At 47.7% G+C, this 238,285-nt stretch overlaps 12 protein-coding genes across 25 annotated transcripts; 7 read left to right on the top strand and 5 right to left on the bottom strand.

Annotated features, from left to right (window-relative positions):
* Positions 1-8,157: 8,157 nt before the first annotated feature.
* FRAT1 (FRAT regulator of Wnt signaling pathway 1) lies at positions 8,158-10,884 on the top strand. Its single transcript, XM_019724795.3, has one exon. It carries the CDS (start codon positions 8,538-8,540, stop codon positions 9,369-9,371), a length of 834 nt encoding a protein of 277 aa, XP_019580354.2. The 5' UTR covers positions 8,158-8,537; the 3' UTR covers positions 9,372-10,884.
* Positions 10,885-18,412: 7,528 nt separating this feature from the next.
* FRAT2 (FRAT regulator of Wnt signaling pathway 2) lies at positions 18,413-20,686 on the bottom strand. The gene has a single exon (XM_019724796.3). The coding sequence runs from the start codon at positions 20,471-20,473 to the stop codon at positions 19,781-19,783; it is 693 nt and encodes a 230-aa protein (XP_019580355.2). The 5' UTR covers positions 20,474-20,686; the 3' UTR covers positions 18,413-19,780.
* An 11,990-nt stretch (positions 20,687-32,676) lies between these two features.
* RRP12 (ribosomal RNA processing 12 homolog) lies at positions 32,677-61,675 on the bottom strand. Its single transcript, XM_074339271.2, has 34 exons — positions 61,453-61,675; positions 60,676-60,905; positions 59,084-59,167; positions 57,897-57,973; positions 57,249-57,354; positions 56,929-57,045; positions 55,675-55,813; positions 55,441-55,568; positions 54,379-54,477; positions 53,655-53,746; positions 51,971-52,082; positions 51,641-51,738; positions 50,281-50,395; positions 49,130-49,272; positions 48,773-48,894; positions 47,783-47,847; positions 47,532-47,694; positions 46,966-47,120; positions 46,634-46,701; positions 45,965-46,058; positions 44,851-45,009; positions 44,651-44,731; positions 44,301-44,406; positions 43,970-44,077; positions 43,340-43,497; positions 41,843-41,934; positions 41,482-41,637; positions 41,218-41,390; positions 40,878-41,012; positions 38,346-38,395; positions 35,886-35,958; positions 34,327-34,394; positions 33,941-34,023; positions 32,677-33,188 (listed from the first exon to the last, which is right to left on the bottom strand). The coding sequence occupies exons 1-34, from the start codon at positions 61,589-61,591 to the stop codon at positions 33,086-33,088; spliced, it is 3,891 nt and encodes a 1,296-aa protein (XP_074195372.2). The 5' UTR covers positions 61,592-61,675; the 3' UTR covers positions 32,677-33,085.
* Positions 61,676-71,862: 10,187 nt separating this feature from the next.
* PGAM1 (phosphoglycerate mutase 1) lies at positions 71,863-79,657 on the top strand. The gene is made up of 4 exons (XM_019724798.3): positions 71,863-72,117; positions 75,862-76,136; positions 76,685-76,865; positions 78,603-79,657. The coding sequence occupies exons 1-4, from the start codon at positions 71,979-71,981 to the stop codon at positions 78,770-78,772; spliced, it is 765 nt and encodes a 254-aa protein (XP_019580357.1). The 5' UTR covers positions 71,863-71,978; the 3' UTR covers positions 78,773-79,657.
* A 3,819-nt stretch (positions 79,658-83,476) lies between these two features.
* Positions 83,477-90,311, bottom strand: EXOSC1 (exosome component 1). The gene is made up of 8 exons (XM_019724799.2): positions 90,210-90,311; positions 89,987-90,102; positions 88,014-88,088; positions 86,939-87,027; positions 86,169-86,202; positions 85,533-85,583; positions 85,318-85,402; positions 83,477-84,972 (listed from the first exon to the last, which is right to left on the bottom strand). The coding sequence occupies exons 1-8, from the start codon at positions 90,238-90,240 to the stop codon at positions 84,866-84,868; spliced, it is 588 nt and encodes a 195-aa protein (XP_019580358.1). The 5' UTR covers positions 90,241-90,311; the 3' UTR covers positions 83,477-84,865.
* A 130-nt stretch (positions 90,312-90,441) lies between these two features.
* ZDHHC16 (zDHHC palmitoyltransferase 16) lies at positions 90,442-99,504 on the top strand. 5 transcript variants are annotated; one of them, XM_019724800.2, is made up of 12 exons: positions 90,444-90,613; positions 93,742-93,784; positions 94,025-94,272; positions 94,425-94,619; positions 94,763-94,851; positions 95,224-95,252; positions 95,836-95,969; positions 96,106-96,153; positions 96,999-97,084; positions 97,720-97,843; positions 98,055-98,125; positions 98,926-99,504. In XM_019724800.2, the coding sequence occupies exons 3-12, from the start codon at positions 94,030-94,032 to the stop codon at positions 99,038-99,040; spliced, it is 1,134 nt and encodes a 377-aa protein (XP_019580359.1). In that variant the 5' UTR covers positions 90,444-90,613; positions 93,742-93,784; positions 94,025-94,029; the 3' UTR covers positions 99,041-99,504. The 5 variants fall into 5 exon arrangements, with proteins under 5 accessions (XP_019580360.1, XP_019580359.1, XP_074195371.1 ...); XM_074339270.1 differs by having other exon boundaries at positions 90,474-90,613; positions 96,106-96,198; positions 98,926-99,185; XM_019724801.2 differs by lacking the exon at positions 96,106-96,153 and having other exon boundaries at positions 90,442-90,613.
* Positions 99,505-99,744: 240 nt separating this feature from the next.
* Positions 99,745-130,786, bottom strand: MMS19 (MMS19 cytosolic iron-sulfur assembly component). 3 transcript variants are annotated; one of them, XM_019724803.3, is made up of 31 exons: positions 130,630-130,786; positions 120,252-120,300; positions 118,078-118,178; positions 117,165-117,250; positions 116,716-116,790; positions 116,206-116,275; positions 115,704-115,832; positions 115,552-115,613; positions 110,135-110,221; positions 109,394-109,468; positions 108,306-108,383; positions 107,629-107,767; positions 107,256-107,410; positions 106,921-106,999; positions 106,538-106,663; positions 106,261-106,342; positions 105,865-105,965; positions 105,612-105,761; positions 104,529-104,684; positions 103,617-103,716; positions 103,044-103,146; positions 102,834-102,902; positions 102,494-102,620; positions 101,925-102,025; positions 101,720-101,776; positions 101,403-101,589; positions 101,009-101,091; positions 100,719-100,883; positions 100,580-100,639; positions 100,219-100,319; positions 99,745-100,138 (listed from the first exon to the last, which is right to left on the bottom strand). In XM_019724803.3, exons 1-31 carry the CDS (start codon positions 130,739-130,741, stop codon positions 100,111-100,113), a joined length of 3,093 nt encoding a protein of 1,030 aa, XP_019580362.3. In that variant the 5' UTR covers positions 130,742-130,786; the 3' UTR covers positions 99,745-100,110. The 3 variants fall into 3 exon arrangements, with proteins under 3 accessions (XP_019580362.3, XP_019580363.3, XP_019580364.3); XM_019724804.3 differs by having other exon boundaries at positions 105,865-105,962; XM_019724805.3 differs by having other exon boundaries at positions 118,118-118,178; positions 130,630-130,758.
* Positions 130,787-131,275: 489 nt separating this feature from the next.
* On the top strand, positions 131,276-183,901 carry UBTD1 (ubiquitin domain containing 1). 2 transcript variants are annotated; one of them, XM_019724807.3, is made up of 4 exons: positions 131,372-131,676; positions 136,031-136,069; positions 181,285-181,512; positions 182,812-183,901. In XM_019724807.3, exons 1-4 carry the CDS (start codon positions 131,607-131,609, stop codon positions 183,195-183,197), a joined length of 723 nt encoding a protein of 240 aa, XP_019580366.1. In that variant the 5' UTR covers positions 131,372-131,606; the 3' UTR covers positions 183,198-183,901. The 2 variants fall into 2 exon arrangements, with proteins under 2 accessions (XP_019580367.1, XP_019580366.1); XM_019724808.3 differs by lacking the exon at positions 136,031-136,069 and having other exon boundaries at positions 131,276-131,676.
* A 1,342-nt stretch (positions 183,902-185,243) lies between these two features.
* On the top strand, positions 185,244-194,628 carry ANKRD2 (ankyrin repeat domain 2). The gene is made up of 9 exons (XM_019724809.3): positions 185,244-185,550; positions 188,735-188,836; positions 189,609-189,767; positions 189,866-189,973; positions 191,429-191,527; positions 191,893-191,991; positions 193,209-193,307; positions 193,425-193,523; positions 194,333-194,628. Exons 1-9 carry the CDS (start codon positions 185,476-185,478, stop codon positions 194,480-194,482), a joined length of 990 nt encoding a protein of 329 aa, XP_019580368.3. The 5' UTR covers positions 185,244-185,475; the 3' UTR covers positions 194,483-194,628.
* A 363-nt stretch (positions 194,629-194,991) lies between these two features.
* On the top strand, positions 194,992-223,544 carry HOGA1 (4-hydroxy-2-oxoglutarate aldolase 1). Of its 2 annotated transcripts, XM_074339266.2 has the most exons (7): positions 194,992-195,567; positions 212,686-212,814; positions 213,022-213,149; positions 213,606-213,740; positions 213,993-214,089; positions 216,132-216,265; positions 222,625-223,544. In XM_074339266.2, the coding sequence occupies exons 1-7, from the start codon at positions 195,351-195,353 to the stop codon at positions 222,772-222,774; spliced, it is 990 nt and encodes a 329-aa protein (XP_074195367.2). In that variant the 5' UTR covers positions 194,992-195,350; the 3' UTR covers positions 222,775-223,544. The 2 variants fall into 2 exon arrangements, with proteins under 2 accessions (XP_074195367.2, XP_074195368.2); XM_074339267.2 differs by lacking the exon at positions 212,686-212,814 and having other exon boundaries at positions 195,199-195,567.
* On the top strand, positions 199,304-200,584 carry C15H10orf62 (chromosome 15 C10orf62 homolog). The gene has a single exon (XM_019724810.3). It carries the CDS (start codon positions 199,745-199,747, stop codon positions 200,435-200,437), a length of 693 nt encoding a protein of 230 aa, XP_019580369.3. The 5' UTR covers positions 199,304-199,744; the 3' UTR covers positions 200,438-200,584.
* A 1,146-nt stretch (positions 223,545-224,690) lies between the features above and the next one.
* MORN4 (MORN repeat containing 4) lies at positions 224,691-235,908 on the bottom strand. Of its 6 annotated transcripts, XM_074339269.2 has the most exons (8): positions 235,770-235,883; positions 234,291-234,341; positions 231,991-232,085; positions 228,423-228,515; positions 226,782-226,896; positions 226,256-226,365; positions 225,835-226,001; positions 224,691-225,118 (listed from the first exon to the last, which is right to left on the bottom strand). In XM_074339269.2, exons 4-7 carry the CDS (start codon positions 228,487-228,489, stop codon positions 225,853-225,855), a joined length of 441 nt encoding a protein of 146 aa, XP_074195370.1. In that variant the 5' UTR covers positions 228,490-228,515; positions 231,991-232,085; positions 234,291-234,341; positions 235,770-235,883; the 3' UTR covers positions 224,691-225,118; positions 225,835-225,852. The 6 variants fall into 6 exon arrangements, with proteins under 6 accessions (XP_074195370.1, XP_074195369.1, XP_019580372.1 ...); XM_074339268.2 differs by having other exon boundaries at positions 224,691-226,001; positions 235,770-235,830; XM_019724813.3 differs by lacking the exon at positions 231,991-232,085 and having other exon boundaries at positions 224,691-226,001.
* Between the last annotated feature and the right edge of the window lie 2,377 nt (positions 235,909-238,285).

The following is a 238,285-nucleotide window of genomic DNA, read 5'->3' as shown; positions in this document are numbered from 1 at the left end:
GAGTTCCATGAGCCCTGACTCCTACCCTCAGAAAGCTCAGGCTGTAACTGGAGGGGCAGGGCGGCCATGCTGTTTGGGCCACAACAGCGGCAAGGATGAAATTCTCTGAAAGCCTGAAGGTACCTCAAGCAGCCAGGCCTGGAGTGGGGACTGGTGTGTAGAAGGCAGAGGTGGGTCCTGAGTCTTGCAGAGTGAGTTGGAAGGCCTGAAAACCGACCAAATCATTTTGAATTGGAATCTCTCTGGCCCTCTAGTCAAAACCACTCCGGATCTCACTCAGGTCAGGGGCCCCCAGGTGCTGACGGTAAGTTTCAAAGCAGTGACATATACTTGTATGTGATGTTCAGGAACGAGCGGTACATTATGAACCCGCTGTGTTGGGTGTTACCTCCATGGTCATGCGAGCTGAAGCCTGCATGGATCCTTTTTCTCTGCCACGATAATCCATTCTCATAGAGGTTGCTTTCATATGGCGATAAATTATGCAAAGTATCTATAGCTATTAGGAAGTAGGGTGAAGGTCAGAAAAGCCCTCAAGACTTCCCCTACCTCTCTGTCCACTAGAAAGGAGCCTTCCGAGTCAGCTTCAAAGAGTCCCCCACTCAAAATTAGAAAGTGAAGGAAACTATCCTTCAGCCCCCTGTAGGAGTCGTCCCCACCCATAAGATTGAACTTCTTTCAAGAATGTAGAAAGAAAGAGCTGCTTTGCTCATTCATTCTCACTTCCCTATGAATTAAATCCAAGGGTACCTCTTCTGAATTTAAAGGATTATTTCTAATTGTGAAATAAAAGGCTTGTCACCCAGTTAAAAGAATTTCACAGACATTTGGATTAGGAAACATGAAAACCTTCTGGGGACTCCACAATTGTGTCTCAGGTTACCATTTTACATTTAGCACACATCTAGATTTGTTGGCATTAGTGTTTGTGGATTAGTGTTGGCTTCAACCACTGGACTGTAGGCTGTGTGGGTTAAGGACTATATTTGGTTTTGCTTAACCAACTATTTGTTAAATGAATAAAGAAACAAATGAATCAAATAAATCAAAGAGTAAGTAAAACAATGAGGTTACTCAGACCTTATGGAAAAATTACATGCTGCCTCTACTAGACATGGGTTTTTGTTTGGATGCATTCAGCATCTGTTTAGGGGTCCTCTGCTCCCCTTTCCTCGTTCCAAATGTTTTGGGTGGGACTGACCCTATCTCTGGCTATAACAGTGGGCAAACGACTCAGTCCTGGCCAATCAGAGGACCCTCTGGACTCAAGGCTCTTATAGTCTAGACCAGTCAAGTAACTACAGACAGGAAGTATGCGGTAAGAGAACCACTGCAGAAACTGAATGGGGTGGGAGGGTAGAGGACAGGACGAACCACTGTCTATTGGGGAGAACAGAGACAGATTCATGGAGGAGGTTTGTAGCTGGACTGAGTAAGAGTTCAACGGGTAGAAGCATTCTCTGCATAAAGAACAGGACCAAACATGGGGAGACAGGAACATGCAAGGTGTGCTTGGAAGCTGGTAAGGGCCCCGTCTCATAGCAGCAAAGGGCTTCTGTGGGGGTGGAGGACAAGATAAGGTTGGAAGAGTGGACCAGGGCCAGGCCTCTGAGAGTTTTGGATACTGTGTTAAGGAGCTGAGGGTTTTGCTCAGGAGGCAGTGAGAACCTATTCAGAGTGGGGGTGGGGGGTAACCTGAGCAGGGTTGGTTGGTAGGAAGTTGATCTGCCAGAAGAGTGGATTAAAGGGAAAGAGGCTGGGGCCCGGACACAAGCTGCATGAGCCCAGCCAAGGAAACATGAAGGGCATCGGCAATGGGACCAGAAATAGGGCATGACTACTGGCAGAGGCACTGAAGGAAAGAATCAACAGGCCTTGGGGAATAAGAACTAGGCAGAATTCAAAGACCAGATTGAAAAGCCTGGGTAACAGCTTCTAGGTAGTGGTTTGAGAAGGGCAGGCTTTTTTTCATATCAACCAAAACCTAGTTAGAATGCTGGCTCTGGCCCTTGTAATTTGTGTAATCCTGGACAAGTTTTCGTATCTCTGTGCCTTGGTTTTTTTATCCATGAAAGGGTATAATACCAAACTCAGAGGTTATTGGAAGACTAAAGGAAATAATATCTGTAAAGCACACACACACACACACACACACACACACACACACACACATCTTTGAAAGAATACACAGCGAATGATAATATAGTTTGCCTCCAGGAAAGGAAAGTGGGTGGGTGGGTGGGTGGGGACAGAGATGGAGAAGGATTTTCAGTTTACTCATTTTGACCTTTAGAATTTTGAACCATTATCTATTCAAGTAACTAAAACTAGAATCTTCTTTTAAAATACTGAGTTATGATACCTGACCATGTGACTCCTGATTTCCAATTCTGTTGAGACCACTGCAGTCCCAGGCATCCAGACAGACACAAAGCCCCTGCAGATCCGAGACTGCTTTCCCTGGACACCTACAACCAATCACGTTGCAAGGTGAAGCATCTTCTTGTCCATTCCCACTGCCATCTGTTTGGCAAGAGCGGTACAGTCATTTCTGCAGTCCCAGAAATGGGAGCAGTAACTGCATCAGCCCATATAGGGTCATCCTAACTATCCCAGTGGGGATGTGTTCCTGACATGGCCACTTTTTTTTTTTTAACCTATGATCAACATACAATGAGGTTTTATTGGCCTCGTCTTTTGATCTCTTCCTTCTTTACGCCTGTTCTAATGGTAGACCTGGCTGAGCCGAGCATAACCCAACGTCTATCAGAGAGGCTCTCAGCCCTTTAGTTTTTCCACTGATTCTCAGAACTACCCCAGAACCTTCAATAAGTTTCTCCATGTCTTACACATTTTAAATAATTCCTCGAAACAGCCTGCACTAGTTTCCTAGGGCTGATGTAACAAATTACTACAAACTTGGGCCTACAAACAACAGAAATTTGTCCTCTCCCAGTTTGGGAAGTCAGAAGTCTGACATCAAGGTGTCCGTTAGCACGGTTGGTTCCTTCCTGGGGACTCTGAGGGAGAAGCTGCTCCATGCTCTTAGCTTCTGGTGATTGCTGGCCATCCTTAGTGTTCGATGGCTTCTGGCAGCATCACTCCAATCTCTGCTTCTGTTGACACAAGGCATGCTCCCTGTATGTCTGTGTCCAAAAATCTCCCTCTTTTATAAAGATACCAGTCATTGCATTGGGGCCTACCCTAATCCAGTTTGATCTCATCTTAACTTGATTATATCTGCAGAGATCCTATTTCCAAATAAAGTCACATTTACAGGTTCCGGGTGGACATGAATTTGGAGGGGGCCTATTCAACTCAGTACACTTCTCAAGTCTCCATCTCTGAGGCTGCATTCCTCTAAACCTGCTTCCCAATCTTGAGTCCTTTCTACTTTTATAAATGGCAAATATGACCCCTTGCTTCATCAGTGTTAGCCCAAAGCCGGTTACCCATTTTAACTACCCAGTTACAGACCCACCTTTTCCTTAGAACCCTGTTTAACCAGCAGCCTGTTCTTTTCCACCCCCAGTCAGCAGCCTCAAGATATTTTCAACTTCTACCTACAGGTTTCCAGCTTCCTCGATGCTAATCTACTGAGAGGTGTTTAATACCTCATTAACACCTCTTTGCATCTCAGTGTGAAATCCCCTAATCTCTTCAGTTCTCTATACAAATCCCTCCTCCCCAGCCATCCCAGCCCTTGAAGCATCCTTATCTGGAAGCAAGGAGGCAATGAAGTGATTAGGAAAAAGGGGCAAACCTGTGTCTGCTTTGCTGCTCCGGAGGCCCATCACTCAGGGATGCTGCTAGCCTCTGAAAGTGTCAAGCTTCTGAGGAGGCGGGGTAGCTCAGTTGGTTAGAGCGCGAGCCCTGAACAACAGGATTGCAGGTTCGATTCCTGATTGGGCCAGTGAGCTGCGCCCTCCACAACTAAACTGAAGACAACGACCTGGAGCTGATGGGCCCTGGAGGAACACACTGTTCCCCAATATTCCCCCAATAAAATTTATTTAATAAAATAAAAAAAAGTGTTGGGCAGGCCCGGTGGCTCAGGCGGTTGGAGCACGTCCTCTCAACCACAAGGTTGCAGATTCAACTCCCGCAAGGGATGGTGGGCTGCACCCCCTGCAACTAGCAACGGCAACTGGACCTGGAGCTGAGCTGCGCCCTCCACAACTAAGACTGAAAGGACAACAACTTGACTTGGAAAAAAGTACTGGAAGTACATACTGTTCCCCAATAAAAGTCCTGTTAAAAAATAAATAAATAAAAAGTGTCCAAAAAAAAAATAAAAGTGTCAAGCTTCATTCCAGCCATACAGTTTGAAATTCTCCACAGTGGGCAAGACTTCAGTCAGCCCACAGCAGATTGTCTCCAGTCTTTCCACACTGGAGTGTGAGTCCACACAATTCCCCAGTCAACCTGCCAGCAGGGTATATGTACATTTCCTCCCTTCCTTTGCAATAAGCAGCCCTAAGCCCTCCATGCCCTGGGCAGTTCTAAATGAAGTCACAAAATGAATCACTCCTTTAATGTGGCTTATTTTTTTTCTAAAATTTTATTCTGAATTTCAAAGTCAACAAAAATGAAAGAATTTGACAGTGAACTATTACCCAGCACCTAGATGCTATCATAACATGTTTTAGATTTAAAAATTGAGATATCCTTCACATAACATTAAATTCACTTTAAAGTGAATTTTAAAGTGCATACTTTTGAAATGTACACTTCCGTGGTTTTTAGTATATTCACTCTGTTGTGTAAATATCACCACTATCTAATTCTAGAACATTTTCATCACCCCAAAAGAAACTCATTAAGTTAGTCCTAATTCCCCTCTCCTCCTATCCCCTAGCAACTACTAATTTATTTTCTGTTTCTACTGTGGAAATTTCATATATGTGGAATTATACAATACGTGGCCTTTTGTGTTTGGTTCCTTTCACTTAGCATAATGTCTTCAAGGTACATCCATGCTATAGCATGTACCAGTATTTCTTTTTTTTTTATAGTGAATAATAGTCCATTGTATGAATGTACCACATTTTATTCAACCACTCATTAGCTAGTGAATATTTGAGTTGTTCTACATGTTGGCTATTGTGAATAATGTTGCTATAAATTTTTGTGTGAACGTATGTTTTCAATTCTCTCAGATATATACCTAGGAATGGAATCGCTAGGTCATACAGTAACATTAACATTTTATTATACACGCTTTATCATATACCTACCTGTCTATTCATGTATTAAGTCATCTAACATATTTGTATGCTTGGGAATAAATTTCAAACATCAGTACACCTCACCCCTAGACTCATCAGCATGTCTATTAACCAGGATTCAATATTTGTTTATAGTTTTTTCTTCTTTTCATGTAAAATTTGCATACATAAATTCTAAGTTATAATTCAATGAGTTTTAGCACATGCATATACCTGTGGAACCCGAGTGAAGCTATCAAGATATAGAACATTACCACCACTCTTTTTCCTTTTTTTTTTTTTTTTTTTTTTTTAAGATTTTATTGGGGAAGGGGAACAGAACTTTACTGGGGAACAGTGTGTACTTCCAGGCCTTTTTTCCAAGTCAAGTTGTTGTCCTTTCCATCTTAGTTGTGGAGGGTGCCGTTCAGCTTCAAGTTGTTGTCCTTTCAATCTTAGTTGTGGAGGGCACAGCTCAGCTCCAGATCCAGTTGCCGTTTTCTAGTTGCAGGGGTCACAGCCCACCATCCCTTGCGGGAGTCGAACCAGCAACCTTGTGGTTGAGAGCCCACTGGCCCATGTGGGAATCGAACCGGCAGCCTTTGGAGTTAGGAGCACAGAGCTCCAACTGCCTGAGCCACCGGGCCGTCCCCACATTACCACCACTCTTAAAGTTCCCTCAGGCCTCTTCTGACTCAGTCCTTGCCCCACTCCACCCTCTTCAAAGGCAATCAATCTTCTAATTTATTTTCCCTACCATAAATTAATTTTTCCTGTTCTGGAACGTCATATAAACAGAATCACATGGTATGTGATTTTTTGTCTCCGGCTTCCTTCACTTAGGGTACTGTTTTGCATGTTATTGCATACAGCAATACTTCCGTCCTTTTCGTTGCTAAAGCATATTCTGTTATCATATTATGAATGTGCTATAGTTTATCCATTCACCTGTTGATAAACACTTGAGCTGTTTCCAGTTTATGGCTTTTGGAATAAAGCTTCTATGATTGTCTGCCTGTAGGCCTTGATGCAGATCTATGTTTTTATTTCTCTTAGGTAAATATCCAGGATTGGAACTGTATCATAGGATGTGTACACTTAGTTTTGTAAGAAACTGCCAGGTCTTTTCCCAAAGTGGTTGTACCATTTTTCATGCCCACACGATGTATGAAACTTACAGATTTTGAACCAGAGATTAAAAATACAAATTGTAAACTGCTACCAATTGTTTTCATCTTAAATTTTTAAATAATTAGGTTCAGAATATTCCACCTAATAAATAGCTGCTTGACCACTCTCTCAAATGAACACTGATTTACAATAAGGGGATGACCCTTTCATGATTGAAAAAACAAAACAAAAAACACTCAACCAACCAGGAATAGAAGGTAATGTCCTTAAGCTAGTAAAGGCCATCTACGAAAACCCAACAATATACTTAATGATGAAAGATTGAAAGCTTTTCTCTAAGATCAGAAACAGGACAAAAATGTCTGCCCTCACCGCTTCTATTCAACACTGTTCTAGAGATTCTAGCTTGAGCAATTAGGCAAGAAAAATAAAAGGCATCCAGATTAGAAAGGAAGAAGTAAAACCACCTCTATTTGCAGATGACATGAACTTACATATAGAAAATCGTAAAGAATCCACTAAAATGAGGTGATAAATTTTATGGCACTCTGTAGAAGTCTGGATTTCCAAGATTTAATTTCCAAGATTTCCAAAAATTCAATGGCTTTCTTCAAACTGTCTCTTTCTTCATTCTCATATTCTTCCCTCCATACATGACAAAAATAAGCCCAACTCTTTTTGTTTTTTAACAACTTCCCACCTGTTCTCTCCATCTCATCCCTCCCTACAGTTTTGCTCCTGTAATTATCATCTTTGGACCTGCCCACTAAGACCCTTTTTTCTACTTCTCTGGATCCCCAGGCTCCAGTCTCTTCCTCTTGAACTCTCGTCTAAATTATCCTACTCTCGTGCTCAGTATTTTAAAGTAGTTTCCTAGTACCTGGCTTCTGTGTTTGTGTGTGCGTACTTTGTGGCTAATTTTTAAAACAATTTTATTGAAGTATAATTTACATATAAAATTCACTCAGTTTTGGTGAACATTCAATGAGTTTTAGTAAAATTGAGGGGTCCAACCATCACTATAATCCAGTTTTGAATACTTTCATCACCCTGCTAATCTCTCCCCTGGATGGCTTGTAAAGGCTGGTCCACCAAGTCTACCTACAGGTGTATTTGGAAGTTAGGCATGAGGGGTTTGGGATTCTGAATAAATGTCTAAAACCTCCGAACAACATAACAGCAACTGATTGATTTTTCTGTCCCTCCTTTTAAGAAATGAAGTCTTGGTTAATCATTAAGCCAATCATGATATCTTAAAGGGTTTAGCTGGATCATCTCTCCATTTCCATCCAAACAGCTCACCATTTTCCTCTCCTGCAACCCTCTCAGATAGGATACTCCCCTACTTGGCTGAGGCATTCTTCTTAAAAGAACTTTCTAGCTCAGAGCTCTTCCCAAGACTAGCAACCTCCTCGCCAGTAACGCCAGCCCCAATCCAAGACCCCACATACCCATTGCTCCTGATCAAGAAACATTAATCTGTGGCTTTTCTTTGCCAATTCCAAGTTTGCCACCCCTATCGTAGCACAGTGTTCCCTTCTTAATTTCCATCCCTGTAAGCCCCATTTCCCCAATCTGCAGACAAATCCCTAGCCTGACTCCTCCACCTCTCCACCCTCCTCTCACTCGCCTGGTCATCACTTACCAGACGCTAGAACCTGGGATCTCAAAAGCGCAAATGCCAAAACCTGAAGAGTTGACGCGCTCAGAGGAGGGGAGTGTGTGGGCGTGTGAGTGAAAGTGTCTGTGCTTGTGTGTGGAAGAAACCAACAGAGTCCACGCCGGTGCTCATCTTCTGTAAATGCCAATCACTCCCGCCTGAGAAGGCGAAGATCAGCTACCCAGTGAGTCCACGCAGACAGTATTCAGGTTTGTGGAGCTCTAGGGAGCAAGGCTTCACCCTGGACCCCCGCCCAGGGGGACCCCCGTCCCCTCAACCGCACTGCGCACCCCCACACCCTCGCGGTGGTAGGGCCCAGCGGCTACGTCACCCATTGTTTACAAATCAACCAGAGCCGGTAGGATTCCGGCTCCCGCGGCTGCAGCGCACCGCACGAGTGCTTGCGGGTCTCTGCCTTCCGCGTCCGCCCCGCCCCGGCCCCGGCCCGGGTTTCGGCTTCAGCGCCGCGCCAGGCTCCGCCGCGATCCACAGAGCCGCCAGCGACGCCAGGAGAGCTCCGGGTGCCCGGGTGGGGTGCTATGCCTTGCCGGAGGGAAGAGGAAGAGGAAGCCGGCAAGGATGCGGAGGGGAAGGAAGAGGGCAGCTTTCTCCTACTGGAGCAGTCGGTGACGCTGGGCGGCTCGGGCGAGGTGGACCGGCTGGTGGCCCAGATCGGCGAGACGCTGCAACTGGACGCGACGCAGGACAGTCCGGCCTCCCCGTGCGCTACCCCCGGGCTGCCGCTGCAGCCCCCGCAGCCTCCGGCGGCGGTGCGGAAAGACAAGGTCGGGCTTCCTGGGCTGCAGCTGCTTCTGCCGACCGCGCCAGCCGGGGCGGTGGGCCCGGCGCCCCTGGGGGCCCTGCGCTGCGTCCTCGGGGACCGCGGCCGCGTGCGGGGCCGGTCTGCGCCCTACTTTGTGGCGGAGCTCGCCGCAGGCCCTACCGCCCTGTCCCCACTGCCTCCTCAGCCCAACTTAGATGGGCATTCGGGAGCCGACAAGAGGAGCGCCCCCCAGGCGCTGTCGGGTCCGTGCCGGCGAGGATGGCTGCGGGGCGCCGCTGCCTCCCGCCGCCTGCAGCAGCGACGCGGGCCCCAGCCGGAAGTCCGCACCGGCGACGACGACCCACACCGGCTCTTGCAACAGCTCGTGCTCTCCGGGAATCTCATCAAAGAGGCGGTGCGAAGGCTTCATTCGCGACGGCTGCAGTTACATGCAAAGCTTCCCCAAAGCCCGCTCCTGAGGCCTTTGACAGCCCCGGTGCACAAGCCCCCGTCGCCCCGCAGCCCTCGCGCGGCCTGCAGCAACTCTGGTGCGACAGGGAGGAAGGCGCAGCTCCGAACTGGCGATGGCGTTCTTGTCCCCGGCAGCTAATATCCCGGGAGTGGCCACAGCGCCAGCCCCTGGAGGGCAAGGGGTTCCCCTGCGAGGTACATCTCTACTCAGACTAGTGAACTCGCGCTTTTGGAAGCGGGAAAATAATGAAGACGATGAATCGAAAAATCGCGAGTGTTTTCGTGGGGAACTGAGGTCAAGGGCTCTAATGTTGAAAAACAGGATTTGGCCCTATTGAAGAAAGCGTATCCCAAGCTCACAGTCAATAGGACTACCTTACTAGCCATGACCATGTTGGAGGCACAGCTTGCAGTTCCACGGCCCGGCAACCATGGTGCCACAGTCCACGCTTCTCAGGATCGCAGAGTGCACGCGCGACGAGGATGATCCGTTACTTGCTTTGCTTTGTCAAGGCTGGTCCTTGATCCACTTTTGGGGGAGGTGAACATGAATAGACGACGATCATTTTGGAGTACCTCAATCTGCCAGACTAGAAAACTTAACACACACAAAAAACCCATCTCATGTCTTTTGGGGTGCTGGTTCTTAAAACACCTGGTACCATGAAGAGACGTTTTGGGAGTTGAATAGAAGTAACCTTTTCTCTGCCCCCGCTTTGCAACTGGCTGCGGTTCTCCGAGTGGTAGGGGAAAGCAGAGGCAGTGCGCCCCGGGTGGGGATGGGATGCCGGGTCGGGTGGTGCTGGGGAAAGGATAGGGTGAGGCGCGGAGGGAACCCTTGGTCCTCTCAAAAGTATTTTTACAGCTGGCCCGCCTCTTAGCGAGTTCAAGGTCACTGTTTCCTGGGCGCACACGGGGTTGTGGGGCTCCAGCAAGACAGAAAAGTAGCCGGTTCTGCCTGTACTCGGAAAAGAGCGCAGTGTTTTTTGCAAGTTCTGGAGTCTCCTGAGGACATGCGCACCGCCGCCACCGTGGGTGCAGGGAGGCAGGGACGTGCTGGGCGCCGGTGCCTCCTGAGGGCGGCCGCGCCCCAGGCTTTCACAGAAACTCTGAAGACGTGGCCTCCGGTCCTTCCTCTCCCCCTGGGCCCTGCTGTCCTACTCAAAAGCGTAGTGCTGGTGCTCCTAGGGGCCCGGGCTGGGGAGAAGCCACGTGACGGGCACTCCAGGAAGAAACTGCCTCGCATAGCAGCTTATAATGGGCTCTCCGGGGCCATTTGCAATAACAGCTGCAATTCCCTGGATAGATGGAGTTGATTTCCTCCCTCTGCCCCTCCCCCAGCCATACCAGCTTGCCTTTGTAAGTGAAAGAAACTGAGTAGAAAATGTGGCCCTCCAAATGGAGAAGCTGCAGGCTGTGCCATTGTGAACCGCGAAGTGCTTGTAACATACTGTTCACTCACTCTGAGGGATTTAAGACCCTTTAGTTGGTGTTTTAGTTTTATAAGATTCAATGGCTTGTTCATCATCCAGATGTGGCTATTGACATATCTACACTTCGCACCGGAGTGGCTGGAATTGTGGCTATCCTGATTATAGGATTTTAACTTAACTGAAATATCTGTTTTTTAAATAAATGTGTTGTGTTTCTTGTTTGGTTTTATTTTATACTTGCTGTCGGAGGGAAACATGCACAGAACACATTTCTCTGATCTCTATAAACATGAAAACGCTTGAAATCCTTGTCGGTCTAGCTTGCAGATGGTAATTAGAGCGCCTTTGTGTCTGAGCAGCTCACTGGTTAGACAGGGTCTGCATGGCTGGGTGTGTATTGGTGCTGGCATGAAATGAAATGAAAGTGAGGTCAGGATTTGGATCAATCCCATTCACCAAAACCTTAGATAGAGCTTTTGAATTACTCGTCAGTGATGGAGATGTTTTATGAAGATGGCTCTGAATGTTTTAGCAAAGAACATCAGATCAACCAGTCACTGCAGACTGGGAGGCTAATCACTTTTTTTTTTTTCTTTCTACTGTGGTCATTAAGTGGACTTTTCCCACAAGGTGGCTCTAAGGCTGAGCAGCTCGTGGTTAGGGGTTGCTCAGGATGCAAGTCTGCAGTGGAAAAGCTGGCTGGGAGGGTATTAAAGGACTCCTCTCTCTGCCCTTGGCACCTTTGCTGCCATTCTCTCCCTAATCAGTGACATAACAGCCCATCTCTATACCCCCAGTTCTGAGTTACTACATACAGTGTGTTCCCTCAAGGAAGGAGCCAGGCTGGGGACAGGGTATCCAGGTTCAAGTCCACTTATTAAATGGGGACCTTGGACATGTTGCTCAACTGTGAGTTTCCGTTTCCTCATCTGTACAACAGATGAAAAGTGAGATGAGAGAAAAGGGTTCAGGGTTACTGGCACTTCCTGCAGATAAACAGTCTCTTGTCCCTACCCCTTCTTACCCAGGACTGTCCCTAAGGGCATGCCATGATTCCAAAAATGCTTTCTGGATCAAGTGCTCTGTGATTCCAGTCCCAACTCCCTCCCTTTTGGACTCAATTCCTGTTGTCTGTAGTTTCCCATTCTCTCTCTCTCTCTCTCATACACAACACAGACCCTGATGGTCTCTGAGAAGTACCTCCAGAGCACACCAAGCCAGCCATTTTCCACAACTTCCCAGAAAGGATTGTGGAGGGCTCAGTCCAGTGCTGCCCAGCGAGGAAAGGCGATTATGGCAGCTCGAACACAACCTGAGGAAAGGAGCCTCCAACATACAGTGGGCTACCACCTCTGGGCACTGAGCAGCTGGGGAAAGTGGTCAGGTGCTGACTCCCCTGACATTGGACTAACCCTGAAGTCCTTGGCCCCACTTCTTAGCTGGGGTGGGATTTCCTAGAGGTCAAAGGTTAGGAGCAATCCAGGGCCAAGTTGGCCATGATTCATGTCACTGCTGGCTTCTGTGCAGGCTTCTCGTAATGATTGCTTAAGGCTAGACTCAACCATAGGGCTTACGCAGTCCTACCCCCCTCCCTACACATAAGGAAGACTGGAGAAAACTAATGGCTACTATCAGGCACTTTAGATGCACTACAACCCTAAAACTGCCCACCTTTTTAAAACTGCAAGGTCTTACTAGTCACCCCAAAATCCTTTTTTGGAATAAGGGTTTACATAAATTATTTTTTAAAGTTATTAGATCATTTTAGAGGTGGAAAAAAATAGTCCAGGAAAGGGGCAGGGCAGAGTGACATACAAAGTCATTTTTGAAGTCAAAAGCCTAACAGAGTCTAGAACCCAGGTCTCTAGGCATCCATTGCAGACCTCTTTCCAATAGCCTGATATCATCATACATAGTTCAATATAATTCACTGCACAACTCCACACGTGTATTACAATGTGAACAACACCCCTGCAGTTGTCCAGTGTGGTGGCCCTGCCATCAGGACCCTGGAAAATCATGTCCCTAGGCTGAGCTAGGGAAAGACAGGTATGCTGTAACCATTTCCTTACAAAATGTTCAGCATCCTATAAAGACAGCTGACCACAGAAAATGGCTTGAGTGACATAAGAGACCAAAGCTATAAACTCAATGAAAAAACAAACAAACAGAAATTGGTAAATAACAAGTGATTTGTTGAAGAGAATGCCACATTTCACACAGAACGCTATAGAATCTGCCACCCTAGGATTTCATTCTAAATTAGGTGTAAATGCTACAATATTTGGATTCAATTTTCACCCTTTTTTTGCTCTCTCCAGCTCAGAAGCAGAAACATGGAGCGAAGATCAGACACCACTTTCCTATCCAGCAAAGTCTGTGTTGAACCCTGTGATCCCTTCCTTCCAATCAGGAAAGAGTTACCCTGGCAACCAAATTACTAACTCACTCAATTAGCTCCCCCTTCTTCACCAATGCTCAGTAATCACAGAATGTCAGCTCCGGGAGAACTCAGCCTTCGGTGGTCTAGTGCTACTGCCTCATTTAGAGATGGAAGCCCAGAGAGATTTCCATGCGGAGCTGCACTCCATTTGAATACAGTGAGGCTGGTGCAGGCAAAGGAGCAAAATCTCTCCATGCAGCGCTTCCTCCTGGTTTTCCATCCATAACTGAAGGGAGAACAAGTGACCTGCCCATAACAGTGTCTCCCAGGAGGCGTAATAGAAGGAGTGTGGGCTCTCCAGGCAGCCTTCCATTGCTAGCCTCGTGATTTGGCACAGGGGTTCTTCACCTCAATAATCTCAATTAACTCATCTGTCAATGGTAGATAACGACAGAGCTTACCTTGAAGAATTGGGTGAAGATTAAATCATATGGGAAGCAAACAGCAAATAATAAACATTCAAATAATAAAACATCACTCCCAGAAGCTACTGCATGAAGGTGGCCACTGCTTTATGTCTTTTGTGGGAAGTCCTACCTCTTAATGGCTTCTTCGTTCTGTTTCTTAAAAGGCATGAACCTGTTTCCTCTGAAGATCAGACGAGTTTATAGAGCATACACCCCTGTTGTATAGGTAAGCACTCAGAGAAATGCACAGGAAGGGAATAGTCAGTCTAGAAGAGGTTTAATTGGAAAGAGTGGAGATCCCCTTAAAGCCAAACCTTGAAAGCAGCTCAGGATTGGGACCGGTAGAGGAGGGGCAGCAGGGCATATTACAAAGGGGCGAGTGTGTGGTGAGGGCAGTCTGCAGTCACAGCTCTTAACTCTCCCATTTCCTTTCAGAAAACCCTTCCCCTTCTCATTCAAATTCAGTGCTCAGCTGAAGCTCTGCTTGCCTGCCCTGTCCACTTTTGTCTATCATTTGTGCTGAGAAAGTCATGCAATTTTTTTCCCGCCGGGAATGATCTTCAAGTTCATTTTGTTCTCACTCATCATTTTATATCCTGTCATTATAGTTATCTCAGGAGCTCATAAGTGAGTGTCTTCTTTTCCCAAAGAGATTACGTATTCTTTGATGGCAGAGAAGTGACAAGATGAAGAGGATGTTGTAGGCAGATTATCAGGTGACTCAGCGTGGGGGATGGCTAGAGGGTGAAGGCTAACATTTATGGTCAACCAGATCAGTTGAATGGCTGTTAAAACATCCAGGCCCCAGATGATAAGGGCCTGGGTGGGAAGAGAGGGCAAAAGACAAGAAGAGACACATTTTGAAAAGAAAACTGTAGGCCTCAGTATGGTATGTGCAGCTGTTAAAATGCCAGCTCTGGAGCTCGACTGCCTGGGTCACCATCCTGGCTCTTTCCTTTAAATCTCCTGCCTGTGACCTTGGGCAGATCACTTCATCTGTCGAACTTCACATTCCTCACCCCCGGAGTTTGATAATCAAGTCCCTGCCTCATAGGATTGTGAGGATTCATTGAGCGAATGCTAGTAAAACTGCTTAGGCCACTGCTTGAAACATACCTGCATTTAGTAACAACGTCTGGTTATTGACATTTAGTAAACATTTGCTGAGCAAACAAATGGGGTGTTATCAACAGACTTATGGAGGCTAAGGGAGTTAGGGTGTTTAGAACAGAGATGAGTTGTGGTGCCTAGAAGTTCGAAGAAGACAGAAAAGGAGAGACAGCAGCTAAAAAGGAAGAAGAGGGCCAAGGGAAGGATTTTGCTCAACTATGACTTGCGCTTGTCCGCTGTGGAAGGAGAATATGCAAAGGAAGAAACTGAAGGGAAGATGCTACAAAGGACAAGCCTCCTTGAGGCGGTGGGAAGGGATGGGGTACCCAGGCGGGACAGGTTTAATGGGCAGGGTTCAGGGAGATTCTAAGGTGGATGTCCCACGTAACAGCGTCTTATGTCACAAACTGTCCTACCACAGCAAGGCCTGGGACCTGGCCATCGGCTATTGAAACAACCTTGGATAACCCTTCATGCCTTGGATGGCTGAGTATGTTTCTCTTATTGTGGAAATGAATCTGTCTCTGGACCTTATACAATAGAATAAAAACTGAATGTAGTAACAAGGTGTTTATTAACTGTTCCCCCTTATCAATTAACTGACTCATAGGAGGTAAAATTCATAACCCCCAATTGGTAGGCTATTCAAGCAGTTTGTTTGATTTATTGATTTGGGTGGGTTAAAAAAGTCACAAGCTGGTTATCTCATCTTGTTACCTTTGCCCTGCCTTTTGCCCATTTCTTTTTTTAACTAAATTAGATTCCACTGCCTAATATGGGTGGAAAATGGTTTCCTAGGTTTTCCTGAAAATCTTCCCCAGAGACTGGAATTTATCCCCACGATAAATTGTACTTTTCTCCAGGTGGGTTAAGGAGAGGAAGAACTCACAGTACAGATCTTCAAAACACACCGAACCACTTAATGGTGCTGATAAAGGGAAGCTGAATAACTTCAATGAAAGTCACTAAGTAAGATCTGATTTCAAATACCCTGGACCTGACCACAGAGGACATACAAAGAGACATATAGCTGTGCTTGTGTGTGTGTACCATGAGTGTGGAGACAGACTCACATACCCACCATCCCTCTCAGTTCACCCTCCAACCTCTCTTGGGTTCTCTTGGTTCCACTCTTACTTTCTGTCTGATCCCTTTGTTTACTCTTCTTCCTCCCATATAGATTTGAAAGTACTTAGAACAGAGCCTGGCACAAGGTAAGCTCTCTGCACATTAGCTAGTGTTATTACTTCCCAACTGACAGCATGTCCCAGGCTCAACCCCCCCCTCTTGGCTCTAACTGCCCAATCTCTAATCTTCAGCCCCAATTTCTCTCTAGTCATTTATGAGGCACCAAGCTGCTGTCCCTGTACCTTCCCACATGAAACTCCTAATTAACCCCAGCGCCCCTCCACCACACACACACACACACACACACACCACACACACACACACACACACACACACACACACACACACTCTCACAACCCACTTCTCCTTGCTACTTCCCTGTAGCCCTGGTCCTCTGGGCTCAAAATTTGCAGAATGTGACTGGCCCGTTCAGAAGATGGAGTTGTCTCAACTCTGCCCACACCCATGCCCCCAGTTCTGTACCCGTCCTTTCCAAAAGGTTAGGGATTTCCCAGCCACAATCATTCCTGAGCCAAGTACTAAGAATGGGCTATCCCAAGCTGCCCATTTCCACCTTGGAAATGGCCACTGCTTCCTAGACAGACACTTCCCCAGGCCCAGGCCCAGGATGGGGCTCTTTATAGCCTTTGCAGATGGCTGATCAGTAGCCGCGGCTAAGGTTTATAAGGAAAGCTGTGGGTAGGCTCAGACAGGTGGCGAGAGGATCACGTTGAGTCATGAGTTCAGATCCTGCTGTACCACCAGTAATTCCTACCTCTTCCCATTGAAAAGCAACATCTCATATATGGTACCTGTAGAGTACCTGCCTATAACAGGGGTCAGTTCCCTTTCCCCCCCTCTACCTTACTTCTCAGGTCCTGTAGATCTTCCCTCCTTATCCACAGTCATCATCAATCCTGAGTGCTGTTCTGACCATCCTGCAGACCCATAGGACATCTGCACTGGGTGAGACCTCACCATCTTGGTACTATGCCCTCATCTTACAGAGGGCTTGAGGTTTTAAAAGAAGCAGCCATATACCATTTGTTACCTGTGCCTCTCTTATGCAATACCTATTAACTATGTGAAGGTTTTGGCCCCAAACCTGCTTGTGGGTTCTTCCAGGATGTCTGAAACCTTGCTTCATCCCAGATCCCAAACACCTTGCACATATGTGGCTAGTGCACAAGGAAGTCTGAGAATGGTGATGCTAGTGTGTTGAGGTATTTTAGTGGGTCAGGGTTTGTAGGATGCTCTTAACAACTTTAATAAATCCAACATGGGAGAAAATGGTGTCAAAAAAGTCTCATTGTAGGTGGTAGAGTATGCCTGGAAGATCTGGTTGAAGAAAGGAGATCCTAGAGCCAGGCTGCCTGGGTTCAAATCCCAGCTTCACCACTTAACAGGTGGTGACTTCAGTCAAATCACTTAGTCCCCTGGGCTTCTGTGTCCTCATCTAAAAAATGGAGACAACAGTGCCTACCTCATGGCAAATAAAGTCATGACATAAGGAGATGATATAACGATTTCAATATCTGGGACCATACTTGGCACATGTATGCTTAGTAAATGCTACACCCCAGAATGATGAAAGCAGAGGCAGACCATTTGGAAGGTGTGTGGAGATGGTCTTCTGGAAGGAGTTCAGGAAGAGACTTACAGGGCACAGGAGCAAAAGAGGCAGCGACAGCTTACGCTCGTGGTGGAGGAGCAGGGGTGGCTGAAGTGCTAGTAAGGGTGAGTGGGGCACATTTAGGAGATAGATAAGGGTTCCCTGAAGGACTAAGGGCCAACGGTGGTGCCAAGAATTAACAGCCAACATTTTTTTGAGCACTTAAGTGTCCCAGACACCTCAGATCCTCATTTTACCCTCCCAACTACCCTATTGGGTATTATTGTTTTATAAATGAGAAAAGGGAAAACACAGAGCAACGACTTGCTGGTGAGCACAGGGTCTGACTCAAACCGAGTCACTGAGCACTAGCTTTCCCCTGCAGCTCCAGCGTGGGAGGGTGCTGGGCAGGCAAGGGAGGAAGAGGTGCTGAGTAGGAGAGGTGTGTGTGTGGGGGGGCTCATTCGCAGAGCTGGGCTGTGCCAAGAAAGGCTTCCTTGAAAAGGGCAAGGGAGCAAACAGGAAAAGGCTCCTCAGGGTTCCATGCCTGGGAAAGATGGGGCTGCCAGCAGGAGAATGAGTAGGGGCCGGGGCACTTCAGTTAATGTAACCCCTGCCTGCGAAAGTGAGCCTTTTTACAACTACCAAATACATCACGGTCAGACCATTTTCCTTTCCCTAGGCCACAGCTCAAGACTGGTTCAGTCTCTTAGGGGAAAACCATTCTTCATACAACAAATTCAGATGAAAATCCTCCCTCCCCGCTCCAGACACAAGTCCCTTGGCCTCTGCCCTCTAGCCTAGAAAGTGTTTCTGGAATATGTTCTTATGCCACAAAGGGAGTTGGAAGCCCATCTAAGAGTTTTTAAAAACCTAGACTTAATTTTCTGATCTTGTGTAGCGTCAACCCAGAAGTACTGAAGTCCTGGCAACTCCATCACTATTCTGTGCTGAGCCCGGGTCCCTCCAAGTACACCCTTCATTATTAAAGGTATCATCCCCAAGTGCTTTTCTTTCCCCTACCTTCCACCAAAAAGCCAAACCATGTTCCAAAAAAAAACCAAATTTATTCAGCAAACATTTTAATTAAGAAATCCTATAAATCAGGACCACCACAATTTCAGACACTCCGGTGCGAAGTGTACGTCAATAGCTACATCTGGAGAATGAACAAGCCATTGAATCTTTTTTAAAAAATGGGGTTAGCTACCTTTAAAGTCTGGGGGTGGCACCTCATTTAAAGCGCCATCAAGTTTCTTAAGTGTAAAGCCAGCAGTTTCTCCTCTCGGAGAGTCACATTTTAAAAACAGTTTCAGTCACTCACAAAGAAGAGTCAGTGGCAGGAGGAAATTGTGAGGGCTGGAGGACCCACGGAGGCTCAGGCCCACGGATCCACAGAGGGCCAGAACAGAGCAGAAAAACAGCCAGGGTCTCATCCACTGGTGCAGACACCAGAAAGGGTAGAATAAGAAAGGCGGGCTGGGACGACAGGGTGAGAGACTCAAAATTGTTTATGACTGTTTCTGAGAAAGCTCAAGGCATGGCCAAGAGTGGCCTCATGGGAGGAGGAGTTCTGGAAAGAGGAAAGCACAGAAAAAACAAATAACTCTCCTCACATGTCCCTCTCCGCCTGTGTCTCCCGGGGAGACTCCCAAAAGATAGGAAAGCACAGACTGGTCTCTTCTTAGAGCAAGAGAAAGAAAGGACACGGGGGTGAGTTAGCTCTCCCACAGCCTTCCAGTACAGCAAACCTTGACCTTGAACCACAGGTGTCAAGGTCAAGTAATTTGAAAGTCCAAATTTAACTCCAACTCTACTCACCTTCACAATTTTCCTCCTCCCTCCCACCCCCAACTGTGGTTCACATCTCCCACCTCTACCAGCCGCTGATTAGGTGGGAGAAAGTGGGCGATGCCAACCCACCCAACTACCTCCGGAATTTCTTTGCACTGCAACTGTAGCACCATTTTCACTAAGCTCTTCCACCGGAAAATAAAATGTATTCGTGTCATTAAGTTTTCAAGTGTTGTTATAAAGCCCTCACGATTCCTGCCCCTCGGAGCCCTATCTTTAAACAATCCAAGTACACGACGTCCCCAAGGGTTAAGTCAGGTACAAGTTGATACAAGTAGCTGCCATAGTTCTCCCAGTTTATCCCAGGTCCTTGGCCTCCAGGTGGCCAGGGAAATTCTCACGCGGCACGGACGCGTCCTGACCCGTGCATCTCTCCACGTTCAAGTTTTCTCCTATAGCCTCGCCCGGGGAAGGTAACTTCTCGGCTTGAGGTCTCCCCACACACCTTCCCGCCGCCCAGTCGGTCGCTCCCAGAACGGCGGCTTCAGCTCAGGGTTAGTGAGAGCAGGACGCTGACGAGTTTGCGAAGCGGTCTTCTCTTCCTCCTCCAGGGGGCCCGGGTCAGTGCAAGGCGTCAGAGGGCTGCAGGGCAACCGAGTCCGGTCCCCTGCGGCCGCCCCCAGTCCCCGGGGCGCCCGCAGGGCCTGTGGCTGCAACTGCGGCGACAGCTCGCTGGAGCCTCCGCACAGCCTCCTTGATGAGGTTTCCCGAGAGCACGAGCTGCTGCAGGAGCCGGTGCGGGTCGTCCTCGTGGGCGCGCGCCCCGGCTGGTGGCCATCGTCGCTGCTGCAGGCGGCGGGAGGCGACAGCGCCCCGCAGCCATCCTCGCCGGCACGGCCCCGGGAGCGCACTGGGGCCTGCGGCGAGCTCCGCCACAAAGTAGGGCGCAGACCGGCCCCGCACGCGGCCGCGGTCCCCGAGGACGCAGCGCAGAGCCCGCGGAGGCGCCGGGCCCACGGTCTCAGCCGGCGCGGTCGGCAGAAGAAGCGGCAGTCCGGGAGGCCCCACCTTATCAGCCCGCACCGCCGCCGGCGGCTGTGGGGGCTGCAGCGGCGGCCCGGGTGGCGCGCACGGGGAGGCCGGGCTGTCCTGCGTCGCGTCCAGCTGCAGCGTCTCGCCGATCTGGGCCACCAGCCGGTCCACCTCGCCCGAGCCGCCCAGCGTCACCGACTGCTCCAGCAGGAGAAAGCTGCCCTCTTCCTCCCCCTCCGCTTCCTCGCCGGCTTCCTCTTCCTCTTCCCTCCGGCAAGGCATGGCACCCCACACGGGCACCTGAAGCTCTCCTGGCGTCGCTGGCGGCTCTGTGGATCGCGGCGGAGCGGGGCGCGGCGCTGAGGCCGAGGCCAAGGCCGGGGCCGGGGCAAGGGCCGGGGCCCGGGCAGACGCGAAAGCCAGAGACCGGTAGGCACTTGCGCCGCGCGCCGCAGCCGCGGGAGCCGGAATCCTACCGGCTCTGGTTGATTTGTAAACAATGAGTGACGTAGCCGCTGGGCCCTACCAACGCTCCAGGGTGGGGGAGAAGTGCGAGGAAGCGTCGCGTCGCGGGCCGTCCGCGGCAGTGCAGGGCGGTGGTCGGAGCCTTCTTGTGTCTGCGCTCGGTGTCCGCCTATGAGGGGATCTCGGGAGTGTGGAGACCTCGAGGTCTCAGACCGGATGAGCAGCACAAGAAAATGGAAACTCTGAGGCAGCCTGGGTTGGTTTCTCCCACTCGCAGACACACCCACCCACACGCCTAACCCCTCCTCCCCCGAAGCGTCCACCCTCCCCACGTGTCAGCCTCGCTTGGGCCCGCCCTGCTCCTCCCCCGCGCACCCGCAGTGGTCGGGACTCCAGCGCGGTGAGGGGAGGAGCGGGCATCGCCCGCAGTCCGGCTTCGGAGAGGTGGGGGCGGAGAAAGGGGGGACGGGATTGGGGGGGCTGCAGAGGGAACCTCGCAAAGGAGGGCGGAATCGATCTGAGGTAGGGTTTCTGAGCCTTTCCCCTCTGCGCAGGCCTTAACACCCAGGCACATCGCAAGAGAAGGACGTGCCACCGCAGGCTAAAGAAGAGTTGACTTTGTTCATTTAAAAAAAAAAAAAAAAAAATTCAAAGAGAAATATAGGGCGATGAAAAAAATCTCCCATAATCATAGGACTTCAACATAATTCACATTAAAACACTTTTTTCCTTTCTAGCCTTTTTCTATAGAAGTGTTATACAAAGAGCCCATACAACGTTGTACCCTTTTCCACTTCACATTACACCAAAAACGGTGTTCGTGTTAATTGCATGCACTTTGAGAACATATACTGATTACGTAAGTTTCCATCAAGTGGCTGTACCGTAAATTATTAAACAATTCCTTTAATGTTTACTGTTTACCTAATTCCACCGTTGTAAATAAGTATGTGACTGACATTTTAGTACATAAAACTTTCCATGTTGATGACTTTCCTAAGAACATATTCCCAGGAATGGTATTTTAGGTCAAAGGATATAGATAGTTTAAGGTTTCTGATAAATGTGCCAAATTGCTTTACAGTTGCGTAAATGTACTCTCCCATCGTTAATGGGTGTGTATACCTTATTCATTGCACCTTCACTAGTATTTGAGTACTATAGTTAAATTTTATTTTATTTTTTGCTGATTTCATAGGTGATAACTCCTTTATGTATTTGATTTAGTTAGGTAGAGCAGTTTTCTAAATGTTGACTAACACTACTTCCTTTTTTTGTGAATTGTTCCCATTAAGTGTTTCCTATTGAGTTTTTCTTATTTGCATGACTCATCTACATACCAGAAGTTAACTCTTTTCTTTCATATTTTGCTGCGAATATTTCTTCAGGTTTTTTGTTGGCCCTGTAGTCATATTTTTCCACTGAAACTCAACACACTTTAATATAATCAAATCTATAAAGTCCTTTTTTAATGCCTTGATTTTTTTCAAATCCATCTGGATTAATTTTGGTCTTTGGTGCACAGACCATATGAATTTTTTTTTTTCCCCCGAGAGTTTGCCAGTCAGGGCTGTATTTTTTCATTAGAACAGAGATGTTGTGGGCAGTGCAAACATAAGCTCTATCATTGTGAGCTCCCAGCGCTGGTTAAACTGATGATTGTGAGGATTGGGTGGGGCTGGGAATATTTTGATCAGTCTGTGGTTTTGAGTCAAAAGAACCCTGAACAGGTTGTACAAAGACCTAGATTCAAGTCTCATTCCTGCCACGTCTGGGTGTGTGGCTCCTGGCAAATCAGTTTACAAGTGTTTTCACTTGTAAAATGGAAAAAATAATCCCTGCCCTGCCTTCCTCTGAGGATTGTTTTCAGGATCAAATGAGATAATGGGAACAGGCTTTGTCAGGCATTACACAAATGTAATGTGGGATTAAGTCCAATGGTTTACTAACAGAGGCCTGGCTCAATTCCAGTGATTCCCCTAGGGAACAGCTAATACAGTAATGATAAAGCTTCCCCCCTTGCAGCCCACTAAGTAAAATGTACCCTGAAGGCATTACTTCCTTGAACTTGCCTGGTCCCCTGTGTTCTGCCTCACGTCTACCATGACCTGGGATTGTTTAAGGACCTCTGAAGTCAGCCCAGAGGCTCCCAAGTCCCAAGGTGTGTCACCACAACTAGTTCTGCAGGTTTTGGTGATAGATCCTTTCCCAACAGGCAGCCTTTCTCCTCCATCTCTGTGGAGGGCTCTTCACACTTTACTGATGAGGATTGGAAGCCATTCCCCCCCCCCCCCCCCAGAAAGAGTGATTCTCATTTTCATTCTGATGCTCCTTACTAGAGAATTTCAAGGGGGATGAAAATTAGGGGAGGGCTTATGGATTTCAATAGACTCAAATTGTAATTTTTTTCCTCGTCTCTGTAAGGCGATGCCTGCCTGTAAGTAGAGAAAAGCAGTTTTACGCTCCATTGACTTTAAACATTAATGGGGCTGTTGTAGCTATTGTCTGTAATCCAGCATCCCTGGAAGTCAATTTTGTCTTCTTGTCAGGGTAATTCCCGTAGTGTTCTTAGTACTATAGGAAACGGAGCTGTGAGATGGCATTCTTTTAAAAATTTTGCCTTTGTAATGTTGCTCGTGTGTGGAGATAGCTATGTCAATATGCCTGGAACGTGGATATTATACTATTCATTATAGAGATGAATTCATTACGGAAGACCAACTCCATTTTCTGGGGGCACTTCTCTGGAGAGCTCTGAGAGAGGGAAGTGCTGTGCTGGAGCAGTGGGAGGCAGAGAAATGCCCTGGATTAGGAATGAAAATACAAGATGCTAAAGAGGCTCAGATGCAATTAAAAGTAATGAGAGGGTATCAAAAAGGGAAGTGATGAGAGCTGTGTGCCTGGCACGCTGGCTGCCTGCCTGGAAAGAGACACAGAGGGTATTCAGAATCACCGGTGGAAGGACACAGAATTCAGGGATTTTCTGTATTAGTTTAGACTGCATTAAAATCCCTCCCAAGGAGTTTGCTTTCCATGTGGACTTTGTTTTCAGTTACCTGCACTCAGAGATACTAGTTGGGGTGAAGAGGGATGGGCATTAGGCTTGGAATCCCACCTGGATCCAGTTGCTTCATCCTTCTGTGCCTCTGATTCTGAATCTGTAACATGGGGGGAGGGGTGATTCCTTCTTTATAAGTTGTTATATTACATGAGAACATGTAAGGGAAGGCTTCTCACATGGTTCCTGGGGGTGATGCTGGAATTAGGCTCTGGGGAGCGAAAATCGTCCTAGGATGTTCAAGTCCAAAAAAATGGCAAATTCTATGCTGAGGTCCATCCATGGATGAATGGATAAATTGTAGTATAGCCATACAATGGACCATTACTCAGCCATCACAAAGGAATGTAGTTCTGATACACTACAACAGTATGATCGAAAACATTAGATGAAGTGGAAGAAGCCAGGTACAAAAGGTCATGTAGGGTGATTCCACTTTTATGAACTATCCAGAATAGGCAAATCCATAGAGACAGAAAGCAGACTGGTGGTTGCTTAGGTCTGGGGGGGAGAATGGTGGTGGGGGGATGACTGCTAAGGGGTACGAGGTTTGCTTTTGGGGTGCTGAAAATGTTTTGGAACTTGACAGAGACGGTAGCTGCACAATTTTGAATTTCACCTTAATAAGAAAAAGTCTCTGCTTTATCTGGTATTTGATCTAGATGCTTTTCTTTGTAATTGTAACTGCCATCTGTGTGCTGATGTGAAGTAATAACATCTTTACCACGCTTCTGATGCAAGTGGCTGATCTTTTTCAACTTTGAGGTCACATTGAAAATCCTGGTCACCTGATTCCTTCACACCTGTTACATGGTTTTCTGGCTGAGGTGGACTGGGTCGTTTTCCCTCAGCAGGGAAGCGAAGGCTGGTCCTGAGGTAGCCAGGGAACCACAGTGGGCCTGAGAAAGATCTTCCGTCATCCGTCCCATCCCAAGTGGCTACAATACAATGCATAAAGGGAAAGGGATCCTTTTTAATAAAGTTATTACCTAGGCAATCATGACTAAAATTTGCCTTGGATAAAACGAGGTAACACATCAGTGGTTGCCCAAAGTTAAGGGGGTGGGGGAGGCTGTGACTACAAAAGAGAACACGGGATGTTTTGGGGGTGATGGATCTGTTCAGTATCCTGATTGTGGTGCTGGTACACAGGTCGATCCATTTCTTAAAACTCAGAACTATACACCAAAACAACAAAACCAACTGAACACACACACCATCTATTGATTATGGTGGGGATTGCATTGGTGTATACATTTGTCAACGCTCAATGAACACTTATAATGGGGAAATTACTTATATGTAAATCATACTTCAATAAAGTTGATTTTTAAAATGTGCCTTGGAACACGAAGAACAGATGCCCTATGAATTCCCTATGAATCACATCACTTGGGGAAGTAGAGATGACAAACAGGCTGCTGGCTGTGTGTCAGACCAGGCCTCCTGCGGAGAGCGAAGTCCTGGCAGGGGCTCAGCTTGGGTGGCTGTAAATCCACTCATTCCATCACACAGCACACGGAAGAACACCTGCACTGTGCCAGGGGATGTGCCCGCTTCTAAGGCCACAGCAACAATGGAGGCAGTCCTCACAAAGCTTAACGGTCTCTGGTGGGCAAAATAATGCCCCCCCAAGGATAGCTACGGTCTAATCTCGGGGGCCTGTGAGTATATTACCTTACAGGGCAAAAGGGACTCTGTAGATGTGATTAATGATCTTGGGATGGAAGGTGATCCTATGTCATCCAGGTATGCCCAATGTCATCATAAGGGTCCTTGTAAGAAGGAGGCAGACAGGTCAGAGTCAGACCAGGAGGTGTGATGATCGAAATAGAGGCTGGACTGCTGTGATTAATGGCTTTGAAGATGGAAGGGGTCATGAGCCAAGGAATGCTGGCAGCCCTTGGAAGCTGGAAAAGGCAAGGAAACAGATTCTCCCCTCAAGCCCCCAGGAAGGTACACCTAGATTTTAATCCAGTAAGACCCACTTCAAGCCTCTGACCATCAGAACTGTAAGATAATAAATTTGTGTTGTTTTAAGCCGCTAAGTTTGGGGTGATTTGTTACAGCAACAATAGTAAACAAGTACACTAACACAGAAAAATGTGTAAGGAAGCAATTATCGTACCCTGTGTTAAACATGGATTATAAAAGGATTGGGTACCAAGTGTGGTGGTTCAACCAAGAAGGAGTAACTCATTCTTACCTGTCAGGCCTCTGTCCTCAGGCCCAGTGAGCTGTCCATGGCCCACAGCCTTTCTGTGTAGTCCTGGCCAGCTTTAGAGGGGGCACCGTGTTGGGAGTTGGGGGACCTGAGTTCTAGTCCTAGTTCATCCAGTCCCCAGATGCTGGGAACAGCAGTCCATGCTGGGCCTGTGTTCCCATTTGCAAAGCACGGGGTTTGGACGGACTCAATTTTTAAAGGCTCCCCTGCCTCTAAGACGCTGGGTGAGCAGCTTGGCTGTGATATCCAGGCCTGTAATTTCTAGCCCTTCCTCATGTTCCTGTCACAAAATTAGAGGAGGGCCAGTCCTGAAAAAGCTGACAAGCAGACGGGGAGACTTTTCTGTGCCTTTTACTGTTTCCAGCTCTGTAAAATCGACATAACAGAAACATCTAACTTAGGAGCTGTCTTCAGCAGGGAAGGAAGATCAGCTTCCCAGCCCCGAGGACACCATAGCCCCAACCTCTTTGTCCAGGCCCACCCAATGCACACTTCTAGACATCTTTTAGCCTTGATTTAGGGGCTCACTCTTTTTTCTCTTCTACTTCCATGCTTCCCCCAAAACAAGACCTAACCGGACCATCAGCTCTAATGCGTCTTTTGGAGCAAATATTAATATAAGACCAGGTAGCTGGTCTTATATTAATTTTTGCTCCAAAAGATGCATCCTGGTCTTACATTAATATTTGCTCCAAAAGACGCATTAGAGCTGACTGTCCAGCTAGGTCTTGTTTTCAGGGAAACACGGTATATGGTTTTAATATTTTCTTTCCCATCAGTCTTGCTGTCTACTGGGCTTTTATTATATAAATTTGTGGATGTAGATGGACTATATATTTAAATAAATAGAAACTGCTATCTCCCCAAAAGAACAAACAAATCCTGCAATGTTAAATAAGAACTTAATAATACCTAATCTTTGTTTGTAGTTATTACATGCCACGTACTGAGCCCCCCATCAGTTCTTTGCAGAGGCCAAACTCTTTATGGCTCCAGGGCCTCTGCACATGCTACTCCTTCATCTGGAGCACGGAGCCCAACGTGAGTGGGAGCTTTAGCAGCACTGCCCCTCAACCCCGACGACACACACACACACGGTAAAAACAGTGAGCCTGACAGGCAACAGAGTATCAAGACAGGTTCCCACCTGAGGCCACTTTCCAACCAGATTGTTGCCCTTAGGCTTGGGGATCTGGCAGTTTTGGAGCCTTGGTTGTTTAGGCAAACCACCTAGGCTACAGCCTGCTTACCCTTCAGGTCTTAGACAAACATCGTTCACTCCAAGAGGCCCTCCCCCCAGGGACCCCTCATCCAAATCAGGTCCCTTCAAGGCATCTGCACTTAAGACTTCACAGCTCTATTCCAATCATGTGTTTTATTTATTTTTATCTGTCCCTTCCTTATAAACTTCGTAAAGGCAAAGATTCTGTCTGATTTCCTTACTATACTGCATCTCCTATACCTCACAAAATGTTTTGGAAGTCCTTTGTGCATGCGCCTGTGTGTGTGTGTGTGTGTGAGAGAGAGAGAGAGAGAGAGAGAGAGAGAGAGAGAGAGAGAGAGAGAGAGAGAGAGAGAGAGAGAGAGACGGGGGGAGGGAGGAGAAACGGAGAGAAGAGGGAGAGATGATAAGGCATGTGGAAGAAGAAAATGACAGAAAGGACTTGCAGGCCAACTCCATCCCCCTCCCTGAAAAAGAAGAGGAAGAGGAAGGGATACCCAGCAAGCAGCCCCACCCCACCCTGCCCTGCCTAGGCCCTCAGTCCTCAAGAAGTCAATCCTGGAACCACCCCACCCTCCTCTCACCAAGTACAAAGGAACCTGTTCTGTAATTGGTTTGAGTCCCAAGGCAGAGCTTTGGGGGTGAAGAGCCTGCAAGGTGACGAACACGAAGGTGACCAGATTTTGGTGTCCCAACTGCATGAGGCATTTTGAAATTCACAGCCAAGCAACACTGTGTTCTCTGGGACCAAGTTACATAGGGTGCAACCACGTGGGCTTGAACTCTAGAAGCCTGGGCACTACCTTGTGCCACCTGCTCAACTTTACCTTTGGGTTCTCACAGGGATCAAGAGAGATGGCGCATGTGAATGTGTTTGATAACCTGGAGGGCTGTGTATGGCTCAAGTTATGGCTTCTGTACCTGTTTAGATCTGAATCTGGCAGGTGTGGATCAGGTGTGACTGGACCCGTGTGAAGTCCTCAGAAAGGGGATCCACGTGGGCCCTGTGATCGTCCTCGTGTGGGCAGGAAAACGTTTCCTTAGAATAAATACTGGATGTCAGCTTTGCTAGCTGATTATTTGTTTTGGAGGTTACCCCACCTACTTGCAAGGAGTCGAACTAGCTGCTAGAATGATCAAGGCAGGCATTTTTAGATAAGAATTATCACACAATGATCCAATCGCTGTATGTGGCCATGTAAAACCTGCACCTCGTCATTTTTATGAGCATATTTACAACTGAGGGCTGGTCCCAGGTTATTGCCGTGGTATGTACTTCAGGCTCAGTGGCCTCAAGTCCAAGATGTATGTCGTAGCAACAATATTGGTTTAAAGCAAGACTTTTCAAGAACTTGCAAAACCTGCAGAGGAGCCATAAGGACTGTACAAGCTATTTCTGGCACCATTCACAAATTCATCTGCCTGCCATCAGTGCCTCAGATCCTCTCTGTAATTCTGATCTCAAATCCTATCAGCTCCGTAACTGGTACCTATGGGTCTACAGGGTTACATCCCTGGAATCTGGAAATCAAGCTGCGCTTAAGGCCACACATGATGGACAGGACAAGTTATCTGTACAAGGCCCCAGAGGGAACAGGACATCTCCCTGGTGACAGCCAGAAGAGTAGGGCTTGGAAATTTAATCCAGGCATGCCTGCATGTGAAGGAAGCAGGGGCCAAATTAAATCTCAGAAAAGCTTCTGAACAGCAGGTGTCTCCAGAGTCTAAAAGACACCAAAAGGATCTAGCCCATCGTCACAGCACTAACCAGAATAAAGGGGGACCCACTGAGCAGGTGTGTTCCATCTACCTGGAGAGCTGCTGTACCTCAGTGACATTACTAATATACTACTCGCATGATTCCCTTTGCCCTGTTTCATGCTCTCTAAAGCCTTCAATTCTACTTCCTATGCAGGGGAGAGTACATACGGAGCAGTCACCATGACACCAAGTCTCAGGCCCCTTGGCAGTTATATCTGTCATTACAAATTAATAAATTACTATTTGACTAGGCCTCTAGGGAGTCAGTTTTTTCCTCTCTGAACCTGATCAACTTCGATTTTAGACTTGCAAAGCTAATACCCAGAGCTCAACCCATGAATGAGTATGTAGCCCAAGTACGTGGCTGCGGCAGGCCACTTCACCTTCCACCCACATTCTTCGTTATCTATTGATAATTGGCCACCGCCTTAATATACTAGTCTAGGCCCTTTCATAACCAATCAATGGGGCTTGGAATGGCAGAAAACCTTCTGTCACTGCAGCCCTGGCCTCTGGATGACTCGGTAGCCTCCTAACAGCTTGGTAAATGTTTCTAATAGCAGTAGCTACATCAAGTGTGATTTCAGGAAATGGCAAGCCAGCTTACATTACCCAGAATCAAGATTATTTTCTGGAATACAATCACCTATCCATTCATAAAAATGCATATCAAAAATAGAACAAAGAACAGTCACCATGTCATTTTCTAAATACAGCGTTGCACATGATCCAGAACCTCGTCATGGCATTAAAATCCTGCGTACATCAAGGAGCAACATTCTTATGGACTCGAAGACCCTTTGTACATAACCTGAGCCAAGTTACACAGGGCAGATGTTTAAGCCGGGCCACTGAAATCAATGTTTTTGACATGTGTACATTGTTAGGAAAAAACTTTGTGATAATCAAGTACAAATTTAGAATATAAGCTTGTATTTTAAAATTATTTTTGTATCAAAAAAAGAGGGCCATGTATATAAAAAAAAGAAAGCAGGAATGAAATATACAGGGTTAACAGTGAGAATACGGTGGAAGGATTCTAGCCCTTGATTTTATTTTTGTTTTTTCCAAATGTTCTGTGAATTTTTATTACTTTTATATTGAAATGTAAAATACATTCCAATTTTCTAAGTTACCCTTAGAAGAAACATATGCAACCAAGAAGAATGAAATCAGAGACTACGTGAATATCTTAATTTTCTTTCGTGTTGCAAACAATACAGAAAAAACATAATCACACATGTGGACTGAGGAAGGCTTGCAAATAAGACAGTAGATCTAATAAGACAGCCACTGCCAGGAATGAACTGTGAGGAGTTACCACCAGGCCTGCTGTCTGGGGTAGGGTTGGTTTAACCTGACCCACCTGTCTCCAGAAGTGTCATGAGCAAATTGCCTTTGCAAATCCCCAATGCTGACCACATCCTTGGCCAACACAAGGATTGCTGTTTTGGTTTTGTCAGGTAGCATTCGTTTCTGAGAATGAGTAGAGGACGGACCCCAGAAAAGAAAGGCTGAGGAAGCCTCAGATGCTGACATCGCCAAAAGCACCATGAAAGTCAAGTCGTGAATCTGGATCTTGGAGGAGTTCCTCACCCATTACAGGTGCCCTGAAATTGAACGAGCCTTGCGATGAACACTCCCAATTCCTTCACACCCACTATTGGAACAAAAGCAGCACTGATTTTCATAACAGATGTTTCAAACACCTGAAGTTTCTGGGACAGATTAACTCTTGTCTCGCTATCAAGATCATTTGCATTTGAGTCTACTTCCAAAAGAATATCGAGTTCCCACATCACTACCACCACCTTTTTAGGTCATCTGCCACTCCCACCTTTGAAAGAAAACAAAGCTCCTTGGAAAATACGCTGTAATAAGCAAATTGGCCTCAAAGTTTTTTTTTTTATAAAGACATCAATACTGAGCAATCGGCTCATACCCTTACTTACACAAGGCTTCCTACTACCTGTGGAAATCTTTCCTGAGAAATGAAATAGGAAGGAGCTGGACAGGTTTAATTTGACCCACCTTGTATCCCGAAGTGTAATGGGGGGGTCATGGTTAGACCCCTTTGCAAATCTCTTACAACCACCTTTTGATCACCTTTCTTTTCTTTTTTTTTTTTTTTAATTAGTTTCAGGTGCACAAGACAAAGCAATACTTAGATGTTTATTATTTGTATCCCTCACACTGTGTGAACCCCCCGCCCCCGTCCACTATCCCTCTGACATCGCATACAGCCATTACATTTCCACTGTCTCTGTTCCTAATGCTGTACTCCGCTTCCTGTAACCATATATGTACATATATATACATATACACACATATATATACATATATATATATAAAATTGTAGTTGGCATTCATTATTGTTCAGCTTCAGGTGTACAGTGCAGTGATCAGGCATCTACATCATCCCTGAGGTGGTCTCCCTAATGGGACACGTGTCCATCGGATACCCTACAAAATCTTTACATTATTGATTACGTTCCCCAAATTAATTTTCAAAACCCCGTGGCCATCTTGTGGTTACCGACTATTTTCTAAACCCCTCACCTTCCCCCTTATCCCCACCCCCCCATCTAGCAACCCTCAGTTTTTCCTCTGTCTCCAAAACTGTTTCTGATTAGTTCATTCACTTATTCTTTTCTTTAGATTTAGCATGTAAGTGAGATCACATGGTATTTGTCTTTCTCTGTCTGACTTATTTCACTTAACATAATGTTCTCTAGGTCCATCCCCGTAGTTGCAAATGGTAACATTTCTTTCTTCTTTGACCACCTTTCTTGCTCTTCAATTCCAGACTTTCTGGGAATAAGACGTGTAAATAGCGCCACCTCTGGGCAAAGTGTGTTTCCTCCAGCTTCCTAGCCCAACATCAGCAAGAGGAAATGCCCTCATTTGGGAGCAATGGATCAAGACTGGAGTCCCCTTAGAGGACGAGTGGAATGGTGTACAAGGCCTCCTGGGAGCATTATCAGAGCCAAGGGCATTAAACTGGAATGGAAACGATTAAGGAGTGTGTGGTTTCATCTCAAATGGGGAGATTCTGAGATGAGAAAAGCTGTCAATCAATTACCAGGGGACAAAGCACAATTCCTATTTTGGGGTGTGGAAAAGCCCTGCGTTCTTTGCTGCTTGATGCCTGCTGGGAGAGCACACACAGGGATACCCTGGGGTGGTGGGACAACTGATCTGAAGGGTAACAGGATGTCTGCACCGCTCCATTCTCTGTTCCAGACCAACAAAGCTGAACAGTAGGAATCACGCTGCTCTTTGTACCACAACTTGATCCACTTGTCTGGGAAGAAGAGAATGTGAGGATCAGCCAGGTGCGTGATCGGGCAGTGCTTGGCACACAGAGGCACTCAGTAAACACTTTGTTAATCCACGAACAAAGATGCTGGGAGAAACTCGGGGCCAGGGGCAGTCAGTGCAGCGCCCCCTTACTAGCCTGAATCCCTGGCGCTCAATCACAGCTCCGCAGAGCAGCCCTGGAATGTCCACTGATCCCCCAAATGTCACCTTCTCACTGGGACCATAAAGTGAAGTCTGAAAGACTTCATGACACAGGTGGGTGTCCCTCAGCAAGATCCAAAACCTGACCTAGGGCTATCATGTTATGCCCCAGACTGGGTGCTATCATGCTATGCCCCAGACTGGGTGCCGGGACTAGAGGAAGGAGTCAAGCCACTGTCGCCAATGACCAGATGCTTCTTGTCCCTAAAGGGGGCAGGCGATGAAACACAGTGTTTCTAAGAACAACGCATGGTGGTGCATGTTTATTCTACATCTGGTCACAGCAAATCTCACATACCCAGACGTGAGCCAGGCTGAGGATGCCACGTGGCTATATGCAGCTGGAGCAAACAGAAGACCATCTACTCTGTTGCACACGGCCACGGGCGGAAGGCACAGCTGCCTCACGGGCACTGGGGCCACATTCCCGTCTCCAGGCCCCTGGGACATCTCTAAAGGCGATTCCTGTTTGGAACTCCCAAAATCCTAGGCACCTGTGGGAATCGCGCCCTGGTTCCAACAAGTCCTTCTGAGTCCAGGCTCTGCCACACAGACTGAAGCACTGAGCTGGTGTCAAGGCAGCTTGGGGGCTGAAAAGGAGCCTCGGGCTGGGCCACAGAGCAGGCCTGGGGGCCCTGGGGATCAGGGCCTCCGATCCTTTCTGCGGAGCTTATGTCCCACCTGAGACCCCCGCTGAGCAGCTTTCACCAGGCCTTTGAACTGTCCCTGCAGCTTCATCTTCTTCCTGCAGGGACAAGGAACAGAAGGGTCACATCTCACTGAGAACAGGCGGCCCCCCTTCCCATAATGTCAAAACACGGCTCTCCCCACAGCAGCAGGAATGGAGGAAGAGTGCTGCCCGGTGGTGGTAGCACATGTTCAGGGCAGACCTATCATGTTTAAAAGAGCACTTCAAGTTCACAATACATGTAAGTACCAACTACATGAAGGTGCATGTTAAAAAGTAACAAAACAGGGGCCGGCCCGGTGACTCAGGTGGTTGGAGCGCCCTGCTCCTAATGCCAAGGTCACTGGTTCGATTCCCACATAGGCCAGTGAGCTGCGCCCTCAATAGCTAAAATTGTGAACAACAGCTCTCCCTGGAGCTGGGCTGCCATGGGCTACAGTGTGCTGCCATGAGCAGCCAGTGGCCAGTGTGAGTGGCTGGCAACCATCGTGGGCTGCTGTGAGCTGCTGTGAGCTGCTGTGAGGGGTCGACCAATGACTGGCGACCGACTGCCTGGGGGCGGGGAGCGCAAGGCTCATGATACCAGCACGGGACAAGGGGCTGTGTCCTACACAACTAGACTGAGAAACAACGGCTTGAACCCGAGGGAGGGGAAGAGAGGGGGCGAGGCGGAAGAAAGGGGAAAAAAAGGTAACAAAACAAAACTGGAAGAGACATTGAGCAACTGAGTGGAGAGTGTAATGAGAATAAGGCCCCCCGAGCACAGCTCCCCGCCTTATGCCCCCCACCACCCCTGCACGGCACCATACCTGTGGTTGAGCTTGGTTCGATTCAGGGGGATGTAGGCATAGGGGTCGAGCCGACCTTTCTTCTTCACGTCACCCTTTGCTTTCTGCTCATCCAGAGAAACAGAGTCGGCTAGGAGTACGGGGTTCCCCTCCATCCCCTCCTCTGACTTGATAGGCAGGCCCTGCACAAACTCCCTTCCCTCATTCTCTGCCTTAGGTGACACCAGTTTCCGTGGCTCTGGAAGGCCATCCAACAGAGGCCTGGACTTTAGATGCTAACATGACCTCAGTGTGCCCCTCAGTCTGCTCCATAAAGGTGTCTCTCCAGGACAGTGATGGGCACAGATGCCCCACCCTTTCCCAGACTCTCTGCCAGGAGACCCCTTGCCCCCACCTGAAACTCTTACCTTGGCCTTGTATTCAGCCCCAGGTGTAGCCTTCTTGGCCACAGGACGATGGATGCCAGAGCCTCCAGCTAGAGAAGGAACACAGAAGCCACGAGTCAGGCAAAGCCAGGGCAGCCTCCTCCTAGGAAAAGGCACTGGGCACCTTCTGTTCGGAGAGCTGCTGGGGAGACGGGTCATGGCCGGGGACCTGGCTCTGTCCCTTACCAACCAAGGACAAAGACCTTTCTTGAGAAAGGACTGTCCCCTGATTTGACAGACCACGGGCTCCTCAGACTGACCCGAATCCACAGAGACCTACCAGTGACCTCTGGGGACATACATATTCTCCATTAACATAAAATAGCCCACATGCTGTTTTTGTTCCACTTGTTCTAGGAAAGAACACGCGAAAGAACGCAGGCTATGAAGTCAGACAGACCCGGGTTCAACCAGCTGCCACCTCAGGCAGGTCTACTAATTTTCTGAGCCTCCAAACCTCATTTGTAAAATGAGGCACTATAGGCTTTCTCTCACTCAAGCTTCACATCAACACTGTGAGAACGGGAGCTCTCACTCCACCATACAGACGTGAAAACTGCAGCTCAGAGCGATCAGGATGTTTCCAAAGTCAGTGTCATTTCTACCTGGACGTGAACACAGTTGTGGATGGAATCCTACAATGCTGACTCAGGAGGACTCTGAAGTGACCCAGATGAACCCCCTTTACAGGTGAGCAGCTAGCAGCTCAGAGGCAGCATGACTGGGCAAAGGCCACAGACCTAAGAGCAGCTGGGCAAGCAATCCTGAAGCCCGGCCTCCTGCTGCACCATCGGCTTCTGCACCACACCATCTCGGAGTGAAATAGGTGAGCTGGGCCCCGGCCTGGGGACCACAAAAGGAGAAGCAGCCACAAGGCTCTCCAGCTGGCTTAGGGTGCCATGGAGCTCTGAGGAAACACGGAATCCTGATACTGGGATCAGGCACTTCCCATAGGAGCCCCTGGACCTACACATACATAACAAGGGCTCTGCTGCAAGGGCTTCGGGACAGGGGCCCTGCAGGGCTGCCCTGAGGGGAAGGAGGCAGAGGTGAGGTGACAGAGGCGTTCCCTGGCTTTGGGCAACCACCTTGGTACCTCTAGCAGCTGCTCTGGGGAGAACAGCCTGGGGCCAGGGACGAAGGTACAGGGGAATCCCCTGGGCAGGCCCAGTACTAACCCTCCCACCTGCCACCCTCAACACAGGCCCAACCCGGCCTGACTCAGGACCAGACAAGACAGGCAGACAGCTCCCAGCAGAAGGGGCAGCTGCTAGCGTCATGGAAGGCTGGGTGGGTAGGGAAGAGATGGGGCTCAGGGGTCCCCCAGAGGGCTGGGGGTTCTGAGCACAGATCTCCTAAGCCCCAGGCTCTTCCTCATCCTCAGACCCTCTTGGCTCCCAGCCCACTCCTGAGTGACGTATCAGCCAATCTTTGCTAGTGCCAACTAAGTGCCACCGGGCCGTGTAACCTCGTGGCTCTGCCTGCAAAACCCTGCCTAATGCAGGTGACAGAGTTTCAAAGGTGAAGAGTAGAAGCCTCACCTTGGTACTGAGGGGGCATCTCCAGCTCCTCGTCATCAGGCTCTTTCTGATGCTTGAGCTTCTGGGGTTTCTTCTATAAAGAGGTAAGCACAGTTTGTGAACAGACAGACATGACCATCCGCACTAGTGGTAACAGTAAAAGTAGTCGTAAGCTGCATTAGCGGGAAAGGCCCTCTGCCACGCACTTGATTGCCTACTTACAGATGAGGACACTAAGGCTCAGAGGGGGCAAGTAACCATCCAAGATCACACAGCGAGGCAGTGCAGAAGCCAGGTTCCAGCCCAGGTCCTCAGGGCTGAGCTTGTCTCAGCTGCCCATGCTCTGCCTCTTCACACTGAACTCCCTCCACAGGGCTCCAAGAGCCCATCTGGGCACGCTGACCTCGGCTTAGCCCCAGTCTTCCAAGCAGGGAAAATGAGGTCCCGGCCTCTTTGGAGAGAACAGCGTTACCAGTTCTTTGCCTCATATGAACACCACTTTACCTTCCCCATTAGTCAAACGCTCACTGACTCCCTACTACCCTGTTTCCCCGAAAATAAGACCTAGCCAGACCATCAGCTCTAATATGTCTTTTGGGGCAAAAATTAATATAGTAAAATAAGTAAAATAAGACCTTATTTTATAGTAAATAAAATTGGGTCTTACAGTAAAATAAGACCGGATCTTTAATATAATTAATATCATATAGTACAATACAATATAATCTATAAGATATGATATGATATAATATAATATATAATATACTATAATACCGGGTCTTATATGAAGTTTTGCTCCAAAAGATGCAGTAGAGCTCATTGTCTGTCTAGGTCTTATTTTTGGGGAAACACGGTAAGTGCTAGGCTATAGGGACACAGGAGATAGGACGTACGTCCCATGCTCCAGGGGCTCTCCGACAGGTGGGAGACCCCTGTGCACGTCAGCACAGCTCCTCAACAATGCTACCGTTCCCAGAGCTGTGAGCACAGGACAATGGGACAGGTCACCCTGCCCACTTATATCCAACAGGAAGCAACTCAGCACTTACTACATGCCAGCATCGTGTCAGGCTCAAGGGGGAGAGGTAGGCCTGACAGCAGCCTAGTGCACCGGGAGATCTGAGCCTACAAAGCGACACGTAGGCCAGGCAGAGGGACGTTGTGCAGGAGACCTCCGATCACAGGGCTCACTGCCACACTGTGGTCTGTGCTAGCCACACTGCCTGGGAAATCTGGTCAAACTAGGTTCACGGTCCCCAGGGGAATCCTGAGGTGGGGGCTCCAGGCCCCAACTCTGAGGAGCATTTACTGGCTTAAAGGCCAGGTAGAGGGAACATACACAGGGTACTTTGGGGGAATGGGAGCACCCAGTTCCGTTGGCTGAGGCCTCGCAGAATGGGCTCCTAGTGGAGAAACAGAAACTGGCTGGAAATGGGACGTGGGCTGCGTCACAGAGGGTGATAGCTCAGCTTGTTCTTGGTTCAGTTGGCATCTGGCACCAGCTCTGCCCACTGGCAACTGCGGTTGTGACATGTACCCCAGCATTTTAATGCTGCCATAACTGTGGGCAGAGGAGTAGGATTTAGCAACTGCCACACAAAAAAGCGCCTGGGGATCTCGATGGCAGGTGATGACCTGCCATGAGCCAACTGTGGAGTGTGGCCAGCCCGGCTCCCTCTCGGTGCCTTGAGACACGGCACCCCAGTCCTGCTGTGCCAAACTGTGGGCCATCCTTGGAGGAGCGTGGTCAGCTCTCCCTGGCCAGCAACAAGAGTAGGCTGCAGAGGGACTACAAAGCCACATGTGAAGATGTGCTGTAACAACCAGGTAGGCTCTGGCCAGAAAAGACTTCCAGGAAAAATGCAGTGATAATAAGACTACCACACCACTTACTTAGTGTCATTAAGTGCCACATACTTTACATACAAGCCAGGATTTGGGTTCAGGCAGTCTGGGCCTGGAGACAGACACATTTATAACCCCTATGACCTTGGGCAGGTTACTTATCTTTCATGAGCCCTTCTGGAAAAGAGGATGACAAATAGTCCCCACATCCTCTGAGGATTAGATGAGGTAACTCGTGGAGGCCCTCAATACCCCTCAACGGTGGACGCCCCCACCCAGGTGGGAGCTTACTCCTTGGAGCATGCAAGCCAGCTGTTGCCCTTGCAAACTACATAGCACATGCCCTCATGGAGAGACGAGGGGCTTTGTCTCGTCCTTCTTCAGCTGGACAACCCAGCCAACACTGAAGGAAGCCCCAGGTGCTTCAGAGGGAGCCAAGCTCCCTCCCGCCCCACAGGGTGGTCAGCCTGACACCGGCCCTGGCACACACTCGCCATACCCCATGGACTGCCTGCCGTGTACCTCCTTGAGGCTCCACTGAGCAGTTAGGAAGCAGCGCAGGTGAGCGAGTAAGAAGCCGTCAGCCCCAAGACTTAAGTCTGAGGGCCCAGGCCCCCGTCAGCAGGAATTACTCACACGCCTGACGCCCAAGTCTTCCATCAGGTCAGCCATCTCTTCATCCTCCCCTGCAGCCAAAAGGAAGAGAGGCCTGTGAGCACTCAGGGAGGGCCCCTATTTTCCCAAAGCCCACCCAAATTTCATCCGGCCTCCTCCTGGCTCATCAGGTTGAGGGAGCTGCCAACGCCAGCCCCCAAGTCCTGTATCCATCTGTGGGAGACAAGACCCCTGAACACTGACCCTTTCCCCCTCCCATCCTCCGTCCCAGGGACAGCAGCCCCGGAAGGATGTGGTGATCCCATTTCTGAGGTAAATACAGCTTTCTTTGCGATTCTAAGACAGCCCCAGGTTTCCTGGGGAGCCAGGCACTCCGCAGCCCCACTCCACTTCGCCAGGAGGACTGCTTTATTTTCCTCCTTAGAAACTATTTTTTTGCCCTATATATGCTGAGCACTGTGTGGGGATAGAAAGAAGTAGGAACCAACAAATTGGTTCTACGTTAATAAATTGGACTATGTTAACATTTTACAATTTCTCTGTGTTAAAGGACACATCAAAGACTGAAAAGGCAACCTACAGTATGGAAGAAAATATTTGCGAATGATACATCTAATAAAGGGTTAATATACCAAATTTATAAAGAACCTCTACAACTCAACAACAAAAAACAAACAACCCAATTAAAAAATAGGCCTAGGGGCCAGCCCGGTGGCTCAGGCGGTTAGAGCTCCATGCTCCTAACTCCGAAGGCTGCCGGTTCGAGTCCCACATGGGCCAGTGGGCTCTCAACCACAAGGTTGCCAGTTTAATTCCTCAAGTTCCACAAGGGATGGTGGGCAGCGCCCCCTGCAACTAAGATTGAACACGGCACCCTGAGCTGAGCTGCCGCTGAGCTCCCAGATGGCTCAGTTGGTTGGAGTGCGTCCTCTCAACCACAAGGTTGCCAGTTTGACTCCCGCAAGGGATGGTGGGCTGCGCCCCCTGCAACTAGCAACGGCAACTGGACCTGGAGCTGAGCTGCGCCCTCCACAACTAAGACTGAAAGGACAACAACTTGAAGCTGAATGGGACCCTCCACAACTAAGACTGAAAGGACAACAACTTGACTTGGAAAAAAGTCCTGGAAGTACACACTGTTCCCCAATAAAGTCCTGTTCCCCTTCCCCAATAAAATCTTTAAAAAAAAAAAAAAGGCCTAGATTCATATTCAAATTCAAATTCAAAGAGACAGAAAGTAAAATGGTGGTTGTTAGGGGTGAGGGGAGGGGGAATGGGGAACTGTTTAATGTGCTTAGAGTTTCAGTTCTGCAAGATGAAAAGTTTGGAGATTAGTTGTACATCAATGTGAATGTATTTAACAGTACTGAACTGTACACTTAAAAAAGGTTAAGGTGGCAAATTTTGTTATGTGTATTTTACCATAATTTTGAAAAAAACTATCAGTATATTAAACAAAAAAAAGTATGAACCTGACTAGTTGGAGGGAAGACAAGGTCAAGTAAAGTCAATCAACAACCAAACATCACAAGAAAGCATGGGACTAAATGCTGAAGGCTGGGCAGTCTCCTGGGCTTGCTGGGAATTCTGAGGGAACAGGCATGAAGGCTGAAGGGCAGTGGAAAGGCCACAAAGGACTTGAGCTGGACGTTAAAGAGCAGGGAGGGTTTGGGAGGCAGAAGGAGAGGGGAGGGGTGTTTTCAGCATCAGGAAGGGAGCAAGGAGACAGGAATTTTCAAAGGTGAGGGCAGCAGTGGCAAGACCAGATCAGGAAACAGTGTCATCACATTTTTACCCTGCTGTGCGTGTGGTCTTCAGCTTACTTGTTTCATCTTCACAACAACCCCTGATGTAGGTACTAGTATTATACCCATTTTGGCACAGAGAGGTTAAGTCAATTGTCCACAGTCACACGGCTAATAAGTGAGGGGCAGGGGCAGTGTGAAAGCACTGGTTAGGAGGCTGCAGTGAGTCAATGGTATAGGGACCATGGCAGTGGGGACCAAACGAGAAAGGAAGACAGGTACATCTTAGAAGACCTGGGCTTTTGTGATCTGATGGATGACACACGCAGAGAGGGTGCAGAAGACGAAACAGGACTCGGAGGTGTTACACCTGAGTGGCTCCTAGACAACAGGAGACAATAGAATCGGGGGGTGGGGAGTGTCTGAGTCTGGCTCTTCCCACCTGGGCCTCCAAAAAAAGGAGGAGAAGGAAAGAAACATAACAAAATAGTGACCGACAAAGTGCACTGCACATGGTAAGGAGAAGTGGTGTATTTTGAAAGTTTTGTATGAATTATAGAAGAATCATATACAACATTGGGTTACAACATTAAAAGATTTCTTAATGTGGTCAAAAAAGTTGGAGAAAATCAATAAGTTTGAGCAAGTTGCCTTAGATACGAGCTCCTTAGATCTGTTTTGATCTGCGGTTCTCCAACAAACGGTCATGAATGAGTGAATGAACAAATGAGTAAATGAATGAAGAGGCGAGTGCAGCCGTGGCCCAGACCAGAAACAGCTGCATTCCCAGAGTGGGCGGCGGCCCTACCTTTAGCACCTTCCTCCTCTTCCATCTTGGTGGTGGCAGCGTCATCGTCCTCCTCCCGGATGATCAGCCGGCCGTCGGCACTCACTTTGAAGCCATGGTCCTTCTTCTTGCCGTAGCCAGGCCCAGGCTGTGTGGCTGGCGTGGCAGAGTCGGGCAGTGAGGAGGTGGAAGGCCAGTCCTAACCCACTCACACCCTCATCATGACCGACCAGCCCGGCTGTTCCCTGGACGGGGGTCTGAAGCATAGCGAGGCGCATGTGTGCGGGCAAGGGCTGCCCACGGGCCCACAAGGAAGTCAGCAAGGCCGGCCTGTTTTCTGAGCCAGCTGCTTCTTGCTCACCTAGGACTCGCTGGGCCACCTTGGGGTCCAGGAAGTTGAGGGGCTCATCCCCACCACCCTCCTTCAGCCAGGCCCGGCTCCTCTGCCGGGTCAGCCTCCGCTGCTCCTTGCCCCGGCTCCTTTCCTCTTGCTCACTGTCCTCGTCCTCGGAGTCGGCCAAAATCTCCTCGATGCTGAGGACAGACAAGCCCCACGTCAGCGGGCTCCCAGGAGAGGCGGGGCAGCTGGGCACTGCCTGGGCACACTCCACACCACACGTCTCACCTGTCACCTGTGCCCTGGGCGGGCTCCTCCTCCTCTTCCTCTTCCTCAGCCGCCTGGTTCAGCGCGCGGTGCCTCTTGGCCCGGGCCTCAGCTTTCCGGATGTTGACCAGGACTTTGTGGTATTCCACAGGCAGCAGCTTCTTCACCAGCTCAAACCTGAGGGCACAGTGATGTGCGTTGAGGCGCACTGGCCAGAGAGCGCTACCTAGTCAGGTGTTCAGCCAGAGCCCTTCCAGCCACAGGGGAGGGACCTGCCCCACCCCCACCCCCGCGCGGCCCCTTCTCTGCAGGGTCCCTGTGGTATGGAAACCCTTCAACTGCTCCTCTGCTCCCGCCACCCCACCCCACTCAGTGCACAGACCCAAACTTGCGGATGAACTTGGTGAACAGGTTCCGAAGCTTCATACGGAAGTGCCGCCGCATATCGTCTGACAGCTTCCCAATGGCTTCCATCTGCAGGGTGGAGTATTAGGGTTTTGGAAGGGGGGCCTTCCACCTTGCCTGGCCCCCCACTGCTGTCCAGAGCAGGGACACAGGAGGACCAGGCCCAGCCAAGAGGTGAGGGCAAGAACAGCCCCGTTCCTGCCTCAGCCCTTGGTGCAATCAGGCTCCACAGTCTGGGTAGCGCCCATCTTTCCCCTAAACCCTCCTTTGTGACAATCCCCGACCACCCTGCCAAGACTACAGCTTTACAGTCCTTTGAACAGTGTTTGGCACCTTACATGCATTAGCTCACTTAATCCTTAGAACAATCCGGTGAGGCAGAGACTACCATCATCCCCAGTTTATAGATGAGGAAACTGAGGCACAGAGTTCAGTGGCTGCTAAATGGCCACAAAGGCAGGAGTTAGCCCAGATCTAACTCCAAGGCTCACACTCTGCCCCCAACACCACCACGTTTCTCTTTGTTCTATATGTCTCTTCTATCACCCTGCATTAATCTCTGGCTGAACTGCTCTCAAGCCTTCGTGCAGCCTGGTTTGGGAAACGCGTGGGTGGCAGATATCTGCAGTATCTCATCACCCAAAGGGGCTGGGGGGAAGGGCTTTTGTCAATTCTAATAATTTCAGAACGGATCTCCGCTCTGGCTGTTCTCCCACCTGTGGTCTCTAGGTAGGCTGCAGGCTTTGGAATTGGAGGGCGGGGACAGGCTATCCTGACTCTCATCCGCTCCTCCTTGTCTCGACCTAAGGACAGACTCAAAGTGATAGGCAAGAGGGACCTGGAGGTCTGATGAGACGGAATCCAGGAGGAAGTGGGAAACTGAGGCAGTGGGTGCGGTGGACAGAGGGTTTGAAAGACAGTCCCAGCTTGCTGCACACCTCATGCCTGGCTGAAGCGGGCCAGGGACCTAACACCAGAGGGCTTTTTGGGCCCTTCTGCAGCCCAGATGGGGCTTCCAGAGGAGCCTTCTCAAAACCAGAAGGTCAAAATGCAAGAGGGGGGGAAACGTGAGATGAGGGCCTGCCAGGGAGAGCCCAGTTAGTCCTGAGCTTTGGGTTCTGTTCCCAGGGCTCCTCTCACTAGCACTGTGACCTAGGGAAACCTCTGGCCTCAGTTTCCCTATCTGTAAAATGAGGGGTGGCCCTGCCCACTGGCCTCTGCCCTACAGAGCCCTTGCTTCTGTGGAGGGCCCACGGGGGTGACAAGAGGCAGCCTGGCCACTGTGCCCTTCCCTTGTCTCTACCACGTGGACGTTCCCTACTCGTCCCTTCCAGGGCTCCTGCATGACCTTCTGTTGCACAAGATAGTGTGTAGTTAAAAACATTTGAAATTTGCTGGCCTCGAGACTCACTGGTTCCATGACAGCAGCTCAGAGGCCACGGTGCCACCCACTGCAGGGAAGGTGGGCACTTACCACCAGCTGCACATGCTTGGCCAGGTGTGCCACGTCCATGACAAGCACCGCCACCTTGATGAAGCCCAGCGCTGACTTGACCACATCCCGTGTGCGGGAGGCCAGGAGCAGGCACACGTTTTCCAGCAGCTGCTCTACGGTGCTTGTCCCCATCAGACCTGTGGTGGCCAGAGAGCCACTATCAGAGACACCCAGAACCCCATCCACACCCAACACCTTGCCAGGTCACAAGAGTGGGAGCTAACATTTGGGGACTTTCGTGTGTCTGGCACGGGTCCGGTCACTTTCATGGAATATCTCCTCTGGTCCTTCAACCACCCTACGAGGAGGTGCTATTTTTTGCTCCCATTTTTAGAGGTAAGAGAGTCACGCTGAGGAGACGTGTAAACTTGCTGGTAAGAGGCAGAACCAGGACGGAAATCGGGCATGGGACCTACCTCCTCCGGTCCACTCTGAGAATGGGATGTGAGATAGTTGCTGGGAAGTGGGAGGGCCTAGCTGGGCAGCGAAGAAGATGGGAAGCAGCCGGGCTTGGCTCCAGCTTTTCTTCCTTCCTCTGTCTAGTAGCCACCCTTCTGGGCATTTTCCTACCCCAAGGGCTTCCCAGGCCTTCAAGGAAGTCAGATTTACTTTTAAACTCGAAAAGGAGGTGGGTCAGGGCCAGGATGCTGCAGCTGACCATGGTGACGGCGCCCACAAGGCCAGGGTAGATCAGGATGAGGTAGCGCTGCAGGGCCTCTGGGGGGGAAGAGGGGAGACAAGTTGCACCAGAGCAGAGCCCAGCCCACACACTGCATCTCGGGCCCAGCAGGGCGGGGGATTCCAGCCAGAGAGGAGCAGGCTGCCAGGTCCAGAGCCAGACAGCGCTCTCTACCTTTTCTCTTTGACCAGTGGTTTCAAGGTACTCCCCGCAGGCCTCGGGGCAGAACACCACCCCCGTCCTGCATGACCCAAGCCTCACCTTCCTGGCTTGGGCCAAACCGAAGGAAAGCGTGGCCCATCTCCACCAGCAGGGCGAACGCATTCTTCCGAGCACCCACCGATACCTCCTTGGTACACAGGATCACCTGCCCAGATAGCGCCATGAGCACGTCCTCCCCAGCTGGCCACCCTGGGGTTGGTGGCCGAGGCAGAAGGTGTAGGTAGGAGCACTCCTGCTCCCGGGCCGTGAATCAAGCCCATCCCCACATCCAGTAGTGCCCTCCCCTGATCCTGACAGGCCTTTAGGAGCCACACTCCAAGGAACTCCCCAACACACACACGCACACACACGCACGCACGCACGCACGTACACACGCCTGCACCCCTCACCTCTGGGACAAGGGCAGTGATAAACTCCTCATGCTCGGCTGTGAGCTTCTTCACAATATGTATGAGGCACTTCAAACGGGGCTGCAGGGCAAAAGGGACAATGATGGGGACCCCTCAAAGCCACCCTGTCCCTGAAGCCCCCTAAGCGTCTCCACGTGGTCCTTTCCTGGCGTCCTTTACTTGCCCTCTGGAATCCTTACCCTCTTGGCAGGTGAGGAAGTGGTCCGCAGCGAGTCCAGCAGGGTCTTCTTCAGGTCGTCCAAGTGACTCTGCACGAAGCGGGCCCCGGGGCCCCAGGGACTGGCACACACTTCCTCCAGCACGCGGTAGGCCTTCTTCTGTACCCCATGGGCCTTGCTCTGGGAGGGCACACAGGGAACAGGGATGGGTGAAGAGGGCGAACTGGGAGTCTACCACCCATCTAATGACAGTCCCAGAGCAGTCACAATTAACGGGCCAGCACTAGAGGGGATTCAGAGAAGATGGCCCCGTCTCTTGTGCTCATGAGGGCTGATGAGAGAGCTGGCAGAGTCTGCAGGCCAGAAGCTAACTCTGTCAGGCAGGGATGCTGCGGGGAGACACCGACCCAGAGCTCCGGTCCATTCCACTGGCCCACTTCTAAGTAACGCTCATGCCAGCGAACTCGCAGTGCCTGGAGTGTGCCAAGGCTGTGTGCACGCTCACCTTTGTACTGGAGCACTCTGCTCTCTCTCCTTTTTTGCCTAATTCCTTGTGCTCCCTGCCACTCCCCCTGGACACCTCTCCTGCAGTTCGGTGGCTCTGCCCTGGACTTCCGGGTCGCCTGCATATTCTACTCCAGAGCACTTCTCACATGGTTGGGTAACTGCTTATTAAACTGTTGCAGTGGTGACAGCCACAGCACGTCAGGCAGAAGACCTCGCATGTGCAAAGGCACTAAAGGGGCCCATTATACCTGTGACTCTTAAAACAGCTTAATGAGGCCGGAGTGGTGGCGGAGGGATGAGGGGGGGAAAAGGGGTGATGAGAGTGACGGGAATGAAGATTAGTCCAGGTTAAAACGGCCCAGGGAACAAGCCAGGCAAGGGAGTATGGCTTCGGTTCTACAAGAGGCTTCTCAGCAGGTAAGGCCTGAACACGGCTGTGCATTTTAGTCACCTATATGACAGATGGGCTAAACAGGGTACAAAGGGCAGCCACACCACGAGAAAGCAGATGAAGCCCTAATCTTGGGCAGCAGCAAGGGCTGAAGACAAGGAGACAGGGCCCACCTTTCCAAGGCGGCCCCTTCTGCCACAAGTGTGGCTGTGTGGGGGTCGCAGCCCTGGGGCTCACCTCCAGGTAGGGCCGGATGGTGGAGTACAGCTTGCTGATGGCAGCTTCGTCAGCATGAGGAGCCAAGGCCACGACCAGGTCCAGGACAGATAATCTGCTCAGCAGGACAGGAGACCAAGGAGCTTAGCAAGGGCTAGAGAAGGGCACAGACTACCAGCGTCCTTATGTCTGTCAGCTACGGGGCAGGTGGGAGGCAGGTGGGAGAAGTGAGGGTGAGAAGGACAAGGACCTCACAAGGGCCCATGAATGACAATCATAGCTTGTACCAAATCAAGCTCTCATCAGGTACCAGGCACCATTCCAGGTGCTTGACCAGTCAGTGTTAACCCCTTCACTCCCCACAGCAACCCTGCTGCGGTACTGTTAGCATGTCCCTTGTACAGATGATGACACAGAGGCACAGAGTGGGTAAGTAACTTGCCCAAGGTCACACAGCCTGTAAGTGGTAGAGCTGGGATTAGAACCCAGGCACTGAGTCTCCAGGGTCCTCATCCTTCCCTAGGAGACTATTATGACTCTCCAGGAAGGAGGAGTCAGCCAGGCCTCACAGAGACTTGAGGACATTTAATACCTTGTCTTTCCTGAATTATTCCAGACATAATCCACAGGCTTCTGCTAGGCACACCCTCTAGAACCCTGGGCTGCCTCAGCTCAAGTGGCACATTTTACCTGGTGAAGTCCGAGCTAGCAGGGTCGAGCACCTTCTCACTGGCTTTTTCCAGGAAACCATTCACCAACTGGCAGCCCCAAAGGGATGAGAGGAGGGAGTTGATGAGAGAAAACAGAGCAACGGCAGGTCACAGAACTGCGCCCTCTTCTCCCCACTGACACCCTTCCCCCCACCGTTGTTTAGAAGCCTCAAGCTCAGACCAGCCGCCACCGCTGGTTATCTGGTCACCTCTTCTCCAGGTGGCAGAGGCCCAAGTGAGGCCTGGTGGGTAAGGTCTCGGCATTGCCAATACACCCAAGCCTACACGCGCCACCTCCGTCTACCAGCTCACCTGAGGCTCAGTAATGGTGAGGTAAGTTTTGATGGTTTCCAGCACGGCTCGGCGAGGGGCTGGGGTGTCCCCAGCTGCAACAGGCTGCCCATACAGGTTGAAAAGGATCGGCAGGAAGTTCTTGGCAAAGCGGCTCACTTCAGCACGGTCGGCCTCTGGCAGGAGGACCAAAGTTTACATAAAAGGGGCAGGAGTTGAACCTGCTGGGCTGCAGCCCTGAGGCATCCTTTTGGGGGACCCATGATAGGACCATTGATGTGTGGCTTCTCTGGGATAGGAGAGGCTGAGGCTAGAGCACAAAGAACTAGGTGCCACCGTGGTCTATACTCCTCCACGCCTCCGGTCAACACCAATTAGGTAACTCCTCACAGCTGTCAGCACATTGGGAGCAGGGAGAGACAAGGGGCCATTTTCGGCATCCTTGGATCCCCAGCAGAAGCCCAGGTCCTTGCAAAGGATACCCATGGCTCAGCGGTAAGCCATAACAGGCCAGGAGATGGGGTCAGGGGAACCATGCCATTGCAGCCATCCTCCCACCAGCTCCTGACTGCAGAGCCCACACGTACCTGCTTCGCAGCCCTTGGTGATGAGGGTGCGCAGGGCCTGGCACACAGTGACCCTCAGGTCTGGGTGCTCACTGATGGCTGTGCCCAGCGTCCGTGCCAGCCCTCTGAAGGAGGCAGCCACATCTGTTGGCCTCGTGCAGAACCCAGGCAGGAGGGTCCAGATCTGGGGAGGAAGAGGACAGTAAAGGAGAGTGACACCCAAAAAACTGCACCCCTACACCGTCCAACCCACATTCCAAGTGACCCCTTACCTGCCACTGCAGTGTGTCATAGATCTTGGACTCCACTGTGCTGCCCGCCTGCGCCAGGTCCATTGCTGGAGTGTGACACAAAGACACAGTATGACCCTGAGCACCCTCCTGGCCACCACGACGCATTTTCACCAAAACCAAAAGCCCAGACGAGAATATGGGTGATTTCTTCCCCACAATAGATTGAAACTTCCTGCTGAAAACCTAAAAAGACCCCTATAAAACAAAAAGGGGATGTCTCCCCATAATCTCACTCCCCCGGGAATGGCTACTATCTCTTTTGACTTTCTTATATTTCTTTAAACACACATACACTTTTAAAAATATAAACAGGATTGTACCACACATATATTGTTCTGAAACCTTGTTTTTACTTGACAATTAAGTTGACAACATTTATTGAACAACTTCTACATGCCAGGCTGCATAATGGGCACTTACGTGATTCTTTCATTTAACCTTCATGATGTCACAATTATTGTCCTCATTTTACAGATGAGGAGCAGACCCAGAAGTTGAATAAACTTGCCCAAAGTCACCAAACTGTGGCATGGAAGAGCTGAGATTTGAATCTAATCTGTTCACCTCCCCATTTACTAGACACCCGCACATAAGCTCTCTTTCTTTCTTTACAAGGACCACATTATGTCCCACCGTGGGCTTTTCCATAACTAACTTCGCCAAAGCCCTGTTGAGGGACGCGCAGGTAGTTTCAGAGTTTTTGGTAGGAACATCTCTGCAAACACGTAAACTGCTGTCTACTTGTCTATTTCCTTAGTGGGAGAGGAGGCCAGTGTCTGCCACCACAGGGCAGGCCAGGCCATGCCTCGGAGCAGAGGGGAGGGACAGCCGCCGAGTTAGGCACAAGCACTAGCTGGCCATCTGTTTGGCAGAGGGAGGTTGCCGAACATCCTAAGGCTGGAGTGCAGGACCGGGAGCTCTTCCCGACCCCTTCCAGCTGAGCCTCCAGAACTGCGGGGGGCCCCGTACCTTTGCTCTTCAGGGTGGTAGCCAGGGGCAAGAAGTAGGCGGTGAAGAAACCAAGTCGTGTTTCCCGGACGTGGTCCCGGATGACGGGCAGCAGCCAGCTCCGTGGGAAATCCAGAGTCTCTCTGGGCAGAGGCAGGGAAGGCTCAGTAAGGAAGAGGTGACAGCCTGGTGGGCAGCATACCCAGCAGAAAGTCCCCTGCTGAGCCAAGGAGCCATGCCAGCCTGCGCTGGTCTCTCCTGCTGACTCCTACACAGCACACAGGGAGTTCACCCGAAGGCGTGGACACCCTTCTGGGGGACAGAAAGCCATCTGACCTTCCTGGGGCTCATACAGAAGCCCACCAGGGTCACACTTACTCAGAGCCATCAATCTCCAGAGGCACAGCCTGTAAAACCACCTCAGGTCCCATGCTGGCCACCGCAGCCCCCACTGCCTGGTCCAGAGCTGCTGTGTGGGGGAAGTGGGGGGAGAGGCGCAGGTCACACAGGGATTGGAGGCACTGGAGCAAAGAGACAAGAGACTGTACATCAAGACATGCTCACAGAGCAGGCACCCGTGGCTGAGTCTGAGCCGAAGTCTGAAAGAGAATGAGGTCTGGAGCGTGGGCCCAGGTTAAGTGCTAGGTCAGAGGTCACAAACCAATAAACAAATGCAACCCACTGATGTCTGAGCCCTCCCCAACGCCCTAAGATTAAAACAAATTCTGCACTAGTTAATAACATGCAAAAATCAGATTTTACACACAAATGTACATCTCCAGTTTATCTTGAAAAATGGGAAGGTCTGGCAAAGGCAGACCTGCGTGTGACAACTGGCAAATTAGCAGGCCCTGAGGACCAGCTGCCCGTCCAGACAGAGCTGCACGCTCTGGTTCACCAGAGCCTGGAGTCCCCCTGCGAGGCTCACTCCTCATGGGCCTCTCCTAGGAAGGCAAGTCTGCCAAGTTCATCTCTCAGGGCCCGAGCCAGGCCTCCCGAGAAAGCCGGCCCCCCAAGGCTGGCTCCTTTCTTCCAACCAGCAATGTGGGAGGGGTCAGTGAGGACGGCTCCACAAGGCGGGAGGAGGGAGGCCCGGAGCTGCTCCGCCTGCTGATGAGATGCCTGGGCCCTGGCCCAGAGCTGGGAGGATCACCGATCCTTAGGTGATTTACTCTGGGCCAGTCACCTCCCTGCAACCAAAGGCTGCTTAATACATTACACCCACTCACAGAAAATCCAGAAACTTAAAAAGTAAAAGATAAGGGCTAGGGGTGAGAGAGAATCACATTGGTTCCCTATTCAAAGCTATCAAGTCCAGCCAACACTAGTGAGCATGTTGTAGGGAGGGGGGCTGCTGCCCGTCTTCTTGTTCTTCCCACACTAGTCCAGTCATCTTCCTGGGGACACAGTACTGGGCAACTGCTGTGGGCACTAAGTGTTGGGTTAAAGTGCAGAGATAACAGAGACCCCTTCCAGGGTCCCCCAGTGCAAACGCCCGCTGCCCTGGTCGCAACAGCCCCTCAACGCACCTTCTTCATCACAGGATGGGCCTGCCTCCCAGCCGCCTCAAAGAAGACGCACAGCAGCTGCAACACGGAGCTCCAGGCCGCGTGGAATTTGTATGTCAGGCCCTCCTCTACTGCCCTGCCAAGGAAGCAAGCAGTCAGGGCCATGGTCACGACCCCTGGGCCCCAGCCAGGAAGGCAATGGCTGCCACCAGGAGCTACGGACCATCAGCGGGCCAGTAAGGGCAGGGCCAAGGGGGACAACTAGCATTTATGAAGTGCCCACCCTGCCCGTGCTGAGTTTAATTTACATAATCCTCGCACTTAAAGAGAAACCTGTGAGGTAGGTTATTTGTTCCATATTCAGATGGGGAAACTGAAGCTCAGAGAGATGAAATAACCTGTCAGGGTCACTGTGCTAGTGGCCAAACTGGGCCTCCAAAGCCCACGCTTTGTCATTGTCTCATGCTTTCCTGGCCTGACCCGAGGTGGGATGGCGGGGTAAGAAGTGGTGGCCTGGGCAGAACGGGGAAGCTGCACTGGGGAGGGCTGGTCCTGCCACTGGCCCCTCCAGGCACGTGCACACCTTGGTCGTCTCCATCTCCCAGTCTAGCCCTCGGGGGCTTTTAGGCAAGAATGGCCAACAGGGGTCAATGTGGGGCAACAGATGAGTTATGGGTGGGGACAGTTCTATTCCTGTTTCCCTAAAACTTCACCCCACATGTAGCCATAGGAAATGGGCCTATTCCTCACAAGGAACAGTACGCAAAGCACCACTACTTGACGCTGAGCAGAGACCCAGAGGAGACACCAAGGATCCCAGCCCCTTTCCCGGGACCACCCAGTGTGCTTGATGCTGAGGCTCCTCACCGCCCCCTGGGAGGCTGAGAGTGGGCTGTGGCTGGGGCTGTGAATTGCTCCTCTAGGAGGTACGCAGAGCAGGTGGGCACTGAGGTCAGGCTGCCACTTACTAGCTGGGTGACCTCAGTTTGCCTATCTGTAAAATGGGGTCAGTACCTATTTCCTAGACCCACAGGGACTACTAGTAGTTTCTATTTATTGAGTGCTTAACTACACGTCAGGTACTGTTCTGAGTACTTTGTACATATTACCTCATTTAATCCTCACCTGTTAGTACCCTTTGACTGATGAAGACCCTGAAGTATCGGGAGGTGGAGGAACTTGTCCCAGGTGACTGGCCCCAGAGTCCACGCTCATGAGCACCAGACTATGGCACCTGGGACGTACTCAACTTGGCAGCAGCTACTCTGGCATTGTGCATGTGGCCCAGAGTAAGTGACACATGGAGTGCTTGTCATTATAAGGAACTTTCTACAAGGTACACCCACCCTATTCCTTCCTATCACGGATGCCATGTTCTCACCTGAACATCTTGGCAACATACTGGCCAGGGCCTGAGGCTGAGGAGGTCACGGAGCCAATGCCGGCCATGTGGGGAGCGACACACTCCTTCAGGATCTCCTGCAAAAAGAGGTCGCAGCTGTCTGGGCCCAAGACCGCCCCCCAGTGCCACTCAGCCCTTCCAGGTTTCTGCTTCCTGAAGCTTCTAGGAAGCCTATCCCTACCCCAGAACTGCCTCTCCAGGATGCAGCTGGAGGTCTGGGGCGAGCTCTAGGAGAGACTGGGCAGCTGGCAGAACCTCTTGTGCTCTCTGCTACCCAACTAAAGCTGGGGCTAGTGGGGGGTACAGTACCTGGAGACTCTGGGTAGCAGCTGTCACCACGTGTGAGTGGGGGGAGAGGAGGCAGGTCATCGCAGTTCCAAAGAAGCGAGGGAGGTGGCCCAGTCCCAGGTCCGGCTGTAGCCTATCAAGAGAAAAGACAGAATTCTATGGGGCCTGGCCCTGGGCCTTTAGGACCTGGGTGGCCCAGGCCCAACAACAGTCACTGATCTGCAGGGCATTTTACCTGGAGGGAGGGCCCTTCTAATCGGCCCTTCTGGTTGCCAATAGTGCTGTCATTCAAGAAATAGCTACACGTGGTTAAAAAATTCAAATAGGTCTCCAGGGTACAAAATGAAGAGCATGCCTTCCTTATCACCTCATTCTCCCAGACTGACCCTCGAATGCACTTCCCCAAGGAAAAATCAAGGTTAAGTTTCTCGAGTACTCTACCAGATGTTTTTATGCATATACAAACATAAAAAATAACAGTTACTAATGTTTACGTAACACTTATACACATGCCAAGCACAGATGTAACAACACATTAATTCATTTAAACCTTGCAAAAACTGAGATTAAGTCCTATTACAATTCCCATTTTATGGATGAGACAACTGAGGCACAGAAAAGTTAAGTAAGTTGCCCAAGGCCACCCAGCTAGAGGAGGGAGGGGTCAGGGTTCCCACCCTGGTTGGATTCAGAATAGGCATGTAATTACACCATCTGCTGTGCTGCACCTTGCTTTTCCTCAGCATATCGTGGAGGTCTTTCCACGTCAACACGCACCCATCTACTTCAATTATTTCTAACAGCTGTGTGGTATTTCACTGTTTGTATTTAACCAGTCCCCTCCTAAGACACATTTAGGATGTCTCTAGGCTTTTTTGCCATTATTTATGGTGCTACAACAAGCATCCTGGCGCAACTGTGGGAGTCCTCCTGTAGGATAAATCCTGAGAAGCAGAGAACGAGGCTTTTCCCCTTTTCCAGCCCATCCAGGTGAAAGGTGGTTTAGTGCAGGAAGAAGGACATGGACCTGGCCGACCTGGGCTACAGACCTGGCTGTGCTCCTTAGCAGCTGCGTGACCACCTGACTCACAGTGCTTCCATTTCTGGTTTAGGAAATGGGCTAAGCCCTTCCCATGAGGTGGTGGTGATCAGTGTGGACAAACATGGATGCACGGCACCCAGCACGGCGCCTGGGGGAGCCTCAGAGACCCTCCCTCCAGGTAAAATGCAAGTCACCACCTGATACACTTATGTTCTTCTCAGCCTGAGCTGGGAAAAGCGGAATCATCGAGAGGTGACTATTAAGTGGCCAAGTTCAACTGTGAGTGTTATGACAGAGACACAAAGCAGAAACTAGACTTGGAGGACTAAGAGGAGGGGACAGTTAACCCAGGTGGGGAGTGGGGCAGAGATGCAGAAAGCAGGTAATATCCTCTCAGAAGGAAATCAACTGCACAGGGTGACAGCCGGGGTGACAAGATCAGTATGGCACTAGGACCCCACCCTGAGGGCAGTGCTCTCAGCCAGCTGGTCAGTGCTTTGGCAGGAAAGGCGTCAGCCTTGGCTAACACCGGCTGTGCTGCCCAGCCCTGTGCCTCATAAAACAAGCGGTGGTCCTCTGTACCCTCAACGTGGACCTGCTGCCAACCCCAGGAAGCTGACCCCCTCCCCCACTTCCAGCTCAGGTCCCTCCACCTCACCCTACCTGACCAGGTTGATATGGGCTTTCTCCATGACCTTCAGCCAGGCCAATAGGGGCTGTAAGTCATTCTCACTGGGAACGTAGTCATACAAGGCCTAGAGGCAAGACAAAAGAAGCAGGTGACTGAGCGAGTGTGTTCGGCAGCAGCCCAATGACAATGACCCCTCCTGTCCCCAGGCACCCCAGTGACAGGCCTACATGTGGGGCCCTGGAACTCACAGCCCCCCTGGCCCTCCCAGCTGCTGCCTTTCCCTGCCCCGTGAAGCCTTTCCAGTTTTGCTTCTATGGGAGAAAAGTCTGTAGGAGCGGTTGAGTGTAACTTGGGTCACACAACCCACTGTGATCTTGACAAAAGGCACAGAGCCCTTTCCCAGAAAAATGCATGTGAGCACATTTTGCAAACAATTTGGGGGCACATCCGCTCCCTTCCTCAAATCCATCCACAGATCCCTAAGGTTGAGAGTCCCTGCTCAAAGGTACCTGTTAATACCACGAGATCACGCTGAAATTGGTTATGAAGCTAACTGCTACTAAGTCAGGAGTCAGGACCCCAGCTCCCGGGGATGCTGATGTGGCTTTGGCGGCCCATCTCCTAGCTGCCTGTCAACTGGTCTCCAGCAGTGTGACAGCGCAGCCCAGACCATTCAACCTCACTCTGCAGACAAGTAACAGGGCCACCCCATCCCGACACAGACTTGCCCTCCCTCCGTCCACTACCCAGCCTCACCGTGATGATCTGAGCATTGAGCTCTGCAGGCAGGGTACCCGGGCCCGGCTTCGCATGGAAGAGGCTGTGAAAAGCCTGCATGGCACAGGCCGTCACCAGCTGGAGAGGACACACAGGCTCAGTGGGGACTGCAAAGCCCACAGTTGCCCTGGGGTCCTCAACCTCCCACTCCAGCCAGTGGGCTGGGGGGAGACCTGGGACCCCTGAAACTCAAACATGCTCCCCACACCTGGACACTCAGAGGACTGTCACTTTAGCAAGTTTTGGCAGCCACCAAAAAAATTTAAATGATTTAAACAAAAACAAGAGAAACATAAACAAGATGTTTTTAACATAATAGACTAAGAATGTAAGCTACAAATGATTTGTATACTATAATTATAGTTGTATTTTCACATTTTTATGTATGTTTATCCAAAGAGAAGATTCTGAAAGGATACACAGCAAGTTGTTCTAAAAGGTTTTTTTCTTTTAAACAATGATCATGTTATTTACATAATAATTATTTAAAAATATGTATGTGAACAAACACTGTAAGAGAATTCAGGAAGATTAACAGAGTTAACGCTAGAAATGACAGAAATGTGGGGGATGGTTTTTATGTATCTTTAAAGGCACCATACTGATTTGTAAGAAAGAGAGGGAGAGAGAGAGGAGAGGGAGAGAGAGACAGAGAGAGAGAGAGGAGAGAAACAGAGAGAGAGACAGAGAGAGAGGAAGAAAGAGAGGGAGAGAGACGGACGATTGCTGGAATAGCGCTCAAGCAGGGAGAGGACGGATGCTGTAGCAGCCCCCCACCCCCAGCTCTACCCTCACCCTGATCTCTGAGCCTGGCTCCTAACTGGACTGGGACCCTGAGGATGGCCCCGCCTGTTGGACACAGGACATGAGATGGTACCCTGGTGGTAGCGAAGAGCAGGTTCAGGGCAGGGAGACCCCAGATCCTGCTTTTGGCCTGACCAGGGAGTTCCTGGAACTCTAGCACCATGGGCCTGGGGTCTGCAGCTGTGCCCCCACCTGCTCAGAATAACCCTGCCTGTTGGCTCCCCAGCCTGAGCTCACCACATGGCTCAAGGTCATGACCCTGAGAAGAGTCTCACTGCAGCTTTTCACCAGGCCTTCCGGGAAGCAGGGCAGCAGGTCCTTCAGCAGTGTCAGCATGTGCAGCGTGGTGGTGGCCTCCTTGGAGCCTGGCAGACAAAGGGGAGCTGAGACTCCAGCCACTCTCTGCAGGGGGCCCTGTCCTCCCCCGCTGGCCCCCACCTCCACCCACTCAGCCCTGGGCCTGGCTCCCACCTCCAGACTTCTCAATCTCCTGGATGCAGAATTTGGCAGTAGATACGGCAGCAGGGTGATGGGCAGCGGCCTTCTCACCAAACATGAATTCACTGCCCTTGAGGACCGAGCACACTCCATGCTGGGCAGCCTTCCGGATCTGAGGGGCAAGGAAAGGGGGTCAGGGCTGTAGGTCAACCAGCAGCTTTGGGGGGTCGGCACAACGGCCCACCAACAATCGGTGTTTGCACTCCTCCCGCATGGCTGATGCTACGCCTAGAGCTTCGCAGACAGACACCCGAGCTGTGGGGGGAGACAAACCTCGGCTCTAATCCCCACTCTCCTCTAAACTCACCAAACGGCCCCCAGCAGCCAAGCAACTTAATCTCTGAGCTCCCGTGTCCTCGTGTTTACAACAGGGATGCCTGCACTCATTCGATTGTCAGCAATACCGTGTCCACCAAGCCCTCACTGTTCTTAGTGCCGGCAGTGTGGTAGTGAACTGAGCAAACAACTCATGCTCTGCTTGGGAGGCAGAAAGCAAACACTGTACACCAGAAGGTAAAAGTACCCTGCAGGCAGTAAAGCAGGGGCTGTGACTTTTTATATGGCGGTCAGAAAAGTGACATTTCAGCAGAGACCCGAAGAAAGTGAGGAAAGATGACGTGGATACCCAGGGAAAGAGGCACCAGCCACCTGGGATCCAAGTGCTCAGCAGAGTGATTACTAAGACTGTTATATTACATGCTCCCTGCCCTGCATTTCAGGAGGAAATAGTGGCCACCCACCACTTACTACCAAGCGCCTGCTATAAGCAGCAGCTGCACCAGGCCTGAGGAACACTGGAGTCTCACCACACCCTCACAGCAAGGTTCGTATTATTACCCCTATTTTAGAGCTGGAAACCGAGGCTCAGAGATTAAATAACGTGCCCAAGGTCACAGCACAAACGGGGAGCCCAGTATCCAATTCAGGTCTGTGTGACTCCAAGGCTCTGCCTCCCGAGCCCCCCTCCTGCTGCTGTAACTAACATGTCACTGCCCAATGAGGCAGCAGACTCACAAGGGCCTGCAGTGAACATCCCCCCTTACGAGGAGGAGCTGCCCCTCGTGTTCTGGACCTGAGCAGATGGCGCCTCAGAGGCAGGAAGTAGAACCTCGGGCCCAGAGCCTAGGACTCCAGGCAAGCTCCCCAATCCCACTCAGGTGGACCAGCCCAGCCCCGCCTCCTGGAGTGGCTGGCCCCTCCTGTCCTCGGGCGGCCCTGCAGCCTTACCTTGGGCTTGGTGTGCACGGTGAAGCTCAGCAGCCCGTGGTACACCTGCAGGGTCACGGGGTAGCCCCAGGCCTCCAGGTCCTGCTTCCGCAGAAGGATGGCCAGGCACGAGAGGACCTTGAAGAGGAAAGGCAGAGTCTCTCAGCTCTACCTGCATCAGCCAGGTGGAAAAAAGCTTCACTGACCCCCGCAAAATCCCAATAGGATCAACCCGAGGGTCCAAGGAGTGCCCACACCTCTCCTAGGGAGCAGCCAAACTTTAGCCTGCTCAGATGGGCCCTGGACTACAGTAGAGGAGAAACTGAGACCCAACCACTAACCCATCGGAGCGCAGAGGTGGAGCCACTGCTGGCCTGGGCTGACATGATTTCCATGAAGGCTTTGGAGGTATCGGAGAACTTCTTAATGAGCACAGGGCTGGGTACTCTGCGGGGAGAGAACAGAGAAAGTCAGAACCCCAGAGGGGCCTCCGAGAGTATCTGGTATAGCCTTAGCCCTGGGCTGAAAGAGGAAGCTGGACAGACGGAGGCAGCGCTGGACCAGTCACAGCAAATGAGCACCAGCCAGGACGGCTCGCCCTTCCTGACACTCGGTTCAGCGAGCCCTCCATGGCACCTGAGCTCCCTGCTTCCCTCACCTTCTCCACTATCTATTCTCTGTGCTACCACAAGGTGGATCCTTATAAACTGACCCCAACCCCCTCCCCACCTTTCCCCAGATACCCTGGCACCAATACTCCACCCCCTGCCTCCTGCCCGACTGCACCAGGGCTGCCCTCTCTCCAGGCACCAGCACTCACACTGTCCGCAACATCCCAAGCCATGCCCAAGCCTGGTACTGTAGGATGCCACCTGATACTCCAGCCTCTTTTCGTTTTTTTAAACAATTCCCTGATCCTATTCCTCCCATCCACACTCCCTTCTCCTCTGCACAATGAGCCTTGGGGTCAGACAGGAGCCAGGACTCACCGCTTCAGGACAAGGTTCAGCAGGTAAGCAACAGCGGCCAGAGACTCTGGGGATTCCACCGCTTCCATTGTCGTCATCTGAAAGCCAGATCACGGGGTGTGAACAGGAAATGTGTCATGTTGGCAAATGGGATGCTGTAGGCACCACGTACCCAGCAGAACAGTTATGATCAAGAATCCTGGTGTCAGAGGCTTAAATTGCCGCTTTGCCACTGTGTGACTTTGGGCTAGCGACATAACATTTCTGTGATTCAATTTCCTCATTGTAAAACAGGGACAGCAGTCCCTACCTATAAGTTGTTGTGAGGGTTCACTGAATTAATATGTGATACAATTAAAATATTGCCTGGCACATGATGAAAACCCTGTATTGCTATCTATTTTGTTTCATTATTCTAGAGCAGATTGGCAAGGTTTGTCTGTAAAGGGCCAGATAATCAATATTTTAGGCTTTGCAGGCCACATGTGGTCTCTGTTGCAGATTCTTCTTTCCGTGTTTTAACAATCCTTTAAAAATGGGAAAACCACTCTTAGCTCTCAGGCTTACAAAAAGAGGCCATGGGGTCAGATTATGCCTTTGGGCACAGTTTGCCTGTCCCACGCTATAGTAGTGATTCCCAGACTATTAATCCCTTTAACATTACTGAGGATTCCCCAAGGAGATTTTGTTTACGTAAGTTATACCTACTAATATTTACCATATTAAAAATTAAAATGGAGAAAAAATTAAAACACAAGAATATGCAAGCACAATTCCATCAACTGTCAAAATAATGTCATCAGAAATCAAATAACTTCTGGAAAATTCTATGATACACTCATGAGAGAGTGAGACTGAAAGAGGTAAATGATGTTTTAATATTAAGGAAATAATTTTCACCTATTCAACCCCCTCCCCAAAGCGTCTTGGGGACCCCTCACACCACATTTTAAAAAACATTTTTCTTGAGGATACTCAACTTCATAGATCACAGAGAAAAAAAAACCACAACAGAGTACAGAATTTTTGTTTTACACAAATAACGCAGCAAATACCACCAGGCTTACCAAGCCACCGGAGAATGACTGAAGCACTTTCGCCTGCTCAAGGTTGTCCTTCTCTTCCCACATGCCAGGGGCACGTCTCTTCTCTCTACAGCTTGAATAACCTGCTGCTCTGAGCACCCACCCCAAGTCACAACCACTTACCAGGGCTGCAAAGTACTCAGTCTCCGTCTCCTTCCCTCCCTGGGAGCGAATCACCTCGGTGACAGCAGCCAGAACAGCACAGATCTGCACAAGAGGGAGAAGGCCCCTATGATATCTCTTGTTAGACCTAACCCCACCCAGGTTCGCCTCTCTTCCTTGCTCCTTCACAAATGACTCTCCTGACAGCCCAGAGATAGACAAGATGAGCAGCATTCAGAGCCAGGTGTACACAACACAGGGCCCAGCACACAGGAAGCTCAGAACCCGTTTGCCAGAATTCTACCTCTAGGACGCTATCGCTTATAGAAATACCTGCACAAATGTGCAAGCATTTATGTACAAGTGTGTTCATCGCAGCAACAAATTGGAACAACCATGCAGCCAACCACAGGGGATTAAGTATCATAGAATAAATAATGATACATTCATATGCTATGTAACTATTGAAAATAAGGAACAACTATGGATATTAACATATTGTTCAGTGAGGAAAAAAGTTGCAGAACACTGTATATAAAATATAATCACGTTTTAGTAAACCAAAACAAAATGCAGATAAAAAATATACCAAAAAATCTAGAGTAGTAATGTTGACAAGGGGCTATTGAGCACTTGAAATGTGGCTAGTGTGACTGAGGAACTTAATCTTTAATTTAAAATTTTTAATTAATTACATTTAAAAACAAATACTTGATCCAGTTATTGGAAAACAGAGTTAGAACAACTTGGGTATACAAATCTACCTGTGCAACTGTAAGTTTTATGAACTCTAAATACAAATCAAATATTTTCAATTAAGATTTAGCATCCAAATGGAGATGTTAAGGGTAAAATGCACACTAGATTTTGAAGACTCAGTATGATAAAAATATTGTAGAACATCTCATTATTTTTTTTATATTGATTATATGTTGAAATGATAATTTTGGGATATATTGAGTTAAATAAAATATATTATTAAGATTAATTTCACCTACTTTCTACTTTTTTTAACATGGCCACTAGAAGATTTAAAATTATATACATGGCTTGCATTACATTTCTGTTGGACAGAGCTGGTCTAGATAGATACACAAATGACCCATTAACTGTAGCTACTATGAAGGAGTTAAGTTGGGAGAACAATTTTCACAATTTTTTCCTACTTTGGTACCATTTACAATTTTGACATTTTTCATTTAAATAATGAAATAATATAAATATACATAATTGAAAAATATAAACTAAATTTAGTTGTTAGAGAAAACATTTTCTAACCCCTGTTACTCAGCATTAATTTGCTCCGTAAGTGTTTCTTAAAAATATTCTATGTACAATGTTCTGTGCTAGGTACAGTTGAAGAGAGAAAAGTTTGGAAAATATTTTTACCCTGAGGGGCTTTACACTTGAGCAGGGAAGATGTCAGAAAAGGAGAAAAGTGGAATCTGCCCTAGGAGAGGTAATAAGATAAGTAGGGGGCACAGAGGGTAAGAGAGGTGATGCATCCTCCAGAAATACCAGCTGCTGTCACGGACAGCAGTCGGCCCACGCTGGAATAAGCATGAGTCTGGCCCCTCTTCACTACCCCACGCCCTCCTGACCCTCCCCACTACCTCCTTGTGGGCAGCAGAGTTGGATTCCCAGAAGCGCTGCACTTTGCTGAAGGTGACATTAGTGCAGTCGGAGAGGCCGCTCAGGAAGGTGGCCGAGGACTTCTCCGTGAGAGCTGTCGCCTCTTCTTCTTCCATGGCCGTCTCAGGAGCTTCACTTTTGCCCAGGCGCAGGGACCCTGACTGCAACTCATTATGCAACTTCACAGCATCAACTGTCAGGTCGCTCTTTCCTGAAAACCGGAGGCACAAGGTAAGACCACCCCCTACTTCTACCTGATCCTCCTTGGCCTGAGAGAAAAAGAACCATCCCTACGAAACGTGCCGGCAGAGTCCAGGCCCCCAACCCGAGAGGCTGAATTCTGAACACGGTCTTCCCCATCAGCCTACTGTACGCCTAGAAGTTAGAGGGAACCCTCCAGGTAAAATTTTCGGATTCCCTGCCCTGGTGGCATAAGTGCTGGTAGGAGTCGGCTGAGGGCTGCATTCAGGGAACATGGGAAATAAATGAAGGTGAAGACGTTTTGAAAAGAGCCACCAGGTTAATTATAGCCATTAGTCCAAACTCTGATACCCGTGGTACCCTAGACAAATCATTTCCGTACCGTGGACTCAGTTTCCGCATCTGTGAAATGGGGAGGGGCCTTCCCGGTAGGCTCCAGACCCAACACTCTAAGAGATGAAAGCTCCAATGCCCGGGCCTCAGAGGCCCAGACCCATCCAGACCCAGACAGGCCCAGAACCCCACCGCCGACATTGCCCGGGTCTCGATCCTACTACCTGAGGGCCGGCTGAAGAAGCGGCTGCGGGCGGCCTGGCGGTGGCGACAAATGGCGGGGTTGCTGTCGCTGCTGTGGCCTTTCTTCCAGCGTTTCAACTTAGCGGAGACACCGGAGGGCAACTTCCCGGAGCGACCCATGTCTATCAACTAAGCTTGTAAGACTGGCTTCCAGGGACGCAGAAACACGCGCAGAACCCACGTGGGTCCGCAATTCCCGTCGTTTCCTTTTCCTCTGGCGCCACTTCCGGACTCGCCTCCGTTACCGTGGCAAAACAGTCAACTTCCGGTTTTACATTTCCTCTAGGCTCAAGATCCTGAGGAGCTCAGAGGAGAGTCGTTGCTAGGGAGGAAGTTGTGTTGCTAGGGTGTCCCTGGGGCTCCTACTCCTGGTCCATGGTTCTTGGCCACAGGAGGGAGCCTTGCAAAACTGGAATTCCTTTGCAGGTTAAAAACACAAACAAACGTACATTTATATTATTTTTGAAAATCTATTTTCAAAAGTTAAACATAGGAACAAATTTATATGAAAGGGTCGAAATCTGTCCAGACCTGAAAGAATGAAAATCAGTTAGGCCTGAAAAAAGAAAACAGCAGCGGGTATGCTCTAAACCCACTTAGCTGTTTTCATTTATTACTGGGGATACCCAATTGCGAAGCTATCCTTGCCTCAGGACACCACTCAATCCCCTCTTGTTAATGTCTTCTAATTCCACTTCAGAACCAGCAACCAATCCAACCCTCCCAATCCCCTCCAACCCTCTCCCAAATCCTTTACACAGAACCCAAACCTTACAAAAGACGTTTAGGAGGGCCTCTTGGGAGGAAGTCCCTTCTTCACTTCAAATGAATAAATCTGATTTTGTCAGACTAAGGTTTGATCTTGGTGGTTTGGGCTGAGTAGGTTTAAACATTCATTTTTACTTTTTTTTTCTTAGCTCTCGTTGATAAGACACTTTGATAAGTCAGTTTTCTAAATGAACAAATAATTGACAAAGTTTCACTTGATACCGTGTGAATTTTTCCCCTTGCTATGATCTAAATGTTTGTGTCCACCCAAAATTCATGTGTTGAAATCCTAGCTCCCAAAGATGATGGTATTAAGAGGTGAGGTCTTTGGGAGGTGCTTAACTCATGAGTGGAATGGTGCCTTATAAAAGCAAGCCCAGATTGATCTCTAGCCCCTTCTGCCACGTAGAAGACACAGTGAGAAGGCACCGACTATGAACCAAGAAGCAGCCCTTACCCAATCATGCTGGTACCCTGACCTCAGACTTCCAGTCTCCAGAACTGTGATAGATAAATTTCTGTTGTTTATAAGCTACAAAAATGACAAAACTGGGGTGGCCAGTTAGCTCAGTTGGTTAGAGCGTGGTGCTAATAACACCAATGTTGCCAGTTCAATCCTCGCATAGGCTACTGTGAACTGTGCCTTCCTTATAAAAAAAAGAGAGACAAAACTGAAGTGTCCTACTTCAGGCACATCCTGAGAAGCCAGGGTTCTTTGGAAAAGACAGTAATGCTGGGAAAAATACAAGGCAGCAGGAAAAAGGAAGATAAAATATGAGATGGATTGATGCCATCAAAGAAGACATAGCCGTGAGTCTACAGGAGCTGAGCAGGGCTGCTGAGGACAGGCTGTTATGGACATCACTCATTCATGGGTCACCAGTTCCACAAAGACAGGAATTTTGTCTTTGTCATTTCCGTTCTCAGCATCTGTAGCAGTGCCTGGCACATAGTAGGCACTCAACAAATTACTGTTGAATGAATGAATGAATGAATGAATGAGTATATGTGTGTTGTGGATAGAAGAAGAGGGACTAAAACAGGGCACAAATTATAAAAATTCAAGAATAAATGTAAATACTAATAATTGTGATGAGCTAATACTTAGGCAAACTGAGATATTATTTCACTCCACAGTTTGAAACACAAAGCTCAAAACACACGTCTGAGGAGGTGAAGGAATGCCAAAAAAAGAGTTTTGGTCCAAGAATCAAAGAGCTGGGAATGGAGAGTAAAGGGAAGGCTGGAGTGAAATTCGTGAAACTATAATGTTGGTGTTGGAAGCAGACACCTGAGGGGGCACCTAGATGACAGTGTCAATACTTTCGTGTCAGTGTTAATATTTTGCTGGTCAGTTTCAATACTTTCACTGTTCTGCAGTAAAATAAACATAACATAATGATGCTGGTGTTCAGAGGCCCTTTCTTCTTCTATAAAGCAATAGTGAGAATAAATGGAAGGGTTTTTTTCAAACACTAATATTTGTGAAAATAAAGAGTTGGCAACATTCTGTCAGGCATTCTCCTTTTTAAAACAAGGTTACTGGGTTACTGATGTGTGAAAACTCAAAATATCTGCCAACCAACTCTTCATTTGAATATCTGAACCAACTGTTCATTTTGCCAAGTCCAGAAAGGTGAAGTGATTTGCACAAGTTCCCACAGTGTGGTAGTTTATTTGGTGAGACGCAGAAAGTGCTATCCATAAAGGAAAAGATGGATGAAGTGAAATACATTAAATGTAAGAAATTCTGCTCATGAAAAGACACCATGAAGAGCATTAAGAGGTGAGCCAAAGATATTTGCAATACGTATAACTAATGAAGTATATCAGAATATATATATGTATTTTTAAAAGACCTCCTACAAATCAATAGAAACAAGGCCGACAATCCAGAAAAAAAACGGGCAAGAGAGATGAATAGGCACTTCACAAAAGTAGATACCCAAATGGCCAATAAACATATGAAAAGATGCCAACCTCATTAATGAACAGGGAAACGTAAATTAAAACCACAATGAAATGCCACTACAAACCCAGCAGAATAGCTAAAATTAAGAAGACTAGAGATGGCCAGCCCAGTGGCTCAGGCGGTTGGAGCTCCGTGCTCCTAACTCCGAAGGCTGCCGGTTCGATTCCCACATGGGCCAGTGGGCTCTCAACCACAAGGTTGCCAGTTCAACTCCTCGACTCCCGCAAAGGATGGTGGGCTGCGCCCCCTGCAACTAGCAACAGCAACTGAACCTGGAGCTGAGCTGCACCCTCCACAACTAAGACTGAAAGGACAACAACTTGACTTGGAAAAAAGTTCTGGAAGTACACACTGTTCCCCAATAAAGTCCTGTTCCCCTTCCCCAATAAAATCTTTAAAAAAAAAAGACTAGAGATATTAAGTGTTGGGGAGGATGTGGAGCAACTGGCTGCATGTGCTGCTGGTGGGAGTACAAGCTGATACAACCACTTTGAAAACCTGTGTGGTAGTCTCTACTAAAACTGAATACATTGATTATACCTCATAATCCAACAATTCATTCCTGGGTATATACTCAATAGACATGTACACATATGCATCAAAGACATATATATGATAATGTTCATAATAGCAAAATAGTGGCAATGATCCAATGTCCATCAACAATAGAACGGATAAATAAATTGTGTCATATGGATACGATGGACTATTATAGTATTCAGCTGTACACAGCAATGAGAGTGAGCAAATGACTGCTACGTAATGCCACAGCAGGTATAATCTAAGTTGCGTGAAAGACTCCAGACACAAAAACGTACATACTGCATGATTCCACTTAGGTGAAGTTCAAAAGCAGGCTTTCTAATACAAGATTAGAAGTCAGGATAGCAGTTACATGGTGGTAATACTGAGAGTAGGCATAAGAGGTGTGGTAATATTCTAATTTTTTATCAGAAGGGAGTTTACATGGATGTATTCAATCATTTACTGAGCTGTGCGCTTGTAATTTGTGTACTTTTCTGTATATATATATATTATATATATATATATATATATATATATATATATATAATATATATATATGTAAAACATTTCATTGGTTTACTAAAAACAAAAAGTGGTCCTCGCACAGAGAAGAGAGAACATAAAGACTGTTGATGTAAAAAGCCTCACTGCGGAGAAGACAAAGCCCAGTGCTGACTCAGGCTCCAGCCACAGAAGTTAACACAACTACCCTCCAGTCCTGGGACACAGGCTGAGACCTGGGCAATAAGCCTGAAAAAGGGGAACTGGTGGCCTGGAGAGGAAGAGGAAGCCGATTTTGGAAACTGTTGTAATCAAACTGGTGTTCACACCCAGACATCTAGATGTGGGGGCAGTTGCTACCTAAAAGAAGGCAGAGAAAATGTTGAGCTAGAGTCTGTATTTTTTTGCTACGTGACACTGAGCAAGGATTTAACCTCTCTGAGTCTTCGTTTCCTAGTCTGAAAAGTGGTAATAAAACTGAGCCCAATGGGCAACTCTGAGGATTCATTACGAAAGTGCGTGTGTCAAAATGTGCACAACTCCCCAAATGCGAAGTGGTACCCTGCGAAGGGCGCGGTGGTGCACCTCTGCCACCAGAGGGAGCTCTGGAAACAGTTTTAGGCTAAAGCCCTACGGAGACGCAGCAATACGTGCTGAGCAGGCTGGAATTTTTGCAAATCAGATGGGAAGATGAAGAGGTCCAGGGTAGCGGGAGCCTTCTCATCCTTTTCCTAGGCCGTAGACACTTCCAAATGAGTCTGTATCGTAACTGCATAGAGCCCAGGTTGGAAGGGGCATTGGAGGGGCCATGGGCCACCTGCTGGCCTTTCCTCCTGAGGCACCTGCTCAGAGCCTCCTCCAGGAGGCATGTGGTGCCAGAAGAGAGGACAAGAGCACCCACATGTCCAGAGCACACACTCTCCCAACCCTGCACTCAGGGTTCACCTTTTTGGTGAAGAACCAACCTGCCCTCCCCACCCCAAATTCCAGCCACATCTTCCACCCAGAAGCAGCAGTCATCTCCATGATTAGTCACACTACACATAACCCATATTTTGCCCTGTATAATGTGCACTTTTTTGTCCAAATTTGTGAGGGAAAAATAAGGATGCGCACCATACATGGGTGGTACTAATTTAATATCTATACAAGTGTGTTTAATTCTTTTTTGTATGCTGTGTGACCTGGAGCAAGTCACCTTCTTCTCTAAGCCTCAGATTTCCTCATCTATAAAATGGAGATAAGAATGCCTACCCCTAGGGTTTATGAGAACTGAATAAGATAATATGTAAAGTGCTTAGCACACTGCCTGCTCACCTAGTGAACAGGCAATAAATGTGAGCTAATATTATTATCTAAAAAAGTCTTCTTGAGTTCCAAAACACCATCCCACCGATTATCTAAGTGAGGAGGACAAAGCAGGAGTCCTCATTTTACAGATGAGGAAACATGGTTTCCAGGGGTTCAGTCACCCCCCCAAAGTAGCACAGTTGGTCAATAGGCAGAAGCCGGGATATCCAACTCTTAGCCCAGGAGCCCCCTCTGTAGCCGCTGCTCTGTAACTTTCTGTGAGGCTTGAGTGGAGGGAATACTGTATCCGAAGTGCAGAGCCCAAGGGGAGCAGGAAGGCCGTTTTTAGGTCAGCAGGGCTACGATCTGTTATGACACTGGGTAGGAGGAAACAGAAGTTGAAGCCTGGTTTCTTGCCCCAGACAAAAAGGAAGCACGTGGTTTGGGTGCCTAACTTAGGACCCACGCTCGGGGGAAGGGAGAAGGACTTTATCAACCTTGGCAGGCCATCGTGACCAAGGCGGTGTAGAAGCACTGCTTCAAGGAGGGATAGAACACGTGCGCCAGCCCTCTCCGGTCACCATCTGAAGATAAACAGAGCTGGAACTGGTGCTGCTGGAAAAGAAAGAAGAGAGTTTGGCTGTAGGCTTGTGGCTTCCTAGGACTCCCCTGAAAGCAGCACCTTCTCTGCTCTGACCCTAAAACCCAGCTTCAGACTTGAACGTCCAGCCCAGCCACAGTGCAAGACCTTCTCTCTGGATTATGGAACTTTCATTCTCTGAAAATAAATCATCAGGTGTGTTCCAGGCCCTCTGCCTCCAGGCCCTGCATGGGTAACTATGATGATAAAAATGCTCAAAGCCTGGCAATAAGCAAACCTTTTTGACCCTTCTATTTTCTTCACAAAAACTGGTTTCCTAGTCTATATTTTCTTTGGATTAAATTCTAAGTGCAAAACAGGCAGATACCTTGTTATTTCAGAATAATTTGTACTATGAGTAGGGAATGACTGAGAGATTAGTAGTGTGTTAGCCCAGGATCTCTGAGAAGCAATTGACAGACAGGGTTTACAGGAAATGTACTGGGGAAATGTCTGAGGCAGGAAACGGGGAGGAAATAAGACAACTCTGGCAGAGTAGGTGTGACCCAAGTGAAGGATGGAGAGAAGGAAGGTTGGATGGGTGGAAGCGTCTTAGACTGTAGTGAATTTCTGAAGGAAATTCAGCGAGGCTGTTGGGGAATACTTGAGCCAAAATCTCCCCTCAGAGGAGTCCCGGGTCTCCCAGGACCAGGCCTTTGTATCCTTGATGCAGGGCTAATAAGTCACGGCTCAGCACGACTAGAAGCTCAGAGTCTTGAGATCTTAGCCACAGTCATCTGGGCTCACTCCCTCTCCAAAGCAGAAATCCTCTCCTCCTCAGACACCAGCTGAGCTGGGAGAACTGAACATCAAGCGACACATTTGCAAGATGTTCAACAAGTAAAGACACATGGAGTCCTGACAGGGAGTGGGCTGAACAGCAGCCTCTCCTTCCGCTCAGCGGAAGACTTGGTTTACCCCACTGTGATTTTAAGTCGGGTTCTTCACTGAATGTTCCATAATAGATAAGGGAGATACCCTTCTGTGGAAAAAAATAAATATTATAGGAAGGGAAGGCTGAGAGAGGCCTTCATTGTTTTAAAGGACAGTGGAGGGTAATAGGGCTAAGACCACTGATTATCCTAATCTGAGTTTTTCGAACTGCTTAACCAACAAGATGGCTGTTTGAAAGCTGTTAGAGTCCTGGGAATTTCCCTGAGGCCTGAGGAATGAAAGCACCGAGCTAAAAGGGAGGCTCTTAAGTAAGGGTTTAAAGGCCGACAGGAGCCCTAGGCAGAGATGAAGGCTGGTCATTGATGACCAGCTGGCCCATGAGATGACAGCTGAGAAGCCTCTGGAGGACAGATGCCCACGCCCACACTCTATGCAGGAAGGGGACTTATCGGCCACAGTTGCTCCCTGCAGGGCAGAGAGGGAGGGCAGTGACCTGGGGAGGAGGGGTGCAGTCATTCTCCCAGGCTGCTCTGTGATCTGAGCCCCTTGCACCTGCTTTGTTCTCAGAATGTGTGAATGCATCCTGCATCCGCCCAGTTCTTTAGAAAGGCCTAGGAATCAGTCCTGACAAATGTTTGCGTGTCTTGTGTTCAGTAGAGATAACAATTAAGATTTAAAAAAACAAAGTAGTGGCGGGCAAAACACACTGGTTTATCCTTATCCTTATTGACATTTGAGAAATCACCTTGGCTTGATAGGCTCTAAGCTTTTCCCCAGATTTGTGATGCTGTGACAGATACCAAATGGATCCCCATCTCTGCCCAGGAATTCTGGCTTCCAGCTGCAAAGCCTTCAGCATCCTCACAACGGTCCTTTCCACTCCCTCCGTCTCCATGTCTCCTTGGGCTCCTGCCTTTCTCTTCCTGACAGAGCAATCCCCAGCTGTGGGGCCCTTCTCCACGGATCACCTCCGACTTCTCAGACATGAACGTGGTCCTCTGACCTCTCCCACTCTTTTGGTGGGTCACCTCACTTTTCTCGTCTGCTACATGAGAATTGGGGGAGGCAGGAAGTGAGGACTTGCAGTGAAGAATTTTCAAGATGTATCCCAGCTGGGACACTCAGGGACACTGACGGAGTGGTTAAGTGCATGTGTGCGTGGGGGTGTAAAAGTAGTTAAGATGTAGTGCCCGTCCTCAAGGAGTTTCTCGTGGAATAGAACTGATGCATGCACAAAACAAAACCCTCTGATGATCTGAGGTAGATATCCTGTAGGTGAGGTGCATAAAGTTATCAGAGTTCTTCAGAATTCCAAGGTGATGAGAGATTCCTTCCAGAGGCAGAGGGGGTGGGTGAAGGGAATAAAGTAGGATTCCTGAGCTCCTTCCTAAGGCTGGTGGCACAGATGACCTTGGCCTCCTGCCCAGTGTATCCTAGTTATCTGCCCAGTTCCAACCCCAATGAGCAAGCCATCCCTACCAAGCATCCTGCTGGAAGGGAAATCTGTCCGCGGACCGTCAGACTCACAACCTCTGAAATGGTACCCCTCGTTAAATCTTTTTTTGTCTTCTTGATCACACTGCTAACAATATTTATTATTAGTGTTAATAAAACATACTTATTGTTATTTATGATTATTTGCTAGGCATAGCACTAAGTGCTTCCCATACATTCATAGCATTTATTTCTCACAATAGTGTTTTAGGTGAATATAAATGTGCTTATTGTCCCAGCTTACAGATGGGGAAATTAAGGACGAGCAGTTGAGTGACCCATTGTAGGCCCCATGGCTAACCAGAAACAGAAACGTATTTGAATTCAAATTTCTCCGTACTCACACTTCCTATTCATTGTAGAAATGTGAGACCCCAACTACACAAGAGCATAGAAATTTTGAATAGAAGGAGAGAGCAGGGGGAGGAGAAAGGGACATGGCGAGAGTTAGAGTGGGAGCATGGATGAGGGTCAAGGCAGAGGGACAAAATGTGCAGTCTGAAAAGCCAAGGGCAGGCCAGGGCATCAGGACTGGGATGACCAAGCAGCAGGGATGACCAGAGGGAGAATTTTCTAAGAGGAAGTCTTTCAAAGACTCTTGTTGGGGCCACACCAAGATTTTGAACAAGGATAGTTCTCCCTGGGATTTTGTGAGCTCTGGGTGCAGCTTTTAGTGTTGGACTCTTCCCAGTCACTTCTCTGGTCGCTGAATTCCATCTTATCCCCCCTGCAGAAGACAGAGGCAGTGGGCATTGTGGTTAGAGTATACACTAGGCCATTGGACTGCTTGGGTTTGAGTCCTGCCTGGCTTCTCCTTCACTTCTGAGCTGTGACTTTGGACAAGTTATCACTGTGGGTCTCAGTTTCCTCATCTGTGGAATGAAGCTATAATAGTATCTACAGTATAGGAATTGCTGGAGGGTTGAGATAATACACTAAAACACTTTATACATAAACAAACAGTAGCTATTATGATGATTAATCTACAAACCCATTCAATGTGTTTTGGTTCATGTTGTTCCTAGAGTGCCTTTTCTCTCCCTCACAAATCCTTCCCACTCTTCAAAGTCAACAAATGACTAAAATGCCACAAAAATGTGGAGAGCACAGACAGCAGTAGATAAGAGCATGCATGGACTTGGGAGCCAGCTAGCCCGGTTCCTGTAACGGTGAACAAATTACCTCATCTCTCAGTTTCCTCATCAGTAATGGGGAAACGATAGTACCTGCCTCAAAGGATCATTATGAGGATATAAAGACTAAATGAGTTAACACTTGTAAAGCACTTACAACACTGCTTGGCACTTAGTAGTTGCTTCATGAGTGCATGTTTAAAACTTTTCTAGAATCTCTGTCAAAATATAGCATACAGTACAGTTTCATTGTTAGCTACTTACATGTGCGTCTTATTCGAACTCCACCTGCTGTGAAGGGCAGAAAACACATTCAATCCATCTTGGATCTAGCCCACTGCCTGACTCCTCTAAGTGGCTAGATTGGAATACAACGGGAGAGTGGCATGATTAGCAGAGAGCTGTCCAGATAAGCACATATTTAAACTACTGATTGGGTGTAGGGGAGGAACAGGCTGTGACTATTCTTTCTGGAATGTTTGAAGGGGCCTAGGCTTTGTTTCTCTGTTGGAGGCCCACGAGGCACTGACTAAAGGCTGTGAGACTAGCAGATGTGGGGATAAACAGCTTTGCGTTAAAGAGCACGGCTTTGGAACCAGCAGTCAGCCAGTTACCTTATGTGTAAAATAGATCAGTGTCTACTGAAATGATAGCAAATTACAACGTTTTACTGAACATCTTCCAGGTAGATAGGCTTCAGCTAAGTATTTGTGATGTCCATTTACAGATAAGGGTGGATGAGATTACAATAACTGCCCAAATACAAAGCACATAAAATGAAAGCGTAAGGATTCGAACATAGCTGTGTGCATGAAATTCTGTGTACGGATGGGTAAGAGACCTGGCAAAGCTAACTGCGGTTCAAACGGTAAGGGCCATTTTATTGCAATGAATGACTTATGAATGACAGCTATACTAGGAGAACAGGCTTGCTCTCGAACAGTCACGGGGCCAGCACGCACTACCGGCCGCGGTCCAAAGGTCCCGCCGGCCTGGGCGCTTACGTGCGCTCCGTGACGGCCGCGGAGGACGCGGGGCCATCAGTGGAGGCCGCATGCGCCCTGGCGTACGGGAACTCCCCCCCTTCCCGCCGCGGCCGCAGCGCCCGCACGGGGCGCATGCGCACACTCAGCGGGCAGAGGGCGGCCCCCAGCGAGTGGAAAGATTTAAGCAGAACAAGTGCGTCGGAGCCGGGCGGTGGGGCGCGATCGCGCAGGCGCGGCCGGGGGCCGGGCTGCTACTCCGGAATCTCGGCGAGCCCCAGTCTGCACCGCACTCCGAGCCGCCGCCATGGCTGCCTACAAACTGGTGCTGATCCGGCACGGCGAGAGCGCGTGGAACTTGGAAAACCGCTTCAGCGGCTGGTACGACGCCGACCTGAGCCCGGCAGGGCACGAGGAGGCGAAGCGCGGCGGGCAGGCGCTGCGAGGTGCGGAGCGGGCCGGGCTGTGGGTGGGGGTGCGGAGTTCCCGACGGGCACCGCTTGATCAGGGCCGCCTCTCTCGCCCCCGCGCACTCCGGGAGAGGTCCGAGACCTTGGGCTTCATCTCTACAGCAGTTTATTTGGCAAATGAGAAAATGGGCCCAGGGTGGGGAATCGATTTGCTCAAGGTCACCCACTAGGGTGTGAGGGTCTGCGCCAGGAAGTGGACCCGCAGCCCACTGCGCTCTCCTCCACACCGCCTTGTGAAATTCTCTTTCTCGTCTGAGCATTTATATAACTCTGGGACTTGTTAAACTGGATGCCTGGTGTCTCCCAGTCGCTGTAACGAAGCCTTTTCAAGAGGCTGCTGCGGATCCTCTTGAAGAGGCAGGTCACACGTTTACCCCCGCTGTGGGGGGAGTGACGTGGTGCTCGGGGGGATGGGGGGCTCAGCAGGCACCTAGATACCAAGAAATCCACGTGCTTGTGTAGGCCTTGGATGCTCAGCAGCGTTCCACAAATGTGCCCAAATGCATCCGCAAATGTAATTGAATGAATGAATGAATGATTTGATCCTCTCCACGACCCATAAAGTATAGATTTTATGCCTCTCCTTCCCATCCCTCCCTGGTCCTTTTGTAGTTGGGAAAGTGAGGATTGGAAAGATGACTTATGCAAGGTCATATTTCCTTATGCCTAGTCTAGCGCTCTGGCCTCAATTTTGGGGTTGAATAAAGGGTAGATGTGAAGAATTGGTAGGCTGCTGGCCAAGGACGCTGGGCAAAGGTGGAAGTGGCAGTGAGATAAGCTTGCCTAAGCAGGGTTGCCCGCTCTGGCAGACAGATCTCTCTGATTTTGGAATCCTAATAAGGGTGCATTCCTGCTACCAGCGAGTCAAAGAATCTTTGGACTGAAGAGGTGCTCCCCCCCCTCCCCCGATGATTTGTGTAGGTCTGGCCTTGCTCCCTTTTAACCTCTGGACAAAGAAACAGTCATTTAAAAGGGTCACTGATGCCTGGTTGATGTGGAACAGTATTTGGCTCCAGGTTGCTCTCTCTGGCTTCTTGCCTTAACTGTAGATCCTCTTGAAATGAAGCAAAGGCTTGGAAAGCCTGGAAAATGTAATCTTGCAGCAGGAGTATGTGGATGCTTTGGGATGGCCTCGTGTGACCTCATACTGTTTAGGAGAGCAAGGAAAGAAAAAGGGCTGGTAAAGGAGGCCATTTACTCTCCTGCTGCCTGGCAGGAAGAACTGTATGGGTCTGGGTGGTTTGCTGACGATTAGCCCAGAACAAAGAAATTGTAGCTATCCTATAAGACTGGTCAAATGGCTAAACTTATAAGCTCTCCTAAAATAACAGACCCTATTTCAGTTTCTAAGTAAATATTGGTAGCATTAGTTTTTTAAAATCCCATTTGAAATCTTAATATCCCTTATGGACATCACAGATGATTATATCAAAACAGACTAAAAGCAAAAACTCTGAATGATGAAGACCATTGTGAGTAATCTAATAATATAAAAGACCTAAAATAAATAAACTCACCAGGGCTTAAGTGATAGTGGGGTTTATAGACTCTTGAATATGATTTCAGGAGGAAGGGAGTGAGAATCGAGTTTCCCGTGTAATTTACTCCTGGGGGAGGATGGAGTCCATACCACACCATCACCCCATCCCTGGGAGTGTCCTAGACTATGCTTTTGCTTGATGGGCAAGTTAAGTGAAGAGGCTTCAGAGGTTTCTGTCAAGAATCCTAAGGGGAACTGCTTTTCTACTTGGGGACCTACTTGTGTATCCACTTTGTGCATTCCATTCCAAGTGGAAATAATTGCAATGTAACACCATTAGCTTTTCAGCATGGGTGCTGAAGCTTGCACTATGGGTAGTCGCTTCCCAGTGACTCAGCCTTTTATTGGGCGCCTTTCCTTCCCTTAAGGTTAGGGAGGAGACGGTAGCCACATCTACCAGCACTTGTCCTAAGGCTTAGTGATGAGATCTGTCATCTTTTCCCTTGTGGGTGGTGCTGCTTTCCTAGTGGTTAATCCTCCCTTCCTGCATCAGTAGAGTTCTTACTGGCCTCTCAATTGAATGACTGGCAGGATAATTCACTTCACATTTTATTAATGACTATTGGCAACCTCAATATGAGGCAATACCCAGGAAAGTGCTGAGTTTCAAAGAGGGCCTTGTAGCCTTATGGAGGAAAACAGGACTGTTTTTCCTGACCCATTACATAAGGAAAGGGCCGTCTCCCCCTTAGAGTGGGAGGGAGAATAATCTTTTTTTTTTTTTAATTAAAGTTTACTGGGGTGACAATTGTTAGTAAAGTTACATAGATTTCAGGTGTACAGTTCTATAGAGAATAACCTTTCATGAAACATGAAGTAAGATTAACCTCTGTAACCTACTGGTTGGGCCAACACAGCTCTGGACTACCAGTCAGTAACTACTGGAGGAGAGATTCGTTTATAAACCAGATAATTCAGACAGTGCACAGTATGTGCTCTCTCCCGTGAGTGGTTTCTCCTAAACTTGGTTTAACAGTTAGCCTAGATATATACAGAGGGTGCCAAAAAAATGTATACACATTTTAAGAAAGGAAAAAAACTATTAAATTGTAATACTCAATATATACTGATAACAAAAGATGAATACAAGTCACGTTTGACTTCTGTAATTACAAGAGGTGCTCAAAGTGGTTCCCATCAGCGTCCAGACACTTCTGATTACGGCGAACTACTGCTTGAGCAATATTGACCAAAGTGTCTACTTGTATACATTTTTTTGGCACCCCCAGTATATATTCATATTCCTCTGAGAGTACTCAGGAATAGGCTGGCACTTTGACTACAGCAGAGAGGAACTATAGATGAAGAGATTGTGATGTGACTTCCACACTCAATAGTGAAAATATAATTTCGCGCAACAAACGGAAGTTTTATCAGCATTCCCTAGAAGCTCGTGCAGTGTCCTGATTGTCGGGAGTTCAAAATCCCATTTCGCCTATACCAGAGGTTAGAGAGGAAGGAAATATATTAGTAATTATCAATCAAAAGTGACAGTTCTAACTAAAGTACAAACATCAGGATTCTTAGGGTTTAGGAAAATACAGAGGTAGCTCGAGATGGTGGCCATGAGTTGGATTTTGGAGTCACACAGCCGGGGTTTTTATCCCTCTGAGGTAATAGCTGTGACCTTGCATAATTTGCTTAACTCCTCTAGTCTTTATTTTTCTCACCTGGTAAGATAGATTATAAGGATTGTAACTTCATAAGATTGTTATGAAGACTAAATAAAACATACAAAGTATTTAGTCCAGTGCCTGACAGATGGTAAGCCCTCTGTAAATACTAGCAATTATTATTTATTAAGAGATTCTAAGTTTTTAGGATCCTTTTCTTGAAAGAATTGTAGCAGAAATAAATTCTTAAAACGTGCTTCATTAAGCCCAGCATTTTGGGGATTAGGATAAGCAGCACAGAGGGCAGGTTAGCTAGTTGACAGGACGTGTAGGACTTGGGTTCAGTGCATTATTGGGGAACCACTGGGAGGTAGCTGTCAACTGTAACAAGCCAACGGGTTTTCTCTTCCCTGAAGGCAGAGCATTGTTTTTCCTGCTAGCATATACAAAATTAAACATTTAGCCACATAATTTTCATTTGGACACCTGTACAAATACATATGTAAGAAAATTCTGGCTCCAGAGTGGACTTCCATTAGCTGATCACTTTGAACTTACAATTTCCAGATGCTGGCTATGAGTTTGACATCTGCTTCACCTCAGTGCAGAAGAGAGCAATTCGGACCCTTTGGACGGTACTGGATGCCATTGACCAAATGTGGCTGCCAGTAGTGAGGACTTGGCGCCTCAACGAGCGGCACTATGGGGGTCTGACCGGCCTTAACAAAGCAGAAACTGCTGCCAAGCATGGCGAGGCCCAGGTGAAGATCTGGAGGCGCTCCTATGACATCCCACCACCTCCGATGGAGCCCGACCATCCCTTCTACAGCAACATCAGCAAGGTACGGACAAGCCGAGATTTGGCTCCCTCCACCCAGGACCAGGGGATTGGAATCTGGGCCTCACTCTTTAGATTTTATCAGTGTCTGCCTAGTCCCATTGAATTTATAATTTATGATAAAATAGTTGTGATCTCCCTTCTCCAAGGAATGGCCCTCGTTTGTTAAAAGATTTAGTTGATCGTTTGTTTATCTAAAAACAATTTATATATCCTTTTTTATATTCCCACTGCCATATTTTATAAAACCATCTATAGCCATGGGGCCTTCCTAAGCCAATTGCAAGATAAAGTGAACTGGGAAGAGCCTTGTAGCTTACCTTTCTTCCCTCCTTTTCTAAGTTACGTTTCTTTTGAACTGTTACTAATCTTCCCAGTAGTGGGTAATGGGGGAGGGGGGGGTAGGATAATAATTATCCCTTTTCCCCAGCTCTCAGCTGCATTCTGTGCCCTGGGGAGACAGCTTTACCCATCATTTTGACCCCTTAGGGGATGAATGGGCAGAATGCAACTGCTAGTAACTGGTAAGCTTGGATTTTCTGTTGTTTTTAGGATCGCAGGTATGCAGACCTCACCGAAGATCAGCTACCCTCCTGTGAGAGTCTGAAGGACACTATCGCCAGAGCTCTGCCCTTTTGGAATGAAGAAATAGTTCCCCAGATCAAGGAGGGGAAACGGGTACTGATTGCAGCCCATGGCAACAGCCTTCGGGGCATTGTCAAGCATCTGGAGGGTATGTACATTTTTCAGAGGGGCCCTCAAGGAGGGAGAAAGAACATCCACTAATCAGGGATTTAATTACTTAGTAATAGCCTTAGAGGCGGTCTGGATTGATTCCTAGTAGAAACACACCCTCTACTTTTGTTTCTCAAAAGTGTCTTCTGCAGAAGCAGAGGCAGCCAGACCCCCCGGTTGCTTGTCATACGTGCAGAACCTCAGGTCCCACTTCAGACCTGATTCAGAAGGTGCATCCCTCACCCAGGTGATTCAGATACATGTTAGTTTGAGATGCCCACTTCTCACCCAGGATTGCCAGTTGAAACTGCTGATGAAATCCTCCTCAATCACAACCTGGGACAACTTCACACATGAATCTCAATTTGCATTTTAAATTGTTCCACCTAAGGGCTTAGAGCCTCAGCTGTGCTGATTTTTGGCAGGCTGGATGGACTACACAGGACATCTGAGATGTGTGTAAGTAAGTCCTGCTTTAGTGTGGGCTTCTGGATCCCACTTTGGGAAGATACAAGATGTGATCAAAAGATACGGTGAATGTTTAAATAAAAAAATGTATTACAGTAAAAGACACACTGCTATTAATCCCCCTCAAAATACTCCCCCTCGCTGGGAACACACTTATATCGTTCTTGCCACTTTCTGAAGCAGTTCTGGAAGTCCTCTTTCATGAGTGTCCTTACTTCATCCTCCATCATGAAAACCCTCTGTCGTGCGGGGGATCCTGCCAACTACGCCATGTGCAGGGCGGCCTGTGGGGTCTCTGCTCCCGTTTCCCGCACAAGAACGCAGGATACGGTGAAGCCAAAAAGGAACACTCACGGAGCCATAGATAGGGGAGTCATACCACTATATTCTCGCTGGTGGCTGGGTTGGAGAAACAGGAAACAGGAGCCACACAATTCTCAACCCTCATTCCGCTTGCAGGCTCAGCCACCATCTTCTTGCTGGCCCCCATTTTTTACTAGCGTAGCCACAGCAGTTATATTACTGGCCAATGGCTCACTGGTTACAGCAACTAGCCACAGCTGATGGCCATCCAATCACAGTTGATGGCCATTTACTACCTGAGCCAGCACCTTTCTATGTGAGGCCAAGAGCCTGGAAACTGCTTTCTGGGGCTCTGTCCCCACACCCTCCATGTCACACATTGCTTCCAGTATGGCATTTTCTGTCAAATAAAAACATTGCAATGTGTCCTCATCCACCTTATTTGTGGCATCTGGCATCTTGTGACTTCTGGCTCTTCCCCAGTCAAATCACCATGAAAGGAAAACATATTGAATCGATTCAGGACATCAAGGCAGCCAAGACAGCACAACTAAACACACATGAAAGAGGACTTCAGAACTGCTTCAGAAAGTGGCAAGGATGATGGGATAAGCATTTTCGAAGTGAGAGGGAGTATTTTGAGGGGGATTAATGGCAATGTGTCTTCTACTCGAATAAATTTTTTATTTAAACATTCACTGTATCTTTTGATCACACCTCGTATCTGCAGTACACAGCTTTCATACCTTTTCTTGCTTTTCAGTGGCTGAGAAGTCAGTAGTGGGGGAACTCCTTGGGTGACTGATCTATAATGTAGATGATTACTGTTATTACAAGTGTCAGAAAGGGTGTGTTGTTTCAATTCCTACCGAAGCCCTTTGTCACCTGGGGATGAATAGTAAGCCTGGAGGGGTGATGGGGAGCCAGGTCTTGGCTGGGCTGATCATGGTGGTGCTCTCTTCAGGTCTCTCTGAAGAGGCGATCATGGAGCTGAACCTGCCAACTGGTATTCCCATTGTCTATGAATTGGACAAGAACTTGAAGCCCATCAAGCCCATGCAGTTCCTGGGGGATGAAGAGACTGTGCGTAAAGCTATGGAGGCTGTGGCTGCCCAAGGCAAGGCCAAGAAGTGAAGCAGGCAGACGACTCCCCCAAGGATACCCTCCCTGCCCGTCCTATTCCTCCGCATCTCTCCTCTGCACATGTCACACTGACCACATCTGTAGACATCTGAAGTTGTAGCTGCAGATGGGGACCAGTGGCTCCCAACTTTGTTTTAGCCATTTTGTCTGTTGCACCCACTCCCTCACACAGTGTAGTCAGAATAGCATCTCTGGGGCACAGGTCCTCAGTTAGGCCAAGGGAAGACTCGTATCCACGAAAGCTGCAAGTATGTAACTTGGGTTTATTACTAAGGACCTGCTTGAGTAGGGGATAGGGAGGAGCGATGCTAAGGTGTGAGCAGTGAGGACGCAAGAGCCAGTTTGTGTTCCCAGGAGCCAGACCTGTACTGTCTATAATCAGGTGCCTGGGGGCTCCAGTCATTCCAGTGGAAGATGAATGCATGGTGATTCAGACAAAGTAGTTCCTCCCTGATCCCGGAATACCTGGCTTCAGAAGACGGATCAGTCCAGAATGTTTACGTGTTACATTTTCTTAAAAAAAAAAGTATATATATATGATACAAAACAAAAAGCCTTCTGGGGTTTCTAGTGGCAGTTGAGATATTCCCACATGTGGTCACCACAAAATAAGCCATTCCTCACACCACTGTGGGATAAGCTCCTTGACTTGTAAGCTTTAGGAGTTCATCCTGCTGTGTGTTTTAGAATCCCTCCCCTGCCTTACTGTTTTGTGGCAGTGAAGTCTCTTGATCATGTCTGAGTGTCTTTCACTGTGTCTGATTTCGGAATCACATTCCAGTTGCTTGGCCCTGCCACTGGGGCCCAGTATGCATTCTGAGCATAACTACTAAATCTTTTTTCCTGATCAGTATAATAAAGGAGTGATGTGCAATATTCTCTGTGACGTGTAGTATCTCTTGTCTGAGGAAATCATCTCGAACATTCACCCAGAAATGTCTCTCATTACCCAAATTCTTCTATTAAGAGCTTCAGGACTATACGCACAATTTTACACAACCTGGTTTTCCAGCTCAGGTTGGAGAGCTGAGGGTGGGGGTGGGCAGGTCTTCTGGCTGAGCTCTCTATTCCTGTTGCCTCTACAGCTCTTGCTCAGTGCTGCTGGTTACTGGATACCCCTCAACTGGAAAATCCAATTCTGAAACTACAATGCCATCTTTAGATTTAGAGTAAGGTAAAGGCTTGACCAGATTTTTTAAAAAGCCAATCCTTTTCTATTATAGATTTGATTCACACCTTTCTTTTTTGGCCCCTAAAGTTTTATCCCTGTTAGTCAACATCCTAAAAAAATTACACATTACTCATAAAATGACTTGATCCAGGAGGAAGGGAGTGTAATTCCACTATATACACAATTGGAAGGGGCATTAGTCGTTTACCTTTTCTCTAAGGTCTGAAAAGGTCATTGGAACATGAGAAAGCCTATAAGGCCTTTCTCCTAGGAAGAAGTAATATCTGTTAAGCTCTTACGAAGCTTCCCTGTGCCAGCCATTGGGTGAGGCACACTACAAAAATCTCTAGTCCCGACAACCCTGAAAGAGCAGGTATCCTCAGTTTACAGAAAAGGAAACCGGCCAAAAGAGATGTAGAAACTTGCCAGAAGGTACACTGTTAAATACAGAAACCCTAATGAAGGACATTAGTTCAACTAAATCAAGGTCCTTATTCTAAACGTTAATACTTTCAAACACCTTGCTTTCCATGTTTAGTTTTCATTTGACCTGCACAGTAACCCTAGGAAAACCTTGGTAATTTAACTCACCAACAGCCTGGTGTCAGGATGCGACTTTACTTAGCCTGGACTGAATCTTAGACCAAGTTGGTCATTTTGTCTGAGCAAGTGCTCTTGACCCAAGTCAGACTAGATCAGGTTGGATTAATATTACTCTATGTCTGAACATCTCTTGAGTTTACACCAGTCTCCATTCCTTTCAACTTAGAGGTTCTGACTAGAACTGCCGGATGGGCAGGAAAATAACAAAGCCAGCAACACTCACCATTACCACTAGGAGGCCAATAACTGTCCCTCAGCGACAGTGCTTAGCCAGGATAGCACTTCAGAATCAGCCGGGCCTTGTTTCCCCGGAAATAAGACCTAGCCGGACCATCAGCTCTACTGCGTCTTTTGGAGCAACAATTAATAGAAGACCCGGTATTATATTAAAATAAGACCGGGTCTTATATAAGACCAAGTATAATATAAAATATAATAATACATGTAAGAACCGGTCTTATATTAATTTTTGCTCCAAAAGACGCAGTAGAGCTGATGGTCCGGCTAGGTCTTTTTGGGGAAACGGTAGAGCTGGGGAAAAAACCTAACCATCTGCTCTCGCTTCACCCATGGGATTCAGGATTAGAGCTAGGGAAGTGCTCCCCCTGCCCTTCCTTTAACGCTTTATAGGCAATTTTGAAGTCCTAACCCAGGCTGAGAAGCGCTATTCCAAGGCACAGAAAGAATATCCTCTTTGTTTCTAAAACCAATTTCAGATTAGCAAATACCACTATCACTAAACATCACTGGGCACAGCTGTGCAGTCAGCTCTGAGTATACTTGAAACAATTTTTATTGAGCATTTGCTATGTATTAGTCACAGTACCAGGAACTGGAGATTCAGAGATAGATAAGAGAATCCTGCCCTAAAAGCTCAAGTTAGTAGGGAGGCAGGCCCATAACGAACTTGTAATATACTATCAGATGTTAAGGATGAGAATACCTAGCCCGTTTTGCAGATCAGAGAAGGCTATAATCTATTTCAAATGCTCTTCTTTAAGATAGTATTTTAAAATTACTGTCTGAAATTATGAGGTGTGATCAAACAAAACAGTGAATGTTTAAATAAAAAAAAAATTAATTACAGTAAAAGACACACTGCCATTAATCCCCCTCAAAATATACCCTCTCGCTTTGAACACACTCATCCCATCATTCTTGCCACTTGCTGAAGCAGTTCTGGAAGTCCTCTTTGGTGAAGGTCTTTAGTTGTGCTGTCATGGCTGCCTTGATGTCCTGAATCATTTTGACTGGGGAAAAGCCAGAAGTCGCACGGTGCCAGATCCGGTGAATAAGGTGGATAAGGACCCACCATAATGTTTTTATTTGACAGAAATTGCCCTACCAGGAGCAATCTGTGATACAGAGTGCTGTCATGGTGGAGGATGATTTATGGCACACTTTAAAACACACCTTCCCTCAACTGTAGCTCACACCCCACTGACTGCACCGAACAAGTTTAGACTTGTCAACACTTATTAAGGGTCGATGCACAGCTTCCTGTATTGAAGATCCCTGACTTCTTGTTGGATGGCACTCGGCAGCAGCACATTTTGTAATCGCAACGGTAAGGCTCTCTGTCACACATCGCTTCTGGTACACAGCAATTTCTGTCAAATAAAAACATTATGGTGTGTCCTCATCCACCTTATTCACTGGATCTGGCACTGTGTGACTTCTGGCTCTTCCCCAAGGTCAAAATGACGATGAAAGGTGAATGTTTTGAATCGAAGCAGGACAGCGAGGCAGCTATAATTGTGCAACTAAAGACACGAAAGAGGCAAGAACGATGGGTTAAGTGTGTTCGAAGTGAGGGGGCGTATTTTGAGGGGAATAATGGCAATGTGTCTATTACTGGAATAAATGTTTTAATTTACACATTCATTGTAGTTTTTGATCACACCTTGTATAGCATTTCTTTGTTTACTTATCTGTCTTCCGCCACTGGAATGTAAGCTTCACAAGGAAAGGATTCTATCATGTTACTGCTTTACTTTCTAGTTCCTGGAACAGTGGTTGGCAAAGTAGTTATTCAATATGTATTTATTAAATAAATGAATGATTTACAACAAGGACTCATAATTAATGAACCAATGTCAATTTAGAAAGCCTTAATTATATGCCCAAGATTCTGTTCAGTGCTTGAAAAAGGAGGCACCATTGTATAGAAGAAAACCTGTGCTTTACAGTAAGACAGACCTGGGTTTGAACACTGTTCTGACACTTGACATCTGTGTGACTTCAGGCAAGTTACTTTTTCTAAGCCTTAGTTTACTTCTTTGTGAAATGGAAATGATGGCTACTTTCCAGGGTCACTGTGAAGTTCCCAGATAACTAAAATGACTAACACTGTTGTTGAGCGAATCAATTGGTAACATCCTTCTGCAAGGCCATACATCTGACCAAAAATTGAAATGTACATATTCCTTGACCCAGCATTCCATTTCTAGAAATCCATTTTGTAAAAGAATCATGGCCTGGGTGGCCAGGTGGCTCAGTTGGTTAGAGCGCGAGCTCTTAGCAACGGGGTTGCTGGTTCGATTCCGATATGGGCCAGTGAGCTGCGCCCTCAACTAGATTGAAGACAACGAGTTGCCGCTGAGCTGCCGGTGGGGCAGCCGGATGGCTCAGTTGGTTAAAGTGCGAGCTCTTAACAAGGTTGCCAGTTCAATTCCTGCATGGGATGGTGGGCTGCGCCCTCCACAACTAGATTGAAGGACAACGACTGATGGGTCCTGGAAAAACACACTGTTCCCCAATAAAAAAAAAAAAAAATAGTTCACATTAAAAAAAAAAAAAAATAGAATCATGGCCTGCACAAAGATACATGGTAGAGAGCTTTTCTCTGCAGCATTGAAAAGAAAAATCTGTAAAGTTTTAAAATGCCTATCAGTAGGGGTCTGATTATACAAAACTACATCTGAGTGTCCAGCATATGGCCTGGCATTTATTTAGATACTTCATAGGAAGCAATCAGATATAATAACATATGACAATAATAGTGGCACGTACTGAGCACTTCTATGCGTTTCTTCCTTACAATAATCTTATGAAGTCACACTATTCCAGATGAGGAAACAGACTCAAAGAAATAAAAATAACTTGCTCAAGTATCAAAGTCAATATCCTGATTGTTGTAATTTTGCAAAATGTCACCACTGGGGGAAACTGGACAAAGTGTACAAGGATATTATTTTTTAAAATTGCATGTGGCCCTACCGTTATCTCAATAAAATTTTCAATTAAAAAACCAAAACAACCTAACCTACTCAAGGTCAGAACTAGAGGATGCAAACCCAGGTGGGTTAACTTCAAAGCTCACCCTCAACCACTGTCACTACACACAGATGACGTGGGCTCCTTGAATAACACCTCAAGAAGTGACACCTCATGATTCACCATTCCTGCCATTCCCTCTGCAACCTCTTCGTGCTTAGCCCTCATGCCCTCCTCATCCTCAAACTTATGTGTTCATTCCTGCTTCTGCCCTTTGCTCTGGCTTCTCTCTCTGCTTTCAATATCTTCACTTCACTTATCTAAGTTCTTTAATTCCTTTTACCTCATGTCACAAATCCTTCCTTGGCCACCTCACCATGATAGTGCTGTGTCCCTCTTTTCAATTTAGATTTCAAAAACATTTCCTGGAGCACCTACTGTATCAGTAACACTATGTTTACCAAGTTACTTTCAGAACTACTCACATGCTACCTGAATCACCACGTGTCCTGCACCCTATCATTTTCACTAAACCATAATCTCTCTAAATGAGGGAATGTATATCAAGTGCTTGACCCAGTGTCTGGCACATAGTAAGTGCTCAATACACAGAAGTACTTAATAGAACATAAAAAATATAGAAAGATGAGGGATTAGGCTTTGTCCAGAGCAAGCATGCACTTGACACGTCAGTTAATGGGTGCCATCAAGCAAACCCCTGCTCCAAATGTCATGGCAGAATGTAGATTTCTTTCCCTACTCAAGACAACGGAAACCATAAAATCCTTTTAATAAAAATATTTTCTTTGTCACAGCAAAAAAAAAAAAAAATATGTATGTTTAAGACTGTCAGAAAGAATTGGCCATTTCCAACATTATATACTTTATGAAGAGAAATTATCACTCAAGAGAATGAAATCCACTGGAAGGTTCACAAGCAAAATGTTTCATCTACAGAGTAAGTTTCTGGCAGACTTTTCTAGAGGTGGCTGCTGGCTGACCCCAGGTGTTTGAGTAAAGACAATGGCATCTTACTGTCATACATGTACTCTTGGAAAGAGCTTAAGCCCCTCCTTGGGGTAAAACGTGGCTCCTTAGGTCTGCAAGAATTCAGGCTGTACTCGGGCCACTTTCCGGAATTCTTTCGTGTGGGTCTTAGGGCACTGCATCTCACACCAGCTGATGGGAACCATCTGGACACCTAAAAGGGAAAAGCTGGTGTTGGAGCTGGTATCCCAAACATCTGCCTGAGATCCTTCTCTTCTCAGCTGTATGCACTGAAGTGTCACCAAGCTACCTAATGAACTTCACGTCATGCAGAAAAAAAAAAAGTTTATTCCACTGACTTATGGAGGGATAAGTAGGAGTTATTCCCCTTTCCTTAGATTTATATAAGGAGAATTATTATAATCTCAGTAGTAAGAATCTACACTTATATTACTTCCTAAATAATGATAAAACAAGGGAAACGAAGGAAAACAATGGATGAATCCCAAACCATGGCTCCCAGGGAAACGTAAGCATGTGGCAATACAGACCGACTCACCTGATTCGCTGTGGGCCACCACCACGCCGAGCTCGTTTTCAGCAGTGGTAAGGAGGTAGTTGGACTGTGCGTCACCCAGGGAGATCTAGTCATGTAACACTGGTGAAGGAAAATGAAGGGTGGAAGTCTTCCCTCCCAGAGCCACTTGAGTTGTTTCTCTACTTCCATTTCTTCTTTTGACAATGGACCCCAAGTTTGCTGGGAATAAAGGATACCACTTTGGCCAAAACAATGTCACCTGGGTGGAAACTCTTATAAATTTCAACCTGTAAAGAAAGAACAGGAGTATTAAGTGAAAGCTCTAGGTCAGGTCTATATGAAACTATTAACCCCTCTGGTACAGCCGGTCTACTTTCTAATCCCAGAGGGTAGAAATCATCATTACTCAAGTCAATCAACAACTTTTATTGCTTCTACAGCACCATCATATTAGGCTGGTGCAAAAGTAATTGTGGTGTAAAAGGTTAATAATTGCAAAAACCGCAATTACTTTTGCACCAACCTAATATAAATGAAAGATTTTGAATCCAGTAAACTGATCAGGAATCTGACTTGGGCATAAGGTACAATCGTTGGCTCTGAAAGGGTCCAGAGTAAATCTGAGGGAATAGCAATGAATAAATACTTGGCTTCAAAGCGAAGGGTAAACTAGCCCCCCTCTGGTCAACAGAGTGAACAAAATCATATGGAGAAGAAAGGGACAGTGAGGTCCCCCCACATTTTCCAGTAGGGAACATCTTCAAATTCTTTGGACTCCACATTCCTACAGATCTTTGAAATTCATTGGAGTAATTTAAAAGGATGGAGATGCCTAAAGCCATGGGGAAAAAGAAAAAGAACCAACCAACAACCTTGTCTTTTTCAGTAGCTCGGACATCTTCCTTGCTGTAAAAAAAGAATTAACAGAAAGATTAGTTATCTGTGAGAAAGAATTACCCTGCAATGCCTAGCAGACTAAGAGCAGAGAGAACAAGTTGTAACTGGGACCCAGCTGTCACCTGGAGGAGCAGGGTGGAGAAGCATCACCAGGCTTCACAGAGGAGAAAATCATATTTCCCATTCTTAGATCACAAAGAGCAGCAGTATCCAATACTTCTGACTGGAGAAAAGCAGATCAGATCTGGCAAGACAGATAAGGAACTTTGCTGCTTTAGAAGGGCTTGCACAGAAGTACTCTAGAACTACACAGAATCATGAGGCTGGGAAGGGCCTCAGAAGTTAAACTATCTGCCTCATAAGAACTGTTTGTCCCTTCTCAAAGAATCCACAGGGGAAAAAAAAAATCTACCATTTCGCCCACTAACCTTTATAATAATGTCTTACAATACTTGGGTTTAATCTATATTAAATTCAAGAAAGGAAGGTACTCCTAAAATGCTTTCTGTTTTGATTATCTTCAGCTTAGCTCAATTCTTTTTGCTTTATTCTTATGCCCTATCTCATTGCTATAATATTTTCCTTTTGTCCTAACTCATAAATTACAGTATTTTCTTCGGACACTACCTGGGTGAATCAAAGCACAAAGAGGAAAGAAATAAGCAGGAGCAGGAACTGTAATTGTTCCTATGAATTCTTATATCATTCCAGGTGCTGAGGCAAGCGTGACGACAAAAATACTTACCGGATAGTTCCTCGAAAAGAGTTCTTAAGTGGTGTGGACCCCACGTACAGGATGTGTACTTTGGCAAAGCGTGAATTGATACTAGAGACCTGTGGAGCAGAGAAAAGATTAGAGTATTAGTAGTTGTCAGCTCAAGGAGGCATCAATAAACTAGGAATTATCAGGATTTTCATCCAAGCAACCCAACTAAGTTTAGAATTTAAGACAAGTTAACTCCTACTTATCCCTGCGTAAGTGATATATGTAAAATGGGATAAGAGCCACTCTAAGAGTTACTGTGGGAATCAAATGAAATAATATGGTTTAGATTTTGAAAAATACAGAAGTCTAGCATAGACACAGGGCATTATAGCAAATTGAGACCTTTAACAGAGGCCTGTGTAGTGGATGGAATTTAAGTGTACATTTCAGCTGCTGCATAATATCTGGATTACTGCCTCCCTAGTTATTTTCAGAATTACACATAGATTTTCTGCTGGAGCAATGTATAAAGAAATAAACTAAGAGCTCCAAGTTAATTTAACTTGGTAGAGGGTAGGATGATATATTATACTTACTGATCATTACAGTATTAATTTGTACTTCCCATGAAACATCCTAGAAGACTTTACGTTTAATAGGAACGCTACCGTATTCAAGTCTCTTGCTTCTCTGCAGAAAAAGGTCTCACTTCAGAAATTCAAAAATAGGCCTCCTTACCACCATTTGGTGCACCTACCTCCCAGACACAGGTAAAATATATATATATATATATATATATATATACACACTCAGGGAACCAGCTCTGTGAAAGAACTACGCAAGCCTGACTTGGCTGCCTTGATCATTATCCTAGAAATTTCTAGACCAGCACAGTCCAGTAAAACTTTCTGTGACGACAGAAATGTTCTGTGTTGACCAATATGGCTTGAAATGTAGCTAGTGGAACTGATAAATAAATTTAAATTTTTAATTTACTTAAATTTAAATGGCCATATGTGGCTAGTGGCTACCATATTGAACAGTGCAGTTCTACAATGATCATGATTTCAGCATTGGACAGGTGTCCTAAGCAGGGAAGTTAGGACTAACCTACCTTACAGGTTACAATAGTCCCGACATCTGGCAGTAACTGGGACTCTGTTTCTCTCATCACAGACACGACAGGAAGCTACAAAGAAAACAATAAAACGTGGGTATCCTGGCTAAGCTTTGGGTAAAGGTATTTGTGGTTTGAGAATAATATAGAAATTCCTTAGTTGAAGTCATGAGGGCAGGTGGAATACAGATACATTTATAGCCTAGAGCAGAAGCCTAGACATTATAGGAAATAGGAAGGCCAAGGGGCCACAGGAAGAATGCTGCTAGAAGATATAATGTAACCATTTCAGATTAGTTCTAACAAGTTTTTGGTGATTTTCTTGGAATTTATTGGTACACAACTATATGGCTTATAATCGTGGATAATTTGACTCTTTCCTCCAGGTATACCACTTCTTTCTGTTTCTCATTTTATTGTATAGGCTAGAATTTCCAAATAAATGTTATATAATAGTGGCCATACTTGTTTACTTTTAGTTTAAGGGAATACTGGTAGAATTTTCTCTTTGAGCACGGCATTGACTATTGGAATAGATAAATAGAACCTCATTATTTATTAATCTCTTCCTTGTTCACTATGCTTCAGCTTTCCTGGCCTTCTTTCAGTTTCATCAACTCACTAAGTTTCTTTCCATCTCAGGATGTCTGTTCAACCTGTTCTTTCCACCAGTACTAAGTCCTCCCACCCACCCAACTCTTATGTATTCTTTAGATTCTGGTTAAATGTCACTTCGTGATCAGGGTGGGTGATCAGGGTGGGTTTGCTTATGACGACGATCTCATGGTATCCTGTAGTATTCTTTTAAAGCAGTCATCGCATTTGAACACTTGTTTGTTTACAATGTATCTGTGCCCCTGGATAGCAGAGACCATGTGTATTTGGCTCATTACCATACCCCTAGAGGTCAGTACTGACAGTGGCACATGAACATGCTCAACAGATATCTATATCTATGAAATGAACAAACTGAGGCAGGTCAAGGACATTCCCAAAACTGACTGAATAAAAAGCCTCTCATTTTACAGATGAGGAAGACCGGAAAGCCAGAGAGTTTGTTTCTTACATAAAGTAGAATCAAGGTTTAGTTTGCCAGCACCTAAGGGTTCTAATTCTGAATCCTCTTTCTACTATGCTACCTGTCTTTAAGCTGTTCCTCCGAAGTCTGCTTATCTGATCTTGCGTTAATCCTAGATCAGCCTCCAGCACAAGGATAGTTTTACTAACGCACTCAACAAATGTTTATGGAACAGTTAGTTACCTTGTGGTACTCTGAGTTCTGGTGGTAAGGCCTGCTTTCAGGGATCTTGAGTTTAGTAGGAGAAAAGTCTAATGGGGAACTGAGTGTTTAATTATATGCTGAGATAAGTGCCTGGAAGGAAAGGAATACGATTCTTTGTGTTTAACAAAACACACAGTAAACAAAAAACAAAACTCCTTTCCTCAGCTAGTGAGTCTCGGAGGGCTTCTCTGAGAAAGTGAGACAGAGAGGCTACCTGAAAGACAGGTCGGGATTGAATAGGCTAAGGAGAGAGGAGCGTGTTCCAGACAGACGGCTTCGTACAAAGGTTCTGTGGCAGGAGAGAGCTTAGCGCATTAGCGACACTGAAAGAAGCCTCTATGACTGACTAGACTAGATTGCAGTGAGGTGGGAATATGGATGAAGCCAGACAGGTAGGTGACATTCGGGCAGGATTCAGCAGCTCACGGCAGGGCTGAGCTCACCTCTGCTCTTCCCTCGACTTCCTCCCCTGAGTGTCAGGAACACAACCAAGAGTGACCAACACAACTAACTGGGCTGTGCTAAGTGTCCAGCAGCAGGGACCACAGCTGGAAGAAACTTAAGAGACCAACTCTTCTACCCGTGAAGCACTAAAGACGCGTCCGCGGAGCCGCTGCCATAAGGACTGCGAAATCAAGCGCAACCTAAGGGAAAAGCAGAGACAGAGGAGACGGGGAGCCGCCTTTACCGCGCCATTCTCGCTGCTTTTCGTCATGCAGCCAGCAAGCGACGAAAAGATGTAGCCGTGCCGGGTGTAGGTGCCGCTGCCTGGGCTGGCCTCCTCCAAGTTACAGAGACGTTCGCCTGCAGAAAAAACGCTGCATCAGCCACGTGTGCCCAGAATCTGTTGGCCATCCCGCCTCCCTTCCTCTGTCCCTATCCAGGATTCACAATGGTCACCACTCACTTACCGGGGATGCAGTACCTCACGGGTGGCGCCATGACTATCGCTGCCCCAAACCCCGAGAAAAACGAAGCCGATTTCTCATTGGCCCAAATCCAGTTCCTCAGTAAGAAACGCACCAATTGGTGCTCTTGTCACGTGACCTCAGGGAAGGCCTTCTCGAGGGGTGAACTACATTTCCCAGATCGTCCCGGGCCGAATCCGGGGGAGGAGCTCCAGGAACGCGTGCGCTTGCGCTTGTGGTTGAGGATGGGCTGGCGGCGGGTCCGGGTCTGCAGGCTGGCTCTGTGGGCGGCGGGCCATGGTTGATTGGATTGAGCCGGCCTGTCCTGGGGCGCCGAGCTGGAGGGGGTGGCAGTGAGCAGAGGCTGCGGGCTGGATTTGGCTGATTGGGGAGTCGGCAGGCGGCAGGTAAGAGCGAAGCCGCGGCCTTTGCTCCCCAGTCCTGTCCCTTTTTCTAGGGTCGGGCCCAGTTCCGGGGCCTTATCGTGAGCCCGGCTTCCTGCTGTCTCCTCGCCTAGCCCTGCACGTCCGTGCCCTTTTCGTGCCCTGCGGGCAGCCGTAACGCGCCACGCTGAAAGGCCGACCAGCCCATCTCGCCCATTTCACAGATTTACAAACTTAGATCCAGAAATAGAATTTGAATTGTCAAATGTCTCGAAGATAGTTTAAGGTAGAGCACAAACCGGAACCCAAATGTTTTGACTTCCAGTCCATCGCAGTTTGACCATACCACCCTCATTGAGAAATAAAACCGTGCCCCGGTTTTTGTAACTGCAGTTTCCGATCTTACAGTCGTATCCTTTCAAGAGTCGTGTGGGCCATTCCTTAACTTTTTCTCATCCCAGCGTGTTAGTCCGGAAGGGAAGTCTGCACATGAATAAAGTGTCGGTTACTGAGGGGTTGACAGTACTGCTTGAGATTGCAAACGTCCTGAGCGCTGCATCTTTGTCCGGATGAGTTGTCACGACTTTCATCAGTTTCCTTCCTCTGCCTTCTGGTGGCTTTGGAATCTGTTCTTCCCTGTGTCAGCCGCCATCCTCCAATCCCATTTCCCCTTGGGAAACAGATGGTAACTTAGAGCCTTGAGGAGAGGAGAGTACCATGGTCTACAATCCCCTATAATCTGGTGGCAGATGTCACTATGGCCTGTGATTACTACTGAAGGATCAGAGTGCTCAGGGCTTGTACTTGGGGTGATAGTGAAGCTGTGCTTTGCTCTTTTTCCTTCCCTGGTCACTCTGGTCATCCACCCCTCACCATCCCCTTCACAGTTTTTCAAGTTCTGCTTTAACTCAGTTTCCTAAGACGAAAACTCCGTAGGTTCAGTTGTGGCCTCGTGGACTACATATCTCTTCCCTGGCTTCCCCAAACCCCACTAGCTAAAATGAGTGGGGGCTTGGCTTGAGACTTTGTTCACTCAAATCTGATATGTAGCTCTACATCTACAAGTTTACATGTTTGGGTTGATTTTTGGTTGGATAGACTTGTTTTCTAAAATGCCTGCTAGCTCTTAAGTGCTATGATTCTAAAAATGAAGACTGATAGTGGCAGACACTTATTTAATGTTATCACATTGGCAGGAATGCCCTTGCTGTTATTTGTAGGACAGGTTGACATCTGACAGGCCTGCCCACTTCTGCATCCCAGGTCATTCATTCAACAAGTATTTATCGAGCATGCCCATGAGCCAGGTATAGTGCTAAGCACTCTACAAACATTTCATTCATACCCTACCAAGTGTATATATGGAATCTTAAAGGGTTAGAACTGGAAGGGACCTTAGCGTTTACTTCTATCTCCTCACTGAATGGTAACACAGGGAAATTGAGTTCCAGCAGGATTTGCTGATTTGTCCAAGGTCACAGAACCACTTAAGGGCAGAATTGAACCCTAAGTCAAGTTATGGGGCAGGTGAGAGTTGGTAAGTCTAGTCCTTGCGGCAGGCATTTCCTGTAAAGATTCAAAACAATCCAAAGAGTGGAGAATCTGAGAAGGAATTTTTTTTTTTGTAGACAGAAGAAATGACATATAATTCATGTTTATTGCAGGTGAGGGATATATCTTATTTGCAAGCTATTGCTATAAAAAGTATTTTAGCAAATAGGAAACTTGCCATGAGCCATAGTAAGGGACAATCTAAGTCATTTGGACTTGTTGTGGGGTAAAATATTTTGTCCCACTTTTAAACATTTGATTATGGTGGCCATATATACTATTTCAAAAATTCATATTTTAAGCCAAATCATGGTTCCAAACAATAGGAGTCCAACTCAAAGGAGGTAGGAAGTTTGAGTTTTTCCTTTTTCTATCTTCTTCACTGCTTCTTAATTCTCTAGCCCCTAGGAATGGCCAGTTTCTTTATCCTGGTGCAGAGGGTAGGTCCCTACTGAATTGCCTTTCTTCTCTTTCTCTGCTGGCCTTGTCTGCTGGATTTCTTTTTCCCTTAGGTCGTTACAGGGTTTGTGGAAGGAGGTAATTAACTGTCTTTGAAAGGCCTCTTGTGGTGATGAGCCAGGATGCAAGGAGAGTACCTTGCTCCAGTTACTGAACTGAAACCATCCTACAGTGGAGCAGCCTCCTCCAGTTTCTGCTGGGTTTTGAGCTGCCTGTTAAATAAGTCAGTGGAGTTGCTGAGGACAGTACTCTTCATAGGGGAAAATCAGATGATTTCTTTTCTAGTAAGGACTTTAATCTGCAGAATGAGGAGACAGTCATGGAAGGAATCTGTCTTCTCTTGTGGCCATTGGCAGGGCAGCTGGCCTCCCACGGCTGTTGGCTGAGGTAGAAACCACATGGAAGAGACGAAGGCACTTGCAGAGGAGCCACGCAAAGGGCTAAAGAGCTGGGAAGGCTGCTTGGGAAGCTTGGGCCCAAGAGCAGCCGCTGCAGAGAAGGCTCTTGAGTGTAACTAGAACAGGGTGGGGGCGACTCAACTGCAAGGGCAGGCCTTGTGGTTTTCATGAGCCACCAGCACGGAGTCCTCCCCCCCCCACTCCCCCTACCGCCAGTATTTTCCTGTCTGTGGTGTTATTCTGCTCTGAATACCCAAAGTTGTCTTGGCTTCTGTATCCTTGAGGTGGGGCTGGGAATGGAATTGAGACAAAGCGTCTTACGTCATGGGAGGCGTAGTTGAGCTGTCCTGACAGGAGATACTCTCATACTACCAGGTTAGGTTTGTAATGTCAGCTCAGAGGGAGTAGGAAGGATGAGTACTTTCGCCAAGACTCAGCACCAGGGAAGAGTGAGGTGCAGGGTCCACACACTGTGCAGCGCCCCCCCCCCCCCCCCCCCCCCCCCCCCCCGGCTGTTCCTGGACGAAGAGCAATTGTTAGGAAGTAGGTGGAAGGGCGGGGCCAGGTGAGGGCCCTGGGAAACCCCTGCTGCACTGGCCACGCCCACAGAGACACGGGGCAGTGTTGTGCACGTTGGCTGTACTCCACCCAGTGGGCTGTCTACACAGACAACTCCAGAGACCCTGCTTTGGCTTGGCGCTGCCTACCTGTCCTGCGCCTGTTTATTGTGGCCCTTTACTCTAGGTGTGCACCGTCTGGGATTTGCTGTGCAACCACATGGTGTAATGTAAGTATGATTTCTGCCTGCTCAGAACCTGCGACCCTACTCCCTGTCATCTGGTTGGGACACTGGCACCACACATTCCGTAGAGAGGTGAAGTGACTTTCCGACTTCCCACTGCTGGTGACTGGCCCAGCCGGGCCTCAGTCAGGTCTTTCCTCTAAGCTGGTGCTCAGGCTCCCCCCATCGGTGGAATAGGGAGGGACGGCGCCCAGGCTGGCCACCCACAATGGTGTGCTCTCCTAGGAGCCATGCAGGGCCAGCGGACCCTGCTGCTGGGCCCCGCCCGCCTCTGCCTGCGCCTGCTTCTGCTACTGGGCACCCGGCGCCGCTGTCCCCCTCTGCTCCGGGACCTGGTGCAGCGCTGGCGCTATGGCAAGGTCTGCCTGCGCTCCCTGCTCTACAACTCCTTCGGGGGCAGCGACACCGCTGTCGATGCTGCCTTTGAGCCCATCTACTGGCTAGTGGACAACGTGATCCGCTGGTGTGGAGTGGTGAGTGACGCTCCGGAAGAGGCCTGTTTGGGGCGGTAGAGGGACATGTGTCTGATGGACCCACAGCAGCCCCCACTGCAGGGACATCCCTGAGTTACTCTGGGTGTTGGCAGGCTCTCCCTGCATCTCCTCACCCTCCCTGGTATTGGCAGGTGTTCGTGGTGCTGGTGATCGTGCTGACCAGCTCCATTGTGGCCATCGCCTACCTGTGTATCCTGCCCCTCATCCTCCGCACCTACTCCGTGCCACGGCTCTGCTGGCATTTCTTCTATAGTCACTGGAATCTGATCCTCATCGTCTTCCATTACTACCAGGCCATCACCACTCCACCTGGATATCCACCCCAGGTGGGTCCCCACAGGGGCTGGGGGAAGGGAAAGGGCTGCAGGCCCTGGGAGCCAGGCCCAGGAGTGGGGAAGGAGAGGGCCGTGGTATCTTTCGAGGTTTGACAGTCATGCTGCCACAGTTGTCATACTTCTTCTTTGCACAGGGCAGGAACGATATCGCCACCGTCTCCATCTGTAAGAAGTGCATTTACCCCAAGCCAGCCCGAACGCATCACTGCAGCATCTGCAATAGGTGGGTCTTGGCTTTGCTCTCTGATAACCCATCTGTGGCCCTCCTGCTGTAGCCCTAGGGCAAAACCTAGACCTGCTGTTTGATAAGACATTTCTGAAGCACCTGTCATGTGCCAGGCAGTGTGCTCTGTGTCACGACACCTCAGGATGCTCGAGTCAGGCTCTATCACCACTTGGGAAACTGAGTTTCAGAAAGATGAGTTCCCTTGTCTAGTATCATGTAGCCAGTAAAGCGGGTTTGAAGCGAGGCCTGGCTGTCTTCAAAGTCTGTGCCCTTTCCACCTCAGCAGGATGCTGGTCCTTGTAGGGAAGGATTGGCACTGACATCTCAAGGACCTTGGCCATCGTAACAGCCTGTGTCCCTCCCTCACAGGTGTGTGCTGAAGATGGATCATCACTGCCGTATCCTTTTGTTCTGTCTTCTGCCTGAGGCCACCTTCTTTGGCTCCAGAGCACTGCACAGGGTTAAGGGCCACAAAACTAGGGCTTCTAGCATCACCCTGCAGAGAATACTGGGCTCATGAGAAGTTAGTGGAAGAGGAGCTGTGGGGGCTGACCCTGCTGGGGGAAGCAGGAGGCTTACAAATGCTTGGGGACAGGTCTCCTTGGAGCAAGACATCTGTTCTTTTTAGACTGGCGTGCTAATATCTGTTGGATGGAAAGCAATGTTTGGGCTGTAGCGGTTGTCCACTGGGTGTACCAGATAGAACCATTGGTGAACCCCCGCGAGGCTGAAGTACTGGCAGGTTAATTTTAATGAAGGATTTCAGTTTTCGTGATTTTCTGGTGGGACTTGTGAGGGCTCTGAAAAGCTTTAACACTTTCACCTCAACCTCTGGGAAGTTCCGTATTTTCCTGCCTTTGGAAAATAGTTCTTGCTGACTGGAAGCCCCAGGCTTGGGTGATGTCATGAAGCGAGGATGAATCAGGCCTGGACATACTCTGAAGCTGTGTCTGATCTTGTCCTTAATCCTTCCCCCACCAGCCTGGCTAAACAACTGTGTGGGCCACTATAACCATCGGTACTTCTTCTCCTTCTGCTTTTTCATGACTCTGGGCTGTGTCTACTGCAGCTATGGAAGTTGGGACCTCTTCCGGGAGGCTTATGCTGCCATCGAGGTGAGCCCAGTTAGGAAGCAGGGCAGCTCGGTAGAGAGCACTTGAGGTGTGGCATCTGTCCCTAAGGAGAGGGGCTGGTAGCACCTCTATGCTAGAAGCCTGAGAGTATAACCAGCACTGTTTTCCATCCCCTTAGAAAATGAAACAGCTCGACAAGAACAAACTACAGGCGGTTGCCAACCAGGTGGGCCGTCCCCACCCCACTGCCTCCTGCTGCTCAGGCCAGGGGGTACGGAGTTGCTGAGGCAACTGGGGCCCACCTGTGAGTTGAGTTGTAGACTGGCTGAGGGGCTGCTTAAGACCGGAACGAGGGTGTTCTGGGAAGCTGTCTGCCGTGGGCAGACTAAGTGGCCTGGGGGCAAGCCAGAAGTCCCCAGTATATGGGTTTTTGTTTCTATCCCATTATCACCTTTGGGCTGAGCAAGGGCTCTGCCTTGGTGATGGCCTGAGCAGCAAGGAGTCTGTGTCAGTCTGTGTACTGGGGCTCCAGGGGACAATCAGGCTGGGCCAGTCTGATCATCCTTCAGTCCTGGTCTGTCTGCATCGTCCCTTCTCCCCTGGCCTTTTAGGACCCCTTACTCTGATCTTAGGCTAATGACTGTATTACACCTCTGCTGCCCTTTTGGTTCTTAGTGGAGCTCACTGTTCTCCCCCCTGGCAGTCATTCCATTGTGGGTGCGGGTCTGGTCCCCTCTTGGGGGCTGCAGCCACATGGTGAAGGAATTCTAGCTGGGGAGTGGCGTGGCTTCCCCTGGAGCCCCATTTGTGTTGTCACATCTAAAGGCCCAGGGTCGGCTCCTCTTGTGCTTTGCCATCCTGTCCAGACCTGCTCTGCCCAGTGTTTGTCCACATGCCGCCGCTGGGCTTGGTCGACCCACCTGGCTTCTGCCGACTCCTTTGTGGCTTCACCCCTATTTTCTCATCCTGGGCTTGGATCACTTCCCTGCCTGAAGGTGCTGGGGGCTCTAGTGGAGACCAGCAGAGCAAATGAGCCAGACTTTGCTGTTTTTGTTTGTTTGTTTTCAACAGACTTACCACCAGACCCCACCACCCGCCTTCTCCTTTGGAGAAAGAGTAACTCACAAGAGTCTTGTCTACCTCTGGTTCCTGTGCAGGTATCTAACTCATTTTTGACAGCTTAAGGGAGGGGCAGCTTCAGGAAAACCTTTTCAGGTCCCCACAGCGCCCGTCCCTATGTGAACTGCTGCTCTTCTTAGTCTAATTGAGGTTGGCAGAGTCAGCACTTAATTTTCTTTAGCCTTTTGGGGCAGGGAACACTAAGGATATTGACACTGTTTGTTATATGCCATGGTAAGTTCAATCCTACTTAAATGGTAGGTGACTACATTTTATAGATGAGGAAAACTGAAAATGAGAGGGGTGAAGTAATTTTGTTCCATGATACACAGGTAGGAATGGTAAAAGCTGGAATCTGAATTTTTGCCATCCCATTCCAACCCCTGCTGCTCTTACTGCCTTCCAGTGTCTCCCAAACATGGGTATTTTAAGAAATACAGAACATTTGTATTAGTAATACACACTTCTTCCCTCCCTCCTTTGCACACAATTTATTCTTAGCCCATGGTTTTTCACTGATGCTCTTTATGGATGTAGTTAAGTTTACCTGGGATGTGTGGGCTGGGAGATGAGATTTAGGCAGAGGTTCCTATGCAGTCATCACTCAGCTTAATTTCAGACATAGCCTCTGACCTCCTCTAAGCTACCCACCAATCTTTGCCCCTTTTCTTAGTTCCGTGGCACTTGCCCTGGGTGCCCTAACTGTATGGCATGCAGTTCTCATCAGTCGAGGTGAGACTAGTATCGAAAGGCACATCAATAAGAAGGAGAGACGTCGGCTGCAGGCCAAGGGCAGAGTGAGTAGGACTGAGGGCGGGGGATGGCGCTGCGGGTGGGTAACTGAACCTGCCATCCTACAAACAAGGCCATGGTCAGGGCCAACTAGGGCAGGTATCATAAAAGGCCAGAACTTGCCTAGCTGAGCTTTAGCTCAGCCAATTTAGGCTCAAAAATTAGAAAGGGATTAAGTGAAAGGGGTTTGTAGAAACACGTTTTTCTTGGCCCTAGGTTTTTAGAAATCATTACAACTACGGCTGCTTGGACAACTGGAAGTTATTCCTGGGTGTGGACACAGGAAGGTAAAGTAAAACCTAGATCAGTGCTGTCCAACAGAATTCTAACGAGAAAGGTGTCCTATACCTACGCTAAGACATTAGCCATTAGCAGCCACACGAGGCTAGTGGGCACTTGAAATGTGGATAACGCACTGAATTTTTAATTGTTACACATTTAAAAAGGCACATGTGGCTGGTGTCTACCATATTGGACAGTGCAGACTGAAGACTCTAGGAATAGAGCTTATTGCTCACTTCAGCCAAAGGAGCTTAAGGCCAGCATTGTGTGATTTCAGTAGCAGATGAGGCTTACAGATGACATAATAAAATACAAAGAAAGCTGTTCTCAAGAAGGGACCTCTATGTGGGATAGGCAGCTACCAGTCACCTCTCATTTGTATGGCCGTGTCTGGAGTTCAAGCCAATAATTGCTGGGATTGAAGTAATCTGTTTGTGACAGAGGTCCTAAGACAATAAATGAAGCTAGCTCCCTCAGCCCCAAGAGACAAGGGAAAATCCTTCTTCAAATTGCAACGACAGAGACAATAATAGGCAGGTGACTGTAGTACCTGCCCACCCCACTTTCCCATCCTCATTACATCCTGGTCGTCACTGCTTGCAGTGGTCCCTTAGAAGATTAGCTCAAAGCCTCTAACGGCCTCCCAGGCACTTAGAGGGCAGATTTATCGGACAAAATTAGGACTTTTGTGACATTTGTGATTCATGTCAGGTAGCTTCAGGAAACCTTGATGTATTGTTGCCAAGGAAGGAGGATCAGGAAGCCCAACAACTCTTGGAACTCAGACATTTCTTTCCTCTCACAGGCACTGGCTTACTCGGGTGCTGTTACCTTCTAGTCACCTGCCCCATGGGAATGGAATGAACTGGGACCCCCCTCCCTGGGTGACTGCTCACTCAGCCTCTGTGATGGCAGTGTGAGCTGGACTGTCAGCCACGACTTGAGCATCGCCTTGCTTCTCGTGTTGTCTCAAGGGCCTCCAAGAATAGCTTCTTGGGATCCTTGAACAAAGAGCCAGTGGGCCTGCCTTAGGGTACCATGTAAGGACAACTCAAGGACCTGTCTCCTGGCCACTGCAGAAGCAAAACACGATGTGGAAAAATCTAGGACTGATGTCCTTTTACTCAGGCAAACAGAAGTCCCAGCCATGACTGGAGAGGAGGCAGCTAGCAACCTTGCCAGGTGCTGTCCCTAACCTCCAGTTTACAGCATGGGGGATGGCCACCACCTCTTCCACTTGCTGCCTGAGAAAACACCTGAAAGGTGAAGCTGAGATCCTGGCTTCTCAACAGGGCAAAGATACCAGGCCTACTGCTGAGGTCACTGCCACTTCTCACATGCTGCTGAAGGGGGAAAAAATAAAGGTATTTGATTTTTAAAGATATACAGCTTCTTTCTCACTTGTTGCCGCTACGGTAGGGCAGGGAAAAGGTAGGTCAGGGTCGAGGCCTAGTGAGTAGTTGTCCGGGTGATGCCGCCTGTGTGCTACTGGGAGGGGTTGGGTGCCCTGAAGAATTCTTGGTTAGTCCCTATCATTACTGTTCTTCTAGCTCGTACACTGATGCTTCTGGTTATGTGCTTCTGGTGCATTGGTGTGTGGGCAGGGGAATATCTGGCAGCCCCATTATCAAAAGAATCTTTATTCTCCAGCAATATACATACACACACGCATCATCCCGGTTCCTCAGAGCTACACTCAGCTGCACTCACTGCTCAGCAGCGTGTCTCACTTTTTATGACATTCACATGGGGAGGAACCCCAAGATCTCTCTCCAAACACAAGTAGTCTCACACTTAGTTACTTTACAAATCCGTTATAAATCAAGATTCCCATGTTTCCTGTACAGCCACGCAACAGAGGCCCAGCATTTGTGCTGTGTCTGTGGGAAAGGCAGGCCGAGGCCAGCGGTCTCCCTGCCCTGGCAAGATGGCTTGATAGTAATTCCAGGTTCGATTGTCTGTCAGAACAGTCTAGGCCAGGACAGAGGGCTCAGCTGCCAGGGCTCCCCAGCAGAAACCTGTAGGCAAAAAGAATGTTGACAGCATTCATGGTGAGGCTCATTTCCATCCCACATCTCCCTATGACCTAGAAACTCACCACTCTCCCCTGGCCGACACTGCTTCCTTGCGCACCAGTCTCTTCTTGTCATCCAGAGGTTTGGCTAAGGCCCGAATCACCTGTGGTTTGTACGGTAGCAGCTGTGGAGTTAAGAATGAATCTCAGCCTTGCTCAACCATGGCCACCAAAAGAGCCGCTTCTCTGACTTGACAACTAATAATCTTCCTATTATTTTTTAGTGGTTCCAAAGGATGCCAGTTGGCAGGATGGCCTGTCTGTACCTTGCCGTTCATACCTCAGTCACACAGCAGGGTGGCCAGTCCTGCTTACCTAAGGCAAAAAGGTACTTCTCTGGCTCTCTGAAGTTTCCAGGCCAGAGAGGGACCTGTGGGGTACTCACCACAGGGGTGGGAAGGCGAGTGAGCGCGTGCATACACTGCAGTGCAGCAATCCGGACAGCCTGGAACACAACCGTAAGGAGGTGAGGGGGGAGCCGTGAAGGAGCCATAGGTGCCAGAAAGTTGCTGGACTCAACGCACCATGGAAGGGCTAGAGCTGAGGTTCAGGAACTTGGTGACGAGGGTGTCAATGTGAAGACTCATGACCTGGGGCGCTTCCAATAGAAGCGGCTGAAGGCAGCGGAGGGTGGAGAGCTGTACCACACAGTCGGGGGAAGACAGGGCCTCCAGCAGCAAGGAAAGCAGCTAAGGGGCCACAGGAAGGAGGGATGAGCACACAGTCATGAGCCTGCTTCTCTGCCTCCCCCCTCTAGCCCAGCTGGAGGACATGGCTTGGTCCCTTGCTGACAGGCTCTGACTGCGAGGCTTACCGTGGGCAGCTCTGGCAAGACCACATGCTTAGGCAGACTGTTCAGTACATGAGACAGAGCCTTCAGGTAATTTGGTTTCACATCTGGAAAACAATGGAAAAGCTTAGGGGAGAAACGGGCTTAGACACACAGCTTGAGAATTCATCTCTCATCTCTGATGAAGCTGGGACATCGGCCTATAAAGAGGCTTAAAAACAAAAGGGCCCCTCAAGTTCAGAATAAGCAAGATATGCCCACCAAAGGAAAACAGTGGGGCAAGAATCTGGAAGTTAGTCCTGTAGGCACAGACCATGACATAGCTCTCAGGAAGCACTGAGGACCTCAATGATTTTAGAGAATGTGGCCCGAGCAAAGGAGAGGTCTATATATTTGGGGCCTTTCAGACTCTCCTCACCTTGGGGAGCAGCCTGGAAGCCCTGCACCAAAGCAGGCACATTATCCGTGAAGAAACGCTGCCGGAACATGAGCCGCACTTCAGCGTGGCCAGCACGGGTCATTACATCAGTGCAGTTAGACATGAGCAGAGAGAAGCCATCGGCTGCTGCTGGGCCTAGTTCTGGGTCACTCAGGAGACCCATGAGCTGGAGAAGAGAGCTTTTGAGGTCCTTCAGGGAAGAAGAACCTTAAATACCCAGTCATTTCTGGGAGGAACAGGGTCAACAGGAAGTCCTGTTCAGGTTCTAGGTTCTCCTATCTCCAGAGTGGACTTACCCGGTTTGTAAGGCAGGAGCTGAGAGGATGGTATCTGAGCACTAGGGCCTTTGTTACCTGTAATCAGAGACGAGACTGGTCAGGGCATGACACTCAAATCCCAGGACCCCGAGAAGCATGCTTATGGTTCCAGGTCAAATGGAGAAATTTTATTTAACCAGACATAACTGTCTCTGTCTAACCAGAATCCATTCCAACTCCTTACCCAGAGAAGCAGTGTGAACACCTGACTACGAGAGGGCCCAGAGCCCAGCCCAGCCTCCACTTTGTCCACAGCCAGCTGTAGGAATTCATCCAGCTGTTGTCCTAAAAGGAGGGAGGAAATGCTGATGCAAAGGCTACGTATTTCTCTCTTAACAACAAAGGACGTAGATCATTTTAATGCAGAGCTCCCTGAGAAGCTATTACAAAGAATAGTACCATTTGGTTGTGGACTTTGCCCACTCAACTCTGGGACACCGGCAGCATGAGAGACCAGTATTCTCCTAATGCAGGAAGCTGGCATCTGAAAGGAGTTGTCTAATTTTAAGAAAGCATTAGCTCTAACGGCTCCCTGTAGGAAGTAGGATGACAGACTAGACAGAGCACTCTGTTTGTATCCCCTTATCTTCTTAAGTCCTATAATGTTTTGCCCAATTCTGGTCTTGACTCTTGTCCCAAAGGCTGCCCTTTGGGAAGCCCTATTACATTATTAGCAAGCTCCTTTTTTAAAAAAGAACAAGGACTGAAGATTCAAGATTTCATCAGTAGTTGATTCAGGGAGGCTTCCAGTACCTGCAGGGTGCTTGTTGAGGAGTCCTGCAAAGCACTTGGCAGCGGCAGTGGAGGAGAAGGGGCAGCTGTGGCAACAGCTCAGCTCTAAAAGCTCCCGCATGAGTTGGTTCAGCTGAGGGATTTCCACCTACAGAAAACCTGGTCATGTCATGGACCCAGAGAACACTTGGACTCAAGAGATACCCAGTAGAAAGAGGCAGCAGGAGCCAGGATGGATGAGAACTAAATTCTCTGGCGAGGAAAGTAGATCAGCTTAGTCTGTGACAATTTCAGCCCAAAAGTCACATGGGACCCACCTCCCCTTGTCAGGGTAGGGTACTCTCCAAATGTGTTCACTTACATCTCGAGGCAGGGAGCAGACAAAGGCCATAAGCAGTGCAACCAGCCTCCTCTGTCCTGAGGAGCCATCCTATAAAGGAAGAAGAGCCTTATCAAGCCTGTCCCGCCAGCAATACGCCTGTCTGCCCTGATACCCATCCCACATTAGCCCTAGAAATTTGAAGGACAGAAACCCCAGGATTTTCCCCGATTTGATCCATCAGACCCTCACCTGGAATGGCTGGAATCTGCAAGGGAAGCTGTTTTCAGGCAGGAAGGAGATGTTGCCATCCAAGAAGAGGGGCACAATGTGGGCAGCACTCTGGGCAGCTAAGCTGGGGTAGAGCACTAGGTATCAGGGTGGTAAAGCAGCCCTGGGCTTCCCATTAGTCACTGAGTCAATGGGCCAAAGCATGACCCTTCACACATTCGACAATTATTAATTGAGCATGTATTATATGCCAGGAACCATTCCCATTCTAGGCCCTGGTGATATAGCAGTGAGCCAGACACATCAAATCCCTATTTAGGAGCTTACAATCTAGTGAAAGAACTCAACGTATATATTTTTTAAATGCTCCATAGGTGATTCTTATGCACATCTGCAGCTAAGAACCATCAGACCATGGCTCATCTATCCCCACAGTCCATGGTGCTACCAGCCCCTTCCTCTTACTTTGCCAGCAAGTAACTGCCTCCACATTTGATTCTGGGTAAAAGGACCTCGCAGAAGGCAGCTACCTGCTGCTGCTTTCCGCGACTGCTGTCCTCCCTGGGATCAAGCTACATACATGGTGATACTCACTCTGGGCTTAAGTGGGTGGTGGCAGTGCCAATGACAGACACCATGGCAGCCAAGACCTCATCCTCCAAAAGCACTTTCCTTATAACTGAGTGCTCCTTCTCTGCAAAACCAAACCAAAACACACATACAGAATCACAAGGTCATGACTATGGGTTAGATGATTAGGTCCTGTTACCATAACTGGGGTGTGACTCTAGTCACAACGGCAGTGATTTCTAACCTGTCCACTAGTAGTGCTGCAGCCCTGAGAACCAACACGGCCCCAGAAGCAAAAGTGATCTCATGTGAGCCACAGAGAACTCTCAAGAACACAGTCCTTAGACTGGACAACAACGGAGAATAAGGCCAGTGAGTATGAACGTTCTTAATATCGGAAATAGTTATGTTAGTCTTTTCAAAAACTTAAAAGATAACATGGATTTATCTTCATGGGTCATTATTATAACAGCTACTATACATTGAGCTACGATACAGACAGACATTGTATTGCCGGGCATTATACATTATTTTATTTAATCCTTAACAACTGCCTTGTGACACAGATATTTCTCTTTATTTACCCCTTCATAAGCAAGGAAACAGGCTTAGAAAGGCTAAATATCTTCACCCAAGTCAGCGAGTGTTGGAGTCGAAGATGAAAGCCAACCAGGTCTACGTGACTCCACAGACTAATTACATAGCAATTAAAGGGGAAAAGGTGTGCATCCTTTTGAGCGCTGCTAACACTAACGGGTTTTGGTTTCCGCCATTGGTCAGCTTAGCACCCTTTTCTTGAAGCGAAATCTCACTCCAGGGACAATACTCAAAATAAGTCTCCGCTGGTACACAATGTAATACCAGCGACACACTGAGGGTGGCAGTGCTGTTCAACACCACTGAAATCCAGAGGAGTAGTGAGGTGGAGCAAGTTACCTGGCATGGAAGCCTGCACAGCCAAGGCTAACAGGCGAGGTACAGCTGTCTGATGGAAATACCAGCAGCTCTCAGGGTCTGGCTGGCATTGTTCTGCCAGCTGCTGGAGGCTCTGACAGACAGCAATAACTTCACTGGGTCCTGCCACCATATTCCCTGTGTAGTGAGAAAGTGTTCTCTGTAACATTTTCCTAAAAGCATTTCCAGGTATTTCACATAGAGCAGACGAGAAGAACAATCAAAGGTGAATGACAAAGAGACCAAGAGTGTCTTACTAAAGAGCCAAGTCACTTTATTCTCTTGGATGTTCTTTTTCATTTATTCCGATTTTGGAGCTGAGACCTGCTCTGTGCCAGGCTCTGCAGCAGAAGCACTCACATACATCTAATTTTTCATAACTCTAAAAGGATCGTTTCCCATTTTATAGAGGAAGATGTGGAGGCTCAATGAAACCACCAGTGGTATTTCTAGAGTCACAGTAAGTGCAAAGTCAGGGATCGAGCCCAGGCCACACTCCGAGTCACATTCTTTCTACTGTGTAGCAGATCAGCCACTGTCGACTGGATCGTCCACAGGGCTGGCAGGCAAAGTAGAGAGCTTAGAAATAGTGAGGGCCCACGGTGAGCATGCATAGGTTTGTATGTAGTACAACAGCCACTGTCATTTATGCCTGGGAGCAGTGCTTCTCAAACTCGAGTGCATATGAGTTACCTAGAGAGCCTACGCAGATGTCGACTCTGACCAGTGGGGCCTGTGATTCTGCACTTCTAACAAGCTCCCAGATGATCCCCATGCTGCTGGGTGATGGACCACGTTTTCAGTAACATGGTCTTAGAGTGGTGCTTTCCAATTCTGGCTCCACATTAAAATCACTCAGTAATTACTGTTGCCCAAGTCCCATTCTTCCTTAGAGACCGATTTAGTTGGACTGAGTGAGGCCTATCGTCAGTAGTTTATTCTAAAAGTTCCCATGGGACACTTTTGTATAGCCACCACCGGAACCACTGCCTTAGAGGCATCAACTCCAAACTTGACGACGGCTCCCATCAGCCCAGCTCCTTGAGGATCAATCCTAGCAGTTACCTTTGTTCAACTGGCAGAGATGCTGCAGCAGCAGAGGCAGGGTCTCCTTGACAATGCTGGGATGTGTTGATACAGCTGACAAGGCTTGCAGACAGCGCAGATGCCGGGCGCATTTGTTGCCCTCATCCTCTCTAGCCAAATCCAACTCCCCTGAAAGCAACCCAGGAGACGAGGTTTCCCTGTGTGATGCACGTATGAAGGCCCTCAAGCCTCCCTGGGCAGGGGCAGGCCACAGAAGACCGGAGACACATACCCACGCACAGCTCCTCAGCAAGCCTGGGTACCAGGTAGCTGCTGAAGGCCACAGGGTAAAGAGCGGCCAGGTGTCCTGCTGCTTCCAGCGCTGCCACCCTGCTGGGGGCACAGGGCAGAGGAGTATTAGCTGAGCCTTGGCCCACCGTTCTCCTGCCCAGACCTGCCATTAGGCAGAATCAAGAGCTTGGGCTCCTGAGGCCACCTTGCTGAAGAGCAGGACTCAAGTACCTAGTTGGACAGGGCTTCTTAATGCCCCAAAAAAGAGAACAGTCCCACATGTCCAACGGCTTGGCAGCCAGAGCCAAGCACAAGGCCCACCTCCCCTAGGGAGAGCCAAGGGTCAGAAGCAGAGCCCTGGAACTGCGTGCTTTATCTTGCTGCTTTAGATTCTCACCAACTCTGGGAATCCTCTTCCACGAAGCTCAATCTGTATAGGTGACCCACTGCCAGCTCCAAGTCGCCAGAAGACAGGAGATCTGTGTTAGAAGGGCACATGAACCACCTTTCTTCCCCTGTAGTCACCACAACCCTTCCAAAAGTCCCATTAGAAATTCCAAATCCATCAAGAATTGTAGTGAGAACCAGGGAATTAAGACTGCTCTTCACTCAAGACAGAAAAATCACAAGGAAGGGAACAATGCCCCTATCTTTTTTCTTTCTCTGAAACGTACCTGGCTGGGCAGCCAAGACTGTGAGTGCACGGATGCCAACAAGCTGAAGCTGGGCGTTGGGGTCTGCCAGGGCCATGAATACCACTGAGCCCAGCTGGTCCTTGAAGCCACTCAGAGGCCTCTCACCTAGGGAGAGACAGTCCAGGTTAGAGGGAAGCCCTGACTCAGCAATGATGCAAGGACAACCCGAGGCAGATTTAAAGAGCTTAATCCATTTGGGTATCTAGGAGTGCACTGGGAAAATAATAAACAGGTCTCAGCCATTAAATGTTTTGTTATGTTACAACCTCAGAATGACAATACCACTGTTCTAGACTACTCCATGGCACTCTTTGCCTGTCGTCCTTTATAGGGTTACAGTGCTCTCTGAAAGGTGACCTCACCCTTGTCTTCATAGCTCCATTTCTGTTGCAGCTTTAAGAAACCCAGGATCATTTCAAGGATTGTCCGCCGCTGGTTGCTCTGCAATGTTTTAAAGGATATTGGAGTCAAAGAATGTTTTCAAGGATTTCAGTTCTACTATGAAAGTGGAGTGAGTTATTCTTTTATGTAAGAGTGTCAAGAATAGAGTAAATAAGGGAACCAGCATCAGTTAATAGGAGCCTAACCCAAAAGCTACTATCTGGGCCCAAGCTCAACACTTATGCTCTCTCTGTGAGAAAGGGATCCTAGCGAGGGGTCCCATCATCTCCTCAACAGGTTCTGCTCGCTTCCTTACCTGACTGTGCTTGTGGAACTGCTCCAGCAGCAAAGGCAGAACGTTGCTGGTGATGTGGTCACAGGCCCGGGCAGAGGCACCTGCCGCTGCCTGCAGCAGTTTGGCACTAGGCCACACCAGTTTCATGTCCGGTTCACACAGATGGTGCCTGCAGTCTAGAGAGGCAACACGTCATAAACTTGGGAGGAGGCCGAACACTGTTAACTCCCCTGCAGTCCATAAAAGGGGGAGACTGAGACCTGGGACAGTTCCCACTGAAATTATTTTCAATTCCAAGTAGGGGTCCAGCCCCCAAATCACAGCACACGGTGGGGCTACGCCTGAAAGATCTCGCCCTCGTGCTCGCTCCCCTTTGGCCACCACGCCCCGTTACCCTGTAGAATGCTGCTAAGGAAGGAGTCAAGGAGATCCTCAGCATCGGTCCTCAGCACAGAGCAGGACAAACAGGCAGTCAGGGAGCGGAGGGCAGCCAGGCCCTCGGCCTCCACCTGCTCACTTGCTGTCTGGAACACCTGTCAGGGAGGGATCCATGGCTACTGAGGGGAGGCTGCACCAGGTGAGACCCTACCCACCCACTGCCCATTTCCTTTGGGTGGAGCTGAGAACCTTTAGGGCACAGCAATGTGAAATTAACCCCTCAAATGAGTTTCTTCTCAACTGGTATATTCTCACCAGTCCTTAGTCCCATGGGATTGATACACATACTTTTGAGAAACAGAATGCCAACTTGCAGCAGTGGTTATTGGGATACCTTATCCCAGGTCTCTTCCTCTCCCCTTCTATTCAGCCTGGTGCCACGGCACCATGACTATGCTCCTTACCATGAGGACAGTAAGTGGGCACTGTGCAAAGGGGATCAAGTGCCACCGCCAAGCAGCTGACCCTCACCTCACATAGGGACCCTCCCTTGTCATTCAATTAGAAGTACACCCATGGCTTACTTGCTGAATAACCAGGCACAGCAACAGGGGAAAAGCACGGCGGGTATTATTTCCCTGAGACCTGACAACTGGGAGTCAACAGTAGTGAGTTTATCTAAGTAACACTCACCTCTCTGCGGATAGAAGCCCAGAGGCTGGGGAGGAAGTCCTGCAGTTCCTTCTGTCCATACACAGCACAGCAAGCATTCTGCAAGGAAAGCACAGGTATCAGCTATTACACACTCAGAATTCCTCAGATATGCAGGCACCTCAGCACACTGGCATCTGAAGGAGTCTGGCTCTCAGCAGAAAAACCAGCAGGATTTCATAACAGTCATACCTGGGGCACAGAAAAATAGCTCACTCTGAGGTATGAAGAACAAGCTTTAAGGAGGAGCCCTGGGGGGCGGCTGGTTGGCTCAGTTGGTTAGAGTGCAGTGCTCGTAATACCAAATGTCGCCAGTTCGATTCCCACATGGGCCAGTGAGCTGCACCCTCCACAACTAGACCGAAAACAACACTTGACTTGGAGCTGAGCTGCGCCCCCTACAACTAGATTGAAAACAACGACTTGAGTTGGAGCTGATGGGTCCTGGAAAAACACAGTTCCCCGATAAAAAATTAAAAGAAAAAAAAGGAGCCCTCATCAGCCTTTCCTTGGCTGCCACTCACTTACTATCAGACAAGACAATATGCAACTGGGGACTTTAGATCAACATACAGTCCCCAATCCTGGGATCCCTCTTTTGACGCCCATGTTCCCTGGCCTCTAATATTCTATAATCCTTTAGCACTCCTAATTTGTCTAACTCTTTTTGTTGCGATGTTCAGATGTTTTCCTGTGGCTTGCACTATCAGTCACAAAGATGTTTTGTGTGCCATGTTATGTAACATCATGTAATAAATTGTTTATGTCATCAATGCCATTAGATTCTAATTTATCTATACCTAAATCTAATTGATGCCACTTAGCATGTTTTGAGTATTTTTTGCTAAAATTCAATATAATGGTAAATTTATTACCATATAAAAGAGGTTTAAAATAAAAATCATTTACGTACAAAGCAGCTCAAAATGCTATTAAATACATAGTCAAAATATCAACTTTTTATTTTTTGTGGATTTTTGACGCATTTTGAAAAAACAAACTTGAAATCAATTAACACAGTGCAAGAGCTAAAAAGGCAGCTGGACCAGGGAAGGAGAAAAATGACTCACCAGAGTCTGCAGAGAATCCAGTTTGGCACTCAGAATCTCAGAATCCACTTTCTCAACCAGCAGGGGCAGCAGAAACTGTGGGAGAGAAGGAAGAAGAACTGAAGTTTGAGAGGGGCAGTGTTGTAGCTACACCAAGGTCACCCGCATCCTTCTTGCCACCAGTCCCCAGGGACAGGTGCTACACCAAGGAGCTATTCTTGAGTTAGGGATTGTGACTGTAAGCCAACCTTCCTGCTAAGATGTGGCCAGACCCCCAGTCACCTGAAAAAAATGGGCTAGTTGGCACATCTATACGATTTCAAAAGATAGCACCAGATAGGGATTGGATTACTATTTTAAAGGAAGATGGTAAAACTTTCCTTCCTTCCGTCTTTCCTCCCTCCCCACCGTCCCCCTTCTCATTAAACTTTTATTTATTTGTTTTTCCAGGACCCATCAGCTCCAAGTCAAGTAGGTGTTTCAATCTAGTTGTGGAGGGCACAGCTCACAGTGGCCCACGTGGGGCTCGAACCAGCAATCTTGTTGTTAAGAGCACCATACTCTAACCAAGTGAGCTAACCGGCTGCCCCTAAAATTTTCTATTTTGAAGGTCTGAAAATACTTGGCATATAAGCCTGAAGACACTTGCAGGATGTCAGATCTTAAAGTGTATACTGGATTTTTCTTTTTCCTCATGCTTTTACTGTTTCTTCAGACCCTTCATGGCCTGGGGCTACATACCCTAACCTGGGCTAGACCCACCTCAGCAAATTGTGCTGTGGATGCCAGCACTGCTTGGAGACTCAGGACAAGATCTTCTCTCTGGATACCATAGGGATCATTAGGTGGCTGGAAAAGGGAGAAGGGCCATAGGTTTGTATAACTCTTTGGACACAGGCTTGAACCTGACAAACCAGAGAACAGGGTGATAGTTACACCCAATCTGACAGAACAGCATGAGACGAGGCTCTAGCAGGAAGACATGCTCACTCTTACACGTTCCTTGGGAATTTTCGTTTTCAAGCATTTATTTTCTATCTGATCACGCAGTCTCTATCTGATCTATCTTCTCACCACTCAGAGATAAGCACCATTCACTTTCTGGTGCACTACTTTCTTCTCTCTCTATACCGGGGGTGCCAAAAAAATGTATACACATTCTAAGAGATGTTATCTATGCTTAAGCAGATACTTTCACCATAATGAAAGTATCTGGACGCTGATGGTAACCACTTTGAGCACCTCTTCTAATTGCAGAAGTCAAACGTGACTTGTAGTCATCTTTTGCTATCAGTATATATTATTACAATTATATTTAAGTTTCTTCCATTCTTACCATGTGTACACATTTTTTGGCACTGTGTGTGTGTGTGTGTGTGTGTGTGTGTGTAGTGACTGTATTAATAGACGCTGCTTCCCTTTAAAATATATACTTTTAGAAAGTGTGATACTTTTGTACATGTTTTATAATTTATTTTTTCACTTAATGCATTAGGAACATTTTTCCATGGTGTTATTCTTTCATAACATTAGTTTTAGTGGCTGATACTATTTCATTGTGTGGTTGAGCCACAATTTATTTATTTATTTGATGGACATTTTTATTTTTTCACCCGTATAAAAGGCTATCATGTTGGCAATATAAAAAGCATTGATGATTTCTGTGTCAAGATGGCAGACTGAAAATGTGCACCAAATTTTCCTTTTCCTCTTTAGAAACCCCATGAAAAATACAGTTAAAGGAACTTTCTTTTTTTTTTTTTAAAGACATCTAGCTAAAAGTTGGAAGAGAACAGGATAACAGATGTTAGCAGCAACACTTTAGAATATGAAAGCAGATGGAACAGAAGAAAATGACTTAGCAGAGCCAAGAAAACAGAATCCTTAGTAGGCTTGGGGAAAGCTGAATAACCATCTATATATACAGTTCTTGCAAAGTTTTGCAACTGGCAGTACCAGGTACCTTTGGCATTGGGAGTGGAATTAGAGAAGCAAGCTGACCTCCTAGATCACCTCCTAACTCTTCCTTAACTGTAGCATCTGGAGAGTTAATTCTCTGGAGACGGTAAGACAGAGGTCTTTCGTATTGGAGATGTAGGTGTAGTTGAGGGGTTGGGTGCTTACCAAAAGATATGATCCAAGTGATATAGTACTGAGTGCTGAAATTTCCTAACTCTTCTAGCACCGTCTGCTTATAGCTAGACCTCTCCTTCTAGGTAAATATAAGGTCTTTTTCTAGAAGAGAACCTGACTAGCCCAAGAAGGAGAATACATTAGGGGTTCTCCAAACTGTAAATGTAAGCCACTCTACAGTGAAGCTCATACTCAACAAGCCCATTGCATGTGCTCAGAGCTCCCGCTTGGAGCTTTTTATAATCATTTTGAAACATGCGCAAACTCCCAAGGATTACCAGATATGTGAGGAAAGCCTCTCTCACCTGGAAATAGAGACCAAAATAAATTAAAAAACAAAACAAAACAAAACAAAACAAAACAAAACAAAAAACCTTGGAGGAAATAAAGACCACAATCGTGGGTAGAAGAAATATTTTAAAATATCGTTGTTTACAAAAAAGATAAGAAAATAATTTATCTATGAATTAAATAAGAACAGAATGCTATTGAAAAAAAAAAACACCAAAAAATATTTAGAGGTCATCATCAATGGCAGCAAAAGGACCTTGGAAATTCAAACCATAGTGCAGAAATGAGAAAAAAACAACAACAACAGGAGGGATTACAGGGAGATGTACTGATCCTGGGCATTTCTGCCCTTGGGTCCATTCCTTGGGCTGACCACCCCAGGCCATTGCCCAGTCTCCCATACTGGCCTGGGTCAGCCAATGGGAGACACTTACGGCACCTCAGCACTGACAGTTATCGCCTTCATGGCTCCAGCTCTGTGATAGGCCCACTGCGGTTCCGTCTTTGTCAGATACTCTCAGCCCCTGGTGCCCAGTAACATCAACTCTTCCCTTGGTCCCTCCTGCCTAGGGGTGGTAATGGCTTCCTGCTATTGATAATCTCTGGGTGGCCTCACTATCTCCTGTTTGGCTTCTCAACGCTCCTATCACTTGTATAAACAATTTCCTGCATTAAATTATTTCTGTTTTAAATACCAAGGTGGTTTCTGTTTTCTTGGTTTGACTTTGATAGAAAAGATAAAACTGTGGAACTCTCTCATAAAGTAACAAAAAAATACGAAAGAAAAGTTAAGAGATTCAGAGATCTAACAAAAGATTAATAGATGTTCCAAAAAGAAGAAACAGAGGGGAAAATATGCAAGAAAATTTCCCAGGATTAAAGGACATGAATTTCCAGACGGATAGGGTCTACCAAGTACCCAACACAATGCATGAAAACAGACCCACAGTAAGGTACATCAACGTGACATTTCAATACGCTGGGGACAAACTCAACCTTAAAAGCTTCTAGAAAGGAGGAAAAAAAGTGAATACAAAGGTTTATGAATCAGAAGGAATTTAGACTTCTCCATGGAAATGAAAACTAGAGATAAATACAGAAACGACTTCAAAATCTTGGGGGAAAAGAATTTCCATTCTTAAATTTTACACCTATACTAACAGTAAGTGGGAAAAAAGAAGGAAGACATTTTTAGAATGACAAAATCTAAATAGTTTTTCACTCTTTTACATACTCTCTCAGGAAGCTGACAAAGGACGAGCACCACCACATGAGGGAGCACACCATACAATGAGGCACACGTGAACACAGGGAATAGGAGCTGTGATCCAAGAGAAAGGACACAGGGACCCCAAGATGATGGTGAAGGAAAATTCAATATCTACTCTGCATTAGAAGTAGGAAGCAACCAGTTGAGACTGTATGGCCAAATTAAGAATAGTTATACATTTTTAAATGGTTGAAAAAAAATCAAGAGTATCTGTGACACATAAAAATTATAAGAAATGTAAATTTCTGTGTCCATAAATTAAGTTTTATTGTAGTAAAGCCACTGTACCATATTCCAGTGTCTATGGCCATGTTTGTGTTAGAACAGCAGAGTTGAGGAGTTGCAGGACATCAGATGGCCCGTAAAGCCTAAAGTAGACATTCTCTGGCCCTTTTCAGAAAAAGTTTGCCAACCTCTGTTTTAGAGTAAGCATACAGGCATACTTGTAAGTGAAAAGTCAAAGGAACTGTCACTTATACTGATGTGATCCACTATGACGATGGCATATGGCCAAAATGGACTGATAAGACCATGAAGAATATTTCTAACAAATAGTAACACTAAAGCCAGGTGACTCTATTTTAATTTACAAGAGCTTTGTACTTCCCATAGACTGCAGTGTAGAAGAACACACAAAAATCTACTCAAATAAGAGAAATGCTCCTACCATTATCTATAACCTTGCTTTGCCTATAGTATCTCTGTGAAAATATATAAGCAGTTGGAAGCAGTATTATCTCTAAAGGGAAAATGGGTGGTGGCTGTAAAGGGGTGTAAAGAGGCTTAATTTTCTATCCTTTAAATGTTGAATAATGCTGATTGTATTACCTTTCAAAAAAAAAATGAATCACATATTCTACCCCACCCCAGTTATAAGTGCATATGCTTCAACAATTCCACTTTTAGGAATTTATCTTGTTATACCCATATATACCAGGGGTGTGGAAAAAACTGTATACAAGTGGACACTTTGGTCAGCATTGCTCAAGCAGTAGTTCGCCGTAATCAGAAGTGTCTGGATGCTGATGGCAACCACTTTGAGCACCTCTTGTCAATGCAGAAGTCAAACATGACTTGTATTCATCTTTTGTTATCAGTATATGTTGAATATTACAATTTTAATAGTTTTCCTTTCTTAAAATGTGTATACATTTTTTGGCACCTTCTGTATATGTGAAGTGATACATAGACAAGGTATGTAAGTTGCAGCATTGCTTGTAACAGCAAAAGATTAGCAATCAACCTTTATCTCATATAGGACTAGCGAAATTAATTAGGTATTTCCATGCAAAAGTATATTATACAGCCATAAAGAATAAAGAGCTGAAGTATATAGTAATATAGAACACTTTTCTAAGATATATTGTTAAGTGAGAAAGGCAAAGTACGAGAAAAGTATATATATGCTACCTTTTTTGGGGGGGAGGAGGGGTGTAGAGTATTGCTTATATGCAATGAAAACAGCTCTGTAACAGACATAATTAATAAAACTGGTTGACAATAGAGAAAGAAACTTGATGATAGGTACATTTTTTCACCTTTTTGTACCTTTTGGATTTTGAATCATCTGAATGTATTGTCTTCTCAAAACAAAATCAAACAGCAAAACCAGAGAAACCCAGTAGCCTAACCAAGAACTTGCAAGATTGCAAAGGTATCAGTTCTGAGTTAGAAATAGTGATACTGATTATAAAAGAGATGAAAAGAATTTCAGGAGCGAGGAGGTCCCAAGCAATATGATATCAGCTGGAATAAGCTGGTAAGGAATTTCCTATGGCAAAGAGGGCTGCGTAACTTTAAAGGCAATGAGAGTCAATACTCAGATATTGTTTGGTGTGCTGTGATATAACTCCTTTCATTTTTTCCAAATCACTAATGTTTGCAGTGAGGAGACCCTAAGTATCTGGAAAGAGAAGGTGCAGAGTGGGAGAAGAGTTTAAGGGGGTCAGAGCAAACACCTCCTGTACATACCGTGCTCAAATGTGTCTTCTTGGTTTTCTCAATTTGTTTCTATTGTTTGAGATGCCCCCTCAGAATCCAGGATCATATTCTACACATCCCTCAGAAACCAAGTGAAACCCTATCTTATCTGTGAAGGCAGTTTCTGCCTATTCTACTTCACACTGAACTCGGTTTTCTCTGAAAAACTGTAACACCACTCGTTTTGGTCCATAATCTCAGATTGTTACTTAAATGTTTCATCCTTCAAGGGTGGGAACCATGCTTTACAATACTGTAGTCCTCACACTAAGTGCATTGGTTGAGAGCTTAAGGAGCCCTTTGTATACCTGCTGAATTAAATCCTTCCTCTGACGGCAAATGGTTCTCCACTTCTCAGTTTATTGAAATATAAGTTCCTGAGGGCTCTTTTGTTCATTGCTGCATCCTCAGTGCCTACAAGTGGGCCCAGCTGACAGCAGGCACGCAATGATTATTTGAATGAATGAATGAATAAATGAATTGATGAATGAAAGGTGCTACTTACAGGGGTAAAATCAATAGGGAAATAACAGGAGGTCACTTCAAACAGCTCTTCCACAAAGGGTTCTAAGGCAACAGAGAAAGAATGAGGTTGACTTATAAGCTTCACTCATCTGACAAGTCTCAACCAGCTCATTCACAGATACAAGGACATACCCAGAGTATAGTCCCTGGAGATGAGGTCATGGACGATGCGGAAGGCCACCAGAAGATTACGGGGATCCTTTTCCCCATCCATCATCTGGATGAAGCCAAAGGTGAAGTCAGCTCCTAGGCCCTTCAGCTCTGGGGAGGAGAGAACAAGGTCACTACTGTCCCACGGGACAGGAAGCTGAATTTTATTCTGGCCTGTGTTTTCCCTCTACTATCACTGCCTCCCTTTTCTTGCGTCCCAGAGAGAACCCGTTTTGTTTTCCTATTCCAAAAGATCCTCAGTGAAGAAGAGATGTGCAACAATATATGTTACAGAGGTACGAATTTAAAACATTAGTCCAAATTCTACCCTTCCTTTACTTTACTGGGGAGTGAGTGGACCCCCAGTTTCCCTTTATCAGTCTCTCTCAGAGTATTTAACCCCAAGGCTAAAATGACTCTGGTACTGGAGAAAAAGAAAGGATGTGCTCACTTTTCAGATGTCTCAGACAACCCTGCTTCTCACCTTCGTCCCGGGTTCGCATGAAGTTGCTGATGATACTGTAGACAGTGTGTCGGTTCACCTGTGACAGGGACTTGGGGGTGGGAGACAGGAAGTAAGGAAAGGAAGTGCTCAGCTGACAAAGCCACTTCCTGCTTTACAATCTCTAAGTGGACAGTGCTCTTTACACCAGTGTAAGATGAACTGAAGAGGAAATACAGAGAAAGGATATGGCTACGAGCGCAGCCCCCCTACTATAGCAGCGGGGCCAGTAACCAAAACCCGTCTGCTGTACATCTTCCTTTCTTTATGTGTAAGAGGACATACGTCAGACACAATGGAATGCCTCCCTCTCCTTATACAGCAGCAAGGAATAGCATATAAACCAAGAGCTTTCAAGATCTGAATAGCCTAACCATGGTTAAAGACTGGAAAGAGTGCAGAACTTTGAAGGCAGTATTGTTTTGCCATCTAATTCTAGTTATGACAAGGGCTAGGAAACGGGAGAATACCAAAGTGACTGTTGTCACTCACCTGTACGTGGACCTCCTGGAAGATGGCTTTAAGCACAGAGACAGCCAGCCCTGGGGGCAGCGCCACACATAGGCTCTGGAGGAGAAGAGGAGATATGTGAGCACCAAGGGAATTCCAGCACAGTATTCAAGACACAACTTGAAAACTTAGCTGGGAATCACAATATCCAGGTTTAGCAGGAAGTGCTAACAGTAAGAAACTTGGCCCCTTTTCTCAAGCTGATTGGTCCTCTGCAGCTCCTTCCAGTCTGGCTCTGAGTTCTAGTCCCCAAAGGATACTTTTACTTTCTAGACTAAAAACAGAAATGAAGCTGGCTGACACTAGCTTAGTCCCACACTTGGGTATGTGCTCCTAAGCACCTAAAGTCTCATCCCCAAAGGGCAATGAGAGAATTCACTGGAAAAGGGCTCCTGCAAACACGGTATGTAATGAAAAAAGGGAGAACTCACAAGTGCCTTCAAACCATGCAGGACAGATGGAATCACAAGATGATGGTCCTTCAGCCGGTTCTCATAGAATAGGATCAGGTGTACCACTGCGCAAACCAGAAATTCAGCCATTAGTTCACACAGGTTGGAGGAGGGCCCACCAGGTTGCTCCTTCCCAGAGTTTTTGAGGGCTATTCCTGATTGGACTTCACTGTAAGTTTTCTCCTTCACCAAGAGATATATCCCATGTCCTCCCATTTGGGGGTGCCTTGATCAATCAGGAAAATAGGTGAACATTTTTTATTATCCACTCTCCATTCTCTCTTTTATTATCCGTAGGTCTACAGTCAAACCCGTTCTCACCCCCTCAACCGCCTTTCTGACAAAGTCTGGCAAACTTTTTCAAAGGGCCACACAGTAAGTATTTTAGGCTTACAGGACATAGTATCTGTCGCAACTACTCAACTCTGCTCAACTTATCTGGCTGCTATAAGATAAAAGCAGCATAAAAAATAGGTAAATAAACGGGCATAGCTATATGCTAATAAAACTTTATATATAAAAATAGGCTACAGTTTGCCTACTCCTGTATAGAAGATAAATAAGTTGTTGGCTTTTTTCCTTAGGACTTCAAAGTATTTTGATATTTCATTACTTTTCCACTCCATCTATGAAACACGACTTTGTCCATTTTACACAGGGGAGGATACAATGAATAAAATGGTCTAAGGCTACATTTAAAATCCAAGTGTCTTCTGTCTCAATTCTTATCATCTCTGCCACATATACAGTGAGGAATGAAGACCTTGAATTAGTAGTTCACAGATACCTCATGCCCTCCCTTCCTCCCTATCCCTGTAAAGTTGGCTTGAATAGACAAGGAAGGCCTTGGCTCTGCAATCCAGGGAGACACTCCCACTAGTGATGTGAGTACCTTCCTTCTCCAGGAGCAAGGAGTGACACTGAAGTAGCACCTGTGACAAAAGCTGGATTCCTCGTGCCCGAGTTCGGGGTTCTGGATTCTCTAAACAGGACCTGAAAGAAAGTAGGATAGAGAGAGCCTGGCATTACGCAGTTCAACCTTTCAAAGGAATAACTATTTTGCAATTAGTTACACTGACCCCTGCGCATGGATGCCAGCCCAGGAAGGTGTTCTAAAGGTGCTCATCATTACAGATGACAGTAAGGCCAGAGCCTAAAGAGCCAATGCCCAGATTGATCTGGCATCATTAGAAGCACATGTGACACCACAACCAAAAGTGCCCGTTTCTAGACACTGACTGGGCATTTAGGCTTACTCTTGCTCCCAGTGTAAAACTGTGACATTCCTCTGAAACAGAGCTTAGCACCGACCGGGCTCAAGAGGTGATTGGCAGCTGCAGCTTCTACCAAAACAACGGCAGAATAAATCTACTACTGCTAAAGAAGAAATGCTAAGAGCATTCACCAAGGTCTCGGGGGAAGGGGGGTGCAAAAACTTTATAACTGGAAGCTTACAAAGTAATGGCCAGAATAAAGGTTTTAACTATTCAGAATTACTGATATGGGAGGACCTGGACTGAAGCAACAAGGTGATTTATCTTCAAAATAGCTCTACAGAGGTTACATTTAAATCTACTGGAAGGAATCGAAGCCAGTAAATGTAGGAAGTAGAAGAGCTCTGAAGGAGAGCTGTTCAGGATATTTGAGTGAAATCTCAAGGATAAGGGTATCTATAACTAGGGGTAAAGGGGCAAAAATAAGACCACTCTTGACAGGATCCCTAGGATAGGAATTTGTAGATAGGTCCTTGCTCAGAAGTAGAAAACTGTGCATTTAAAAATGGACTAAGGCACACAAATGCTCATAGCAGCATTAGTCAGAATAGCTAAAATGTGGGAACAAGCCAATTATCCCTCAACTGATAAATGGTTAAACAACATGTAGTATATTCATACGATGGAATATTATCCAGCAAGAAACTACATACTGATACATACTACAACAGAGATGAACTCTGAAAGCATTATGTTATGTGAAAGAAACCAGACACAAAAGGCCATATATGGTATGATTCCATTTATATGAAATGTCCAGAATAGGCAAATCCACAGAGACTGAAGTATATTAGTGGTTGCCAGGGGCTGGAAAAGAGGAGGGAATGAGGAGTGACTGCTAATGGGCATGGTGTTTCCTTTTGGGGTAATTAAGATGTTCTAAAAATGATTGTGGTAGGGTTGCACAAATCTGTAAATATGCACTTTAAAATGATGACCTTTATATATGTGAATTATATCCCAATAAAGGTGTTTTTTGTTTGTTTGATGTTTTAAGACAAAACATCATGAATTTTTATTTATATTTGAGTAAAGGTGTTATTATTATTATTTTTTAAATGAACCAATCCCAGAATAACATGAGTAGAAAGGCCAAATGGTCACATACGTGGAAGGAATGCATAATAGTAACCGACTCCATCCACATAAATTTTCTACTTTCCTCTGTTTTGGAAGACAGGCTGGACGTGACTGTTAACCTTTGCTAAGACCTGCCAATGTAAACGGTCTACGTCTACCAAGTAAGAAATATGAGGAAAGCAGACATTAGACTACGAGCACATACTTCCTCACGTGCTTAGAATATCTGGTCGCAACAAGGATCTTCCAGCTCTTTCCCCAAGTGTTTTCTTATAGTGGGGACCTAGTGCAAGGTCAGCTTCCTGGCAACTCCCCAGATAGGGCCCACTGGCAGGTCTGAATCAGATGTAGGCTGACTAGAATCCCTTGGGAGTCGGTGGGTATGAAGCAGAAGAGGAACCCCAGCTCTAATTAAATAACAGTTAATGGCCTTCAACCACGCACCTCTCCCCAAACCTGTGGGCTGACCCAGCGGCTGATGTGGCCACAGGCTGCGTGTTCCCAACACTTCCTTAGAGCCTTAGTCAGGTGGCATGAAACTTTTATCAGGAGAAACACAGGCTTAGCCTGAGGTTCTGATAGCGGGGAGGGGAGGTGTTGGACTACAGTAGAAGAAATTCAGGACCAATTAGCTCCAGGAAAGCAGGGTGCACAAAATAACTTTCTGAGGATGCATAGGCTGGGCTGGGCATTCTAGAACAGAGCCTCTTACCCAAGGGCTTCCACCACTTGTAACACTGTATAGCTTCCAGATTTCACACCTAGAGGAAAGAAAAGAAAGAAATATGAAAAAAACAAAACCCAAACCCTATCCCTGGGTTCAATGGCTCTAATTAGCAATGTTTCCTGCCTACCCTAGGGATTGTACCATGGGGCCCACTATACTTGCTAAGAGCCCCTTCTAAATGAGAAGCGTTACTGTAACATGTAACACTTTGAATATTCAGCTTAAGGTATAAAAACTGAAAAGTAAATATAGCATTTGTAGATTGTACATGTGCATTATTGTGTACCCAGAAAATCCAAGCGAAACACTGAAAAAATATCACAAAGTAAAATAATTCATTAGGGTGGCTGGGTAGAAAATTAATATTATTAAATTAAGAAACTCTGGGCGGCTGGTTTGCTCAATGGTTAGAGCTCGGTGCTCATAACACCAAGGTCACTGGTTCGATTCCCACATGGGCCAGTGAGCTGCACCCTCCACAACTAGATTGAAAACAACTGACTTGACATGGAGCTGATGGGTCCTGGAAAAACACACTGTTCTCCAATATTCCCCAATAAAAATTAAAAAAACAAACACAAAACACTTCACATATATACACACAATAGCTTGTAAAATGATATATATACATGTATATACATATATATGTATATATATGTATATACATATATACATAAAAGATCCTATTTACAATAGCCACCCTCCCACAAAAAAAAAAAAGTAGAGAAATACCTGGATACAAACTTTAAAAATGTGAAGATGTAAATGGTGAAAACTTTAAAGAACCATTGAGGATCACAAAAGAAAACTCAAACAAACAGAAAGGCAAGCCATATTCTTGAAAGACTCAAGATGACAAATCTCCCAAAGTAATCTATAATTTTAAGATAATCTCTATAATTTTAAGATAAGCAGTAGAATTTTGGGGGGAACTAGATAAGCTTAGTCTAATGTTAATGTGTGAAAAATGATATATACTTAGACAGGCAAATTAAAAAAAAGAGTTATGGGGTAGGGAGGAAAGGCAGAACTTCCAGGTATTAAAAGACAGTTATAAAGTCACAACAATTAAAATAATTTATACTTTTGAATATAGTTGAAATTTTCCACAAGTAAAAGAAAAACCCAAAACAACCAGTGTAGTAGGAGTCCACAGTCAGACAAAGATATCAATGGAAACAGAATAAAGTCTAGACAGACACAAATACCTATGAGAATAAATGATTTTAAAAATCATATTCCAATTAATGGGAAAAACAAGACTATTCAGTAAATGATGTTGAGATGATTGAATACATTTGGAAAAATTAACATTGGCTCTGAATCTTTCACCAAAATAAATTTTTTTTTTTTAATTTTTACTGGGGAATATTGGGGGACAGTGTGTTTCTCCAGGGCCCATCAGCTCCAAGTCGTTGTCCTTCAATCTAGTTGTGGAGGGCACAGCCCACCATCCCATGTGGGAATTGAACCGGCAACCTTGTTGCCAACTGAGCCATCCGGCCACCCCTCACCAAAATAAATTTTAAATGGATTAAAGAAAAAACACATGAGGGAAAATTTTAAGTATAACATAAAATTCAGAAGCCATAAAAGAAAGATTGGTTAAAAATCAGCTATATGAAAAATAATTGGATTTTCAGCAAGGCAAAAAACCCATCATAAGACAAATTGGGAAAAAATATTTGCAATTCTTACAACAAAGAGCTATTTTACCGATATATAAAAAGCTCCTACAAATCAATGAGAAAAAGACCAACAACCAATTTTAAAATGGACAGAAACAAAAAACGAACAGGCATTTCACAAAAGATGCTCAACCATATTCACAACAGAAATTAAACTACACATAAACTTTGTTTTTAATTTACTAGATTGGCAAGGATAAAAAAACTTCCTAACACTTATGTTTGGTGATAACATGCAGAAAAAGGCACTTTCACACATTGTAGGTGGAATATAAACTGGAACAACTCCTTTATGGGGGGTAATTTCACAATTGCAAGTGTACATATGCTTTAACAGGAAATCTTGAAATTTATTCTATATACTTTTAAAAGTACAAAATAATGTATCTATCAGGTTATTCATTACAGAATTATTTATAATAGCAAATGACTACAAACAAATGGCCATCAATAAACCAGTTAAATAAATTATAGTACATCCATACAATGGAGTTTTCTGTAGCTACTTAGGAAAAAAAGTGAAAAAGATTGAAGCTGCACGCGCACATGCACACACACAGAGCCAAAAAAATGTATAAACTATTAAAATTGTAATACCTAATATATACTGATAACAAAAGATGAATACAAGTCACGTTTGACTTCTGCAATTACAAGAGGTGCTCAGAGTGGTTACCATCAGCGTCCAGACACTTTTGATTACGGCGAACTACTGCTTGAGCAATGTTGACCAGTGTCTACTTGTATACATTTTTGGCACCCCTGATATATATGCTGATAATGGGACAAGATCTAAAAGCAGAACAGTGTACATAAATAGTATATGTATGTGCATAGTATTGTTTTTAAAGGGAGGGATTTATTTCTATTCGTATTTACTTATATCTCTGGAAGATAAAAGGTACTAGTAATATTTTTTGTTTCTAGAGGCAGACACTGGATACCTACGAAGTTGAGAGGTAGATTTTTTAAAAATAAAGGTTGTATTTTAGAATAATTTTAGATTTAAAGAAAAGTTATAAAGATGGAACAGAGCGTTCCTGTATACTCCTCACCTGCAGTTTCCCTGAATGTTAACCTCTTACATGATACACTTGTCAAAACTAGGAGAGGTTACCATTGGTACATTACTATTAATTAAACTCTAGACTTTGAGCTTTACTTGTTTTTCCACTAATGTCATTTTCTGTTCCAGGATCCAATTAAGGATACCACACTGCAATTAGCCATCATAAATCCTCTGGTCTGTGAAAGTTTCTAAGTCTTCCTCTTTTTCCATGACCTTGATATTTTAAAGAAATACTTTACAGAATGTCCCTCAATTTGCATTCATTTGATGCTTTCCTTATTTTTAGACTGGGGTCATGGATTTTGGGACGACTAACACAGACAAGTGCCCTTCTCATGATTTCATATCACGGGTACACAGTATCAACATGACTTATCACTGGTGATTTTAACTCTCATCACTTGGTGAAGGTAGTGTCAGCTGAGTCTCTGCATTATACAGTTACTGTTTCCCCCTTTCCTTTGGAAAGCAATCACTAAATCCAGCCCACACTCAACGTGGAGAAGGAGGGTGAGATTAACCTCCATTTTCCTAGAAGGAGGAACATCTTACCTATATTATTTTGGAATTATTCTGTAAGGGAGATTCATCTTTCTTCCTCTTTATTTATTTAGGACTTTATTTTATATCAGCATAGACTCATAATCCAATACTAGGTTATTTTGTTGCTCAAATTTCTATCTTTAGCCAGTGGGAGCTTCTTAGGTTGGTTCCTGTGTCTCATTGACATGCACTACCTATCCTTTTATTTTTTAAAGCACTTTCTTACTTTTTGGCATTACAAATACAGCAGGTCCTCAAATACTGTCGTTTTGTTCAGCATCATTTCCTTGTAAAGTTGATGAAATGTCGGAAGAACTTAACCCTTGTTTATATCAATTAGCCTATTGGTTTCTCTATTTGTTTCGCTTAAAGTCACAGAATTTATCCATGACATTAAGTGAGGACTTACTGTACTACAGGCTCATCTTGTAATTTCCCTGCTCCAGACCTACAATCAACCTTTTCTCCAAGAAGTACTGGTTCCTTTTATTGGAGAATGGTACCAGAAACCAACATCTGGGTGTGGCTGTGCTCATTGCCCTGGAAGTGTCCCTGCTTCTAGGCCCTCCTTAGCAGAGAGAGAGAATATATATGGAGAATATATGTACATATTCTAACCCACCTATACATACATATCTATCATTATTCCTGTATCTTTCCATATATATTAAACATAAGATCATAGTAAAGTACCACAGGGTTCATTTCTCTGACAGCTAGAAACCTGGTTCCCATTACGTACCATTTATTATTTTTCAACCCTAGTAAAGATATAAATTACTTTTAGAATTCTCAGCCTCTGTGAGAAACAAATTTATAAGCAGAGTGCAGTATTTATGTACAGTTTTGTCTTAAGCATTATAGTTTCCAGACAAAATATTGTTTTCCAAAGTCACTCACATCAGCTTTTACCCCCACCCCCTTAAGTGAGGCTATATCTATCATACACTAGTAATACAGTAGATTCACTTGTCACAGTCTGCATTCCATCTTGGGATGGGAGAATTCTCACTACATATCCTTTTGCATCTTTTGAATACTGTACCATGTGAATATATTACTTATTTTTTAAAATGCAATTTTAACAGCACAACAGTAATTCACATAGATCTAACAGAAGCATCTTAGGATATATTTTCAAAGGAGAAACAAAGAGTAAAAGATTAGTAATCTTCCTAAGGGTTTGGTTAACAGAGAGGAGTTCTAGCTCAATAAGGTGTGGTAATCAGGCAATTACTTCCAGCAGCCTGTTTTAGGTTCCTGACCCACCTAACTCTAAATGTTGGACTTTGGCTACAATGAAAAAAAAAGGCTTGAGAAAACTCAATTTCCAGTTCTCCTTAAGTCTGTGGTCTCAGAGCAACGTCTGTGAGCTGAGCTGGGCACAGACCCGCTCTGGTACTAGAATAAGGAGAAGTCCAATCAGACCGAGGAAAGGAGCAGTCTAGTTGGGAATCACAGCTGGCGACTGGCACCAAGTTAGACATCAGACACTCTTAGCCCTACTCGTACCAGGATGTGGAAGGCCAGCTCAGCTGCTGCCCCTGCTCCTGAGAAAGAGCCAAGGGAAAAATACGCAGGCCATAGTATAGGGTGGGGGAAGGGGCAGCAGCCAGACCAGCAAGACAAACCAAGGAACTGATATTTGGATTCTATACCCCATTCCTTAATGGTAACACTTAAGTGAAGAGAGATCCCATTTCTGGGTTATAAACCGTAAGAGTATTGCACTATTTTGGAGGCTGAAAAAGGGTACTGTTTTTGGAAACTCCTGGCTAGAGCCCAGGAAAACTCTACTGAAAAACCCATCTAAAAACTAGTATCAGAAGGAGTTAGTAATTGTACACAGGAAGGTATAAGGGACTGATCACTGTTACTAGCAAAGAACATCACGGAACCGAATCATTCATTCTTCATCATCACTGACCCGATGCATCCAAGTCTCCGTGGATGCTGGGCAAGGGTTTATCTTTGGAAATCCCTCAAGTGCTGTAAGACAAAAACCTGCCTAATTTAGTTGCCTCTAATTTTCTAAAAACTGTAGGTAACATTTACACAGTGAAATGCACAGGTATTTGATAATTTGATAAGTTTAACAAAAATGTACCCTGAGTAACCAACACCCCAATCAGGATACAGAATATTTCCATCACGTGAAAAAGTTCCCTCATGCCTCCTACCAGCCAATTTCCACTACTATAAGTTGTCTCAAATTTTATAAATGGAAAAGGCTTCTTCAGCATTCAATATCCCTCATTATGCAGCTAGCTGCTTTATCATTACAAAGAAACATCCATTTGCACGATTCCTTGAATCCCAGTATATGGGTGAACTCTCCTGGCAGAGCCCTTTAGTTTTCGTTATCTTTCACAAGGATCCCACCTTGAATTAATGCAGCACAAACATAAAAAGTGAAGTATAAAAATAATACAAAATTAGGGGAAAACAAAGGTATTATTTGCATTAGCTTTACAGCTATCACACAACAGTAAATAAGAGTTAAGAAAATGGTAAGGTGGCAAAAAAAACTAGAACAGTATTTTGAGGATGCTTTCAACAAAGGTGGCTAAGTTTAACATCTTATTTCAGTTCTGTGGGGTCTACCTCAGAAATGTCTTTTAAATATGACTCTTCCTTTTCATCCCTATGACCGGACTATATAGCGACAGATTTCAACACAGCCATCCATGTTTGATGAAACTGTTCTGGAATGTTTAGACAGTGGTGATGGTGGCAGACATTGTGAATATACTAAAAGCCAATGAACTGTACACTTAAGATAAAGTGGTGAATTTTACCTCAATTAAAAAAAAAAAAAAAGGCTTCCAATCCATCCACACTCCATCCAGAATCACCTCCCACAAATGCAGTTACCTTCCTGCCCACCCATCTCCAGCTGCTCCTTGTCGCCTAAGACCTCACCGTGTGGGGCGTGATGTCCTTCACAGTCGAGTCCCCAGCCCCCTCTAGTTCACCTTTCCTCATGACTCCTATCAGTCACATGAAATTGCAACATGTCCAGTTCTTCCATACCCTTAATCTTGTAAACATTCCCTTGGTTTGGAATGCCTCTTTTCTGCCCTTCTCAATCTGAGGAACTTCAACTCGTCAAGACTCAGCTCAAATGTCAACTCTTGGGAAACCTTACTTGATTCCCAAAACAGAACTAATCCCTCTTCTGTGTTTCCTCCATAATTCTTTTAAAAAATTGTCATGCACATTTGTTTTCATTTTTTTCATTTGACATTTACTGAACACCTAATATAAATCAGGTACTGTGTTATAGGCTGGAGATAGAAACACAGACAGGAAGTTTTTAAGGAGCCCACAGTCTGTTGGGGCAGAAAGACATCTAACACAATCACAGTGTAAGAAGTTCAGCGTTACCACAGTGATATAAACAGACTGGGTTAACATAAGGAAGGAGTAAAATTCCTGGGTTTATGGACCATCTCTCACTAACTTTAAGTGCGTCATTCTCTTAACACTATAAATACTCCCAAATGAAAAATACCTGAATATCTGGAGGTACTGTTAATTGCGTACTTGGACTGCTGGGATGAAAGAGCTAATAAAGACTTAATTTTCCTAAAGGGAGTATCACTGGCATTAAGGAAAAAATAAATGAAAGTTCCTTTCATTATATAGGTAGGCCTATGCTTTTGCAAGCTGTCCAAGATTTGCTCTCTAAAAATGGACCTACTAGCACCTCCTAACTACACACAACTTCCACAGCAGGGCACCAGTTCGTGTGGGGCACTGAGGAGTCATCAAAGATGTATTTACATGAGCCTGACATAGAATGCACAATCAGACCTCTGTCTGATGGAGTTGCAGCCTCTTGAGAATCTGGAGCAGCAGCCAAAAGGGGAAGGGGGAGGATATGAGGACGCAGGAAGAAGAAAAATCCCAATCAGGACTCAGTTCCAATTAAGCTCTCCAAATGTCCTTTCTGCTGAGGGTGCTACACACATTTCTCAGAACTATATTTTACTGTCCTTTAGCAATCTTTTGGATTCAGGAACAGTGGTCTCCTCAGGGAATCACAAATGTGGGACAATATAATAAAGGCTGAAAAAAAGAAAATATAAATAACTAAGAGGATGAAAATTTATATCCACCACCTGTAATTTCAACATGTCCAAAAACCACTTCAAAATTAGTTCCTTTCCCAACCTCCATTTTTGGACAAAGTACTTCTCTTTTGCTTATCATCAGGCTCAAAAACTTGGGGTCGTCCTAGAGTTCTCCGTCTCCTTCAAGCCCTATAACTAGTTAGGCCTCAAATTCCAGATTCTTCCTTTTCTCATTTCCATTCACTTATTCAGTTTTTTACTGCACATCTACTTATGCTAGTCTCCAGGAGACTCTGTTGGTAGGAATGGCAGAGTAGGATGTGGAGATCCGTACAGAAATAGCTACTAAACAAGTCTGCTAATAAGTTTATAAGTGGTTGAGAAATAAACACCACACAGATTCTGAAGTGTGAGATGATGTCTGGTTGAAGTAATAAAAAACACTTTGAGGGTAGGCAGTGAGCCCTCAAACTGGGCCTTGAATCCTACATCTACCTTTGATTAGACGGAGCTAGGGAAGGAAACCACTCGGGGAATAGCAAATCAAGGTGGCTGCCTGGAACTAAAGGTCCAGGAGGGGAATAGTGAGAGTAAAGGCTGGAGCCAGGTAGTGGCAGCCTTTGACTGCCAGGTCATTTCTTTTCCATCATTTGAACCTTTATATCTGATACTTACTTTCATCAGGAACCCAGATACAAAACAAAGTTGTGGTAGCTGCCTCTGTGATAACAGGGTGTTCCTTCTGCATTTACAATTTGCAGGAGAGGCTACCACTGTGAGTGGCTTAATAGACAGTGGTCCTTTCAGCACTAACAAAGCTTGACTTAGGATGGAGGATCCCATCTTATTCTAGGGATGCTTCAAAACCTGGTCAGCCTTCTACAACCCTAACTAGGGCTGTAATCTAAGATTGGGAATACCAATTTAATTCTTCTCAAATTTGCTTTCATTATGCGACCCCTTTGCTCAAGGATCTACAATGACTCCTATTAACCACAATAGATCATTCAAGTCCCTTTGCCTGGAATCCAAGGTTATGCATAACGCACCCCCCCCCCAAACCTTTTCAACCTTATGTTGCTACCCCTGTTACTTATCTGTTCCTACCAACCTCCTTTCTTAGTCTGAAGGGTTAAATTACAACAGGGCTGGTGTTACAGTCTTAGCTGAGCTGAGTTAAATTTAAACTAGACAACAGTTTAGGCCATTTTTTTCAGGTATAAAAACATAAATTTTACAAGGACATTTATAAAAGCTTGGCCATCCTTATTCACGTCGTCTTCTCAAGTGTGTTCTGCATTTGAAAAATGCAGAATTCTTGTGTTCATGATATATAAATGTGAAAGAATAGTTACTAATAACATTGATATAGCCATGTTCTTTATCTTGGTAGGAGGTAGGTGTATACATTTTTCAAAATCCGTGACTATACACAGGATTTGTACAATTCATTGGATATGAATTTTACACCAAACTAAACTATAAACAAATACACCTACCAAAGTATTTAGGGGGAAGTGTACTGACATCTGCAAATTAAACGTATGGATAGATATGTGATAAAGCAAGTTACATTAAATTGTTAATGGCAAAATCTAGGTGGTGGGGTACTCGTATGTATGTTTCTTACGAAATTCTTTAGACTTTGCTGTGTTTTAAAATGTTCATAATAAAACACCAGGAAAAATGACATTGAAAACACACTGTACTTGTTCATTATAATTGTAAGCACTAATAACACACTAAGCTTCATAAAGCTGTAGGCAGTTCAGCTTAGTGGAATGGCAGCATCAGGCATTTGCTCCTTGACGCTTCCATGCCACCTTGCACGTACCTTTCATAGCCCTTTTCATGGTGTAGTGTACTATCTGTTTGCATGGTTTTCTCTCCCACCACACGACAGTGGCAGATACATAGCTAGTCTAATTCGTATTTATGTTCCTATTGCTTTGCATCTGTTTAAAGAATAACATATATTCAATAATGGTGGAATTATTGAACGAATAATTGGATAAAAGTGTAATTGCTAAGGAGCAACGTATTGTACTTCTTGCAGATTTACTTTATTCATTTATCACATATTCTAAAAGTTAATATGTTAAATTTTCAAGAGAAATGCGTCCTTTACTTTTTCTCAAGACCGCAAAATTTTCAAAAACAGGCAAAACTCTTCTGTATTCATGAGATTTTGTATTCCCTTATGTAACACGAGGTCTGAAGGCCTCCGAATATTCAATAACTTCTAAATTTTTTTTCTAAAAGAGAATTCCAAAGAAACCTGCAATTTGTTTCATTTAAATCTTATATAAGCTGTCAGAACTAAGAGATCCCTGAACTTGTCAAATGCAGGAAACTGGAGATCTGGGAAAAATATAAAAACAAACACCACATAAAATAGTCATGAAGCAAATTAATCAAGAACTTTACTACTAAGAAACGGAGGGAAAGTCGTCAAGATACGTAGAACATCTCAAACTCCCCTCAGGCTGGCTTCTCTCCTCCTCTCTCCAATTACAGCCCGTCAAAGATCAGGCCGCCCTGCCCCTCCCAACATGCCACGCGACTGGAGCCGATGCCTCTGAACATGCTTCTTGTCCCGTTAACCTCCCAGGATCAAAGTGCTTTCGCGACGTGATCACCAGATTCTGAACTGGAGGACCTGGGGCCGCATCCCAGCTCCCCCACCTACCTGATCTGCGAGCCTCTTGCCTCGCTAGGCCGGATTCCCACCTGTGAAATGGTAATCACTCTCCTAACCCGTGCCGGCGCACAGGGTGGCTATAAACCAAGATGAGGGGCGTAAAGGCGTATTAAGGAAGATGCAAGTAACCGTTACGCCTCTTAAGCACGCGGTGCTCACAATCTGCCCGAGACCAATCTCTAAAAGTCATCGCTGTCCCTCACTGCCTTCCCGCCCCACGTCTGTGCTGAGGCCGCTCCCTCCCGTTGGCCCCCACGCGGGAGCCGCGCAGCGCCGTCTGCCGTACCTGCAGCCACTCGGTCAGCGGGGCCCTCCTGCTGACCCATGACGAAGTCGTGCACGAGGCCTTGCAGGGCGCCTGTGGGAGCCACCGCCTCCAGAGTGGCGGCGGCGGCCATGACGCGAACTGGAGACCGTGGGAGGGGAAGTGGGCGGTGGCACGGAACGGAACTCTCAGCGCATGCGCCCCCTGAGCCAATCGCCTGGTGGAAGCAGAAGGCGGGGCGCTCCCTGGATCACGTGCCTGCCGGCTCCAGGGCAGGCGGTTCTAGGGAGGAGTGGGATGGGCCCTCCCCCAAGGGGCGGGGCCTGGAGTGGCCGTGGCGGCGCGGGGAGGGGAGGTGGCTGCGGGGCACGCAGCCGGGGGCCATTGAAGGCGAATAATTCCCGGCCCTGCTACCCGGGAGACTGGCGGCGGGGCGGGCCCCTAGTTGGGTGGGGTCGAGGGGCGGTACGCACCCTGGGGAAAGCCAATGAGAAAATCAGACCCGGCCCGAGGGGGCGGTGCCGTCGGTCACATGCGCACCTGGGGCGGGCGGTGGCGGAGGCGGCGGCGGGTGCACTGCGAGCCCACGGCAAGGAGCTGGGCCGGGCTGGGGCGGGGTTAGGCAGGTGAGTGACAGGCTCCGGGGGGCCGGCCCCAGCCGGGAGCCGCGAGCTAGCCGGGTGTAGCCGCGGCGGTGACCGCCCCCTCTCTCCGCCCCTCCAGCGGAGCTGGTCTTGGGCCGGGCACCGTCGCGGGCCCCCCTGGCCCGGCCACCTGGGACTGTGCTAGGGAGTCGGCCACCTTCCTCTCTCCCCTCGCCGCAAAGTTTGTGGCGAAGCCAGCGTTGGGGCACAGCGCGCCCCCGGGGGCAGATCCAGCAGCGCCCGATGGCTGGCGGCAAGAGCCGTTGACCGGGGACGCCGCCGTCCGGCGCCGGAGCGCGGAGCAGCGGACCAGCCCGCCGCCTCCGGTGCATGGGGCCCGGCTGAGGAGCCAGCATGGGCAACTGCGTGGGGAGACAGCGCCGGGAGAGGCCGGCCGCCCCAGGACACCCCCGCAAGCGAGCAGGTAACGACGGGGAAGGGTACAGGGCCACGGGCGCCCCGCCAGTTGTCCCCTCCTTGCCCGAGCCTTGGGCTTCCCAGGCGACTTCCCATGGCTCCTGGCGCCGGGTTTCCCCGATGGCTGTCCCCGAGCCAGACTGGGGTCCCCTTCCCCAGCCCTGTGGCCAGGGGAGTCTAGTTGGGGCAACCGCGAGCGCTGACCCGGCTTTGAGCCCAACTCTCTCCAACTGGGAAGCTCCGGGTGGGGGTGGGGGTGGGGGCGGGGGCAGGAAATGTTTGCAAACCGCAGCGGGGCCGGCAGAGGGAAGGAGGGCCCGGGGCAGGGGCCCCACTGGCCGGGCAGCCGGGCCGGGGTCCGACGCCGGCCCGTCGGGGCATGGCTCTGGCGGCCAGGCGGCCCCAGAACTCGGAGCAAGCGAGGCGAGAACAGTCGCTCTTTCCCAAGACTGTCTGTGTCATTATCGGGCTGCAGATCGTGTCTGCCGGAATCCGACTTGCAAAAGCACCGCAGGACTCTGGGAAAGAAATCTTTATTTTTCCCGCAGGGCTTTTTAGAGCCTCCCGGCCGTCTGGGAGTCTAGACAAGGTGGGGTGCGGGGTGGGAATAGCCCTCGGGTTTGTTGGGATCCTTGGGGTCCTTTCCAGCCACGAGAATGGGATTTCAACTGGTGATCCGCGAGGGCCAGGCAGCGCCTTCTCACTTTCTTGGTACACTCCTATCCTGGCTCTTCGCCCCGGGAAGAGGTCTGACGGTCGTTTCCCTGGGTCTTGTGCTCACTTCCTTCTCTGAGGTTGTTGCAAGGACCTTCTGGGAATTTTAAAAATCGTGATCTTTAGAGTTGAAAGGCACCTTCTAAGCTTGTCTGGAGTCCAAATAGACCTACCTCCTCCTATCTATGAAAGAGCCCACATCCAGAGAGGTTGAGCAACTTGCCCCAACTCTTACAGCTAGTTAGTAGTACAGTTGGGGCTAGAACATAGTCTCCTCTTCCACTCAATTGCCACATATCCCTTTATGTAAGAGGAGCCACAGGCAGAGTTGTTAATGAAGTGGAAACTCTAGTTGGAGTTTCCTGTCTCCTTGGACACCGAAGGTGTGTTGGTTGATTTGCGGAAACTGGGAAAGAGGATGAGGGGAAACATGGGAGAAGCAGGGAAGGATGTCTGTGTTGTGGACAGGATGACTTGTGGAAGAAGAAATGTGTTTTTGTAGGAACAGGGTAAAATTTAACATTGAAATCCTCTTGGCAACCCTGGCCATTCTGACTGAGGAAAGTTGATTCTCAAACCCAAAGCCTTTCTTCCTTTATTTCATTCGTTTATTCAACAAATATTTATTATTTATGTGCTCAGTCCACATGATTGATTTTGTCGCATTTTTCACTGTCGACAGCCCTCTCCTACTTGAAACTCTCCCCCCTTCCCTTCGTGGTGTTTATTAGACTATCTTGGTTTTTTTCTCAGCTCACTCCTGTCCGCCATCACCTCCTAGGTGTGAGCACACCAGTGGTTCAATTAGACATTCCATTTTTTTCTCTCGTTACACTTCCTTCCAGAGAAATTTTAATCAGTCCCACAACTCTTTGTCCTTTGGGGAGACACTTAAGCTGTATCTTCAACTATGCCTTCTCAGACTCCAGACTCGTGTCGCTGAATGCACACTGGACATTGCGATGTAGTTATCCTCAGATTCAGCACTTCTAAAACCAAGCTCTGTGTCTCCCCCTCAGGCAGCTTCCCTATGCTCTTCCATCCTTGCAGCTGCCTCACTTCAGTCTTTGAAGACCTCTCTCTGCCGACTTTCTCTGCCTCCTGTGCTCTGCCTCCCAGCCAGTTAGTCATTGGGACCTGCCGGGTTTCCTTCAGCAGGTGGTACAAACCTGTCCCTTCACATTCTACTTCACACGCTTGTCACCTCAAGTCCATCTCATCTCCCAGGTGTAAGTTAGTTCCCCATCAAAGGCAAAATCATCTTCAGTCATTCATCCAGTGCCTGCATACCATGGTCCCCCCAGAAGACGTTTTGTTTGTTAAATTAACCTGCTTCAAGCCCTATCGTTCTATGTTCAGAAAAAAATTTTGTCCCTCCTCACTTATACAAGAACTTTACTTTCAAGGTTGTTCAAATCTGGTCCAGTCCTTATTTTTAAGGCATGATTTCTTTCTCTTACCTGACAATAAAGGCCGCCAGTGTTTGCTCATGCCATTTCCCCCTGTTTGTCAAGACCCTTTCTAGCCTTCAAGGTCCATCTCTAATCTCATATCTTTCTAGAAGGACCTTGCCTGACAGTGCCACCCCCTCCCCTGTAGACCTGATTGCTGCTTCTGAGAACTCCTGCAGACATGTTACGCCACTTAACAATTATCTACTCCATATTATTAGTCATTTCTTTGATGTTTATAGTCTTACATCAGCAACTACAGTGCAAGCCTTGAAGACCTGGGTTCTATCTTATCCGAGTGTGTGTGTGTGTGTATGTGTGTGTGTGTGTGTCTGTGGCTGGCTGTCTTTCTCACTTATATAACCATGCACACGCACGCACGCTTGCGCGCATGCACACACACACACACACACACACAGCATTTAGCACAATGACTTGTACAGAGGAAGCACTCATTATTTGTTGATTTTAGAAAGCTGACCCAACTTCATCCTACCATTTGAATTTTTCATGTAAACTTTTTCCTGAAGTATATATCTGCATTTTTTTTACCTGCTAGTATATCATTTGTTCAATTCTTTGGGTCCCACTTTGAACAGCTCTTTATTCATAATGTCCAAAGCCAAGGGAAAACGCTGTAAGATGACAAGTTTGGTATAAGGGAAGAAATCCTTCTTAACCTCACATGTGCACCTGGCATTCCTGTAACATCTGCAGTTTACCTTTTGACAAGGACATAGTTTTATGTTGTAACACCAATGCCTAAAACTCCCCTCGCTCTCACTGTAATTCTTACCTTTCCTTGGTCCCTGGTGTAACAGAAGAAACCCTCAACAGAGAGCTAGAACCTGAGTTCTAGTCCTGGGCCTGTAGCTGGTTGACCCTGGGCAAGTCATCAAACCTCTCTGGGTCACACTTTTAATATCTCAGATGGTCGACTACACCATGAGAGCCATTGTAATCATCTTCACAAGGGCAACTGGTGAAAACTGCAAAGTTATTGAGTTGAAATCTTATGCCTTGTCATGTCACCCTTTGGCCTTACTTCTGTCTTCCTTGTCTCTTGACGGGTAAAGCAGAGACATGACGCCCACTGATCAGGCAGTCTTACATTAGCAAGAAGAATTAGGTGATTCTTTCATTTCATCGAGTTTTGTGATTGTCACTCTTTTTTTTTTTTTTTTTAACTGTTACTCTTAATGCATCCCCAGTGGGTTCTGTGTTCTCCCCTTCAGGTGCTGGGTGCACCTGGCATGATGCATAGAATACTTGGGGATTTACTCCTCTGGGGGGGGGGGCTCCTGCCACTCCAGACATGTACCTTGGGTAGATCAATGTCTCTGCCCATGAAGTGGGTGAGGATGAAATAAGAGGTGGTAGAACAGGCTGGTCTCTTGCCCAGCTCCACCCTTTGAGAATGTGGCAGGGCTGAAACCCAAATATCTGACTGTGTGATGTGCCAGGCGTATCCACTTACATTCTGGAATCTCAAGCTTGGGGTAGACAGACCCAGGGCCCTGTTTTGGGCTGGTTGGGCTTGGCAACCAGTCAGCTTCTCGTTGTGTGGGCCGCTATAGCTATTCTTGAGAGAGTAATTGGGCAACTTCTCCATTTGTTCAGTAAATATTTACTAAGAATGCCAGGTACCTTGCTGGCTATGAAGAAACATGGTCCGTGGCCACATGGAGCTTACAGTTTAGGGGGGCAGACAATCAACATATAATCATACAAATTACATGTGATCATACGTGGAAAGCCTGTATGAGTATACATACAATTATGTATTGTTACGTATGCTGGTGACGCCCATATTTATAATTTTAGCCCGTCCTCTCCAACTCTAGCCTTATATATTCTGGAGCCTGCACAACACGTCTAATGTCTAAAAGGCTTCTCAGTTTAACGTGCCCAAAACAGAATGAGCCCTTACCACCACCCCCTGCTCCTTTCAGACTTTTCCATCTTAGTTCATGGTGATTTCATTCTTTCTGTTTCCCAGGCCCCTGAAATTCTGGAGTCATCCCTGCCTCCTCCCTTTCTCTCACATTCCACATCCACTTAATCAATAGATCCTGTTGGCATTGCCTTAAATACATCCAGAACCTGACTCTCACCATCTTCATCACTTTCACCCTGATCTAAGCTCCCATCAGCTTCTTAACTGACCTTCCTGCTTCCTCCCTTGTCTCCCGACAGACTATTTTCAGCACAGCAGCGAGAGTGATGCTGTAAACCGTAAGTCAGATTTTGTTGCTCCTTTGCTCCCCATCTCATTCAGAGTCCTTGTGTTGCTGGCCTACAAGACACGAAATGATTTCCACCAGCTTACCTTTCTGAAGCCTTCTCTTGCACGTCCTCCCCTGATCCAGCCCCTGATAGCTGTATGGGTCCCTTCCTCCCTCTCCTCCTCCAGGTCTCCTCAGACATTCCTTTCCAGTCACAGCCTCCCAGCCCATCCTTTTAAAAATCGACCCCCTTCCCTCTACCACCTGCTGTCAGCATTATCTACCACCCTCCCCTATTTTATTTTTCTTTATGGCACTTACCATCATCTGACATTGGCTGTCTCCCCTACTGCGTGCAGCCAGAGATTCTTTGTGCACTCCCTGGTACCTGGAGCAGTGCCTGGCATATAGTAGATGCCTGATATTTGTTGGATGAAATTAGTGTGTCTAATGGAGTTGGTGAGGGTTATAGAAGAGCAGGAATGAGCAGACCTGATTGCGCTCCCATAGTAGATGGGTGTTCGGGCAGGTATCTAATGAAGGGGCTTAAGCTGCAACCTCAGAGTGGTGATCTGTTCCTGGGCCTGGCTTCTCGCTCACCCTGGGCCTGGGGAAGGACTCAGATACCTGGGACACAATTCCCTGTGGTTTGGAAGCCTCTTGCTAGAAGATTCCTAGGGCTGAAGTACTGTGTTTCCCCGAAAATAAGCCCTAGCCAGACAATCAGCTCTAATGCATGTCTTGGAGCAAAAATTAATGTAAGACCTGGTATAATATTACATTGCATTATATAAGACCTGGTCTCATATTGTAGTAAAATAAGACTGGGTCTTATATTAATTTTTGCTCCAAAAGACGCATTAGAGCTGATTGTCTGGCTAGGTCTTATTTTTTGGGAAACAGTAGGAGAGCAGAGTGAAGCTCCCTACTAAGGCCCTAGCTAGGCAGTAGCACTTTCTTGTCATTCTATGCGTGCATCTATGTAAGAGGGGCCCCGCCTCACAGGCACACCTGGTGTTTGCAGTCATTAACTCAAGGGGCAGGGACGAGGTGGTCTAATAAACTGAGGCAGGAAGGTGGGTGATGTGGATTCCAGGCTTCTCTGCTCATTGGCTTGCTGAGGAATTTTTAGAATCATAGAACTTTAGAGCTGAAAAGGAACTTAAAGATTTCTTTAACCTCTTTTTTTCTTTTCCAGCTATTAAAAAGAGAATAAAGGTATATCTACTCCCTGCCAAGTTCACAGAAATATGGTACAACCTATATAAAAACTTCATGAGCTCCTTTAAGTTTTGAGTATGTCAAGGTTAAGACATTGTAGGGAAGTGGTCGAGGTCAAGTGCATTCAAAAGTGGGGAGGTCTGTCTCTTTGCCACTTTCTTGAGTGATGTTGGGCAAGTTATTTGTGCTTGGTTGATCTGTTTAAAAAATCAAAAGATGGTAATATATCCAGTTTACTTCAGAGAGATGTTATGGGGGTAAAATAAGCTAACACTTTTTTAAATTACTTTCATGGCTGTATGATCTGCTCAAATATGAAGTCCCAACCCAGAGCCTCATCTGGCATTGACGGGAAGTAAGGCCTTGGTTCTCTTCTCCTTCCTAATTGTGTATGTGACTTTGGACAAGCCTCTTGAGCTCTCTGAGCCTCAGTTTCCCCATTTGTACAATTCGATGACTATTACCTTGCCCACCTCCCAGAGAGGTTGTAAGAATCAAGTGAGATCCTGGATGAAAAGAGACTTTGTGAACTTACAAAGTTTCTATTATTTAAAGCTACAGGATTTTTACACAAAAACCCATACCCAGTGATTCCCTTCCCCCCCCCCCCCCCAGATCATTGAAGCTTATTCTTTTTTTAAAGAGCAAAACTATAAAAGAAATGTTTAAAAACTATTTTTGGATGGGAAACACGGTACTTCAGCCCTAGGAATCTTCTATTTCTTTCTGAAATAGATGATATGCTTCCAAGCAAAGTATACTGAGTATGATAACCTCTCTTTGCAACTCGATGGTGTTGAGTTCGCATCTATATGTACAAAGCACCTGCTTGGAGGTGGGGACCACAAAGGCTTTCTCTCAAAAGCCTTTATCTCTGAAAGAAGAGGGGGTGGGGTGAACTGGTGGCTGGCAGAAGGAAGTTGCCAGGAGAGAGCCCGTTCAAAAGGGACCTACCTCAAGGTCCCAAGCAGCATTATTGGTGTGGGTAGGCTCTTGAATCCTGTTCCGAGCTCTGAATGAAAAGAGTCCTGCCTAATCAGCTGTTGTGCTTATGGCAGCATAAGGCTCCTGGGCTTCCAAGTCTCTAGAGCAGTAGGCCCTGAACTAAGTGGTTTTCTGCTGCTGTGCTTTTGGGGTTCATGTCTCCACCTATAATTGTTGCTCTGTTTTCTCCCTGTCAGTCAGTGGTCATCCCCCCCCCCATTTAAAAATTGTGGTTAAATATACATAACATAAAATTTTAACCACTTGTAAGTGGATAGTTCTGTAGCATTTAAGTACATTTACACTGTTGTGCAACCATCATCACCATCCATCTCCACAACTGGTTTCATCTTCCCAAACTGAAGCTTTGTACCCATTAAACACAAACTCCCCATTCTCCCCCCTCCCTTAGTCCCTGGCAGCCAGCATTCTCCTTGTTCTCCAAGAGTTTGACTACTCCAGGTATTGTATATAACTGGAATCATGTGGTTTTTGTTCTTCTCTGTCTGGCTTATTTCACTTAGCATAATGTCTTCAAGTTTCGTGCATATTGTGCCAGTGTCAGAATTTCCTTTCTCTTTAAGGCTGAATAATACTCCATTGTATGTATATACTGCATTTTGCTTATCCATCATCTGTCTTCAGACACTTGGGTTGCGTCTATAATAACCTTTTGGCTATTGTGAATAATGCTGCCGTGAACATGGGTGTACAAATATGTTTGAGACCCTGCTTTCAGTTCTTTTGTGTATATTCCCAGAAGTGGAATTGCTAACCCATATCTTAATTCTGTGTTTAATGTTTTTGAGGAACTGCCATACTGTGTTCCTCAGCAGCTGCACCATTTACAGGGCATGAGGATTCTAGTGCTCCACATTGTTGCCAATACTTGCTATTGTCTGTGGGATTTTTTTTTTTTTTTTTTTTTTGATAGTAGCCATCCTAATGGTGTGAAGTGGTATCTCACTTATCATAGTAGTCACTTCTTGAGATCCCATCTGCTGGGCTCAAATAGCAACACCTCCCATTTCTTGAGCTTGTTAGAATTGTGCCTAGAGAAAGTGTAGATGGGCTCAAAGTGAAGCCTGCGGGGTCCCCCAGAGAGACAAGTATGGGAGCTTGGGTGGGGAGAGTCTGTGACATATTTCTGGTAAGTCAGAATTTGGCTTGCTTCTGGGTTTCTAACTATGTGGTCAAATGTTTGGGATGGATGGATGGACAGACAGACGGATGTGTGGATGGATGGATGCCTCCAGTTAAGCAAAACATTTTTGTGTTATCTTTCATCTGGCTCCCAAAGAATGTTAATGCTGTCTTACTCTGGTTGAGCACCACTGGTTTTTAGCTCCGTTTTGCATGTGAGGGATGCAGGACTGTGGTTCAAATGGAAAATGTAGGATGAGTGAAAGGTAGGGAGTGTTACAGTGACGTGGCAACATGGCGTTTGTCTGCTGCTTGAGGCCATGGGCTTCTCTTTGAGCTTCTAGGAACAAGACCTCCCTGCTTTCTGAGCTTACAAGGAAGGGGGCTGGAGCTCAGTGTGCATCCACACTTCTGACCAGCCCCAGCCTGGCAACTTCTATATCTGTTGCCCTTGGAAAGAGGAACCTGTCAGGAAAAGGGCTGGAGCACCTTCTGCAGGGTAAAGGTTGGGGCCAGTGGGGGATGGGGATGGCTCCTCATTTGTACCTGTCTCCTCTGGGAGGCTGGCACCAAAGCCCAAGCCTAGGCAGCCAGCCAGTCCCCAAGCAGCTTGGGTCGTAGAGGCAAGCCCGTTGACTTGGAGTTTTGTTGTTTCTAAGGGCTGGAAGAGATGCAGTAGCAACAGCTCTCCTTTGCTGGGTGTTTCCCATGAGCCAGGAGCATCACATGCAGTATCTCGGTCAGACCTCACAACCACTCTATGGGTGGATACTATTATCACCTTTTTACAGATGAAGCGATCGAGCCTTAGAAAGGTAACATTTCCTGCCTAAGGCCACACAGCTGTAAACAGCAACGCCAGGACTGGCGCCCAAGTGGTCTGATCTCAGAGCCCGAGCTGTTTGTCCACTGTAGTTTATTTTCACTGGAATGGGAGGAAGAGAAGACGTGTTTTTTGTTTTTTAAATAAGAGTTTATTATTGAGTACCTTCAGGCAACATGCTAGGTCCATTCAGATAATCAACTTATTTGATTGTCCCCATTTTGCCTATGGGAACATTTTTACCCATTTTTACATGTGGGAAAGCTGATGGTCAGGAAGGTGAATTGATTGCTGGTGGTCATGATGTTGAGAAGAGGCAGAGCTGGAACTCAGGTTAAGTACTTTGACTCAGATTCTGGTGCTCAGAGCTTATTCCGTTGTGTTGTGAGCTCCCTCCCCCAACCCCCATGAACAGAATCTGGGAGGTCAGCTGGGAAGCCTGCAGAGCTCCAGGGACCATAACCACTTTGCTCCCTTCCCATTGCTGTCACCTCTTTTAATCTCCCAGCCCATAGACCCCAACCTGCACCCCTAGGACTCCCGTGTGCTTGGCACATAGTAGGTGCTCAATAAATATGTATTGAATGTTGTTTAAGTGCTGAGTCTTCTAGAAGTAATAGAATCTCAGCCAAGATTGTGTTCCTACAGAGAAACACAGAGTGCAGACATCATTTTCTCCTTCCAGAATGAACCTCCACTCTCCAACTCCCAGATGCCAGGGACTTGAAGAAAAGAGTGCCTTAGAATTATCCCAAGTTCCCAAGGGAAAAGAGGCAACAGTCACATTAGCAAAGTGCTTGCAGGATCAGGTGTCACTCTTTGTAATTAATAAAACTGACACTCCTTTGCTTTGCTCAGCATTTTCCAGTTTTCAAAGTGCTTTCTCGAGTGTTAGGTATCATTTGATCGCCACAGCCATCCTGTTAGGTAGGCATGGCAGGAATCATTTTTCCTGGTTTGTGGATGATGATACTGAGACTTAGTGAGGATGTTAAGCTGCCCAGGATTATTGACAACTATGTAGCAGAGAGGCAGAAGCCATGGAAGGCAGTGCTTTGTCGCTATGGTGAGAAAGCCTCAGGTCGGAGCCTCGGTTTCCACATCTGTAAAATGGGACAAGAGTACAACCACATAGTGTATCAAGGATTATATATGATGAAGTATATGAAGTGATCCGCATGGTGCCCACACACAGCAGATGCTTAGCAGATGATGGCAGTGAGTTATTAATGACAATAACTAAGACAAAGTTCATTATTCCTTAGGGGACTTGTATTCTGCTGACTTGTTCAGCCCAGAGTGTTGGGAGGAGCAGACTGTAGCCTCCCCTACAGAACCTGGGAAACCTGATTTTGTCCACCCTCTAGCCCTTCCCCTAGAGTGTGTAGAAAAGGCTGGCCATGCATTTCTTTTGATTGGCAAAATCTGAAGTTGTTTATAAGATACAGTTTTCTTTTGGTAGCAGGTAATTATGACAGTTATAACAAGTGTTTTACGCATTTAGTGTCCATTTGCATTTTTTTATCCAAGCTCCTTCAGCTCGTTAGCCTTGGGTAAGTTGTTTTGGATTTTTGGGTCTCATTTTCCTCATCTGAAAAATAAAGATAACAGTACCTACCTCATAGGGTTGTTGTGAGGATTAAATGAGTTAATGCACATAAAGTCCTTAGAATAGTGCCTGGGATATATTAAAATACCCAATAAATAGTTATTATTTTTTACTATTATCACCATGCTTGTCACTGTATTTAAGCCAGCTGTCCCCAACCTTTCTCTTCCCTCCAAGTTGAGAGGCATGGCCGATGAAGTTTATACACAACACCTAGCTTCCACTGAGCATACTAACTGATTTTCTACCATTCTTGTTATTCTAATCATTCATTTGGGAAAGCAAATCGGAAGCAAGTTGCTCAAGAGTGATGTTATTATAGAGATAGCCTTCAATCCAGCTTCATTTTTAAAAATGTGAATCATTCACAAAAACTTGGCAATGTCAACTCTTCCCCCCCCCTTCCTCCCTTCCCCCCGTCATTCCTGTTCAAGCCATTGTTTCTCAGTCTAGTGATATAGGACACAGCTCGCTGGCCCATGATATTATGAGCCTCCTGGTATTATGAGCCTTGCGCTCTCCCCAGCTGAGGCAGAGGCATTCGGTCTCTGGTCGTCGGTTAGCTGCTCACAGCAGCTCATGGCAGCTCTCACCGGCTGCCGGCCACTCATGCTGGCCACCGGCCACGGCAGCACACAGCAGCTCACGGCAGCACACAGCAGCTCACGATGGCTGCTGGCCACTCACGCTGGCTGCCGGCCACTCATGGCAGCACACGGTAGCCCATGGCAGCTCAGGCTGGCTGCCTGCCACTCACACTGGCTGCTAGCCACTCACGCTAGCCACCGGCTGCTCATGGCAGCACATGGTAGCCCACGGCATCACACAGCAGCCCACATGGCAGCTCACGCCAACCTCCAGCTGCTCACGGCAGCTCAGCTCCAGGGAGAGCCGTTGTTCACAATCTTAGCTGTAGAAGGCGCAGCTCACTGGCCCATGTGGGAATCAAACCATTGACCTCCGTGTTGGGAGCACAGAGCTCCAACCACTTGAACTACCGGGCCCGCCCTCAACTCTTCTTAGTAACAAATCTCCTGCAACACCCCCACACTCTTGCTGATTCCAGCAACAACCAGTGGCTATGGTTGGGCTATCTTCTTACACATGCAAACATTTCTTGCCTGGTAGCCCAGGGCTCAGGAGTGCCCTCAGTTTGCTGTGGCCCATCTCCAGCTTGGCACACACCTCTGGGTCCGCTGGGGCTTCCTTCCTGGAACCTCCTTCCTGGAGTCGCCCACATTTCTCTGATGCACTTTGTCAACTGTAAACACTTCCTCCATGAACTTCCAAGAAACTGGCAATAAACATCCATGGCAGAGCCACTTTCCACACTTGATACACAGCCCCCTGCAACTATATTTAAAAAAAAAAGAAAAGAAAACAGTTGTTTTATAATTATTATATACTCTTATTTCTTGAGCACCGACAGTGCGGCAGACGCTGCAGCAGGTACTTTATGCACATCTCATCTAATCTTCCTGACAGTTCACTGAGGGTGAGATTGTCCTCATTTTAGGGGAGAGGCTCAGTGATTGTAACTGTCATGTTCAGAATCACACTGAGAAACGAAAGATTTTGGATTCCAAGCCACTGTTCTTTATTTTGGCCCTGGGTTCCTTCCATGCAATATCTGCCTCACTGTCAATTTCAACTGAAGGGCTCACTGGACCCTAAACAGGTATAGCTGGTTTACTGACGTCATTGCCACCCATGACTAGCAAATAGTCTACTTCTGCCAGTTCTCACAGCACATAGCCTGAATGTGCGAGCAAGTGCACTTGGTGACAACCTTCATGGATTTGTCCCTCCTTCCACCTCCGCCACCCATATTGTGTCGGAAACAGACCACACTGTCCTCTGTATAATGGGATATCACACATGGCATTGGATTTTTACTTAGCGAATGCACTGTTTCTCCAAATAAATGGTCATATGACCTGAGCATCTCATTTCCCAAAACCTCACAGCAGCTCTAGAAATCATCGTTACTGAAATCAGTGCCATTTATTAATTTTCGGCCACAGATGTGTGAGGCACCCTGCTAGGTGTTTGACATCATTGCCTTCAGTTTTCACATGAGCCTTTAAGGTAGGCATAATTACCTCCACCTTATAGAGGAGGAAACCGAGGCTTAGGTTAAGATGCTCGCCCATGGCAGCGGGTGAACTGCTGTTTGAATCCTGGTAGTTGAATCCCCGGGCCTGTACGTTAACCACTATGGGAAACTGCCTCTAAATATTCCCTGCATCTTCCCTGTCCCATGCACAGGACTGTGCTGTCTGTGGGGCACATCGTGGAGCATGCATGCCTTTTTCCTCAAGAAGCTCACAGTGGAATGGACTGTGTAATCCCGGAGCTTCTGTGATTTGGTTTTTTTTCCAAACCCGTTTCCGCCTGGGCACACCCAGTGGGCAGAACCGTGACGCACAGTGCTGAGGGTCCAGGGTGAGCTGAGGAGGCTGGGGAGCTGGAGGTGCTCTGCGTGCCATGTTTGTGCCCCAGGCCGACTTCTCTGGTGGCTGTTTGGCCTTCTTTCCTTTGTGCTCTCACATCAGGTTCACAGAACCCAGAGGTCATCCAGCTCTGGCCCAGTGTAATATTCTTGTTTGTGGCCCAGTCCAGGGCAGATTGCTGAGGAGGTGGGGGGCTTATTGGCTGGAAACTTACTGTTACCAAGGCCCCAAATGAATTTTTAAAACCTTCACATGCTGTATGTTATTTGGGCCCCCTCCCTGGGAAGCAGGATGGGCTAGTTTTTGGAGTCGATAGGCAGAAGGAAAGCTTCATCGGGCCCTTTGATCTGCATCTGACCCCTCCTGTTTGAAGCTGAGCCTAGCTCTGTCCTGCTGTGACACGTGTCCCATGGAAGATGCAGGGCCTGGATGTCCAGCTCATTGTTGACCATCAGTCACTTTTCCTGCAGCCCTGGACAGGTGCTTAGCCTGCTACTTTTGACAGCAGTACCATTCCTTGGGCACTGGTCTGTGCCAAGGACCCTGTACCAGAGAAGTGTCCAAGGAGAGACTTGAGCTTACAGGCCCTGTTCTTCATGAGTGCTACCCACCCCTCCACTTCTCGTGCTAGTTTAGATATGGATGGGAACACCCTTTTGTAGGCTGGATCTGGGGCCTTAGTTTTACAGGTGAAATGATCCTGTTTAAAAGCTGTGAGATTGGCAGTCTTGCTCAGAACCCATCCTTAATCTTTTAGGGGAAGGGAATTGGCAATTATAACGAATTCAGCTGGAAGAACTGGTTCAGAGAGGTTAAGCCGCTGGCTAAGCCATTGGTCTTCCCTTCGAAGTTAGAGGTAGAACTAGTATCTGACCCAGGAAATCTGACTCCATTTCCTGTGTCCTTTCTGCTACATCCTGGCTCATTCCTGCAAACATGTTATATTTTTGCACATATTATACATGTATGTCTCACCATCCATGATGGTTTTCCGTCTATCTAGGGGAGGAAGCAAAGACAAATGTGAGATACCATTTGAAGCAAGACAATGTGTAGACAAGTAGAGACAAAGGCAATGTGTAGACACTTTAGAATGAGTTGAGGTGGGATAGGACAGGTGTTAAGGGTAAGGGAAGAGGGTTTGGAAGGTAAGGTTAGAGAGAAGCAAGTAATATGATTTTCTTTATTGTAAAACTAATATGTGTTCATGTAAAAAAATGTGAACAATACCAGAAGGCCCAAAGAAGAAAATCGTCATCCTCCTAGCACCCAGAGAAAGTCCCCATTCCTCATTTGGTGTTTATCTTTCTAGCTTTTCTTTTCTTTTCGACAATAGAATCAAATTGGCTCTATACACCAAGGTTAGGGAAGGTCTTGATAATAAACGGAGGCATTTAGGTCAAAGAGCCTCTGCTGGTTCCTGCACATGGGGTGCAGATGAATGATGCGGTTTGGGAAGAGACACCCAACACCTGCGAGCAGCCAAGACTAGAGCCTGTGAAGCAGCAGGGAGGGGCTGCAGCATCCCAGACTCGGGACGCAGATTTCATCACCGACTCACTCCACAGGAGTCTCAGGTTTGCTCCTCTGCTGCCCAGAGGTTCAAGGGAAAGAATCGCTCCTGATGTATCTCAAAAGTTCGCCTCCCCTCCCCCCCACCCCACAGACTCCTTCCTTTCCCATTTATCACCCAGAGTTTCAGCAGAGCCCCCTCCTCTGCAGTTGGGGACACAGCCGGTTCTGCCACACCGCCAGCTCTGCTGCTGCTTGAGGCCATTCCAGGGGAGACACTATATATAGCGGAGGGCCGGCGTCAGGGCAGCTCCATACTGTTCTGCCTGCTGAGCGCTGCCCCTCTGCCCGTGCTGCCAGGGTCACCTGGGACTCCGGGCCCGATGGTGGGCGCGGCATGGTCCCCCGTGTTCCCTCGCCAGTGCTCCCCACATGGGACCAGGCTTCTGGCCCCACCCAGGCCCGCGGGAGACTAAAGGAGCAGCCTCGGGAGAAAGGCAGCGGAGAGTCAGGCGGCCAAAGTTCTCCTTCGGCTCTGCCTCTTAGCACCTGTGCGGCCTCACAGCCTGATGCCCTGGCTCCTCATCTGACTGATGGAATTGGTCTGGAGCAGGAATTTTGTACTATTTGTTAAGAACACCTTCAAATGCAAGCTTACTAGGTAGCTTCATATATACAACCAAATGCGCACTGCACTGGTGATGCCAAGGAGACCAGGGCCTCAAGAGAGTCCCCTGAAGTCTTGGGGTCCCGCAGAGCACACAACTCGAAAACCACTAGGCAAGACCACCCTCTGAGGTTTCCTCCAGTTTTGGGATTCCTGGGTCTGGCCTTGTGATGGCCTCTGGCATAAATGACCCATCAGCAGTGTTGCTGTGACATCTTGGAGATGATGGTCGTCTTGGGTAGACGGGGGGAGGGGGTATGGCCGAGGGAAGGAGATCTCGGGGCAGAGTTGTTTGTAGTGGGGTAGTCGGAGGGTTAACAGAGTTCGCGGATCCAGTTTGACTTGCTGGCCTCCTCCCACCTGCCTTTTCTTTTAGTGCCAGATTGTCCCACAGAAGAGATCAAAATGAGGATATAATGCATTTCAGCCAAGGAAAATACGTTGAATTTAAGTTGCCTAGAGCTGAGTTACACATTTTATACGTGGAGTATTTGTAGGGCACAGCGGTGCCTTTGGCAGAAATCAGAAAGCCAAAATCTGGGGCTAGTTTTCCCTCATTCAGTGAGTTTGTTTGTTGAGTCCCTGCTTTGTATTCCTGGAGGAGCGCAAGGGAGATCCCAGCTGCATTAGGACCCCTTAATTGCAAGTAACAGAAACCAACTGAACCTAGCTTAAGCAAAACAGATGATTTATTATAAGGTTTCAGGGGTGCTCAGGACCCCATGGGGTCCTGCTTTAAGCAGGGACTAGAAAAATCTTGTTAGATTCTCCCTTTGTCTCTTGTCTCTGCAGCCTGGCTTCTTCCTTCCTCAGCCCACACTGTCCCAAGTGTTTCTGCTCCAGTTCCAGCCACACTCAGACAGACTGACATCTCCTAGGCCAAAGTCCAGATTCCCAGGGGAGTGAGTTCGATTGGACCAGCTTGGTTCACATCTCTACCCTTGGCCCACTCTGCCCTGGTCAGGGGATGATGTCACATGCAACAAAACATGCCTCGCAGGGGCCAGTCCTGACCCTACGTGGATTGGGGGCAGCTTCAGAAGAGAACTGGTGAGCCGCTCAGACAGCCCCAAAGCTGTCTGCTCCTCCAGCCCTAATTGAGGAGCCCTGTCCCCAGGGAGGAAACCAGGTGTGTGTGAAACACTTACTGATCAGACAGGGAGACGAGAAAAGTGCCCCTCAGCAGAGCCTGCTTGTTGCCTGCTGAGTATGGCTCCTACAGGTAGGGCTGTCACATAAGGGTTTTGGGGCTCCCCCAGCTAGTGTCAAGTGTTCCACACAGAGAACAGAGGCCCCTCCAGGTTAGCTCAGGGAAAGAGGGATTGTTGGCAGGATTATGGTGAGGCAGCCCAGTCTCATGGGAGCTGGGGCCGGAGAGCAGTCAGGGAGGGAGGCGGCTCTGTCTTTTGGGGGCTGGTGGCCTCTCTGCTTTCATCTGAGCATCTGCTCTTGGCTTCCCTCTCTGTAGACCCAGTCTTCTCTTACTCATCGGCTTGTTCCATGGCTGAGCACACTGCCGAGTTTTGGCAGCCAGTGGATTGACTTCTCTGGGTCACAGGACCACCCAGGTCCAGGCAGCTAGTGTGGGGAGGGGGCCCTTTCAGAGCTTTGGGCAGGACAGACGTTGAGAAACAATCTCATATCTTCTACAGTCGGGATACTTGTGGACGCAGGAGAGTGGAGCCTGGAAGGATGGAATAGAGGAGGAGCCTCGGGAGGAGGACCAGCCGAAGCTAAAGCAGGGGCGCAGGGAGAGGCCCGGGGCAGGTGTGTGCTTCGGGCAGGGGGCAGGAAGGCCTGGAAGGCGCCTTGAAAGCGAGCTGTGGGGCAGGAGTGTGCAGGCAGTGGGGAGCCACTAGGAGCATGTGACCAGGGGGATGCTGGGGACTTCAGAGGGTCCTTCTGGATTCACAGGATGAAAAGGTGTCTCAGGCAGGACGGGAGACGGAGGCCAAGCAGGAGGCCGGCAGTGTTCAGGCGGAGGGAAAGGCTCTGTGTCAACATGTCGGGAGTGGAAGTGAGGGGTACAGAAGCACCTTTGAAGAAAGAGTCCACAGGATTGGGTGACAGGTTGACCAAAGCAGAGGGAGGGCCAGAGATGTGTCTGGAAGGGTGGGAGGGCCTAGCAACACTGGGCACTTGGAGGAGATTGTTAGCCTCTGGAGCAGCAGGGCTACTAGAGTGCTTGCTCTTCTCAGTGGGAGAATTGCATACATTTAAAGCAGAAAGGGAAGTTCTGGGGTAAAGGAGGAGACTGCTGGAGAACGGGTCATGGGCCACCACCTCTGCTTCTCCGGAACTATGACCCTGCCCGAGTCACCTCAGCTTCCTCATCTTCCAAATGGGAATGACAGAGATGTGGGGAAGGTCAAAGATTATGCACATGACGATGCTTTGTACACAGGAAAGGCCGGTGCAGGTGTAGGCAGCCTTGTTTCTGTTGCTGCCTGTGTGATGTCCTGCATGTGGTCCCTCTGCAAGGTCAGGGACCCTTTCTTCCTAGACCCGCCACGACGTGACCTGACGTGGCCTGACACTGGCTCTGTGCAGCCAGCCCAGCCCCTCAGGTGGGTGACAGTGCTGCTGGGGTTATGTTGAGAATAGTGCTTGTCTGGAAGTGAATCTGGGGGTGCCTGAATGACTCATTAGGTCGAGGATTAGTCCAACCCCACCTAACTCCAGCATCCCCTGATGGGTGCTGTGTGTGGGTAGAGCCCATTGGGCAGGACTGAGGCTGAGCTCTCCTTCCAAGAGAAAGAAAAGAGCAGTTGGGGAAGGGAGCGGGTGTGGGCAGCTTAACCCATGCACATTTCAGTGTGGAACTGGAAGATGATTTCTCCTCCCTATGGGCCTCCCAGGCCTGTTCCCTGAGAAAACCACGGAGCGCTTGTTCCAAAGTTCCCAGGAAAGGGGAAATGATGAAACCTGCATCCTGTTTTGCCACTGGCTTAGAAGAGGACCCAGATGGGGACAGTAGATGGTGGCAGGGCCTGGAATACTGGTGAAATCCTGGGGCTTGTGAAATCAGGGGTGGGGGACAGAGAGGGCTTGAGGAGGGGACCCGAGGTCAATCAGTGAGAGAGCCTGTGGCCCTTCTTTTCTTCCTGTCCCAACCTTTGTCCATCCAGCAGCGCCCGGCAGCGTGGTTCTCTCTCCCCAGCTGCACCTTCCTCAGGATGTGGCCCAGCTTTCCCCTGCTGCCCACATCCTGCCCTTCCTGGCTTCCCCATGGCTCACCTGCAGCTTCCTCTCTCCTAGAAGGCTGACTTCCTGTGCGCACAGTGTCTCTGGTTTGGGTCTTTCTCCTGTGCGTCCTCTTCCTCCCCCTCCGGCCCTTTTGGCCTCTGTTGGAGTCTCCTGTTCCCCCCACACCAAGCAAGACTTGGTGTTCTCCTGCCAGCTCATTTCCAAACTCGGGCCCCTTGGAGTATTAAACACAGCAGCTGTGCATTTCACTGGCCTGCCCTGTTCTTGTCCTCAGCAACAGAGGTCACGTCATTTGTGACAATAAATAGGAAATAAGAATGAGAGGGTTGCCAGGTGCCTCTGGGCTGCCCATCCAGCTGCCTGCATTCCTCCTGGGAAACAATAATAGTAATACAAATAATAAAGCTAACACTTGTAAATACTTTGTGTGTTCACTTATCATTTTCTAGATGCTGTGCTAAACATTTTACATGTAATTTTCTCATTTAATCTTCACAATAGCCTCGTGAAGCAAGCTGTATTATCATGATCTCACAGTTGAGGGAAACTGAGGCTCAGAGAGTGTCATGCAGGGTGCCATGCAGGGTCTCTGGTCCCGCTCCCCACATAAGAACGCAGGACATGGTGAGGCCAAAAAGGAACACCCACTGAGCCATAGATAGGGTAGTCATACCACTATATTCTCGCTGGTGGCTGGGTTGGAGACACAGGAAGCGGGAGCCACACGATCTGCAAGCTGCTGTCTACTTCTCTCTGCCAACCAACCTCACTTGCTAGCTGCAATCCGCCGTGCTAACTGCAATCCGCTCTTGCTAGCTCAGACACCATCTTCTTGCTAGCCCCCATTTGCTGCTAACGTAGCCACGGCAGTTATATTAGTGGTCAGTGGCTCACTGGTTACAACAGCTGACGGCCAACTAGCCACAGCTAATGGCCATTCAATCACAGTTGATGGCCATTTACTACCTGAGCCAGCACCTTTCCACGTGAGGCCGAGAGCCTGGAAACTGCACTCCTGGCTCTGTCCCCACAGAGAGGTTATGTGATTTATCTGACTTCACCAGTGAGTTAAGTGGCAGAACAAGACTAGAACTCATGTGGGTCTGACTCCCATGCCCATCTCCTAACCATGGCGATACATCTGCCTCCCACTGGAGAGGAGAGTTGTATGCTCACCAGGCATACCATAGCCCACTTAAACTTGAACTTCTTCTTTCCCCAAGTTGCCTGTTGCAACTAGTTAACTAGTCCAGATAAGGAACCCTTGCGGTGTGGTGTTTTCAGAGCTGTGCTTTGTTTCTCTTTTCTCTACACCCCAAACAATGAGAAGACTTTAGGATGCTCGGGGACTTTAGGATGCTAGGGTGGTTTTTCTCTTGGCTGTGGTCTCGCTCGTACCAGTGCCACACTTTACAGCTGGAAAACGTTCTCCTAGTCTTAGGAACTTAATTGGACATTATCCTGACAAAGGAGCTTTAGAACTGGAAATAATAGCCTACTCTCTTGACTTTCCATCTGATGGTCTTCCCATTTAGATCATGTTGCCATTTTATTCTGAGAGGGCTAGAAATATGCCCCAAAGGTTGCGTCTTCTACACATTCTGTATTGACTTAGAACATGGCTACTCTTTGTGATAGGCCTGTGTTCTGTTCTTGGCTGTTAGTGGTGATTGTCAGTGGGTGGGGGGAGAATATAAAAATCTCTGGGGATTGGGGAATATGTGAGGTTTGAAAAAGCATATTCAGTATCATAATCACATTTTAGGTTTGCAAAAATATATTGTGTTTTTAAAATGTAAACTACTGAAAGTGAAGTTTGACAGAAATCCTGCCTGATGTTATAGTAATTCTCAAATGGGCATGGCACAGTTTGGGGTCAAGGTGTGTATTTGAAATATGTGTTTATTAAAAGGAGGGTGTTGTGCAGGGAGTCACGCAGGGTCTCTGGTCCCGCTCCCCACATAAGAAGGCAGGACATGGTGAGGCCAAAAAGGAACACCCATGGAGCCATAGGTAGGGGAGTCATACCACTGTAGTCTCACTGGCGGCTGGGTTGGAGACATAGGAGGCAGGAGCCACACTATCCGCAACCCGCCATCCACTTGTCTCTGCCAAACAATCTCACTTGCTAGCAATCCACTTCTCTGCAATCCACACTCTGCCGCTTGCAGGCTCAGCCACCATCTTCTTGCTAGCCCCCATTTTTCTGCTAGCGTAGCCACGGCAGTTATATTAGTGGCCAATGGTCACTGGTTACAGCTGACGGCCAACTAGCCACAGCTGATGACCATTCAATCACAGTTGATGGCCATTTACTACCTGAGCCAGCACCTTTCCACGTGAGGCCAAGAGCCTGGAAACTGCACTCCTGGCTCTGTCCCCACAGAGGGTATGTGCTTTAAAAGGCTGAGAAAAATGGTCTTCTATCAGGAGACCATAGTGTCCTGTCATTCTGTGTCTTGCAGCCCCTCAGCTATTTACTGGAGGTCTCTGAGGATGGTGTGCGCTGTATGGGGGCATCCTGCCTGCCTTGTCTCAGTTGGACCAAACCCTCTTGGGGCTGTGGGTGGCCTAGCCAATGGCCATACCACTCACTTCCTGCTGGATGCCGGCTGGAGGTGATAACTCGTGTAGAGGCCCTGGAGAGTTCAAGCCTCATCTGAATCACATACTTCTATAAAGCTCAGACGTGCATTGAGTTTCTACATGCCAGGCCACAGCTGAACAAAACTAATATGGCCTTTCCCTCATGTCACCCACAGAATAGTGGGAAGACAGATTATGCTCAAGTAATCAAAATGGAACACATGCTACGAAGAAGAGAAGAGGTGTTGGGAGAGAATTATAGGGTAGGGGAAATGAATTATTTTGGGGTGGAGAATCAAGAAGACTTCCCTGAAAAGGAGACCTAAGGTAACCCCTGAAGGCTGAGACTGAGGTAGCCATGTTTGTCTTGTGGCCCCATCCCTGGCTAGGGCTTCTTGCTGGCCCTTGAGACACTTTTAGGTGAATTAGGAAAAGATGCCTGCTCTGGGCAGAAGCAGCCCTGCCAGGGCCCATTGCTAGTGAGCGAATATGAGCTAGATTTCCACCTCCACTGGCCCCTGGTCCTGGCAGTCATGTGCTGGGCACAAACCAGGGGGTAGGGGTGCTTGCTTACGCGGGGCAGAAGGAACTGCATAAGTGGAGGCCTTGGGCTGCAAAGAGCTTGCCATCCTGGAAGGGAAAGAAGCCATTGGAAGAAGCAAATGGCCACTTCAGCTTTTCTCCCCCTAGTGAGGAGGTATTTTCCCTTTCAAGGAGAAAAGGCAGGGAGGCTGAATTGGGAGCGCTGTCTAGAGCTACGAGGCTGGCTGGCCAGCGCTCAGAGTCTGCCTTCCTTGGCTGTAGGTGGTGAACCTCTGCTCTCACCTTCTTGCCATAGCAGATGTCCCTTCTCCAGTGTCCTCGGAGAGAGACGGACCATCAGGAGGGAGTTCTGGGGAAGCTGGGCCAGGGACCTAGGTGTAGGACCAACCAGCTTCCGGTCAGCCTCCCAGGATGAGCGCGTATTACTTTGTGCTGAGTTCTGTGCTCATCTTGTTCATTTGGAGTATCACAGACCTTTAACGTTCTTTGTCTTCTCACCTGGAACATCCCACAGGTAGTGATAATGGCCTCACATGTAAATGGTGGCTGATTAAGGAAGAAGACTCTGCTGGGTGGAGAGTTCTGCTCACCTTGGGGAAGGAAGGGAGCAGCGCATGCCTGAGGACATGGCATGAGTTCTGTTCTAGGTGCTGGGATGCATATGGACCATAATTTATGGAGTAGACTAAACTCTAGCTCTTACTGACTGGTGAGCCTGCAGTGCTTAGCACGATGCCTGGCTCATTGGAGGTGCTCAGTACAATTTAGAGATTGAGTAGGCCCCTCCAGCATCTTCAAGAAGGCTGTCCAAATTCTAACCCAGGTTTTCTGTCCTCTTGCCCAAGGCCTGCCTTTGTGCCACAGCTGCCAAGAGACAGAGCAACTAAGGGATGAATGGGGAACTTGAAATCATGCCTTGAGGAACTGGGACTGCCTAGCAAAAAAACACAAAGGCGCAGGGAGATCAGGAAGGCAGTCTTTAAATTCTCAAAAAACAGTTGTGTTATTATTAACATTTGTTGAGTCCTTCCTAAGTGCCAGGTACTGTGCTAGGGGCTTCATAGATACAGTCTCATTTAATCCTCACCAGTATCCAAAGAGGAGGATGTTATCATCTACTTAATTAGGGGAAGAACTGGGGCTTAGATTAGATGATGCGCCCAGGATCACCCACCAGGGATGTGGAACGGGCCTCTGACTCCCGAGCTAGTAATTGCTAAGAGATTTTAACCTCTACACGGAGCTGCTTAGAGATTTTGTCATGTGGTTTCAGAAGACAGAGCTGGTACTCGTGGGTAGAAGTTTCATGAAGGTAGTTTTCTGTTCCCCAGAAGGGCGGTTTCTCTTCCTGAAGGAGAGCAGTCTGAAATTAGAAGAGGGCTGCCCTCTGAGAGACCTCCCGGCATCAATGGGATCTGGTTCTGCAAAAGTTGCAGCTCTCCTGCCCTAGCCTGTAGGTTTTTCCTGAATCGACCTGTGCAGGCCATCCTCAGCCAGGCACCAGCAGCAGTATCCAGACCCCTGCATCAGCCCAGCCTGGATCTCTGCGTTCTGTTCTCTCGTTTTTTTCTGAAGCACAATTATAGGGCTGGGCCCAGGGTTCCTCCCAACAGGAGGTGGGCAGCAGTGTGTGACTGGCTGCCTTTGGAATGGGCCACACAACTACCTGGCCAGTCCCTGGGCCCTGGCATGGAGGCTGACGCTCTGATGGGCTTCTGGGGAGGGCAGACTGGTAGGCGTACCTCTGTGAGTTCCATGGCGTTACCGATGTTTACACGGTGGCATCTCTTGTCCTTTGACTTTTGCTTTGCCTTACTGACTTCCTGCGGCCACACAGCTGGCTCCAGGATGTAGAGGGTTGTGGGGTAGTGCTAGAGCTGCCACAACATCAAGTGAGTTGATATATGTGGGATCCCTTTTGTAAACTGCAGAAGGCTACGGGCGCAGGTGACAACTGATTGGAATTCAGTCCTCTAAGACAGAGGATATCACCTCTTCTACTCCAGAACATTATGACAGGACATTAGAGTTGGAAAAGCCTAAACCACAATGTTGTCTAACTACCCACCTGGTATGGAGTGGCTCCACTTAGCACCCTTGTTGAGTCAGGTCAGCTGGGCTTTCCTGGAGCGAAGCTAGCTTTTGATGGCTGTAATGAGGAGAACATCCTTCCTTGCGTCAGCCTGGCCCTCTACAGAGTGCGTTCCTGTGTGCTGCCTTGTTGCCTCTCCCTGTGTCCTGGTAAAGGGGGTGGGGTCTACACTCAGTGAGCTTGGAGAGTTCACCTGGGCTTCCTGTGTGTGTCTCCCACCTGATGGTTCTGCAGGAGCGGGGTCTGCTTCCCTTTGGTGGATTTTTCCTGCTCCTGCTCCTGGGATTAGAGGGATTAGAGTTGGGTGAGCATTGGTGACCTTAGTGTGGTGAGGATAAAGAGAGGGCGTGGGCCTTTCCCAGGTTCATCCTAAGTATGTGACCAGGTAAGAAATACCACCCAGGAGATATTCAATCTTGTCCTTTGTTGCTCAGGTGCATTCTGCCTACTTCCAGGCCTCCGACATGTTCTATGGACAAGATTCTAAAAGCCCTTTCCAAACAAGGTCAAAGCTTTTGGCTTCCTTCATCTTTAGAATATACCTGGCTGGTGGGTTGAGGGTGGGGATGAACACGGAGAGCCATTTGGTGCCAGGAACAGGACATGGCAGCTGGGAGGAGGGATCTGGAGGGGGCCAGGGTGTTATAGCTGAGCCACATGGAGAAGGGCCTCCATTGCTTGGGGCTGGGGCCACCCTGGTGACTCCCTCCTGTTTCACCTTTAGAGCCTGTCACCTCCCTGCTCTTGTCTTCATCTGCTTTTTCTCCTTTTTCTCTTGTGAGGCACCCCTGAGCTGTTCTGCCTTCCAGCTCTTTAGCATCTTCTCTGCCTACCTGGAGAGTCCCAGATCTTAAGATTTAGCATTCTTGACACACCATACATCTTTATAACATCTTCTCCTTTAGGGCTCTGCAGCCATGCCTGCTACTTCAGAGCAACTCCTGTCTCCACCTGGGAGCTTTAACATCAGCACCTCAACCAGACATTCTGGACGCCTGCCTGCTAGCCTGCCCAGAACATTTAATTGGCTTTTGCAGGAGGTAACATCTTACTCCACAGGGACATTTCACAACAGTGCCTTAATCCTGAAGGACAGGCCCAGTGGTAGAAATTTTATGCATCATGGCAGCCCAACAAGGAGGACATTTGGGGGCAATAGAAGGAAATGAGCATTTGTGGAGTAGCTTCTACATGCCAGGAACATACCACAGTTTGTCCTTGCAGCAGCCCTGTGAGGTGGCACCATTGTCTCTGTTTTACAGATCCGAGAACTCAAGCTTGCTTGGAGTCACAGGACCAGTCACTGGGCAGGGTCAGAATGTGAATCCTCTGCTTGGCTCCAGAGCACAAGCTCCTCGCCCTGGACTGTGCAGCCCGTCTGCAGGGCCTGTCTTCTCTGTTTCCTCAGTAGTGCCCAGCCCAGCACTTGGCGTGAGCGTGTGACAGTGGCTGTGGAAGGTGGGATAGAGCTGTCAGGCAGGTACCAGGGTAGGGCTGGGTGCTTGGGCAGATGACTCAGGCACCTGAGGGCTGGGACGGCAGTAGCTGTCCTCTGTCCTTGTGCCCTGTGGCTGGGTGTGACTGGTGGGCACCCAAGCTCAGAGCTGAGAGATCCAGAAGTGGAACGAAGGAGAGGCAGTGGTGGGCGTAGCAAACCCGCAGTTATGCCAGGACTGCTGGTCTCTGGACTCCCAAGGATGATGAAGACACAGCTTCCCTGGTTCCTGGTTACTCCGTGGGAGGTGGTGGTGGTGAAATTAGGCCCCCCACCTCCCAGGCCAGCTCCTTCCCCATTTCTCTTGTTCTCCCTTTTGGCCCCATGACAGCCAGCAGGCTGCGTAAGGAGACTCATAGCAGGGCTAGAATAGTGTTTGTGTGCACTTGGTTTTGCAGCCCTTAACCCTTTCTTACAGCGGATGCAGTCTTTTAAACCTTTGGGGACCAGGCTTGTCTTTCCGATCCCTTCCATTGACTCTGATGCTGCCTTTTCCCACTGTGACCACAGTGCTCTTCCGCTCCTGTCCGTGCCTCCTTACCAGTGCTTTACGGAGTGTATGCCCTGACTGGTGTACCCCCTCTATCCCACCTCCTCTCCTGAGGCTCCTAGATCTCAGGGGTCGGCAGGGGGGGGGGTCACGACCCACCCTTCTCCAGCCAGCACTGAGAACAATGGAGACTTAGGTCCCGTTGGTGTTCAGCTCACCCTGTGAAGGCAAGTGCATTCATTCATGTAAAGCTACACTGCTGTATAAAGGGGCCTAATGTTCCAGCGACTAAAAGGGTGAGAAGTTTATTTTTCTGTCTCATGTAATGTCCCTGATGTACCCAGTGTGAACAGACCAGGCAAGAAGGGCAGCTCTGATACTTGCCGTCATTCTGGGATCCAGTTCCTTTGGAGTCATTGCTCTATCGCAGGACATCATTGTCCGTGTAGTTGGAGCAGGGTTGCTGCCATGCTTGGGTTCCAACCAATCGAAGAGATAAGAGAAGGTAGAGGAGGCATTCCTGCTGTCCTTGGGCCCAGGTCTTCTATGGCTCACATCCCTACAGCTCACATTCCATTGGCAAGAGTGTAATCATGTGGCCACCCTGAGTGCAAGGGAGGCTGGGAAATGTAGTCCAGCTGGGCTGCTGCTCACCAAGAAGGGGAGAATGGATTTAGGTAGACAACTAACAGTCTCACCACAAAAGATGGAGAGTATTTTCATTTGTGTGTGCTCAGAGATGGGGAATATTTCTCTGACAGTAATATGCCCACTCTGTGTGACAGACTCAGTGCTGCACAAGGTGGGTGAACCAGAAGCTGAGTAAGGCAATTCCTGCCTTGTAGCAACTCAGTGTACAAGGAGAGGGCAAGCGTGGAGCCCAGACCGTCTGTTAGTGTCAACATAGAGATTTTGTCGTCGTTGTGTGAGAGGCACTGCAGATACAGAGCTGACAGACCACCCATGCCCTCGAACTGGACTAGGAGATGAAGTGAAGTGTAGGAGCAGGTCTGGCTTGGGGAATTAGGGGGGGCTTTACAGGAGACATGATGTTCAAGCTGGGCACAGAAGGGTTCCGTTTCAGCAGGCAGAGGAGGGGCACCAACAGCAATGGCATGCAGACCTGGAAGTCCATGGTGGGTTGGTGGGTTGGTGGGTCGGTGAGCAGGTGGAGAGAGTAAAAGAGAGGTCTGCGTGGCTCACACCTTGCTCCATTCTGGCCTCTGCACCTGTCTTCTTATACCTGCCTTCCCTGGCCACCCTTTCTAAAATGCCCCCTCTCGTCACTTTATTTCTAGCATGATGTATAACTTGGCATGTCTGTACTGATCGTGCATCATCTATCTCTCCCACTAGAGTGTAAGCCCCATGAGAAGAAGCACTTTGTTCTGTTTAGTACCTGGCAAATAACAGGTACTCAGATATTTGTTGGATGAATAAATGAGTGAGTAGAAATATGTATTGAAGATCATATTTTTGGAAAACCTTTATTTCCCTGCTAAGGAGTTTGGCTTTTGTTTTTTAGGCAGTGGGGAGCCATGGAAAGTGTTTGAGCAGGGCAGTGACATGTCAGTTAAGAAGATGACTGGCCGCAGCAGGAGGATGGGTTGGAGCGGGCAGAGCGTGTCCCTTCCCTGGCCCCAGCCCAGCTTCACAGTGATGTACCCTTCAGCCCTGTGCCCTGTGGTTCAGTCCTGAAACCTATTCCTGGGCACAATCATTTTGTTCGGGGCCAAGCAGAGGATTCAGTCTCTAGCTAGTCATAGCCCCTGGCAGGGGGTTATATGTGTATGTGAGCTGACCTCTGCCTTTCTTTTTGGGAGCCAAAGAGGGTCTGACAAGCACTCTTGGGCACTGTTGTGGAAGTGAAAACTGATACAGTCATTCTGGAAAGCAGTTTGGCAAAAGGTACCAAAAACCTTAAAAATATCCCTACCTTTGACCTAGAAATCCCACAACCAAGACTTTGTTATAGGGAAATAAGCCGAAGTGTGCGCAAAACTTTATGTGTGAAGACTTTCACCGCACTGTGAAAAATTAGAAATAATCTGAATGTATGACTCAAGGCCCTCTCCATTCCGTCCCCACTAAAACAACGCCTGCCATGTAATAGACAGTGAGATCTGAGTCCTGGTCCTTATTTTCTCCCCTGTGCTAACGCAGCAGTCTCTTAACATGTCTTCCTGCCTCCAGGTGAGGCCCGTTAAGCCCACCCTATGCAGATTCCAGCGTGACCTACAAAAATGCATGTTCTTCTGCTTTACCCCTTCAGGGGGCCTCCCATCGCTTAGGGGGTAGTGTCCACACTGTCGCACTGACCTGACATCACTTCCTGTCCTGTCCCCACCTGCTCTTTGGCTCCAGTTCTGGCCACATTCTGCCTTGCAGGCTACACTCCAGCAGCACTGCTTGTGGTTCCCAGAGCATGCTCACCTCTGAGCCCGTGTTCATGTTGTTCTGTCCGCCTGGCTAAACCCTGCTCATCCCTTAGCCTCCAAGCAGACTTTAGGACCTTCTGCAGGCCAGGTGAGACCCCAGCTTCCGCGTCCCCATGATAATGTATGTCACAGTCTTCACATTTGTACACTGGTTTCTGATCTGTCGTCTTTACCGGCTCTGACCTTGAGGGCCAATTTTATTGACTTTGTGTCCCTGTTCCCTAGCACAGGCCTGGTGCCTAGGAGAAGCTCAGCACATGTTTCTTGAAGGAAGGAAGGAGTGGGGGGAGGGACCAGCATTTTGTTATAAAGAAATGCATCCTGTGTAGTGCCCAGCACTGATTGATTCCTAATTCCTGATTAAAGACTGATTCCTGAGTCTATCTGTAGGGGTGGAACCTGGGCCTCTGCATTTTTATGGAGCTTCCACAGGTGAATCTGATGAACGGCAAGGGTTGTGAATCATTGGTCTAGCAGTTGGCATCAGATTAGAATAAACATAGGATCAAGGAAGGCCGTACTAATAGTGACAGTTTGGCTCGTACACACCATGTATCCCAGCAGTACATGGATGCATTAAAAAGAACAGCAAGAACAATTGAGAAGAACAGAAAGAAAAATCCCTCAACAGATCATATTGCTGGCTATTTTGGGGTTGATAGGATTTGGGCGACTTAACGTTTTTTCTTTTTATGTTTTTATTATGTACTTTTTCTCCATTTAGCATATGTCAACTTTTAAGCAACATGAAAAATAAAAAGAAAGGCAGCTGAACAAGGGAGTCTGATTATGCTCGGCACAGCGGGTCCTGGGGCCAGGCCCTGGCCTGCAGCCTTCAGCCGGCTCCTGAGGCTGATTCTAGCATGGGTCTCGAACTTGACCCTTTGGCCCTTTCTGAGCACCAGCATCCTCACGCTCTGAGAAACTGCCCAGTGACTGGGGACCTTGCAAATTGCTGCAGACAATTGCTCGGCCTGGAGTAGGCTGCTGTGTGGTTTCCAGGTCCCCAGGTAAGGAATGTGATGGCACTGTAGTAAGAATTTGCCACCACAAGGTAGTCTCCAAATGGAATCTGAACAGAAAAACTGAGCTGGGTGGGATGGGGGTGGGGCCCCAGAGCTGGGGGCCAAGGCCAGCAGGGGCATTATGATACATGGGAGGGGGGGGCCGCGGGGCAGCCCACGGGGCAGCCAAGTGCGATACTGAGCGTTAGAAAGGTGGACAGTTGGGGAGCAGGTGGCAGGGGACTGACTGGGTTGCGAAGAGCGGCCTGCCTAGAGGGAGCGTCTGAACCAAAGTGCTCTTGTTCTGTGAGTTGTCCAAGGTGGTGGTGTTGGGGGTGGGGGTAGGAGGGAGAGATGTGTGCTTGCTTATTTGCTGTTTAATGCCCTCTTCCTCCCAAAGGCCTTTATGAGTCTTTTTCCCTTTATGTTTCCCATCAACCTGGTGAGCGCTTTATCTCCTTTAAAACCCCATTGGTACTTGTTCATGCCACTTATATAGCCTTCATCACTTTCTGATTTGTGTTCTTGTTTCCTGGCATGTGTTGGCCCATCTGAGGCAGGACGGGGTCTTGTGCATCTTTCTGGTCCACATGGGCCATGGCTAGGTCCAGGGAAGGCGGCAGTGCTTTGCTTGTTTTCCTAGCTGGAAAGGTCAAGGCAAGTGCTAGAGCTGGGAGGGCTCTACTCCTGGCCTTGTGTCTGGCTCCTGCCTGGTGCTTCCCTGGGTCTCCATGGTGACGAGATGCTCACTCGCAAGCAAATAGCATCCTGGCACAGAGCTGCCAGCCTCAGCAGTTCTTGACCTCCAGCTGAGTTGAAACTGAGAGGATCCCTTTTCCAGCAGCCGGGAGCCAAGCCCACAGGGCTCCCTCCCTGTCTGTCCCTTTGGTGGCTGTGCTGAAAACAGATACCTCCTGGTACCCCAGGTTTACCATCTCTTCCTTCCCACTCCTTCCTACTGCTAGGGCCTGTGTGTGGACCATAGAGGGGAGGAGGCTTGGGACAGAACAGGTGGTCTCCTCCTAGCACAAAAGACAGCTACCAGCTGCATGCTGTCTGCAAGGGACCCTCCCCGGGCCTTGCTTTTCCCGGGTTTCGGCACCGAGGGAGCCTGCCGTTCTCCTGTGCTGCGGGGGTGAGGAGGCTGCTCTGTTGGACCTCTGGCCACAGAATACGCCTGAGGCAATGAGGCCTGACTTGTCTGCCCTGCCCCGTGCAGCCTCCTCCTCCCAAGTCTCACTCAGCTCTTGCTTGACACAGATCTTAAGGCCTTGTCAGACTGGTCTCAGAGAAGGCAGGTGATGCGGGCCATGGCCTAGCCGCCCAGACATAGCAGGCCCTGCAGCCTTCTACCCTGGGAAACCCTGCAGACTGAGCGGCTGCAGCTTTCCCCTGAGGCAAAGACCTCAGGACAGCTGACTAGGAAGTCAGCTGTTCTCTGCCGTTGGGGAGCCCTCTCCGTGGCCCTCTTTCCCATTCTCACCCTCACCTCTTCCCCGGAGACCTGAGTTCACAGCAAAGCCCCCATGTGGTCCTCTCCTTGCTTCCTTTTCTTAGTCTTTTTTGATCACATACTGTGTGCCAGGCGCTGGCCTGAGTCCTGGGACTCCTGAGATAAGTAAAGCCCGGCCCTACCCTCGTAACTTGTTTCTGGTACAACTCATACAAAGTGGCTCAAATGGGAGCGTCATTGGATCCAGGCCAATTAGAAATGGTCTTTCCTTAGAGGTGCCTGTGGGTAGAAGACACCCAACTTCTCAGCTGAGCTGTTTTCAGCCTCCTTATGACAAGGATCTTTTATTACCTTCCCCTATGAGGTTCATAAAGTTTTCTACCAAACCACATTTAAACAAAAGCTTAAGAAACACATACACGGAGTCCTTATTAAAAAAAAAATCAATACATATACAAATATTTATCTTAGAAAGTAAAAGTCCCATCACTATATCCATGCTGTGGAAAGACTGGTATGTGTTTCCCCAGATTGTTTTCCTCGCAGATACCAACACTGTCTTTATAAACTTGGGCTCCTTTGGAGCTGCCTGTTTTCTTGGGAAGCACACAGCCTCCGAGGGCCATCGTCTGACCCCTGACACTGACTCCAGTCACAGACCTCTGCCCACAACAGAAATGGTGTCAAGCTCAAAGTCCTCCTTGCTCCCCGCAACCCCCATGTTGTACCAAATCAGCATCTAAAGCCCTGTGTTGAAGCCTTTGATTGGCCAGAATTTCAGCTGCCTCCCACCACTCCCGCCTTTGTGCCCCAGGCTCCTCTTCCCTTGAAGATGAGGACTATATGGGCAGTGGTGAAGTCTTACCTGGAGCTAGAGATTGGGGACCTCTGGGTTTTTCAGCTCCTTCTTCCTCCCTTTGGCCATATCGCTCAGCTCCTCTGTTCCTGGCCTCCAAGAAACTGAGTCCCAGAGACATCCATACCTTCCGTGTTGACCAGAACATCTTTTCTGGGCTGGCATTCTGTCAGCTCAGTGTGAACCACTGGTTTCCATATGTTGATCAGCTGTAATTGACAGATATGTCTTAGCATTTCCATATTAAAAATTATAGTCTCGTCTTTTCTGGGCTGGCATTCTATCAGCTCAGTGTGAACCACTAGTTTCCATATGCTGATCAGAAGCTTTAATTGACAGAGATGTCTTAGCATTTCCATATTAAAAATTATAGTCTAAATATCATTGGAGAGAATTTCTTTTGAGACCTGGGGGAGGGGAGCAGGTAATCAAAGGTCTTTGCCATGACAAGGTTGGGAGTTGCCCTTTGGTTCCCCAGTGGCACAGATGTTTCGAATCGGAGCCAGTCAGCCAAGGTGGAGGAAACTAGAAAAGAGGAAATGGGGCACTCTTGTGGGTGCCACAGCTAGAGTTTGATTTAGAAATGACATTGCAGACTCATGTTCAAATATTTATGTATTCCTGACTTTGTCAATGGCGAGTGAAAACCAGTGTTTAGTAGGAGGCCCGTGGGCCGGGGCCGTGCAGGGCAAGCCTTCGCTGCTTCTGTACCTTCCCCCGGACGCCTCCTCCCTCACCCTCCTACAAAGCCCAACTCACAATGTTATACTTCCTCCATGAGGCCTCACAGATGTGCTCATTCCCTCCTTCATTTCCCCATAGCCTTCTGAATCTCTTTTATGCCACTTCCTGCTTATCTGGTGGTATATTCATTCATTCATTCATTCATTCATTCATTCATTCATTCAACTAGTACTGAGAACTTTCTCTGTGTAAGGTGCCAGGTGCCGCTGTGAAGCAGAGACCAGGGTCCTGCCTTTCAACAACTGACATTCTACAGACAGAAAAATGAGTCGTCAAACCTTGGCAAAATTGGGATAGACACTAAAGAGAAGAAAAGGGGCCAGGATGGGGAATGGGGAGCCCACTTTACTTAGGTTGGGAGGAAAGACCTCTAAGGAGGTGCTCTTTAAACCTTGAGACTCACTTAAGGTGATTAGAATGTCATCCTCATTTTCTCAGGCCTCTTGAGTGCCTGGCAGGATCTTGAACACAGTGGGTGCTCAGGAATTGAGTTGACATGAATCTGGGCCATTACCCCCGTGTCTGGGCCTTAGCACCCTGGGAGCCAGTACTCATCACCCTCTTCTGCCTTAGGGCTCCCTGGCCCTAGCCACCTGCAGCTGTCATTTGACCATGAAGAATTGGGTTACCTTAGGAGTGGGTGGCCCAGCAAGGCTACTCCCAGGCCAGGCTTGTCAGTATCGGGCAAAAGCGAGAGAAGGAGGGGTGGGGGAGGGACTAACAACCTCAGACAGCCTGGAGGCTCTGCATGTGACTGGTCCTCTTGCATCTGGATCCTTCAGGGATGTTTCATCTCCTCTGTCACCACCATGATCCCACAGGGAGACTGAGTCCCAGAGCTTGGAAGCTGCCTCTTCCTCTAGCAGCAGCAGAGGCCAAAGTGGGACAGGTCAGCACTGTGTGTGGGGATGAGGGTCAGGCTTGCTCCCAGCTTGCCTTCCCAGCCTGCAGGAGCCCACTTATTTCCAGAGTCTGTGTCCCAGGGTCAGAGCTGGAAGCAGCAACTGTAGAGAGAATCCAGCCCAGCTCCCACCCACCCCTTTGGCAGATGCACAAACGAGGCCTGGTCAGTCAGGGTGTGGGCTCCCAATACAGGCAGACATACCTCATTTTATTGTGCTTCTTAGGTACTGTGTTTTTTACAAATGGAAGGTTTGCGGCAACCCTGCATTGAGCAAGGCATGTCTGTCGGCGCCATTTTCCCAACAGGCTCAAATGATAGTTAGCATTTTCAGCAGTAAAGTATTTTTAAGTTAAAGTATGTACACTGTTTTTCAGACGTTGCTATTGCACACTGAACAGACTACAGTATAGTGTAAACGTAACTTTTATGTGCACTGGGCAACCAAAAACTGTGTGTGACTCACTTTATTGTGGTATTCGTCTTGTTGCTGTGGTCTAGACCAAACCCACAATATCTGAAGTATGTGCTTCTCTGCCTCCCTGTGCTTTAGCATGCAGCAGTTTTGCCTGTTTGTGTGTGGGGGGTTTTCTTTGAACAAAATTTGTATGTATCACTTATTTATTGTGCATTTATTTATTTTAAAATGTGCCACAGAGTAACACATTAAAAGGGTTTTGTAAATTATGTTCATTCAAGTATTTTCGAAATAGTGAGCATGAATATAACATATCACAAAACCAAAAAGGATCTCCGTGTGTCATTTGTGGGATTCAGGTGACCTGGCCAGAGGATGACAGGAGTTCGTCTGGCCGGGGACTGGCCGTGCTCGTCTGGGCACTGGTACGTGCCGGTGTGAGAGACTCGGCGCTTTCCACTTTAACAGGATCCCCATGAATTTCTGAGAGCCTATCCTCGGGGTCTCACAGCATTCTTCTGTACAGAATCTCGTGGCTTGTGTGTCTGTGTGTGTGTTGTCACACATGGTTCGCCTTGCAGTGTTGTGCAGGGGTGTGAGTGTTTGGAGGGCAAAGATCTTGCCTTAGCTGTCTTTGTGCCTCTCTTGAGCTCCATGCAGGTCTTTCCTCAGGATGGAGTTGAATTGAGTCTTAGAGCTGGAAGGCGTCCTGAATTGTTAGTCCAACCTCCTGGTTTTACAGTTGGGGGCCCAGATGAGCGGCTTCAGGGACATGACCTGCCTGCTCCAGGTCACGGGAGCTGAACCAGCCAGTCATGGGGCTGAGATATCTGACTTTCAGAGCTGAGTTGGGAGCTGACCTGGAGGTGAAGGGTGCCTGTCCCTGAGGCCCAGGTGGGCAGTGCGGGTGAAGCTGAAGCTCGCTTGTGCCTCCAGAGCCTGGGGTTTTTGGGGCTGTCAGGGAGGTGTCAGGGAGGTCTCAGGAGCGGTGGGCATGTGGGTATTGCCCCTTCTCCACCCACAGCAAACCCACTTTACCTGCCTCACATGCTAAGAGAGCTTCTCTGAAAGCCATTCACTATTTTCTTTGAAACAAGGGTTTTGCTGCTTAGGAAAGAGCTCCTCCCCTGGAGCTGGAGACCCTCTGTTTGTTTAGTTTGGGGGCCTGCCCTTGTGGCCTGGCTGGAGGGTGGGGATGTGCTATGTGGGAGGACGAGGGGGCCCTGCCTTTCCTCCCTCCATACAGATGCCAGGGCCAAGCCCTAGAGGCTGCTCAGGCGCTGCCCTCCCCATCGCCACCTCAGGCATTTCCAAAATAAACAGCTCTGGATGAGGTGCCTGGGCAGCCCGAGGCCCTTTCACACAGCCACCCCCAGCAGCACCCCAGAGGGCCATGCACAGCCAGCACATGTGGTTATTTCCGCCCCTTCTTCTAAGGGGCTGGCGCCTTACATCTGGAGCCTTCTCTGAGGGCGGGGGAGGGGCATAGAACTTCCAGGCTTGGGATCACTGCCTCTTGCTCCAGCAATCTGGATCCTGTTAACCTCCTGTAGGAGGGTGAGGAGGCCTTGCTTTTTAAATTTTGTTTTTCTTTTTATACTTTATATTTCACAAGAACTTCAGATAACTCAGCGAAGCTGTACACAGAATAGGACTCAGTAATAAATGCTTGTAGATGGACATGAAATTAGACCAAAAGAGGCTCATTCATTGATTTGTCTTAGAAATGCTTCCTGAGCTTCTGCTAGACTAGCTCCCATGGATTGAGCACTTACAACCCACCAGGCACTTGACATGCAGGAGAGATGGCATCTTGGGGCAGCGAGGGGTGGAGGGTGGGGGGAGGTTTCAGAACCAGGCCGCCACCAAGCCTTGTGACTTTTGGATTAGGTGATTTGATGTATATAAAGGACTTAGAACAATGCCATATGATAAGAATTTAATAAATGTTAGCCATGATTGTTAATGTCATGTTATTGCTATAGAGTTCTCATTGTAGCCCTGTAAGGTAGTGACTATTATTATCCCCATTTTCCAGATGAGGAAACTGAGATTCTCATAGGTTAAATGACATGCCCAAATCATGCAAGTGGTAGAGCCAGGGTTCTATCTCAGGTCTGGAATCTGAGGCTTTTGGCAGCACAACTGTACTACTTATCTGGCTCCAGGCTAGGGGCCAGTCATTCAGATGCCAATACTAACGAGACCAGGTGCTGCCTTAAGGAGCTTACAGCCTGGCATGGAGGCCCACACATACACATGGGCGTCAGTGAGTGAATTTCCGGAGGCATCACGTGGGTTAGAGTCAAGCCAGGCTGTGTGGGAGGCATGGCAGGACTGGCAACAATGTTATACCACACTCTGGGCTGGTCAGTAGTGTTGCCAGGTGGGCCTTCCCTCCTGGGCTGGAGGCAGAGCTCGTTCTGTGCCTGTCAGCGGTGTGTGTGTATGGCGGCAGAGAGTGGTGTCACCTCCTCTTTCGCCCCATCCCCAGCCCCAGCCAGGGAGTTCTTTTCACTGCCCTGGGGAGATGGCATGCAGGGCAGAAGCTGGGACAAGCACTGGGCTGCGAGTGAAAGGATGTGAAACCACTCAGTGGATTTTTGCCACTGGCCCAGGGTCCCTGAACCTCACTGTCCTTGTCTGTAAAATGGGAGTAAAAGTGCTTGCCTGCCATGCAGGGTTGTTGTAAGGATTAATTGAAATGATGTAAAAAACAAACAAACCTCTTTATGAGTATAATACTAATTCTAGTACTTATACAACTAGTAATAATCACTACCATTTTTAAACTCCTACTTTGTGCCTCACATAGTGTTAGGTGGTTACATACAGTAATGTATCTTGTTTAATCCTTCAACAGTCCTTCCAGATGGTATCATTGCTCCCATTTTATGGACGTGGAAACTTGAGGTCCTGAGGCTCAGCTGCCTGGGTTACACCTATGAGGGGTGGAGTTGAAAAACCAGGTCCTGTCTGATTCCAGAGCTACCTGTCTGTTTCAAACTTTTTGAGTTCTGTCCCCCTCCCACCCCTCCCTAGTAAGTTACTGGACCAGCCTCGGGAAGGTGTGGCTGGCTGCTCCTGCCAGGCCCGCCACCCAGGCCTGGCAGCTGGTGGGAGGCAGGATGGAGGGATGGGCTTTACCTGCCCACGGTCCCCAGCGGTGGTGGGAGCAGCAAGCTTTCCTCCCTGCCAGTCTGGCAAGTAAGTTTTGTCGGCTTATGAATCACACAGCACTGATGAGTCAGGTTTTTCCCTTCTTCTTGCCCAGAGCAGCTGGGGAAGAGGTAAGGGGTTTTCTTAGGAAACAGGACATCCCTCGCTCTGTTCTCCCACCATTGCCCTTGTCTTCAAGCTGAGCATTTTCCGTAAGTCTGTGGCTCAGCCCTGGATGAAGAGTCCTTTGTGTCCCTACAGACGAGAGTGTCTGGGTGCTGGCCATCGGGGCACAGAGATCAGGCCTCAGACTGAGTAGCGTCTGGAGGGGAAGGGCCCTCCTTGCTAGTAAGGAGGATAAGGTAGCTAGTCCAGGGCTATCTGACTTGAAAGCCCCTATTCTCGGCCTCTTGGCTTGGCTCCTTTCTTTCCTTTCCACAAGGAAGGGGTTTAGCCCTGTATCCTTTGGACAGTGCAGCTGGGTTTCCCCAGGCACAGGGAGCTATCTGCTTCTTGCCTTATGACCAGCCTGGCTGAGAGCCTTGAAAGGACTGTCCAGATGGCCAGCCTCAGGCAGGCCTGGGGTTCTCCCTGAACAACCCCCTGCCAGGCCCTCTCAGAGGCCTAATTAAACAGTCGAGGCAGCTAGCCAGGCTGGGCAGCCTAGTTCCAGATCAGTGCATGTCAGCCCTGGCCACATGTTAGACTCATCCTGACAGCCTTCGTACCCCTCTAATGCTCAGGCCATGCCCCAGAGCAATGAAGTCACAATCCCTTGGGTGGGCCCCAGGCAACCACGTTTCTCATATAACACACTGTATTGCCTTTTGAGAGCCTGCCCTCCAGGAGTTGACCGTCAAGTTGCAGGGACAGTGCAGCCTCCATCGAGTCAGGCTGGTGTAGGATGCTCATGGCCCACAGGGTCAGGGGAGAGGTGCGTGTGGGCCCCGGGGAAGAGGATTGTGTCCTGCATCCTGACGGATGGGGACCAGGCAATGCTTGGGAAGGAAACCAGTGAGGCTGCTGGCCTGACAGGGCTGTGATTCATGGGCTGTAAGGAGGAAGGGGAAGGAGTGAGTCAGGCACAGCTGCCTGCAAGGCCAGAGCCTGGCTTTGGAGGAGAGTGAACGTGCTCAAATGAGTTCTCTGTTGAGCCACAAGCCAAATGTTGTGGGTCCTGAGCTGTGGGTGAGCCTTAAAAAGATGGGGTGTCAGCCATCTGTGTGCACTTTGCATCTGACCAAGACACTTCTCATAGAAACTCCTGGAGAATTTCAACGACTCTGTAAGGGGCAAAGAAGAGTGGCATTTGCGGTTGGCAGATGTGCTTGGAGAGTTAAGTGCCATGCCCTGGCTCACTCAGCAGGGGTCACAGGTCTTCTGATTCCAAGTTCACCCCACTCCAGACACACACCTGAAAGACAGTAACTGAGGGCCAGCTGCGAGGGTGTGGAATGAACACCAAGACAGAGAACGTGGAGCCACAACCAGGGGGAACGTTATGGGGTCTCTTCAAGCTCCAGCCCCAACAGTTCTGGGCAAACTTGCTGTCATGTTTGCTATGGAGGCAGAGGGATTGGTGCTCAGATTGAGGAAGCAAGAGCCTGGTGGGGCTTCGTGCTGGGCAGAACTCACTTGGGCTGTTGGGTGAGTTAGGTTAGTTGGGAGGAGAGTGAATGGGATGAAATAAGAGGAGGGAATAGGGATCTTCAGTCTAGAGAAGAGCAAAATGTCAACCCTGTGAAAGAGGCCGTGACTTGTTCTGTGTTACTCCAGAAAGCAGAGGCAGAGGATTCCAGGTCAGAATGACAATGTTAATGTAACAATGGCAAAAACAATTTCAATGACAGTAGTGAATGCCCACTCTGTAGCAAGTATGGTGCTGGGGTCCTGCTCTCTCTCTCAGACTGAGGAAGCCAGAGCCAGGTGAGACTCGGTGCTAGGGAGACCGCACCTGGGTGTTAGGTCAGGTGGTTTATTATATACAGAGGTGTCCCCAAAATGTAAACACATTGTAAGAAAGGAAAAAGCTATTACAATATTCAATATACACCAATAACAAAAGATGAATACACGTCATGTGGATACATTTTTTTGACACCTCTCTATAATCTTTTTGATTCTATTAGTTAATTTAATGTACTCATATATGTAGATAACTTCAATCCTCCCAACCTACCTACCGTGTTTCCCCGAAAATAAGACCTAGCCGGACAATCAGCTCTAATGTGTCTTTTGGAGCAAAAATTAATGTAAGGCCTGGTCTTATTTTACTATAATATAATATAATACTGGGTCTTATGTTAATTTTTGCTCCAAAAGATGCATTAGAGCTAATTGTCCGGCTAGGTCTTATTTTCGGGGAAACGGTAAGGAGTGGGTTATTTATACTACCTGCTTCCCAGCAGACTAGAAAGCTTAAGGCATTTATCCAAGGTCACTTAGCTGATTTATGATGGAGACAATGTTCAAACCCAGGTCTGTCTGCCTCTGTAATCCGTTTCTCTGTTCTACTACCTGCTACATAGTTAGTGCTCAGTGACGGGAGACTATAAGACTATTAACGTTCTAACCATTTGATCCAGCCAATAACAGAAGAGGCTTCCTCAGGGCATAGTGAGTGCCTCATCCCCCTAAGTACTCACAGAGGCTGAAGTGCCCCCGGCAGGAGTGTCGCCAGGGGTGGAAGGTTGGTCTCCATCACTGAGCCCCAATCCAGCCATGCGGAATTAGAATCTCAGGCTAGTGCTTCACATCTGTGTCATGTTTCTGTCAAGCCCACAGGAGACCTGGGCACACAGTCAGGCCCAAGTGTCCCGGGAGGGCCCAGCTCGTAGGTTCTTTTCTTCCCTAGTGGGAACTGGAAGGTCAGGCAGACTCCTAACTTCTCCACTCATGCTCCTGATTCGTGGTCTGCTTGCTGCTTTTCCCATTGGCGTATTTGTCACCGGCAAGGAGTTGTTTGATAGATGGAATTTACCTCCCACCCCCCAACACACACACACACACAGGCAAAGAGCTGTGGGGTTTGGGACAGGTCACACCTCCTCTCAGAGCCTCAGTTTCCTTGTCTGTAAAATGAAGGGGCGAGGGTGAATGACTTTAATGTCACTCCCAGCTTTAGGATTGTGCTGGACTCCAGGGCGCCTACCCTCATGTGGTGGCACATGTCTGAGTGAAACAGTGTGGCAGTTGACACCCAGTGGAACAGAGTCCGGGGTGTCAGAAGTCAAGCCGTGCCATTCGGCCTCCAGGCACCTGGCTGCCGGGCAGGGGCTGGCCTGGATCTTCCCCGCAGGGAGCCTTCGTGACAGCAGGGCTATGGAAAGCACAGTGGCAGTGATGACCTGTTTCTCCTCCCTGGAGTCCTGAGGTAGCGAGGAGAGCTGGCCAGATACCAGAGACCTTTCTAGCAACCTCTGGGGAGTTCCTGTTTTATTTATGAGCCGCCATCCTCCCTCTTCTGCCCCAGGAAAAGTGCTGACCCTGTGCTGTGCAGCCACACAGGGAAGCGGGCATCCATCAAGCCCATTCTTTGTCCCTGTCCAGCTTACCCTCGTTTAACCCCTGCGTCGTCCTGCACTGTGAGGGAGGGACCAAGAGTTCTCCACAGCTGGAGTTTTCAACCTTTCCAAAATTACAGCAACTCTATGGAAAAAAATAAGACAATAACCTTTCTTTTAATTGCATAATGGTAAGCATGATTGACTTGGCTTGATTACTAATTACAATACTAACTATCTTTTAAGAGACCACTGGGCAGAGTGGTCTCTGTAACCCTCACAGCCATCCATGAGGTAGGAGTTACTTCCTCCTTACAGATGGGAACATGAGGTGTTAGAACGGTTAGGTCGTCTGCCTGTGTGCACTCTCACACGCCCCCGCTCACACAGGTGGCCAGTAGCCTAAGCAACCCACCCCCAATCCATCTCTGAAGCCTATTTATAACTGAGTAGCCATATTGGAGAGAGAGGCCGCCCTAACGTCTCTTTAACTCATAATTATCTGTGATCTAGGTTCCTGGAAACCACATATAATCAAAGTTCCCTCTACAGCAGGGGTGTCAAAACTTTTTTCAACGTTTTTTACCAAGGGCCATATGCGGTAAAATACACAAACAGCTGGGCCACTCACTCGAGGTAAAGTACGTATTGCCTCACCTGGTTTATTTAAGTAAACTAAATATATTTTTGGAATTTGCTGCGGGCCAATTAACAATGGATTGTGGACCATAGTTGGCCCATGGGCCGCAGTTTTGACACCCCTGCTCTAGAGCTTGTAACATTGGAACTGTTCATATTTAGGCCAGGACTTAGTTGCACCTGGGAACAAACATATCAGTACATGATGAAGATGGCGATCTATTCATTATAAGAAAGGAACGGGCTACATATATTTTTTTTAAAATGGGACTAATAATACCACAATAAGGTATACAGCTCTCACTTTTTTTTTTTAATTGGGGAAGGGAAACAGGACTTTATTGGGGAACAGTGTGTACTTCCAGGACTTTTTTCCAAGTCAAGTTGTTGTCCTTTCAATCTTACTTGTGGAGGGTGCCGTTCAGCTTCAAGTTTTCCTTTCAGTCTTAGTTATGGAGGGCGCAGTTCAGCTCCAGGTCCAGTTGCCGTTGCTAGTTACAGGGGGCACAGTCCACCATCCCTTGCGGGAGTCGAACCAGCAACCTTGTGGTTGAGAGGACGCACTCCAACCAACTGAGCCATCCGGGAGCTCAGTGGCCGCTCAGCTCAAGGTGCCATGTTCAATCTTAGTTGCAGGGGGCGCTGCCCACCATCCCTTGCAGGACTTGAGGAGTTGAACTGGCAACCTGGTGGTTGAGAGCCCACTGGCCCATGTGGGAATCAAACCGGCAGCCTTCGGAGTTAGGAGCATGGAGCTCTAACCGCCTGAGCCACCGGGCCAGCCCTCTACATATATTTTTTTATTCATATTAACTTAAAACAAGGAAAAGTACAGGAATTTCCGAAACACCTGATATTTTTACTCTACCACGAAGGGCAGTGTCCTCGCCCAGCCAGCCTCAGAAAGGAGCTGTTGGTTGTATGGCAGGTTAGCTCCCAGAGTAGCCCCTGAGGATGTGGGCTGCACCGTTTGCAGTCATGATCAGACAGGCCCGTTTTCCAGCAGGAAATGGGCCGGGGCAGCTGGGTAAAGTCAGCTTGGGTCAGGGGAAGAGTTGTTCAGTGCCCAGCCTAGCATGCCATCTTCCACCCTGCCTGACTGCACATGGCTGCGGCCCTGAGCCAGAGGCACAGAGCAGAGAGCAGATGAAGTCCCTGCTCCCCGTGAGCCCCACCTTAGTAAATGTGTGCGTCGTGGGCAAGCGCAGTGAAAGCACACACTGTCTTTGCAGTTCTGTGTGCTCTCTTGTCCACATCCACAACTGCCCAAGCAGGGGGCCTCTTGGGTCTATTTCTCTTGGCTGCACTTTCGTCTCTCTATTTGCCACGAAGGTTCCAGGCCCTCACTGGGTGTGGTTTCTGACATCCAGCCCCTTATCCTCTGCAAGTTCTTCACTGTACACTTCAGGGGCTGGTTTTGTCCCTCCTGGACTCCCACCTCCACCACCCCGTTTCTTTCTCCCTCTTCCTTACAGGGATTCTGACCAGGCAGTTCCAACTGGTCTGTCGCCACGTCCGATCTCGCCTCTCCCCTCTCCATGTCTTCCCACTTTTCCTACACTGCCTGTTCACTTCATTCACTCATTCGTTTTACAAACAGTTCTTGAGTGCTGCTGCATTCCAAACCCTGGGTTTGTCCCCAGGATCCAAAAGAGGCATTGGGGTGGTCCCAGCCTCAGGGGGACAAACAAGATCATTACACAGAATTGCAGTTGCCCTGAGCTGGGCATCGTCACAGAGCTGAGTACAGGGCTCCCAGAGGAGCCTTGAGTTGAGTCCTTCAACCAGCTGAGGACCACCTGGGACCAAACATGCCCCATGAGGGGATGCAGTTTAAGAAGCCTGGCTTGTCACTTAGCAACTGGCTCCACCCCCCCCACCCCCACCCCCCACCCCCGAACTCTGTTGCTGGACTGGAGGGAATGAATGGGGAAGAAAAGCCCATGTACTACTATAAAGAGGCCACCTGGAGAGGCCCCAGCTGAGCCGAGCTGGGCCAGCACTTTCCCTTCAAAGGTTACCCAGGCTCTGAGGGTCATCCTGGGCTAAGTCTAACTATAAATACCATGCTTCCTAAAGGGATTACCGGCGCCCTGCTTCCCCTGGCTGTACCCTTTCCAGCAGCGCTAATCCTCCTTCTGGGGCTTGCTGTTCTCCCTGACCTCTCTCCCCTCCATCAGGTACCACCCTACAGCAACTCTCTCCAGCCCTGTGTATCCCAGGTAGGAGGGAAAGAGGAACGATTTGAGTCTGCGTCTTGGCCAGAGGGCCCATGCAGCCTAGGCTGTTGGGACAGGCAGGGCAGGCCCTTGTCCCTGCCTTCTGTCTGGAGCTCATCTCTCAGCCAGTCAGAGCAAGCCCAGACTTGTCACAGAACCAGTACTTCTGGGGAGGACACTGTTGTCCCCATCCCTGAAGTGGGGGGATGGACCTTGGTAACCGAGTGTAGAAACAGAGCTTGGGGATTGCTGCAGGTACAAATAGGGACGTCTCCTGGCTTGGGTGGACCGAGTGTCCTGGGAAATCTCTGGTTCCCTCAGCTGGTCTCAGGTTTGGTGTCACATCCCGGTGGATCAATTGTGCCAGTCCCTGAAGCCACAATAAGGATCTCCTGGGGTCTGAGACCAAGAAGTAAAGGGACTGCCTGACTTCTCCTTCATGCAGACTTTCCCCCTGCCTGCCCACTTCTGCTCTCAGTTATAATTCCTGCACCATGCTCTCCACCCCATTCACAGTCAGTTCCATTTTCAACTCAGCAGACAACTTGCTAAAAACCCGTACTGGGCCAGGCATGCTGTGAGGTCCTGGGATATGCAGAGGGAAGCAGCCAGGTCCTGTTGTCCTTTGTGGGTTCTTGAGAATCCCTTCTTTTGTGTAGTCATTCTGAATGAAACAGGATGAATCAGGTGTTGGGAGTACAGGTTCTCTCTCTCTCTCTCTCTCTCTCTCTCTCTCTCTCTCTCTCTCTCTCTCTCTCTCTCTCTCTCTCATAGATGCACACCAGCTGTAGGCAAGTTGGAAAGGACCTGTAGTATTTTCTCTCCCACTCTTCTTTCAGTGCCCTCCCTTGTGGGTGGCATGGCCAGACACCATTCATTACCTGGGCCAAACCACAGCGTCCACCGTCATTATCCTCCCCCAATCCAGACAACGTGCCCTCTTGCTCCTTCCTTCTTTACTCTCCAAATCTGCTCTCAGCAGCAACTTTGGAGGTGATCTGTTGAATGAATGAGCCTGCCATTTCCACGTCTGTTTTGCTGTGTTTGCAAGGGGGCTTCTTTAGTCAGAATCACTACATCTCAGCCAGGCCCTGCAGCTCTGGTTCAGTGAGTCTGAGGTGGGCCTTGGCAAGCTGCCTTTTTCACCAGCACTCCAGGAGCTTCCCAGCTTTTGCCTCTGTACTCAGAAACATACTTTCTTCTCAGGCACAAATGTCCTGGGTGTCCCCTGCCCTGCACAGTCACAGAAACCCACGATTTTCCTGGGTGTTTTGTACCTCCCTGTACAGGTGTGTACCTCGACTACTGATCTTTCATTGTTTAAAAAAAAAAATCTCTCTTTTGTCAACTTCATTAAGGATAAGGACCACTTCTGTCACTCTTGTCTTTGACCTGGAACTTATCTAGGACAGATGGAGACGTAAGTAGAAGCCACTAGATGCTCCTGCTGCTGAAACCAGCAGAGCCTGTCCTGGCCCTGGAGTCACTCAGAGCTGCCAGCAGCTGAAATCCTAGAGGCTGTGGACCTGGGGCTTTCAGGCTCATCACCACCCTCAGTCCCCCTCACTCTTCCACCTTTTCCATGGCTGCTCCCTAGGACTTGATGTACCCTTTTCTTTGTTAGCAACTTTCATTGTATTATTCTTATTACTAAAGCAAGAAATGCTTGTTGTAGAAAACTTGGAAAATATAAGCAAAATCATCGGTAACTGCCAATCAGATATAACTAGTTAACACTGGTGTAAATCCTTCTAGTCTTTAATATGTATGATTTTACATACTTTTTTAGAAAGAAAAGCTGAACCACAGAGCACTTGCTGTTCTGTAACCTTTTTTCACTGTATTCTGGACATTTCCCTGTCACTCAGCATCCTTCCACCCCATCACAGAGTGGCTGCCACAGACACAGGTTTTATTGAGCCTTTCTCCAGGTGGTGCGCAGTTCATTTGTATCTAGCTGTCACCTGTTTTAAACCGAGCTAAGTTAAACAGCTTTGTAGATAAACCTTTGCCACACCCTTGTGATTATTTTCTTAGAATGCATTCTGAGAAACCAAGTAGCTGAGCCAAAGGGATGTACATTTTTAAGTTTTTTGGTACCATACCAGTTGCCCTCCAGAAAGTTTGTACCAGTTTGTGCAGCATATAAAAATGTTCATACCCTTTCCGCTACCCAAATTTTTTGATTCAACTATCAGACATCGTTTATTTTTAAAGTAAATGAAATTTAAAATATTCATCATCAATTTGCTTTTACTTTTGGATTAAAAGTTTCCTTTTCGGTGTTTTTATCTGTGCTGAAGATTGTAAGCATCAGTGTGTAGGGGTCTAGACATTGTGGCATGTCTCTTGCCTTGGGCCTGGAGAACTTTTTGGGGTATGTTTATGCTGTAGTGGACTCACTGATGAAGGGAGCCAGCACGCTGGGCCAGAGGTGCTGCAGCTGCCCCCTGCTGGCTCTGGGGTGCAGTGTTGGCTGAGAAGGCAGAGCTGGGCTCCTGCTGCCCTTTTCTTAACATCAATCCTACCCGATCCCACCATCACCACCCCATTCTGATATTTTCAGCCTGAAAGGACCAGCGTGCAGGGTGAGGAATTTTTACACCATTGTATCCGGGGTGACTGCAGATGCTGTGACTACTTGGAGAGCCTCACTCACATTGTGTCCAACCGTGGGTGAGAAGTGTGTCTGTGACAGGAAAGTGTGCTGCTGTTTATGTGGAGGGAAGTGTTCCAGCAAAGCATCCCTCAGGTACCCGTGGCCTCCTGAGGTGATGACTTTGAAAGGTGACACTGCGTGGCTAGGTTAATTTTAAAGAGACAGCGAGATGCATGCGTACATAGTTACACTTCCGGTGTCCTGGGGTCACCAGTCCAGCAACCTCAGTTGTCTGGCAGGAACAGAACCAAAATGTGACCATTAAAGGAGGGAAGGATCTGAGCAGGAACAACAGACGTCTGGAACCCTAGTCTCTTCCTTCCTTAGGAAGCCTCTTCCTTAGAACTGGGTGTTCTTTATTTCAGTAGTGCTGACAAGCGTTCTAAACTTGGCAGATTAGGAGTGGCCCGTTAGCTGGACCTGACCTCTGCCCATAGGAGCAGCAGACAGACGGATACCAGTAAGAAGTGACCTCTGGCAAAGAGGAGGGAGACAGGAAAGCTATAGAGATCAGTTCACGAAGTTAAAAAGGCCCGATATTGGGGTCATTGAGTAGAAGGGCAGAAGCTCCTGAGGATCCTGAGGACAGTGGCTGTGACTCCTGCTGGTCAAAGCTCTTGTCAGGGAGTCCTCCATGCTGAGGACCAAAGCGAGGAAGGCAGAAGTCCTGAGCTAGAGTTATTTCCTGGATCCAGGCAGAAACACCTTTGGGCCAAATTTCCACCAAAAAAAATACATGGACCAAACTAATCCGTTTCTCCAGTGCTTTCTTTCTATCTTTCACATTTAAGTCTTTGATTGATCTGGTTTTGATTTTTGTGGCTGGCGTGAGGTAGGGATCCTGTTTCATGTGTTCCTATTTGGTGAACCTATAGTACCAACACCATTTATCAATAGTCCATTGTAAAGAACAATCTTCCATGTTCCTCTGCTGCTTACACAGAATACTTCTGATGCCAGTTGTGTGGATGTTTTTCCCACACTAGGCAGTTCTCTAATTCTCTGTGGACACCAACTGGTGTCCCACAATTCTGACACTACACAGACCTGAGAGGTTAAGGGCTCGGCCCCACAAGACTGTCTCCCACTTCGAACACCAATCGCAAATAGTGAGTCCTCAGGTTACCCACAACTTCTGTCCAACTTGGCTACAAATTAGAGGTTCCCGTGACCCCCTCCTTTGATTGGATAATTTCACTAGAGCAGCTCACAGAAACCAGGAGAACAGTTTACTTACTGTTGCCGATTTATTACAACAGATATTTTAAAGGATACGAATGAACAGCCAGATGAAACGAAACATAGGGTGAAGCCTGGAAGCATCTCAAGCACAGGACTTGGGGTGTACCACCCTCCTGGCACGTGGACGTATTCACCAACCTGGAAGCTCTCCAAATCACATACTTCGGGGATTTTTGTGGAGGCTTCATCACATAGGCGTCAATTATTAACTCAATTTACAACCCCTCTCCCCTCTCCAGAGAATGGGGCAAGGCCGAAAGTCCCAAGTTTATCATGGCTTGGTGTTTCTGGTGACCAGCTCTCATCCAGGATCCCTCCAAGAGTCTCCTCATTAAAACAAGAGACGCTTGTATCACCCAGGAAATTCCAAGGGATTTAGGAGCTCTGTATCAGACATTCCTATCACTCAGGAAATGACAAGAGTTTTAGGAGCTCAGTGTCAGAAACTGGGTCAAAGACCAAATATTAGCAGGAACTGGGGGTAGAGATCAATATATGTATTTCTTATTTTACATCTGTCTTGCACACACACACACACACACACACACACACACACATACACACCATCTGCAATGTTCCTTCTTTTTGAAGTGTTTTTCTGTATGGGCCTGGGTCTGTTTCTGGGCTCCCAATTCCATTCCACTGGCCCATTTGTCTGTCCCTTCCAGTACTGCACTCACTATAGCTTTGTAATAGTGTCTGGAATTGCAGTGCAAGTTCCCCCCCCTTATTCTTACCATCCAAATTTCAGTTAGTATATTTTTCATTTCTAAAAGTCCAGTGTGGTTCTTTTAATTTCTGCTTAGTTATAATCTCTTTTCCCTTTTCATATTTTTTTTAAAGATTTTTTATTGGGGAAGGCAACAGGACTTTATTGGGGAACAGTGTGTACTTCCAGGCCTTTATTCCAAGTCAATTTGTTGTCCTTTCAATCTTAGTTGTGGAGGATGCAGCTCAGCTCCAGGTCCAGTTGCCGTTTTCTAGTTGCAGGGGGCACAGCCCACCATCCTTTGCAGGAGTCGAACCGGCAACCTTGTGGTTGAGAGGATGCACTCCAACCAACTGAGCCATCCAGGAGCTCAGCGGCAGCTCAGCTCAAGGTGCCATGTTCAATCTTAGTTGCAGGAGGCAGAGCCCACCATCTCTTGCGGGACTCGAGGAGTTGAACTGGCAACCTTGTGGTTGAGAGCCCACTGGCCCATGTGGGAATCGAACCGGCAGCCTTCGGCATTAGGAGTATGGAGCTCTAACCGCCTGAGCCACCTGGCCGGCCCCCTGTTCATATTTTTAAGTTTCTCTTCTTTCTTAAACTCAATATTTCATAACCTGTGTCTGATAAAGCCCATATCTGATATCTTTTAGTCCAATTTTTCTGTCTGCTGGTTTTGCTGGTTCTGGCTCATACTGCTTTGTTTCCTTATATGTTGTGATTTTTTTTTAAAACTATGACCTTATTATTTATTTTCCTTGGAACTTTATCTTGGGAATTCTTTGACACCTGGTTTAAGTTGCTTTCCTACAAAGAGGATTTGCATTTCCTGCTAACCCAGGAACATTCTGAATTAAATGTTTGGCCTGAGACTTTTCTGCCTGCACAGGTATTGGCAAACCCACAGGAGGGCTGTTTGTGGATTCATTCTGACCTGAGGTAGAACCCTCACTCTGTCACTTACTGTGTGACCCCAGGCAAGTCATTTAATATCTCTGCTTGTCCCATCATCTGTGAAACAGCGATAATAAACATCTACCACCTAAGGCTATTGCAAGGGGGAAATGGGATAATGTGCATAAATTAAGTGCTTACATGGGGTTCTTTCATACAGTTGGTAGGCAGTGAATGTCATTCTCTTCCTCTGAGAAACTCCCCCTCTTCTGCCCCAGCTGGTGGGGGTGGCCTAGTGGTAGCCCCCAGCCTTAGTTCAGCCTCTCATGTCTTGGATCTAGGTTAGAGTGGGAGCCAAGTGCTTTAGACCTCACTCCTGTGGCTCATTTTTGCCTTCAGCTTTGAGATGACGGGGCCTCCTGAAGCCTCTGAGAGGTGCTCCTGCCTCAGTCTTCACTGTGGTCTGGAGTTGTCTTGGAGGCCACTTGGGGAGAGGTAACCAAAAAAATGACATTTAACAGAATTGCTTTCTTCTTCAGATACTGTGGGATTTTTTTGGTTCATTGGTTATTTTGTTTTTTTGTTGTTTAATATTCTTTGTAACTATATGGTGGAACATTAATAACAAGACATTAAAATTGTTTATAATTTTAATCATGGGAATATACATTAATAATAATATAAGTGTGACCTAAACAGAAAGTTGTATATTGGCATGAAATCATTTTAAATTATTTGTATACGAAGAATATTAAAAATTTAATAACATGAACTCAACTATATTGAGAAAAATGGGGAAAAGGAAGCTGGATGGAAATATGTCTAGGTGTCAACAGTGGTTACTTCTGAATGGTGGAATTCTTGAGTAATTTTTTTCCACAATGGTAACTCGGTACAGACAGTGGTCAGAGGGTGGCCTTTGGAGTCAGAAAGTCTTGCGTTAAATTGGTACCGTGTGGCCTTAGACAAACAACAAACTCTTTAGGTCTGAGCTTCCTCACTGTTGGGTTGTTTTGAGGATCAAATGAATAATGGGTCTAAAATGCCTAGCCTGCGGTCTGGCACAAGCTAGTTCTGCGAATGGTAGCAGTTATTCTTTTTACATATCTGCGTTCTTTCTAGATTTGTTTTTTATATTGAACATGTACTACTTTATTTACTTTAAGGAGGGCGCAGCTCACAGTGGCCCATGTGCGGATCGAACTGGTACCCTTGGTGTTATGAGCACCGCGCTCTAATCAACTGAGCGAACCGTTCACCCCACATGTACTACTTTATAATCAAAGAAAGAATACAGTTAAAACTTAAGCAACTGCAGCAACAACAGCAAAGGCAGTGTATGCTTTGCTGATGAAAATATTTTACATCCCCAGATTGGGTGTATGCAGTTTCCAGACTCTTCCCTGACTCCAAGGATGGGCCCAGAGACCCAGATACTTAGGAGCCGCTGGCAAGGGGTGGGGGGCAGGCAGTGGGTCTCAGACTGGGGAGGGGAGGGGCTGAGGGGAGGGTGAGAGCCCTGGCTTTAGAGATGCTGAGCCTCTCCCTTCTGTCCTGCCCAGGACGCAATGAGCCGCTGAAGAAGGAGCGGCTCAAGTGGAAGAGCGACTATCCCATGACTGATGGGCAGCTGCGGAGCAAGCGGGATGAGTTCTGGGACACAGCACCTGCCTTCGAGGGCCGCAAGGAGATCTGGGACGCCCTCAAGGCGGCCGCCTACGCGGCTGAGGCCAACGACCACGAGCTGGCTCAGGCCATCCTGGACGGAGCCAGCATCACCCTGCCTCATGGTGAGTGGGCAGGGCGGGGGCTTGATCCCCATTGGAGCGAGGGGGCCATCAGTGCTGTGTAGGATGGAGGAGAGCCGGTAGGAGTTGCTGTCCAAGCTGGTGGGTGGTGGATGTGGCTATTCGCTTGTTCATTCAAGCAGCCCTTATGAGCATGGACCAGGAGTGAGGGCAAATTAAAATGAGACACAAATTAAAATGTTTGCCCAATGAGGGGATGGAAAGGCACCAGCCAGCCTCAAAGCAGTGTGATGAGAGCAGTCTAAGGACTGGGATCCCAGAACATCGGAGGTACCGACTTTCTGCTGGTGCTTATGTGCTGGGGACTGAATCAGTAGCTTCTGCTTTATCTCACTTACATTCATAGCAGCCTACGGGGCTGCGTAAAGCAGAGGTTAGCAGTGGAACTCTGGAGTCATAGACCGAGGTCTAACAGAGTGCCTCTTTCCTTGCTGTGACCTTCAGCAAGGAGCTTCTTGAATTTAAAGCCTCAAAGATTTCCAGTTGTAAAGTGGGCATCCGTACCTCAGAGGATGGTTGTTAGGATTCAACAAGATATCAAAACATCCCTTAGTCCAGTCCTAATCTTGTAGGTGCTCAAGGCACAATGAATATATTTCTATATGCAATACAAGTAAGCACATTGAGACCCACGAGGGCATAAGCCATGAAGAGCAGGGCCCGTGCTCTTTCCTCCATCCTTGTAACCCCAGCACCCAGCACATATGCTCAGGAAGGAGTTGCTGAATGAGCAACTGGAAAATAAGTAATATGCCAGGGTTGAACGAGCCAGTACCTGAGGGAGCCAGAGTGCCAGCCCAGGTCTTCCTGACTGTACCTCCCCGCGCTCTGAGAGACACTTGACTCTAAGATGGATTGGGGACTGTCCATCACCTGTAGCGATGACAGGTATACTAGCCTGCTTGGGATGCTATAACAAATACCACAAGCTGGGTGGCTTATTAAACAATAGAAATTTATTTCTCACAGTTCTGGAGGCTGGGAAGCCCAAGATCAAGGCGCCAGTTGAGTTGGTTTTTGGCGCGAGCTCTCTTCCTGGCTCCAAGACGGCCGCCTGCTTGCTGTTGCTCACGTGGCAGAGAGAGCGCGAGCGCTATGATGTCTGCTTATAAGGACACTAATTCTTTCGGGTCAGGGCCCTACGCATATGACCTCAGTTACTCCCACATAGGCCCCTGTATCTAAACACAGTGATGTTGGGGGGTAGGGCTTCAACATCTGAATTTTGTGGGGGGCACCATTCCGTCCCCCAGCAGACTCTGACAGCCGTTTTTCCTATAGGCACCCTCTGTGAATGCTATGATGAGCTGGGCAATCGCTACCAGCTGCCTATCTACTGCCTATCGCCACCCGTGAACCTGCTGCTGGAGCACACTGAGGAGGAGAGCCTGGAGCCCCCTGAGCCCACGCCCAGCGTGCGTCGCGAGTTCCCACTAAAGGTGCGCCTCTCCACAGGCAAGGACGTGAGGCTCAACGCCAGCCTCCCCGACACGGTGGGGCAGCTCAAGAGGCAGCTGCATACCCAGGAGGGCATTGAGCCGTCCTGGCAGCGATGGTTCTTCTCCGGGAAGCTGCTCACAGACCGCACGCGACTCCAGGAAACCAAGATCCAGAAAGATTTTGTCATCCAGGTCATCATCAACCAGCCCCCACCACCCCAGGACTGATGAGCCCACGAACCCCTAGGAAGAGAGGCCAGGGGGCTCTCTGCAGGGCTGAGAGGCCTCCGGACGGAGCACCAGGCCCCCCCACCTTGCTGCTGCCTTCTTCAGGGGCACCTCCTGCTGTATGGCTGCTGGATGAGCTGTGAAGGGACCCTGCCTCCCCGGAACACCATGGGCCACCAGTGCCCAGCACCCAGGAAGCAGTGCTGCCACACAGGCCTTGCCAACCTTGTCAGAGAAAAGATGGACTGGAGCCCTCCAGCCTGCCCTTCTCATGTGGCAGGTTCGAGCCATGAGGGCTAGCCCGGAGGCCCCTGGAGCCCAGATTGGTCATCTGGTACTGCCAGCTGAGCTCACTCCGGTTTTCTGCTCAGGGTCTGAAGCAGCTGCTGTCTCCCTCCCCTGCCCTCACCCCTTAACTCTGCCCTGGGTACATTGCCAGTCCCTTAGAGGGGAGGGGAGGGCACTGCTCATGAGCCCCAAGGGCAGGGAGCCTGAGGCCGGCCTCTGCCTCCCTGCCCCCAGCACAATTGGCAGAGATCAGGCAGGTGGCCAGACACCTGGGCTGCTGTGGCAGGGGTCTGCACAGGGCCATCTCCTGGCTGTAACCCAAGCGGTGGGGGTCTGCAGCCAGTTTCATGGCCCCACAGCAGGTCCCTGTGTACAGACATATCTGCATATTTATCAATAAAGCCTTTTGCTCCTTCCTTTTCTTTTGTCTGGCTTTGACTTTGGGTTCCCCTGCAGCTTCGTGGAGCCCCAGAGCCAGTTCTGGTGCGGAAGCAGGTGGGTGCACAGCCTCCCAGCTGCTCGGTGCAGCAGAGAGTACAGTGGAGCAAGCCTTGAACTCTAGTGTTTGGACCCTGTGTTCTCAGGACTCCTCAGGAAAAACCACTTAACCTCTGAACCCACTTTGCTCATCTTTAAAGTGGATGTGATGCCACCTGCCCTCCCTCCTCCCTCAGTTGCTGGGAGGATTAAATGGGATAATAGCATCTCAAGAAGGTGGTGTTAGTTACCTTCTGGTCTGCTCCTGCCGCAAGAGGCTGCTGGCTTCCAGCTCCAGCCCCTGAGCCAGGCCCTCAGGACTAAGGTATGTGTGCAAATCTCGGAGATACTGCAACCGTGGTGATGTTAAAGCAAAATCTCTGGCAAATTTAGGTTTTGACCATGTGTCGGTTTGCCAGCAAGGCAACCAAAAGAAAAAGGAGCCATTCCTGTGCTTCTTTAGGGAAAAGTGTGCATAGAAGCAGAGAGGGGAGTACTTAGATAAGGTTGCTTAGCTCAGGGCAGGCCACGTGAGAGTGAGAGAACCACAGAGCTGTGGTGTGTGTGGTTCACTTGCTGGTTAAACCTGGGTCATGGTGACCAAGGCTGGCCCCCACAGTTACTGCTATGGGACTGAGCAAGTTAAGGTCTGTTTTTTCTCCAATTGGGAGTATTTTTCTTTCTCGGTGAGCATGGCTGGCCGCCGGTAAGGGTGACCTGACTGGGAAATGGGAGGAAAGGGTGATCAGTCGGAGCTGGCGTCCTTGTCAGCGGGACTTGGCACTGCGCTCTGGCCCTTCCCCTGGCTTCTTGAGACCCCTCTTGAAGCAAGACCCTATAAGTCCCACACAGGCCCCTGAAACTGATGGACAGATGGATGAGATTTGTCAAGGATTAATGGACACGCAGCCAAACGCAGGGATGCTCGGGTAGGGGGCGCAGTGGCACCCCAGAGATGCAAAGGCCTTTGTGAGCTGTGGGCGAAGAGGTAGCTAGCTGCCCTTCCCTGACCCAGGTACTCCAGTCCAGACAAGGCAGTTTGCCCCTCCCCGGAGCCAGCAGGGCCTGTTCACAGGACAGCCCGGGGACACAAGCCTGTCTTGGGTTCCCACATTTGGCTTTCAGAACCCCTCTCTAGTACTGACTGTGCACGGTTTCCAGGCGTCCAGCAGGTGGCACTGCCATCAGGACCAGGGGCAGCCAGCTGCCCTGGCTAAAGACCAGCTGGGCCCAAGCACTCAGGACAGAGTCCGGGCAGGCTCCTTCTGCGGCCCTGCTCTCAGAGTGCTGTGCCCTCCCGCTCCAATAGGCTAGGGGTTGGGGGGGCAACTGCCCTGCCTCCCCCTGCTCCCTGGGGCTGCTCGGGGTGAAGGTGACAGGTGGGGGAGGCAGGTGGAGAATTGGGTCGGTGAGCTCATAGCAAAGGCACCCAGCAGGGCGGGGGTGGGTGCCCCGGTCTATAAAGCCCCCATGGCCCTGCGGCCTACAGCGGCGGCTTACAGACGCAGGCACCATGGCAGGCTCCGAGGCGGTGCAGAGGGCCACGGCGCTTATCGAGCAGCGGCTGGCGCAGGAGGAGGAGAATGAGGTACGGGCAAGGCTGTGGGATCCACGGGGTTTTGAGGAGATCCAGCTCTACTGTCAAGGGAAAGAATAGCCTGGCTGCCACACCTGTGGTGGGAAGGAGGACAGTTGTCCCCAGGGGCCCACTGGCCCCATTGTAGCCACAGGGTGCTCCTGGTGGAGGGGGTTGCTGGCAGTGGGAGACTGAGGCTTCAGCCCCAAGAACGGAGGGACTTGTCAAGGATTGAGGTGGGCAAGCCAAGCTGGGCTCCCCAAGACATTGCCCACCCACCTGGGCATTGAGGAGACAGGCTTGGCTGCACAGAGCGAGACAGCTAGGGCCCTGCCTAGGAATGCAGGAAACGGGGGCCCTGAGATCCCCTAGCTGCTGGGTGGGAGGCTGGGACAGGAGAAACTTCAGTATTTGGTCACTGAAGAAGAATACAAACTGGGAGCAGAGTGAGTGAGGGATGCTGGGAAACGAAGCATGGGTTTCCCAGGACTGCCAGCCACACTTGGGGAGGACTTTGGAGGATGGGGCTCTGGGCAGCTGCATTTTCTCTGGAATAAAGAAGTGGGAGGAGGAGCATGCCAGCTTTTCCTACTCTTCATTTCATTTAAACTAATGCTTGAGCTAGCGTCTGCTCCGAGAGAAGGAATGAGAGGACCAATAAGGTCAGCCCCTGCCTCCTTTTTACCAACCCCGCATTTATTTTAGCCAACATTTGTCAGGGGCACAGTCAACTCAGAAACAAGGCAGAATAAAGAAATGGTGAAGTAGATGTTAAATCAGAAGTGAAGGAGCACAAAGGGTGGGGGGTTGTTCCCACGGTGGGCCCTCAAGGACTTCTCTGTGGACAGGAGCGCATTTGAGTGGGGCCTTCAGGGGGTGAGTGGAGATTAGGAGTGAGGTGGGTATTCCGGGCTGATGAAATGACAGGCACTGAAGGTTAGGTGAGTGAAAGCGTGACTGTTACCTGAGAAAATCTGGTGGCAGTGGCTAAAGCTGGGAAAGGAGGCAGGACAAAAACCAGAGAGGGCCATTGTGAATGATATTTATTCTGTGGGCAATGGGGAGCCACTAAAGGTTGTTGAGGGAGGGAGGGGGACGCTATCTGACCTGTTTTAGGAAGGCAGCTCTGATAGCCCTGACAAAGCATTGTTGGAGGAAAGATTGGCCCTAATAGGATTGGGAGGGAGGAGATAAATCAGATTAGAGGTAGACTCCATTCAAAAAAGGAAGGGTGACTGAATGGGCTGAGGGAGAGGGAAGGATCAGGACTCCCCTGGAAGAAGAGATGAGGACTAGGGAAGGGAGGGCAAGCTTGTGGGAGAAGAGCTGGGAAGGAGCCTGCTGAGTCTTGGTGGAGGCATCCCTGATTTTCCAGGAATGCCACTTCTCACTCCCCCAAGGGCATGTGCACCGGTGCCGGGCAGGTGAGTCATGCCTCTGCCATTTTGGGAGAACTGGACACAGACCTTCAGCAAGGGAACATGCAGCAGTCCTCATCCATTCATTCATCTAACAAATATAGCAGCAGGGCTCTGAGGACTCCGGGTGCCCACAGAGCCAGCCTTCCCATCGCTTACCTTCCCGTGCCAAGCACTGTACTAAGCATTGTACAGGCATGCTGCCATTTAATCTGTACAACCGTTTATAAGTAAAGTGGAAATTTTGTTATGTTTCACCAACTAGCATCCAATTCAATAAGCATTTTATTGAGCATCTGTACTATGCCAGCCCACAAAGACAAATTGGAAGCCAGGGGCCGTAGTCCGGGTAAGACATGGATGGGCATTAGAGTCCCCAGTTGTTCCCACCAGCACCCAGCCCTGCAGCATCCTCAGGGGAGAGCTTCTGTCCAGCCTGCGCCCTCTTCTTGGGTGGGAAGGGGAAGGGTCCTGGAGACCAGCTCAGGGAATGGTGCTCTGTTGTGAGGAGCTTACTGGATCAGGTCATCACTGAGGACTTAGGGGTGGGCAGAGATGCTGAGCCCTCTGCTATCATCCATTCATTCATTCATTCTTTCATTTATTTATTCTCCTAACATTCGCTGAGTACCTACTACATGTTAGGCCCTGGTATAAGTGTTGGGGATACTCAGATGATTGAGACCCAAGCCCATCCTCTGGCTGCTCCACGGGGAGCCCAGCCAGGGTCCCACATGCAATAGTAGCTGTAGTCCTAGGTCATCTTTTGTCCACGGGAGAAGATGCAGTGTTTCAGGTGAGGCCAACACTGGGGAGACCTCAACTCATGTAAACCCCACATGGAAGCGAGAGGCCAGTAGACAATAAGACCTTTCAAATACAGACCTGGGAAATCAGCCCTCGAAACGACCCTTGAAGAGTGTAACACCGGAGCTCAGTGGGAAATACAAAAGGCAGCTGAGAGCTCTGTAAGGGTGGCCATTCCTCCCCAGCTGGCATCTTAATCGGCACCCTCCAACCAGGGCAAATGTTCCTGGTGCGCTGGGCCTTCAGAGATAGAGGTGCCAGCTCTTCACAAAGAGTGATTTCCTTTGTAAGAGAGAAGGAGGCCATGAGGAAGTAGTCCAGGCAAGCTGGAACTATACATAGAGAGGAGTGTCACCCATATTTTTACAATGAGAATAAGGTTAATACTTAGAAAGCTGGGGGACTGTGCCTGCCATTACTTCGGTTCCCTGAGAGCAACAGTTTCCACGCTCTAGGATTTCACAGATCACTAAAATCTGAGGGGGAAAAAACAACTGGTATCTGACATAGAGTTGCCAAATTTTAGTATTGCCAAGTAAGCCATTTAAAAAATAATTATCACCTCTTATCAATTTTATCGAAGTAAATTTTTAATGCCAAAAAGTTTTTTCAAATCTCAGTGCTTGAAAAGGTAAATATATTTAATTTCATGAAAACTCATTCCAGTAGCTTTTAATTTTATTTTGCTGGGGTTCAGGGCAGTCAGCGGGCAGGTATTTGAGCTGGGGTTGGGGTTGGGGTCGAGGTAGGGAATGGAAACTTGTCCCCTTTTGGGGGTCTCTCTAGGAGCCCTGCTCTGGCCAGGGGCCTTTCAGAACCGGTCAGGAGTGAGGGCAGAAGAAAGGCTCTGAGGTCACACGGGAGAATGTCCTTGGGGGGGGGGGTGTCCTTGAAGTAGTTAGGGGAGAGGCTACCTGCCTCTCCATACGCTATGGACAGGCCCCAGCACACATCCTCTCCTTGCTCACTAGAAACTCCACGGAACCGCCCACCAGAAACTGCCCATGGACATGCTGGTGTTGGAGAACGAGAAGCACCAAGGAGCTCAGAGTCTGGCCCTACAAAAGGTTAAGGTAAGTGTGGGCAAAATCCAATGTCCACACTCCGGAGACAGGGCACGCAGCTATGGCCTTGCTGCTCCTGGTGTGGTCCTCAAAGCAGCAGCTCGGCATGCCCCTGGGAGCTTGTTAGCAATGCAGCGTCTCCGCCCACCCCAGAACTGCTGAGTCAGGATCTGTACAGATGGCAGGGAAAGACCCAGTGATGGGACAGCCATATGGCAGGGCACCATGCCGGTGTTAAGGGGCTGCGGGAGGCCGTGCCCATGTTGGTAAGAAAACCAGTTTCCAGACCACGACGTGGAGGAGGATCCCACAGGATGTGTATCTCAAAAGGCATCAACTCAGCCATGATAGAAGTTACGTCTGGGAGCGAAGGGCTTTCTCTTCAAAACTTTTATGTTTCTGTATTACTTTTATTTTTAATATTAATCATGTATTACTTTTATGATCGCACGCGCACACACGGAATTGCGTGGAGACTGAGGGTTTGGACCCTGTTCTGAAGCTCTAGGCTAAGAATTGCCTCCGAGATTCCCTCAACTCCCCCCCCCGCCCCCCCCTCCGCCCCCCATCATGTGAAGCTTTCAAGCCGCCCCCTCAAGCCTCCCTTGCCCCTGAGCTGAGCCATCTGTGCCTGGGGCTCATCTGCTTCTCCTAGTCCTGGGAAGGAGAGCTAGATTTGGGTTCTTTTCCTCTTGAGAAGCTCTCCTTAGCCTCCCCCTCCAGCTTAGTTCAGGGATCCCGAACCCCCACGGGTGGGGGTTGACCGGCCATCCCCACTCAGGGCCAAGAGCGTGTGCGCAAGACATCCCTAGACCTGCGGCGGGAGATCATTGATGTGGGTGGGATCCACCACCTCATCGAGCTTCGGAAAAAACGGAAGCAGAAGAAACAAGAGGCCCTGGCCGCCCCCCAGGAGCCGCCTGCAGAGCCGGAGGAGACAGTAAGCGTCTGGGGGAGGATACTTGTGTGGGCAGGGGGAGCTACCCAGGGCCTGGATCACAGCTGGGAGCCCTCCATGATGGCATTCACACCCTCCAGACTGGTCCCGTGGATGAGGAGACGTTCCTGAAAGCCTCGGTGGAGGGGAAACTGAAGGTCATTGAGAAGTTCCTGGCTGACGGGGGTTCCCCTGACGCCTGCGATCAGGTGATGTTCCCACCTGCATCTGCCTCCCTTTCACAGTGGTCACCCCCCACCCCGCCCAGTTGTGGGCCTGTTGGAGAACAGGCATTGGGTGTCCTTTAGGAGGTGGGCCCTCAGAAGGTTTGGGATGCCCCCTTCCCCACACAGGAATTTATCTAAATCCTTAGACCTTTTTCAGCTTGAACCCCCTCCAGAGTAACAAATGTCATGGGGTTTTTTGGGGGGGAGAGAAAGAGGAATGGAATCAAATAAAAAGAGTCCAAGATCATGAGTGTGGGGCTCAATCCCATCTCCACCACTCCCTAGCTATGCGACCTGTGCGTAGGCCCATCATCTCTCCGTGCCTCAGTTTCTTCCTCTGTAAAGCCGCCTGATTTCTTCAGAGCATATTATGGGGATAAAATGGAATACTAGTGCCTCGATAAGATTTACTGACAGAATGAAAAAATCATAAAGCACATGCTAGGATACATTTTTGTGCCATATAGAATAATAACATACTTCTTTTTAAAAATTATTTTTATTTTATTGTGATAAAATATATATAACATGGACTATGCCATTTTAGCCATTTTAAGTGTACAATTCAGTGGTATTGATTACATTTATAATGATGTGCAACCATCACCACTACTTTCAAAATGTTTCCATCACCCATTATACTTTTTTTTGGTTTCCCTGAAACGGCCTCTTTCGCTTTGTAGGGTGTTCCCCTGTGCTCACATCCTGGCATTAAGCAAATTAATGTCACCCTTTCTCAGCCTGCCTTATTGTAGGTTTAGACTGCAGTCCTTTCTGTCCTTTAGACTTTAGACTCTTAATCCTCTTGTTCTAAGCATCTCCTACCTCTGAGCACAGTGCTATCTACTGGGAGTACAAAAAAGGAAAAGACAAGGGTTGAGAGTAGCTGGGACACTCATGCTTCAAGAGACCAACACCGAAAGCTGACTGCATTGGGGAGGGAGGAAGTTCACTCTTTCTCTGAATCAGTAATCAGGGTATACCTGCCCATCCTGGCCTTGGGCGAGGCACTCAAGGGAAATAGAGACAAGTAAGACTCAGCCTGCCCTCAAACGCTTTCTCATGGTGGAGGGTTGTCTGGGCCCCCAGGACACCCCTGGCCCAGAGGTTTCAAGAAGACAATGGCACTTGAACTACATCTTGCAAGAATAGCAAGGATTCATCAAGCACTCACAGGAAGTAAGGGCACAGAGGGCAGCCTGGACGAAGGTGGCTTGGTGTTCTTGGGGGCAGTGAGAAGGTCAGGGTCTCTAGGGCGTAGGAGGTCGCCAAGGCTGGTCTGGCTAGAGCATGAGGAGCTGGCAGAACATGGAAGATATGGGGACCCAGCGCAAGGGTTAGGGTCAAGCTGGGGTTAGGCTTGGGTCTCAGCTTGTTCGGGAGGTGGGCTCAGGCCTGGGGCCAGAGGTCAGTCCCTGACAATCTCTCTGGGGACAGTTCCGTCGGACAGCTCTGCACCGAGCTTCCCTGGAGGGCCACATGGAGATCCTGGAGAAGCTTCTGGAGAGCGGGGCCACTGTGGACTTTCAGGATCGGGTGAGCAAGAGAGCAGGTATTAGGTGGGAGGCAGGAGGTGGGTCTAGCACCAATAGATCCCTTCTCTCTGTGCCAACCTGGGACATAGACAGGCTGCCTCGGGGGATAGGCCCCACTTCTACTGGGTTGTATGATCTTAGGGCAGGCCCCATCTCCTCCCCAAACCTACTCTGTAATCTTATTTGAACCAGGTGGGCCCAAGAGTTCTTATGCTCTGATTGATGCATTGCCCAGGCACTGGAGTGGCCTGTCCCTTCCCGGGACCCTTACCCTGGTTATCTCCCTGCCCTCTTTGCTTGAGTCCTTCCTTCCAGAACTCTTTCTTCCTTGAGACTCTGCAATTAGGCCCCATCCTTCCCTTCTAGCTGGACTGCACAGCCATGCATTGGGCCTGCCGCGGGGGCCACTTGGAGGTGGTGAAACTCCTACAAAGCCGAGGAGCAGACAGCAATATGAGGGATAAGGTGAGGCAATAGTGCTCACAGATGTTGGGGTGGCTATGGGGGGCAGGTGGGAGGCAGAGGGCAGAAAAGCCCAAGAAGGCAGGAAAGTAGGGAGCTAGCCGGTTTCTGGAGTGGCTGCAGAGCCCAGGGATGGGTCCCTTCCATCAACTGCAGGGCACTGGAGACCACCATCTGGGAATGGGAGCAGGAAGAGCAGAGAAGAGGGGAAGAGAAGAGATCCACTATCTTGGGAGCTTTGGGACCACCCAAAAGATGCAGGATTTGTTTATCCATGCAATCCTTCATCATCCTTCTATCTGTCTATTCATCCATCCATTTATTCATCTGTCCTCCATTTTTTGTTCATTCATTCCTTTGTATGTGACCTTAAGCAAGTAACAGCCTTTGAGCCTCTGTTGCTCATCTGTAAAATGTCTTGCAGAGTTCTTGTGTAGATTAGGTGGGGAAATATATGTAAATTAATTATTTATTCAACATAAAGCTAATGTTTTGTAAGCTTTTGCCATGTCTATCACATATTCATCTCTCAATAAATGACATCTATTATAATTATTTAAAAAGGACAGGAGGGTGGCCAGATGGCTCAGTTGGTTAGAGCGTGAGCTCTGAACAACAAGGTTGCCAGTTTCATTCCCACATGGGCCAGTGAGCTGCACCCTCCACAATTAGATTGAAGACAACGAGCTGCCGCTGAGCTTCCAGAGGGGCATCTGGATGGCTCAGTTGGTTAGAGCGTGAGCTCTCAGCAACAAGTTGCTGGTTCAATTCCCACATGGGATGGTGGGCTGCGCCCCCTGCAACTAAGATTGAAAATGGTGACTGGACTTGGAGCTGAGCTGCGCCCTCCACAACTAGATTGAAGGACAACAACTTGGAGCTGATGGGCCCTGGAGAAATACACTGTTCCCTAATATTCCCCAATAAAACAAATTTTAAAAAATACTTTAAAAAAGGACAGAGGAGTGAGTGGTTGTCCACAGCTGGGTGAGAGGGGAATCATAGAAGGCTTCCCAGAGGAGGTGACATGTAATGTTTCAGAGTGAGACCATTGGATAGGATAGTAGAAAATTACAGCATTCCCTACCTGCACTCCCAGGGCTAAGGCCATGGCAGTAGGACTTGGGGGAGGGATAAGGTTGGAGTTAAGACAGCCCCCCTCCCAGAGCACCGCAGGCCAGGCCCCTTCACCCAGCAGTTCTTGCTTCCTCCCCACCCAGCTGCTGAGTACGCCTCTGCACGTGGCGGTCAGAACGGGGCACGTGGAGATCGTGGAGTACTTTCTATCCCTGGGCCTGGACATCAACGTCAAAGACAGAGTGAGTGGGTTCCCTCTTGCCCAGGCCCACCCTGCCCAGGCCCACCCTAGGGGTACAGGCATCCTGAGGGTTCACACATGCCCACATGGGTCATGCTGAGTATCACACTGACTCTAGGAAGGCGACAGTGCCCTGCATGATGCCGTGAGGCTCAACCGCTACAAAATCATCAAACTGCTGCTACTGCACGGGGCTGACATGATGACCAAAAACCTGGTAAGTAATTCCTTCCCTGACTCAGTAAGCAGTGTGCACTGCTTGCCCAGGCCCTGTGCTGGGCAGTTGGAGGAAATGCAGAACTGAGCAAGACTCAGCCTGTCTGACCTTGGAGCGCTTCTATAGTGGAGGGTTACTCTGAAACCCTGGGGATTTGGGGTCTATCCAGTTTCCCAACTCTCTCTATACAGGTCTATGTCCAGAGTGCAAGTACAGAGAAACAGCCTGGAGGGGTGGTTAGGGGACTTCCAAAAGCCCCCAAATAGACCAAAGGGAGTCCTAATGTCCAGGCCCAGGGAGGCCAAACTCATGGAGGGACATAGCTGGAAGGAACCTAAGCACTTGGTTGGCACGACCATTCCTAGCACACGGTGTTGGTTCCTGGTGGTTGTTGAGTTCTCTTAGGATTTCATGTCTCCTAGTCCAAGCTCTTCTTGGAGCCTAGAGCGATCACAAAAAGGGGAAGAATGGGGGCCCCCTGACTCAAGAAAGGTTAAGGGGATATGGGAAAGTCAGGAGGATATGGGGAGGGTGTAGATGAGGGCTTCTCAATCTTGGCATTATTCACATTTGGCACTGGATAATTCTTTGCTGTGGGGGCTGTCCTGTGCCTTGTAGGATGTTTAAGCAGCATCCCTGGCCTCTACTCAGGACGCCAGCAGTACCCACTCCCACCTACCCCTACTCCCACCCCCGAGTTGTGATAACCAGAAGGTCTCCAGACATTGCCAATTGCTTCCTCTTGGGAACCACTGGATGGCACCTCCTGGTACAGACTTCTGAACAAGATCTCCTCTTGGTTCCCCCAGGCAGGAAAGACCCCCACGGACCTGGTGCAGCTGTGGCAAGCTGACACCCGAAGTGCTCTGGAGCACCCCGAGGCAGGGTCAGAGCAGAATGGGCTGGAGGAGGCTGCTGGGAGTAGACCAGAGACCCCCCAACCTGTGCCAGCCCAGTAAATGCCTGCCCCAGCCCAGCTCAGCGCCTGGCCTGTCTCCTGCATGCAGCTGGATGGTCATACGAATGGCCTCCAGACCTGAGCCCTTCCTCTGCGTAAGATCCAAGAGCTCCCACAAGCTACTACAATAAAAAAGTCATTTTGCTATGTGTGTTGTTTGTTTCTATTTGTGTCTGAAATATTTAGGAATGCAAGAACGAGCCCCTTGAGCCAGCCCTGCTGCTTTTCCTACCGAGGACTCTTCCCTTTGTTACCTCTCTTCCCAAGTCCCAGCATAGATCAGCTTCACGATGCACTGTCTTGGGATCCCTCCTGGTAACTGCTGTCCTGTGGGGCTCTGTGTAGCCAGCTCAGGCCTGTCATGTGGCAGGTTTGGCAGAAGGAGCCAGGTAGGGAAGTGGCGTGGGGCAGCCCAGAGGCTGCGGATCACAGGCATCTTCCTGTTCAGAGCTGCCATACCTCGCATAGGGCAGGGCCAGCTCAGATACTTGGCTCCTCCAACCAACCATGGAACTGCCAAGTGGAAGCTGGCAGGGCTCCTGGCTTTGGGACAGGGAATTATGGGAGGAAGGGGCAGGCCCCACTGGAGACACTCATTAGTGTCAGGACTCCAGGAATCAGCCCTCCATCTGGTCAGAGGGACACTGGGTTGTGGCATTTCTTCAGCTGCTCCGCAGGAAGAGGAGGAACCCCCTGAGACCTATAGACCTAGCTTTTCTCTCTGTGGTCACCCAGCACAGCCTGCCCCAGGGCCGACAAGTCAGGGAGCAGCAAATTTTTAACTAGACACATTGATCATTAACGGGGGTAGAAAGGAATCCAAACTCAGCCTCTTTAGGGGCAGAGAGTAGCTGGGCCTCAGGCCTCCTATGGCAATGCTGGGCCCCCGAGTCTGGTTCTCTGTGAGGCAGGGGCTGAGCAGGGGCTTGTCTAGGAATGTGGGGGGCTGGGCCTCAGGAGAGGGGAGGAAGGTAGATATTGCAGGCATCTACCCCGCTGTGACCACCCCCTTCACTGCCACAGCAGAGGTGGACTATGGGAAACTGGAAGAGAATCTGCACAAACTGGGCAATATCCCCTTCCGAGGTAAGTAGGCCTGTCCATTGTGGGGGTCAGGAGAGATGTGAATGAGCCTGGTCTCCTCAGCGTGAGACCAGAAGAGGTACATGTTAGGCACAGCTGGAGGAATGAATGAATTGCGGGAGACCAAAACTGGTCTTATTAGAATTTATTTGGCGTGTTTGAGCTGCAGGAGGTCAGATTAGAAAAGACAGTAACTTCTTCAAGTAAGATGGGTATGGAGTTTGTTAGCGGGAGGTATACAAGTTGCTGTTGCTCTTCAATGTTTCGGGGGCTTTTCGTTGCATTGGTTTTGGTCACTGAGGGTTTCAGCGTGTGGCCTGGTCCTCTTGCTCCAGATTCTTGTTCCCATGCAGTTGTCCAGGAATGTTCAGGTCTGTTGATCACGGGCTCCTGAGAGGAGAATACAAGGCAGACAAGATGGCTTCTAAGATAAGATGGTTCTATTCAGCACATTCTGGGCCATTTCTCTAGGCCTAAGGTGGTTTCAGCCCTTGGCCTGCTCCTGGCCTAACAGTACACAGGCTCTGTCAAGCTGCTCAGGGACAGTACCCCAGGGTCATTTTATTTTGGGAGAGGAACAGGGGACACTGGTCTGGATTCAAGAGACAGGTGGGAAGCTCCCTGTTGGTTTGTGACCTTGGCTGAATCTCTCCTGCCTTAGTTTCCCCAGTTATAAACTGCTTAAAGTGCCTTCTTAGCTCCCAGCATTGTTGTGGGGATCAAACTAGATAATACGTGTGAAAGTCCTTGTCAACCTGGCACTGTGCAGGTGTGAGGGCAGCCAGGGTGTCACGTGGCAGCCCAGCCAGCAGGCTCACCTCCCTCAAAGCCTTGTTCACACTCACTCTTCTGGCGGAAGCCTCCCTTGGCAGGATTAGTTCCTGTTCTGTATCCTCTGACTCATTTCCCCTTTTACACATGGGTCTCCCCTCTCTGAAGCCAGGGACCAGACCATGATTTGTGACACTCAACATACAACACAGCCACAAGTACAATAAATGAAGATAGAAGGTAGAAGAAATGACAAATTCCTCCCCTTCTTCCCTGGCCACCCTCTTCCATTACTCATGACAGTTCCCTGAGGCAGTACTCTCAATAGCCCCATTTCGCAGATGGGAAGCTGGGGCTCAGAGAGACCCAGTCATTTGCCCAAAGTCACTTCCTACTACATGGCTGAGCTGGGATTTGAACCCGGGTCTGACTACACGGCCATGTTCAATTTCACTCCACTGCACTGACTGCTGAGTTGCTAGACTAAATGATTTCCACAGAGTCTGGTTGGCACCAGCTTTGGGAATAGAGTGGCTCCAACTGAGGCAGTGAGTCGAGCAGGTAAGAACATGGACTCTAGAGTCAAATCACAGCTCTGCCACAGACTTAGCTGTGAGATAGTCTCTAAACCTCAGTCTCCCCATCTGACACATGGGAGTAATAATGTCCATCTCATAGAATGGTTGGGAGAGAAATCTGAGAGAATGCAAGTGGAAGCATGATGCAAATTATAAAGAGCGGTGCATTGGAAAGTATTGATTCCCATGATAACAATTGTCAGGATGACAGTACGATTGGCACTGGGGGCAAAGCTGCTTTAGGACAGTATCCGCTAGCCTGACTGAGACCCCATTGATATCTCAGTGCTGAGGTGCTGTGACCCTGCCTTAGAGGACAAGGAATGCTCTGTGGACACCCACGTTGTGCAGTGACACACATTTTTTCTGGGGCTCAGCTCACTGGGGCCAGAAGGTGTGAGCTGAGGCCTGGTTCTCTTGAAGCAAAGTGAGAAGCTTCTTGAATTTAAGAGGAGAGAAGACTCTGCTTCATTTTCCAGGTTCAAGGACACCCTAGTGTAGGGGGCGGGAAGGGTGGACTTTGCATCTGATGTCTGCCTGCCACCCAGAGAATCCACAGAGAACCCCCAGGTTCTTTGGACCCCAAGCGCCCTGCGGAGGGCCTGGTGGAGCCTGGCAGTATGGCTGCACTGGACTTGGCAGGCCAGGGCTCACATGTGCCTGCTAGTACATCTCCCACACAACCCACATAGGTGCTTGCTCCCCCCTCATCTCTCTCTCTTACCCCCAAACGCATATGGTGGGGGGCAGCGAACTGTGTAGAAAGAGCCCAGCATCTGGAGTTAGAAGACCAGGCAAGAATCCTAGTTCTGCCAGTTACAATGAGTTTCCTCATTTCAGAATGGGAACCGAGCCACAGGCTTCAACCCATTCCGCCCAAGGTGCTCAGTACATACGGCCCCGGCACAGAGGATGTAGAGCCAGAGGGTCCTTTCACTGCTCCCAGGACATAGCCAGAATGCCCAGTAGGGAGCAGGGAGCCACTTTAGCTCTAAAATCCGTGTTTCTCTTGCCTGATCCTGGCCCAGCTTTGCAGCCCAACACTCAGGGGCAGAGGAGGGAACCATCACATATCACATGGCCAGGGTCTCCTGCAACAAGTTCAACATCCTCCAAAGAGGAGGCGGGAACCTGCCCTTGATGAATCAGTGAACAGTTAGAGATGGTTCTGGAAGGCATTGTCTGAAATTGTGTAGCTTTTCTATTTTTATTTTTTTAATCGTTTATTTGTACTCATTTGAATATAGATATTCTTTTAAAATAAAAGTTATAACTAGAGACTCGGGGTGGAGTTGTTGCAGAAGGGCCATTTGGCCCTGAACTCGCTCCCACAAACAACCTCAGGGATGGACTTTGAATTGTTATTTCCAAATGAGGTTATTGGCCAACTACAGAGCTACTCCAGTCAGACTGGGGAGATGCTGTTCCCCGTAGAACTTTAAGCTTGTGTCTTATTCCCTTAGTATGTAGACTAGACCTTGGTTTCTTGTGATAAGGGAGGATATTGTTGTGTATATTAAAGCCATTACTTTGCTAAATGTTTTGTTTAAAATATCACAATTTTGATAACCCTATTTTGGCATTTTTTCATTTAAAAAAATGTGTTAGATGCCTCTGGGTGAAATAATGGAGTGGCCCAGGCCCATTTCCACCCTCAGAGGCCCTAGATGTCACTTGGGATTGTGGGCCAGGATGTCAGTTACCTGTACCTAAGGAGAGCCTGGCTCACCGTTTCACCACCTGCACTGTGACCATTTATGGGGATGGGTGAGTGGTGGTGGCAAATTGTGGGTTTACAGGTGCATCACTAAGGCAAGAGGTAGCAGCCCCCATCCTGGAATGGCCCCAGGTATGTGGGACCCAGTGACATCTTCTGTCCTACCCACTCTGCCCTCTTAGCCCTGCTCATCTTGCCTCAATTGTCACCTCATGTTATTCTAGAATGAGCTTCTTGCTGGGCCCTTTTTCCTTCTGTACCCTGCTCTGTAATGGTGTTGAGGGGTGCAAGTGGGGATGGAGTACGCTGAACTGGCAGCAGGTGTGGGCCCTGGATGGAGGGAGACAATGACGTTAGACGGCCAGGAATGGAGGCCAGCCCAGACAAGAGGGCCCTTCAGCCATAGCCCACCTGATCCAGCAGCGTCTGCTCCCTGGGGGTCACTGGATGGTAAGGGAAATAAACCAAAGACTAGAAGATAAGAAGGACTGAGTCATAAGGTAGTTCCATTTTCAGTTTTTTGAGATACCTACATACTGATTTCCATAGTGGCTGCACCAATCTGCAATCCGATGTCGGAGGGGTGGTAGATTAGGGCAAGGGGGTTGTCACTTTGTGAAGGGGTGTAAATGTCTATTACATTGTTTTGTACACCTTAAACTAATAACAATAAAAAAGAAGGACTGAGTTGCAGAAGGGGTCACAGAGGGCAGAAGGGACTCAGAGTTGGGGAAGCTGCCCTTCCACTGACCATGGGGACAGTGTCAGGATAGGAGACAGAACCTGGGCCTTAGGCAATGCCTGCCAGGCTAGACATGAGGGATGCTGGGGCCTCTCCCCACCCCGCCCCCCACCACCTTCCTCACAATGGGGTTCATTGCTGAGGTGGGAGGGGCATCCTAGGGAGGATGCCAGGGGAGACCTGCCTGCCAGACACTTTCAGGGAGCCTGCCCTTTCAAGCATGAAACATACCATCTGGGCTCCCCTACTTCCAGTGTGCTCTTAGCTCTGCCTGCCTGGTGTAGGGTCCTGGAGACCTTCTTGGAGCTCATCCAGCAACCATCATGCAAGGTGGTGCTGGGGACCGCCCTCTTACTCGGAGGTGGAGGCCTCATGCTGTGGATTCAGAGGAGGAAGAGAAGGAGGCCAGCCTGTGGGCCTCCACAAGACGAGCATGAGCCACAAGGATGCCATAAAGCACAAAATCAGAGCTGGATCAAATCTCACTTTAGCCGCCTTTCCGAAGAGAAGCTGGCCACCAGCAGCACGGCTGCTCCCCAGCCTGAGAGTGGGAGCGGAGAGGCCAGCACTACAATTCGTATGGAGACTTTTACCACGAGGCAAGGAGAAGCGGGCACAGCTCTTCACCGGGAGTCCTTCACCAGCAAGCAGAAGATGTCTGGGTCCTCAGTGGTAAAAGAGACCCACAAGGAGTCTGGAAAGTCCTCCTCCACCGATGAAGCCACGTGGGCCTCTGTGTCTGCTTGTACCAAAGAGATTGACACCAAGGGGCGGCGACTGGCTAACTCCATGTTGCAGCGTGCCACGGTTTACCAGAACTCGGGCCACTTAGAGTCCAAGGACATCAGCCAGGAGGAACTGAAGGCCCTCGAGGAGGTGAAGATGAAGCTGAAAAGCAATTTCCTCACCCAGCGGGAAACCACTGTAGCTGGTATGAACCACACACACACCTTCTATGGACATAGTCACCATAGCCACCAGGGTTATCCAAGCCAGCTGAGCCACCAGAGCCACAGCATGCCTAACCGCAGCCACCAGACCTATCACCCCTTCAAAGCCACCTAACCATGGATGGAAACACCCCTTCCCCCGACAGGGCTGGCACACAATCACAGGCCTGTTTTACCTCCTATGGGACAGCCTGTGTGGCCCAGGGTAAGATGCTGCCACCCCAATCCCTTCTTCCTCAGGCCCTTAAAGGGGTCCTGAGCCTCTTGGACCCCATGAGTGAGGTCTGTCACAGAGGATGGCCCCTAGCAGAGGGAGAGTTGGGAGGAAACAAAGCAGCTGAGACAGACTCAGGCCCCTGTACATCCACCGAGAGAAGACAGACAAGGCAGATCTCAGGAGCAGCTGAGGGCCCCACACTGACGCCACAGGCCTGGAACTGAGCCAATAAAGCTTTGTACACCCTCACTCTGAGTCTGGGGGCTCTGTGGCCAGCCTCAGGGCTGCGCAGGGATGGGGGGAGGAGGGTTCCTTCTCTCCACAGTCCTCTTAGTGTGGGCCCTGGCCTGGGGCCTTTTCACTGGGCTGACTCAGGATGCCATAAAGTGCCATAAAATGGTCTCAGGTCTGGGGATGGGATATCTCCAGGGGGCTTCACATCCACCAACCTGCTATCGTCAGGTGTGGGGACAGAGCCAGGAGTGCAGTTTCCAGGCTCTCGGCCTCACGTGGAAAGGTGCTCACTCGGGTGGTAGATGGCCATCAGCTGTGGCTAGTTGGCTGTCGGCTGTGACCAGTGAGCCATTGGGCACTAGTATAACTGCCGTGGCTACGCTAGCAGAAAAATGGGGGGCTAGCAAGAAGATGGTGGCTGAGCCTGCAAGCGGCGCAGTGAGCGTTGCGAACAGTGTGGCTCCTGCTTCCTGTGTCTCCAACCCAGCCGCCAGCAAGACTATAGTGGTATGACTCCCCTACCTATGGCTCCGTGGGTGTTCCTTTTTGGCCTAACCACATCCTGCGTTCTTATGTGGGGTGCAGGAGCAGAGACCCCTCATGACACCCCGCACATCAGGGAAGGAAGAAACAGCCAGGCATTGCGGGGAGGGGTGGAGACAGGCCTCTAGAAGCAAATTAGTGAGTGGGGTGACGTAGGCCCGTCTTCTTGGTGCCATCCTCACCCCGTCTACGGCTTCTGTTGTGTGGCAGCCCACACTGCAGTTCTCTCCCCACCTGCCTGCTCCCTGGGCCCACTGGGATCTGTGTTAGTCTCTCTCCTTGTTTATGTTAATGTTGGGGCTGGAGCTGCTGCTGCTGCTGCTAGTACTGCTACTAACTAGTTAGCAACTCTGTGGGGACAGAGCCAGGAGAGCAGTTTCCAGGCTCTCAGCCTCATGGGGAAAGTGCTGGCTCGGGTAGAAGATGGCCATCAGCTGTGACTGGTTGGCCATCAGCTGTAACCAGTTAGCCAATTAGCCACTGATATAACTGCCGTGATTCCATTGGTTGGTTGGCTGGTTGGCAGGCAGAGAAGTGGATGGTGGATTGTGGATCGTGTGGATCCCTACTTCGTGTGTGTGGCCTGGCCACCAGCGAGAATATAGTGGTATAACTCCCCTATCTATGGCTCCGTGGGTGTTCCTTTTTTGCCTTGCCATATCCTGTGTTCTTATGTGGGGAGTGGGACCAGAGACCCGGCATGACAAGCTCCCTCTTTTTGAGTATTGTTTTTTTCTTTTTTTTGAGTTTTAGTATATGCCACATTTTGTGTTACGGCACAGCCCCAGATGGGTATTTCATTCTGTCCATTTTGCAAATGAGGCACCTGAGGCTCAGTGATGTAATTCGCCTGAGATGGCATAAACAGCAAGTGATGTCACTGGGGTTAGAGTCCTTCTTTGCCTGACTCCAAAGCCCAAAGGTAGGGTCTGACCGTACCTATGAAACTCTCTATATCTCTAACTGTCCCTATCTACTACTATCTATCTAGCTCTATATCTATCTAGCTATTCCTATCTATTTCTGACCCCAGTCCCATGCCCGTCATCCCCAGATGGGTCCACCTCTCTCATGCTTATCCCTGTCTTCTTCCCACATGTCCTGACACTTTCTGTGCTGTCCTGCAAGCCTGGGACTCTCCTGCTTCTTCTTCCGAGGTCCCAAGAAGCCATTTCTGGGGCAAGGGGTGACCCCCAGTTAGGTAGTTTAAGTTCTGGGGAACTTGAGAGAAGTCAGCTACATGGCACTGTCGAACCCCCATAATCCCATCCCATGGAAGTTTCTTACCATTTGCATCTGTTATGGGTTTACCAGTGGTTCCCAATCTGTGGGCCTCAAACTCCAGGAAGAAGTAGTAATGCCAGTACGACCAGCAGCGCCTCATTGCAAAGGATGCGTAAATCTATAAACACCCTAAATGCCGTCGATTGGTTTTAGGGTACAGAGCTGAGAGTATTTGACTGTTTTTGACATTACTAATAAGCGACTTTATATAAATGCTGATATACATGTATATTTTAAATACTTCATAATAAAAGTTTTTTCCCTTTTTTATTTTATCTTTTTATATTAGTTTCAGGTATACAAAACAAACAACATACTGATTAGACATTTACACCCCTCACAAAGTAATAACCCCACCAAGTCTACTACCCCTCTGACATTGTACGTATACAGCTGTCACAATACCATTGACTATATTCCCTATGCTGTGCTCTACATTCTGTGACTATCCCTGGGGTGCCAAAAAAAGGTATACACATGACTTTTACTCATCTTTTGTTATTGGTGTATATTGAGTATTACAATTTTAATACAGTTTTTTCCTTTCTTAAAATGTGTATACATTTTTTTGGCACCCTCTGAATATATATATATATATATATATATATATATATATATATATATATATATATTTAATTATAGGTGACATTCAATATTATTCTACATCAGTTTCCAGTGTACAGTGCAGTGGTCAGGCATCTACACAATCTATGAAGTGATCCCCCCAGTAAGTCCAGTACCCGTATGGCACCCTACATAATCTATACGTTATTGTTTATATTCTCCATACTGTATTTCACATTCCGGTGACTATTTTGTGACTACCAATTTATACTTTCTAATCCCTTCACCTTCTTTTCATCCCCCAACCCCCCTCCCATCTTGCAATCATCAGTTTTTTCTCTGTATCTCTGTGTCTATTTGTTTTGTTTGCTTGTTTGTTCTGTTCTTTAGATTCCACATATATATAAGTGAGATCATATGGTATTTATCTTTCTCAGTCTGACTTATTTCACTTAGCATAATGTTCTCTAGGTCCATCCATGTTGTTGCACATAGTAAAATTTTAATTGGGGTCGATCACACTGGAAAATGTTGGACAAAAAGCAAGAGCGGTGAAGTTTGGCTTCTAAAAGTGATTGTTAAAATGTATGCATTTATCTGGAAGACCTAAATCCCTTGTATAAAATTTAAGAATAGCCAATTATGACTTCAGAATCTTTACTTTTAAAAAGTTTCAAACTGGCAGAATCCAAATAGTCTGTAGTTAGTATTTTACCAAGGTTCATTCTCTGGTTTTGATAACTGTACAACAGTTAGGTAAGATGTACTTGGCAGTGAGTGCTGGTTGAGGGATGTATTAAAATCCCCTGTACTATTTTGGCAACTTCTCTAAAGTTAAAAGTAGTTCAAAATTAAAAATCAAAAAAGTTTTTAGACAACTTAGTTACGAGTGCATGTCAAAGTTTTATTATACAGAGGGTGCCAAAAAAATGTATACACATTTTAAGAAAGGAAAAAACTATATTGTAAATTGTAATACTCAACATACAGTGATAGCAAAAGATGGATACAAGTCACATTTGACTTCTGCAATTACAAGAGGTGTTCAAATTGGTTACTATCAGTGTCCAGACACTTCTGATTATGGCGAACTACTGCTTGAGCATAGATAACATCTCTTTAAATGTGTATACATTTTTTTGGCAACCCTGGTAGTTGTGCTACAAGGAAAATGGCTTCTAAGCAGCCAACTCAAGTATATACTCCTTGAGAATGATGAAATCATCGTTAGACTAGAAGAGGAGTTAACAGCTTCTAGACTCTTGTCTGAGAGTCAGCTGGGAGGGTGAGTGGTTTCCCAGATCAAGGCTTAGTTCCATTAAAGCTTACCAGCAAATTGTTTAAGCATTTTATCAGGAATGTTCATTTATTCCCAGTGGGAGGTTATGAATTACTCACACAGAAAAAGTTCTTCCCAGACCAGGTTTGGGACAATTTTCCTTTCATACAACAAATTGTCAACACACACCTCGATAGGCAGCATACTAAGGTGTCATGGAATAGGCCAGAATGAGCAGGACACCATCCCTGACCTTGCTGATTCTAGGCAAAGTAGTACAAATACTATTTAAGAAGAACAAAATGCTGTGAAGGGCAAAGGGAAGGGAAATTGAGGAGAGACTTTGTGGCTCTCGCAGCACATGAGGAGCTACAAACAAGGAGGTGTTCCAGGCAGAAGGGAACAGCATGAGCAAAGGTGTAGAGGCAGGAAGGTGGCAGTATGTGTGGGGGACCTTGACAGTCAGTTTGGCTGAAGGGCATCATTTAGGGATAGGCAAAAGTAGGAGAAAAAGCTGAAAAGTGACTCCAAAGGCTACAGCCCAGGACGACTTAGGAAACCAGCCAGTCCAATTTCTTCCTTTTACAGCAGAGGCCAGTTTGAGAAATTTTGCCTAGTCCCTCAGGTGAGGGTGGGGGGAGATTGAAGGGTTCTGAGGACCTCTGTGCATTTTTTTAAAAATATTCAGTGTATAGTTTCTCCTCACTTTTTTTTCAGTTTTTAAAAAAGTTAATTTCAAGTGTACAAAGCAACATAGTAGTTAGACGTTTAAACCCCTCTTAAAGTGATAACCCACCCCCCCAAGCTACTACTCCCCTGACATCTTATATAGCTGTTACAATACCATCAACTATTTTCCCTATGTTGTACTTTACATCCCGTGACTATATGTACCTATATATTTAGTTATAGTTGACATTCAATATTATTCTAGTTCAGCTTCAGGTGTATAGCACATTGGTCAGGCATCTACACAGTCTATGACGTGATCCTCTGATAAGTCCAGTGCCCATGTGGCACCTTACATGGTCTTTACAACATTGTTGATTATATTCCCCATACTGTATTAACTATCAATTTATATTTCTTAATGCCTTCACCTTTTTCACCCTGACCCAACTCCGTTCCCATCTATCACCCTGATAGATCTAGTGCCTATCTGGCTCCATACCGAGTTATTACAATATTATTGACTATATTCCTTATGCTATAACCTACATCCCCATGACTACTATGTAACAACTAATTTGTACTTCTTAATCCCTTCCCTTTTCACCCACCCTTAACACCCCCCCCCCCATCTTAAAGAAGTCCCTCTAAGATTCCTTGTTATACTGGGTTGGTGGTGATGAACTCCTTCAGCCTTTTCTTTTCTGGGAAGCTTCTTATCTGTCCTTCGATTCTAAATGATAGCTTTGCTGGGTAGAGTAATCTTGGTTGTATGTCTTTGCTTTTCATCACTTGGAATATTTCCTGCCACTCCCTTCTTGCCTGCAAGGTTTCTGTTGAGAAATCAGCTGCCAGTCTTATGGGGGCTCCCTTGTAGGTAATTAATTGCTTTTTCTCTTGCTGCTTTTCAGATTCTCTCTTTGTCTTTAACCTTTGGCATTTTTTAAATTATGATTTAAATTGGTGTTGGCATCTTTGGGTTCATCTTGTTTGGGACTCTCTGTGCTTTCTGGGCGTGTATGTCTATTTCCTTCACCAGGTTAGGGAAGTTTTCTGTCATCATTTCTTCAAATAGGTTTTAAATTCCTTGCTCTCTCTCTTCTCCTTCTGGTACCCCTATAATGCGAATGTTGGTACGCTTGATATTGTTCCGGAGGCCCCTTAAACTCGCCTCAATTTTTTGGATTTTTTCTTTTTGCTGTTCTGGTTGGGTGTTTTCTGCTTCATTATCTTCTACATCACTGGTTAGATCCTCTGCTTCACCTAATCTACTGTTGATTCTCTGTAATGTATTCTTCATTTCTGTTATTGTATCCTTTATTTCTGACTGGTTGTTTTTCATGATTTCCATCTCCATTTTTATGCTTCCTATCTTTCTGTTGAAGTTCTCCCTGAGATCAGTGAGCATTCTTATAACCAGTGTTTGGAACTCTGCGTCTGATAGATTGCTTGTCTCCATTTCGCTTATTTCTTTTTCTGGAGCTTTGTTCTGTTCTTTTATTTGGGACATGTTTCTTTGTCTCCCCATTTTGGCTGTTCCCTGTGTTTGTTTCTATGTATTGGGTAGGGCTGCTATATCTTCCGGTCTTAGAAGAGTGGCCTTACGTAGTAGGTGTGCTGTGGGGTTCAGTGGCGCAGTCTTTTTGGTCACCTGAGCCACGAGCTCCAGGTGTGTCCCTCATGTGGGTTGTGTGTGCCCTCCTTTTGTAGTTGAGCCTTGGTTGATAATTGCACATCAATGGGAGGGGCTGACCCTTGGGCTCACTTGTTGTGAGGACTGGCCTTGACTGCAGTGAAAGAGGTGTTGTGCAAGGGCTGATCCTATGGAGCAGGATCTACCTCAGCAGGACTCTGGTGCCTGCCCAATTCACCCCTTGGGTGTGTCGTACTTGGAGGCGGCTGGGTGATGCTCCAGCTTCTTTTGAAGCTGGCCACTGGGGGCGTCAGCTTAGAGGGGATCTGCTATAGGTCAAGTTCAGCCACAGCCCGTGCCCCACTTGGGGCCACCCAGCAGGAGCCACAAAGAAATCTGCAGATGGCTGCTGCCCGTGCTGTTCTTGGAAGCACCTTGAGAGGTCAAGCTGCGAACCAAGGCTGGCTGCCACTATTGCCTTGCTTAGAGATGCTCAGCCAAAAGTACAGGACATATTCAAATCAGATGCTACTTGTCTGGGTTCCGCAAACATTTGAGAGACCCTAGGAAAGTCTGCAGCTTGAGCCAAGGCAGGTGGTCTGCACAAAAAAGCCGCTGGAAGTGGCATGGGTATACCCAAAAGTTGGGTGGGGCCAGGTCTCGAATCGCCAGGGCAGGGCGAACAAACAGGGGAGATTCAGTTCTGGCTGCCTCTTTTGTCTGTATATGGGGAAGGGGGAGGGCTCAGCAAAGAAACAATGGTGTAATGCAGGGACTCAGCTCCTGCTCCCCACAAAAGAATGCAGGATATGGTGAGGCCAAAAAGGAACAACAATGGAGCCATAGATAGGGGAGTCATACCACTATATTCTCAATGGCGGCTGGTCGAGAAAAAAAGCAAACATCTGCCAGTACCCCAATGAGGGGTCTTCCTGCACAGGAAATAGGATCAACCCGATCCGCAATCCACAATCTGCTTGCTAGCCGCAATCCGCCGTCTGCTTCTCTGCCAACCAACGTGCTAGCTGCAATCCGCCATCCTCTCTTCCAACCAACCAACCAACCAACCAACCAACCAACCAACCAACCAACCAACCAACCCCATAGCATAACCACAGCAGTTATATTAGTAGCTAATGGCTACCCGGTAACAGCTGATGGCCACCCAGCCACAGCGGATGGCCATCTCATTATTAGATGGCTGATGACCATCTAATAACCGAGCCAGCACCTTTCCACATGAGGTCGAGAGCCTGGAAACTTCTCTCTGGGACTCTGTCCCCACAAATGGCCTCCACCAGCTCCCCCGTCCAGGAGAAAGCCGCCTCTCCAGCCCCCGTCCCAAGCCAGACAACTCAATTCCCCACCATTTGTCCCTGCCACCTTTCCAGCTGCTGCCTCAGTGCTGGAGCTCTGAGCAAGTGATTCCTTTGGTGAGTAAGTCTGTGCACAATCCCTTTAAGAAGAGCGCCTGTAAATGCAGCTGCACTGTCTCACTCAGTCACAATCGCCACTGGTTTTCACAACCAAAAATTATGGGGGCTTCTCTCCTCAGCACTGGAAACCTGGGCTGGGGTGGGGCTGAGATCTCTTACTCCTCTGGGGAGTGGGGGGAACCCCCACAGCCAAAATATCCCTCCCGATCTTTAATGGTCACACGCAGGTGTGGGACCAGCCGGTTCCGCGTCTCTGCCCCTCCTACTAGTCTGAAAGTAAGTGGCTTCTGCACGTCCTTAGTTGAAAGGCTTAAGTTCAGCTGATTTTAGGTGATTCTCAATAATGGTTGTCTTGTAGATTAGTTGTAATTGTGATGTGGTTGTGAGAGAAGGTGAGCACAGCATTTACCTACTGCGCCATCTTGGGTGTCCCCTTCTTCTGTGCATTTTTGAGTAGGCAAGTGAGAAGGGCAAGGAACAGGTAATAGAAGTTCAGAGGCGAGACGTCCAGGGGAGGCATTCCAGAAGGACTTCTCAGAGGAGGGGCCAATGATGATAAGCCAAGGGGCTTAACAGTAAGAGAGACTATGATTCCTTTTGGCCACAGTAAATGATAGGTTGCTTGTACATCCCCTCCCCAAACACCCGCTCCCCTTCTCAGGCCACTCTGGCTCCCCCGAACAGACAGTGTAACCAAGGGAGAATAGCTCTCAAAATGATCCTCTTCATTTTACAGCTGGAAGGGGCCTGAGAGGTCAGAGTGCAGCCTCCCCTCCCACATCAGCCATCCTCCTCCTCAAATTGAAAGCTGCCACCCTCCTGATTTAAGCCTTGAGCCCTTTCTCCTGATTTCATAATAATTACAGCTAACACTTACTGAGTGCCAGGTTCTATTCTAAGCAATTACTCTACTTTACAATTACTATCTCATTTAAGCTTCACAACACTCTTTAAGCAAAGTACTAACATTATCCCCAGTTTTCATTTGATGAAGCTGAGGTTTCGTTAAGCCATTTGCCCAAGATCTCATAGGTGGTGAGGGGGCCACACTACGAGTTAAACCCAGGCTCCTCTGGGTTCAGAGCCTACGTATCTGACCATGCTATTGCCCTGCTTCTCTAGCACTCACTTTCCTCCCTCCTGACTCATCTGGGACCCTGGCCTTTTCCTCTCCTCCAGTCCTCTCTCGACACCAGCAGAAGGACATCAGGCCTGAAACTGGACATCTAACCAAGGACAAGGAGGGGGCTCTTGGTGGCATCAATTCACAGATTTCAAAGTGCTTTCTGTACATTTTGTTCTTTGTGTCTTTAAGACAGCCCTATAAGGTAGAATTGAAATGATTTTATTCTCATCCCATAGAAAAGGAAATGGAGACTCAGAGACACGATGTGACTGGCTCAACAGCCAGAGGTGACTTGGGTCCAGTGCTTCTCCAACTCTATCACACTCCCTCTTCCCCAAACTGGCATTTCTCCTCCTTGGGAGTCAGGCCTGGGTCAGATGTTTTCTTAAATGGGACAAGGGAGAGGGCTCTAGGAGTCTTGAGGACGGGTCTGCTTCACCCCACAGAGTGCAAGACCAGCTGTCCTTGCCGTTTAGGCCAGGTCCACCTGTGGGGCCCGGGGACCCCTGCAACTGACCACCAGAATGAAGGGGGACTTGGAAGTGAGTGCCTATGGCTGAAGAAGTAGCTGGAGCAAGAACCCGCCCCAGCCCGTTCGAGGAGGGGTAGCAGGCAGGGTTGGGGAGGGAAATGTCTTTGGCATTTGAATAGAGGGAGTAGCAAAAGCTTGATCTCTAAATCTTTGATTTCTAAATCAGAGGGTGCTGGTCCAATCATGGCTGGACTGGGGCCTTCTCCAGGGTTGGCAGATCTGCGAATGGAGGTGACCCACTGGGAAAGCACTGGGGCCATATGTAGCAAGACACAGGGAGCTCCTACCATCGGCTCCAAGCCTGACACGGAGGAATGGCTCCTGAGGAAGCAATCCAACAGAAGCCAAAAGCTATTTGCCTCAAGATGTTCCCTGCAATGTTAGCAAAGCAAAAAACTGAAAAGAGAGAGAAAAAAATAAGTATCCAGTGAGCTATTCTGGCAATCCACTCAGTGGAATCTAATGATGTAGTAAATAGCATGGGAAAAGGTTTGTGGTGTAAAGTTGACTCTACATCACACTGTGTCCCCTGAAGGATGACTCACGGGAACAATTTCTCTTGGTCCCAGTGCCAGGAAACTGTATTTCTCCAGGGCAGCTGCCTTGCTTTTATCTGGAGTTCTACATATCTGTCGGCTGACCACGTTTCCCTTTTAGCTTTGACTGTAGGGAAGCTCCAAATCAAATTCATGGCCCATCACTCACGACCATATGACAGGAATTTTGATATCAGTACCCTTCCCGGCTTTATTTTCTTTCCTTCCTCCCAAACACTTTTCTGTTTATTAATAATCTTGTATTGTATGCTGTATTTGTCAACTATTGAAGAAAAATATTTTTGGAGTAGAATGGGGTAGAGAGGAGAAAGAAAGGAAAGAGAAAGTTAAAAAAAAGCTGAGAGGAAAATGGATTTACTAACACTGCCTTCAGATTCAACTGAAGAGCATCAATTCTGCTGGTCACTCGTGAATATAAAAGGGTTGATGCCTTTAACTGGTAATGTTAGAAGCCATTCCAATGATAGATGAAACAGGAAAAATGCAAAATAAAATAATGAGGTGTCACTTTCCACCCAGAAAATTGGCAAAAATTAATGCTGACAACCCCCAGTGGATGAGCATTGACACACTCTTCTATTTGCCGATGGAGTGTGAACTGGCTAATTAGAGACTTTTGGCACGTGCAGGTGCCCATACATGTGACTTGGCAGTTACACACCTAAGTGTATACACTGTAGGGACACGCTTAGACGTGGGCACAGAGGACTTTACAGAAAATGTTTGCTTCAGCATTGTTTGTAATAGCAAAACAAAAGTAAACATTTTAAATGTGTCCTCAGAGAGGGGTGGCCAATGGCTCAGTTGGTTAGAGCGCGAGCTCTGAACAACAGGGCTGCCAGTTCGATTCCCACGTGGGCCGGTGAGATGCGCCCTCCACCGCTAGACTGAAGACAACAACTTGAGCTGAGCCGCTGCTGAGCTGCTGAGGGGCGGCCGGATGGCTCAGCTGGTTAGAGCGCGCGCTCTCAACAACAAAGGTTGCCGGTTCACTTCCCGCATGGGATGGTGGGTTGCGCCCCCTGCAACTGAAGATTGAAAACAGCTCCTGGACTTGGAGATGAGCTGCACCCTCCACAACTAGGATTGAAGGACAGTGACTTGACTTGGAGCTGATGGGTCCTGGGGAAAAACACACTGTTCCTCAATAAAGTCCTGGAAATACTCACTGTTCCTCTTCCCCAATAAAAATCTTAAAAATAAATAAATGTCCTGGGGCCGGCCCGGTGGCTCAGGCGGTTAGAGCTCCATGCTCCTAACTCCAAAGGCTGCCGGTTCGATTCCCACATGGGCCAGTGGGCTCTCAACCACCAGGTTGCCAGTTCAATCCCTTGAGTCCCACAAGGGATGGTGGGCTCCACCCCCTGCAACTAAGATTGAACACGGCACCTTGAGCTGAGCTGCTGCTGAGCTCCTGGATGGCTCAGTTGGTTGGAGTGCATTCTCTCAACCACAAGGTTGCCGGTTCGACTCCCACAGGGATGGTGGGCTGTGCCCCCTGCAACTAGAAAAAAACGGCAACTGGACCTGGAGCTGAGCTGCACCCTCCACAACTAAGACTGAAAGGACAACAACATGACTTGGGGAAAAAAAGGCCTGGAAGTACACACTGTTCCCCAATAAAGTCCTGTTCCTCTAAAAAAAAAAAAAAAAAAAAAAGTAAGTATTTAAAAATAAATAAATAAATGTCCTCAGAGGGAGAAAGAAAAGTAAAATTGTGGTCTAAGCTCACGGCAGACTATTATAAAGCTGTGAAAAATGAATGAATCAGAGCTACCCATCCTGCTATGGACAAAGCTCAAAACATCAAAACACAATGTTGGACAAAAATGGCAAAGTGCGGAAGGTATGTAAGTTTGATTCCATTTCTATAAAGCTTAAAATGGAAAAACCGTATTATATAATATCTTGTTTATGGATCGATATATATGTCCTAAGGTGTATGAAGACATGCTGGGAACAATAACACCTGAGTCATGACAGCAAGAGGAGGAAGAGGAAGGTGACCCGGGGAGGGTTGCTATGGCTGCTGGATACACACACGTGGATTATATTATTATCTGTTCTTTGGGGTATGGCTAAAACAGTTCAAAACAAAGAAAAATGGTGTGAACAATGTCATTGCAACTGGGTAAAGAATTCTGGCTGCATCAGAACAAGCTTGGGAAGGAAATGTGCATAGAACCTTGGTGTCGGGGAGGTAGGAACCGGGGTGAGTACAACACCAATGTCCCGGCTGTAAGAGGATGGGGAGGCATCAGGTTGGCTGTGATGTGGCCTCTCTTGCAGGCTTTTTGGTCCAGGGCTCCAATGGCGAGTTCCCCTATCTGACCAGCAGTGAGCGCCTGGAGGTGGTGAGCCGTGCGCGTCAGGCTATGCCCAAGGACAAGCTCCTGCTAGCTGGTTCCGGCTGCGAGTGTGAGGCTCTAATGCCCTGGGCGCTGGGGGCAGCAGGAGGGGCTGGGGGTGGCTGGGGTGGGGCTCTTTGGCCCTGAGGCTGGGTTCAGTTGACTATTTCTGTCTCCTTTGCACCCCTTGCTTGCCCCAGAGTCCTGGCCCAGCCCTTCTCCATCCTGCTCTCATCCTCCATGGCCTGTAGGGGAGACTCTCTCTTTCCTTCTGCAGCTACTCAAGCCACAGTGGAGATGACCGTGAGCATGGCCCAGGTTGGGGCTGACGCTGCCCTGGTGGTGACCCCTTCCTACTATCGTGGCCGAATGAGCAGTGCTGCCCTCATCCACCACTACACCAAGGTGGGTGTGAGGGTTGGGCGTGGGCTTGAGGCCTGGGCCCGAGAGGAGGTTGGGTGAGGGGGAGACTCTGCCTGGGGAGAGGAGACAGAGAAGCTGGGAATGGAGTGGAGAGCCTGGGAAGGGGAGAGATGCCACCATGTACCAGCTGTGTGACATTGGGTGACGGCCCTAACCACTCTGTGTCACTGTTTCCTCCCCTCTCAAAAGAGCTATCTTCCTCATAGGGTGCTTGTAAGGACTAAATTCAATCAAAACAGAAAGGACTTGGGACATAGAAAGCACTCACTAAGTACTGCCCGCTATTACTGCTTACAAGCAGCATGTAGCCCTGTGACTTCTAGTCCAGGAGGTGGGCCTGTCCAGGGAGCCCAGGCCCAGACCTATTGGTGGCGAGCTGTGCCTCAGGCTCCTCGGGCCTGGGCAGCTGCCCTCTCCCCTCCTCTCTGTGTCCCTCAGGTCGCCGACCTCTCTCCAATTCCTGTGGTGCTGTACAGTGTGCCAGCCAACACGGGGCTGGACCTGCCTGTAGACACAGCGGTCATTCTTTCCCAGCACCCGAATATCGTTGGCATCAAGGACAGTGGTGGTGATGTGAGTGACAGAAGCCCCTGGCTGAGGCACCTTTCCCTCCTGTTTTGCTACCAACTTCAGGACAGCGCTGGGACCCGCTTCAGTTCTGGGCTCCTGTTCGGGTTCTCTCTGGCGTGTGGATTTTCCAGGGTTTCGTCTGAATTTTAGAGCTCCTTTCTGGGGCCTGGGCTCTCATTTGCTCATACTGGCCCAGCCCCCAGCCGGGAGGGCCTGCGGGTCTGGGCCCCACTCACACCTGGTTTGCTGTTGCAGGTGACCAGAATCGGGCTGATGGTTCACAAGACCAGGAGGCAGGATTTCCAGGTGTTGGCTGGATCGGCTGGCTTCCTGCTGGCCAGCTACGCCGTGGGTAGGCCTCCCGCAGGATTCATACTGTGATGGGTGACCCAGATAGAAGCAGGCAGCTGGGGTCTGCTGGGAGAGACTGTGAGGGCTGGGGCTGGGTCTGCAGAGGGCCTGGGCCAGCCTGCCTGCTCCCAAACCTCGGAAGTCCAGCACACCACTTGCTTGTCTGAACAGTGGGTGCTTGTGAGTGGCCCTGTTGGGTGGAGAAGGGTGGCCATGTACAATCCCTGGCCTGTTGTAGGGATGCCTACAATTTACTCTAAGTCCAAAGTTCCCTGCTTAGGTGACAAATTTAGCTCCTCTAATCTCACCTTGTAAATCATCTTCTGAGGGCAGAGGCTTGGGGCTCTCCCTTCTAGTCAGGAGCCCATTTTCCTCTCCCCCTGTTCCCAGGCCAGAATGAATGGTCAGGCCTGCAGGGTGGGGCCACGGGTCTTTTTCTGGTGCCTGATCAGATTGTGTTCCAGTCCAGGATCCTAGGAATGTTGTCATTGTCTGTTTGTAGTCAAGGTCCTTGGGATCAGGTTGGATTTGAGCCTGGGAAGGGCAGGGAGGGGAAGGGAAGCATCTGCTCCATCAGCTGAAGCCCCAGCAAGTACATATTTGAGTTGCTTTTCCCATGCTATTAGGGGCAATCCTGTTCTCTCTGGTCTTTGCAGACTTTGGCATGTTGCCTAGGTCCTTGCACATCTCCCCTCAGTCTCTTAAATGCAGGGGGCCCATTTATGCCTCATTCCTGAGGGTATATGGGAAAAGCACAGACTCTGGATACCTGGGGGAACTGAGCTGGAATCTCAGCTCCACTGTTTATTCACTGAGTATCGCTGGGCAAAGTACTCAACCTCTCTAGGTCTGAGTTTCTACTCAGCAAAGCAGAGAGGTGTTGTCAGGATTAAATCGCATTGGCCCCCTGTCTGCCATAGTGCTTAGTACATAGTAGCTATTCAGTAAATGGCAGCTATATTAGCTCATTCCAAATTGCCTACTCTCTCCACTCTTGAGACCACTTTGCTTAGGGAGTGAGGGAACACAGTCCCAGAGAACAGTTTCCAGGTTCTCGCCTCACGTAGAAAGGCGCTGGCTTGAATAGTAGATGGTCAACATCTGTGACTAGTTGGCCATAAGCTGTTACCAGTTAGCCATTGGCCACTGATATAACTGCCGTGGCTGAGCTAGCAAGCGTGGATTGCAGCTAGCAAGTGGGTTGGTTGGTTGGCAGACATGCAGATGGCAGATTGCGGATCGTGTGGCTCCCGCTGCCTGTGTCTCCAACCCAGCCGCCAGCAAGAATATAGTGGTATGACTCCCCTATCTATGGCTCCATGAGTGTCCTTTTTTGGCCTCACCATATTCCTGCGTTCTTGTGCGGAGAGCGGGAGCTGAGACCCTGCATGACAGGGACCATCCTAACTAGTCTTGGCATCACACTCACAGGCTGGCAGAAGTGGCAGAGCCCTTTGAGATCACAGACAGCCCATTTTCGTTGCCCAGATGAGAACAAAGAGGATCAGAAGGGTCTATGACTTGTCCAAGCTCATGCAGCCAATGGGAGGAAATGTCATATCTCCTGACTGTGTCCAGACCACTTTCCACTCCCCACCCTACCCCCACTGCTGTCTCAGGCTGAATTCACTGGGGGGAATATGATTTCAGAAGAGCAAAGGCTTCCCATCCACCCCCATCCCTTTTAGGACTGGTGAGTCAGGGGGCTAGTGGAGGAATGTGAAGGTGTCAGCAGGCAGTTGGGATGCTACTTTTGGGGGGGGGGGGGATAGGTGGAGAGAGTGCAAAGACAGGGAACTGTCCTTAAATTAGCCTTCAGTCTCTGCTTGCTGCCCCTCAGCCTGCAGGGTTCTACTTCAAACATACTGGCAGCTTTTTTCTCTGTACTCTGTGGACTCACAAAGCATGCCTTTGACATGGCCAGCCAGTGGCATAGAAACCTACATCCTAGCTCCCCAGAACAAAGGGGTGCTAGGGACCAGAGTTTGTAATTCTCGGTAAGAGGAGGCTTTGGCTGACATTCTGCATCTTACTCTGGGGCAGGAGCTGTGGGGGGCGTGTGTGCCCTGGCCAATGTCCTGGGGGCTCAGGTGTGCCAGCTGGAGCGACTCTGCCTCACAGGGCAATGGGAAGATGCCCAGAAGCTACAGCTCCGCCTCATTGAGCCAAACACTGCGGTGAGCTCCCAGCAATGGCAGCAAAGGGCAGAGGTGGGGGGCGGGGGCAACAGTCTGTCCTCATTGGGGCAGAAGCTAGGGCAGGCACAAGGGTCCCCATTCATTCTCTTCCCTTTCAGAATATCCTTTTAGAGAACATTCCAGGGTGGGAACTCCTTACGTGTCCCCAGAAATTCTTGACTTCAGACAAAGTTGAGCCCCATTGGTTCTCAAACTTAAGTGTGCATTAGAATTCATTTAGGGAGCAAGTTAAAATTAGAATCCTTTTGGCCCAGGAATATGCATTGAGACAGACAGCCACAGTCATTGTGACATAAGTCATCCTGGGACCTTACTTAGAGATGCACTGCCTAGACAGAGGGACCATGGACTTTTAGACCAGCTTTATGAGTGGCCAGATCCTGAAAAACAGAATGATTGAGAAGGAAGAAGTTGGAAAGCTGGAGGTATTCAGAGCCCAGATTTCCCAGGAGACTTCTGTCTTCAAATAATCTATTCTGCAGTCAGACCAGGTCCCCTAATTCTGTGTTGGGCAAGTTATGGAGAAGAGTCAAGATGGAATGCCTTTAAGTGCTAAGCAATGCTGTGCAGCGCCATATTGGAGTTTGAGGCAGAAAGTAAAAGGTGTGTCCCTATATTTGTAGACACCTTTTTATGTATAAATTAAACATTTAATTTTGAGATCATTGTAGAGTCACATGAAATTGTAAGAAATAATACAGAGAGATCCCATGTACTCATTATCCAATTTCCCCCAGTGGTAACAATACCACAACCAGGATTTTGACTTTGATATAGTCAAGATATAAAATATTTCCATCACCACAAAGATCCCTCATGTTACACTTTTATAGCCACACATACTTGCCTCCTGCCCCCACCCCCTCTTTAACCTATGGCAACCACAAATAAGTTCGTCATTTTTATAATTTTGTCAGTTCAAGACTGTTATATAAATGAAATCATATAGTCTATAACCTTTTGAGATTGGCTTTTTTCACTCAGCATAATTTTATGGAGATTCATCCAGGTGTTGTGTGTATCGATAGTTGGTTCCTTTTGAGTAGTAACTGAGTAGTATTTCATGATATAGTTATACCACAGTTTATTTAACCATTCACCTGTTAAAGGACAGACGGTTGTTTCCAGTTTTGACTATTAAAAGCTGCTACGAATATGCATGTACATGTTTTTGTGTGACCATAAGTCTTCATTTTTCTGGTATAAATAAATACATGATTGCTGGGTCATATGATGGTCACATGTTTAGTTTTTAAAGAAACTGCCAAACTATTTTCCAGAGTGGTATACCATTTTACATTTACATCGGTGTAAACGTATGAGTGCTCCAGTTTCTCTGCATCTTCACCAGCATTTCATATTATGACTATTTTTTTATTTTAGCCATTCTGATAGATGCATAGTGACATTTCATTGTGATTTTAAGTTACATGTCTCTTATGGCTAATGCTATTGAACATCTTTTCATGTGTTTATTTTCCATCTGTATATGCTCTTAGATGAAATGTCTATTTATGTCTCTTGTCCATTTTCTAATTGGATTTTTTTTCACTGTTGAGTTTTAGAAGTTTGTTATATCTTCTAGATAGTAGTCCTTTGTCAGATATGTGGTTTGCAAATATTTTCTCCCAGTTTGTAGCTTGTCTCGTCAATCTCTTAATATGTCTTTTTCAGAGCAAAAGTTAAATTTTGCTAATTTAACTTTATCAATATTTTCTTTTGTTTATGCTTTTCATGTAAAATCTAAGAATGCTTTGCCTAGTACTAGATTGTGAAGATTTTCTGCTATGTTTTTCCTAAAAGTTTTGTAATTTTGTATTTTACAAGTCTGTGACCCATTTTTAGTTAATTTTTGTATAAAGTGTGAGACATAGATCAAGGTTGTTGTTGTTTTTCCCTGTAGATATCCACTTGCTCCAGCAGCATTTGTTGAAAAGATGATCTTTCCTCCATTGAATTACTGTTGTACCTTTGTCAAGAATCAGTTGGGCGTATTTGTGTGGGTCTATTTCTGGATTCTCTATTCTTTCCATTGATCCATCTCTCTGCAATACCACACAGACTTGATTACTGTTGGTATATCATAAATCTAAAATCAGGAAGACTGATTCTTTTCACTTTGTTCTTTTTTGCAATGTTGTTTTAGTGAATCTAATTCCTTTGCCTTTCTACATAAATTTTAGAATAATCTTGTCTATATCTACAAATACTCTTGCTGGGATTTTGATAGGAATTTTCTTAAACCTGTATACCATTAGCGGACAATTGATATTTTTACTATGTTGTCTTCAAATGCTTGAATATGGTATGTCTCTCCTTTTATGTATACCTTTTTAAATTTATTTCATCAGCATTTTGTAGTTTTTGGCAAACAACTCCTGTACTTTTGTTTTGAGAGATTTACACCTAAGTGGCTCATATTTTTTTAGTGATTATAAATGTTATTGTATTTTTAATTTCACTATATTTATTGGTAGCATATAGAAACACAATCGATTTTTGCACGTTTATCTTGTATGTCACGACTTTGCTGAACCCATTTATTAATTCTAGGAGGGTTTGGTAGATTCCTTGGGATTTTCTACATAGACAATCACATCATCTACACATAGGGGAAGTTCTGTTTCTTCTTTTCTGATCTGTATGTGTTTTAGTTCCTTTCTTGCCTGATTGCACGGACTATAACTTCCTGCACGATGTTGAATAAGAGAGGTGACGGTGGCGTCCTTGCCTTGTTCCTGATCTTAAGGGAAAACAATCAGCCTTTCACCATTACGTGTAATGCTAGCTGTAGGTTTCTGTAGGCTCTCTATCACGTTGAGGATGCTTCCCCTCTATTCTAGTTTTCAGAGAGCTTTTTTAAAAATCATGAATGGGTGTTGAATTTTGTCGGATGTTTTTCTGCACTGATTGATAGAATCATGAGATTTTTTTTTTCCTTTTTAGCCTGTTAATATGGAGGGTTACAGTAATAATCTTCAAATATTAGGCCAGACTTGCACCTCTGGAATAAATCCCACTTAGTCATGGTGCATACCGTGTTTCCCCCAAAATAAGACCTGGTCTTATATTAATTTTTGTTCCAAAAGATGCATTAGGGCTTATGTTCGGGGGATGTCATCCTGAAAAATCATGCTAGGGCTTATTTTCCGGAAGACACAGTAACTCTTTTTATATATTGCTGAATTCCATTTGTTTACATTTTATTAAGAATTTTTCTGTCTATCTTTATGAGGGATATTGGTCTGTTGTCTTTTTTTTTTTTTTTTTTTTTTTTTTTGGTACTGCCTTAGTCTAATTTTGGTATCAGGGTAAAAATAGCTTCATACATCAATTGGGAAGTGTTCCCTCCTCTTCTATTTTCTGGAAGAGGATTGGTATTAAACCTTCTTTCCACATTTCTTGGAATTCTCCAGTAAAGCCATCTGGGCCTGGAGATTTCTTTTTGGGGAGTTTTAAACAAAAATACAGCCTGCAGTAGGCTTCGACTGACTATCATCATGGCTGGAAAGGGTAAGAGAGTCTCCTTACTGCTCCCGTGTGGCAGTGAGTGGGGATGGCCTCCTTAAGGGTGGGCAGAGGTGAAAGTTGTGACTCTCCTCACTAGGCCTCTTCTGACACCATCCCTGGTAGATGGGGAGAGCTATTCTCTACTGCTGAGTTGGAGGGTAGAAGTTCTGGCTCCTAGTTCAACCTTGTTGGCCTGGTGGGGAGGGGGCACAGTTTTTTCGGTGGGGTTTGACTGGAGTAGAATGGTGGTTGTTTAAAAGTTTTCACTCTTGCGAGGCTGCCCCTTTCCTGGTCCTTAGCTGAAAAGAACAGACTTTTGTTGGGGATTTTACTGTCTGTGCCCATTGGCATTTCAGGGCCGCTGGCTCCTTCAGCTCCAAGTCTGGGCCAGTTAACCCACCACTGTGTTGTCCTGAGGTCTGTACTTGGTCTTCCTCTCTACTTTTCAGACTCTTCTTATGTTTGTTTTTATATAATGTCCATTTTTTAGTTGTACTTATAGTAAGACTAGAGAAAAGTACATCTATTCCATCTTCTTGGAAGTGGAAGCTCTAACTAGTTTTCTAAATGGTGATCCCCCCACACACATACACTCGCACCGCCCCCGAATATTAAAGTAGTTGAAAAAACTATTTAAAAATTTAAAAGTAGGCATATTAAAACTCACAGCATGATTTTAGTTTTAAATATTTTATACCAAAAACATAGTTTATTATAATTTTACTTCCTTGGTTTGAATAGAAGCAAACTTATCAAAACAATTTTCCCCCGACTACTTCTAGAAACAAAAATTAACCATTAAAAAAATACACAAAACATGTATAGAGGGGCCTTATTGCCTTACTTATATATTACTTTGCCTCAGACTACAATATGGCAGGGTATGGCTCTGTGGGATTCTGTTTTTGTTTAAAACTTTGATACTTTGTTCATTATTAGTATTTTTGCATTGGTATTGATTTTTTTAGAAAACATTAACTATTTACCTTGATGACTGAGGTGTTTGGCATCTCCTTAGGTTTTGCATCTGAGATCATGGTCCCAGACTGAGCCAGGCAATGCTTTTTGTTTGTGTAAAATGGCAGGAGGGCTGCAGATCTCCTTCACAGTTTATGCCTTTACCTCAAAGGGGCAGATTAACTCAGACTTAGAAAAAGGACAGCTGAGGAGGCAAGCATGAGTCTCCCTGGATGTGAAGGTTTTCCTGAGATAGGATGCTCCCACCCCCATTCACCTGCGAGAGAGAAGGTTCCAGAACCTGCATACCACCAGGACAGGAAGAGGAAGATCTACCAGGGCTCTGGGGTCTGGTCTAATAGTGGCCTTTTCCTTCTCCAATGCTTGTAACATGGGTTAGGTGTTGCTATAACCTCATTTTACAGATGAAGCAGCTTGGGCTGCCCCTTGGGAAGAGAGGATGTTTGCTGCCATCCAATTCTCTGTCATCCTGCCTTACCCGTCACTCTGTGCCCCCTCCTGTGCCAGCTCTGGGCACACACTCAGGAATTCCTGGAACATCTTTTTGCTGCCTGGGCTGTAGGCTCAGCCACCCCAAGAGCAGCTTGATGTCACCGTCTTTCCCTGCCCTGCTTGAACACAGTGTCCTTCCTCGACCTTCCCACCCAGCCAGCCTTTTGCCCCTGCTATATTTAGGACTTTCCGTGATTTTTACCGCCAAAGCATTCAATCCTTTCTCAGCGTCGGAAGAGGGGCAGATCAGAGATCTTCAGGCACTATGATGGGAGAAAGCTTTTCTCTAGGTACTTCTTGTGTCCATGCTCTCTCCTAGGTCTTTCCCGCCTGACTCAGGTTTTGGGTGAAATGCTCAGGTTATTAGAACACCATGGCTGGCTGGGGCCAGGCCTGAGAGGCTTGCTGAAGTCTACTGGCCTCTAGTGGTGAACAGTTATTCGTCAATCATTCATCAGCTTCCCAACCTTTTTATTCCAAACAACCTTTTTTTCTTTTTTTTAATTTTTAATTATTTTTACCTTTCATGAAGCCCATACTTCTAAGGTTTTACCTTTCCTCCAAATAAAACTTTATTAAGTAATTATTACTTTCCTAGTTTTTAGGGAGTCAAAGATTCTTCTAACACTTCTGATCAGCATAACCAGTTGCTACGCTAAAAGCAAAGAAACTTGATGCTTCATTTTCTGTAAAACTCCATGTATGGTTTTAAATGATGACAATAGCCTTTTTAGGTCCCTCATGACAATGGAAAAGACTTTAGAGATCATATTGTCCAGCCCCCTCATGTTTTAGGCAAGAGAACTTGCTCAGAGCTAGCTAGTAAGTTCATGATACAAAGCTGTATACAATGAAACTTCTTTGGGCAATGAGGCACTGTTTTTCTGAAGAGAGCATTTAGAGTTAGGGTCAGAGAGCTATGGGTGAGCTGCAGGGCTGGCAGAGGTCTGGGCTGTGCCTGACTTCCCAGGCCTGCTGTGCCCTGGGTCACGTTCCAGGGAACTGGGCTGCAGACCCGTGATGTCCCAGAGCCCCCACCTGCAGGGTTACAGCCTTCTCCAACCCTCGATTGAGGACTGAATGCCGCTCTCTTCCATGTGGGGTAGATTTGTCTCTTAAAACCAAAGGAGGCGTCTTCCTTTCTTAATTTGAGGTTTTGGCATTGTGTTCTCTCTGCCGGCCTGCCTTCTGGTCTCCCAATCTGGATTCCTAATCTACGTTGGGTATTAGAGATTTGGTAGTTACTTTACCAAGGAGGAGAATGAGAACCCCAACTTTCTGAAAATGACACATGTCTGGGTCTCAGGTGTATCTGTGCAGGGATTCCCCAGGCTCTTCTAACAAGTCCTAATTCTCAGGTGACCCGGCGCTTTGGGATCTCGGGGCTGAAGAAAACCATGGATTGGTTTGGCTACTACGGAGGCCCCTGCCGGGCCCCCTTGCAGGAGCTGAGCCCCGCTGAGGAGGAGGCGCTGCACCTGGCTTTCTCCAGTAATGGCTGGCTCTGAGGGCACGGAGGGGACCTGCCGGCCTGAGCCCATCTTAGCTCCTGTCTTGCACCTGCAGCCTGAAGAGGACTATGAAGGGACAAGGGTCCGAGGCTCATTCTCCTACTGCAGTCCCGCAGGCGCCTCTTACCAGGCAATGCCAGGCACACTCATTTCCTATTTTCACAGCTCCATGTCTTCTAGATTTGTGTCCTAAACTCTGGGTCACTAGAGACCTTCAGTCTGAGAAGGAGCAATTGCTTCCTTGTCTCTCTACTGTGCTTTCCTATGCTCCAACCCAAGTGAGTCAGGAGCCAGAGGGGCAGGGCAGGGGGCAGCTGGGCACAGGAAGGGAGGACTTCTCGGAGCTGGGGATGAGTCCAGCACAGTGCGGCAGGAAGCCAGGGCTACCCTACACACCCAAGTTCCGACTACTTCCAGAGGACCTGGTAGGTTAGGAAACCCGATCAGAAAAATGTCACCGGTCTCTGAGAGAACCCCCCCAGGATGCATTCCAGCCACAATGCCCTTTCCTAAATCTGTTTTGATTCATCTCATGTTCTTGTCTCTAGTCTTGATCTCGACCATCCAGTCTCAGACAACCCAGAATTGGTAAATAATGACACCTGGTGGATAAATGTGACATTCTAGAAGACTTATTGTAGTCAACCAAGGTCTGAAACATTAGCGAAGGGGGCTTGGCCCGAGACAGGTCCATCCTCTTGCCTATAGGCGCTCTGTTTTTATTATTAAAAATACTTTGTTATTGCAATAAAGTTTAGTAAGTTCAACTAGTGTGTCTGTGTACAGCTTGACACTCCAGGACTATGCAGCTCTTAGGTTTCCTGTCCAGACGTCAAGGACCTACCTTGAGGCAATTTGCCTCTCAGGGTCTGCTTTTTCCAAGTTCTGGGAGAGGCCCTAACAATACTGAGCAAACACAGGCATTAAATTAGTGGCAGCCTAGGGAAAGGCTTATTGAAGTTTTAAACAGGAGCGTAAGGGGCAAAAAGGTTCAACTGACATATTTAGAAACACTTAGCACATTAATCACAAAGGCTGCTTTCTTTAAAATGTTTAACCTTATTTAGTGGTATCCGACAAGTGGCAGAAAACCTGAGATGAATTTTCAAAAAAATTACTCTGGTAAAAAAAAAAAGGTAAACAGATTTGTTTCAGGCAAAAGCTAGAGGAGAGAATATAAAAAGCATCAATCTTCAACTGAAACTGGGCATCTGGCTGGCACTGAAGCTTGGCACTTAGCCCCTGGGCTCCTCTCACAGGCAACTTCTAGAGGCTCTGAGTGCAGAGGAAGATTCTCCTCTGATTCGGTTTAGGGCTGGGCAAAGCCTAGAGCTAGGGAGGCAGGTTAGTGTGCCGGTGAAATGCTCAGCCCTGGGCTCACACAGGCCTGGGTTGAAGTTCTTGGATCTGTCCCTTAGTGTCTACAGAATTGTGGGAAGCTACTCAACTGCCCTGAGCCTCATCTGTAACACGGGACTGGTATAGCACCTTTCTCCCTGGGCTGTGGACCATCAGGTGTGTAAATGGGTGTGGCAAGGGAATGTGCAGAGAAAAGGAAACCCAGGCCGGAGTGACCGGCCTAAGGTAACCCGGCAGGTGTGACAATTATTGGTCTCAGGACTTGGGCATTCTGGCGTGCAGGGTGAGGGGAGTACAGTGGAAAGTGCTTTGGGATCAGAAAGACGGGGATACAAATCCCACCCAGCTCAGTCACTTACTAGTCTGGGCAACCCGAGCTTGTCTGATTTTTTAAAAAAATGCTCCCACCCTGCAGGGGTTTTGAGAATTAGATGATGTTACGTAGTGAAGTGTACATGTCAGTTCCAAGCCCCCAACTGTGATTAACTTTTAGAAACAGCAAATGGGTTAATACTCAGGAGGACAGAGCAAGCAAGTCAAGAAAACTAAGTGTAGGCAGTTCCGGTGATTTGTTTATTCCTCATAAACACTTGTTTCTACAGTACCATTGAGAGAATAAATAGAGGCACACGGCTATAATTTCCATCACAATCTGCTGCTGGGGACACATTCAGTGTGAGGACGGGGACTGGGGCTGTGGTGGGGCAGGCCGTGTCTGGGGCACAGGGTAACTGGAGGGCCTCCGTGATAACTGTGCAGGGATCCTTACGGCAAGATCTGATCCCAAGGCCTGATGGCCAAGGCTCGTGGCGGAAGAATGACAGTGACCCAAATGCAAGGAGCCAAATGCTCTTTTAGTTCACTATGGTCCTAGGATGAGTCCAATTCTACCTCAAGTACTGGTCCATGGGAAGGAGCTGTGTCTGCTCTAAGGATACAGTTCACTCCGTGTAGGGCCTGAAGTGGCTCAGAGATGTCTGCCCTGGAGTAAGTAATAAATACAAGTTATAAGATGACTGTTTACATCACTTTCTTTCTTGACTATCCCATAAAGGAATTGTGTCCCATACCTAATGAAGGAGAGAGGCACAAATGGGAGTATCTGCTGGAACTCAGGTAAGGAAGACAGCTGGCAAAGTCAAGGAGAGGGAAACAGCACTTTCACAGAATCCTTCACAGGGGAAATGAGCAGACGCAGGTACTAGTCTGGTCAGACACAGTGGAGCTGGAGCCATAATGCCAACCAGCAGCGAATGAGGGGGGACATACAGAGAAGCTCCGGCCTTGACTTCCACAGGATTGCTGTCCTATCTATGCCACCCCTATCTTTTTTCTTATTTCTCCAGGGTAGCACACAGCACTGGCCCTAATTTGGAACTAGGATCGCCTGCCCCAAAGATAGGCAGAATGTAGAGGTTCTGTATCACCCGGCAGAAAATGAAGTAGCAGGCAGCGCATGTCTGCACTGGGTAAGCCAGGGTGTTAGGGACAGAGAGTACCAACAAGTGAGACAAGGAAAGACACAAGTGGTAATCACTGCTGCAGGGCCTGGGGGCCAGAGTTCTCAGAACTTCTCTGCGACCCCTGACTGGCAGGTGATGGGGCACGGCAGAAAGTTCTGCTCCAAGGTCACTCTCATCTCCTCTCACATCTGATTCATCTCTTCACCTCGAGTGAATAGTGGGGCATCTGCTTTACCCAATACTTGTCACCCCATCAGGCAGTGAGGCTTCTGGCTGACTTGGAGGCACTCTGGGCCCGCTGAACGACCGTGGAACACTTCTCACGCCGCAGCAGCTTATTGTTCTCAAACAGACCTTCGTTACGGGGTATTCCATGAGAACCATCGGGGAAAGTCAGCAGGCCTTTGAGGGGGACAGAGGAAATACGGGCGTGACAATAGCATTAATGACTCAGAGACCAGCTTGACAGGTAGTGGCCAAGGAAGAGGAAAACTCGCAGCCCGTCTCAGGAGCACTGTGGGCAAGTTCAATAACCAGGCATGAGGGCAGCATCACGGTGGACTGCCGGACATCCACAGGGGATAAAGCTAACAAGGTGTACTCGTCACTCGTGTTATGCTCGCCTAAGTAACCCATCCTGCCGGGCTGCAACTTACCAAAACCATCTACTCTGCCGTTTTTAAATTCCCCCTCAAAGGTCATGTTGTCGTGTCGAATGAAGACTCCGACGCCATTAAACTTGCCCTGGGCAAACTCCCCCTCATACCTGCAGAAACACAAGGTGTTAGCCTTTCAGCGGGTAGTGAGCTGCCTAGGTTAACTGAGTCAAGCAGCTACCAATACGTTATTTATTAATGTCAAAGAGCAAAGCTAATTCCACTTATCTCAGGGCTCCACCCACCCACTCCCAGCCAGCAGAGAGGGGTCAGAGAGTACGTATGATACGAGGTCCTAATCTCAAGGAAATAACAGAACAGTGGTGAGGTGGAAGGTCACTCACCTCTTGCCATTTCAAATTTCTGATCGATTTATAAAGTAACCAATAAATGAACTAAGGCTTACTCATTTCCTGTTTTCAGAGGGCCTGGGACAAGCTCAGGTTTGACCAGATATTTACCACTGTCATTTTTAGATCAGAGCCTTCCTAGTTTAAGGCTGAGAAAGGAATGACCAAGTACATACCTTGAGCCATCTGAGAAGGTCAGTACCCCAAAGCCATTAAAGAGCCCATTCTCAAAATGACCCAGGTAAGTGCCACCATCTGCAAACATCAGCTGACCAAAACCATGTCTGCGGCCTGGGCAAAGACAAGAACAGGTTTCAGGTTGGGAGGGGGCTGCTTCAGGGTCCCCTCTCACTGTCTAACATCCCTTGCCTCCCATCACCCCACCCACAAAGGAAAGAAGAGAAACAATGACATTAGCAGGGCACGGTACTATTACCCAGAGTCAGGCACCAAGAAAACCTGGCTCCTTAGGCCTTCCCAACTTAAGTCACAGCCATCAGATTTGGCGCAGGTCTAAGTATGAAAATAAGAGAGCACTTAAAAATAGCACATGATTCCTTTATTATGTGCAGCCACTTTTCTAAGCACTTCGTATTTGTCATACTTAATCCTCACGACAGACTTATGAAGTAGGCACAGTACTGTTATTATTCCCATTTAACAGATGCAGAAACCAAGGCCAAATAAACAAACAAAAAACCTAAATAACTTAATCAAGATCCCAGAGCAATTAAGTGGTAGAGCAAGCATGTAAACTCAGCCTGACCAGAGTCCACACTTAACTCCACTGCCACTCTGAGAAAAATATAAGTATATCACTTAGCACCATGAAGCTACTGTGCAAACCTAACAGCCAGACTGGCAACACTGGTTTGAGCTCTGTTACATCAATGGGGCTAAATTGAATGCACTGAACCGACCAGAAATCAGAGCAAGATACTGAAGGAGCAATGGTGCTCTTCAAATAGAGGAGAGGCCTTCTTTGGTGGACAGAGACTCCCCAGCAGAGCCTCAGGGATTCTCTCGTCTAAAGGTCATATTATCGGGGCCAGCAGGGATTTGGGAGGCAGGAGAAAAGGCCGAGGATGTATGGAGGCAAGGTCACATCCCATCTGCACAATCTCTCCTCTCGAGGCTCAGGAATCCATCAGCTGCAGGATCTACCGTGAGAAGAATGAGGCATCTGTCTGGAAGCCGTGTGAACTGCTCTTCACTGGCATAGCTGTCAAGAGTCGTGTCTCGTTGGGGAAGCTCCTGGCTTGCTAGGGCGGGCCAGACCCACGGGACTTGTTTCCAAACTGAACATCATAAAACTATTTCCTATAGAGTTTCAGGCCCCGAAGAATTTTCCCATTCCTGTGAATGCGTACTTCCGAATATAATGAACTGTCACAGGAAATTCAAGGCAATGAATACCGTTCGCTCTTCAGTGTCTGCCCTGATTAACTTCTTAAGATTCACTGGAATCAAGTCACTGCAATGAATTCTGTACTTTCTGATTTATGAGCACTAAAAATAATTCATTTTATTCTGCTGAGTACATTAGCATTTAGAAAAACAATTCCCAAATAATACCACTAAAGGATAAAAGGGTTAAAACACTTTAAACTTAGAAGTGGAAAGATTTAACTTACTTCTGGAGGTTGGATTAACAATAGTATATTCTAATTCCTTTATCGAATTTCTAAAATCGAATAAAGGCAGGCACTATTCAGATTAAATCCTGGAGTTAGAAGTGAAGACTCATAAAGTTGGCATATATATCCTGAGGTATTTGTCCTTTGGCCAAATGAAGTGTCATCACTGGGTCCTCTTACCCTCCTTCCACTCGCCACGATACTCCTCCCCACTGGAGTAGGTGAAGGAGCCTTTTGTCAGGGTCATGGTGACAGCTTACAGAAGGATGAAAACTGTAGGACACAAGCAGGAGAGAACCAGTGTCACAGGGTGGCTGGAGGAAAGGCCTGCTAAGCAACTTTGTAGATATATTCAAAGTCTACCAGGCAAGTCAGTGTATACTACCTCAAGTATATTTAACAAAACTACCCACCTCGCCAACCACCCCCCACCACCACCACCACCTCTGCCCAAGCAGTCTTATCCTGCTATTTGTCTTTAAAGTTTTCAACCAGTTCCAAATTTCTATGACCTAGGGTGGAAATGTAGAATTAATCTACAAATATTTGCTTGATACCTACTATACACTTATCAATGTGTAAAATAGTCTCTTTCCTTAATAAGTTTATAATCTAGTTGATAAGATTAACAATCAAAACACTGAATAATAGGAGAGGTAATGTAATTAAGTGACAAAGTGAACAGCAGAGATTAACAAAGACAAGGGGTGGGCAGAACTTAAAATAAACAGTGAAGAACACAAAGGGTAACAGAAAACATGGGGCAATGAAAGCGCAAAGAGCAGCGTAAACATGGGCTGTTCATTGGGAATAAGAAGCTGGGTCTTGCTAGAGTTGAAGGTGTAGTTAGGGAGTTAACTACACCTAATGAATTTGTCTACGTATACTCAGCCTAAATCTTAAATCTGAAAAGAACCTCAGATTTAATCCAAACTCCCTCATTTTATAGATGGAGAAACAGAAGCCTGGAGAGTAAAAAGCTAGTCGGCGACTGAGCTAAAACTAGTCCCCAGGCCTCCTGATTGCTAGTCCTTTTTCGCCTGTACTACGTGCTCTGCTTCTAGGGTCAGGCTGGCTTAAAGAGAGCTAGGCAGAAAAGTTTATAGCTGAGAAGGTGGGGAAAGAGGAAGCCCCTCGGGGTGTGTGAACAGGGATGCAATATGATGAAAGCAGTTTAAGGAATATGAAAGTGGCAGCGGGAAGCAGGATGGGTTGGAGCAGCAAAAGCCTACAGCTAGAGAAGCTTGTAAGGCAGGAGATATGATAATTCAGTAGATTGTGAAAATAAGCACAAATTATTCTCCCTCCATTCATGCATGGCAGATGCTCCCATTCAGAGGCAGTTTATTTACTCCTCCACCCACTGGGTCTGGCTGGGTTATGTAACTAATGGAATGGCAGCAAAGGTGATGTGGCAGAGGTGTGAAGAGCATTTGTACTTTGGGCTTGCCCTCTTGCTGCACTTGGGACTGTTCTGTCCCCATGTGAACAAGCCCAGGCTAATCTCCTGGATGGTGAGAGACCACATGGAACAGCTTTCCCAGCTGACCACACATGCCTGGGTGAGCTCAGGCAAGACCAGAAGAGCTGCCCCTCTGAGCCCAGCCCCAAATTATTGGCCCACAGCATCAAGGATTAAAGAAATGGTTGTTTGAAGCCACTATATTTTGGGGTGGTGTGTTATTACCCAGCAAAAGCTAACTGATACATCCAGGTATGAGGTCATAGGCCCGAATTCGGGGGATAATAAGGTAATGGGAGCAGAAAGAATGACTGTGACAGATATATCACAGGAAAAAACCACCACCACCACCCAATAACACTGAGGAATGCCTGGTTATGGCTTCACATGAGTAGTAAAATAATATTTATATTCAAGGATATCCTATAAGAAGGGGTTTAAGATACCAAAAATATCATTCACTATAAACAAAGACAAATAGAATCATTTGACACATTAAAAAAAATGCAACCCTTATTTCCTTTTTTAAATCCCCTGGGTCTTTTTACTCACCATTCATTTTTTCCAGATTGAAACAATACAATGTTTTCTCAAGTGATTGTGACAATGAAGTCCTAGGCCTGCACCCAAATCTACGGAATCAGATTCTGTAGCGTTAGAGCCGGGGAATCTGCAGTTTTTACAAGCACGTCATTAGATTCTTACACACTGGAAAGCTTGTGGGCTACTTATTATTCCAATAAATGGAAATACCGTGTGCGACCTATAAATCACCATTGAAATGTCCCCTGTTATTAATAATTAGCCTAGAGTCTGACCTTCAGGCACCTGACTGAGTTCCAACAGGACAAGTGCACCTCTTCTTCAGAGCACTGGGGTCAGACCAGGAGGACAATTTAAAGGAAACATTCTTGTGGGTCTGGTGGCAACTGCTAGCTTCTTTTTCCTTCAAGTCCCAGGGAAGCCCAAATCACACACAGTGTTAATGGTTGTACTGGTTTCTCCATCATGAAGAATCCAGATGGGGTTCTAAAGACTAGGTTCTGCAGTATAAGAGGGGTCTGGAATATTTAACACAAAAATGATGTTTAAATGTTCAACTAAAACAAGACATACACTGTTTTCCCCAAATTGTCGTGTTGGACAGTGCTGAGTTATTTATACTCCAGATCAGCTAATACAACCCTCTATAATCAACTGAGCTAGCTCCAGAGAAATTATCTGAAATACCTTTATAATAGCACTAACATGTACTGACTACTTATTGTGTACCATAATTTAAAAAAAAATACATTATCTAATTTCATCTCACAACTTTATGAGGTGGGTATTATTGGTATTTCCACTTTAGACATGAGGAAACTGAGGTACAGAGAAGGTAAGTAAGTTAGTTAAGGTCTCCCAGCTAACACAGGCAATTTAGAATCAGAACCCTCTCAGTTGGCCCTAGGGCCCACGCTCTTATTAAACACTTTTTTTTTATTGATGATAAAATTGTCCGTATATTTTTTAAACACTCTTATCTGACCCTATCCTACCCTACCCTACCCTACCCTATCCTATCCAACACTGCCTCCCAGTATACGAGTACGTGACTGTATCTAGAACACTGCATAGCTCTGGCTATTAAATGTTTTTTTTTTCCTCCTTCAAAAAGAGACAACTAAACTCACACAGTTACTTACTGTAATGGAAATTTCTCTAAATCTCAGTATTAAAATGCTACTAGTGTAATTCACATAACATTTTGAAACGAAATTCTGCAATGTTGACTAATGAGGTAAATACTAAGCAGAGGAAAAGCAAACTCCAGTTGCCACTCATCTGTTCTTATCAACACCCTGTGGGATATTTTAATTTTGGCTTATGTCATAATGATTTTCGATACAGATGCCGCATGCCCAGAAGTGGTCTGATGTGAAAACAGTCTGGCCTGACCAGAGCAGGGCTCAGTCACATCTTCTAGGCCCTGGCTCTATCTCAGAGCTCTAGTTTCTTCCAGCTATGAGGACAGATGAGTTCTGAACTCCCTGGGGTCTCACCCAAATATGAGAAACATTTATTTCAACCCCCACAATGAAGGCCAACTTTGTGGACGCTCTTCTAGGGACATTTGGGAGTCACTCCCACGGGTCCACCAGGGACTTTCTCACTTTTCTAGTTACTCAGAAACTCCATATCCAGGGTCTCGAACAGAGAAGATGTCCCAAGAAAAGGATCATTTTCTTTTTGTCTTAAAGCCCCTCATAACCTCTGGGGCGATGTTCTGAGAGGTGATACTGGTACCTGGGTGCCATCTCTGTCCAATCAATGTTCCACAAGGTCAGCATCCAATTTCAGGCGCACCAGCCTCTTATCGTCAGCCCAGCATCATACTGTGCCTGGGGTAGAGGTCAACGTGACTCCATTGCAAATACAACATTGATGAGAGGGAGCGAAACAGTTTTCCATCAAAGCTGCACAGGAAAACTCTTTCCAGTTCAGATAGGCATTGTGATAGCTCGAGGCCATCTTCAGCGCTTCCCAGAACAAATCCAGTCAGAGGACTAAAAGTCAGCCTATGGTACAAACCTGGACTATCTCATTCCTTCAGAACAAATCAGAGTCTGAAAGGTTGTATCTTCTACTAAATCTTATGACTAAACAGCCATTCCAAAACACAAAATCACTATTTATATAGGAAGATGATAAGGTAAGGTATTTCCTTTAAATGATAGGCAGCGTGGACTGGTCTTCACTCAAAAGCTTTGGAAGGAGTTGTAGTGCCATGTGAGGAGTCAGACTGACTACACCGGGGCTCACAGGAAGCAGCCTCGTTTACTTTTTCTCAAGACCACATGAAACCCTCAAATAGTGGCAGCCTACCTCGTTTCAGAAGGACAATATATAAGGTCTCTGAAAGAAAGGGAACAGTGTTTCTCCACTTTGAGGATTATCTATGGAGAAAGCACTAGCCTGCCCCTCAAGTTGTAAAACTAGCCACTCTTTTGGTATGCTGCTAGCTCTTGGGAAATATACCGTTAAAAAAAACAAAAATAAAACAGAACCAAAATGGAGTCACTTGTGGTAAGCTCCACCAATACTTAATATCTAACTTAATTGCAGTTTCAGCTTATCCCAGGAGAGGAATTTTACACCAACCTGTCTAGAATTTCCTGGTCAGCACTAGTGATGTAATCTGCTTGATAAGACAGACCCCTGACCTTCCCTAAAGGAAGGTAAACTTGCCTGAGATAATCTACTCTTTTAACTTCTTTGTCCCACACTCTTTCTGCCTATAAAAACCTTTCAGTTTGTACAACTCTTCGGGAATACCTTTCTATTTTTACTAGATGGAATGCTGCCCAATTCAGGAATCATTCATGAAGCCAATTAGATATTTAAATTTACTCGGTTGAATTTTTTTTCTTTAATAACCCTCACTATTTCAAGGAAGCCAATGAAACCTGAAAGATTATGTTCTTATAATCAAATGTGACAGATTGTATTTTCTAAAGATGTTTGCAATCATATCTCCTGTCTTACACATTCTTCTACAATTAGACCCTGTCATTGCCCAACCAAAAGTGGACTCGAACTCCTTTCCTTTGAATCTGTGTAGGCTTATGATCTTATGATTGTTTTGACCAATAGAACATGATGGAAGTGATGGTGTATTCTGAAATTAGATCATTAAAGGTCACGCAACTTCCATCTTGCTCACCGGTACACTTGTGCTGGGAGACCTGAGCCACCACGTAAGAAGTCTGACTCCCCTGAGGCTACCAAGCTGTGAGGAAGCTGAGCCACACAGACAGCCACAGGTGTTGGTGAGCCGGTGGGCAGGTCTCATCTTTGAATCATCTTAGCCCAGGCATCAGGTGTGAGTAAAGGAGACTTCAGAAGATTCCAGTTCCTCTGCAAGCCATTAAGCCTGATCACATCTGAGGTATCTGTGAGCATCATATGATTGTTTTAAGCAGCTTAGTTTGGGGTAATTTGTCATACAGCGATAGGAACTGGAATATCATCTCTCAACCTAACCCTACCACCATCCTCTCCTATTTGTTTTCAAAAGTCCACACTGTACTACAAATTTCCATTCCTTTTTGATCTAGGGAGATAGAGCAAACTCCCTTCAAAAATTGCCTGTCAGTGACGTCCATTCCCAAGAATACAATCAGAAGTGCTAATTAAAGGAACACATGTCGACTCCATGAGTTTCAAACCATGGTTGAACATACTTGACTAGAAACTTCTACCTATGTCCAAATAATGGATGTTGTCACTGCCTGGGATAGTGTCAGGATTTTTCATTTATGACTTCTGTAATCAGCCATGCTAATTCATGGTCAGCTGCATAGCCACTGACCCAGAAAGAAATTTCACCAGTTACCATGGTCATTGAGACAAATCTAGTTTAAAAAGTATAGTCAGTGCTGATGAAGATTGAAAACCCAATACTTTAGCAAATCAGTACGTGTATCAGTTATTCAAAAAATCTTTTTAAAGAAAATGGAGGGCCTATGAGTTTAGGCTTCAGCTGTACATATGAAATCTAGTCACAAAGTCAAGATAGTTCACGCTTCTTCTAAACAAATACCTACCCTTCTGCTCTCTTGCTGGATGGGTTGCAAAGGATCAATCCAAACATCTATCTGAAAGGAAATTAGTATTTTGTCCGTGTAAACTAATACACTATTAGTCTGCACAATAGACTATATCCCTGCTATTTTTCTTTTCTCCTGATCCAGACATTTCCAGATAGAAGTTGGAGGCAGGAATGATAACTTTTGTTTCCATTCTGTTTGTCTTTTTTTTTAAATTTTAGAAATCAAACTTGTTAAAAGAATACGTATGCTTTCATAGTAACCTGTGCCCCAGTTCAGGATTTAAAAAAAAAGAAAAACATAAAGGGGAACAAATTTTCAGTTTAAGAATACTGTTTGGAGGCAGCCACTTTACCCACATATACCTTCAACACTGTCCACCCCCTCCCAAGCCACCCCTCCCAAAGTATAACAGTCTTGCCAAAGTTCCTTCAGTTATAAAGAAAGCAGTTCTTAGGCTTTCAGACTCCTAAAGAGAAGAAAATGAAGGTTTTGATGAACAAAGATTAGGTTTGGAAGAAACCCAGAAGAAAAAGCCAAACGTTCTTCCCCCCCCTTCCACCTCACAACACCCCCCCCCCCGTCCCCCCCCCACTCCGGTTCAAGCCGTTGTTTCTCAGTCTAGTCAAACGTTCTTTTCGAAGTGTTTTACATGAGCTTGAATTAACTGTTTTTATAAGTCTGTACGTCTCTTTTACTGTGTCTCCCTTCCATTAGAAAAGTAAACAAATGTATCACTACTAGATAAAGTTCTTATTTATGAAGACTGTGGGACAGTTAGATTGAAGAAACTGGGAAGAAAATCCTGACGCCAGAAGGAAAGTAAAAAAAAAAATAAAAACACTTGGGATTAATGGGGACCGCCAGGATACTATTCTAGTTCATGGTTAAGGAAAATGCCATGGTTAAGGAAAATACTACGGTAATATAGCCGAGTTACCGCTGCTGATACCTAAGCATTTCGGTGATGCCACCATGCTGGGATGCTACCATCAACTAACTGAGGCATCCCATTCCCCAAGACGTGATGTGTGGGACATCTCTCCACTGGAGTGTGAGAGAGGCGGGCCCAGAGCAAACAAAGCCCTAGATGGCAACAAGGCAACACTTTCTGGTCCACTTCCCCTTTCCTTTAACCACCCGTTAGTGCCTTCCAGCATTGCTCTTTCTCTCTACCCCGGGTCCGCTTTCCCTCCCGGGCCGGATCTTCTGCTCGCACAGGTCTGCCATCTGCTCCTGACACAGCGCCCACCCACCCCGCTCGCTAACCCCCGAGCCACGGGCGCTCCTGGGCTTCGGCACCCAGCGGTGGAGACGCGAGGCCCGGTTTGGGGACTTCGGGGCAGCCGCCCTCCGGGCAGCGCGTCGAGCACGGAGCCGCGCTCTCCAGCCCATGTCATCTAGGGCTGGGTTCCTCCGTCCCTTCCTCACCGATCACACTGTCCCAGCCCCCTCCAACCCGCACTGCCAGCCAACCTGGGCTCCGCCTTTCTGGATGACGGTCACGCCCCGACCCGGGGCTCCAGCGGCCCGGACCTCCGCTCCGCGGGGTTCGCCCCTGCCACCTGCCTCTCGGCCACCTCCACCAGTGCCTGCCCCACTTGACGCCGCCATCCCGCACTGGTCACAATTCCCGCTGCCCATTGGCTGTTACCTAGGCAACCGGGAGCAACGCCATTCTCCATTGGCTCAGCCTGGGCTCGGCGCCATCTTTGTGCGGGGCGAAATGTCTCGAGAACCCCTCTCAAATATCCGAAAGAGGGGTGGGGCTGAACTCCGGGTTCCACCTTGGCAATCCTGATGAGAGAACTCGGGTCTCGCCTACCCTGCAACAGCCTAGCCAAAATGTGAAAACCAAACTGAACCGAACCAAACCAAACCAGCGTCAGACACAACAGTGACCACCAACTCAAGCGGCTTCGATCCTGCGCGGATCTCCATAGTTGTAAATGGCCCGGCCGCGGAGTTAAAGGACAGAACCTAAACACGGCTTTTGACGTGCAGCTTTGTAAATTGCAACGCGTTGGACAGGGCAACTGTTGTTCAATGTGTGTCAACTCGATGCCAGCACTGTGATATCAGGACACGTTTGCATTCTTTGTAGGGATTTGTGTTGTCGATGTCGTTACCCAGGTCCTTTGTCTTTAGAATACCGTGCCAAGATTGGAGCAAATCCTCCAAAATACCACGCACGCCAATCCGTTTATCCATGTTTATTTACTGAACAATGGGAATGCAGCGTGATGCTAGGTTCTGCCAGTCTAGAAAAGACATGATCACTGTCCTCGTGAGACTTACTGCCCAAGTGTGGAGAAGAAAAGATTCATGCACGTGGAAAAATCCAAGACTATATTTAACTATTAAAAGAAGGCAAACGCATGAAGAGAGTAAGCAAATTGCTTCTCTGAAGGGAGATTTTTCCTCATCTGTACGATAGAAAATTATAACGATGATGATAAAGGCAGCCTAGGACTTGTTTGAGAATACAATGTCAAATGCTCAGTACTATGTCAGAAATTGCAAGTGCTCACTAAACAGTTTTAAGAGACTTGGATTCTGTGTTCAAATCCCTGCCACCAACTGGGTGTGGCTTCAAGCGAGTTATTAAAGTCACTAGCCTGTAAAATAAGATTGGACTAGAAGACCTATAAAATTCAATCCGGCTCTAACACCCAATGGTTAAACATGCTAAAACTGTGTGGTATTGACTATTGATATAATTACAGCAGTTGAGAGAATGGAATGTTAAGAAATCAGATTGGAGAGTCTGTGTTAGAAAATATGAAGAAATGAAGTTGTGGTCAAATTATGGAGAAACCTGAAAAATTAGAGAGAAGGTATGGTTTGCAAAATGTAGTTTCTTGAATAGGAAAATTCATAGAAAGTATTAGGTTGGTGCAAAAGTAATTGCAGTTTTAGCAATTATTTTTAACCTTTTAAACCACAATTACTTTTGCACCAACCGATAGAATAGAGGTTACCAAGTGCTAGAGGAAGATAGAGTTATTGTTTAATGGGTACAGAATTTTTATTTTCTTGATAAAAACGTTTTGGGTAGAGACAGTAGTAATGGTTACACAGCATTGTGAATGTATTTAATGTTACTGAATTGTACACTTACGAATGGTTAAAATGATAAATATTATGTATATTTTACCACAATAAAAATGTAGTTTCTTGACTAGAGCAGTGACACAGTGAAACCAGTGTTTTAATAAAATTATTCTGGCAGTGATACACAGAGATGATCAGAAAGAAATTGGAGGGGGTGGGGTGTTATCATTTTGTGAGGAGTATAAATGTCTTAACTGTTACATTGTTTTGTACACCTGAAACTAATAATAATAATAATAATAATAATAATAAAGAAATTGGAAGCAGAAAACAAATTCAGAAGCTATTGTAATAACGTAACTAAGACATCCTGGAATGTGGCATCAGTGAAGATGGAAAGAAAGGGGGTAAATATGAGACATATATTGTAGAGGTATTTAATAAGAAACAATATAGTGTGGAACTAGTCTGCTTGAATTTGGATCCAGCTCTGCCACTTACCAGCTGCATGACCATAAGCAAGTTATTTTATTCAGTTTCCAACATCACAGGGGCTGTAATGCTGGTTATATAATTTACTCCATATAATACACTTAAAATAATATCTGGCACATGCTTATCATTTGGTAAGTGCTAAATCTTCATGGGTAATAGGGAATGTATTGACATTCTTTTCCGTAAAAGGAAAGTCCAGTTCTGAGAGGTAGATGCTGAAACATATTATGAGGGTTTTCCATAGAGAAAACTCCGAATTCAAGGGAGAACTCTAAATCTTGGAGCTTTCCTTGACCATAATTTGCAGCTTAGGGTCTAAATAAGATAAATAATACAGGAGATCATCTCTGTGTCTGTGGCCCCTAGGACACAGTAGGCAAATATTACTTAATTATTTGGCGTTTGGGTAGGAAAGGGAACTACATGTCTTGTATTTGAAAGGG

The sequence above is a fragment of the Rhinolophus sinicus genome, chromosome 15, assembly GCF_057876585.1.
Source record: "Rhinolophus sinicus isolate RSI-liver-muscle chromosome 15, RSI-T2T, whole genome shotgun sequence".
Classification (NCBI taxonomy): Eukaryota; Metazoa; Chordata; class Mammalia; order Chiroptera; family Rhinolophidae; genus Rhinolophus; species Rhinolophus sinicus.
Note: the sequence above shows the minus strand (reverse complement) of the source record. Positions and strands in the feature narration are given on the sequence as shown.

Coding starts and splice junctions, on each gene's coding strand:
- MMS19 (XM_019724803.3), bottom strand. CDS start 130,741: ATGGCCGCCGCCGCCACTCTGGAGGCGGTGGCTCCCACAGGCGCCCTG. Junction 116,276..116,715: donor TCCAGGAGGTCCACGTACAG/GTGAGTGACAAC, acceptor CCCACCCCCAAG/TCCCTGTCACAGGTGAACCG. Junction 110,222..115,551: donor TCCCTATTGATTTTACCCCT/GTAAGTAGCACC, acceptor TCCCTTTTCCAG/CCACCTAATGATCCCTATGG.
- HOGA1 (XM_074339266.2), top strand. CDS start 195,351: ATGGCAATGCTGGGCCCCCGAGTCTGGTTCTCTGTGAGGCAGGGGCTG. Junction 212,815..213,021: donor AGCTGGTTCCGGCTGCGAGT/GTGAGGCTCTAA, acceptor TTCCTTCTGCAG/CTACTCAAGCCACAGTGGAG. Junction 213,741..213,992: donor TCAAGGACAGTGGTGGTGAT/GTGAGTGACAGA, acceptor TTGCTGTTGCAG/GTGACCAGAATCGGGCTGAT.
- UBTD1 (XM_019724807.3), top strand. CDS start 131,607: ATGGGCAACTGCGTGGGGAGACAGCGCCGGGAGAGGCCGGCCGCCCCA. Junction 136,070..181,284: donor CGAGAGTGATGCTGTAAACC/GTAAGTCAGATT, acceptor TGTCCTGCCCAG/GACGCAATGAGCCGCTGAAG. Junction 181,513..182,811: donor CAGCATCACCCTGCCTCATG/GTGAGTGGGCAG, acceptor TTTTTCCTATAG/GCACCCTCTGTGAATGCTAT.
- FRAT1 (XM_019724795.3), top strand. CDS start 8,538: ATGCCTTGCCGGAGGGAAGAGGAAGAGGAAGCCGGCAAGGATGCGGAG.
- EXOSC1 (XM_019724799.2), bottom strand. CDS start 90,240: ATGGCGCCACCCGTGAGGTACTGCATCCCCG. Junction 90,103..90,209: donor CGTGAGGTACTGCATCCCCG/GTAAGTGAGTGG, acceptor TTTTTTCTGCAG/GCGAACGTCTCTGTAACTTG. Junction 85,584..86,168: donor GAGCTACTGAAAAAGACAAG/GTTGTTGGTTGG, acceptor CTTTCTTTACAG/GTTGAAATTTATAAGAGTTT.
- MORN4 (XM_019724811.3), bottom strand. CDS start 228,489: ATGACCCTGACAAAAGGCTCCTTCACCTACTCCAGTGGGGAGGAGTAT. Junction 226,897..228,422: donor TCGTGGCGAGTGGAAGGAGG/GTAAGAGGACCC, acceptor GTCTTTGCCCAG/GCCGCAGACATGGTTTTGGT. Junction 226,366..226,781: donor ACCTTCTCAGATGGCTCAAG/GTATGTACTTGG, acceptor GTGTTTCTGCAG/GTATGAGGGGGAGTTTGCCC.
- FRAT2 (XM_019724796.3), bottom strand. CDS start 20,473: ATGCCTTGCCGGAGGGAAGAGGAAGAGGAAGCCGGCGAGGAAGCGGAG.
- PGAM1 (XM_019724798.3), top strand. CDS start 71,979: ATGGCTGCCTACAAACTGGTGCTGATCCGGCACGGCGAGAGCGCGTGG. Junction 76,137..76,684: donor TCTACAGCAACATCAGCAAG/GTACGGACAAGC, acceptor TGTTGTTTTTAG/GATCGCAGGTATGCAGACCT. Junction 76,866..78,602: donor CATTGTCAAGCATCTGGAGG/GTATGTACATTT, acceptor TGCTCTCTTCAG/GTCTCTCTGAAGAGGCGATC.
- ANKRD2 (XM_019724809.3), top strand. CDS start 185,476: ATGGCAGGCTCCGAGGCGGTGCAGAGGGCCACGGCGCTTATCGAGCAG. Junction 191,528..191,892: donor CTGTGGACTTTCAGGATCGG/GTGAGCAAGAGA, acceptor CTTCCCTTCTAG/CTGGACTGCACAGCCATGCA. Junction 193,524..194,332: donor ACATGATGACCAAAAACCTG/GTAAGTAATTCC, acceptor TGGTTCCCCCAG/GCAGGAAAGACCCCCACGGA.
- C15H10orf62 (XM_019724810.3), top strand. CDS start 199,745: ATGCTGTGGATTCAGAGGAGGAAGAGAAGGAGGCCAGCCTGTGGGCCT.
- RRP12 (XM_074339271.2), bottom strand. CDS start 61,591: ATGGGTCGCTCCGGGAAGTTGCCCTCCGGTGTCTCCGCTAAGTTGAAA. Junction 57,974..59,083: donor CTGAGTACTTTGCAGCCCTG/GTAAGTGGTTGT, acceptor TCTGGCTTTCAG/ATGACGACAATGGAAGCGGT. Junction 46,059..46,633: donor GCTAGCTCGGACTTCACCAG/GTAAAATGTGCC, acceptor CCTGCTGAGCAG/ATTATCTGTCCTGGACCTGG.
- ZDHHC16 (XM_074339270.1), top strand. CDS start 94,030: ATGCAGGGCCAGCGGACCCTGCTGCTGGGCCCCGCCCGCCTCTGCCTG. Junction 94,620..94,762: donor CACCTGGATATCCACCCCAG/GTGGGTCCCCAC, acceptor TTCTTTGCACAG/GGCAGGAACGATATCGCCAC. Junction 94,852..95,223: donor CACTGCAGCATCTGCAATAG/GTGGGTCTTGGC, acceptor CCTCCCTCACAG/GTGTGTGCTGAAGATGGATC.